Genomic DNA, 276,947 nt, shown 5'->3' on the forward strand with positions numbered 1-276,947 from the left:
GCTCTGGCGCCGATTTGAATCGAGGAGGGCCTCCGCTGCTATGGACTTGGGATACGACAGGGAGAAAGGAGAGGAGGAGACGAGTAGATGAAAAAGAAGGAAAGAAGAAGAAAGCATCAAATGAGAATATTCTTTTTTGGGTATCTAGTTTTGGATATGCTGAAATAGTTGGACACATTTTGGGTACCCAAATTTTTCTCTCTATCCTACCCATAATGGTTTTGGGTATCCAAAATATGGGTATGTTGTTGGAGATGCTCTTAGAGCGCACATCCTAGCTAGCTAGTCAAACACGAGTTTAGCGTCCTATCGACTCAGGCTCACGGAGCCCACACCAAACAAACAAGGCTTGAAGACTAACTCAACGCAAAAGACCAATATGATAGGTAAGATTTGCCCCATTTTATATGCCGTGCTCTCTTACAGTCAATTGATGATGTATACAAGTTATTTTTCGACCATGGTCCTCTGATGCCGAGTACTTCTCGACGATCGGTATGATCTTCTGTTACTACGAGATCATATGCACAGCTCTGATACCACTTGTTCGAGCGCACAGCGGTCGGCCCAGCTTGTCACATGATACACCACGCCCCATGTTAGCCAACAAACATGTTTGTTGGCAAAGATGGGTTCTGTTGGCATTGGGTCACGTTTTTTTAAAGGAGGTTGAAACCTGCGGCCTCTGCATCAAAAAGAGGCACACGACCACATTTTACTGATTTATTAACAAGCTTGACAAGATGAATACATCGATCAAACATTCCAAACCCACCAAACTATATCTAGAAGCCTGATGAAGGTGGTGGCCATTATCAGGACAGAGTGTCCTGGCCGCATACCACCGCCCAACATAGAAATCCGCAGGTCGCACTGGACACAACTGGATAGGCCAATCCACTCTAGAAACAGCCGCCACCTTCTTCCACCAACCCAAATTCAGGACATGAATCGAAGCATTGCATCATGCCAGGCCTGGCATCGGCAAGCAGGACCAAACCCCTCCAGCTTCATTTGTTCCAAAACGAGACCCCCAAGAGGGGAAACGACATCGAAAATGTCACCATCGTTTGATCCGGGAGACCCAGATCTAGGGTTTCCCATGGAACATCTGGACGGGAGGCGGGAGAAGCACAACGTCAACACATTCAGCAAGGTAACGACGCTCGCGGGGGCCACCATCGTCAGCTCCGAACGAATCGGAGCCATGCGTCCCAGATTCGCTGGAGATCAACATGTCATTGCCTCTCTTGCCTCGCTCAGGAGAGGCAGCCGCCTCCACGCCGACGATCTGCCATAACGCCGCCAGGACACGACCATCAGGCCGTCGCTGTCTCTAGGGACGGCCAAGACGTGGCCAGGGCAGGCCCCCACTGCCACCACGCGCCGCGGCAAGTGTCGCCACCGCTATGATGCAACCATGGCCGAACACCGCCGCCGTCACGTGCTGCGGCCAGACAGATCATAGCCGCTTAGGGCCGGACGGGCATCTCGGCCTCAGTAGGAAGCCAAACACAGGCCCCCGCCATCGCCAAGGAACGTGCCCAAGACGAGGCCGCCGCCGCCAGGGGAGGATAGCCCGTGCTGCCGATGCAGATCTACCGCCAGGAGCAAGGCCCCGTCGCCGCCGACGCCGCGCGGGCTTTGCCCGGCGACGCGTGCCGGCGGCGGCGAGGGAGGAGGAGAGTGGCGGTGAACTAGGGTTGTGGGTGTTTAGGTCCGGCATTGGGTCACGTATGTCTCCGCAAGCTGGCCGTCCTCTAAAATAAATGATGATAGACGATCTTAACGCCCTACCAGCCTAGGTCCATGGAGCCTGCAACCAATCAAAGCATTAAGTCTAACTCAAACCAAAAGATCAATTTGATAGGCGAGGTTTTCCCACTTTATATGTTGTGCTCTCTCATAGTCATATTCCGATGTAGGACTAAAACCGAACAGCCACGACGATCTACACTAGCTGCATGGCCACAAGACTCAGCTGCGTACCTCGCTTTACGTGGATAGAAAGACATCGGCAACTTATCCAACACCCTTGATGGTTTTGGAGAGGTCAAGAATTGTTCACGAACATGCAAAACAAAAAAAATCTTATTGTCGCGCCAATATCAATCTTTCGATCATGTGGAACGTCCCAACGGTTTGGACCTTGTTCCCCTTGCGCTATCTTGGGCTATCCCTATCCATCCACCGCCTCAAGAAGGTGGGATTTCTTCTTTCAGCACCTCATCGACAAAGTAGCCGAAAAACTGGCTCCTTAGCAAGGGAAACATGACACGGTGGAAGGCAGAAATACCTTCGTGAAGTCAACCCTCACTTCACAACCGATCTAACATCTGAAAACTCCCCACTGAGTCATCGCTACCATTGACAATACTGGGAGGCAGTACATTGTACAAAATTTCTTGGCGGCCTTAGAGCATCTCTAGCAGATCCCGTACATCAATGATCTGCAAAAGTTTACGGGCTTCGTGCAAAAAAAAAGCACCAAATCAGATATCGCATATCAGCCTGGCCCGGAAAAAGCTATTCTATAAACCGTAAAAGCCCATCACGTCGACGTATATGTACAGCCCGGGTGAGGTTTTGCGGATCCCATTCCGCATTTCTACCGGTGCGTAAAAAAACATACCCCTGCTGCCGGCAAGAAATCCCCCCCCCCCCCCACACACACACACACCACCACCACCACCACCAAATTTGCTGCAATGTAGCTCGTAAATTCGTCCATCAGGTCGGGGAGTCATCAGAGGTAGGTCCGCATGCCCCGCATGGCAGGGGAACCCTGGGCGTACGGGGGACAAGGCGCTGCCGCAGATGAGGAGGAGCGCCCGCGTCCTCTTGGAGGTGGCGCGGAAGCATGGCACCTTGCATTGGCTTTGCTAGGTGGGCCTCTGTGATGGTCTTCAGGAGCACCTCGCCCTTCACCGTGAGCAAGAGGCCGAGCTCCTTCGCCGCGAGGAGACGGCCTCGCCAGGGAGCTCCGCTCCGTCTCCCTCATTGGGCAGGTGGCGGAGATCTCCCACTCCGGCTCCCTCCGTCACCCTCACGCCACCATGTCCTGCTCTAGCGAGGTCGCCGTCATGCACCAAGCCTTGGCCGCCTCCATTCAGATTAAGGAGGAAGAGGATGCTCGCCGCGACGCCTACAACGTTGCACAGATCGTGGAGGCCCTCCCGATCGGAGGCGGTGATGGCGGGGCGCTAGGCGGCAAATGGGAGATGCAGAAGCTGATCTGCATCTCCTCTGACGATGATGAGGCATGAGTGGCGCCAGCGAGAAGAAGGCCGCACTATCAAGAAGACGAGGAGCTCATTTTGTTATTTCGTTAAATGCTCCTCATATTAATATTGGGTTAACGCTTATACGATGAACTGCATGATGAACATGAATTTGGCGATGATGCGTGTTCTTGTTGTTCTGTGCTATTCGAGAATGCGATTCGACGCATGAAGCTTGATTTTAAAAACGTTTTTAGGCAATCTACAAAACATTTTCGTGGATCACCGATATACGGGATTTGCTAGAGATGCTCTTAGTATCGCTGTCCTCGACCACTTCACTAGAGCTTTGGAAAGCCATTGTAAACACTAAACCTTTTAATACAAGTATGTTTCGTACAAATATTGTGTGTTGAAAAAATGAAACTCTGTACTTAAGAAAGCCATTGTAAACACTAAACCTTTTAATAAAGTATGTTTCATACAGTATTGTGTGTTGAAAAAACGAAACTCGGTACTTAAGAAAGCCATTGTAAACACTAAACCTTTTTTTTGCAACATAGGGCACCAAATTTATCTGTTTTTCTAAGAATTTACCCACATATATATAAAGGGCACGACTTTTTTTTTGACCAAAAACAATAGGAGAGGCTCCTACTGCTGTATATATTAAATATAGAAAAATATTTACATATTTACAAATGTACAATCAGGGGCATTCGCCTGTTAATTAGAAAAGGTCTATCAAACTAGTAAGAATGGGAGAAAGGGATTGAGGCACCCTACAGCCTAGTAAAGATAAATCTGATTTGAACTTTGCTAACAAACCCTGAAAATTGGCTCGCTCCCCCTCAAAAATGAATTTATTTCTGATCTTCCAGATATTCCAAGCAGCTAGAGAGAACACCTCAAAAAAGATAGGGTTGTCGAATCTTCTTTTGACCTCAGGAAGTGCTTCAATGCAGGTTGAATTTCTTGGCCAGGTTATATTAATGTGCCTCCAACACCTTTGACTGAATGGACACTCCAAGAAGAGGTGATTCAAGGTTTCTTCTCTTCCAGTGTTGCAGAGCACACAATTCAAACTTGAATCAATATTATAATTTCTCCTAGAGAGCATATTTCTGGTATTCAATCTGTCACTAAGAAGAAGCCAGGCAAAAACCTTCACCTTCAGAGTATTTTTAGATTTCCAAATCCACTTAGAAGGGGCAGGTGTGATGATTCTGGAGTAGCAAAGATTATAGAATTTGCTTGAAGAGAAGTCAGTACCCCAGGTTGGGAGCCAAAGATCATTTCTATGAATAGAAATATCAGCATCAATTATCAATTCATCCGAGGCATGCATTTGCTCAAGAGCTTCTGGAGAAATTGGAGTTAAAAAACCAGCAGCAACTGAGCCAAGGTTGCAATATTTCTGAATAGACATATCCTCATCTCTAGCATAGGAAAAAAGGCAGGCCAATTTTGTGAAGATTATTTCCTCTTTGTACCAAGAATCTTTCCATAATAGTACTGTGTCACCATTTCCTGGTTTACAAGATGAAATGCCCCTAAAAAGAGGAATTAATTTCAGAATAGCCTTCCACCAAAATGAACCCACTGGATTCATGGCCTGAGGGACACCCTGTTGATAATATGTCTCCCATAATAAATTAACCCAGGGGATATCATCCTTATTAAAGAATTTAAAAAGATGTTTGAGCAATAAACCCTGATTCTGCACTCTAAGGTTGAGGATTCCCAGTCCTCCATGTTTCTTAGGTCACACCTTATCCCAAGCAATCAAAGCATTATTTGAATCCCCATTAGCCGTTTTCTTACTCCATAAACATCTTCTTTTAATCTTGTCAATTTGATCCACAATTTTGACAGGTAATTGCAGAGAACACATAGTGTAAGTAGCAAGAGAGGACAAGACAGAGTTTATAATTGTCAATTTGCCACCATAAGAGAGCAGAGTTGTAGTACTGGACATTCTTCTTTCAATTCTATCCACCAGAGGCAAAAAAATCAGTGACAGTTGGTTGTGTAGTACCTAAAGGTAATCCAAGATAGGTAAAAGGCATTGAGGCAACTGCACAGCCAAAGATATCTGCAAGCTCAGAGGTTCTGGCATCACTCAGATTAATAGGAATCAAATTGGAATTATGAAAGTTGATCTTCAATCCAGTGAAAGTAGCATAATGCTGTACGATTTCCTTTAGATGCAAAAGTTGCCCATCATCAGCAGGGAGCACCAGTATAGTGTCATCAGCATATTGAATGATAGGAAATAATCCTTCTCTAGGAATTGAAAGCTGTAAATTACCCAGTTGATGCTCCTTATTAATTATGGCCTGAAGTAAATCAGCTGCAAGAACAAAAAGCAGAGGAGAGAGGGGATCACCCTGTATAACCCCCCTCACACATTTGAAGGTTTTACCAGGAACCCATTTAACAACACAGCAGACTGACTAGAGGACGGAATAATTTTAATCCAACTAAGCCAAACCTAATCAAAACCCATGTGTTCTAGCATTTGCAGGATGACATCATGTTAAAGGGCTCGACTTGTATGTGTGTACTTTTGTTCTGTTTTATATTTTTACATTTTCCACCCGAGAGCATATCCAGGATGCAGCCTTGAACAACCCAGTAGATAGGTTCCCTTGTCAACTTAAACACGTTAAAATTTATTTTCTCCTAGTATATTGGTACTGTGGTTCTGTCATAGTCTATCAAGCATGATACAACGTCTCACCATTTTCATGACAGAAAAATATTAATGTTCGTTTTATTTCGAAACTATATATATTAACCTGAATTTCTTTAGCTTGGTAACAATACAAACAGTATTGAAGCAGTGTTTATGCAATTATGCTCACTTTCCCATCCAATTCTAAGTGCTTTTTGTTTGCGCACCCCTGTCCCTATGTCCCACGGTTGCAGCCCGGCCACGCGTGCCAGACATGCTAAGCATCTTGGTAAATAAACCATATAGCATATTACTAGCTAGTAAATACCCCTATGTGTCTATGCTATATATGTCTCGTTCGCAGGAGCATGGTGCGTCAAAATGGTCCCAAGTCTAGCTAATAAACATAACGCTGCCGTGAACGTGATCCAGACCTAAAACTTTTGACCCTGGATTATATATAAGAGAAACTACTTTAGAACGAAAGAGCCTCTGCCCCCTATCGAATACTGTACTTACAATGCACTATATTAGACATCCTCACGTACTTACCTATAGTATTATAAGCATGCCTCTTCACCAATCAAGGATAGCATCAGACATTCAGACTAGCAACTAGAAGTTAGTTGTGAATGGTTCATCAGACATGATATATAGTGTATTCATCTGAATTAGCAAAACGTTTTCCTAATGTTAGGAGCTTAATTACAAGTGTTACAACACGCATGGTTGGTACTCCATACAAGACACAACTAAAGAACGAAGAAACAGGTGTACCAGAAAAAACAATGGGAAAACAGCAAGATCCTTGACACGACACGATCGATCGAGTCATTGACAGAACAACTTGAAGAAAGAAAAATGGGCGCGTGATTCATTCAGAGGCTATTATATCCATGCCTTCATTCACTGTGACACAATTGACAGCGACATTAAAGTTTCTATAGCTAACTCGTGCAAACTGCAGGAATCTCCTTGATTTGACCATGCATCCATGTTAGGCGCATATACCTGCAGCTAATTACATGCAGGAGAGTGACTAGCTCGGGAAATCTTCAGCATGCACGCACACATGCGCGCGGCCGGGCGCAGATGCCCGGGAATTGCACGCGCGAGATTGCAGTATCTTTCTTCAGGAAAGTAGGTGCATGGATCAGCTAGCTGTCTAGCTGTTTGATTTGACCATCAACTCTCCTTGAGTCCTGTATATGATCTTGATCTTAGTTTAGTACTCCTCTGAATTCTAAATTCTTGACTCAAATTGCCCAAATATAGATGTATCTATCCTTAAAAAACGTTTAGATACATGTAATATTTTGACAACAATTTAAGATCGGAGGAAGTAACTATGGAGTAACCCATGGCCGGTGGCCGTGGTGGAAGGTACAGAACAGAAAGCCGTGGTGTGCAGCCATGACCAACAAGTCAAGAACCGAACCGGAGAGCTAGTCGTTCTGGGAATTTGGTGGGACTTGTACTACTCCGTAGTTTGCTTTCTGCAGCTACTTCCTTGGCCGGGCTTGATGGAGCAATTCCCACATGTTGGATATATGAATCATAGCAGCTGTAAAGCTACATGCATGCACGTCCAGGAAGAGCAGCAGAATACCGCCCACTTGTAGTTGTAGGAATATGTTAGACCAATAAACCAGTGTGTGCCATCGATCAAAAGAGAGAAACACAACACAATATTGAGAAAGAACAGACGACAGGAGACCGAGGACGTTAGGTCTGCCTGTGGTGGTGGTGCGTACACACGCACGTAGACGTATTTCCGAATGCGATTCATGCCGCGGGAAAGGCGTGCCGCTCGTATGCCGAATCGATCGGTCGATGGCTCGATGCAGCAGGAATAAAGAGGGACGGGAGATCTTTGACCGATGGCATTGGCATGAGCTAGCTAGTTACGTTAGTGTCAGAGTCAGAGATGCTCTGACCTTTCGCGTGTTTTTGCTCCTGTCGCATTCGACGTACGTAGCAAGTGAGGCTAGCCATCGATCAGGTTTCCTTTGGGCAACGAAGGGATTCTCTAGCTGTGTCAAAAAATGTCGATGTCAAATTAGGCCAATAGGAATGACAACAGATACCAATTTTTGCCACCCGTGTAGAGCAAGTAAACCGGCATGCTACTCTACGTACAACTTGTGTAAGCACATATAGGGCCAGTTTTTTTGGGAGAAACTGCCCTCCTTCTAGTTTTCACTAGAAGCCACCATCAAAATTTAGTTCTTTCAAATTAGATTAGCCTAAACCAGTTTGAAGCCCAACCAAATTTGGAGAGCAGTTTCTCTAGGCAGTGTTGGGTGAAGGTAACTTCTGAAAGAAGTCAGTTCTAGAAGCCGAAAAAAATGCAGTCATAACAGTACTATAACAAGATAAAGAAGACAAAAGGTATAAAAAAAAGGACAGAGAACCACCGGAGAACCTATAAATGACGATGCTCATGCACCATTGTCGGCATATACATCGCTAGTACACATCAAGATTCCGCAACGAAAAAAATACTCCTTCTGTTTCATAATTATTGTCTCAAATTGTCCAAAAATGGATGTATGTATTCTATAAAACGTTTAGATACATGTAATATTTCGACAAAAATTATGAAACGGAGTGAGTACACATCAAGCCCAATTTTTTTGACAAAACAAGCCCAAAAATCTTGTATCTGTCTTCTAGACGAGTGACATTGACAATCGTAACCCCAGCCAATTCACCGACCCAACCAATACAAATTGTGGTGGTCAATTGGCCATTGCCCGTCGCCGAAACAAACATTTTCAGGTGATGAGAGGGGAGCTTGTTTGTCTTGTGTGGTGCAGCACTTCCCTACAATGGTGGGTAGGACAAGACGAAAGGCTTACAAAACATGAAATGGGTAAAAGGATCTTCGAAAAAAAATTGAAATGGGTAAAAGGAAGCAGGCCAGCCCGCTGATAAAGCTACGATGTCTCTTATGTCTCTTTCCGCTTGGAGGCCCAAGAAGTGTCAGCCCAAATTATGGACTCCGCCAAAGTTGAATACTATATGTACCATTTGAAATCAAACAATTCAAACTAAATTTAGTCAAAACACACAATTTTTCAGATAAATCATGTAATTTTTTTAGGTATTTTACGTTGAAAACAACTTTTAAACCCGTCATTTGCATTTAGATAAGCAAACTCAACACTTAATCAAAATTTGCAGCAAACAAGAGATTTCAGACATTCGGCTTCCATCCAGCTACAACGAACAGCAGTCAGAAGCTTCTTCCGGCTTCAACCGGTTTGTGTTCAGCTCCGGCCTATGTCAAACCAGTTTGTGTTCAGCTCCGCCCTATGTCTCTGTTCCGCTAGGAGGGTCAAGAAGTGTCAGCCCATAAGGATGGGCCTTTTTTTTTAACACAGGCTGGGCCATTCGAACCCCAGAAAGAAAGAAGAACGAACAGACGGTAATACCAACCTCGCACTGCACAACACGCTTTTCAGTTCACACCGCATCAACCGCTGGACATATTTTGGAAACGTTTCAAGGCTGATGTCCTTCACGATATATACATGGATACATACATTACATACACGGTTAGGTTTAACCTAACACATACTACAAGAAAGCGGGTACTCCATCTAAAAAACCCCAGAAAATGGAAGATGCTCCTAGCCGAACAGAAACAGGTACACAACACCTGCTGGAACACCCGGCCTGCAATTCCACGGCGACAAAAATGGCGAAATCCAGGCCGCGGTAGCTTAGCTCCCACTCTTCCATACGTACTCGTACGTAACTCGTGGCAGTACACGGCCCCGGCGCCCCGCCTCATAGATAGCAATCGAGGTAGTAGCCGTGCGTGCGGCGCCTGCGGAACTCGAGCAGGCCGCCGTAGGTCCGGTCCGCGACGCCCACGAAGAGCGCCTGGGCACCGTCGTCCGGGCTGAAGGACACGCCCGCGATCTCCCCGAAGATGCCGATCTCCTGCGCGCGCGCGTAACCCGCGGAGACGTCGCAGACGTGCACGAAGTCGGCGGGCTCCGCCGCGGCCAGGAACCGCCCGTCCGGCGAGAACTCCAGGCCCCTGATGGAGCCGATCCTCCCTTGGAGCACCGCCAGCGACTGCGACGTGTTGCGCACGTCCCACAGCCGGCACGTCCTGTCCTGGTTCCCCGTCGCCAGCACGCGCCCGTCCGGGTGCCACGCCGACGAGAAGGAGTAGTCCAGATGCCCCCGCAGGGTCGCGATTTCCTGGCCGATATCACAAACAACGGTGAGCAGACAGCAACGAGAGGGAGAGCAGACTGTAACGTGCAGTTCAGAATCTGCGAACAAATTGTACACATCTTGTGTATTTACCTTTCCGGACTGGGAATCGGCGATCAGGCAGTCGGAGCTATCACCGAGGACTGCGAGTGCCTTCCCGTCGGGGCTCACGGACGTGTTCTGCACAGTCAATTCCATGAGATGAGGAACCAGCAGCAGGTTCAACGGTGCACAGATAGCTAGACACTCACATTGACCGACCATGGGAAAGGGAACTGGGTGAGGAGGCTGAACTTCTCGGTATCAAAAGCCCTAACAACGCAGTCGTTGTTGGCAGCCATCACCCGGGTAGCGCCACTGCGTCACCACAAAGATAAGATACGAATCCAATTGCCAAATCTGTTTCTATGACATGCTTCATAATCATATTGGGAACATAGTTGGTCTGCTTACTTTGGTGATCGGTAGATATCGACGGCGTTGGTGATGGAATTCTTGTTGCCCGTCAGATTTGTGCAGAACGCGACTCCGGGTTGATCAACATGCTAACAGACACAAAGACAGAACCGTCAGGTAAGAAGATTCGGAACAACATCCACAGGTCTGAGTCTGACACTGCACGGAAGAGGCTGCGTACTCCAGGTCATACCTTGCAGATGAGCTCTCCATGGAAACCACCAGCCGCCACGAGGTTGTCTTTCACTGCCATGGTGCTGATCTGCACCCTCGACAACGGCCGAGCTCCCCGGACATCCTGCGCACAGTAACAGCATGGTTTAGAACTTAGAAACTGATGCACATATCCTGAAGCTTCCGCTCATCACCGTATCGTGGCGTGGAGGGTTACCTGAGTTGGAGCAACCTGGCCTGCAACATTGAGCACTTCTTTTCCTCTCCTGAGAAGCGACGACCAATGCATCACGGAGTAGTTCTGCATCACGTACACGTCATGCTTGGAAGTAGCCCACAGGAGGTTCCTCAGCTGCAGATGTTGCAAGACATGGTCAGTGCATTTGTGACAGAACTGTTGCAAGTCAGCAGCTTGTTCCCGTTAAAACCAGGTGGTTTACCACGTTAGATTTAGCTTGTTCCCGTTAAAACCAGAGCGCACATGTCATGACCTGGTTTAATTTACTTATGTAGCAACCAGATGATGATTCTAGTAGGTTTACGAGTTTCGACAGCAAACAAGAAGTTTCAGTGAGGGAGAACACACAAAGAGCTTTTGCTAAAAATGATTTTTAACTGAAATTATCAGATGCTATTGTCAAGCTAGTGATCCTTTAGGCCTTTAGGACAGCAAGGGGCTAGAGCTCTGCAAATATGAAACCAGTACTGTCTCAAAGGCAATATAAACTGTCAGCTGTAGTCTGAACCCCACAGCTTGAATCTCCAGGTGAACATGTCACTTCATATAAGCGTTGCCACACAAGAATAATAAACGGCCTAGTCCTACTAACGATTAACACGAGCTGATGGAACATATTTGCACACCCTTTCCACATCACATTACAGAACGGTATAACCAAAAAATATAGGAAAAATATAACTAGTAGTTAATTATTAACAATGAACGAAATAATTTTACTAATCCTCTTCTCGCGTGCAACCTGCAAAAGGGAATTCATGGAGATTTATCCAACTTGTTTGCCTGTCGTACACCACCCCGTCATACCATATTGCATGGTAGCGTCGCCTGCTGAAGATGCCCATCCGCCTACTTGCAGAACTGATGTGGAACGAGGGGCACTGCAGCTGTCCTATTATCACCGGTTAATTGCTGGCCCCAAAACTACAACTCCAGCTTAGGAGATATTGACCCGGTCTGTCACGTGACCTGCAACAAATGTTATGCATGTACACACACAAGCAGCATGAATGGCAAAATGAACTTCACTAAATAAAATAGAATACAAAACGGTATGAAAATTTCAGGGCCGTTAACCCAGCCACACAACCACACAGCGCAAAGAATTTCAAGCACAATTAACAACCGGACGATTCCCCGCAAAAAGAAGATAAAATAACAACCATACACGCTTTTCTTCTAAGCATGCCAATTTAGAGCCTTCCTTTTTTATAAGTAAGTTGAAATTTGTCAACTAGAAAAATTAAATTTGTCCAAATCTAAAATTTCACAGATAAATTCTGTTGATGTGACCTACTTTACAAGTGTCCAGATGACTGAACATGTCCAACTTTGATTAGGGAAGAAACCTTCACCCCAGAAAACAGTGTCAAAGAGGGTTATGTGTACAAGTAATCCATCCCTGCTAGTCACCTTACAGCGAGCCCAACGGCTACACAACAACGAAATCATGAACAGAGGCCCTCTGGCTCTGCATCACACAATAGCTCAAATTTGGGAGCCGTGTGCATGGTCAGACTAGTAATCGGCAACTGAAAAAGCAAATAGCGAGTCCTACACTAGAAATTTTCTGAATTTCCATGGAAACAAATATGGGGGGTTCGTGGTAAAAGAATATGAAGGGAAACAGCTAAAGTAATCAGACCACTGTACGCAGATGCCAGTTCCCATAGGCACGTGAAAATATGCATGCGAGTATCGAGTATATCGGTGCAACAACTTTATACTTTGCGGCGAAAATATAAAAGAAAATAAGCTAAGCCAATCCAACAACAACTTTATGCAGGTAGCAGTTCTCATATGCATGCGAGTTATCTATCTGAGAGAGATGATGTCCAAGAAAATCCGTACCTGGAAGTGCACCACAGTTGGTTTGACATGTCTTGTATTCAAGTGGAAATCATAGAACGTGTCTTTTCTCTCCACTCGTTGGCATTCCTAGAAACCAACTAATGAGTTAATTCCTGACAAAAAAGATACCAAATGACAATAGAAAAAATAGCAGGGGAGATCACCTTGTGTAGTCCATCTCGCGGCCTGTTGAGGCTCTCATAGTTCTTGTATTGTTTCAGCCTCATCTGACGGTACTGATCCCTCGTGTAGTTCAACCTTTCCCAGGGTATCCCCTGCATGTCTTTCCCTTGTCTGTACTCCACGGCTGAAGTATCATCCATCTGCATATCCTACCATCGAAAAGGAATAATAATAATCTTAGATGAGGCTTGAACGCTTTCACTCGATCCACTGGCTGCAGAGCAAACAGAAGCTCTGCTGTGGCCCATTTGCTGTGAATTCTGAACTCGGGGAACAGCTAGCGTTCGTAGTTGACTCTCTACTCTTATCAGGTTACCAACTGAGATCGTCTAGACAGCAGGTGAAACAAGAGAGAGAGGAAGCACCATACCATGTTGGGAGCGCCGCCGGAGGTTTGGAGCCCGTCGCTGCCGGCATCGGCGAACTCAAAGTCGTAATCGCCGGCGAGTTCCAAGTCGTCTTGCAAGTCGTGCGCCATCACCCTTGGCCCCCACGGCCGGGCAGACTCGGAGTTTGGAGAAGACCCGAATCGAGCAACCAAAAGACGAAAATTCAGAAGAACCCGAACCAAGAGATTGCGTGGCTGTGGAAGCAGAGCAGGGGAGCGTGATGGATGGAAGGTCCAAGGTTAAATCGTACCTTCCCGGGTGCTTATATAGGCGGCGTTAACGGCATGGTGGTGGCCGCCGTCTGCGTAGAGACGGCGGGCGTTGTGGGTAGCGGAGCTGTCGTGGTTGCGAGGCCCGCCCGTGGCGCATGGCTCTGACGGCACCACACGTCGCGTTGCATGGTTCCCGCGGGTGTCCGCCTGTCACCACCAAATTCGCGCCTTCCTTACTCTTGCCACGACACGACATCACCATGCCTATCTAGTAGAATTTTGGGCCCATTCGATTGGATTGACCAAGCGAGAGTCCACCTTTTAAAACGTACATCGTCACAATTTAAGTTAGCAAATAGCAACTCGTTTATATTTTCTTTAAAATATCTTTATTCCCTCAATATTTAAAATTTGATTTATAAAATATATTATCTAATAGCTGTAGGGGTTGAACGAGCACCATTGATCTGTCGTGCTCGTAACTAGAGAAGTGAGTGCAGGTTTACGTTTCATCATTCGGCACCACAAAATCACAAGTTTGGATATATTCTGAGAAAGAAGCAAACTCCAACCTTGCATGAATGTTGTACCCCTAGCTAGATCATGAAAATTAAATTTTTGACAAAAAAAACTCAATGCGGAGCTCACGATCAACACAATTAGTGGCGGATGACGGCAAGAACACATCCTTGATATCATCAAACATAACTACTAGGAGATATACATGTGAGACGATGAAACTAATCGCATTTGCATCCTGAAAGAGAAACCTTGTCCCTATATGTGTTTTAATGAATGATGATAAAATGGTTGAGGAACTAATGAGTTACACGGAGTGTTTCAGGTTTTAGTTCCTCAGAAAAATTGGTTTAGCCAGCATCGACGACCCCTAAAAATTGAAGTACATGTAATGGCTTGAAGTATGAAAAACTCAGTGAAAAACGGAAAAGAACGGTGAAGCGTAGCTTTCTTCATAAGTCTTTCCGTAGCTTTTTTTCACTTAAGTATAGGAACGTCGTATTATTAAGGGGGGTTTGAAGTGTGAAGCCGGTTTAGGTGAAACCTTATTTTTCATGTTCAGCTTAGACGAAAATCTTTTTGTGTGAGTGTTTTTCGTCAGAGTGAAGAATGAAGCATTCCAGACTTCACATAAACTTCTGCGTGAAGTCTTCACTCTGATTTCAAATGTGTTTGAAAATCTTTGTCGCTTTATGTTTTGACCACGTAATCTAACCGTTGTGAGACAAAGAGATAAAGTGTGAACTGGAGTCTCAGGGATCACTTTATCCAGCGGGTCACAACGGCTAGATCGGCGTAGGCCGAGACTATATAAGCCGACCCACTCCGACCGGATTCGGTGGTGATCTTGAAGGAAATGTTTTGAAGTACACCCAACAAAACCCTTAGACCTGAACTGAGCGTGAAGAATGGGATCCCCTCTCTAACCGACCACTTGAAACTTATTACTCTTGGTGATTGGTATCACCTAGACGGCTAGTAGTCAGTGTTGAAGAGCAATCGAAACTTGTGATTCGCCATCACCCAGTCTGTGAAGGTTCGGAGATAACCTCAAGATCTACCACGAGTAACTAGGCGAGACTTAGGTTTTAGCTCAGGAAGTTTGGGTGGACTTGTGTGTCCGCGAGTCTTGTGTGACTCAGCCCCCTCAACGGAGACGTAGGATTGTGCCTTCGTGTTCTGGTGATATCGTTCCTCACTCCTGTATTTTCTGTTGAAGTACATTTGTTCTTGCTGTTCTTGTCTTGACTGCTACTGCTATAAACTTGTTCATCTTTCTTCATTCCCCTGCAACTCTAAAACTTGCTAAGTTAAATTTCTGTCATTGAAGTACTGTGACTGTCTTCAATCTTCAGTCTTCATTTTTGAAGAAAACGTAAAATTGGTCACATTCACCCCTCCTGTGACGTACTCGATCTTTCACACACGGTATTGTATACATACAAAATAATTGTCACCGCCTCTCGTATTGGTATTTTTTGTCGCACTATTTTATGGCGCAATGTTTATCCTCAAATTCCAATCGTCATCAAACAATCGGTTTATGACAGACGGCCAAATCCTGAATTCGACATGAGGTGGTTCTTATTACAGCCCGTTCACTAACCATCGTTTCATTTCATTTGGTAGAAATGAAATCCAATTTTTGATAAGATTTCATTTGGTTGAATTTGAATTTCTTGTTCAAAAATCATGTTTGCCTACCAAATGGATTTGCAGAATGAGAAACAATTCTATAAAAATTATGGCTTTTGGAGCGCAATTGGAGTTAGTTATAATGCAATTCCATGTAATTCGAGATTGAATTTTTGCGGCTAATTTCGTACCAACCAAACAAGTTCGTCCCAAAATTCAAAATGAATTCCACCAGAGTCTACCGGGTTGGCGGGTTCTCTTGGACTCGAGAAAACGCGGGGGGGAAGAGAAGCGAGGGAGTGAGATGTGAAAGCTTGGTGTGGCCCCCACGAGATTTGACGTTTGCTCGTGTCGGGAGAGGCCGCCATCCACGCTTTCTTGATCTTGAAACCACGTGGCAGCCCTCGACCCGGGCGACTCAGCAGACGCGATCCAACACGTGGCAGCCTCATGCACTACTACATGCAAACACAGCCAAACGTCCCTCGCTCTCTGTCTCAGCTGTACTACGTGTCTCACGTCGCCCAGCCGGCCGTCGGTACTCGGTAACGGGAAACGTGCCGTCCGTCAGTTAAAACTGCAGCGAGGGATCGGAGCTGCAAGTCGACCGGCCAAAGCCGATGGATGGGCCACGCGCACGCGCCTGTTTGTGTGGCCGTGGCGAGCACCTGATCAACCGACGGTTTCCTAGTCTCCTTACCCGTTTTAATTTGCTACGGAGCAATGGAGTATAAGCTAAAAGTATGCGTCCATGGAATTCCGTCACGTCGCGGTCGGTCGTTTCCTGATCAAGCAGCTAGCTAGCGCGGCCGGACGCGAAGCCGTGGAGTGGGTCAGCGGCTTAAGCCTAGTAAATTAACTTTGGTCGGTCGGATCCGGACGGATCGATTTCGACCTCTTAGACTCTTGAGACATCGGCTGCGTAGCTTGATGGTAGCTCGGATGTTACTGTGTTTATGACAGATAGCGATAGAAATGGCGACGGAATCGATGGATAATTCTATGTGCGGATTAAAACGTGGGACTGGGGGGGTATGGGCCTGGCGAGTGTCGCGAGCTGATTGGAGTAACTATTGCCCCGCGCGTCCCGTTATCCACCTAATTAATTAAATCCATCGTCCACCTCTCGAGCTAGTCTCTCTCTACACCTCTTAACCTTGATTATTATCCAAAGCAGTCCACCTACTCCTACGTGCCTAGCCAGCCTATCGTGTCATTGTTCGTTAAACTTCTGGAAGTACAAGTAGTAATTTAACCCGTCGTTCTCCTTGCGGATACCATTTCTAAACCTCGATTGCTGACTGTTAATCCAACGGTCGCACGCGGCATCCTGCGCATGCATGGGACTACCGGACACCGTCCTTAATTTTTATCAATATCTTTGTGTGCGTGCGTACGTGCCATGAGATCTCACCAGGGATATGGACGTACGTTAGCTGGGGGGTAAGATGATAATATGCGAATTGGTTGACACTCGAGGAATGAGTCTCTGGCATATGTGCGCAGCTAGCTCATACATCTGCCATTCTCAACGCTGCATACAGCATACTTTTCGCTCTCGATGCAATATTGCGATCGAATGGTCATTTGCAGCTCAGAGCACTAGGTCAAGCACCTAAATTAGTTAAATCGAACCCAGGAAACATAACAGTCCACCGGTGGCCAAAGATTTGTCCTCCTCTCCTCGACAAGGGGCCTTTGCATCTTCCTCTCTTTTTCTCCTGGAACGAACTATTGCAGTTGCAGGCATCAACTCCTTTGGAGGTAATAGGTAGTGTTTTTTTTTTAGAAACATCTTACTTTATTGATTCAATAAATAAAGTACAAGTAATAGAAATTAAAATGAAAACCAACAACAAAAAATCCTAATGAAACTAAAGGTTACATTAGATTCTTTGAAGTAAATAACTCTTGATCCGTTATCGGTATCTTGAAAACTTTCCATGTGTTCGGTGATGAAATTGCAGAAGATCAAAACCGCACAAGCTGGACTAACCTTATAGGTTTTAAATAGCCACATGAGTTGCTCACCGCAACCGATGAGAACCTAATATCGTTGAACGCACTCTGGCCGGGGACACACCCCTTGCAAGGCAGGTTGTCGATCTGCTGATTCGTCGCCGAACCAACTAGAAAGAAGACCAAAATAACGAAAAAAACAAACCGCGAGATCCATGGAGTAGATCGTGTTAACTACACCAAAAAGAGGATGGAGCCGGAAGACTATTATTCCATACGCCGTCGCCTCCTCCCCCAAGACGCCATCGCGAGGACACAAAACCTCACAAAGAAGGTAGGCAAACTGCAGACAGACGTTGGTTCCCTCGTCACCGATGCCTAACAGGAAGAAAAAACGCTGATTGGAATAGTCCCAGCGGCTAGGGCTTGGAAGGGGAAATTCCCGGATCGTTTGTGTTGTAAGTTTTCCTATGCAATGCAGTTTTTCTTTTTTGGAGGTAATAGGTAGTAGGAAGAACCAAAGAAGAATCCTGGAACACCAAGCAACACTACCGAAAAACCGGCCGGTCGGTCCAACGGGCCAGAAAATTGTTAGCCTGGCATCTAACGCGGGCCTTGGTGGGTTTGGCCAACACAACGGCTCATCGCACCAAACAAGCCGACGTGCTATTCCACCTCTGCGATCCGTTACACTGCCACATCCCGAATTATTTCAGCAAACTGTCATAACATGCAAGTATCGAATAGTGGTACTACTACTGAATTAAGGGCACAGCAAATCCTGGTAACAGTAACACACAAAGCCTGTTCCGACGAACAGGGTAAATTCAGATTACGGCCACAAAAGGCGCAACAGCTCATGTCACAAGAGTCACAAAGTCTGGAGGACACAACATGCATCAGATGCATGCGAGGCTGATAGATCAGTCCTCAGAGGTAATAGAAGGCGAGCAGCGGAGCCGCCACGGTTGCCACGAGGAGGGTCGCCATGACCGGAGAGCGCGTCGCGGCGGCCTTTGGTGGAGAACCAGTCGCGCCGCCGCTGCTGGATGGCCCCCCGGCAGATGGTGAAGGTGCAGGTGCTGCAAGGACAAAAGGACCAGCTTGATACTTGATAGCAGATAAAACGAGAGCAACAACTATTAGCTTCTCACGATCTCTGCAATTCACAGAGTTCCAACGACGGCAGTTGGCTACAATCGTACGACAGGAGAACCACTGTGCCTCAGAAGAACCGATCGCTAACAACAGGACAACTGAAATCCAGGGATTGTCAGCTTTGCCAGTGCACACACTCTTGACATGAAACTACACAAGATCAAACACCACATATATACGACCGGAAATGGACGTCTTTGTTCACCGCAACGACGTGGACCGGCAGCATTGCGCGGCTTCTAGTGGGAGTAGTGGCAACTGGCAACACATCAACACCACAAATTTCGGTCTCACAGATCTAACCAAGATTCATCACCCATTGCATGGCCTTGGATGCCCTTCTCCGCACCGTGGACCAGCTAAATGTTGTCTGCCTACTGTCCTTTTTCTTTATATTTTTCTGAATTTTGGCGATTGCGACTTGCAGCCTCCCGTGACTTGGTTCAAGATTTGGTTTACTACCTGTGCCTCCCGTGACTACGGTAGCCACGACAGTTTACACATCTCTAGGAATTAAGTAGTTAGCGTACTACGGCCACATCTTTTTCTTAATTTTTTAGGTAAACATCTTTTCATCGAAGTATAGACTGGAGGTTGCTAAAATTCACCAGTTCTTCCTCACAAGAAAGAGAGAAATAAACCATTTTTTTACCGCGAAAATAAACCATTTCTTATTTCTGCCAGAAGAACAACTCCTAGGAAATTTCAGCGCGCCTGTGCTTCCGAAGAACGGCAATCGCTGGGTCACACGTATGTATGGGCTTGTGTGCGCAAGTGCAGAGCACGTGACACTGCTCGTCAAAGTTTCTTATAGCTCTAGTGTAGTTTTCTTTCTTCGAAAAAAGTTTCTTTTAGCTTATATGCTCTTGTCCGACGCATCTTTTGGCTGCTCAGAGAGTCAGAGTGCACATGCAATCGCTCTCGCAAAGATACAAAGAACACTAGGGCGGTCGGCGGCCATTCTATTTTTGTGAACCAAGGAAAAAAAACATTCTTGTGGAAGAACAATGCTTTTCATTTTCACTTTTGGATTAGACTTATTCGTATTTTAGTAGAAATACAACTCTTCTTCTTTTGTAACAACTGACAAAATTAATCAGTCAAAGTTTTACTGAACCGAAATTAAGTTTACTTCTGTCGGAGAAACTAGAATGAAGATTTTTCACTTCAATTTCACAACCACACGAAATTTTGTCAGTTCATCGTGATAATTTTGCTGCGAGATCAAATCATGTATATCCTTCTAGCCTACCACCGAGTCAGATGCACACCACAGTATGAAAACAAGGCAACAAAACGTAGAAACGGGCACACAGCAAACGGAGTAACATAGAGACAATGATGATGATGTGTAGACTAGAGAGGAGCGTTACCTTCAGTAGGAGCACCACCCGGCATAACTGCAGCCAAAGAAAAGGGGGGGAAATAAAGGGGTTAAAAATCCAACCAAACATTTCAAACACAAATTAAGATTCTTCCATAGTATTAAAACCCAACTACAAATCGAGGAGGCGAAAACACCCCGGTAAAAACAGACCGAATTTAGGCTTGATTTCTTGATGCGGAAATGGGAATTTTAGGTATCAGGCACGGTAATACTACTAACTTCCTACGGTGCAAAAGTGCAAAACCCGGGCGAAGAAAGAAGAAGGGGGCAGGCAGGCAGAGCCAGAGGCTCACCGTGGCACTTGCTGAAGACTGCGTTGGATCCGCCGCAAGCGGCGGGGAGGGCGAGCACCCGGGTCATGTTGACCGGCAGCTGCACCTGTTTGGAGGCTATGGCGGCGCAGAGGCAGTCGACGATGCCGGGGTTGCTGACGGCGGTCTTCACCTCCCCGCAGCAGGTCTTGCCCGGCCGCGCCGTGCTGCTGCCGGGCTGCACGTAGTCGAGGCAGTCGCTGAGGGCCAGGAACGCCTCCTGGCAGTCCACCGCCGGCGCCGGGGCTGGGGTGGCCGCGGAAGCGGCGGCGGCGAGCGCCAAGACGAGGAGCAGGATGGTGGCGGCGCCGGCGAGAGCCATGGCTAGTGCGAGAGGACTGGACGGTACTGGAGTGTGCTGCTGCCTGGTGGGGTTGGGCTTGGGACGCGGGGAGCTGGACGGACGGCAAGAGGCAGAGGTGTCGGGGTCGTTTTTTATAGCGGAAGACTACTCTCTCTTTTTTTTCGGAGTAATAGCAGACCTGACGCAGCAGCTCGTGGGGAAAGGAACCCTTCCTCGTCTCCCCCTCTTCCAGCCATGAGCTATCCTCTTTTTTTTCTGTTTTTAAGCCCCGGCTTTTCTTTGTTTTGACTTTTAAGCCCCTGCTACTGATGCAAAAATCCAATTTTTATTACTCTCTCCAACATATTACTTACTGATGCAAAAATCCAATTTTTATTACTCTCTCCAACCATATTACTGGCCGTTGATCTAGTACTCCATTCGTCCAACAAAAAGATGTCTCAAGTTTGTCAAAATTTGAACGTATATAGACGTGACTTAGTGTATAGATGCATCCAAATTTAATCAAAGTTAAGACATTCTTTGTTGGACGGAAGGAGTACAATTTTATACTAAATCTGCGACAATTAATTTTATCCGAGCATACAAAAGTCAACAACGAAAAATGTGTAAACAGAATTGGCTAAACGTCAATGTATTCTGTTAGTAAAGTGTCATCTATTTTGAAGAAGAAAGCTCGTGCAACAACCCTTTCGTCGGTTTGCTCCAGTATCCATACTCTCCTGTTGACACACATGAAGAAGGTAGGATCACAAGTAGACTCAACACGTGTCGTATTGAATAACATGCAAGAAATGCATAAGATTTGTTAAGAACATCGTTGTTTCTGCAATTCCAAATATCCCAACATAGTTGAAACCCCACATGAATGAGTCTTTGTTGTCTTGTTAGCATCGTTCAAGCAATTCTTAAACATATTCAATTGCTTAAACATATTCGTGATATTGCTCAAGATGATATTGTTCGAGAAATCGGTAATTGGTAACTTCTCGGTTGAGTAGGGATTAGCAAGGACGATTAATCGGTCCGAGACGATTAATCTAGGGGAGGCTGGTTGGCGGACGACCAGTCTTAACACCCCAGTTCCGACCAGGTGCCACTGTGCGAAAGAGAGCCGCCGCCGTGCGATCCGCCGGCTAGCCCAGCCCAACCGGCTGCCTGCCGCCACCCGCGGTCGGCGGCGCTACTGCGCCGCCTTGCCGCCCCGCCCTACCCCAGCCGCCACCACCGCCGGTCCGCCGCCGCCCGGCCATCCCTCTAAGCCCGGGGATCCCGTGGTCTTCTCCGACGCCGGCCCACAGCCCCCCCCCCCCCCCGCTCAACCCTAAGTCAGGTCGTCGGGGTTTACCTCCTCTCCACCGTCACCTCCTCGCCTCCGCCGTCGTCGCCGCGGCCGGCCGCGTCGCCGCCGCTGCGGCTCGATCTAGGCCTCGCCCTCACCATCGCCGCCACGGCTAGCCGCTGCGTCGATCGCCGTCTCCGGCTCGGTCCCGACTCGCCCTCGCCGTATCCGCCGCGGCCGGCCGCGGCATCGCCGGCTCCGACTCGCCTGCCCCGCTTGCCTGGTCAAGAAGAAGAAGGAGGTTCGGGAGAGAGGAAACGGGAGAGGAAAAGGGAGATGGAAGAGCAGTCCCTGCGTGGGCAATTAGAGAAAGAGACGAGGAGGTGGGCCCCTGCTCGCGCACGCGTCGAACGAATCGTCCGCGTCGCACGGACCGTCGCCAAAGAGATTATCTGCATTAATCTCTAGACTAAATGTAACCAGGGGCCAAGCCATCCATTTACTACCGGTTAAGGCTTGTATAAAACCAATGTTAAACGAAACATATGATAGAACATGAACCACGAAAATGTCTTTCCGCTACACAACGATATGTAATGATGGTTTCGTTACTATTGGATAGGGGCATGTCACCGAGCCGTGAATCCTCTCAAAAACAAGTATTCAATTCATTGATATTAGCTCGGATCCTAAATTCTTGACGAAATATTACATGTATCTAGACGCTTATACGTTCATATTTGGATAAATTTGAGACAAGAATTTAGGATCGGAGGAAATACTATTTAGAAGAGAAAAAAAAATCTTTGACTTGCCCAAGACCTTCCAAAAGGGAGAACAGACAGACTTTGATCTAATCCTTGACAAAGTTTTAGTCTGAAGCATACCTGGGCATGGGTGGCCGGCGCGGCCTGAAGCCCGACGTCCCAGGCCGGGCTCGGGCTTTAGTTTCCAGTCCCAAGCCCAGCCCGAAAGGCTGACAAAAAACCCGAAATGACAAAAAAACGTAATTCTTAGGAAAGATGGGTATAAAAATAATTTATTTATTTCAAAAACAATTATTTTAATACTTAAATGGCATATTTTCGGGGTTTCGGGCCGGGCCGGGCCGGGCTTGGGCTTCAGGTTTGACCGTCGGGCTTTTATGAAGCCCGGCCCGGCCCGAGGTTTGCCCAGGTATAGTCTGAAGATATTTTTTTAGGCTAATTGAAGATATTTGTTTGTGCAACAACTCCTGCAACACCATGTATGGGCACAAAGGAGGGCTAGTCTCAGTATATAAAGTATAAATATATTGGGATAGTTTTTTTTCCGACAACTATCTAGTGTTGAATTCTTCGGACTTAGCATACGGGTTCGGAGAAGCTTAATGAAGATCCAACGGTCTCGTTCAAGATAGTAGATCGACGATTGTCAGGCATTTTTACCGCACTGTTACTGTGTCTCAGTGCTTTCAGTTCAGTTAGTGTACCTATTTGTACTAAACTATAAAAACCTCGAGGTCGAATGGAGAGTAAGAAATGACTTCCAACATATTTCCTTATCATTATTTTTCTTCAAGGGTTTGTAGGCTAGCTTTTCTCTTCTTACCGACCAACTCCAAATTGGAGTTCATCTTGGATTTCTTCCTCGGGAGCAGACATACGGCGAGAGAAGTCGCAGCGGCGGCACTAACCCTAACCCTTTGCAGCTATGGATCCGGGACGTGGAAGCCAAGAGGTTGGTTGGTACAGATGAAAAGCAATCCGGCTCTTTGGGTCCATGCAATTGCTAGTTTTCTTGACCAAACGTATAACCAACTACAAGTTAATATGTACTATTCTCTCCGATTCAGAGGGAGTGCCTTAGTTTCGACATAGTATAAGTGCCTTAGTTTCGACATATAAGATATTTCATCGTTATCGTAAGTCAATTTTCTTAAATTTTGTAGAAAAATACACCAATATGTGCAATGTCAAATAAGTATACTTTTTCCTAAAAAAATAAGTATACTTTGAATGTGTATCATGACGAATTTAGTAAAACTAATTTAGAGTTGTATCTATCAATAGATTTTGACAAAATTTAAACAAAACCAAAGCATCTCACATTTAGATTTTTTTTGCGAATTTATATTTATTTTTGTTTTTGTTTAATTTAGATAAAACCAAAGCATGTTATATTTATGAAGGATGCGGTAAAGATAGATTTGGACAAAAAATCGAGAAGCTACTACCTACTACAGGGGGTACTTTCGTTTCCGGTGAAAGGAGCTTCTCAGGTTCTCGTGATGGGGGCAGAAGGCGAGGCCGGCAGTAAGCAGCCGCGGCCCGAATCCACCGCCGGCCCGCCCGCAACTGCGGCCATGGCGCCGCCCATCACCGCAGCCCAGTTCCTCTCCTGGAAGCAGCGAAAGGTCTGCCTCTGTTTCACTAACCTAAAAGGTTCTCTCTTCTCTGCATGTCGCCATCTATGTACGCCTGCGCTTTCCTTGCTTTCCTGACCATCCGTCAGACTAGTCAAGTGTGTTGTGATTTTGGGGGGTTTCCCCTTTTCTAAACGAGGGAAATTACTCTCGATCTGTGGGCTCGTCGCAATAGTCTGGATGCACGCTCTAATATGGGTGATTTTGTCGGGTTTTACCGTTTTACTATGAGGTGATTTTGTTTGATTTTGGGTGGCAGGCGTCCTATGTTTTGGGGGTTTCCCCTTTGCGCGTGTACGTATGAAGTTTAGAATTGGACCGATGGGTTGTAAATTCTTTGTTTGATTTCCATCCTCCGGGTTTGTATCTGCACATTGACGATTAAAGCTTATGAATATAGCCATATCATTCAGGACACATGTGAGGGCCATCTCGTATAGTGCAAGCAATTTTCTATTATCTGTTAATTAGATTAGTCGCTCCCTTGTTAATCCCAAATGAGTAGTTTTAGAATCGAAGTAAGTTCCTTAAAGAAAAGATCCGAAGTCAGTTTACTCTTTTAGGTTTAATCACCAACATAGAAAGAATTAGCAACATCCACAACAGTAAATTGATATTACTAGATCCATCACAGGATATACTTTCATAGTATTTTTTTTATTTCAAGCAACAGACTTTTGAAGGAATTGAGGTTCCATGTGTTACTTTGGAGAAAATGTCAATTTCCAAAACTACCTTGACTCGGAAAAGTACTCCCTCCAATCCATAATAAGTGTGTACTTAACACTCACGCTACACATTTAGCACCGTATCTGTCCTAGTACATGACAAGAAGAGACAGTTTTATTGTGCTAAATGCCTCTCCGGGGAAAATGTTTGTACATCCCCTTATATGATATGATATACTCCTATTTATCTTCATCTATTTGAGTCGATCTGCTTGAGTGGTGAACTGCAAATTTGTTGCAGTTTTACTGTGCTAAATGCCCCTCCAAGGAACATGGTTGTACATGCCCTTAGATGATACTATATGCATCTTCATTGTGTTGAATCAATCTGCTTGAGCCGTAAACTGCAAAATTGTGAGCTTTTTGGTGTTTTGCCCAATGGATACCAGATTGTTGCTTTTCTTTGTTTGTTAGGCTAGTTGTAGGAAGAGCGTGGAAATATTTTTTAATGTTATGGTCCCTGGGTAGCTTCCTGACTCCTGAGCTATGCAGGCTGTTTTTGTTCAATTATAGATGTATTTGTGCTTTTCAATTGTTTGTCTTAATTTCTAGCGAGCACTTGTTCTCTAAACGCGCGGTTGTACAACTCCATTGTTCATGCATAGTTACTCATGAAACGATATCAGCTGTTCAGTAAAGGGAGAAATACACTTCTGCATTTTGTTTTGCTTGTAGTGTTCCACTTCCACAATCTGAACATCTGATGATCAGTATCTTAGAGAGTTCCAATATCCATATCTGTTCATGGACCGATAATTTAAATTTTTTTTTTTTTTGCGGGATGCAACCTGTAATTTTGAGTTTGAGGAGTTCTTTAATATTAGTACGCTTGTGGATGTTCAGATTATTGTGGATGTTGCTTGCTCAAACAGAAAGTTGCTTTAGTATAAGTACGTCATATAAAAGTTGTTGCTAGATGTTGCTGAGCACCATATTTTCACCATATTCTTTTTTGATATAAGTTAAAAGTGCATAACTTCTTTGCAAGAATGTGGTGTAATTGTTTATGATTACTTCATACAAGTATTCGTGTGAACTTATATTATGAAATATTTGTACATATTCCAAATTTGTGTTCTTGTTGGTTAGTATCTTCGTCAATCTTGACTTTTATCAGATCAATTCTGAATTCCCTTTTGTGGCAAGCATTCTTTGGATAATAAAGCACATGTTACATTCTGACTGAATAAAAATTGGGGAGGACTGGTCTGTTGTGTTAAGTGATGATCATCTCTTTTTTTATGTTAAATGCCCCATTGCGATGGTTTGTTCATTAACGGACTAACCTATCTTTATTACGATCCATTTTTTGGCTAATTTGTGTTTTCCATATCTGAGTAGCATCCTTGTCTGTATTGTACATCAGGATGCAGAGGAGGCTGCACAGAAAGCTGAAGCAGCTCAGAAGAGAGCCGCAGATATAGCTTCAGGAGCAGTGCAAATGAATGGCCGTGAGCTGTTCCAGCATGAGCCCTGGGTGTTTGACAATAACATTTACTGAGATGATCAAATTGTTGAAATTCACATAGCTAGCGTGTCTGCTGTGCTCACTGTGAAATTCCAGATGAGAGTTTGCGCAAGCCCCTTTGAGCTTTGTTTGTAAGCCACAAAACTTTGCCGCATAAATGAAAATGGAAACAGTACTCCACAGTATCTTGTTCTGTGTTTTTATCATCGCTTGGATATCTTTATATGCATTCAAATTTCATAGAATGCTGAATAATGTGTGTCTCATGCGTCAGGATGCGTATGACAGTATGCTTCCGAGCATCTTATCCGCTGAAAATACGTTTTGGTGTGTTGCAGAAATTTGTTTCCCACAGTTCCACATGTGTTCGCCGTTCCCTATGTTGGCTTTCGTCCGTTTGATGTTGCTCGTCCAAGCTCCCGTTGCGTAAGAGCGGTGTTCATCGTTTAGGGGTTGTGCTCTTGGGTAAATTGATAACCAGAAAAGGGCAAGAACAGAGAATAACCAGAAATATGTTTTCTTTACGGAACCTTGTCTTGCCAATAGAGCATTTCATAAGCATGACACTTGGTGTTTGGACACTTATCATGTCGGCAGAAAAGGAAAAGGGATAGAAAAAACAAAAGGAACGGCAAGGCAGGTGAATATGTGTGCGCCCGCGCGCCCACAAATGCCGATTATCAGGTATGTATTACTACTATAGTGTGCTGCGGTTCTGCCTCTTGAGTTGAGTTAATCACATAACCAATCGTGTCAATTGGACAACATGCAGAACAGAAGCAAGGACGGAGGTAAAATGATGGTGCGGGCATTTCTGTCTCTTGTTCATTTCAGTCACATGACGGAGCAGGCGTTGGGGTTGTCATCGTTGAACATGTCGGTCAGCCGGTCTTCTGGCCTGCTGACGTGGCTCGAGGACACATAGGGCATTGCGGTGGGCTCCACCCTCCTGACATGGCCAGGCGGGGCCCGCCTGTCATACGAAGCAGCAACGTAGGGCATGCTCACCGTGGTGCAGGGCCACAGCTCGGCCTTCTTGCCGGTGGACTGCGCCTTCTTGAGCACCTTGCCGGCCTCCACGCGACCCTTCACCGTCACCTTCTGCTGCTTCCTGTTTATGCGCACCGATTCAAGGCCTGAAATTAAACATGCAAGAATTAACCCAGGCCAAACAACAATGCAGGATCAATCAATATGGAGCTCAATTCTTACAGTACAATATATTTCTGCTTATAGATTTAAAGGTGTCATCTGGTTTGCATGATTGAACAAGGGTTAGAAGTTAGAACCTTTCAGGGAAGAGAGGGCATTCTTCACCTTGAGCTCACACCCTTCACAATCCATCCTAACCTTGAGCTCAACAGTCTGCAGCTGCCTCCTTTCGTTGCTCTTGACGCCATGATGATTTCTACCGCCTAACAGTCCAGTCATGTACTCCAAGGTGCCACCCATACCACCGGCGAGTTTGCAACAACAAGAACTACTGGAATTAACTTCAGATGGAAGGGAACCAATATGTGCCTTGATGGCTTATGGAAGTGCCATTGGAACCTTCAGAGGAGCTGGATGTGCTCGCTCCCTCTACTCATTATCTCCTTTTATGAGCACTCGCTCGCCAAAGCAGGAAGCCAGAGAGGTACACAGCTGTCAACTGCACAATGCTTAGCACCAGCGGTAAGCAAAAACTTCTCAAGGGCCCGGCAACTGAACCGGAAAGAAGATGGCACTACGAGACTCTAGGAACATTTTCCTTCTCAAGGCTGCAGCAGACCAGCAGTGGATCAATGCTTGCTTGGAATATAAGCAAGTATGGTAAGTACTCAGTCCAACCTGTCTTCTTTGTCATTTTAGAGCCTGGCACCTTCTCCGGTATTTGACCATTTAAAACAAGACGAGGCAGTACAAAGTGTCAGAAGGTGGTTGTTACGTTTTAGCTTGCTCAAGGAAATTCACATTTGCTACAAAGTATCTTCTTTAAAAAAACTACCTTACGATAACCTGTCCAAACGATTGTATCATGAGAACCCAGAATAAACCCAAATCATAACGCGCGCACGACGCACGTTCATCTCCGCGCGCGTATGGTCTTGCGCCCTTCTTCACACGCATGCATGTGTTGCCGTGATTAATGTTTGTGTCAGCTTGCACACTACAGTGGGTGTTTGTACATGTGTGCATCATGCATTAGTAAGTATTTGGGAGCATTTGTATTGGTTCATTTTCAAGGTTTAGAATGTTTTGTAGCGCATCTCGTTTGTCCGTTTCACAATTTGTTTTCACCGTTGTCTTCATATCGACGGGTGCTTCGAATTAGATCCCATTTTGGTATGTTTCAACAAACTTTTTTGAACTCTTAAGTTACCGAGAAATAATGCAAAAGTTACCATCCTATTTTGAAATAACTTGTCTTAACTTGCTACCAACAAGGTGACAGTTTCTTAAATTATTAGATGGTAACTTTATTCATAAGTCACCACCCTATTTCGTTTGAAGTTACCATCCTATTTTGAAAGAAGTTGCCATGTGGTAACTCATAGTTAACACAAATGGTAACTTCATTTATCACCGTCTGGTGACTTCATTTATTATTAAATGATAACTAAGTTCGTCACCGGGTGGCAACTTCAGTTCATAAATTGCCAAAATATTTTGTATGAAGTTACCATGTTAACTTGTCATTATTAGGGGTGACAACTTCATATATTACTGGGTTGGTAAGTTGAATTCATAAGTTATCCTCACATTTTGTATGAACTTATCTCGTGGTAACTTGTTAGTAACAGGTTGGCAACTTCATATATTATTGGTAGGCAACTTTTAACGCGATTTATTTTTTTGCCGAAACATAGCAATATGTGGTCTAGTTTTGAAGATCATGTCAAGACAAAGCTAATCGTGAAAACGGATCGTAAATCGAGCAAAGGATTTGAAAGTTAGAACATTTTAAAGATTCAATTTGGCAAAAAAAAATACACACATGCATATGTTTTCAATTCACCCACATGCAATCAGTGGCTCAGGCATGTCTCGCTCGTGACATGCGTGATGCCTTTGCTTTGTGCCATGCATCGTACGCGCCTTTGTTTTGTGCCATGCATCGTACGCGCGGCGTGTTTAACACGCGTACGGTTGCGCGCTAGCACAGTCCCAAAATAAAAGTTGTACACAGAAATGATAACAGAAGGGGTCAGACCTCCCAAATAATCAGCGAATGTATACAACAGGGGTTTGCTATATAAACTAGAGAAACATTTGGTGCAAAATTGCTTGCACCGAGAGTATTGCACTGCCTACAGATACAAGATGGAAGTCAAAATTGCTGTACACATTACTACTGATTTACTATCCCTCTAGGTAGCAAATGGCAGTGCTCCGGTGCCGGTGTCTTGGGAAAATAATCAGAACTGGCTTAATCTATATGAGAGCTTTGACATCAACTTGTTGCATCTCACGTAAACGCCAAACTGGGTAGTATGATTCTGCTTCGGCAATTCATCACTGTCCATAAGCTGCATGGCCCAGTTGTAATAGACAGTTTTTATGGTATCCTGGTACCAATTTCAACCAACAAGAAGAAGGTGTTAGACTTTATGCTTTTTTTACAACTGCAGTTAATTAAGAGAAATCAGCAAGGCATACTCAAATTCAGCCACGAGGATTTCATTTGTGTTGATGTGTGCTATGGGTTGACCGAGCATGCAAGGGAACAAGGAAAATGCCTCTATAGTTTTTGAAACTTGTACCAAAAGATGGTTAGAATTTACAGTCTCGAGCATTTCATGTTTAAGGAATGCTCAAACATTTCCTGAATACTTGAGTTGAAGCTGGATGAACTCAGAGATCCCATGTTCTTTTAATGCAAGGTTTAATCCAGGTAACGCAAGGGCATTGCGCAAAAAAAGATTCCTAGTAGAAAAATAAGATAACTTGAGCTAATATTTTAAGTCCAGTAGAAATTTAATCAACCACACAGTAGGAGCATCTATTATGATACGTCTTATGTTCAACATGATAAGTTTGAAGCTGTCATTTATGATGTAAAATTGTCATTTTGGACATCAACATGGTCTCCAAAATGCAACTTTTACAAGTAAGTTCTATTGCAATAGGCAATACATGTATAAAATCCAAAAGGTTATGCATCATGAAAGTATGTCAAAATCAATTTATGCATATGATAAGTATCTAATCTAAATATATTTTATTTTTTAAAATATTGGTAGTCAAAGTTTCAAAAGTCTGACTTTACCTATGGACGAACGATCAGTTTTAGGGAGAATAGAGGGAGTAAGTACAAGTATAGCAAAGCTAAAACCGACGACACATAACAAAGCCAAAGCCAATTCACAATACACATCAGCAGTTGCTCCCCTCCCCTCCCCCATGTCGCCCGCCCATCTCTTATTTGTTGTTGTTGTTTGGGGTGGGTGCAGTGTGTTACTTAAAATTTGTCAGGACCAGACAGGAATCAATCCAAATTATTAAACCTACTTGATTAACCATTCGCTTATCTAAATATTGAAATATAGTTCAGATGAAAAATGTTGCAGTGGGGAATCTAACAAAATGTATGAGGCTAATTCATAGTGCTTAGGCATGGCAGAAATATAAAAGTACAATCGCTAAAGAACCATGAATGAAGCACCATGGATTTCAGACCGCAAAAAGAAGGGGATAGCTCTTTTTAGAACACACCTGTCCTCCATGTGTTATCTGTCCGTCTCTATTGTGTACACAGTGGATCTGCTGTGTTTGAAACTGCAAGTGGAGTTTTGAAACAAATGCACAGTAATGGTTAACTTATGGTAAAAAGTTTATTACAGTAATATCTACCGGTGCATTTACACCTAAGATGATCAAAGGTGTAGATCCTAGCATCTTTGCCTCTATTACATGAGGTTCTGAAATATGTAAAACCTGGAAAAGCAAATCATCCAAAAACAGATCAGGAAGAAGCACTACTTGTTTTAGAAGCAACATGAAATGTTGCTTCTATTGTGCACAGATAAAACCCCTCCCAAAGCATTTACGGCACCAACCAAGACTATAGTGCTGCTAGGTCATGATGGAGAAGAATATTTATTTTTCTCTCATGCAAACTTGCTACTGAATTCAAACAAGTAACAAACAACAGAGATATGGGTAAATATCCGTGTACCTTGTTTCTGAAAAACAGGTTATGTGATGCATAGGCTTGTCGCTCTCCTTCACAACGCTCAATAAATTCCTTGTTACAATACTTCTTCAGCATCTCTGTATCACCCTGTAAGGAATAAGAATACTTATGAGATCAAGAGGCGCAGTGGATAAAGAGCATCATCAACAAGCAGGATAAGACAAAACATATCGAATTTCAGGTAGGACTGTACTTAAATTAGACAGCACACAATTGTTTTCTTGAATTTTTTCAACATACTTTCACAAGAAACCCGGTATCTCAGATCGTTGCATCGATCTCTTCTTGAGTAACACAGATAAACATACCAAACATGATCCACCTTTCCAGTTACAGCTGAATTATTGCAATTTATAACCAACGCATGCTAACAATATAAGTGGACACTAAAGTAAATACTGGTTTGTGTTTCCTAGTTTCTAATAGAACAAAGGTTACCTTCGAGTATGCAATGAGAACTGGCTTGATTGCTTCTTCAATGTCTGCAACAAAATCGGGCAGCGAAAATGTCCTGTTCACAAAACGGTGATTCATAATTTAACAATCTCCTAAAACAAAGAAAGTAGTATTACATTTAACTTTCACCATACGGGTCTCGTCGCCGAATTTCCCTGTAAGAAACCGCAGTTGCAGTTTCTTCGAAAAAGGAATCATTCATACTGCAAACGGACAATAAAGAAAAGTTCATAGGGTTACTATAGTTACTTAGTTTTCGCAGAAGATATATAATTTGTTAATTACAGACTGTGAAAAAGGGTTTTCCGTAGAGTCATTCTCCTGAATTTTATGAACAAGAGGGCTGTCACTTGTCTCCCATCATTCCCGTACATCCTCCGCTACCTGCATTTGTAAATTGAAAAGTTGGCATTAGAAAAAGACAAACTTGTGTCCTACAAGGACCATGGAAAAAAAATAAAGTAAGGCGTGGAGATAATACCTCTTGTCCAATAGTCACAGCAGGTTTGGTGTATTCGCTGACAGTCTTATAAACTGGATGGCCCCACATCTAAAAAAAGGAACCAAAATGAGAATAATGGGGAAAATGAGGGGTTCAGTACTTCAGTGGTTCTTTTAATAGATACTCCTACCTTATTCTTGAATGATTCCCATTTTTCGCCTAGCTTTGACTTCTTTGTTGGTACAACAACTATATCGGTTCATGTACTTCTTTCAACTGATGCGACAGAAGGATGCTGAAAATGGTTTTTCTTATTCCTGCCAGAGCTGAGCTCATCTTTGATTATATTATACCCCTGCTTCATGAAAGTAGAGATCCTTGTGTTCCACTTTGCAAAGGCACTAGATACTGCCGGTGAAGCGGATGAAACTGTTGATTTCAATGTACTAAATAATGTAGCACTGTTGGCAGTATGATAAATTCCATCATTAGGATGGGAGGACACATTGGGTTTCCTATGTATGGAAGTTTTGGGTGAGCCATCCTGACAAATCTCTTCTTTCCATGGCCGAGCTATTCTTTTGATCTAACATTTTTAAGAGGGGAAAGTGAATAAAGTACAATTTAAGGGTGCCCATAATATATAATTCCAGAATGAAAGTTGAATAACTACAATATATATATGTCAATTTTGTAAAAGATTCATCAGTTGTCACTACCTCTTCTTTGGTAACAGACCGCTTTTCTTTGACATTCACTGAAGCCTATAAGAAAATAAAACGAGGTGAGTATTTAAGGTGGGCAATATTATAACAAGTTTGACCGCCTCTGGCTATCATTCTTGCCAATCAGGATGGTAAACTTGCCTTCTTCGAAGTTGCTTGTCCAAACATAATCAGTGCTCTTGTAAATTTTCTCTGTTGTTTTGTTTGCTCTGTGTCAATTCATGAAACCTAAATAATCTTGGTGCAAGAATATGAAACATCTGGCTTATAAAGTAATTAAATCTCAAAGGCATTACTAATGTACACCGGTAATAAGATATTTAGAGGTCCCTTTATGCTAAATATGTACCTTACTTTAAGATCATGTGAGACAGAGCCAAATCTTCCGTTCAAATCCTTCATTGATTTTACAAATTCAGGAGCACTGCGATTCAGTAATAGATAACAACAATAAATAAATTTAGAAACATGTATTTAAGGAGTTTTAAGAAAAGCAGATGCACAATTTACTTGTAAAAGTAGCTTCACAAGATTTGCAGTTTGTGCTTGTTAGACTAAAGCAACGAGCATCTCATGGTCTCAGAAAAATCTAGCTAACTCGAATTTTTTAAAACTGGAAAAAGGGCACACTGACTTGGATAGTATGCTTCTCTGGACCATAATATCCATTATATTGGATCTCTTAGGTTCTTAATGCGGTAATATTGCTTAAAAATCTGTGGTGTTATGAACAGTTGTTGCTTTCAGATAGATCAGTCCCATAGCATATTTGTTAGTTGGTTCTAATATCCACATGGCATATATTTATTTAGATTGAACTACTGGATGTTATCTACTTAATTTTAAGAGCCTGCCATTTTTATTATTGGCAAGCGCAATAGATAAAAAAGATCTTCCAGTTTCCTCTCCCTTCTTATACAGATATCAGAGCCTTAACCAGCAGCATGGGAAAAGAGCTCACAGTTGGCTGAGCGTCCTACCATAGGTTCTTGGACGAGTAGCCAACAAAGGTTCATATCAAGAGACTTCTGAAAGACTACAAATAAAAATCACATGTTCACAGACGCTCTTGATTGAAATCAGCAGTACAGTGCAGAAGTGAAACAGTGAAAACAAAGCTTCTCAAAGACCAGTATTGTGTTCCTCCTGTTTATCTTTTCAATAAATTCACTGTCAGGGCCTTCCAGCAGTTTTTCCTAAAAAAAAGCAGTACAGTACAGAAGTGAAACAATTAAAGCAATGCTTATCACTGATATGTTAAACAGTACACTAAAAATATGCGACTAACTGTGTCAAAGGAATTTGCACCATGCCGTGTGCAAGCTGCAAAGTAAAATTCAAAGGATACTAAGGATAAATGTGAATGAGTTAATATTTGGAGTAAATTTGAGTATCTCACACGACAAAAGAAATACGGAATCGGGAGGTGTTAATTGTTAAGGCCTTTGAAATCCAGTGTTATAGATGACAAACTTACAAGTTAAAAAATTACCTCTTAGCCTCTCCCTTTAGTTGTTTCAAGAAGAGGATGCTCAAGTTCCTACTGTTCAAATGCTGATATCCAGTAACAGTTTGTACCTTACCATGCATCGCCTATTGCCATGTGAAGAAACATACAACAGTCAAGAACTAGGATATCTTACATATACAACTCAGATGTAAGAAGTACAACATAAAGGGTACGGTAAAGGACAAACTACAGATGTTTCTCTCGAACCAAACTACAGACATGTCCCTTCTATCTAAATATAGTTCAAACAGGCAAGGAGACATAAAACAGCATTTTGTTTTGTAAAAATTACAGCCAAGCTCCAATCCTTGTTGCACTCTTGTCATAATGATCACGTGTTTTCTACAGGTGTGCGAGAATAATTCAACCACAAACAATAACTGGAGATGGGAGAAACATAACATTAAGATTTCTCCCTTGGTTATTAAACTTATAATAATGTAGCAAAAAGATCATGTATCTGCACTCTACAGTTTCTATCTGTACAATTTTAGCCCATGGCAAAAGGAGTTCATTGCCTAATTCAAATCCAGAGGCAGCAATATACGATTTGAGAGCTACCTTAGTTTTCACCTAGAATGAAACAGCGATATTCTGTACCTTAGTAACAAATAGCTCCTTCTGTACTTAAAATTACAAGATCAAGAAACAGATCAACTTTTATTGTTATCCATCACTATTTTTGCGAGGATTTTCAAAAAAATAATTGCGGGTAGGATTTTCAAAACGTCTACTGAAAATTACTGCACCAACATACAGATACCCTCTTTTATTGAGAGGGATTTTAACAAAAGCAAGTCAAAAGTCAGCACTCCCATAAAGATGTCATTTAGTGATGGCAGTCTTTTCACCTTCTCCTATTTACACATATCATTAAAAAATAACTAATAACATACACATATGAGACCAATAGTTATCCTCATCCACCAACTCGAAATTTGAAAATTTAATCCCCTAAAAACAACTCCCAGCTCTTCTTGAGATGAAGATTCATCCAAGAGCTGAGACAAAGCCAAGAAGGTATGTTAATCTGTTGGGAGTACTCTATGGAATGAGGCAATAGTGATACCTCACAGGCCAGGGGGTTTCCCTCCTTTTCAAAATAAATTAAAATAGTGATACCACATGTTGGGAGTATACTAATATGTTAATCTGTAGCAACGCACATGTATTTAGCCACTTGAGATGTTCACCATTACACTTGTCAGCATCATGTAGAGAGAGACGGTTACTTGGCAATAAAAAATCCAAATCGAGGAAATTGCCCAGATAAAGTTTTGCCAGGTGCTACAAAAAACAGAAGATAACATATTTCTTCAGAAAAATCAGGTAGTACTTTTAAATGTGGTTCCATTGGTGATCCAAATTCTAACATGTGCCCAATTCACCTACCTCCAACATCAGGACAACGCTCAAACGGTCACAAATCAATCATTATACTCCCTCCGATCCATAATAAGTGTCTCAGATTTTTGTACTAACTTAGTATAAAGTTGTACTAAATCTGAAACACTTATTATCGATCGGAGGGAGTACATGACAAAATTGCTTCTCATCATAGAGATTTTTGTTATGTTAGGCTAAATTTCCATCTCTATCCAGCGGAAATAGTTTGGGAAAAAACTGTGCAAATCCACAGTTCTTCTCCTATTCGAACTAACACTAAAATTGCTGCTCTCATGCGATTTAAAGCTCTGATTTTCTCACTTCCGCCACTTTCATAAATAGCACTACATTATAAAGCTCCGATTTCCACCCATCCACAAAGTTCCCTCTCGTCCACGATCCCAAGCGAACAGCTCGCAATCACGCAGAAAGGAAAAAACTCACCAATTGCAGTAATGTGCCGGCCTGCGGCAAGGGACGCCTCAGAGCTCGGATAAGCGGCGAGGTGGCCATCCCCGAAGCGAAGGGCAAGAATGCGGTGGCGGGGTAGGAGGCAAGGGCTCTGGCGAGCTTCCCGGCGGCCGAAGGCAGCTCAATCGACGGGAGGGAGACGTCGAAGGAACCCTAGAGACCGGCGAAGAAGGGAGCAGACGACCTAGTTTTGAGTGTTTTGTACACCGTACTCCGTAATGAGAAAGCTCTGTTTGCTTGGAACACAAGAACAACGAAGTGGACTTGACGAGGAAGAAGAACGAACGGATTCGAAAATTCGGCATTACCAATACCAATCTCCACTTTTATTCGCGGGCGTTGACGGCCAAACCATTACACTGGTCGTTTTGTTGTACAACTTAGATCTTAAGAGTTAGAGTTAGATGCATATACTAAATAAAAACCAACAGAAAAGCAAAAAAAAGCTAGAGGATACCGTTATTTTTCAGCTTTTGCCAAAACATGCACAATGGGGCTGATTTATGTATGTATCTTTACTACTACTTAATTTGCAGTTTGATTGATCCGTCGCCCTAAATTCACAGAAATTACATCCGTATGTGACCGTCACATTGTGCATGATTTATGTATGTATCTTTAGTACTACTTAATTTGCAGTTTGATTGATCCGTCGTCCTAAATTCACAGAAATTACATCCGTATGTGACCGTCCGAACTCCCGAATCGTTTTTCTCTTTCCTTTTCTCGCATCTCGCCCAGCCGGCGTGCCACCGCTGCTCCTTGCCCCGCGCGCCGCCCACCAGCCTCTCCTCTCCCGAAATCTCTCCTCTCCACCGGAACCCACTCGATCCCTTCGTCTCCCTCTCGATCCCTTCCTCTCCCTCACCATCTCTCCCGCGCCCGTCCCTCCATGTGCCGGTCCACGCCGCCGCCGCCGCCATGGTGCCGGTCCCCGCCGCCGCCGTCATGGGACGCAGTCCCGCTGCCGCTGCCATGGGGTGCCGCTCTGCCGGTCCCCGTGGTCGCCGCCATGGGACGCAGTCCCGCCGCAGGGTAAGTTTCACAAATTAAGCCCATAGCAGGGTAAGTTCCACAAATTAAGCTCATAGCAAGGTAAGTTACACAAATTAAGGAAACCATGCGTAATCTATATTTGAGAAAATTAAGCACATGTGGAAGGTAAGTTTCACAAATTAAGGTAAGCTCTGCGTTTGTCAATTACGTTTTGGAAAGAAAAAAATTCGATCGGTCGATGGACATGCGTAATCTATATTTGAGACGTAAATCATTGAAATATTTGTGTCTCCGTTGCAACGCACGGGTACTTAGCTAGTAGGACATAGTTTTGCTGATGTGGAAAAAAGAGATTGAGAAAAGATAGCAGGTGTCTATTGTTCTACATAAAATCTAATAGACAACTTATAGACAGATTATTTACCATCGTATATCACGTCCCTAGAACTTTGACACATTTGTCAGAACACACCACATCCAGTAAAATTAAATGTTTGACTTACTTTTTTTTAGGAATGACCATCTCTTTTGAACCATTTTTCTCTCATTCAAATTTTGACCCCAAGGCAGGTATCAATTTTAATACTCCAATGCAAATTAATACAGACATGAATTAGAGACTTATGTGTTGCTATGACCTAAGTATACATGATAGGGACATGAATTAATCAAATACAAAATATTTAGATTCAACTTGCATGACAACATAAATACCAAATTAAGCAAGTTTCTTATATAAGTGGTGTCAAAAGTGAACTGTCCGAGAGAGGTGACTAACTTTGTTGAATAATGATTTAACTTTATTTATTTATTATAGAAAATATAATATAGTAAAATAACTGAAACAGAGACCAACAATAAGTATTTTGATGAAACCAAAAGCTGCATCGAAGTTTTAGATCTGCTCTTAATATCTTGACGGTCAATCATGATCCAATGACGAGGATGTAAAATACCAAGTACCAAACCTACACAAACTAAACTATCTCATAAATAAGTCTAGCTTATGAGCCGTCCGCCTCAGAAAGTGAAAGATTAAAGTCATTGAACGCACTATAGTCGGAGACACATGCTCGCAAAACATGCCACCAAACCTATGCGGCATCCCTGAACTGGTATCGAAGAAGATAAAAAAAATTAGAAAACAAGTCACAAGAACCATGGACTCCACAAAGTAAGCGTGTACGCATGCTTGTCATGCAAAAAAACACACACACGATGTCTCGAGTGAAAATCACTTGGATAAATCTATAATCTATATAAAGTTGATCGCCACTTCTCGCAAAAAAAGAAGTTGATCGCCACTAAGAGTCATTTAGTGTTTACAAGCTAAATATGCAAAGTGTCCACATCATCAAGTTGATTATCACTAAGCTCAACATGCAAATGACATGTCATCAAGTTGATTTCCACTAAGATTCATTAATAATGTTTGCAAGTTCAACATGCAAATTGTCCATATCGTTAAGAAATTGATCCCACTAAACTCAACATATAGAGTGTCCACGTCATCAAGTTGATTCCCACTAAGATTCGTTTGATGTTTGCAAGCTCAACATGCAAATTGTTTTCCGTGTGCGACATAGACATAATTTTTTTTTAATCTTAAGGCACTCTCATCATAATTTTTTTAACTCAAGCGTCATCCAATTCGCCAAACCATGCCCTCACTACTCTCAACATTTCAGCATGGAAGCTCATAAGAAATGTATGGATGTAATTCAAAATATGAGGGATCGATACTAAACCACCATCGGCGTGTCTAACTTTTAGAACCATGTCTTATCATGATCACATCTCAAACCAAATACCGTGTGATCATCCATTGTCAGCATTGATTACATGAGAAAATGGATGCCACATCTCCAAGTTATTCTTCTAAAACTCAGAGCAATAACGCATGTAATTAAACCTAATTAAATGTTTTTGTCCTTTCAGTCACACGGGAAATTAGCCCCGAAGATAATCAAATTTGTATACCATAGAGACACATTTATGTTAGCTCTTAAGTCAATGATATTATGAGTTTCAATACTCCTATATTGTTTATTTTGATTCATTACGGTCCATTTTTCTTTCATATAGGACAAATGCATTGCTTTAGAGGCTCGCAGCAACGCGCGGTATCCACTAGTATATGATTTATCCTATACCATGTTGTACCAAAAACACCTGTTCCGCCACCATTGTAGCTTGAGCTAAGACATTATCGAATATTTTGCGACCCCTAGCAAGCCAGATGGTCCGATAAGCCGTGGTGATAACCGAGCTATGTGTCGATTGTTTTGCTGACCAGCCCTATTTTTGCAATGTAAACACCGTAAACACACCTCTCGAGCAAGTAGATTGATCCTATTAGGTCAATACCAAGAGTCAACATAAGTGCATGGCGGTCTCGCTAGCATTACATCCAAACAGACACTTATCGTCATCAATAATATTTTGCTTTATCGGAATTGCTCTAACCTTGGTGTTTTGTTTGACCGAGCCAAGCAAAGAGATGGACTTATAACTCACGACCTCCAAATTCCCAAGTTCTTCCCTTGATTCTTTCTAATCAAACAAGCTATTAGTCGATGACATAATTGGTCCTCGTTTTAGGATATGTTTGGATCGATGCCAAAATAAACCAAACTAATTTTCAATCATCACTCAAAATTTGGTCGTTGTTTGCCCGGGATGCCAAGGTCCATTAGCCAACTGATTTTTCTACCAAATTAATCAACTAATCTTTTGGCTGGAGAAATTTTTGATAGAAGAACCAACACACCGTTGGATCGCCATGTCTTCATCACAAACCTTTGCAGGCAAAATAAAATAACATGTCTGTAGGTTGCATCCCCAAGCCAGAACGAACAGAGTGTATCTTTTTTCTTTTTACAGCAACAAAAGTTTATCTCTTTGTTTGAAAGAAATAGTACTCTCGCGGTTTCATAATTCTTGTCTCAAATTTTCTCAAATATGGATGTATCTATTTCTAAAAAGCGTCTAGATATATGTAACGGAAAAGACGAAGTAACAGCGTACGTGTGCTAACCATGAAAGCGTAGTTTCGTTTCTGAACAAAGTGTGAAGGCGTATTCGTTAAAAGGGCCAGGGAACCCCATCTGTCAGCCGGGAGCACCCACGGTTGCCCACGTCGCTACAAATGATCCCAAACCCCTCCTTTTGGTTCGCCTCTCGTTGCCTCTGACCCCGCACACCACACGCGACCGCACATCCTCCTCGCCCTGCTCCGCGCCGCGGCCCAAACCCTAGGACTCTATACAGTCGCGGGGGGAGGCGCTTACACCCAAATCCCCTATATTTCCTCAGATTCCCCTGCTAATCTCCCCTCCCCTCCCTTCCTTCCGGCTGTGCCATCCTCTGTTCAAAATTTTCTGAGATTTTATTTGGGAATTTCTTTGGTGTTTTTTGTTGTTTGTTTCAGGAGCGAGCGGCCTCGGAGGATTTGCGCGGCTGGTGCGTGGAATCGTCTCCCTCTCCTTCTCTCCATCGCACGCTTGGCACGTTGGTTAGATTTTTAGGGTTCGATCTGACAGCTTCGTGTTTCCAGGGCTAGGGTTTTGACGTCAGGTGAAGGGTCAAGGGTGGTCCTTGTCCGTGCCGTTTTGGAATTTCGGCGCGAGGTTTGTCAGGTGAGACTATATTCTTCGAGATTGGCCTGAATCTTTTTGTTTGATTTTGAGTGTTGCACTCGATGGTATTCAGGGGTGTTGTATGTTCGTTCAGGCGTTACGTTTCGAGCGGGCTGTAGATTTGAGCCATCATTATTAATCTAGACATCTTGTTGACTTGCTGGATTTCAATAGATGAATTAGGCAACCCCACTATTTTATCAAATAGAACCCACCTGTATCGTCCATAAAAGAAATCGATCTGATGTCGGAGACTTTGTTTCTTTTTGTTTCTTACGTTGGCAGATACCATGTCGTCATTTCCTGTGCTAAAGAACCGACCTATCGATCAGTGGAAAGTTACTGAGTTGAAGGATGAACTCCGAAAGAGGAAGCTCCCTGTTAAAGGTCTGAAAGAAGAACTGGTGAGGCGTCTGTTTGACTCTATTCAGAGTGAAGCAGAGGACGAAGCCACTGAAGATGTTGGAGCAGATGCAGCAATGGATAAAGCCACTGAAGTTGTGGGAGCGCATGCACAAGTTGATGAAGCTGCTAAAGATGTGGGAGTGAATGAACCAGTTAATCTGGCTTCTGAAAGACACACCATTAGTCAGACAACAACTACAATTTCTGTGACAGAAGTTAGAGAGGAAACGGTGGTTCATGGAACTCAGGAAATTACAGTTCCTCTTAGAGAGGTTACTCAGGAGGCCTCTCTGGAAGAGGCCCATGAACATCCCTCAACTGAAGCCCCAACAGTGCAAGAAGGGCACCCAAATGCTGAAAGTAATGCAGTTCTCGGTGCTGAGAAGACTCCAGAGATTGTCACCAATGAGACAATTGTTGTTGATGACATGACCAGTGCTGATTTCAAGTCAGACCTGACCTCTTCTGAAGTCAAGTCAGATGCTGCTGAAGACATGGTGCCAGCACCTGTGGATGCCCAAGTATCAAATGCTGATCCTATGGATACTGACATTGCAGCTGCATCAATGAACGATGATGGGGAGAAGCTGGTTTCTAAGAATGATTTTGGCAACAATATTTCAATCTATGATGAAGAGTGCAAAAATTCTGAGCTCGTGAATGAGGATTGCGAGCCTGTCATATCAAAATCAAACAATCAGGTACCCGAGATTAGCCCAGATTTAGGGTCTCCAGTTAAGTGTGAGTCAATTTCTAGCGATGATATATCAAATAACAAAAAGAATATAAAGGATAACTTAAATGCTAATAATTTTGATTTAGAACTAGAGGTTAAGCCAGAGATGGTCAAACCATCATCCGGCATTACTTCCTTAGGTGGAGATTTGGAGCAATTGGGTGATGACAAAGAGCTGGTCAAGAACCAGTTGTCTTTGGAAGACATGGATACCACTGCTAATGTGGAAGAAGTTGGTTCTCCAGAAAAACTAAATTTAGACAGGAGTTCAGGTGATGAGTCAATGGAGGAGGATGTTATGGAGATTAAGCAAGTTGACTCCAATATTAAATCTGATGATCTCAGAGGAAAGACTGAGAATGTGAAAGAGGTGGCTCTACCTGATCCTGTTGTTGAGGGTTCATCTGTTGATACAAATGAAGTTAAAGCTGAGGAAAAGCTAGCAGCTTCAACTGAAAAGAGGAAACTTCAAGGTTTATTTCTCTCTCCTGATGACCCCTTTCTGGTTTCTTTTATCAAATAGCGATACTGCCGTTTCTTTTTTGTCTGTTTGCTACTTAAGCATGTCCTAGCTGTGTCCAGGTAGAGCAATCTTGAGTTGTGAGTAAGATTTTCCTTGTAGCGTGATTGCAAATACTATGAAAAACTACTTTAAACAGATTTTCCTAGTCTGGGGTTTACCAATCTTATTGCTTGCAAATTCTGTGAAAAACTGAAAAGTGTAGTGGGTTTGGTGCTTTGGTTGCCACAGGAAAATAAATTGTGCAGGCCAGGAGAAAAGAAAATGTACATTCCAATAGTTTGTGAAAGCACATTGTCTAGCTTAGAATTTCTTGAGATTGTGCAATTTAGTTTGCTGGGACAGGAACGTATGCTATGTAACTCTATGTTGTTAACTGCCAAGTATGAACTGGGAGCCTTTGATGCTAGATAGTCGGTTATACTAGTTGTATACTCACAAGTGATCGATTTGGTTATGATGTTTATTAAAATTGTTTTTACAGAATCCCCGAAAAGATTAGTGAAGTGATAATCCTAATCGTTTAGTCATCTGGAATTAAATTTACAGTGTCTCTGAGTTTTGCTTTAACTCCCTTTTGAAAAACAGCTGAAGAAACAGTTGTTAGCACCGAGCCAATCAAACGTCAACGTCGATGGACTGCAGACAGTGGCAAAGTCCCAGAGAGACAACCATTGAATCAAAGTGATTCTGATGCTCCTAAGGAAATATTTCAGCCTGCATTAAAACGTTCTTTTGGCAGGTCTGATTCAACAGCAAGTGGAGATTCTCCGAAGGAGCGGATTGGTGAGTCCTTTGTTCTCTGTTGATCCTTGTGTTAACAAATCTGTATACTTTGTCACTAGACAGTATTATAACCTAACCTAATTGTATTCCTTTGACTTGGTATTGCAGTGCCACCATCACAGAAACCTGCAACAACTTCCTTGAGAATCGACCGATTTGTACGCCCCTTTACCCTGAGAGCTGTGCAAGAGCTTCTTAGTAAAACTGGATCTGTTTGTAGCTTCTGGATGGATCATATCAAGACCCACTGCTATGTTACAGTATGTTCTCTTTGCTATGCACTATTTGTTTTTCTTACTTCGTTGCTGATTATTTCATGCTGCAAAAGAATGACTAATTGTGGCTTGATTTTTCTTGCTAAGGTATTGTTTCCATTAAGCGTGTATTTCAACACAACAAACCTGTATGCTTTTCTATTATAAAAAACAAACAGTATTGTTGAAATGTGTTGGGTGTTGACTGTTCAGCATGCTTTTATTGAACAATTTTGACACTTGTATTATCATGCCAATTGTATGAATTAGTAATAGACCAACTCAACCAGTCACCAAAGAATTTTATTTGTGCTACTTTCTGTTAATGACTTGTGTGGACAAATTCCTGGCCTTACAAAAGTACATGCGCAACAGACATGATTATATTAGTTGTAGTTTTTTCTTAGCTTGAAGCATTTGTTGTGATGATGTTTGTACACCTATTGAGCATGCTGTTCTGATGACTTGACCTCCATGGTCCCATCTCTTATTTGCAGTTCTCCTCGGTGGAGGAAGCTACTGCTACTCGCAATGCTGTCTACAACCTGCAGTGGCCCCCGAACAATGGCAATCATTTGTTAGCTGAATTTGTTGATCCCCAGGAAGTGAAGCTCAAGCTTGAACCCCCTCCCCCAGCAGCAGCTGCGGTGGCAGCTCCTATTAGCCCAGCCACTACGCCAAAGGCGCCTCCATTTCAACAAGCTCAGGCTAATCAAAGTGTGCCTCGCCAAGCTACAACACCAAGAGAGCAATTGCCGCCTCCACCACCCCTTATGAAGCCTCCTACATCTGACCCGGCATCAGCAAGGGACAAGCTCCCGCCCACCCCAAAGAAGCCAGAGCCTCCTGTTGTGACACTTGATGATCTCTTCAGGAAGACCCAATCCTCTCCAAGGATTTACTATCTGCCTTTATCAGACGAGGAGGTATCAGCTAAGCTTGCTGCACAGGGCAAAGCAAAATAGAGTGCTCTCTAAATCATCTTTTTTGCAGTTATGTAGAAGCAGCAACTTGTATTTTCTGCAAAGACTTATATTTGATCTCCATCTAGATTGTATGTCCGTCTGACTAAAGTTGCTTTGGAGTGCTGAGATACTGGTTTTAGTTTTGAACATTCGGTAGCCCTTGATATCCTCGTCTTGTTCTAGTTTTGCACATCCGGGAGTCCTTGATATGCCACCATCCCGGTCTTGTTTTAGTGAATAAACATTCTTGAGAATGCTTATCCGTGTCACATTCCCATTCAAACCTCTCCGGTTGTGTGCTTTATGTACCTGACTCCTTGCTGTATCAGTTCAACGTTTATAAGAACTAGCCAAATGCCCTGTGCAGAGATGTTTAGGGACGTTGATTAAAGGGGAATACGGGGTGTATTCTCCTTGATTACACTCTCGTCTGATCGGCATGCTGCTCCGTGCCCACTGAAGCGAAAGAGAATATATAATTCAACTTGGACTGCTATGTTACCAAAGTGGATTAGTTTTGTACTCTTTGTCTATACTAAGTGTGGTAACTTTGTCTAAATACATATTCATTTAAACGTGTATCTAGACAAAATTACGGCACTTTTGACGAAAAAAAGTTAAAAAAAAGAGTTACGGCACTTACGATGGGACGGCAGAGGGAATATGACCAATTGAATTTTCCGACCGCAGAAAAGAATACCTGATTAAAATGGCATAGTCGCTCCAAACGCATATCCATGGTGATCTGCAGGAACAACGTATTCGGGTTTTACTGATCTGGCTCCCTCTCCACAGCTCCACTGTTTATGCCACTTTTATTTTTGGTGTTGTTGGCATCATGATGTAGATGTCGAAGTATGTCATTTTATATATTGATGTTTTGTTGGTATACGTGCGCCCAAGGATATGTTTGTAATTTAAGTTTTTGACGTGCCTGCTATTTTGAGGATTTGCACGTGTAAAGTAGACCTTCCGGCCTGTTGTTGTAATGTTTTGAATTTTTAATAAAAGCAAAGTGTTTAAAAAGAGAGTTAAATGCATCAGAGGTTCTAATTCTTTTGCAAAGGTGGCAAATTAGTCCTAATTTTTTCAAAATGCACGTTTAGGTCCAAGTAGTATTTTAAGTGGTTCATCACAGGTCCCTCTGTTGTATGCACCACTCTGATCGTATGATGTGGCCATTTGACTAATGCCACCTAGAACCGAGCCCACACGTCAGGTAAGTACATGGATTAAAAACTTATAGAAAACCCTCCGCAGCTAAGGTTTTTCCATTCGTTGTCCCTGGCAGAACACCCGGCGGGGGGTTTTCTATATGATTTTAATCCATGTATTTACCTGACGTGTGGCCCAATGCTAGATGGCACTAGTCAGATGGCCACGTCATATGGTCAGAGGGCGCATACACCAAAGAGATCTGTGATGAACCACTTAAAATACTATTAGGACCTAAATGTGCATTTTGAAAAATTTGAAACTAACTTGACACCTTCGTGAAAAAATTGGTCAGCGGCTCAGTGCTCTCATGGTCTGGGCTGGCCAGGAACGACGTACCGGGCTTAGGTGGGCTGCGTCCTGAACGGGGGCTAAGTCTCTTCTGTGTGCTGAATTTTTTACGACGGCCCAATTTTTTTTTCTTTTTCGAAGGGAGATATGGCAATCTACCGTATATAGCAGTATCTAACCGAATCGAAAACAAATTAGATTCTCTCTCGGAACAACCCACCGATCAATATATATACGCCTACCCTACGTAGTAGGCTCGCTTCGGTCGTTCTGTGGTGCGGTTAGACTTCATGGAAAATCCGTCCCCACCGTCGGCGGCGCCAATGTTCGAGGGCGCTCCGGTGTGCGCCGATGTCTACGACTGCAACTTCTACCCATCTGCTCCGGCGGCGCCGTCACCGATCTTTGGCTGCTGCGATTACAAGTTGTACCCGTATCGTTGTTCGTCGCCGCAAATCTTCGCGACCAAGCCTCGGGCAATGGGCGGCGGCTACGACGACCATGGTTTTTTCGACGGACAGCAGGCGGCGGCACTACCCGGCGGTAACTATTTTCGTGCGGCGATGTCGAGGAGTAGGGGAACTGGAAGGTGGACGCAGCGGACAATGCGGAGGCGCTTGGAGGCAGATCCATGGCCGCTGACGCCCGAGCAGTCGATCTTGGCGGACAGGCTGCTCTATGGCAAGAGGGAGCGGACCACGCTGCCGGCGTTAGAGGCCATGTGCCCTGGAGAAACTATGGGGACGTAGCATATTCTGGCGCCCCGTACGCGGACGCTCCGACGGTTTGTGTCTTGCCGGTTGCTGGGCTCCCGCGAACTTAATTGGGCTTGGATGAGCCGGTTGCATATCCTTGTGACCGTCCGCTTTTAACGTTTACGTGTAACCTCTCGTTTTCTTTTCTTTTTTCCCAATGTTGTATCACCGACGTGGAGAATTTTACTGTAAAAAACGATGTGAAGTTTTTTTAGTACATACATCACTTTTCTATACCTATACATATCGTGTACAGAACACAATGCTAATCACCGGAGTCCCTCTAGCTGGAAGTGATTTTCATGTGTCCAATTCCCAGCTTTTTTGTATGTGGAACGATGGTTGATTGGAGATTGCCATGGATGATTTATTTGTTAGCCTTTTGGATTCACCGAACTGGTTTGGGTGCACTGGCAAAATTCAGTCTTATTTTGGTTTAGTTTTATTGACATTAGGCTGCAGGATTTAGTTGTTTATTTAGTTTCTGTCCTACTCATTTGGACTTCATTTCCCTTTCAAAAAAAATTTGGACTTCATTGGAGTACATGATGGAGGGTCCCTTTTTTCTTGAATGATCGTTGACTCATTGGAACTGTTGCAGGGCGGTTCCCACAAATAGTTGGTCTAGTTGTGCTTCCAAATAAGTTGCCGCTTGGGTATGTTTCTCAATTTCCATTCCATTTGCTTGATCTAATCGAACTTTTAAACCACTGGCTGCTGGTCCAAATAATTGAGAAGTAATTAAATGTCATGTATACTGCTAGATTAATTGTCTGTTTTCTTTTTGTCTCTGTCCCGTTGTCCTGATGCTTGCTGGCTGCATGTTCCTATAACTGAAGAAAGAAAAAGAAGTTCCTGTTTCAAAATCAAATCCAGAAAAAAGAACATGTATTTCCAAGTAGAGGGGGTAATTCTTTTTATCTGTAAGCTGTGACAATTTATTGCCTTTAGTCACAAATATTGCCATATTTTTGTTTCAGCTAATAGTGTTTTGTTTCTTCTCCATTGACCAGACAAGATTAAAAGCTTTAAAAGATTTTACAGCAAGAGGATAAAAGATCTCCCTAAGGAGGGACATGTGTGTGCCAGAACTTTTATGTACTTGTGCTGATCAATCATGAATTGCAATACTGATGAACTGTTGCCTTTGTTGCTCTCGCGCTTCAAGTCATCTGCACGATCCTATGCAGCTTTCGTTGTTGGTGCTCTAGAATAACTTCACCAGGTAGGTTGAATTTTCTTAACTGAAGGATTTTTTTTTGTATATATGTATTTGTATTATGTGTGAATCAACACTATGCATATAAAATATAGATCACAATGCTGAACTATAGATGGTCCTATCTGTAAATCAATAGTTTTTCTTTGGTAAATTTTGAAGATTTTGAATTTGGCCTGGGGCTTTCATCTCCGATTTGTTTTTTTCATACTACTATGAATATCTGGTCCTGGTCTTCATTACATCCTGGCTCCGCCAGTGACGATAAAAAGAGAAAATGAACTAAGTTGTCCCTGTTGCTAGCTTTATGAGAGGGGAAGAACAGCACTGACGGTCCTATCTGTAAATCAATAGCTGACGATAAAAAGAGAAAAAGAACTAAGCTGCCCTTGTTTCTAGCTTTATGGGAGGAGAAATACATTATTTTCATGATCTTACATGACTTAATAAACACAGTTCTCCATTTTGTATTGAAGTGCTTTCCGAAAGTTAATAACATGGGGCCTGAGTATTGATAATTGTATTCATGGATGTTTCTAACACATCTCACCTCACTGTCTGTTTTGTGCAAGTTCATAGTAGTAAGGCATACTGCATCACCAAAAGTAATAGGATAAAAACATAGTTACCTCCTGCAACAAATTGTGCAGTTCTCTTGTGATGTGAAATTCTCTCAAGATTTTTCTTAAAGGGGAAGCAGTAGTCATAAGACCTATTGCAAAATTTATTAATGAAAGTATGTATTTACAAAACGGAAAAAAAGAAAAGAAAATGGAAATCAATCTAAATGAGTCAATCCATGCCTGCATGGCATGATATCTCTTCTTTCTTTTCGCTCTATGAAAAACAAGGTTCAGCTCATCTTTGAATTATTCTTTTGCATCGATAGAGAGATGGATTGATGCCGTTGAAGATATTCTCTCGAGATTTCATTTTATTGCCACGACACAGTTGAATATAGAGCAAGCTCCTTATTTTCCTTGCTTGGCTCATTTGCACATGTATCATCGGAAACAACAAACAACTAATTACATTGCTACCGTAGGGGAACCCGTGACATGTATTATGTAACAAACACCGGGTTGAAGGGAGCAATATGTGCGGGTGGATAAAACGGAAGAAAGATGAACTGAACAAGAAGCATCGTGAAGCCTATCATCAAAAGAAAGCTCATTCATCTGTTTATTCCCAAGAAGCGCATATGGCGACGAGTGTAGGTGTGCTCACCCGACTACAGAGCACACCAAGTGGTAAAGTTATTACTCAAAGAATATAACATTTACTGGTTCCATCTTTCTACTATTACTAAATCTTGTAAGCCTTGAATTTAACCAGGAGACATTACATGGAACAAGGAAAATGTGGATTCTGACGAATGTACTGAATGGCTAAGCAGAAATAATACGTACCAGAGGCAACCAATTCAGATGCAATATGAAGGGCAAGATGTCCTCCAGCCTGGTATGAAGGCAATTAAATCCTGGTTAAAGCATAATGGAGCTATGTTAATATTCATGTATTATTGACTCGTGTTTTATTATTCTGTAGATGTTTTCGGTATGAACATTTGTAACAGTGATGACTCCACACAATCCAGACCTTGGCAAGAACCTCCTTATTTTTCCTTGCACGTGGAGTCGCCGACATGGTCACCGGACCGTACTACCTTCAAAGACCTATCCAACACAGGTAATATCGCTGAACTCATTTGCAGATGTACCAATTGACAAAACAAACAACTAATTACACTGGTGCTGCACGAGAACCCGTGACATGCATTATGCAACAGACACCTACAGATCCAAAGGAACTTAAGAACCAACGTCGTAGGGAGCAATATGTGCTCATGAATAAACAAAATTAACATGAACTGGACAAGAAGCGTTGTGAAGCCTGTCGTCAAAATAAAGCTCATCTGTCAATAGAACAAACAGAAACTACATGTGCAAAGGACAGGGCACGTTATGCAAATATGACTCTAGAGCAAAAGCATGTAAAGTAATCTCGGCGCACAAATCGACGCAACACCCTGCACCTAGAATCCATAGCCTTGGCGAATCCTTTTATGTTGAGAAAGAGTTGGGATAAACTATTAACAGAGAGCTCAAGTTAAGATGGGAGAGTTGTCTTGACGTTAAAATCGTCATTTACAAGCTTTTGTATCGACCTAGCTTCTCCTTGAGCTCTCAAGGTTTGCAAACTATTTTATTGCAAAATGTAGTTAGTAAACTTATAAATTTATTGTCTTATGGCAGATTTGAATAAGAAATCAGCGCATGCTCTTATTGGCAAAACATTAGGCCAAGAATGGTCTATCTTTTGAGTCCTTACACAACATTCTACAATAAGGATCATCTTGGTTGAATTCTGCAATTTATGAAGTAAATATGTATTACTCTTTAATATTTGTTTCATGAATCTTGGAGGACGAAGTTATCCAATTATGCCCCTACACTATTCAGAATCAACAACACGGAGTATAACAACATGTAAACAACTAGGGAAATGAGCCATATATAGAGTCCGACATGGTTTTAATAGGTACAAACACCCATCTTTTTCTTACCTATTTCCTTAAGCATGTACATTGGCAGATGTGAGTCTTCTCTTCACTAAGAGATGGTCTCTACCTAAAGGAAAAAACTAAGAGATGATTTCTTAACAATAAAGATATTTTTTTCCATTAAACTAGATTTCATCTTTTATTCGCATCTACTCTTGTATAAGAGAAAACTATCTTCTCTATCATTCATTGGGTTTGTTTTGAACTTATTGTACATTCCATTCTTCCCATTCATGTACTGCTCTTTTGTGTTTAATTTGTTGTGAAACTTGATGCACTGATTCAGACCCTGCTCCAGCACGACCAAACCAAAATTACACCCTGATCAATGGGAATGGTTTTAATATACTGACTCTTGGGTAGTCTATGCCACGCTGTGAGAAAGAGATGGAGAAGGGGAGAGGGATGGAAAACGAAGATGAAGCGATTCAGTCATTTGACTTGATCAATGAATTGGAATTCTTCCCCCCTCCTGCCAATTGCATATACCAGATCCATTTCTTATACATTACCGGTTACCAATTAATAACGGTACATGCATTGACGCATAGCAGCCTCAAGTTGGACGCTAGCTCCTCAGGTCTCCAACTCTTGCGGTATATAGTAAAATAGAAGAGGATATTGTAAAGATATATGTACGGAGCAGGTCATGCTGTCGGGACGGAACCAAGCTGACAAATGCATTTTCAGGTTCTCGCTTCTTCAAATACTACGGCTCGTCGATCACCGAAGGGGAACTGGCAGGTCAGAGACGTGGAGGGAGGTACGTTTAGTCACGTACAAGGACACATAGAGGAAACACGAAGCAAAGTGTGTACCGGATCCGTGGCGCAATGGTAGCGCGTCTGACTCCAGATCAGAAGGTTGCGTGTTCGATTCACGTCGGGTTCAAAACCCCGAACCATATCCGGATTTTTTTTCCCCTTTTCGATTTTTGTCTCTTCTGTGCGTATATACCATCAGGGGCTAAATGTATAGTCCGTGTCTTGGATCCGATGGTTAGGGACTTATTTAGGTCCCTCCAGCAAGTCAAGAGGATCCATCCGGTCCCTGCCCTACCCGCATATCCTGATCGTGAGACCCGAGTCCTGACCGACCCGCGGCGTTGCCCATCTCGCTCACGCCTTTAAACTCGCCCGGGCTCCATGTGCGCTCCGTTTGCATGCTGAAAAGTCTGACTAGCTTTTGCGTGGGCCGGCCAGGCATATCTATCAGAATCCAGCCAACGTACGTACTCCGTACTTGTTTTCCGTCGTCACATAAATGCACACGCGAGTTCCACGGCTACTTCACCAGCCAGGTTCTATATACGCTCCGGCCAGCCTGAGTGGCGCAACTGCTGGATCCAGCTGCTGCATATGCGCCCGTAGTAGTTCATTCAAGCTCATGCAATCGACGCCATACGGTCTTCAATCGTTTCATGCCGGCAGATAGTACTATACTATTTTTGGGTGCGAGTTTGACTTGTGCATATCAGTATCTGATACTCCAGAGTAATTACATGGGTCAACGGTGCGCGTCCACCCGTTCCCTTCTCAACTTCCAAAATTCATTTCGATCCAAAAAGAAAATCACACCCGTGCATGAACGGCAGCACGTCCCACACTACCCCCAGCCCACGCATCAATTCATTTCAACATGCATATCAGAAAACTCGATTTAAGTTACAGAACGGTGCTTATTTGGCTTAGAGCACGGTCATTCAGACAAATCTCCATGGAGACAGATGCAGCTAGCGGGCTGGAGGACGTGAAAAAGGGTGCAATTAAGTAAGTAACCTCGATTGACGGCGACAGTGGAGTCGTGGTGTCGACGGCCACCCTTGGAGGTTGAGCGTTGGACGGGTAATATGATGCTTCCCGGGCTTAATCAGAGGAAAGTCTTATCAGGGCGTTGGCAGGTCGCTGGCGCAAGGTAGCAGCACTAAACCCGAGGTGGACTGGAGTTCGGAGCGCGGCAACCAAGTGAGGAAGTTGGCGGAGGCGGCGACAACAGGAGGGATCGTGGATTAATGGGATCTCCCTAGCGAACATTTTATTATACCGAGATCAGTTCAACAAAAAGATCAAACTGATGGGAGAGTAGGACAATCTATTTATGATGCAACACTCATTCTAAGTGTGACTCTCACTCTCAGACCTAATCGTGTACCGAAAGTGGACGAGAATTTAATTGCGTCTGTCGGGTCTCGATGAACTCAATACTTTTATCTCTGATATCACGAAGAATTTCATGCACCGATGACAAGTTCACCCAAAAACCCAAAAGCACAAACTAATGTGGAGAGGAAGACAATCCGTTTTTATTTCAACACAAAATACTAAACTGGCAGTCCCTGATGACTTAGAAACTGAATATATATAAGTGGGATCCTGCTTGCATCCTATGTGTGATATCTTGTAGTCTCAAGCATTATTAGGCAAATAAAAGGCTTCCACCGAAACGCATGCAGCAACAGTATTATTTCTTTCTGAACAGGATATATAAAAACAAAAACTAAAGTAAAATAAAATGAAGCAAACAACTGACGAGTCTAATGAAGCTCTGTATATGTATATTTATCTTCATTCTTCAGTACCTTATATAACATATAGCAATCATATCTATGTACTGGATGAAATAAGCAAACTACAGTATGTACTAGTGCGCGCTAGCTATACATATAACATATAGCGAGGGAACACACGGACATGCATGATTAGACGATGATTAAAAGTCGCTTACGCATAACTGAAACATGCACGTACGTAGTTACGTACGGACATGCAGCCTGCCTGGTCAACAAGCTGCATGCATGCTGCTAGCTCACGACTGATGAATTCCAGACAAACATATCTCTGCAGGTACCTTCATCTTAAACGTACAGCTAGCTCCCTCCCACACCCAACCAATTAATTTATATAAGTATATAGCACCTTCACCCCTCCCAAATCAAGTAACGACCGATCGACGGCGTGCATGCATGCATGCATGCAGTGATGTGCTGTAGCTAGCAGGATTAATTAAAACACCATGGTGTCTCCTTCGACGGCATTGAGCCATCCATACTTGTCCATGTAAGGGTTGGCGGTGCTGGCGAGCGGGTAGTCGCCGATGCAGTCGGCCCACGCGCCCTTGTCTGCCATGTCGGCCTTGACCTCCCACATGCAGCTGTTGCACTTGAAGCCGGAGCCGAAGGTGACCATGAGCACCCTGTCCCCTCTCCTGAGCCTCCCCTTGGCCTCCATGTAGGAGAGCACGTACCAGAGGCTGCTGGCCGACGTGTTCCCCCACCGGTGCAGCGTCATCCGGGCCGGCTCCACGTCCCCGTCGTCGAGGCCCAGGCTGCGCTTCACGGCCTCGATGACCGCCGTGCCGCCCGGGTGCAGGCAGAAGTGCTCCACGCCCGTCTTGAAGTTGATCTTGGGCGCCCCGTTGTTGTTCGTCTTGTTGTCGCTGTCCTTGTTGGCACGGGAGGACAGGAGCTTTCTGGAGAAGAGGTGGAACGCGAAGCGGGCGAGCTCGGAGACCGGGAGGATGCGCGGGGCGAGCGTCTTGAGGTTCACGGTGAAGGCCCCGACGGCGGCCTTGGGCAGCGCCTTGCTCAGGCTGATCCCGACGCGGCCCTCGGCGTCCTCCCGCTGCAGCGCGCACGCGTGCGCGTCGTCGTTTGCCGCGATGTTGGCGCGCACCAGGCAGCGGAGCTCCATCTTGCAGCCATGCCCCTGGGCCTTGGCCGGGTCGTTGGTGAGCAGCACGGCGGATCCCCCGCAGCGGAAGAGGCAGTTTCCCAGCATCATGGACTTGTCGTTGCCCGAGTACCAGTTGGGCGCGATGGACTCCGTCGACACGACGAGCGCCACGGAGTTTGGCCGCGTCCGCAGCGCGTTGCGGGCCAGGTCCAGCGAGATCAGGCCCGCGCTGCAGCCCATCCCGGACAGGTTGTAGGCCGCCACGTTCTCGCGCAGCCCGAACCGGCCCACGATCCGGGACGCGACGGACGGCGCCGGGGAGAACATGGAGATGTTGACGACGAGGACGTCCACGTCGAGGGCACGGAACCCGGTCTTGGCGAAGAGATCGGCGATGGTGGCGTCCACGAAGGCGTCCATCTCGCCCAGGGCGTCCTCGTGGGTGGGCGTGTCCTCGCGTGACTCGAGGATGTTGTAGGGGCAGTAGGTGTCCTCGCCGATGCCGGAGCCGACGATGACGCGCAGCAGGAAGCGGTACTCGGCCAGGCCCAGCCGCGTGTTCCGCTGGATCAGCTCGCCCGCGAACTCCGTGCTCACCTTGCGGTCGTCGGACGGCTTGTGGCACACGTAGTCGATGAGGTAGCAGCGTGACTGCCGGCGCCGGGCGGCCGCCGCCCACGCCAGGTAGGCCACGGCGTGTGCGAGGAGGAGCAGCGTGAGCAAGAGCAGCAGCTCCATTATCGTATTGCTGATCTCCTGCCAGGCTAGCTAGCTAGCATGCAGCAGTAGCTACCAGGGTTAGCTGCACGTTTCTGTCCAGAAGGGTGCGTGCCTCTCTGTGGTGCAGTTGGCAGTGTGTATTTATAGGCGGCCGCGCGCTTGTGCTTGTGTTCAAGTGGAACGCGGCGAGGAAAAGGAAAGCTGGCGAGTACTACTTTCGGGCTGAGGCGATTTTAGTCATTGGAGAGGCGGTTGTGCCACGCAAGACTGTTTAATTAATGGGGTCTACGCGTCTTGATTTTGCTTGGCTCCGGGGATTTTTACGTTTTTATCTAGGTATTTAATCTGGAAAGAAACATGTCCCGTCCATTCCAACTTGCCATTTTATATTCCAAACTTTCAACTTGCTGTATTTTAATTTTCTCCTTTTATTTTTGCATAATCTAAGGGTCGTAGCCTATTTCTGGCTCCCATGTCTCATCTACTCTCTCCGTTTCTAAATTCTTGCATTGTTTTAATACAAATTTGAATTAAAACAACGACAAAAATTTAGAACGGAGGAAGTATTTACTATCGCTACAATTACGCCCGCAATCTCTATCTATTACTCCCTCCGTTACATAATTCTTGTCGAAATATTACATGTATTAGACGTTTTTTAGCAATAGATACATCTATTTTTGAGCACATTTGAGACAAGAATTATGAAGCGAAGGTAGTAATTATCTATTAATCTACGGTTGGTGTCCATTCATCCCCAACCCTCTACCACCACCGTAACAGAACTAGTGGGACTAACCTAAGCCCATCAGCAATGTTTGGCCACCGCACAAGAAATAAACGAGACTTAACTAATAGTTATCCATCCATCCCATGACTCAAATTTGTCTAAATATGGACATACTTATATACTAAAATACGTCTAGATACGTGTAATATTTCGGTACTTAATATGGGACGGAGGAAGTATTTTTTGTCTAGAATATGCCTAAGCAAGGCATATAATCGATTAAAGAGGACAATATGCTGCAGAGCAGCTACAGACCCTAGGGCCGTCCACTGGTACAAAAAGGATAAATTACTAGCCAGTGTTTCCCCACTCGACTCCCCTAAACCTGCTTAAACTAGTCCCTCTGAAGAGTTTCGCCCAAGCCCAACAACACCTTCTGTGTTAATAGCCTGAAGAATTCTTGAAGCCGATGCCGCTTCACCATCGAAAACCACTTCGTTCCGGTGTTTCCAAGTGCACCGGAAAATTAAAGCGGTGGCCGTAGCAAAGTCACGACGATCATGACCCTCAATTGGGAGCCCAGTCCACCAATCGACAATTGAACTTCCCGACAAACGCATCCACTCACCACGATTCCAGCCCTCAGGAGATTGAACCAGACGACCCGTGTTGTCACACAACTGAGAAGGGAGATGTGAGATTGATTCATGTTCTTGGTCACACAGAGGACACCGACGAGGATGCTCCAGTCCACGCCTTTGAAACCTGTCGGCGGTCCAACACCGATTCCTCACCGCAAGCCAGAGAAAGAATTTGCATTTCTTAGGTGCTCGAAGACCAAATTAGGTCAGCCCCTGCCATTTCCACCTGCCCTTCGAATAAAACTTCATAAGCGGATTTCGCAGTAAATTGGTGCGAGGAAGACCATTTCCACTTGAAGGCATCGACATTCTTCGGGAGCGGCACCAGCCTCAGCCGATCCCAAAGGCCCAAGAACTCAACAATTCCATCGGCCGAAAGATTAGGGTTAACAAAATCAACCCATCTGTGGTTTTGCATGCCCTCCGCCACCGACAACTAAAGGGCATCACTCGGGATGGAATCCTGGATAGAAGGTGCCAGGTCAGCGATTCAAAGCCCATCTATCCAAGGGTCGACCCAGAAAAAAGAATCCACTCCATGGCCAATGGTCGCCGAGGATCCAGCCATGAAAAGATCCGGTGAAGCTTGGGAAATATTAAGTTCAAACTCACTCCATGGCCTCTGGTCATCTACCCGCTGAAGCCAACACCACCCGGCACACAGCGCAGTGTTCAGCAGTCTGAAATTAGGTAGGCCAAGTCCCCCTAGGCGTTTTGGAGAGCAAACCGAAGCCCAACTCACCAGACGATGGCGATCGTTCACCTCTTTTCGACCCTTCCACAAAAAAGCCTCTACAGACTTTCTCAATCCCTTCAATGATCTGAATTGGAAGATCCAGCGACATCATCGCGTATAGAGGCATAGCACACAGAGTTGACCTAGTCAGCACACGGAGGAAGTATTTAAGTTACCTGACGTACAGTTGTGCTATATTATATTAAAACAGAAACTCTGTGTGTACTCCCTTAGAAAATAATGAACGAAACAACGGCCAAACTACAACACGATTGAGGTGATGTTTCTGGTATTCAGCTGAAATTTTATATGTCTTACACCAAAAGACGGAGGGAGTCATCATGTCAACCTGTCTCAAAAAAGGGAAAATTTATATTCGATTGACAGCTGTTTCCCGACGGTGACGACAGGCATATGTGCTCTTGACGGGTTTTTTCTTATATGGAACACGTCTATACATAGCCGCATGAAGAAATTCTAACATGGTTTAGATTCTTAGGGAAATACCTGTCTTGCATGAACATTCACTCTCTCTTGTCAAATTCTTGCAAAAATATTGTATATAGCATCCAACGAGCCAGCTTTGCAAATTCTTGCAATTTGTATGCTGCCATGTATGATTCTACAATTTGTTCAGTCTGAAACCAGATCCAAGTTATCACAAGTTCTCCGAGATGTCACGAGATGTCACACGGCGCATCCATCAGTTTTTTTTTCTAGAATACACGCATCCATCAGTTTTTTTACAAGAAGGCACGTGAAAGTGCTTCGAAAGGGTGTGCTTGTTAGCACAGAGGCCAGGAGTAATACACTTTATTTTTATTCTTTCGGGAAGGTAACAATTGTCTACCTTATACTTCCTCCGTTTCGTAATATAACACACGTACATGTTTCAAGGTTTTGCTTTGACCATCAATTAGACCAACAAAAAGTGCATTAGGTATTATGAAAGTTATACCATTGGAAACATCTTTCAGACCTCGAAACGCATGGACAAGTTATATTATGGAACGGAGGGAGTATATTCCAACGAACGCAGAGTTGAGTTACAAAAAGACCCTGAAAAGTGGGTAAAAAACGAAGAAGAAAAGAAAAGAAAGCTCGAAATAAACAATTAACTCTCCGATCGGGAAATGTTTTCCGCCCACTGACAAAGAAGAAGCTGAGAGCATCTTTATTTGTTCTGAAACTCCAAAGACGAAGGGAATCAGCAATATTCCGTTTGACGAGTTGCAGCAGCGTATATTCATTATGTACGGAATACTCTTGTGTTCTTGTATTCCGGGCATACCAGAGCTGAGAGGCGCATGCTGTGAAGAAGATATACCAGTTCTGATCGGACTTATTCGGCTCTTTCAGGAAGAAGATAGAGCTGTTGGCTCACATGGCTTGAGCGGATAATTCCAGGCTAGACCAAAGATAATATGCATCCCGGCATCTTAACAGGATATGATCAATAGTCTCGACAGCTAGGCAAAGGTCAGAATTTCCATGATCAATGTTTTTCCACTGTTTCTTGAGTGCATATATTGTCCCGAGTATTGAGACGGCCGTGGAATGGATATCTCCGGCGCCATGGTGGTCCGTCCAAGTCGGGGGTGAAAGACAAGACAAACGGTGGGTAGTTGACATATCGCGTCACGGCGCCCGGCCGGCCGGCACTAGTCAAATGAGAGGAATCAGTCAATAAGCCCATCAACATTACTACTAGTTGCCGCCCCGCCCTCAAGGCCATGTCCTCAAGAAGTCAAGCCTAGCGCAGCAACGCAGAGAGGTCATGAGGTGGTAGATGCATGGTCGGCAAGAGATCGAATTCGTACGTACGTGGACCTGCATGAAAGATCGTACTTGGTGCGATGCGAGGTTAATTAGTATCTGTCGAAGCAATTAATGGGATCAACTTGGAGGCGAGGAACAAATGGTATTGATAGAGAATTGGCGAGGGTGACCTGGAGACTGGTTACCACTTTATACTTCCAGATTAGAATATATCTTCATGCACTGCTGAACGAGCCGATGTGGGTGCGTTTGGTGGCATGCAAAAATCCCTGTTCACAATGTCACTGGAAGATGGCATGAATGCATGCTTATTACAGTATTCGCGTACTAAATTATGTGCTCCCTGCACCAATCCAACTTTGATCTAGGCTGCCGAGCATTCATTCATGGATATAGGCTCGCTTGGTTAGAAAAGTGAATATAGTAACGTGCATACCGTCCTATTATTCCAGACATACTATTCAACATACAAGGTCCCACTAGTAGGTGCCCATATATATTACCCTCATCTTTTGGTCCCACACAAGCTGCATGCATGCATTATTAATCTAACTTTTTTTTCCCGAGGGACTTTTTGGCCTCGTTTGATTGGGCAAGGAGAAAAAAGATCCAACTGCAAAGTGTCCATAAGAAGGGTATTTTCGTCCAAAACTTGCTTGCTCGGGACTGCCTTACTAGGCTAAAACTAAAACGTCTCCTAAAGTTGGACGGAGAAAGTAGTAACTTATATGTGGTGTCATGCATTGTGTTATTTATTATGTTGTATACTCATCTTGTCTTGATTTGTGTAATGTTATGGTAACATGTCTAGTTACCACCTTTCTTTTTTTTTTATTACCATGCGATGTCACAAAAATGTCTAGTTGTCATTGCTTGAGTATGCATGTTGCTATCTAAGTTACTCTCACTATAAGTAGTCTTAATGGATAGTATCTTACGTGAACACCATACATGTATGCATGGAGGGTAAACCAAGGTGAAGTATTGAGAGAGATCCTAGAGAATCTCCTCGACAATTCCACATGGAATTTAATACCATTCTCTAGTCAATTTAGTCCTATAATGAATTAAACGGTAGAGAAGTCCATGAATTTAGATAACTTTTGGTTAACCCATTTGTTAACCTTGTATATTTGTATATAAACCTTTTTAATAAAATTGGTTTTTCCCTATAAAAAAAGAAGTCCATGAATTCAACGCACATCATGACCATGGACCAATTTTACAAGAAAATAGTTTTAGCATTTCTTGAAAAATAAAGATAATAAATACAACTATTTCTTATGGATAGTAACATAGCAATCCAATCTGAGCAGCCCCACTGAGATTCATACAAGTAGAAATTAAAGGACGAGAAAGTCACTCGAGAGCCATGGTTGTCGCCTGCGTAGTTACTACTACTAAGTTGGCCGAGAAAATCTTCATTCCCAAACAAGAAAGCATTAATAATGCACCCCCGTCATTTTTTACTTGCACAAGATGCATTCATCCGTGCTATGAGAATTTGTTATGAACATGGACGGCTTTGCTCATTGACACGAGATATGCGTTGACTTACCCAAGTGCCATGGCGGCATCCAACTATCCAAGTTAACCGAGACGGATGGCTTCTTTCCTGTACACACCTCGTCAGCGTGACACATAACAGAGCACGGGCGCGTAGGGCAGCGTTGCACGCATTACCCCCAACAGCTCGCAATTCTGAGAGTAGAGGAACTAAACTAAACATGCCGTGCAAAAGTCAAGGGCTTGTCTTGCTGGAGTCCTGGACTACTTGTCTGGTGTAAAATTTCATGCCTCAAGCCTCAAGGTAACCTGAGATTGGGAAAATTGTCACAGGACACCGTTATTTTACAGCATTTACTGAAACACACTGCCGGATTACGTCTTTGTCCAGTATCATTATAAGTTTGTGGTCATTTGTTACAACACACTGACTGGCTTAAAATGAAAAGTTTGACTTTCTCCAAAAGAAATTACCGTTCAATCTAGAATATATGCCCGCACATATCGATTTTGTGAATGTTTATGGTATGATTTGATGCTAAATGGTGACCAATTTTGTAATCAAATAATGTCCAAAGTTGACCCACGTATTGCATTTTGGGGACAAATTTCAATTAGAGAATTCTTTTTTCTGTTCAAAACACTACTACAAAAACGGTTATCAGTAACGGTCGAAAAAGCATATCAGTAACGGGCGAATTGCCCGTCACTAACTTCATGTCACTGATGTGTCACACATCAGTGACGGGCGGCCTGCCCGTTGGTGATGCGTAACTCATTAGTAGCGGGCACAAAATACAACTGACAATGATATAGGTTTTGGAAAAATAAAATAAAAAATAGAAATGGCCCTCCCGGCCCTCACGTTCATTGCTTCTCCAAATCACAAATCTAACAAATTAACCAAATGATGCAACAAATCACAACAAATAGGTAAGCATGAACACAGAGCACGGATTAAACAGAGCACGGATTGAACAACAATTTTGATAGAAACCCTAGTACAGAAACTAGAACAAAACTCAAATCCTAGCAAGTCCCGGCCATCGCCTCCTCCTCCCTTCTCCCGCCGGAGGAACTCGAGCATGGGCCATGCGCCGCCTCCTCCCTTCTCCCGCTTCCTCATCTCCCGTTCTCCGACGACGTGGCTCTGCAGAAAAGACGAATCTCAGAAGTGAGAGAGAGATTCGGCTAGGAAAGAGAGAGAGACTTTAGAAAGAATTGAGGGAGAGACAGAGAGATGCGTACCGGGGCGGCGGCCTCTTCGGATCCGGTGCAAGGGCAGTGAGGCGAGCAGCTGCCGGCGGGCTTCGTGGCGGGGGCACGACCGTGCTTGCGGCAGGAGGCGGGGTACAGGCTGCGCCTCGCCGGCCCGCTACAGAGAGAGACCTTGGGGAGGTGGAGTGGTGGCGGCGGTAGAGAGGGAGAGGTTGAGGAGATCGGGGGAGATGGAGGTGGTCGGGGGAGACGGACGGAGAGGAGGGGCCGATGGCGGAAAGAGAAGAGATCGGGGGAGATGGGGGAGGTGGAGGGGTGGCGGCTGTAGAGAGGGAGGGACGGAGAGAGATACATGTGACCGGGTTAGGGTTAGTTTTTATAGGAAAATAGGTGGATTGGGCCTCAGGTTTGGACCAGAGTAACATCAGTGGCGGGCACAACTGTAACAGCCGTCACTAATGGGTCCAAATATAATTTTTTGTATTTGAAAAATGGAAAATCGGATTTAAAACCATTGTAAAGATCCTTGGCAGTGTTATTTGTCATCAGAAGATGCACCTTTGTGCAAAAAATGAATACATTATCATGAACTTTGACATATAAATGGTCAAAAATCAACAAAACTTTGGTCATTTGGTTTAAAACCTAAAGTCCAAGTATAGGAAATAACAAGATTGCACTACATATGTCATTTTTCAAATGTTACCATATGATATTATTATTCCACTATGATAAGCAAAAAATAATAATACTTCATAAAAAAGAATCACATTTTTCTGATCTTTTATGAATTAGTTATGATCTTTTTTCAATTTTTAAAGGTTTCCAAGGTCATCAGTGGCGGGTCTAGATGTAGAGCCCACCACCGATGTGTTTTTTTGTGATTTTTGCAATTTTTCATCGGTGACGGGCGTGGTACGTCCGCCACTGATGAGGGGTCATCAGTGACAGATGTTGTGCACCCGTCACTGATGAGCCGTCATCAGTAACGGGCATGGTACGCCAGCCACTGATGAGCGGTCATCAGTGACGGGTGGTGTGCGCCCGTCACTGATGAGGGGTCATCAGTGACGGGCAAGCACGCGACCGTAACTGATGGTGTGTCATCAGTGACGGTCTTGGTAGGCCCGTCACTGATGACGGCCATCAGTGACAGGCGCGAAAGGCCGTCACTGATGTCTCGTCACATATGCACTGTTTTGTAGTAGTGAAACCGTCATCCTGCCAAGGAAAACACGTCATCCAAAGAAAGAAATTCAACATTTTTCCGTTTTGGGTCAGGCACTGTGTTGTGGCAAATGACCACAAAATGTAATGGTACTTGGCAAATGCGCATTCCAGCGAGAGTCTCGGCAAAGTACAGAAAATAACGATGTCTTGTAGCCAATTTTCCCTTTGTTTTTTGACCAGGCAAGCAAGCGGTTGGTATGTTTGGACATTGTTTTATGCCTAGAAATGCACTAATCACCGGTGGCTGATGTGCCTGAGTCCTAGACGCTCCTTTAGGTAGTGTTTGGTTCTAGAACGAGGTGGAATGGAACGGAACAATTCTATTCTTATAGAAATGGAATGTAATGAAACGGTTCTACTTTTCTATATCCTAAAAACCAAACACTTAGATCACTGGTTCTACTTGGAACCAACTCATTCCTACATTTTTGAGAAATGAGATGGTTAAGCATATTGAGAGAATATTTCTTTTTAAGGAACCATATGGTTCCATTTCACTTATCTGTGTTATAAGAACCAAACACAGTAATCATCTCAACTTTTAAAACCATTACATTCCATTACAGTTCATGATCTCAACCAAACGGAGGCATGCATGGATATCCGAACCTGCCACCGAGGGGGGTTCGGCAGGTCGTTTACCAGACAAGATTGAAGCAGGTTTTAAAGACGATCCTTGACAGACATCCACGCCGGATTCATAAGTGTCCACCGGAATAACACAGCGAGAAACACTTTAATACAGGGTGGAGTACGTTTTTGTACGTAATAAGGAATGTGTTCTTCTGAACTTTGTTTTATTTTTGGAAAATCTATTACTATTAGTACTAAAGGAGTGTTTATTTTCTCAGTCTATCGTAGCCATCCATCTGATTAAGATTTCTCATCATTTGTACTCTTAAATCTTGCAAGCATCATAGTAATTGTATCGGATGTTTGTTACTCCCTTCGATCCATAATAAGTGTCTTGAATCTAATAAAGAAATGTACTAACTTTGTAGTAAATCAAAAACACTTATTATGCATTGAGGAGAGTACCATTGACTTAGAGATAGTTATTTCCTAGCCACCTTAGAAATATCGAAACCGTGGTAGTAAAGATATTTTCTAAATAAAAGAGGCCGGTGTGTATATATATGTACAAACATGTGGGGCCAACATGATGTTGCATACGTCATTCCTTGCGTTCCACACAAATGGACCAAACAGAATCGTAGCAGTCAGGAGAGGGGTCACACGTACGTACAAACTCTTCTATTCACTTTTTAGAGTACTTTTCAAAAAACCAGAGGTTTTGAGTCTAGTGTTTCATGGAGACACGAGTTTTTGGGTTTGTAACATAAAACCACAGATTTTGAAGCTAATTGTTTCAGAAGATCCAAATCACCCGGATTGGACACTATGGCCCACTAGTAAGTCGTGATCTTAGTTTGCATTTTCATCCAACTCCAAATCACATTAAAAAAAAAAGAATGGCCAGCCTTGCTGGGGCAGGTCGCCGGCAGCGGCGTTTGGCTTGCCGGTCGCCGGCGGCGGGCTGGGGCAGGCAGAGGTAGGCCGGGGCGGGGGCGAGTCGCCGCCGGCGGGCGGGGCAGGCGGAGGCGCGCCGGGCAGGGGTGGGGCGCCGGCGGCGGGCCGAGGCAGGCGGAGGCGGCGCAGGGCGCGGCCGGTCTCCAGCGGGCGGGGCCAGGCAGAGGCGGCGCAGGGGCGCGGGGCGCAGCCGGTCTCCGGCGGGGGCAGCGGAGGCGGCGCGAGGGCAAGGGCGCGGAGCGGGGGCAGGCGGAGCTTCTGCGCAGGTCGCCGGGGTCTAGGAGGCCGTGGCGGAGCGGATCGAGGTGCGGCGGCGGGCAAAAGAAACCTACGTATAGGAACCACAGTGTTGCGTTGCGTCATTTTCGGTCGGTTTAATTCAACCATTGGTCTCGCGAGACAGACCAGCGTATAATAGTCGTTGATGAGTAAGTATGTTAACATTTCGTGGCAGTGGCACTCCAGACCACTAGAGCGGAATATATAATTAAGGCGGGGCAGTAAGTATAGACTAGATTAGGTATCAGCTGCGAGCGAGGATGATCGTTCCGTCTAGCCGTCCGTATAGGGTACCTGCAGAATAGAAGAAAATGAGCCTAATAGAATTGAAAAGGAGTGAACTTAATTTGATGGAGATGACATGTGCTCGCGATGCCTTGCTAGGTAGTACGGGGGACGGGGGAGTAGTTGGCTATGTCATTCAACGGCCCCCTGATCGACATCCGTGGTAATAGGACGTCGTCGTCGGCCACCCGCCCGCCCCGCCGTGAATTTCCACCTCTAGGAACAGCCATTAATTTCCGTCGTACGTGCTGTAACCCCCGATAGGAGAAAGGCTCATGTCGCCCTCGCCTGCCACCCACGGTCGCCTACAGATCGATCTCATCTCCCGGCCGGCCGGGGAACGACGTTCCTGCTTCTTCTAACGTATAGTCCTTTAGCATGTCTTCAAATAAAATTAGGATTTGCTTAACCGGCAGCCGAGCTATGGTGGTGATGGTGGCATTGTGCGGGTTAATAATAAAAAAATTTTGACTCCTCATCCACCTCGTCGACGGCGATCCTGCCGGTGGCGTCCAGGAGGGCGGGACGGTTGGTCGCTACTCTTCTGGAGTGGTGGATCTGGTTCTGTGTTTGTGATTTGCAGGTCGTGTTTATTGGTTCCTTTCCCGATCGATGAGACTCGGCCAGCTTCGACCTTATCATGAAGTTAGTGCGGCCAGGTCTTCTCGGATCCATCTGGCCGGATCTGGGATGGTCATTCAGCTCTCTTCGTCTTCTTCTTCTTCTCCGGAACGGTGGTCTGTCTCTCAGATCACCATCGCCGGCGGCTTCTGGCTCCGACGGGCGACTTCCTGGCTGCTACGTCAACAACAGTTTCCTGGCTCCGACGTGGTTCGGAGGTCCAGAGGCAGCATCGAGCTTCGCTCACGGCGCACCACCGGCGAGTGCAGAAGGAAGACAACGACGTTTACCTATAAGAACCTCTGTGCGATTTTATTTTATTTTAAATATGGTTCTGTAAGGGTTGGCTGATTTTAATATATGACCTTGGCCTTCTCGCAAAAAAAAAGAATTTCCACCTCTAGTACTGTGTTAAGCGTATCAAATCTCCTATTCCTATCGGATCAGTCTTTTAGGTGAGATGGTTAGATGGGGTATCTCAACATGTTATCAAAGCCAAAGGTCTCGACTTTTAGTCTCAATCCCCCGTATTTTCCCGTCATTATCCACACGCCCACGTCGGACGTGGGCGAGTTTCTTTCTTTCTTTCCACATCTACGTCGGATGTGAAGGGGTGTTAAGTATACCAATTCTCCTCGGTCTTTTAGGTGAGATGGATAGATGTGCTATTAACATATTGCACGTCGACCAATCCAGTGGGACGACTGCAGGCCGATCTCCACCTTGCACCGTACGTCCGGCCGCCGCAACCACTGCTGGCGGGTCATTCATCATCTTTTCAAAATGAAAGAGATCTTATACTCTCTCCATCCAACAAAAGATATTTCAAATTTGTTAAAATTTGAATGTATCAAGACATGATCGATTTAGTGTATAGATGCATTCAAATTTAGTCAAAGTTAAGACATCTTTTGTTGAATGGAGAAAATAAATGAAAGAAGATAAGGGCCTGACAACAAGTAACGGATGATACTCTTGGTGCAGGCTTTTCTTGATATACTATATATATGGTTGGCGCGGGAGCCTGATCATTCATGACGCCGCCCTGCAGAGCAACTGTACATTAGTTGAGGCCGGCTAAAGGTCAACTGATGGAGAAAATGTCGATCATCCTTTGAAATCCAGTTTCCTTTTTGGACCGAGAAAAAGACTACAGCCTAGCTTGACGCGCGTCTGCTTGCATGTAAGCTGCCAACCGAGAACAGGAGGGGAGTATGTCAAAGTCGTTTGACTAGCTAATAATTAATCATGAAGGTGAGCTGCCGATCACTCTGCAGATGCTGCACCGCGTAATCAGGAGGCCATAGCTACTGTCCCACGTCCCAAAACCACCTAGAAACTATGAAATTTGGAAACCAGCTGCATACACCAAAAGGAAAAAAAAATCCTGTTGTAAATAGAGTAGTACTTCTTGAGATAGCATGCATTAACAACAGATTTTAAATTTGAATTTCATATTATTGACATAAACATCGTCATTTTTTGTTTCTCATTGTGTGGCTGAGTTTGTAGTTCAAATTTTGTGACATGGCAAATACCTGTTAGTATGTCAATCTTGGAAACAAAATTCACAACCTTCATGTAGAGTTTCCCAAGCTAGCTAGCTTGAAAATACTGAGAATACAACCGACAAGTAATGTAAGTCGTCTCAAGACCGACGGAGTCAACTATTGGCACTTTTTGTTTGGTGGTGAGTGGGCAGATCGATGTGGAAGAGGACTCACATTATATATAGTATTTTTTGTATCAAACGAAGGCAAGACTTTTGCCCTTACATTCATTGAGCCGCGCAGGTTCTAATATATATACACAACAACTCTCCGTGACTGGATCAACATCACAAGGACCAAAAAATAAACTATTGTCTCAACATAATTAGGGGTTGTTTGCGTGGTGACTAATGTTTACCCTTCTGAATTTTTGGTCATTACCATTTTTTTCCGGATAGTATCTAAAAACTCCACCCAAAATTTGATATGGTACATATTAATATATTTTTCCATAAATTTGATCAAAGTTAAAAATGTTTGACTTAGGAGTTAGGACAAAGTTAAAACATCTTATAAAAATGAACGGAAGGAGTACTTGCCAAGGGGTGGGGTGGGTTTCATATCAAGCTTGATGGGATAGTTCCATGGAAAAAATATTAAAGCAACATTATTAAGGAGTATACAGACATATTCTAATTATCGGTCAAAGTTTAACATGCATATTTTCTTGTATTGTATATTCGGAAGGTGCAAGTAAAGAAAAATTGAAGCCGCAGTTTGGACATAAAAGTTTAGATGGAAAAAAAAACAGTGGCAAAATACAGGTCAGTCTAGAAGGAATGGCATACGTTGGACACCTCAGAAAGCTTCACTCCAAATTTTTTCCTATGAATTCAATTTTCCCTTTGTTCTCTCTCTCTCTCTCTCTCGTCCTAATAAGGGTATCTGCTCTCCTCCCGGTTGGCAGTGCAGCATTACTCATGGGGGCAATTCAAAATGTAGGAAATGGAAATATATCCGGTAATTGAGTGTGAGCTGTGAGTGTGTGCCGACCTATTCTTCCCGGGCAAAAAAAAGAGCTTAAAACAAACTATAAGCACTAACTTGTGTTTTTACTGCAGAGCAAAAATTGTTTTTTTTATGAAAGTTCGGAAAGTTTACATTCCCAGGGAAGATATCAAAGTGTACATATGTGTTTTGGAATTTGAACATTTTAATAATCGTCTACTCGCATTTAAAAAAAAATCTTCGTCTTGTTTCAAGTGGAGCCCATACTAGGAACACCGACGATGTGAGGTCTATCGAAGCTGCTTCAGGGTGTCTCTTCGATGTGTTCTGAGGTGACACAAGGGCGATAAGTTAGGATGACCGTGTTTTTTCTAGCTTGTTAGAATTTTGAGTTTGAATAATTGAGATCCCCACTGATGAAGTTTCACTTCGGCAATACCCAAACTCAAGGGTTTTCGACTAAGAAGAGCACGGGGTGCACCAGCAACCTCGTCGACTAACAAGGACACGGGGGGACAAGGTTTACCCAGGTTCGCGGCCCTCGAGGAGGTAACACCCCTACGTCCTGCTTTGGTGTATTGCATTGATCAAGGTTACAAGAAAGCTCTGAAGCTATGGTGCGCAGATGAGATCTGGCGTTTGTGTAGAGGATGGCCATTCCCGATCCCCCCTCCTAGCCTTATATACTGGCGGCTAGGTCTCGGGTGTGATAATCGGGAAGGTTACAATCAGATCAGTACATTCTGGTATAGCAAGATTACGTTCTTTGGCTTGAACCGCACTTCGAGGGACTCGACCTGCATATACTTGATGGGCCTTCGTGTGGACCCCCTGTTGGGCTGTATCAGGTATATGAAGATTGAGAACTCGAAGGGTCATTCTCTCGTCACCCACACTATCTGCGTCTTAAATCTTTATCTTTACATTCATAAATATTCAAGTTGGTGGTTGTCAATTCACCCTATCAAGACTACTACCTAGCTTGTTAAATAATCACTTGATTGCCACACAATTCATTGTGATATAGATATGTATCAAAATCTTTTGATTGTAGTTGATTTGGTTTGATGAGTACTTTTGAGATAATTGTTTTCTCAAATGAATTAATACTATGAGAAAATTCTTATTTAGCATAAAGTTGGAAAATATGAGCACATAAATATCTAAAACAACTCATGCATGTAATACATATACTTTTAATTCCGTAGCAACACACGTGCATTTAGCCAGTAATACAAAGGTTGTGTGCATCGATTGATGCAGAGACCGGGGAATGTTCTCTTTTTCGGAAGAAAAATGGAGTCCATGCTGCTGGGTGCAAGTTTGAATTACCCGAGTTAACCGATCGAAAAGAAACTCCGGTCGCCGTTCCTTCCGCTTTTGGAAGAAAAAAAAAGGGCAGTTAGAGTGTTGCCTGTCCAAGATCATGGTGTGCATGATTTTACACGAACATGTCCCAATTATTGTATATAGGTGCACGTGCATGTGGAAAGATTGGTGTCCATCCTTAGAGACTAGAGAGTGGTTATTAGGCGTAGCGGGCCCGGATTCTACAACTCATTACGCACGACAATGTAACCCTCCATGGTACAACAGGGGTTTCCCCTCACCACGCGGCTGTGGCGCGCAAAGACGCTTTTATTCCAAGACGTTGCGGAGGCATGGCGTGGCAAGGCCGTGACACGGCGACGGCATGGCCCGGTAGAGGCATGCAGTGGCGGTGGCACGATTTCGCATATGTATGTTCTGTCTTGGCGGAGGCGCGACAGGAGTTGTGGCGCCCGTACGGCGCCGGGCCTCATCCAAACGCAGGGCCACTATGAGAAGAGGCATGGATACTTGGTGCGAAAGACGAAACTACCCAGGCGCCGTCTGTGGCGTCTGGTGGCAAAACCATAAATTGTCAAGGGGCAAAATTGTAACTTCGCACTGAAGCCATCCCAAGCCTATAAATATGAGAGCCCCTCCTCTCATTTGAGGGGTTGAGTTTTTGACGAGAAAGCACTGTTCATCTTTTGTCCAGGTCAGGTTTCACTGTCAGGTCACGTACCCGCCACCCTCTAGTCCAGGCTGGACATCATTTTACTAGAATAGAAAATTCAGGATGTGGCCGGCTATGAGGAGTAGCCAAAGGTGCGGAAGCTCGGAATAAAAAAGATTTTAGAAAAGTTGTTAGTATTCCATATTCATGATATAGTAATATAGTCCGTGCTTCTTCTACGTTATGCATGCAGGTAATGTAGCATGAAAATATCATTGAAAACACCTTTTAAATATAAAATTAAAATTAACGGTGCAAAGATTTTAAGTCATCGGATCCTATACTTTTTGATTTAGCATCTACTACACATTGACTAATTTTTTTTATTAAATTGATTAAAATGTGACACACTGTAAGAACTATAAAGAATGATACAGAGTACGAAATACTAAATAATATAAAAACCACTCCTATTATAAAATCACAAACATAAAATAAATAAATAAAGAAAAAAGTGGAATTGGCAACGCCGTAGTGGTGAAGAGAGCCTCAATTAGTCACGCACACGGGGAACCCCTGCGAATTGCTCCACAAAACAAAAGGAAAAAAAAGGGGGAAAAAAGGAAAAAGGAAAGTGAGAATTAATAATCCTTCGGACAATAATTTAAGGGATCTAGCTTTCTGAGTACGAGTTGCAGCTGCATCTGGCTCCCTCTACTTGCTAACGGGCCAACGGCATCCATCAGCAAATTGCAAGTTGCAGCAAGCGGTGCAAGTTGCTGGCGGTCAGAAAATGTTGTGATGACAGATGACCGGCATGCGCGAACGAGAGACGGAAGAAGGGATACCGTGAGTCCGTGATGCAGGGGATGGAGCCATTAGTTTGCCTCTGCCAGTCTGCCTGCGTGCTGGGCAACTGCCTGACGACACCGAATTTATCAAGAGTATATGTACTTGCCCACCAGAAGCAAATTGGGTTTGCACGATTAATAAAGGAACTTCTGCGTAGATGCAGCGGTACTCACCGTTGCTAAATATAAAAATTTCTTAATTTTGTTTGTTTTATATGTTAAAAAAGTAAACTTTGATCAAATTTATACTGAAATCTACCATATTTACAGCTCTAAATTAGTTTATTAAATACATTCAGGATATATATTTTCATAGTATGTTCATTTAATATTTTAAATGTTAGTAAGTTTTATAAATTTGGTCAAACCTTAAGAAGTTTGACTTAGAGCAAAGCTAGAACTTCTTATATTTAAGAACAAAGCTAGTAATTACTGATGTAATAATTTTGTTTGATTGCAGTAGTTTACAAACTAGAAATTTGAAAGACAACACATATTTCATAATTGTTATAATTTTTTTAATCATGAAGCTCAATGTTCATTGTCTTTTAAAAACTGTATGCAAAGAAATGCATAGGAAAAATATCTATGTTCCTCAATTTTACAAACTACACAAGTTCTACAAAAAAATTCTAACGGATACAATGTTCTTTTTACTTATAATAATCTTTCAAACTAAAGAGGTCGAAATGATGATGCCATAAAGAAACTTTGTGGTCCCAAGTCTTTAATTAATTCATTATCGATGTGTTTGTTTCTGTGTACTAAATTGGATGTCTATGTCCAAAGATTTATCATATGACATGCCTGTCATTTTGTTTATACATAGACACCTGACCTTCCAAGCTAAGGGAAGCTGCCAAAAATGACTATTCCACCAACGCGATTCCACTTGCGCCTTATTACAACACAAAAAATTAAAAAATCCCACCGTGGAAAGATACTCCTATATAATCTTAAAGATATCCGAGTCAATTTAATTCGAACAAATTATCACAATTTCAATAACAGACCACTGATAAAGCTACAATAAATAAGTTTGTCAATAAACTTTTTTTACACAGGTTCCATAAGAGCACATTTATACTATCTTTTTAATACTCCCTCCATTTCTTAAGGCATATAATTGTAAATTACTTTAAGTCAAACTTTATCTGCTTTGATCAAATTTGTAGGGGAAAAAACTAACATATAGACAACACCAAGCAAATATGATATTAAAATATATTTGATAATAATTGTAGTCATATTAGTTTGGTGTTGTGTATATTACTGTTTTTTCAACAAACTTTGTTAAAGTGACAAAGTTTCACTTGGGATAAATCCAAATATATAGATATTTCCAACATAGGGAGTAATGTTTTTTAGCTTAAACCTTTTTGTTTTCATTTTTACTCACTTCTTTTTTTGCATGCATGTGGGATCACTTAGTGGGAGATTAGTCAAACATCTATGTCGTTTCATCCTTTTCAGGGGCAACTTGCATACCTCGGAATTAAAGTTCTGAAAGTTGCAGAATGATAAGTTTCTATTAGTCACATCATGATAATGCATGGTATCTTGACGATCTTTCTCAAGAGTTAGCTAAAGCGGAATGTTGGCGGACATTACGAGTTTGATTTAGAACATCTTAGAACTGAATCTTGGCACCACTAAAGGAAGCGTATTCATTGTTCTCTGGATTATTTCATATAATTTTACAAGCTAGATTGAGAGCTAGAGTTTTAAAACCATCCAACCTACTTTTCGGCGCTAAGTGCTGAACCAAGCTTATCACCATCATAAAAGGCAATATTTTTTGAAAGAAATAAAAGGCCAATCAACTGTTCTTGTTGAGCGTCAGGGAATCATTTTAACACTCAAGAGTGTACACCTACAGGTAACCAGGAAGATGAAATTTAAATTGCATATAAGAAGTCACATCATTTTTTAGTGGATCCAGTCCCCCTTTCTCCCACTGGATTGAGTCACCGTCATTAGTTCAAAACAAAATTTAACCCGGTTGAATTAGTGGAACAAGTCCGGACTTCTGGTCACACAATTAAGACAATCCCTCTTGTCAACTTCGGATTTAATAAGTCAAAGCCTCCCACTGAATAAATCAAGACAGTTCAATTCACAAGAAAGAAAAACACCCAGGCAGTCATTTTTAACTGTAAGATACAAGATACTACTCCCTCGGTCCCAAATTAACCGACGTGGATTTGTATAAGAATCTATATAAATCCATGTCAGTTAATTCGGGACGGAGGAAGTAGTACTTGGTAGAAGAACTCTCTTTTATATGCATAGAGAAATAGAAAAAAACCAAACCGAGAAGTGAATTGGTCGCAAAAAAACAAAAATTCTAACACTATTCATGTTCGCATTTGTCTTCTTTGTTTTTCTCTTTGTATAATGAATTTAGATTTGATACTGTAGACACATATGTTTACGAACTCTCCCAGTTTATTTCAAATTATTTGAATATACTTTAAAGGTGCCCCTCCGATCTATATTAATTGTCTCAAATTTTTCTAAATATGGATATATCTATGTTTAAAAAACATCTAGATACTTGTAATATTTCAACGATTAATATGTGTCGGAAGGAGTACCATGTTTTGCTAGCACCTAAAAAGGTGATAGCACTAGACATTCTCTTATAAAGCTCAACAAGCCTAACGAACTTTCGTTAGTTTGCCTTATGAACAGAGCCGAGCTTTGTTTTCTGCTCGATAAGAGTAACGAGTTTAAACAGCAGGGTATCGAGTTTCACAAGCAACTCGATAAACTTGATAATATTCGTAGCAGGCCGTCCCAGGCTTCCGGCGCCTAACCCATCTAATTTCTTGAGGCCCTGACGACTAGTAGTTGACTGCACGACATGACTAGGACTCAGACATGTACACGAACCCTAGCCGCCGCTGAGAGCCGCCCGTGATCTACTGATCTTCCTGGTTCCCATCTGAAGACGAGGGAAAGTTCGGAATAGTATCTGGCAGTTAGTTTGTGTACTTTTTTAACGAGGTCTCAGTGTTTCTTATTGACGGCATCCTGACGGTGGAGACGACGGCGTATGCAATAATGGTCTTCCGGTTCCATTCCTGTTATGGCGTAGTTCACACGATTTACTCCATGAAGTTCGCGGATCTCGCGGTTTGTATTTTTTCTTATTTTGGTCTTCTTCTTCGTCAGTTCGACAATGAATCAGCGGTTCCACTGCGCCTTCAACGATGTTAAGCTCTCATCGTTTGGGATGAGCGACTCACGCAGCTATTCAAAACCTACGAGGTTAATCCGGCTTGCATTGTGCAGGTCTGGCCTTCTGCAGTTTCATCCGAGAGGCATGGAGGGATATCAAGATGCAGATGACGGATCTTGCGATTTTCACTTCGAAAAATCGTGATATAACTTTTAGTATTATCAGTGATATTCCTTGTAAGTTCTATTTCAGTTTTTTCGATCCTTTGTACTCTGTTCATTGATCAATAAAACCAGATGTTCTCAAAAAAGAAAAGACTAGGACTCAGACCTGACCGCGTCATCTTCTTGGCAACTCATCCACATTTGACATTTCAACGCCGATCTGCTCCTATCCTATTTGTGATTTGTGCTAGCTGAAGTGTTGATTGTGCTTTCCAGATACGTTTTACTTGTTTAAATTATGAAAATGAGATTCATGGCTGCTAATATGTTTTTTAAGACTGCTGCAAATATGTTGTCTCCTGACGAGTATTAACGAGCACTCTCAAGCTCTTAACGAATGGAGCTGATTTTGAGGTTTAATTCGTTAAGCATAACGAGTTTAACGAGTCAAGTGTTAACGATTACGAGCCTTAATGAGCTAGCCGAGCTACTTACTTGATAGCCCATCCGTAGGTGATCTCAATGACCTTTGACAAACTCGTACCATAATAACTATAAACTCCGTGCCCACATCACTAACGTCAAACATATGGAGAGAAACATGCAGTCGCACTATACATGACTTTCTGACTTTCTCCACCGCCATCAGGAAGACGTGTGCGCTCCTTGTCGAGCTTCTGTTGCCCACACCCTTACTGTCGTAATTGAACGTATCACCTCTTTGATTCACATGATTGGAAAAATATGGGAACAGAAAAAATGGAGGATTGCAATGTCATGTCCACTTGATTTCGATAGAATTTTTGTTTGCTCCAAAGTTTGTTTGATTGCACCAAAGGAATTCTACCAAGAGGTTGGAGTGGATGAAAATTTTCATATGAAATGTAGTACAAATAAATTAATCCTTTGAAAAAATTCCTATAAGATTCAATCCTACGAATCAAACGACCAAAATAGAGAAATTCCTAATAAAATCCATTGAATCAAAGGAGGCCTCAGTGTGTACCCATGGTACTAGATTTGCGAAGCACAAAAAACTATATCGGATTTAGGGTTTCGTGGGTTGTAGCATGTGGAACTGCGGAGATACGGAGCTGTCGTGAGAAGCAGCCCAGTCTGGGTAACCTCGCGGTACATCTGGCAGAAGGGGCTTGGATCACCCTGAGCACTGTCCTCTTTGCGATTAGGAGGAGGAAACAATCGACCACCTCCTCTTCGTTTGTGTGGTTGCTAGGATCGTTTGGTTTCAGATTCTTTCGGGGTGGAATGAGGTCCGGTGGATACCTGCTCAAGAGTCTACCATGGCTTCCTGGTGGCAGAATGTCCAGGCTTCCCGAAAGGACAAGAAGGTGATCGCCACTTCCGCGGCGCTCGTTTGCTGGTCGATTTGGAAGCACCGGAATGAGGTGGTTTTTGAGAAGTTGAAACCCAAGCACCAGGCTATCATCTGGGCCATCCAATTGGAGGGTGACGCTTGGCGTAGGGCGGGGTTGTTAGGGTTTTCGAGATTTGCGGCACTGCCGAGTGGGAGCGATGAGTGGAGAGACACTGGCTAATTTTGTTGTAATCACTGGCCTTCGGGTCTAACTGCTCTACAGTTCTCCTTCTTTTATGGATGATATGCCCGGATGAGGCATATTCTCGAAAAAAAATTATACGGTATCCTGGACCAACTCAGGAATCTAAAGGCCTAGACTGACGGAGAGTATAGATCGCCAACCGGCCCGGCCCGGCTCGTGTTAAATGGGCCTGGTCGGGGCGCGGCTTGGTAAAGCCCGAGTTTAAAGGTGCCGGGCCGGGCCTGCCCCAAACGGCTGCCTCTCGGCCCAGGCACAACACCAGGCACAGATCGGGCCAGCCCGGCATGAAAATCCCGATGGGCCTTAAAAAAAGCCCATGAAAAAAATACATCCCACAGCCTTTTTATGTGTATATAGGAGCCTCTGGCCGGGCCGACGCCGAGGTTCCGCCTGTGCCTCATTCCTAGGCCCGTTGGGCCAGCCCGCTTAGCAAGCTTTTTCTAAAATTTAAACGCAATGCATCCGAAAAAATATGCCGCTCCCATCATTCGAACCCCCGGCCTCCCACTCATCCCTTCCCCTTGCTAACCACTAGGCCAATGCCGCCAATGCCAACATACCGAAAAAACCCATTTTGATCCATTTTCCGGAATTTTCAAAGTAGCCGGCCCGGAAATAGCCCGGTCCTTCCTATGGCCACTTATGAGAGATACCGTCAGTCCCGACTCCCGACACCCTTCTCGAAAATAAAAAAAGGTCCCGATCCCGACACCTAAATATCCATGTGCTCTTGCCCTTCTCTTCCCCTCCTCTCCCTTTCCCCTTCGTTGCCCTCCACCACGAAAACCCTAGATCGACATCTCTCCGCGCTCCGATCCGAAGCAGTGATCCTTAATGGAAATCCAATCGAATCGGCCCCTTGCCATCCCTAGCTGGGTGCTTATGGACCAGATCTTTCTCTACGATGACCCCGGCTCCTTCCGCATTGACGACGAGGCATCTGCGGTGGCAGAGGATACCAATGGCGAGCCCGTCCGCGTCTCCTTCAATCTCCACTCGCCGCCGGGGTCATCCAACCTCTGCATATACGGCCCGGCGGAGCGGAAACCCTCCTTTTGGGATACCGTTGTGGCAGCCCACGACAACACCGTCCTCTTCCGCATCGAGGTCCACTTCGACGGGCTTCCTTTCACTCATCTCTACGCCATGGACTACTTCATCTACAGAGCTTTCTCCTCCTCCGCCCCCAAGCTCTCTCTGCTCCCGCGCTGCTACTCTACCTACGATGAGATCATGGAGGGTGGGGGGGTGGATGCTTCCTGGAGAGGCAAGTGGCGCATGGTGGACAGTAATTCCATCGGCCTCTTGCTTGCTGGTGAAGAAGACATCGTGGTGGCGGAGCTCAAGATCGACTGCTGGACCGCCGCTTACAACCAAGCGGCGCCGCTGGAAGCCGAGCTCTTCAGGATACGTTCCTCGTCGAACGGTGGTGGCCAGTGGGAGCTAACGCCGACTGCGAGCCGTGATGGCAAGGTCCGCTTCCAGGACATTCTCGGGTGGGAAACTCACAAAGTTGTCCCTTTCACTACCTACTTGTGCTGGGCTGATTACAACCGAGGAGTTCTGTTTTGCAATGTCTGCAACAAGGTCCCTGACCTCCAGTACCTTCAGTTTCCTGGCAACGTGCCTTCAATAGGATCTCCAAAGTTGTTCAGGACTGTATGTGTCACTGACAGTGGCAAAACCATGAAGTTTGTCAATGTTGTCCGCAGCCGCCGGGATGGCATATTGTCATGCCCCAACTGTAAGCGCCCATGTGACAACTGTAGGCAGTGCTCTGGTTTCACCATCAGTTTCTGGACACTGAAGGTGAAAAACAATGATATGGATTGGGTGGACGAAGTTGTAATCAGAGCTGATGATCTCTGGGCAATGGAGGGTTATGATGATGAGCTCCCAGATTTTGTGCCACAATTCCCACTTGTGAGCATGGAAGACCCCCATATTCTCTACTTCGTGTTGTCCAACTTGCCCTGTCCGCATGGCCAGGAGAAGACATGGATAGTCACACTTGACATGGTAAACAAGAAGATCCTTCGCTATGATGATGACAAAGCTCTCCCATCGGACAATATCTTTAATGGCATTGGCTTCTTTCCTAGCAACTTCTCGAACTACCTGACCATGCACTCCCAAGGTGATGTATAAGATTCATTTTAAGTATTTTGCTAATTCATATAAGCTTCTATGTTGGTGTTTCTTTCACACCTTCTACCTGGCTGGTGATATTTGTTATGGAACTTGGTCCACAACGGGGTAAATTGGGTATGGTAAAGGTTCGAAAGTCCAAGATAGGGCACTCGCACTCAACAATCTGGTGGCAGGGCTCGTCTGTTATGTGATTAGAGAGGCTATGAGGCTTTGGGAAACTTATGATTATTGATCGATTGCTTAAAACTGTTATGTGGCTAGTCCTTTATATATGGCAGCTAACTTGATCCTTCAGCTCCAAAGCTTGTGGATGTTCATGGTCGTTGTAGGTTGGAAACCCCAGGTGGCTGAACTGCGAAGGTCGGTCCATCATGGTGTTTGCCATCTTGAGATCGTAGCCCTTGCTGCAAGCCATGAAAATCCCAGGTGACTGAACTGCGAAGGTCGGTCCATCATGGTGTTTGCCATCTTGAGATCGTAGCCCTTGCTGCAAGCCATGAAAACCCCAGGTGGCTGAACTGCGAAGGTCGGTCCATCATGGTGTTCGCCATCTGAGATCGTAGCTCTTGCTGCAAGCCATAGATTGCGGGGCAGCAGTTGGCTCTGATACGAAATTATTATGGACGACGGGATAAATTGGTACGGTAATGGTCTGAAGACCACGATAGGGCAGTCCCCGTCAACAATCTGGCAGCAGGCTCGTCCTTGATGTGGTTGCTACGAGGCTTCGTGAAATTTTGATTATTGATTGCATAAAACTGTTACATGCTAGTCCTAATATAGGACGAGTAGCTTAATCCATTAGTTGGATCTCAATTCAAACTCAAGACTGCAACCGTATCCCTACTTTCATAGTTTAATTGGATTCTTCCTTATTTAAGTGGACTCTTTCTAATAGACCCCATTGCATCGTACCAGAATACAAACTACGGAGGACTTGATTTATTCTTTTTCTCAATCTTCATAACATAATCTATCCAATGCCTTCATGTTTATGCCTATCTTCTGTTGCTTTGTGCACCCAAGACCATAACAGATATTTTCATGTATTTTCTTAGTTCTGATGCCACAGATTATTGAAACCAAATGGATCCGATTGTGTGTTTGGTACTAACAATATACATGGAACTGAAATGTTGTACAGTATTATAATTACAAAATCTGTTTGGTCCAAGTGCCGGACTATGAGTGCATAATGATTGTGTTTTTCGTGTGCATGTAGTGCTCGAACTGATCCTTTTGTGCCTAAGCAACTTTAATTCTGTTAGATAGACGCGTGTAACTTGCCTAGTTGAATCTGGATGCCCGGTGTTGCATTTATACGATGGAATTTCAGGTTCCACGTGTCTTAACTCGATGTGATTGTATGCAGTAACTTGTGAGCAGGAAGTGTTGCGTCATCTCATCTCAGTAGATCCTTTTTTTTTTCAAATGCAGTGAACTCTCCGTTTCTCCTATTTATAGGCTGACCTTAAGAGACCTGTTTTGTAGTATCCGTGTTTTAGGATGGGACGTTTTCAAGCTAGCTTATTTGTTATAAGATCTTGAGTAGGATTCTCTAGCATACATTCTTGCCTCGCTGCCATCTACCGGCAGCACGAAGGGTTCTCTTGCAAGGCAAGACACTCACGAGTTCGTTCTACCGTACTCCCTCCGACCGGAATTACTTGTCACTGACTTAATATAATTTTGTACAAATCTGAAACAAGTAACGTGGTATGAGAGTAACAAATTTGAGTAAGAAACTGTTAGGGGTAGAGTTACCTGACTCAGAGCTGAAGAGTTTCATGCGGTAGCCAACGCAACCAAAAGACCTATCTGATGGAAGGGACAAGGCAATCCACTTATACTTCAACACTCACCCTCACGTGTGGCTCCCGCAGGCCTAAACGTGGATCGAAAGTGCGTCGCGATTTAACTGCGGCAACCGGGTCTCGAACTCGATACCTCTTGGCTCTAATACCATGAAGAGCTTCATGCGCTAGCCAACGCAACCAAAAGACCAATCTGATGGAAAGGGTTAGGCAATCTACTTATACACTTTAACACCCCCCCCTCACGTGTGACAGTTCGTGATTCAGTTTACCGAAGAACGAAAATTCAGTTTCGCCCAGTTCGTCGCAGATCAGATACCGAAAACGCAAACCGAACTTTCGAATTCAAACATGGCGCGAATTAGTTAAACAACACAACTTGCACGAACACATCACATTTCATATGATTTTTAGTTCTGCAAACGAAATCAACAAAACATAAGCTCCTTTGTGGGCGCACGCTTCCCACCGGCGCCTGAATTCCTATCTCCGCCATCGCCGTCTACTAGTCGTTGTCAGAGCTGACGATGACCGGAGCCTTGGAGAGCTCGATGGCAAGGTCGAGCTCGGCCTACTCCTTTGCCTGCTAGCGCGCTTCGTCCTTGGCCAAGCTTGCCCTCGACTGCTCCTTCACTGCTCGTGAGATGGAGTCGTCGGAATCTGCTCCGTTGTCGCCATTGTCCCACTCGAAGTCCTCGTCGTCGTTGTCCTCCTCCTCTTCGCCGGAGCTTGCGAAGGAAGGCCCTCCGGCCCGGCGGGCCGCAGCGTGGGAGGACTTGGCCTCCTCCCGCACGTTGATGGCGCGGGCAGCGGCACGGGAACCGCCACCGCCAACGCCGCCCTCTCCTCCTCCTCCTCAAGATGTGCCTCCAACCGGTGGCGGACTTCCTTGCTGAGGTGGCGGTGGTGTTACCACCTCAGCATCCCACGTCGGTGGGCACCTAGGCGGCGGCGCTCGGCGGGTTGAGGGTGGCATCGGCGGCGGTCCCGTTTCCCCACCATGGTGGGGAAGTAGAGTTTAACCGCCCGGCTGCCGCGACGTCCGGTGGACGATGATTGCGGTCTCATTGTGCTGGTTAGGGGCGGCGGCGCAGTGGTGGTGGGCGGTGGCGCGGTTCGGATTTGGTACCGAAACGGCCCCTCCGAGCCATAGATATACCGGCTCATTTCGGTAATCCGATCTCGTTTTTCAATTTCGAGACGCATTTTTGTATCTGATTGGGCCGTTTTTTTGGCCCAAAACTGAGAACGGAGTTATGTTCGCCTGTTTTCGGTAACTACTAGAGATGCTCGAAAAAACTTACAAACACATCAATAGTTGCACGATAGGAGAGAGGTGAAGACATTTAAGGAACCGCAACAACACAAAGTTATTAAGCAAGAGTAGCTCGGTGTATAGTTATCTAAAACAAATCTCAACATTTGATGAATAATTTGGGGTTCCTTACGGAGCGATACTACTTTCAGTTTTTTGTGAAAAGGTCCACTAATCTATTAATAATCATGAAAAACGGTACAGCTGGTCCTAAAAGTAATAAAAATTACAAATAGGTCCTTAGACCACCAAGCGACGGCAACCGGCATTGCAACGAGCCGAACCGGGCCACCGTCATCTCCCCTCCATTACCGGAACCAGAAAAGCTTGCCGAAAGAGTGATTGTTGTAGTAGATGGTGGAAAAGTCATCGTGCTAAGGCCCCAGAAGATCAGCGCACCAGAACAACAACCATCGCCAAAGATGAGAACCGTAGATCAGAAGAGACAGAGCTGAAACCACACCAACGAGCCAATCGGATCCCAAGGGATTCGCCGGAAACCTAGAAAACCGACCGGTTTCCAACGGATTTGTCGGACACGCAACTCCAACGCCCTCCACTAGTTCTAGTCGCACAACCAGAGCAAGGATAGAGTGGGCAGGACTTTATTTTGACTGCAAGATGTCGCTGCCGCCTCGCCATCTCAAAAAAGACATCGGAGAAAAGTTTAAAACAAAAATTCCTTATGCCGCACCACCAAGAAGACGAAGGCCATCGGAGGCGGGGCGGCTGGCGACACCGCCGGTGAAGGGCATGGGAACCCTGGCCGTCTGGAGCCTCGGAGCTCGCCTCTTCCTCATGTAACGCTTCTTGCGTTTTCTGGAGCGATACTACGTTTTCTGGAGTGATACTACTTAATTAATCCTAGATTATGCTGAGTTAAATCTTACCTACACAATAAAATGTTAAAGTAATCTTCCTTATGAGTCTAATTAGATCTTTTAGCCGGTGTCCATATTCCATGGACAATACTAGTGCGAGTTGGTTTGAAGTTAGGGCATTAAGTATTGTCGGTATCGAGTCTGTACATTATCTAGAATCGGCAACAAAATAACACATACAAGATGTTGTGTCTTCATACTTACTCTAAATCATTTGTTAGCATTATGTGCGATGTCATAAAATGAATTTCTTTCAATATCTTTGATTTATTTCATATTTACTTAAATGAAATGAGACAAGGGCGGACAAACCAGAGCTGTAAAGAAAATCAGTGAAAACTGCAGTACACAGCTCCAGTACTGCACTTTGTAAACAAACCAGAGCTGTAAAGAAAATCAGTGAAAACCAGAGGTGTTTGGGTGGAGCACACCACGCAATAATTCTTATAATCATTTTCCGTTAGTAGAAATAATAAAAAGCAATACGGAGTAGAAAAAACTAGAACTGTACTGGTTTTTTTTTTCCCACCCAAATATTAGGCTGGGTCTGCCCCTGGTGGCTGGTGCCGAGTTGCCAGCTGTCACCTTACAAAAATGACCGCGTATCCCTGGCCGCGATTGACGATTTTGCGAGCCGCCGGCGTATCTCGATCTTTCCCGTTTTAGCCTCATAAGATGGGCCGTCCGATCTCCTGACGGCTGGATAGGCTCGTTTGTCCGCCCGTGACACGCGCCGCTGTCCAGCACCTCTGTGTTCCACGCGTCTCAGCCACGTGTGAGTCTAGTGCCACGACTCAACGGCGTCGTGCCCTCTCGTAGCACTACTTGACGCGCCGATCCATGCACACGCCGCAAAATACTACAACGCCTTCGCGTTTCGTCGTGATATCATCGAAGTCCTTTGCAAGCCAACAACGAACCTGAACCGGGAATGGCGGAAGCCAGGGACACCACGGCCGGCAACAGAGTCGACGACCAGCAGAACGGTCGCGGCGTGGCAGCAGCCCCACCGACCGCCGCGAGAGGCAGCGCGACCATATCCATCACGATCGTCCTCCTCGCGCTTCTCGTGGCCTCGGTCGCGGCGTTCCTCGTGTCGTCGCCGCCAGAAGGCAAACCGCGGATGGAGATGGAGGGAGCTGGCTTTGGTAGCGGCCGCTCCGGCGCCGAGCCGGTGGAGCAGGCCGTCGGCCATGGCGTCCCCGGGTTCAACAGCCGGCTGGACGCGTTCCGCGCGTGGGCGAAGCTGGCGTGGATGAAGCTTCAGCGGCGGCGCTCCGATGAGCCTCGGTATGTATGTGTACGTTTTGTGATGTGGTCGTCAGATGATGCGTGCGGTTTGTGTATCTGTGAGCTGAAAAGAGTGATGTTTGTTTGTGTGCCAAGGTATGACACCGGTGGAGTCGCCGGCTCAGCAGCTGAGGCGTCCAAGAAGAGCATGGAAATGGGCAAAGAGACCGTGGAGCAGGCGGCGGCCACCGCGGCGGATGCCATGGGGATGGCCAAGGACAAGGTGAAGGGAGCGGCCGCGCCATCCTCCGATGCAGAGCTCTGAGCAGAGCATGTAGTCGCCGGCAAAGCGTGTAGTCGTAGTGTAAGTTGTTGCGCCGTGTAAAATGTAAATGTGATACATACACTATGTACTCGTGGATAGTTTTCTGGAGGGCTCGTCAATTTTGTCTGTGTGCCTGCACCATAACGTTTAATCAAAGAATTAACAGAAAGAACTGCCCAGAAATTCTATTCTAAATCCGTGGTGCAATATACGAGTTACTATAAGCTTGGCTCTGAAACCTGAACCAAACGAACTGCACCCGGACAGATCAATATCCTGAATATATATGAACAGCAGATGTCACACGTACTGATCCAACTAAAGCCGGTACCAATCTACGCTGTGTGTTTACTCAGTAGTATTTCTATTCACAAACTAAAGCCGGTACCAATCCCAAAACCTGTAAACCAGCACATCTGCAGAGGACTCCAGACCGACGTAAACTGTCATCAGGTTTGTCTACCAAACACACAAACACATCCGGAGGCAAAATTGAAAGGTCGTGACTCGTGTGCCTGTTGTCGCGCACACTTAACCAGCATGTACAGTACTCACCTGACGAAGAACGAGTCAATTGCATGGTCGTCCGGCGCAATTTTACCGTTACCAAACCTACGGATACGCTGGACATTGCAGAGCAGCTCGTGCCGTGCTGCAGAGGAGCAAGGGTAGGGCTCATTTCACACCGGACAGATGCTCGCGAACACGGGCAGCCTTCGCAGGGGGGCGCGGTGGAGGCCATAGAGATACTGGCTGATGAAGGCGTCCTCCTCCTCGGTAGGTGGCCACGTGAACGTCGCCCCCCGAAACGCCGGCGCCTTAAACTCGGGCCGCTTTGGTGGCCATGAGGAACCGGCCGGCGTCCTCGCACGGGTGGTGGTGGTGGTGGTGGCTCTCGGCGGCGTGAAGTAAAGTGCTGCTGGTGGCCTGATGGCGGCGGGAGTGGGGAGGCCGGCTGCTGACAGCGATTGAGGGTGGAGAGGGTGGTAGGTTCTGCGGCCCGCTTGCATGTTGACGCCAGCACCCTGCACCGGTCGCGCGTTCTGAAGTTCCACCTGAATGACAGGAAGCGGGACAGACATATGTCAAGATCACAGTGTAGAACTTCAGAAGTGCCAGAAATTAAGTAAACCATTTTGTTATTTGTATATACAAGAAGTACATGCCGGGGATAGAGTTCGAGTTCCTTCCCAGCAACTCATTACCAGAACAATATGTCCGACAAAACGAAAAGAAGGTGATAACAAACAGTAATGACTTGAATACAAATGTCTGAAGTCCCAACTACATCTAAACAGGTACTAGCCGGTTTTTTAAGCTTTGGAGAAGAAACAATAGGATAACAGTTGCCTAAAGTCATGTCTTCAGAAAGAATATTGCTCTAGAGTCATGCATACGCCGGAGTTTCAGCATTGCTCTGTTCAATTGGTGTTATTTTTTACGTCGTATTAATAGTACATCCAGTCTGTATAAAGTTCATATGCATTAAACAAAAACAGAAGCTACAAATGGCTACACGTCTGGAGTAAAATCCATAAAAAGTATAAATGAATCCTCATGTTTACGTATTTTACATTAAAAAAAACAGAACAGTTTTTAATTCAAGACATGTAGTCTAAGTCTAAGTGTCTAAAAATACAATGGCACAATGGGCGAGTATACAAAGAAAAGATACTAGTGTGCATGTGCATCGCTGCTAAGAAACATCATCTCAGTAGTTCAGACCTGCTCTTCTTCTTTTTTCACTAGTTGATTTGGGTGTTTCTTAATTGGACAGCCCCTACTGGCAACCCAACAATTGCTTGGAGTGACCAATCTCGAAACTAAATACCACCGGTATCAAACTTGAAACCTTGAAAAAAGATAAATCCTAGTGTGGTCAGGTTAATAGAAAACACTGTTATACTTCTGTAGCGACACTTTTACAGTTTCAGAATGTTCATCGCCTAAGATGACCAATTTTGAGATGCCAAGATAAGAATTAGAAAATAAACATTGGAACAGAGCATTCCTGCATGGTTAAAAAAAAGGTCCTTACTGCTCTATTGTAACACCTAAGTTCCCTGATTTTGTCATTTTCAGAAATAGTATCTGGCAACAATTCCCTAATAATTTACTTTTCAGAATTTTCATCTGGCTTATATAAGTTTGTTTCATTCGAAGTTGGGTAACATGTAAGCCAAGAAAAGAAAGAAGACTCTGAACAAAAACGCAATTGTTGCTTGCTTAAAGAATAAAAGAACCTTCCAAAAGAAAGCAAGATGAAACTATGTGCTCCTGTCATTTGGAATTACACAGAAAATATAGCACAAAAGATCTCCTGACAAGTTCAGAATTGCAAAGATACCATGTAAGTTCAGGGTTAAACAGTAAGGATCTATTTTGAAATCATGCAGGAGACCATTAAAAATTAAATTTGATCTAAAATTGTGTACGAGCAATATTTACCTCAGAATGTCTTCGATTCATGGGTGGCACTGCACAAGATTCCTCCTTCCCATATGAACACTGCAGAGTCAAGAACAAAGGAGAAACAACACATCAGTTTATGCATACCCCCTGAGCAGCCCCCTCAACAAATCTATTTTCATCAATCAGTTACTTTACAAGCATGATTTTGTTTTCTCAAACTTTACAAGCATGATTTGATATTACTAATTCCAGACCCAAAACTTGACAAGAGTGGAAAACTTCTCTTTAAGCAATCCACGAGTTCGAAGGCGCTTGCCGCTTTACACTAAGCAGCAGGTCTGTACATTTCTGCCATGCCGCTGCCCGCTGTATGTTTTTTTGCTTCTTCTTTTTTCCTTTCTAGCATTTGGTTGCTCTCTGGCTTCATCCTTTGGTTTTTTCCCGTCAAGTTGTATGTTTCGCCAGTTCAGCGTCATCTTGATATTTTGTTCTAATATGAAATGATTCACACAACGTGTTGGAGGGAAAACATCTGTCTACAAGTTTCCTCCTATTTTCCTTTAACAAAAGAGCTCTCCCCTCCTTTTGCGCTTCCTGATGGATATGAGCTTTTCTGCGCACTGTTGGTAAGACATATAGAACTATACTCTGAAGTCTGAACTATAGGACAACTAGTCAACAACATCCAAATAGTCACTACCAGGCTTCCTTGTACTCCTAACAAACATCGCGAGCAACTACAAAGCATGCTTTCCAGTTAGCAAAGTGTGCAAGCTTATTTTACTGTATTTTTCTGTCTTGATGAAGTCATAAGGAGCCGTAGTCTACAGAAACAATCACTCCCAAGTCTCCCTTCGGTTTCAAGTGACTTTCAGTTTGAATTGCCTCCCCGATTTCTTACAGCTAAGAAAAGTATGGATTTACTATGTAGGAGTAGTTAACAATAGGCATGAACTAATTATGCATGACTTTACTTCAATCTAAGGGAAACAACATCACGAACTCTCAACGAGCCGATCACAAGTAGGCCCCGCACACCAGCAAACAGATAGACGAAGGGTGTGAATTGATGATTACCTGGCGATTGGAGGCGTAGCGACCGCTGCAGCCGGGGTAGCCGGCGTGGACGAAGCCGAGGTCAGAGAACGAGGAGGAGCGCCTGGGGCCGGAGCTGGAGCTGTTGGCGACAAGCACGCCATCCATCACGAGCACATCATCGTCGGTCGTCCGCGACCCCAACGCAGAGCCGTGGAAGAGGAGCCGCCCCATATTCGACATCTGAGAGAACTCGGGGTAGAGACGGTGGCGGTTGTAGCGGGGCTGCGATGCATCAGGCCCCAAGTCCAACCCTCCAGACGAAGATGACGACAACCCCCAGCTCCCGCCATCGTCATCACCAGCAGCATCGTTGAATGCCGGCATGAGGCGGATGCCGGTCGACGGGGCGGACATGCGGCGGTGCCGCCTCGCTGAAGTGTCAACCGACTGGCCTCCACTCCCGCCGCCGCCGCCGCCGCCGCCGTCGCCGCTTCCGGGGGATGCGCCGAGGACCACGGGCGGAGGACCCGGTAGGGGAAGGTAGGGCGGCCACCCTACCTTCATTTTTTACTCAGTTACGAATTAGGGGATATTGAGGAGATAAAACGAGGGAGATACAGCGCAGAATCAATTCGTGGGGTGGTGGGAGGAGAAACGGTGTGGAGCGATAGAATCGAATGGGAGATCAACCGGCGGCGGCAGCGGCGGCGGCGGCGCTTCCGCTACTGGAATCCAGTCCTGCGCGAGGAGGAAGACGAGCGAGGGGGGCTGCTGGGCCAGGAGGAGCAGGAGGGGTGAAGAAGGAAAGAAATTCCGTGCTAGCCGCCCCCCTAGTCACCCCTGAGCCGTCCGATCGTACCATACGGTGCCGCTCCATCCATCCCGCCTCCCTTCGTGGTTTCGACGTCTCGTGCAGGCTCAACGCTGCAGAGGCGGGTCCAGGATTGTGAGAGTTGGTATTTAAAATTTCGAAGTAGAAAATGAGAATTATTCTTTTTATATTCGTAGTTAAAATCTTGGGCACGGGACACTCCCCAAAACATTAAAATAAAAATATAGTTTATTAATCTTTTGTACTTATATGTTGGTCGTAGGAATTTTTACAAAATACTAGTAGCGTGGTTGCGCCCCTGGCGCACGGTTCAACCGGAGATTTTATGTGAAAAACATATGTCCCTCACTAATAATCTGTATTGTATAATACTAAACATGCCATGTTTGATAGGAACGACAATGTTTTTGATCATATCACTCGTCAATAGACAAACAAAATTGCAACAGAGGATCATCTAATCGTCTCGACACATGCATGACAAAGCAAAGCTTGACATACATATTGCATTACACAAAAGCAAACTCAAAGCTTCACATAGTGGTTATAAATAAGGGTACAATGAAGGATCATCTGATCCTACAGATACGGGCATAGCAGAGCAATGTTTGACATAGAGCACTCATGATGCAAAAGCAAATTCATGGCTAAATATAGTTCCTCCGTTTCATAATTCTTGTCTCAAATTTGATCAAAAATGGATGTATCTTTTCCTAAAATGTGTCTAGATACATGTAATATTTTGACAAAAATTATGGAACAGAGGGAATACATCACAGCAGAAGCAAGCTCGTGCATAAATATCTATTATCGAGGATGCATCAAGGGCGGGAGAAACATTTGCTAATCAAGCCTTGTTTGTTAAGCCGTGGATCAAAACACATGACATTCATCGCCACTGAATTCCGAGTAACTGTCATAGGGATAAACACCACTATCCTGGAGAGCTTCAGTGGACTGAAACGCATGCTGCTTTAGGTTAGAGCCTTAGAGGCCATGTCCTATATCTAAAGAAGCGTCGTGTTGCTGGCACAACCCTGGCACACAGGCCAACTTGTTACCTTCACATGTCGCAACCTTGGGGCACAGGCCATATCAGTACCTTCATATGGACTCGTGAACAGACACTTACCGACGGAAAATCTTTTCTAGTTAGAATTTAACCGAATTGCTAGATGAGACTTTCCTTACTCATAAGTGAGTCCTCCTATTGATGCCAAGGTAGTGAACCACAAGATGGAACACATCGCACCCACACATGGCTGTGTGATAGTATAGGGATTTACCTACACATATCATCAAGCACCCAAATGAAATGAGACTGTGACAATCAGATAAAGAATTGAACTAAAACATTTTCGACCTTGTCAGTTTTCATTAAGTCCTTAACCATCTTTTCTTGGATCCTCTTTTATCCCGGCCATTTTAATTTTCCAGCATAAATGATCATTAGTTACTGCTACTTTCATTCCATTATACAACTATAGATTTTTTTCAATTTGTTCCCTTATATAGCCGAAACTACTATGCGTACGATACTTTGCCATCCGACAATGGTATGACAGTTGATCCCACCCATACCTACACTCTGCTCCACTGCATGGACGGTTTCATCCGGTGCATCATACAAAAGTTCGGACTAAAGAGGTCGTACGTATAGCAGCTTTGATATATAGCTCGTTGTCTTCTTGGTTATTGGGTGAATAACCACTTATACTCATTTACTACTAAACCAATGGGAATGACCAAGCGCTAGAAAACGAGAGTTTGACTTGGTGAAGTGCACAAATCTATATGGATTACATTGAGGAACAGAGGGAGTAACTATCTATTCCTTCTTCCTTAACTTCTCAAGGGCAATAAATCATTGATGGCATGACTCTCAAATAACTTGGTCTGACACGACGGTAATTTCGAGTGGTGGTGAAAAATTAACATTCCCAACTTGGGTAAAAAAAAGGTGACGATGAAATACAAGCGAAGGGGACATGATGACATGTGTTACTCTACACAAAAAAAGAGTTTAGGAGCAAAACTTATGCTACCACAATAGTCGAATGACCAAAAAGATATACCTATCTCTTATTAAAATGTTAATGCAGTTTGAATCCTTTCACATTTTTATCGAGTTTCGTCATCACTAATAATTATCTTGAACCACGGTTGTTCTTCGCAATTTCACTTTTTCCTTTTTTTTTAGAACACAGTACAACATTGTTGACGGGTACGTCACCTGCCTGAAAGAACAGCGCCGGTTAAATTCTGAAATAATTCAAGAAAATGTGACATTCATGTCAAGTCTAGGACTTGAACCTGTGTGGGCAGGTTCCATCACAAAAAATCAGACCACCTGAGTTAGACTCAGTTCACAATTTAAAAAAAATTATAAGCGTCAACCAATGCCTTGTTCTGTGAAACAGATTTTGTTTCAATTAGTAATAGAGTGTAAACATTGATAGTCAGAGATGATAATCGAACGCTAAAAGAAAGAATGGGACACCAATAACTAAATTGAATAATTTAATCATCCCAATACTTGGTAGATGTTAATGCGAAGAAAGGAAAAAGAAAAAGAAAACATTGATAACGAAGAAGCCAACCAGGAGTACGACGACCAAGTGACCTGGGAACCTTTCTCAGAAAAAAAAATGACCTGGGAACTGGAAGGACATGGAATCATCTAGAGCCTTTTGGAAGCAGCCAAGCCACCCTATTTACAGTTTTGCCCCCCTTCGCCTTCTCTCCAAACCCACCCAATCCGCCGCTTCTCCTCCTTTTATACCGTCCTCGGTTCCTCCTCCAATCCTCAGGTACTCTCCACGAAGTCTACTCTAAACCCTAACACCTAGATCCACGCAGGAGGAGAGGCAAGTCTCGAATCGGGAATTCAGAGGAGCAATCATGAGGTGACCCCCCGCTACTGCTTGCGATCAGTCTTTGATAGCTCTCTGATCCTTGATTCATGTGCCGTTGTTTACTTAATTTCGTGGTGGTGATGCTGCGACGCGGGGCCTGTGAGGATGTGTGGTTGTTTACGAGGGTGCTATTTTAGTTTTCTCATAGGATCCTGCAACTTCTTGATTTTCTTAGTTGGGTCATGGCATGGTTTCGGGAATCTAGAGTATGGACATTTTGTAGAATATTGGGGCCTGGTAGCGTATGAATTTTCATTTATTATGTATAAGAAAACGGATTCAAACCGATTTATGTGAACCTTGAAGTCTTTTCTCTTTTGTATTAGTTGGTTGCTTCTGAAGTTCAGTTATACGGAATACATGAATAGCAGTTTCAGAGAATTGTGATATTGCTCAGCGGATTACTTGCAAACTGCTGTGAATTAAACTACTCCCTCCGACCCATATTACTTGTTGCAGATTTAGTACAAAGTTGCACTAAATCAGCAACAAGTAATATGGGTCAGAGGGAGTATTTTATGTTATAATAATAATTGTAAACTGAGGATTTGTTGTGACTTGAGCAAAATTGTAAGCAAATTTGGGAATTGTTGCACTTGCAGTCGACATCCGAGCACTAAGTGGGCACAGAGGTCTGACAAGGTGTACTTGACGATTGAGCTGCCCGACGCCAAAGATGTGAAACTCAACTTGAAGCCCGATGGCCATTTTGATTTCTCAGCAAAGGCCCCTGCTGATGAAACACAATATGTATTTGACTTTGAGCTCTTTGATGCTGTCAATGTTGAGGTTGGTGTGATAGATATGAATTACTATCTCCTTTGTGCACTTTTTCTTGCATCTAATGGTATTGGTGTTGGTTTATTTTTGCAGGAGAGCAAGGCGGCTGTTGCCCAGAGATCTATTTGCTACCTTATCAAGAAAGCTGAAAGCAAGTGGTGGCCTAGGTTGCTGAAGAACGAAGGCAAGCCACCTGTGTTCTTGAAGGTTGACTGGGATAAATGGCAAGATGAGGATGATGAAGATGCTGGATGTAAGTCCACTGGTTGAGTCATTTGTTGCTTTGGGAACCTACTATCTAATTCAGTGTGAATTGACATCCATTATTTGTGTTGCAGTTGGTGACTTTGGTGATATGGACTTTTCGGTATGGGATTGATGCAAAGCTTTCTTGTTCAGTGAAGTAAAATGGTACGAAGGCTTCTCATGTTTTTGTGTTTGCAGAAGCTGGACATGGGGGGCGATGATGATGATGATGATATTGATGAGGATGAAGATGACATTGCTATCAAAGGTATGATATGCTCTTCATCATCTCCATGATTCATTTGGGGATGGTGCCTGTTCCAGGCTTCATAATTTGGGCCTGCTATTTTTTAGTGCTGTACTGGTGTTATTCAGAATGGGCATACTTGATACGCCTTTTGGTAGGGTTGTTTACTGAAATTCTCTCTTAATTAACATTAACAGTTAACCCTTTAGCTGAACAGGGAGAGTTGCATATAGATCCAAGGCAGATCTTTTTGCACCCTGATTCTCCCATACACTGTCATAATCTGCTTTCCATGTACACATGGGCGTGTCAGTCTGTTGTGGTGATTTCTGACCAAAGTGTTGTATAATCATGTCACAATTTAAGTGGTTGAATTATGTTCTAGTGATGCTCAACGTCTTAGTCACCGATCTTTGTTGTTATGTGACTTGTCTTCAAGACCATTTCAAACCATCAATCAGACTGGCTGACCATCAGTTTCAGGGAGAAAAACTGGCTGATCATCTTCTGGGATACAATTGACCTGGTGGTCTCGTGAGTAGTCCTAGCGTGTGAATTTTGATCACCACTCTTGAATATTCAACAAACTCTGATAGCAAACATGCAAACATAAAATGGCTGTATTGTGGGCAATGTGCGAAAGTATAACTCTGATAGCAAACATGCAAACATGAAATGGGTGTATTTGTGGGTAATGTGCGAAAGTAATATAAATGTTGCTGAAATTGCAGATAATGAAGACGTAGTGGCAGAAGGGAGCAAGGGAGACGAAGCTCCAGCAGCAACGGCAGATGAAGCGAAGCCATGAAAAACTGGAGTCTTTCTCTGTCCATCACATCTCTGTAATGATCATCAGATCTATTGCTAGATGCTACCTAGACATTTGCTGTGTACCTGGAGTAAGAAAGTAGATTTGGTGTTGCTAGTTTTTTGGCTGAAACTTGAATATTGAAAGTTACTGTTGATGTTGGACGTGCTGTTTTGGATTCTGGATACTGATCTCTAAAATATTTAAAGAGTGTTGAACTATTATTTGTAGTCTCGGATCAAGATTTCAAGGTGACGGACGGCCGTCATCTACTGAATTCTTTATGGGAACTGGAGGATTACCTGTGTGTTGCCACTGGCAAATATCTATACAATAAACCTTCAAAGAGAAGATGCTATCATTTTGTTTCCTTATTCAAATATAATCTTATTCGCTCCGTTTCATATTCTTGTCGTGATACATTTTCCTTTTTCGACAAATTAAAGACAAGAATTATGTAACGGATATCCATCCATTTTTTGACAAATTAAAACGGAGGGAGTACACAGATGGTTCATGACATAATCGACTGATGAGTTGCTTGGGATGGTAATAGAAAATATGTTCATTTTATAAAAGTAGAGATTACTGGCTGTTGTGATCCTGTTGTCGTGGTGTGGTGAGCGTGCATGCGTCTGTCTTAGGAAACATGCGCGGTTTACGAAATGTAGAGTGAAGATGCTTGAGCCGAGTTTAATTGGGTATATTCTTAGCACAGAACAAGGGTAGCGAATGCTACTACAGGTAGCAGTGGCATTTCTAAAGCCTGCCAACAACTGCCATGGAACATCTCCGGCTCCTCCATATTAGCCTCACCATGCTGACTGATATACAGATTACAGTGTCGAGAAAAATGAAACGGGCTAAGCATTGGCGTTCGGCGATAATACGATGATATATGTTCCTCTATTAAATTCGCATTTCTATGTATCAGCTGTCGGGTAGTCTCATGTTAAGCACTTCGGGTGGTGGCCGGAGACTGCAAACCATCTCTCTGGTTTTCCCAAAATAGACCTGCAATCACGGGGACACGCAGTTTAACTAGAATGCTGGACAATTCATGCAAGTTTCTTGTATGAAATTGATACCTGGTCAAGAGAATTTCTCAGCTTGCCTTCCATCTCTTCTATCATTTTTCCCATATTGACCAGATGCCCATCTGCCACAGCAAGAGTCATGCTCATCTGAAAAGATAAACATGTAGATAGGATTAGCTTTCTTGGATTTTCTGTAGTTTAGGAAGTGTTGTAGTAAACAGAACTGCATCGGATATAAATTTGCTTTCCAGCCAATTCTCGGACACACAGAATGGCTTATTCAGTTTAGCATGTAGCATATTCCTATTGACTTTCTAGGCTTTTTTAAGTCTATGCTCTTAGCAGAAAAGTAAATAAGTTCCTTTGATTGAAGAGTTCGCGTTTTCTGCTGCTCCCTGTGAATAGGTTATTCCAGAACATGTCACTCAAATATTATACTAGGTTTCAACATGAATACAAAAAGGTACTATAAAAATTAGCTATAAATGGTGCTTTAGGAAACAATGACTGTTAGTGGTGCCAGCACTGAGCTGGATCGTGTCGGCAGCAGAGGTGCCTTGCGGCCTGAGTATAGCTTACAGATGAGCATTATCTTCAATACCTTTTAAGAAAGGGATTGGTTTAATTAGTTTCCTCTAACATCGAGATAGACTTTGATTGTCAGTATTCGGTGATTATGCACCTCATTATATGTAGGGGACTTGACATGATTGATAAAGGAATCAAGAAAACCCAAATCCCAATCTCCTCTATCTTCCCTCCTTTGCCTAGCCAGACCAGCTCCAGGGTGCGATGGGCTGCAGCTGAGCCACCCCCAAAGTCCACACCCAACGGCGACACTCAAAACCTAGACTTGCAGTCAGAGATAGTGTTTGCCGCTAGATTTTCATGTCAGCACACAATTAATTAACTAGAAGTACAGAATGTATATAATGCAAACTGTTCAGTTAACTGATACCTTGATTAACACAATAGTTGTGGAAATGGAGATGCAAGTTAGGTTTATCTCACATAGAACCTTGATTAACACAAACCGATACCTTGAAGGCTTGAATTGACAAGGGGGAAAGGGATGGGAGAGATAACCTGCCGCCTAATCGACCCAGACAGGTTGAACATGCCAGATTGCATGTTATCTGTTGTCAATGACAGCATGACAGTGCTGTTCAAGCAGTAATGTGCTGCTCCTTCCTCTTCAGATCCAACCTATTAGTATTACAAGAATTTTATTTGTCAATTAACATAGAACAACAGCACAGAGGTGAAAGCGGGCCTAACAACTGATAACTTCATGGATAGTTTCATCTGAGCAACCTGGATAACATGAATAGCGTCCCACGAACCTATTTGCATGTGACCTCTTTTTCCTTGTCCATCTGCAACCAGAACACGAAATACATAGAAATGAAATATATTCTCTGGTTAACTAGATAAGTTGATATCAAGCATTCCTACAAACCTTTCTTTATTAAGAAGCATGCAATGAAACTCTCGTCTTCATCCTCCCAAATATACACAGATGAGACTCCACCTTCATAGTACCTAATTGCCAACAAATTTCATATGTTTTATATTCACATAATAGATACCATCAGCTGTATACCAAATTGTGTAATCATTCTATTACAACCGATAACATTCTTTCATGCTGCATGTATGAATTACTGCATAAAAGAGGGCAATAAATGAAAAATGGATCTTACTGATCACGGTAGACAGAGAAAACCTCATTTGCCTCAATCTCAAGATTCCTCATCTCATCTGAGGGAACAGTCCCATCTTCTAAAGGAGGCTCATATATATTTGACCAAGGTGATCTGCAAGTCAACCTCACAATCAACAAATGAGAATACGAATTGGACTTAACAACAGGGATCAGATCCATCAATTCATCTGTGGCTATTTGCACTAAATTTATCTATGCATTTACATATAGGATCATTGGTTGTGTTAGGCAAAGCTAGCCATGAGCTTGTGACTGTTGCTAATTTGCAGTCATGGCCAGTGGATCTGAACAAAGTTTCCTTGGTATGTATTGTAAAGTTATCCCACTGTGAGCAAAGGGTGTATCAGGCAGCACAATGCTAGAAGACACCTGAAGTAATGTGCACAGCAAAATACCAACAACCTAATCCGAGGTGCCTTTAATGGATCCATTGCTTTCCTTTGTAAAACCACTTTAATGTTTTATCCTATATTCTTGTACAATTGATTTGCACTAATAGTATATGCTTCCCCTGTCATGCAACTATATCATCAAAAATATTCCAGCACTTCATTTGCTATGTATAAAGATAGCTTCCTTCTTTCATGGCTGTTGAATTCAGGCAGCACAGTGCAGCCTTATTAAGCATCTCCAAGTGTTCCGTTCCCATTCAATTCTACCTTTCCCGATCCCCACAACCGACCATCGGTCCATCACCACCACCACACACACACCCTTATAATGGCCTTCTGCTACACATGCACACTCTTGACCCTTCCTCATGGCCTTTCGTTAGATTCTCCTAACCGCATGCATGAGCAATCACACCAATTTTAAAACTTGCTTCGTCTCATTCCATTCAAAATCTCCTACTCAATCATCACTTTGAGCTCCCATCTTTTTGTTGCTACAGCAGTAGCCTCTCTATCTCGGCTATATTCAACAATCTGCTGCATCAGTCTTATCCTCCACTTGCAGGTGACGCTGCCTCATCTAGCTGCTGACCAGCCTCACTCCTCGGGGCCGTCTCCCACCATCTTGCTCCTTTGCACCAAGGCTCTGGACGCATGCCAAAGGCAAAGGTCTCGTACCAGCCTGCAGCAGATGGCTATCGTAGAAAGGAGGCTCGCAGGCATGGTCCCCTCCACTGCAGCCATGCACGCGGCCTTAAATGATGTCCTTGTCACTGGCCTCTATTTGATGATCCTCTTTTCCTTTCTACTTTCTTTCCATTCTAAGTTTGCATCTGACGAAAGTTCAGTTTGCTTACTGCAACATGTAGATAACGATGGGCGAAAGACTGTTGCAGGTAATGTACAGTGTGTTCTACGAAATGCGATGTTGTCCCTTCTTTCAGCAAAAGATGTGATGTTCTATGTTTTCCTTACAAAAATTCGAATAGTACAGTTTGTAGTCTGTACATAAATTGACTCACCGATCTGAAAACACATTATGTGTTTTTGTGGTATGACTAGTATGAAAACACTTTACTATAGCACTCGATGAATCTCCTCTATGAGGCTAGTGTTGTCTGCCTGTTTACGTTAGGTATAATGTTCCCCTTGAAAGTTTGCAGAGTTCACTTTGGTCCCTTTGCAGAAGCCGGTTAGTTGATCTAACATGGCACTGTATGATGTCCTGGTAAGTTTTATGTGCATTTGGCCATTCGGGTCAGTGGTGTCTCTACCTTCACAGCATGTCATCTCATGAAGTGCTGCATGCAGTTTTTGTGTTTGCTAGAATTCCCCCTTGCCCATATGTTATCTTAGAGTTTCATGTCATTCTAACTTTATCGATTTTTTTATTTGTTTGATACTCAAGGGTTCTTTTTCTGCTCATCTAGAAGAAAATTATGCAAATGCTAGATGTCTACTACTCCCTCCGTCCCATATTAAGTGACTCAAATTTGCGTAAATATGAATGTATCTATACACAAAAAGTGTCTAGATACATGTAATATTTCATCACTTAATATAGGACGGAGGGAGTATCTTTTTTTTTCCAAAGACCATGTACATACTACTCAGCTTTATAGTTCTGCCAGTCTTGTACATACTATGCTCTAGGAATTCCTTCAACAGCATGGTGTGTATCACCTAGTTGATAGGATGATTTTGGCCACAGTGCTTATTGTTTCGGAGAAAATAAGTGGAAATCAGGGGATGTACTAAGGATGAATTTGCTGACCGATAGGAGTCGGCGTCGCGGTTATACTCGCAAAGGATGTATTCCTTATTGTTCTCCTTATCCATGCAAACCTGCACACCGTCCATAGAAAAACAATGGAAGCAAGGAGAAATGAGGAACAAGAAACGGAATTAAATCAATTGCTTCCATTCTAGTGTAGTACTCTTGAGGAAACATTGCCAATAACAACCATATTTCAACGAGATTGGTTAGACTCGCTCAAGGAACCTATTCAGAGGGGCAACCTCGATTCGATTCAAGTCAAGCACATAAAAGGTTATTCGATTTGAATTAACGACGCAAGGGTGCACGTGATAAACCTGAATAGAGGAGGGAGATTTTCTTGCCTAAATTCAACACTAACAAATGAAGGGCAGCGCGCCCCGCTGGAGCATTCATCCCCACGAGCAAATCAACAAGCTACAGGTGGTAGCGATGCGGGACCGAGGATCGGGGGTGGTTGCCTTTACCTGGAGCGGTAGGTCGACCTGGGAGAGGAGGTCGAGGGAGTGGTCAGGTAGGAGGGAGAGGAGCGCGTTGAGCGCCATCTCGGTGCTCCCGGGCGGCATCCGCCGCATCAGATCCATCGCCGCCTCCATGTATCCTCCTCCCCCTCTTCTTGGATCTCCCTTCTCTGCTTCTTCCTCTTCGGCTCCTGCTCCTGTCCTAATTCAGTTCCTTGCGTTCTTCTTCTTTTCCCCCTTCTGTTTGTTTTTCCTTTTTGTTGATGCCTCCTCTGCTTCTTGTTTCGTTTTATGTGTCTTTGTTTGCTGCTGACAGGTAGTGTACTCATATTATGAGGCCTCCTTTTCTCATGTGTCACAGTGTCAGTAATGGCACAACAAATCAAGATAAAGCTATTTATAAATGACCAGTTATTATGAAAATCAGCGGTATTGTATCATTATTTTGTATTAAATCAGCGAAACTTAATATGGGACGAAAAGAGGATACAACTTCTGAGGACGACAAGAACAAAAAAAATCACACGAGTTGAAGCACGCATATTTTATACTGTAAAAAGAATTGTTGAAAATTGAGAAAACTACCATGTTTTGAAAGGGATTTGAGCATCTGTACAAGGTATGGCATCATCAAACTCTATCACGCAGAGTAACACTTATCATCATTTCTTTAAGCGTGCGCGGATCTGCTTTTCGTGTAAACTTAAAAAGAATTTGACTGCCGGTTCTACACTTGTAATGTTATTGAAAGAGTTAAAAGAGCTAGCTCCACCTTTGTTTCATGGTCTTGCTATTGAACTTGCCATGTGGTACTTTTTTTTTGTTAGGAGGGTGGAGGGAATGCCATGTGGTACGTTAAAGACGCTGCTGTTCCGATTTGATCACGCGAAACTTACGGTTTCAATCAAAGTGAGCTGTTGGGCATTTGGTTGTGCGGTTCTTCTCAATGGTGATATTACGCTTTGCATTGTGTATCTTTCGGACTTTTTAAATTTGTAGGTACATGAGTAGAGGAAACACAAGATTACAATGTCATACCCATTTGAATCCTCCGAGTTTAAGTGTGCATCAAAGTTTATTAATTCAACCATAGAAAAAACAAAGGAACCTTTACAAAAGTTTAAAGTGGATAGAAATTTTCCTATAGAAATCCTTTGAAGATTCTAAGAGGCCTTGAAGTTACACCTAAGCCTATTTAGAAAAAGGAGAATATCTTGTCATTTCCAAATCTGAAGTGTACTACCACCAACCAGGCAACCAGTACCCGCAAAACCAAAGAGATAGTAATCATAGCACTAGCCAACCCCCACATGACACAGTAACGCCGCATAGTGCAAACATAAATCACTGGTAGTACAAGCAATGCCATGGTACTTGAGAAATCGAATGATTCTGCCTTGGAACATTGGAACAACAACGCGTTTTAGAGAGAAAAAAAGGAGTGTTGCTTAGGTGCAACTACAGGTAAACCCAGTTTGTACTTTCACATGACAGTAAGAGCTAGACAAAGCTAATTATACAAAGAGTGGACATCAACCCAAGTTCAATAGATCTCATATTCACCTTCAGAGATGAAAGAACTCCAGATTGAGACAATCTTGTTACAATAGTATGTGAGACCGAGAATAATCTACCTACTTCTGAAAACAATTTACAGCATGTTTAGGCAAAATGTACACATATTCAAATCGAATACATGCGTTCCAATAAAGTAGAGCTCAACCTGTTAAAAGATAAGTCAAAAGGTTTAAAGGAGAAAAATGTTGTTCATAACCCAAACTCAAAAGATAAACTTCAATCAAAGGCTTAAAGGAGAAAAATGTTGAGATAATGGAATTGCTCCTAAATAAAGGATTTAAGTAAACTGCATTTGAATGCAAATATTATACAAAAATAAGCAAATATAGTTTCTGGAATGGATCAGAACAAGAAAAAAAAAATCTCGGCAAAATGTACCTGCATGCTGGATAGCCACAACAATCAGCAGCACCGATCTTCAAAGGCGGTGGACTACTGAAGACAGTCATTCAACTAGACACTGTTGGCCTTACTTTGAGTTTTGCTATGCGCTCCTCATAAGAAGCTGAAACAAGAAGTATATTAGGAAATTTATTTTCAGGTGTAAAGTACAGGAGGGTCGAAATCAAAACTTGCTTTAATGTGTCCTTATCTAGGGAGGGCTATTACTAATTGATGGAGAAAAGGATAATTCTGTGGAAAAGTATTGGATAACACAGAACTGTGGTGCGGTAACCGGTAAGATAAAGCATAGGAAGATGCAAAGACAGAAGAAACCTTCCACGAGTTCAAAACCACTATAAAAGCGAATACAAACTTACGCTCTGTTTGCCGTGACATGAGAGGAATATGATTTCTCTTCTTCTGATGAGATTCAAATGGATTAAGGTCTGCATTGACATCTAACTCCCTTTAGACCTACAATACCACATCAAATTTAAAACCGATCTAACTGTATATACCTGGAGAAGGTAAACAGGACAAAGCCTCATGAAATATGGCAGCTTGGAGCATATACTGATGGTGTTCATCCTTCAAATGTTCAATCAAAGCCTGACTGGCATCTAAAAAGAGGAATAATAGTGCATCGGAATTAATTATGTCATGCGAAAATTGGAATTATTGCAGATAGATAATTCGAACTCTAGATGGTATACTACACTAAGTATTTCACTCTAGATGGTGAACTCTATATTGTGTACTCTAGATGGTGTCTTTCACTAAGGACTCAAAATAACTGATTTGACATTAAGTATTTCAGAATTGGCAGGTGAAATATCATACCATGGTCAAAAGTTTTTTTAAACAACAGTATTTGATTGCTGTAATGCTGACATAATGTTATCTAATTCGAAAGCATAATTACTAAAATAACAATGATCTAATCCTCATAACCTCACTATTATACAATGTATAAATCATTAAACTTGAAGCAATAGCAAAATCACACAGTTCACTGGGAAACAGATAAAAGCACGAAATTAACATGTTTCTTTTACGACATAACAAAATACAATGATATTTTGACACTTCAAGGTTGAAACTGGAAGGTATCGTCAGCCGCCAAATTTCCAGATATACCTGATGAAGACATGAAACTGACTTTATCAAATTTACAAGATCGAAGAATCAATGGGAGTTCTGGTGCCATTGTATATTGAGGTTTTCTGGGAGTCCTGGTTATATCCAACAATGAATCGACTACCTGTAGCAAAATCAGCCATGAGCATGTTTTATTCAATAGTACATTAAACTAGTACCAATGCTCTACCTTAATCCATGAACTTGGAAATTTAGCATACAACCATGAAATTGCATAAGTGATTTCACGCTATCTTGCACAAGGTCCCCACACTTGCAGCAATCTAGCACAAGTGAGTCATTTATGCAAGTACCGGGGCCTAAAAAATTGATTTTATGGACCTAAGGGAATTTTTGCGCCAAGTTTAAGGACATATTGCAATTCTAAAATAAAATAGAACTTCACAAAAAAATTACTCACGCATGGTGATTCCAGGCCTTGACCTATTAGAAATAGAACAGCCACCATGCAGCGAACTTGGTGCCACAGGAAAGCACTACCCTTGATATTCATGGCCCACAGCTCATCATTGTTGGACCTTGAAGATATATAACACTTTCATTATTTAGTTCCCATGCAGGCATCACATAATTATAACTAGAAATAAATGAGAGTTTGAATAAAATGTAATTTAACCTTTCGTCATAGGCAGAAATGTCAAAATCTGTGATGTGTCGCCTGTAGTTACTCACATTTGCTGCATCCATCTTACAGAAATTCCTGAAGTCATGTTCCCCGATGAATTTAGATGCAGCTTTCTGCATTTTCTATTGACAATTTAAGGGCAATGACTCAGTAGTCAGAAAAAATGGAACATCTAGCAAATTACAGATATCGAGGGATGACATAATTACCGGAACATCCAAGCCCCCCTTCCAAAACAGGTACTTATATTCCCTGCCCAGGCAGGAGAATCTGCAAAAGTAGTGGGGGGGTGAAATAAAACTCCAATCACATAGGAACATAAAGTGCAGCTAGGATGATAAACTCCGGTCCTGTTCAAAAAGAGAGGACACATCTTCATCTAAATAACACGAAAAGAATCACGGAAGAAACACATAGTGTGTCTTTGATTCGTAGGATTCAAAGAGCGCGGGGATATGAAAGAACTCGATATCATGACATTTTACATCTACAGGAATTAAAAACACGGAATAAGTAATAGAAGTTGTTTGGTTGCACAGTAGAAAAAATGCAGGCATTTTCTAGGAAGGATTAGGTGTTTGCCATAGTTGTCATAGACACAACTCGATATCATGACATTTTACTTCTATAGGAATTAAAAACACGGAATAAGTAATAGAAGTTGTTTGGTTGCACAGTAGAAAAAACGCAGGCATTTTCTAGGAAGGATTAGGTGTTTGCCATAGTTGTCATAGACACAATGGAAATTTTACTTTGAAAAGTTGCATGCAAAGTAGCCCATAGGGAAATTCCTATGACTTTGAATCCTGCAAACTAAACAAGAAAGTTTTCCTAAGGAATTGAATCCTCCTACGGGATCCTACAAAGCAAAATTTCCTATAGGAAAAAAATCATAAGAACTGAATCCTCCTATGGAATTGCTCCGAGTCAAAGAGGCCCGTTATCTTTAGTGTAGAACTCGTTTGAAGAAAAGTACCTCTTACACTTGACCATACTAAAACAAAGAATTCAAGCTAACCTTGCAAGAAAGTCTGCTGCAACAGGACACCAACCTATTACACGTATATCCCGTGGAAGCATTCTGTTTAATACTTTCACATAATCAATCTCTGCAAGAATAAAAAAAAAAACAATTCTTAGTCTTGCAGAGGACGACTGACATCTGACTTAGAATGAGAAGAACTAAAACTAGGAAAAGAACATATTACATGGTATTGATAGGAGAGGATCAGGAAATCATCCCATTATCAAGGTAACAGTTTAATTAAGAACCAAACTCGATCATTGCATTATGTATTGCTTTCAATACTATGGAAACCTACAACTACAAGGACTAGAGGACAGAACATACCAGATCTTTCATCTAATACATTCCCTCCTGGATCTTTCAAGTTCGATCGCAAATATAAGGAAATTACCTGCATGTTGCAACAGGAGTAAACATGTTGTCTAGGCATAAAGTTTCTATTCCAAACTGCACTAGTTTCTGCACAACACTATAAGAATAATCTATCTCTGTACCTAAGACAACGTAGCTATGGGATCTATGCATACAAGTTTTTTTTTAATCTTTCATTAATTATGTCTTTAGAACTCTATAGATCAGTCATGAAAACAACATAATTTATTGTCCATGAAAAGTACTTCCATAGTATTATATCGACAAGGCCTATTCTGCACCTATGCATAGCAGCATCGGTTAATCTAGTCTGTGCTTAGCTTTTGTGTACATGGATACGGTAGCATGCTGTTGACACCAATTTCGGTGTCGTGCTTGAAATAATACGATAATTATATTAAATAAATATTTTTTAGACGGCTAAACTCTGAAAACTGCAAAAAATAAATATTGGCGAATAATCATGTGCATCGGCCTTTAAATGAGACGATAAAAACACATGTATCATATCATCAACAAATAGCGGTGTATAATTGAAAAACCTTTTAGTATGGTTACACAATGAATATATAATAGTTAACCTACTCTCACGGGTGTGCAATTCTAGGATACTAGGTGATTCCCCGCATTTTGCTGCGGAATGTTCTATATGCACATCTGGATATGATGTTAGGAACAAATGATAATAATATGATTCAATGCAAAATAAATATGAATATTGTAGGACAAAACGATTTACGTTCATAACACCTATAGGAGTAATTTTGATGTACATGAACATCAAAATATGTGTATTTGCAGATCTTAGAAAGATTGACATATATATCATAAAAATATGTGTACTTGGTAAAATATTTATATACAACGTGAAGGTGAAAATCCTAGGTATCAAAATATTAAATTCGAAAAGACCACCAAAATGGATTTCTAATGGCCTACAACACATGATGTGGATGCTGATGTGGACAATTTGCATGCTCATGATGTGCATGATGTGGATGATGATGTGAACACCTTGCATGTCAAGCTTGCAAACATTTAATGAAGATAGTGGGGATCAACTTTATAGATATTATAGAATACAATGTGAAGTTGAAAATCCTAGGTATCAAAATATTAGATTCGAAAGGAGCAACAAAATGGATTTCTATTGGCCTAGAAACATGATGTGGATGGTGATGTGGACAATTTGCATGCTCATGATGTGCATGATGTGGACACCTTGCATGTCAAACTTGCAAACATTTAATGATAGTGGGGATCAACTTTATAGATATTATAGATATGGGTTAAGCACACACATGACGCCACCGTTAGCGGATCCTAATGGTGACTTAAATCACGTCATCAAGGGAGGCACAAATATTTTTGAAGCATTAGACCATGGGATAAAAATCAATGCCATTTGACGACCCCATGAGATATTATTGCATCATGCTCGAAGTAATATGGTGATTATATAAAATAAATATTTTGGGTTACACACAAATAGGTGTTAAACACTACGAGGGTTTCATTTTATTTTTATTTATCTTTTTGTAATAGTCATGTTGTAATCATAGCTACTAGATATGTTGGAATTCTTAATCAGGGGTTTTCCCGTGAGAGATGTAATTAACAGAGTTTTTATGTAAATATAAGAATTTTGGAAGTAATAAGCCTGCAATGTTTGATCTTATTGAATGTAAGAATTGTTGAAGCCCACGACTACTTCAACGATTGCACGGCAACTATGCTCTTTGCTATGGACATATCTATTGTACTAACAGTAAGCCGACGATACGATGCTTGGCATGATTGAGACATTTTTTTCCAGATGAACCAAATGAAGGAAACAACTGTTGAAAGGTTGCTGGACACCATCATAACCGCCTTGCTGATACGAAAACGGCGATCGGGAATAATGTTGTTGTCCATGTTTTTGGGGAATCGGACATGAACCTTGCCAACCATGGGTAAGCATTTCTGATGAAGTTTGACATGGCGAGAATTTATGTGCCAACGTTAATGCCGCATTCGATCAAAGAAACTCTTGCAGGATTCTTGTACAATGGATGCTGATGATGGCATGGGATCTGACAATACAGCTATCGGGTTCAAGTGACTAGCTTTACAGTCATGGGAGCAGAGGTAAACTCTTTTCCATTCAAGGGAGCAATTATGCATTGCCTCAAAGCATTTTGAACTGTATTTATTAACTAATGAAAGAACAAACTCCGAAGCATCAACTCGATTTTATTGAGCATTGTTTGATGATTCAGCAAGCGAGAACAATAAGGACAACAATATCACCATGGCATTTCCTCTTTCCCCAGGTTTCTCGCAATGGGATTTATCATCGTTTCCCAATTCCTTTACATATACTCCCTCCGTTCCAGTATACTGGGCTGATCTCTTCGAAATCCCAATTCCACAATACGGGGCCGATCTCCAGTTTCCCTCGTACGAAGTGGCTGAGCGCATGCCTTCCGAAGTAAAAACGATTGCTCCTTAATTGCAGGAAGAGGTACGGCCGTTGCTTTCCCCAAAAAAATCGGCCACGAGTGGGTAAGTTACGCCCTTGCCCGATTGATGTGAACTACTACCTGCTAGTTGTGGGCCTTGGCTCAATTAAACAAAAGAAAAGCTAGCTGATCGGGTAAACAAAAACGCCAACCGGGGCCATACTTATCGGCTGTCGTTCCGTTCGAAATAGCCTTGGTTATCATGAAAACTAAGATCAGCCCCACATACCGGAATGGAGGGAGTAAGTAGCTGAATTCAGATTTATCCAACACTACTGCATATTCCTTGTTCTTATTGGAGGGATAACTGCCCCACCTCTACAACCTTTCCTTTCATATCTAATGCTGGAGACAAAGTCACTCTGCCATGAGCAACTGCTTCTTTGGCCGCTCCTTACTTGTGTCAATGTGACCAAGACAAGAGCAAAATATGCAGATCCTATAAGAAAAAGCTACGGAGTACTTGATTCGTGTCAATGTGACCAAATCAAGACATGCCTCCTCTTTGTTTAAACCATGAATATAATAATGTTTTCTATTCCACTGTAGGTCACCCGTATTGAGTGTAACATGTGGTAACAGTGTAACAAGTAGGATACTCTATGCCTAGGCACAACCTTTCATACTACTCCCTCTGTCCCATATTAAGTGACTTTCTATTACATGTATCTAGACGCTTTTTAGGCACAGATACATCCATATTTGGGCAAATTTGAGTCACTTAATATGGGACGGAGGGAGTACATTTTTGTGTTCCGTACCAATATTTTTATTAAAAATATATGGCCATGATTGCATCATAAAGAGTAGGGAACATTGTCTTTTAACCTTTATTGCCAAGAAAAAACAAACTGAGCTTAGAGTCGGATAAAAAATTTATCCAGATCTTCGTGTCTACACGGTGACTGCTTCTATCTATAATAATCAGTAAGAACAGACTACCAATTCAAAAGATATGGTTCTGCCAGACTTGAAAAGTGCTAATGAAACATAAAAATAAGAGAAAAAGTAACTCAACACCACATGTGAGCTCGTAATATAAGCAGATTTAACTATTCAAGATAAGAGCTGAATATCAATAAATAATGGCGGTGGGCTATCAGTCTAACATTTAGTTACCTACACATATGAGGTTACCTGTCCAGTAGCAGAAACACCTTTGTCAGTTCTTCCACACCTAGAATAGCATGATTCTTTCCTACTGCCAACCAGTAGTCTTGCTCTTTCAAGTACTTTAAATATCTCAGACTGAGAAGACCAAAATATAGAAGTCCTTCAGAAAACCTCGGATGCCTTCGAGTCCGGAAAAAGCAAAGGAAATAGCTCACAGGGAATTACCTCAACTGTTGGCTCTGTGTGGGCTTCTGAAGCAAAGCCATAGAATCTGAACAAAAATGGTAGTGAAGAAAAAGCATGAAGAAGGGACTAGACATAAGAAAAAAGAGTTACAAACAGAAATAACAAAGAACAGAGAGCAGATGCAGGAGCTGGGGGGAGGTCCAATTTGGAAATCATATTACTGTGGAAGAACCGAAGACACGAGGCAGTTTCAGCTCATATGTCATGTGCTTAGGATTAAACATATGTAGTCTACGAACCATGCTGAAAATGAGTGTTGATGTTATCTTCTATATCTAAGTAGGAGAAACCCACTACTTGGTTTCTCTCAACATGCAAGCATGCCACATCATCACACCATTAATTTGTTCACACCTATTTAGTGGGAAACTCATATTTTTTTACACATGCATGTATGCTACTTTTCATCGAGCTATTTACACTAAGTGACGAATCTATAATCAATCATACAATTTCATTATACATTTTCACTGGATACTCTTTTGTTGCTACTTTTCACTCATGTATGTTAACTAAAAATTTCCACAAAAGTTCACATATGTTAACTAAAAATGTCCGCAACAACGTGCGGGGCATCATCTAGTTGATTCAAAGTTCGATCTGTGATTAACAAAGAGTTTCACACATAAAAGCTCTTGAGATACACCTATATAATAGTTCACTTGTATATTTGATTTAACATCATAGTTTATTTTCGACAGAAACTGTGACATCATTAAGCACAATCCAATAATTAAGGGCATGTTTGGTTTGTGCCCAAACTTGCCCTGCCCAAATTTTGGCACCCAATAGAACTTTGATCCTCGTTTGGTTGGTTACCCAAATATTGGTTCCTACGGAATCTTGCCCACCTACCTCACAATCCCTTCACAACTTTTGCCAAAATTTTGGCCAACTTGGGGCCAAAGAATCTCTAACCAATTTTTTGGCTAGCCAATTGTTGGCAAGAATTGGTAGGGCTTGAACTGGCATGAACCAAACATACCCTAAGTAATCAAAATCCATTCCAGACTAAGTATTGACTTTTTCTTGGAAAGTACAATCATACCTCTGACCAAAGTACATGATTTTCAAAGCAACTAATCGCTTTTGGCAGTGACTTACAACCCCCACTTGGTGACCTATGCAGTAAACAAGAAATTCAGCAAGTTTCAAATAGTCGAGGCGGAAAGGAAAGTATGTCTCGTTAATTTCAACAGGTACATGCTGAATATCTGAACTTTGCATGCAGAAAATTGCAGAGTTTCTCATAATAAAAAAAGAGTACTCTATAATTGATGCAATTAGCATGTCTTAAGTTGTACCTGCCCTATTAGCACGCTTGCTTTGAATTTTAGATAAACCATCAAGTCCTTCCCCATTAACATTGCACTATAAATCAAATGCTTACGCATAAATCAGATCAGATAAGAAAAAAAAGTTCTGTATATGATCTTTCAATTCATAACATGTACCGGTATTTCATTTTAAGTACATATTCATATGTGATCAAATGGAAAGCTTACATCATGGCCTGATGTTCTACTTTCATGTGATTTTCCATTATTCTGCACTTCTTGATCACAGCCATACAAACTTGCATCAGCAACTAGAGTGGATGGAAAATTGTCCTAGAAAAGAGAAAAGTTAGCAAAACTCTAGCATAACTCAATGTTACATTATGGGATAATAGTTAAAGGATGCAGCACAACATATTTTTCGAAACCATACAACATCAGTTCATTCAACCTCCAATTGATGCAAGTATGGACGCTTAACATATTACTCCTTCCGATCCATAATAAGTGTCTTTGATTTAGTACAACTTTGCTAAATCAATGACACTTATTATGGATCGGAGGGAGTAACAACATTAAACTTTAAGTTTTTGTGCATGATATAGTCATGTTTACAGTATTGCAATTATAAACTAATTATGTATGCCTGTGAAGATATACTATTGAGTATTGACGCTGTCAGCTTGAAATTGATTGAAGAAACTTATTCATTATGCATTTAAGAACAATCAGGAATGCAATCTTATACTACAGAAGGAAATATATTGCAAACTTCATACGACATACGACAGCGACCAACCAGTACACCATCTTTCAGCCACCAGGAAATCAATGTGCTAATGTGCAGTAAGCAATTTACATTAATAATCTTAACCTAGAAAAATGTGCAGCTGTAAGCTACGTTGCACCAATACGGCGACACGCATACGGGGACACGGGACACGGCAATTTTCAAAAACGGTCATACGGGGACACGGCGAGTATATATATATAAATAATTTAAAATATATAATTAGTAAAAGAAAGTATTGCCCCGTTTGAGAATATTACGGGCTAGTTTTGGTAACTGCGCCATTTGAGAATATTACGGGCTAGTTTTGGTAACTTCCCCATTTGAGAATATTACGGGCTAGTTTTGGTAGGTTATATATGGTAGTTACACTAACCATGTATACCACGTCACTTATTTTGGGACGGAGGGAGTATATCATGATCTGCATATAAATAGAAGGAGAGTGGGATTAGCGCCAAGTATTCCTTTTGTACTCGCAATACTGATCCCAATCCCACACATCTCGATCCCCAGCGGCCGTGTCACGCGTGTCAAGGCGTATTCACCCCGTGTACCGATTTATTTTGTTTACTTTTAATGCAAAAATCAGGGGACACTTGGGGACACCCGTGTCGGGGCGTGTCCCTGCGTGTCCACACGGTGACACGGCCAGATCTGCCGTATTGGTGCTTCCAAGGTTGTAAGGATAGAGATTATTGTGCTTAAACAAGGTTCTTTCGCATTAAGAGAATAAAGCCGTACAGGACAGAAGGCGTCACTCATAAGGCTAAGCTGTGTTACATTATCACTTGTGAAAGCACTCATATGGCACAAAAACGATTTATAAGGATAACTAGCATTTGAAACAAAAAATCACCATGTCAAATTTGTTGGAAATAATCTTCCCTTGGCGTGTATTTGAGTCAGTCCGAGTCATGGGCGTATCCACCTTAGAGGCTGTGGAGGCAGCTGCCCCCACTCTCAAATGCTTAATTAGTTCATGAACACATCTTTTCCCCATCTCAATTTGTATCCTGGATCCGCCCCTGGTCCGAGTCCTTGTAGAATAAGTACAGCTGGAGTTTCCTAGTTGATTAGTTGACAAGTTGTATTAGGGAGTACTCATCCGTGTAGGTGTTGGAGTTCTTTCCTAATCGTGTTCGTATCCGTATAGGAGTGGCTAGCTTGGTTCCGCATGCATATATAGACCAAGGCAGCACCAGATTGTAACGTGAGGATTATTGAGAAGAAATAAAAAAGACAAGGGGCGACAGGTGCATTTGGCTCTAAAGATTTTGTGATCGTGCGTGCTTGTGTCTTCATGTGATTGATCTTGGGCAGACCCAACAAAGTTTACAACTCTGTGGTGCTGATAATTACCATTTACAGAGTGTTTTTTTGACGGAACATTTACAGAGTGTTGTGTTCGGTCTGTAGTTCTGTACCCACTAGTACCACAAACGACTTTAATAGAATGGTCATAACTGGTCATCATAGTTCATAACAATGGACAAGGAATCTAACAAGAATTTTAATCGGCCAAAGCTCTGGTCTCTGTAGGTCAGTTTTAAATGAATAAAGGCACTTAAAGCTTTTTTGTCTCAGGGAGAGGAGGTTACAACCATGGCAGAGGAAAGGGATAGAGGAGTCACCTTGGAGACGCAGCTACAGCTCGAGGCAATCTGGGCGAGCCTCTGGTTCTCCCTCTCCAACTCCTACCCACGCCCAATTCAACAGAGTAAAGATGAAGAAATTTGCCCAGCACAACATACCAACCAAAATTAGCGAAAAGAACAAAAAGAAATGAAGAGGTAGAGCTCCGCACCAGTACGCGCAGCCGGAGCGCGGCGACCTCCGTCCGCAGCGAAACCGTCTCGCCGTTACCCGCCGCCATGGCGCCCGCTTATCGGAGCCCTAAACCTCGCACCGTTATTACTTCGGCGGGTCGGCGGTTTAGGTGTCGATATGCGCCGATCGCACCAAACCCGGCCCGTTTAGTTTGGGCCTTACCGGTCACGAGGGATATGCTTTGACCGGGCCCGTTTAGTTTGGGCCTTACCGGTCACGAGGGACATGCTTTGACCGGTCCAGTCTGGTTGTTAGCTTCATCCTGCACAGATTAGGGCGTTTGTTATCGTTGTTTCAAATCAAAAAACGCATTTGTTATCTTCACCCTGGGGATAAAGTCTGTATTGCCATTCAAATTCAGAATTGGAGAAGATGTAGCCGGAGATGGATCCTGTTGACTAGGACAGTCCTTGCTCGCTCTCCTCTAGATCCCACTGGCTCAACTGCTCTCCTAGTCTCCCCTATAAATAGGCAACAAACAGAGTGAGCAATCTGATCCGAAAGTTGGATAAGAGATCGGCCGTTGGAGGTACTAGCACTAGGCATGGCGACGAGCATGAAGACGGTGCTGCTGTGGCTGGTGGTGGTGTGGTGGGCAGGAGGCGGTGGCGCGCCGGCCGACGCGATGAGGAAGCAGGGGAAGGGGACGCTGGGGTACTACGAGCTGCGCAGGGGCGAGTTCTCCATGGTCGTCACCAACTGGGGCGCCACCATCCTCTCCGTCAGGCTCCCCGACAAGAACGGTACGTTTTACGTCGGCCAATTATAAATAAACTAACCCATTGTGCATTGATTGATCGCATTCGGTGTTTAATCAATGTTGCAGGGCGCATCGACGACGTCGTTCTTGGGTACAAGAAGATCGGAGGCTACGTGGTGCGCTGCACGCTTGATCTGAATTACTTAACTAATAGCGTCTGTTTTGTTGCTAATGAATTTCTTTGTGTGTGCCTGCCTGCCAACAACAACAAACAAGAATGACACGACCTACTTCGGGGCGCTGGTGGGTCGCGTGGCGAACCGGATCGCGGGGGGCCGCTTCACGGTGAAGAACCACCCGTACCACACGTACCGCAACGACGGCAACAACACGCTCCACGGCGGCCACCGAGGATTCAACCAGGTGTTCTGGTCCGTCCGGGAGCGTGTCACGGGCGCCTTCCCCTACATCACATTCTCCTACACGAGCTACGACGGCGAGCAAGGGTTCCCGGGCGCGCTGGACGTGCGGGTCACCTACAAGATCGACGGCGACTACTCCTACAGCGTCACCATGTACGCGCGCCCCGTGGACGGCGACAAGCCCACCCCCGTGAACCTGGCCCAGCACACCTACTGGAACCTCCGGGGCCACGGCCGGGGCACCATCCTCGACCACTCCGTCCAGATCTACGCCTCCGCCGTCACCCCCGTGGGCGCCGACCTCATCCCCACGGGCGCCGTCACCCCCGTCGCCGGGACGCCCTTCGACTTCCGCTCCCCGGCCGCGCCCGGCGCGCGCATCGCGGAGGTGCCCGGAGGGTACGACATCAACTACGTGCTGGACGGCGCAGGGCTGGACGGGCAAGGGGTGCGCAAGGTGGCCACGGTGAGCGAGGCGGAGTCCGGGAGGGTGATGGAGCTGTGGGGCGACCAGCCGGGCGTGCAGTTCTACACGGGGAACTTCCTCAAGGGCGACGAGGGGAAGGGTGGCGCCGTGTACGAGAAGCACGGCGGGATGTGCCTGGAGACGCAGGACTTCCCCGACGCCGTGCACAACCCGAAGTTCCCCACCGAGATCTACCGCAAGGGACAGGTGTACAAGCACTACATGCTCTACAAGTTCTCCCTCGCCAAAAACTAGAGATCGGTCTGTAGTCCTGTAAGAGAGGATGGATCCGAGTTAAAAGTAGTTGTTGACACTCCAGTAGTCCAGCACGTAGTTATTTAGCATACCATGAACTAGCGAGCTCTCTGCGTGCACGTACGTTATTTCGTTGATCCGTCCCATAGGGTGCTGTGCTCAGCTTTTTGGACTAGTGCTTGTTGGTGAATGGTGAGTGCGTGCATCGGTGCATGCTAGCATGGATAAGTTAATAAGGGCACTTTCGTGTAAGCTATTAAAAACTGGCTGGCATTTGTTTGGCAATAGCAATTTGGAAGAAGGATATTGCACTAGTACTACTACATGTTGAGTCGCAAAAATCCATGGAAGTTCCACACACACAAAAGAAAAAAACGATCCGAGGTGCCAACATCTGATGATTGAGTCTGTAACTGTCGCAGCGAATCGAAATGGAATTTTGAGAAAGCGAAAGCAAGCCTCAAAATTTCAAGTGTTCATTTCGTACAGAACAAACTCGTCGATGCATGCGTTCAATTCCAACATGTACGCATCGATCCTGTTATCCTAGGCCTAGCAAGGCTGCCTTCTTCCTCAAGTCCTCGACGGCCAAGAACCAGCTGTACCTGAGATCATTCCGGGCAGCCGGGCTCATCGGCGGCAGCTGGTGGCGGCACGTGGGGCAGGTGCCGTGCACCCGGAGCCACTTGCCGACGCAGCCGCGGTGGAACCGGTGCCCGCACGGCAACTCCGCCTTCTTCCGCTGATCATCCGCCGCAAGGCAGATCGCGCACTCCCCCTCCTCATCCTCATCTTCTTCTCCACGTGTTTCGACAGCGACGAGGCCGTCGATCGCCTCCTTGGACGCGCCGGCTCCCGAGGAGGAGAGCAGGAAGCCGCTCGTGTCCAGCAGACGGCGGGCAGTCTCCGCGAGTACCAGCTCCGGCGTCATCAGCGGCTCTTCCATCGATCGCAATCGACGTACGCGCTGAAAGTCTTGATGATTACGGCCTACGGGAGGATGCCTGCGTTGATATAGGTGCCGGGCGCCGCGGGCGGACGACAGTGTTCTCCGAGTCGGGCGCCTACAGAGTGCAGACCAGCGTGGTTTCGGATTAAGGCTAGAGCCGCTGACAGCCTGACAACGTTTATGCTATAACCCTGGCATCTTTTCCCACCCAAACAGCTCTATCGGACAAGGGTGAAAACTGAAACCTTGAATCGGTCAAAATTTGGATCACCTCTTCCACCGATAGGATGTGATAGTCCAAAGGTGCCAGACGCAAAGCGCAATCCCTCTTGGTGATGCTCGCCCCGGGAAGACGATTCTCTCTTCCCCCCCACCTACCAGATGCAAAGTAAGATCATTGCTCGAAATGTTCGACAATCATGGTTTCAGAACAAACAGGTGAAAACTGAAAGCTTTCAACTGTCAAATTTTGGCACTTTGTTCCACCAGCATCACCAACAAAAAATTACAAATTCAGAAGCTATAGAGGCACACTCCTGGACTGTCAAACTTTGAAATGTTATTAAACTAAACCAGCAGCACACGCCTGGAAAAACTACATTCAAAGCACAGAAGCAATATAGGCAAACAGGTAAGCATTGTGCAACTGAAATCCCATTTCACATGTTCATTGTACGACAAAACTTGAAATATCAAACCAAGTCTACTGCAAGGATGGATTCAAGAATTGGGAACAATTCTAGACAACAGTTGGCGGACAAAATTTCTTCCGACTAATGCAACAAAATCAGGGTCCTACATCACATGTTCACTCTTCCTCCTCATCACCATCACCGCCTCCACCACCAGAAGCCTTCTTCTGGTTCTTTCGCTTGACCCTTCCAGGCTCTCCACCACCAAGTGGGCTGGTGAGAGAGAAATCAATGTGCTTCTCAGTGTCAACTCTCACCATGAATGAGGGAATGTTGACAAGCTGCCTTCCAACTCTGCAGAAAAGACCAAATTACATTGAGATGGCATGGCTTTCAACGTCCAAGAGAAACTTAATTGAGTGGACATACAAAATCACAGAGCACGAATGATAATCATAAACAAATAAACAAAGAACTAAAAAGCGAGTTCAAAATCATTTTTCAGCCGCATTACAGTATGGGAAGAAGTTTATATAAGATAAAGAAATAAAGGCACTCAGAATGAAAAGGACATTACTGAGTCATTGGTCGATGACCTCATACATCAGTTAGCAAAGCTAGTTCCTCATCGTGCCACCAAATATTTGAAGATTTTACAAAACAAATAGTTTGTGGTGATTAGTCCATTTAACTAATGAAAAGATACATAATGATAAGATGAGTCTGTACAAAATAAAAACAAACAAAAGGTAACAGAAGAGCATCAGAGAAAATATGAATGCACCATTACACACTAAGCGTCTCAGACGACCGTCATGAGTTTGATATAGTTTCTCATCACATGCACATAACAGAAAATGAAAATCAGTATGCGACAATCCTTAAAACAAGATAGTTCATATCCCAAGTTCCAATATCCAGCATAGAGTTTCCAGAACAGCAAATCACTTATAGAGAAAAAGAAACTGAAGGGCATCAGAGAAATATAGGAATGCACCATTACACACTAAGTGTCTCAGACGACCGTCGTGAGTTGGATATGGTTTCTCATCACATGCACATAATAATAGGAACAGACAACAGGTATGTCACAATCCTTAAAACAAGATAGTTCACATCCCAAGTTCCAATATTCAGCATATACTTTCCAGAAGAGCACATCACTTGTACAGAAAAAGAAACCGAAAGGGCATCAGAGAAATATATGAATGCACCATTACACACTAAGTGTCTCAGACGACCGTCGTGAGTTGGATATTGTTTCTCATCATATGCACCAAATAGAAAGAGTATATCAACTTGTAGCACCACACAAACTGTAAAGCAACTACGGAAATAACAAGATTTTATGGCAATCCAAAATCATTCGATGCAAGTTCTACATAACTGTTCATCTGCACATAAAGCAATAACTTCCAAGCTATTCAAACAAATGAGTCAAGACAGACCATGATGGATAATTTCCGGGAGAACTACCTGATATGGCGTTGCCTGATGAGAACACGAGCATGATGGATGGATTTTGCCATGCCATTCTTGAAGACAATTGTCTGGAGGCGACGCTGAAGGAAGTTCTCAACAGTGAGCGCAAGCACGTAATCAAGCTTGTTCTGGTCCTCAGCAAGGAGACCATAGCGGTTCATGCGGCGCAGTAGAGCTTCACCCTCGAAGATACGACGGGGGCTCTTCTCATCAAGGGTGAGCAGCTCCCTCGCAGCATTACGGATGCGGCTGAGAGCATATTGCACGCGCCACAACTCACGCTTGCACCTCAGGCCATACTCACCCACCAGTTTCAGCTCTGCGTCAAGACGTTCCTTCTCATATGGACGCCTTGGCTTCTTGAAAGTCTTACCATCTACACCATATTAAAGTAGTAAGACTTAGTGACAAATACAACTAGCACATAACATCACAAAACATAAAACATAGAAAAATCTTAAGCTCTGGGGGTAAAGCACGAGAAATAAAACATAATTTCTGGCAATTGGCAGAAAACAATAGAAGGACAAGGGATAAATTTAGAACAATGGGTAAGGATTTTCTTGTCACGAATTACGTTTTGCAATCTAGCCACCTATGAAGCATGGATCTAAGACATCAAGTAGTACAGAGGATCCAGATTCCACGGTTCTTTCTGTTTCTAAACAGCAATTGCTGTACATACATATATACAATGGTAAGATAAATTCATAGTACAAGAATAATGGTTTCAAGGTCTACACAGAGATTAGCTTCCACAGAGAATAACCTTTTTGTAATAACAATCGTCAAGAGTCCTAGGCGGTAGTATAAGTCGAAATCTCGTGAAACGACAGGTCCCAGACGCAATCACGGAAAGGGGTCTCGGTTGCAGATTTAAATGCATCAAGAATATAGCTAGCGTATGAGATCAGATACTACTGCCAGTACACTGGGACGAATGAATAACGGGAATAGAGAAGGAGCAGAGCCGCTTACAGTTGCGGTAGAAGTTAACGTGCACCATGGCTGACGGTGCCTCCCCCGCTCAACGCCGGTATCGGACGCCGGCGCCGCCGCAAGAAGGGTCGTGAGGTCGGGAAGGTAATGGAGGCGACAGATCGTTTGGGCAGAGTCCTTATAAGGGGAAGATGTCCAAAACCCTAACCCTAGAGAGACGGGCTTACTGGGCCGACATTCCAAAGGCTGGCCCACTAATTCTAGAGCTGTTCTTACGTCCCCTTAAAAAAAAGAACATTATTCCACTAAAAAAAACATTGTTTTCTCCACGTCTCCACAAAATATTCGTTCAGAAAATCTAAAAAGGACTTAAAATATATTTCAGAAATACTGGTATTCTTTTCATGGAAAAAATATTATAGCCCCACTACAACTTCGTGTCTATGCTCTGGCTCAATGAATCAGGTCCAAAATACTGAGACTTTCGCAGTGAATTTCTCATTCATCTGGTTTTCAATAAATTTTCACGTCATTTTTCTAGATTTTTTGAATTGATAAATGGAATTTTGCACTCTCCCACCACCAAGGAGGACCATAAAAAAAAGATCAGAAGCATGTTACCCGAACAAATGGACAAATCTCGAACGAGGCACGCAAGTCACAGAAAACCGAGTTGTAGGGCTGCCGAACAAGACCTATGCATACATCTGAGTGCAAGCAAAACCTACTATAACTTTTTTTCGGGAGGACCCCAAAAATAAAAAATAAAACAAAAAAGACAGGGCTGCAGGAGGGCCTAATCTCCCAGATCAGCAGAGCACGCATGAATGCAACTTCAAATGTCTTCCCAAATGAGGAAAGCCACCTCTAGGGGAGGCAAGGCCACACTCCTAAAAATACGCCTATTTCGTTCCTTCCAGACCCCCCACCACCAAACATACAAGAGCCTCCTACTAATGCCAGCCTTGAGCTTCCCTCTCATGGGGGTGTCCAAGAGAGCGTCCACCGAGGAAGGAGGAGGTGATGCGGGAGAGACAGCGTTGCTCCACCCTGGATGAGCTCCCACACCTCCTTCGTGAAAGAGCACTCCCGCAAAGGTGGAAGATGATGGATAGCGGGTGGATATGGCAAAGCGGGCAAATGGGAGTGTGAGGCCAGCCACAAGATGCCATGTTGTCAGCCGTGAAGATCTTTCTGTGCACCAGCGTTCAGGCGAAGAACCTGACCTTTGGCTCCGCGTGGGCTTTCCACACCTTGTCCGCCGCAAAGGGAGGAAACGATCAACTTGACTATATTAACAAGTTGTGTTGATCAAAGAAATGACAAATTCTGCTTCTTGGTCAATTACTTGGATTTTGAGATATAATTTTACCATTGTACATAATTTTGTACCATAAAAATTACAGCACTAACAAAAGTCAGACAATTGTGCTTTTTTATACCTTTTATAACATTAGTTTTATAATCCTGCAATTGCTCGGTTGCATATCTCTAGACTTAGGTTGTGTTTGGTATTGCGGTGGATTCTCATAATCCCGTTTTTCTCACCCGTTTTTCATTATTTTTGTGTTTGGTTAACCATTTTTTTCTGTGTATTTCTGCACAGCAGATTATAAAATAAGTTCAGCGCAGCACATTCAGCAATGCCAAACTGAGCCTTAAAATTGATTACAAATTATTTCCCATCGTTTCTTTTTTTTAAAAATCGTTTTCTATGACCGTAGAGTTTTTCTTTTTTAGCTTGACCGTGGAGTTTTTTATTTAGCTTGACGGCGGAGTTGTTTGATACGCATACTGCCATATTGATCGAACCCTCTCCTCGGCATTTCGCCGAACACACGCCATGCACTCCCTCAGGCGTATCCTCCGCCTTCCCGTCTCCACTACCAGCTCCACCTGCAGCCTCCGCTGCCTCTCATCCCACCGCCCCGCGCCGCCGCACCCCTCCACAGCGACCGGCGACGACGAGTGGAACGACGCGTGGGAGACCGCATGGCTCCCGGGCGACTCTCCCGCGTCCTCCCCGGCGCCCGCCGCGCCGTGGGAGTCCCCGTCATCGGAAACCGTTGCGACCACCGTACCAACCATCTCCGCTGAGGTGGACCCTGACACGAAAGCCTTCGTCGCCGACATGGACGAGCGCTGGGCCGAGCGCCGCGCCGCGACGAGGCGGTCGCGCGCTTCTCGCCCTAGTGCTGCCGAGGGTGGGGGCGGCGCCGGAGCGAAGAAGGCAGGGGCGGACGAGTACAGGACCAGGAAACAGCGCGTCCACGCGGCGCTGTGGGTGAAAGAGATCGATAAGATGGAGGAGGCGCGCCTCGGCGGTCGCGGCGGCGGCGCAGCCGACGACATCGACCGGCTCCTTGACTCATGCTCTGAGTGCGTTGCTACTCTCCTTTTTGTTTTATATATCCAATAATTTTGCAAAGTTCAGCTGTCCTGTGGTTGCTTTGTGTTATCCCATTGCTGGGTTATATTTGATTGCTTGAGATACACCACATTTGTTGAACAGGTTTCCCACTGAAATTCAATCGCATTGCTGGGTCATCGTAGACTCATAGCAATAGAATCACATGAGTGCTTAACTCCAACCGCAAGAGATAGAATTGCCCCAGAAGTTGTCTTCTTCGGAGGGTTTGCGGTGCAAATTAAAAAGAATTGTAGTATTTGATTAGTTTCTGCTACGTTTTTTGTAGGGAAGTCGCTCCACTGTGATAGGTACAAAATTGTAAAAAAATAGTCGCATTCTGTACTTGCTCTGATGAGCAACGGGAGGGTTATAGGTAAATGTAACCAGTAAGGTCCATGTGCAGTGAGAAAAGAAGAAGCTGAATTCCCATGTTTTTAGGTGTAACATTCTGTTATGGTACTTTCTTCATGGTTGGTAGACCATCAGGTGGAACCTGTGCTTTTTGGTAAATCGGACTGTATGCTGTACAATGTGATAATTGGCCAACAATCAAACTAGACTGGGATGAGGTGTGTAATTGAGATACTTGACATGGCTTGTTCATTGCCTGATGTGGGATATGGTGCAATATGTTTGGATCAAATTATAACCATTTTACACCCTCCAAGTATGTCTGGGCCTCTGGGGTCCAAATTTCACCCTGAGCCCAAAAACTGTTCACTTGACAGCCTAGACTCTCGAAACTGGTTGAATACTCCCTAGCTCAGGGCCGCACTGAGTTGGCAAAATTCTTACATGTCACTTGGAGTGGCATCCAAGTTAGCATTAGAGAATTAAAGAAGAGCAGTGGAGTTTTGCTGACATGGTGGTGGGGTATATACATGCTAACTGCTTCCTCCTCTTCTTCCGCTGCATAGATTCTACAGTAGTACAACTGGATCCTGCCTGAGCGTGGCAATCAACATCTCATAGCCAGCTAACATCACCGAGCATCTGAAGAACATGGGGGTGTAGAGTAAATGGTCTTAGAGTGTGAAATTTGAACTCAGGACACAGTTGAGGGTGTAAAATCCTTATGTTCTCTTATCTCCTCTCGTTATCTCCAACCTTCCAATCCAACAGCATGGCCTCACCTATCATGCGCACTGTCACGGTTTAGTTTGGATCCAATAAATATCAAATTTCTTTATTTACAACTTGAATACAGCTATTGTTTAGTAATACTTCCTCCTTTTCGGTTTATAAGGCACCCATGCATATCTAGGTCTTTGATTTGACCAACAAAATATGAGTTGTATACCACATAAAGTATACCTTTATAAACTATGGTATACAAAGTCTCTAATATTATTTCTTTTATGGCATAGAACTCATATTTCGTTGGCCAAATCGATGAGCTAGGTATGCACGCACGCCTTATAAACCAACAAGGAGGGATTTTGTCTTGTACTTCATTGTCTGCTATCTCTTGCTCAATAAAGATCAGGGTTGGTTATGTAATTGGATAGTCAAACATGAGGTGGTTCACAGATCTTTGGCTTTGATCATCGAGGAATAGAGACTTTCAAAGAAACATGTGTTATCTTTGTTCTTCTTTCATGCTCATCACTTAGTTGACAGGAGTAGGCAAAAACAAACATGACAATTCAAGTTGATGCACTTGTCATCTTTGTGAGTGCTTCTTGTGCTTTGCTTGCCTTGTTTCATAATCAACCAACCATGACCATTAGGCATTTGTAACTTGTAGGCTGTCATTTGAGTGCATACAGGAGCACTGCATGGTATAAATTCAAATTCGTTCGTGATAATTATTTTCCTGCCACAGGAAATTTATACTGCATGATTGGGTAGGCATCCTACGCATTTAGTTTACTCATACATCTTCGCTTTGTGAATATGCTTAGTTCTTACAACCCGCTTGGAATGCAGGATCTTTGATTCTGGCAACACTGGTTTGGGCGATTCAAATATTCCAAGCACGGCTGAGATCAAAACCAAGCCTGATGGTTGGGAAACCACCTCGAGAGGTCAGGATGGCAACATATGGGAGATCTCTCAGCGTGAAGAGGACATTCTTCTCCAAGAATTTGAGAGGCGCATTGCTTTCAGTAAACAGCAGGTCAGGGACGATGCTTCCTTCAGCCAACAGTCTGTGTTAATGTTACTAAAATGATACTGTAACTGTGACTGCAGATTGCTAGTTTCATCAAAACTCACATATTTAGCCGGAGACGGCCTATCGATGGATGGAAGTACATGATCGAAGAAATTGGCCCCAATGCAAGGAAAGGAAAGGGGAGTGTACAGAGGCTACCGAGTGTGACTGATCCCGCTACCCAGCCTTTCAGGGAGGAGACACCTGCAATTGCCTCTGGTTCCTCCTCCTTCAGAGGAGACCCCTCTCGTTCCTCCTTCAGAGACTCCTCTGATTCCTCCTTCAGAGGAAACCGACATTACTGAAGCAATCTCTTTACTGATTTTCGTTGGTATCTGCACACATGCATGCCTTGTTGTCTCCAAAACCCTGGTTGATAAATTCCTTGTGGAGAAACATATTTTATTTTCTAAGTCATATGTTTGGGTACGGATACAATGCTTTGGAAAGACATTAATGCAAATGTTTATTAGGGTCACCACATGTTTGTACATGTTTACCAAGGGCAGCATATCTGCTTGAAAGATAGTTAACGGTCAGTTTGCGGTTGTTAAATCTTGCTAAACTTTTTTATAATATGCTGTGAAAACACATATGAGATCATGCAAAAGTGGATTAGCGAAACGATGAAATAGGCAACAACGGTAAGTCGGTAAGCAAACAGGATAGTAAAAACGCAGCCTAATTTGTAAGTTGGAAAGGCGCTTATGTCGCAACGAGCATATCTAGTCTAGGCGCTGGGTTACATCTAATAGCTCATAATCCTGCATTCCTGCTCGTCGCTGTAATTTTTGTTCCGTGAAATATCGCTTCTAGATCAATTCATGTTTGCTGGGGTGTGATTATAAGTTGCAACGCAAGGGGTGAAAAAGGCAAAGCAGATTTTGTGAACATATGCTACTTGCACATTCTAAAACCTCTCAGAAAATGCATATAGACCGCAAAGTGTTGCACGTGTTTTAATAAAACGTGCACTGCAGAAAAGAAACAGGATATTAAGCCATGTAACAAAGACCTTCGTATCTTTCGTTTCTTTTGTGCGATAAACGTACTATCAATATTGTTGTCTCAAATTTTTGCATGCGTACGTCGATTAAATAAATTTAATACTTACTCCGGCCGAAATTACTTGTCGAAATATTACATGTATCTAGACACTTTTTACACATAGATACATCCGTATTTGGACAAATTTGAGACAAGTAATACCGGTTGGAGGAAGTACCATGATTTGTTTGACAAATTTGAGACAAGTAATACCAGTTGGAGGAAGTACCATGATTTGTTTGAGAAATTTCCTGAAGTGGTGCATTTAGGCATAGTTTCGTACTTCCTCCGTCCAACAAAAATGTCTCGAAGTTTAACAAAATTTAAATGTATCTAGACATGACTTAGTGTATAGATGCATTCAAATTTAGTGAAAGTTGAAATATCTTTGGACCGAGGAAGTATTAGACTTTCCCACGAAAAAGATACTATTCCCATTAGAGGGTAATCTCATCTAACATTGCGAAATCCAAAATAGAGCCTGGTATTTACATGCACAGGCAGCCAGGCTTCAGCTGTGTAGTATATTCACTACGCTCAAAGACAAACTTCATGATTGGTTGGAGCTGGTCTGCTCAGTCACTACCTGAACTTGCTTCCTTGCTACTGCCGGTTGTGCTACTGCTACACTGTTCATCTTCCATCCTAGGAAGGCCCAGGCTTACAGGCCAAGATGCTGACTCGGTTGGGTACCTTGCCTGCGGCCGAGCAACATGGTTCAAGGCCTCCTGGTGTTCTGATTGTTCAAGGCCTTCCACAGATGCCGCATCTGGGAAGAGCTTGAGTTCCCGTGGTGGTGCGGCATAGGATTGCGCAATGGCTGTTAGCTGTTGCAAGGGGAATACTGCGCCCGTGATGCTGGGTGGCTGCTGCGCCGGGAAAACTGTGCTTGTAGCGTGAGAAACTGGGAGAGGCGACCCAGTAGTAGCGCCATGGCCCCAACCTTGATTGCTCGCAACCTGCATCGCCAGCTCGTTTTGTAGCTCCAAAATCTCGTTGCGGAGCACACTGTTCTCATCCTGCAGCTCGTCCCTCTCCATTGTAACCTGTTTGTGAAAGAACGAACATGGGATAGTAAACAACTGCTGAATTATGTAGGTATAAAAATGCAGTGCATCAGTACAAATGATGTTCATATGTGTCTTTTCTGGTTATCCTATGCATTAACTAAATCATTTACAGTCCATAGGATCAGGCACCAAGTCTGAACCATCAGGTTTTCAGCAAATAAAGGAAAACACGGCTACAACTGCAATGAATCGAATATAATTCCCAGAATATAAAGAACTTACATAATGAGATTCGTTTAGCAGGGTGCTATTTTCCTTTCGGAGAGATTCTAGTTGAGAAAGCAGATCTCGAAGTATTCGAGTGGTGTCAGTCAATATGCATGCTTTCCCATTGTTCTGCCTATCTGCTTCTGCAAAGGGACATTTCATTTGATCAGAACATAACGTTTCAATAGCAAAGTTAAGCAATACCGGTTTATAAGCTAATCATTCGAGATTATTGGCCCAAATGGCTTTATAAGCTAATCATGGAGTCGAAACTTGACAGATGTGCATTCTGAAGTCCATTATTACAAGCATTACTTGGACATAGATGACAACAACATGATGCAGGTTTACAAACCCAAGCTCAAACTCAACATATAAACACATAAAACAATTAACCTCCCAAATTCAGAAGCAGGAACAGTGAAGCAATGCTGTGATTTAGGAAGTTAGCAATGTACACCTACTCAACTTACCTAGCATATTGCCGAGGTCACCGAAGAGATCATTAAGCTTGTCGCGCTTATGCTTCTCCCTCTCGGCCTTGTGGATCTTCCTGGGGGCCTTCTTCTTGCACTTGTTGTCCGAGACAGGCCTGCGCATGGTTCGATTCCAAAATTACATCAGCCACAACAATGGAACGTGGGTTCAGAAAATGAATGCAGTGAGATCGAACGCATCCCAATAACAAGAAGATACCAACAACCGTTGGAACTCAGCCCGAAAATAAGAAATGAGATCTGAAATCGGTCCAAGAAGTCTCACCCGCGCACGATCTTCTCGGCTGAGCCGTCGCTGACGGTGGCGGCGGAGACGTTTCCGCTCCCCATGGCGACCATACCTTTCTTTGGCCCCCCAAAAACGTCTTCCTCCCCTGCAGAAGCCAGAAACCCAAGAAAGTAGCAGTCAATTCACCCGCCTCTCGCAAGCCGTTCCCCAATTCGGACCCCAAACAGAAAAGGGCGCAATGGATAGATACCTCGAGCTGCTGCAACGGATCGGAGAAAGGTGGATGCTGGTCAGCCAGAATCTCCTCGCGGTTCTCTGCTCTGGCTCGCGCAAGGGCAGGCGAGTAAAAAAGAAGAGAAAAGGTGGGCGGAAGGGCGCGTGGCTTGGGCGTTCCGTTGCGCGCGGGGCTGGTGGCGCCGCTCGATGAGACGCGGGCCAGGGGATGATCTGGAGCCCACTGGTCGGCGGAGTGGTGTGGCTGGGCAAGAGTGGGAGGGCCAGAGGTGGGACACGCGGGGGGGCGCGTGGGCGGCACCCTCCGACGCCTCCGCCCGGCGCGTGCCGCCGCGTGGGATTTCCAACAAGACGCATGCTGTACAACGTGTCCTCTGCACACTCCATCTTGCGCGATCGACAATTTTCGTAAAACGCGAAATGTTTTTAGTTTTCCCTTCGATTTTGAACAAAAGTTAACTTAAGACACAAACAGTACTTTGGATTCTGCCGCTAGAAACACGGTTTGCACTTTGCCATGACGAAAAATGGTTGCAACTGCCATGAGAAACGAACGAACGCACGCACGCAAGCACGTCGGTCGGTCGCGCGGCTTTTGTTTACGCAGGCGCGTGGATCATGCCGGTTGCTTTCGTGTTTCGTTACAGGGAGGGCCCGAAGGGAGAGCAGGATGAGCGTGCCGGTCCCGTGGCGGCCACGGGTCTCCACGACGGCCAAGCGGTGCACACGGTGACAAATCTGGCCGTGTCCCCGGTGCTCTCGCCCGATCGACCCAACCCGTGCCGTGCACAACCACTGCACGGTAAGTCGGTAAATGAGACCGTGAGTCGGAACTACTCCTAGCACTAGCACTGGTACGGTGGTACCCCCATCCGGTTCCTTCGTTATATCATCGGTATGTTAGTCATGCCGTCCTGATTCCTTTAACATCCGTGTTTTTCTACCTTCTGTTTGTTTAAAGAGATCCTGTTTGCCGGGCGCTGAATCACCACTGAAGAATGGTGTGGCTCCAAGCTGGTACCCAAGTGCTGCAGGACAGCAGGGGGGGCTAGTTGGGCACGGAGGCAAGGTCACTATCCTTGTTTGTCCATGGGCGCACCTGGAGAGAAGGCAGCGGACGAGCGGTTTCGTTTCCTTTGCTTCGGTCCAGACTCCAGGACGCGCGCGTGGCTGAGCCAGGAGAAAGGGAGGAGGCGCGTGGTGCACCCGTGGCGGACACGGGGACTCTACCACGGTGCCCAGCCCAAACAAGCGGTGCTCTCTGGGCCGGCTCGTGCCGCCGCGCAGCTTTGCCATCGTGCCGCGGGCGCCTCATTCGTCGCCATCACAGAGGTAGCCAAGATGATAAATTCAATCGCAGAGGTGGAAAATTTGTGAAAAGTTCCACCTAAAACTCATAACGATAAGACTTGATTGATCACTCAAAACAACCACGTACACGAATTAAGAGTTCCGCAAGCAAGTTACTGCCAATATAAATCATACTCAAATGGCAATTGGCATATGTATCATCCCTAAATTAGTCAGCATAACAAATGTGACACCGAACATAGTCATCTCCAGGTGGGCTTGTTGCCCAGCACGAGATGAGTCTCGACGTGAAGACCCCGCAGAACCACACACTGCGCATTCACCCTTTCTGCTATGCAGTCCCCCCTGCCAAAACGCTTTGCTTGCCACGCACCCAGCAGGTAGAAGAAGCAACACAAGCCAATTATCACAACCACGAGCGCGACGGTTCTGCTCTGGTTTTCGGCCGCTGAGCTCCGTGCCATCATGCCAGTGCCACACCACCCTAATTAAGAGAATGATCATCTTTCAGCTTCACCGTATCATATGGGCTTTACTAAGCTAAAAATATATTCCCTCCGTTACTAAATACTTGTTGCTGTTTTAGTGCGACAAGTATTTAGAAACGGAGGGAGTACTGTATATCATATGGGCTTTATTAGTTCAAAGTTCAAACGTATGGTCAAATCATAGTATCAATTGATTGATCATCTGTAATTTTGCAGTAACACATGGAATAATACCTGTTTCTTGACGAGGCTCTGCAGTAGCACGCCCGTCTTCGATATCACCGGGTCCTTGCGATTGTACACGGTGGCCTCTCCGCTGGTCAGCCATTTGCATCTGTACAAGTATGGGGATGCCTTGATCTCAACACCAGAACGAGCTAGTACAACAACCTTCTAGCTGTTGCCTGTTGGTTATTTCTCGGAGCTCTTCACAACAGCATCAAAACGAGAAGGCTTATGTTAATTTTCCGTGGCGTCACCTCGGAGCCACCAGCGAAACATTGTAAAATGGCCTATTATATGGTGCGTCGGGCGTATCAATTCCAGTTAATTCCCGGTGTCACCTCGGAGCCTCCGCTCACCTTGGCCGGCCGGCCGGCAGCTTCATGGGCGATGTGACGTTTAGTACCCGGCCGACACGTGGAAGGTGTGGATGCGCATGAATTACTGTTAACACATCAACTTCCTTTCGTTCTTGTGATGAAGGTCATATGACCCAAAACAGGATTTCATGCATATAGTAGTGTATCCTTCACAAGAATAAGAACAATATATTGGCCAACGGATGAACTCCCATTTCTTCGGTCGCACAGGAAAATTAAAGATTTCAGAAATTTTAGCATTTGGAGCTGCTAGGTCAGAAAGCACATGATCATGAGTAGCTTCATAAGCAAATACGGGAGATACAACGAAGTGGGATTCGTGAGACGGGACGTGTATAACATGTGTGCCAGAGAGAAGAGAAAGCTGATTGCGAATGGTGACGCGTCCACCTCACTCGGCATTATGCTCAGCAAGAGGGACAATGATCCTGATTTTTTTTTCGAGTACCAGGCAGATGAGATGGGACGTCTGCGAAGTATGTTCTGGTGTGATTCGCAGTCACGTCAGGACTATCAGGATTTTGGCGACGTAGTCGTGTTTGACAGTACCTACAAGATGAACTGGTATGGCATGCCATTCGTTCCCTTTGTTGGTCTGAACAATCACCGTAATACCACAGTTTTTGGATGCGCCATCGTTTCAGACGAGACTGAAGAAACGTACGTATGGCTGCTCCAAACATTCTTGAGAGCCATGTGTCGGAAGAAACCGAAGGCTGTGATCACTGATGGTGACGCTTCTATGATCAGGGCTATTGGGGCCGTCCTCATAGGCGTATGGCACCGTCTATGTTCTTGGGACATAGAGAAAAACATGAAGAAGCACCTTAGTTTCAAATCAACAAAAGAGTTCCGGTCTCTCTTATACTACACCACTCCAGAAGACACATTCGAAGACAGGTGGAACGCGTTTGTTCAGAAATGGCGGACAGATAGAACAGAACCATGGCTGAGGAGGATGTACAGAAAGAATAGACTGTGGGCCGCGTCCTATCTCTCGGGAGGATTTTTTCTAGGTATGAAAAGCAATCAGAGAAGTGAAAGTCTGAACTCATGCCTCCACCTTCACCTTGACTTCAGAATGACTCGTCGATTTGATAGTGCACTATGAGAACGCAATTGTTCGTATCCGCGAGGCAGAGGCAAGTGATGACTGCAGCTGTTCTCAGACACTAGCTGTGGCAGTTACAAACTGTAAGGCGATCAAGGTGGCCGCTTCACGTGTGTTCACTCCGGCAAACTTTTATATGGTGCAGAAAGATCTCAAGAATATTGGCGGTCTACAAGTGTTTGATGTACACGACGGAGATCCTCGCCGTTTCATCGTTGGATGGAAAAACAACAACAGGTACAGGTTCACCGTGGACTACACACCTGGAAGTTCTAAAGAAACTATCAAGTGCAGCTGTCGTAGGATAGCTCGTAAGGGTCTCCCTTGCAAGCATATCCTCTACATATTAAAGCTATTGAAATTGGAAGAAATTCCTCAGTGTTGTGTTCTTCCACGCTTCTCGAAAAGGGCCAGACATGGAGTGCCCGCGAGGTGAAACATCGATCTGTTTGCATGGGGATGGTCCGGAGCAGGGGAGCGGAAACGATACAGCGAGCTTAGCGTATTAGGCTCGGAGGCTTTCCACGTCGCGTGCAATGATCAGGTCATGTTCGGTGAGATGAAAGGATTCTTGAAGAACATGAAACAGAAATCACACACCCATTGATTGGGGATCCCGTCAAAGTTTGTACCAAAGGAGTGCCCAAGCAGAAGACTAAATTTCGGCCCGGTCAGAACTCGCCCGTAACGAAAAATGGCCGGCATCTACCATACGACGAGCGAACAAAACCGCAGGTGTGCAGCGCCTGCAAGCTTCCATGCAATAACATACGCAGCAAAGTATGCAAACTACATCCGTCGTAAGGACCTTCAGATATCACTACTCGTCAATACATTTTGTACTGAATTACTATGTTACTGAATTTTTGCCGTATCTTTTTGTGTAGCAAGGCGGATGAGAACTAAAAGGGCAGTGCCGGCGTTCATCTTTTAAAAAAAAATTCAATGATGTATATTTTATGAACTTTATTGTACTCTTATATTTCGAGCGGTAATTTAGACTGTCATGAGTGGATAAGAATGTAGCATAATGTAATATACTTAGTTAATTGGGGCCCCATTTTATGCCGGTCAGGCCGCCCCTAAACTGGCGAGTGGGACTAAACGACGCCATCTCCCTCGTTGCGGCCCAAACACGCGCGGCCCGCAGGCGCGCAGCGCGTGCGGCCTTCCCCTCGTCGCGGCCCCCCACGCGCACGTGCAGTGAGATGCCGTCGTTTAGTCCCACCTCGCCAGTTTAGGGGCGGCATGACCGGCATAAAAGGGACAGCGTCACAAATGCGTTACGCTCAGTGCCGTCGATTGCAATTTAAATCGGCTATGCAGTTTACATAAACCAAACTAAATTAAATCGAAATAAAACTATTTATTCGCCGACGTGACCATTTTTTTTTATTTCATATATGTTTAAATCTCCGACGCGACATTTAAACGGCAATGGAAATAGGAATTTAAACGGCAATGGAAATGGAAATACGAATTTCATTGAATTTTTTTGGATTTATTACAAGTTTGAACGAAATTACCAAATTAAACCTAATATAATCTAAGAAACTCCAACTGAAGTCGCTGTCGTCGCCGCTGCCGTCGGAGACCGGCTCGTCCTTTACCAGGACAAACCCGGCACTGCAAATGGCGGCGGCGCCGCCGCCGCGTCCCGCCGACTGCATTTGCTCCCAGTCGCGCGCCGACTAGGCGAGCGCCTCTTCCTCGGTCATCCGAGGCGGCTCCACCGCGGAGAGCGCGCTGGCGGCCTAGTAGCCCGGGAACTCCTCGGGATCCCCGGGAGCAGCCAGCGACGTCTGAGCGCCGCGCTCTTGCGCCCACCACGGCGCCGGCTCCTCCTGGGCGGGCACGCCGCAGGCCGCTTCTTCACGGCCATCTTCTTGCGCCGCGGGGAGACGCCGTCGGACCTCGGCTGCGGCGGAGGGTTGCCGGGGAGAGCGTCGAGGTGGGGCGTGCCGGGGTCGAGGTGGTCGAGGACGGCTGCGAGCGTGCTGCCGGGCAGGGCCCGCCAAGCCCTGCGCCCGACGACGTTGTGCGGTCCAGACGGGGGGGGGGGGGGGTTGGCGGGGTCGATCTGGGCGAGCTCGGCCGCCCGCTCGCCCTGGAAGAGCGCCTCCCCGTACGCCGTGTTGTTGGCGGCGTACCGAGGGGCCTGCGGATCGTCCTCCGACATGAGCTGCCGGCGACGGGCGACGTCGGCGCGCCACCGAGGGCTCCCGACGGGCGGCACCCGTGGGACCCCCACCTCGCCGACGCTGACATGCCACCCCGAAGGGAGGCGCGTGTCCTGCGGCATCGTGTAGCCGGCCTTGTACAGTGCCACTGCCTGCTCGGACAGCAGCGTGCGCGGGAAGAACCCGTTCGCCCTGCGTCGTCCGTCCGGCGGCTGCTGCCGCCGCGGCCCCACCCGTCGCTGCTGCCAAACATGGTCGCGAGGGAGAGAGAGTCGAGAAGGGGAGAGAGAGAGAGAGAGGCGAGATGGCGGTGTGAGGATCGGCGAGGACGGGGGGCTGGGGGGGGGGGTTATAACATCGAGGGAGGCGACTGGCCGGGGTGGCGAGACGTCGGGCGGGCGCAATAATGCCGGCGTGGGAAACATGAGACGGGACGGCTCGCGGGGCGTCTGGGAACCCGCGCCTCGACTGGCAGGGCGGTTGCGTGGGAAACCGGCGCATACCACGACCGGTTTAACTCGCCCACCGACTGCGCGGTTATAGGGTACGTGATTGTATGCATGCAAAATCTTACGTACCCTTTTGTCTTTTCATTTTGCAAATATTTAAATTTTGGTCAGAATTCGGCGGTTTTTGCTGATTTCCTATCCGAATTATTTCGAAAACACGAAACAAAGTGGCCGGTCGTTGTTCATAGGGGTACGTAGCATGGAAATCAAATTTGGTCCGATTCCGAGGATGTCGAAAAATCGGACCCCCTTCCGAAATGACGTTTGATGTAACCCTAACGCCCTCTCCGAAGCAACTCCGTTTTTTCGACCCTCTCCGAATGTCCTCGTTTTTTTACACGGAATCTAGGACACCAAAGATGACACTTGAACACGGTTTCCGGATTTTCCAACTTTTTTGAGTTTTCTACGGTTTTTACGAGTTTGGTCACAATTTTGTAACCCAAACACCTTCTCCCAAGCAACTCCGTTTTTTCGACTCCAAATTTTCCCAACTTTTTCGAAAAACAAAATAAGTGGACTCCGGGGAGGGGAAACAAGAGTATCATAGGGGTACCAGATTGGGTGGCGAATCATTTCGGAAGGAGGGTCCGGTATGGTTCGCAACCAACTCCGGAATGACCATGCCAGTCCTGTATCCACACAGGGAAGCCCATGATTTACGAGGATTTTGACTGTCCTCGTAGAGTCAACCCTGGTAACGGCTGCCCTAAGCGGGTGAGGCGGAACTAAACCACCGCCTCCCTGGCGCAAGCGCGCTTTTGGGGCGCGATTTTGGGCCGGCCTGATGGCTTTTCCGCACCGCGATTGGCGGTGCGTCAAGCGCGCTCTTGGGGCGCGATTTTGGGCCTGCCCGATGGCTATTCCGTATCGCCCGCTTATGGGCGCCGTACCAGCGTAAACGTGTTTGGTCGAGTCGCGCGGTCTTCGCGGCGGTTTCCAATGCCAGCGGAGTCACGTGTCTTGACGGGCCGCGGTTTGCTCGCCGGCTGCAGTCGCGTCTCCCGACGTGCATTAAGGCCCCAACCAACCCCGGAACGCCTCCCTCCCCGTTAAAAGCCGGCCGCGAGCGTAAATCAATGCCTCTACCAGAAACAAACCGCCTCGCATCCCCTCTTCCTCTCCCTCCTTCCTTCCCCGGCGAGAACCTATGGATACCACGCCGTCGCCTTCTCCGCCGGCATCGCCTCAGCCACTGCCGCCGCCGCCGCAAAATTCACCCGCGGTACCACGGCGCATTTGGTCCAGCCGAAGAATGCTGGAAGAAATGAATCGCCGGCCGGATCCAGTCCCCCGTGGGGGACGCCGGACTCGTCTAATTCCGAGGCGCGGAGTCTTCCCGCCCGAGCATAACCAAGGCAGCCGCGGACTTCAGGGGCGCGTGGAGAGCGTCGGAGAATGCTCCGCGGGAAGCGACGGCGAGACCGATGCGGAGAGCACGCCGGCGCTGGAGGTGACGAATAGTGCCCGCTCGATGCAGCGACGGGCCTCCAGCCCGAAAGACGGAGCCGCCGTGGAAAGTGACGTAGCCGACGCGTCCAATTAGTTTAGTATTATTATTTTACAAAGTTTAAAATAATTCCTGTGTAATCTTCTCTCCTCACCGTATGTGGCCCTAACTGCCGGGATATTAATCCCGGTTTTCAATAATTGCAAGTCTTTGTGTATTAGTTATAGTTACTTTGATTTAAATAATTGCAATTATTTCTGTATTAGGTCGATTTAAGTACTTGCAAGTGTTTACTTGAAAATACGCGCGTTAAACTGCACCCCAAGTGGCCGTAACTGTGCCGGGATATTATTTCCGCTTTGAATCTTACTCTGTTGGGGTTATGTCGTATTGCCTTAACCACGATTCACGCAATCAGACGAGGTAAAATGCATTCCTCCTCACTGCCGACATCCGAATCATTTTTCTTGCATAACATCAACAAGCATATGTTACTATCGAAGATCAGCGTTACACAAAAATTAATTCACGACGGATACTTGAAAATAATTGCCAAAAAAAAAGTTCAGCCTCCCCATAGGTGCACCACCCTCACCTAGTACCAACTGAGGTGCTTAAGTATCAGCGCTGAAGGTCTCAGAAGATACTAGCTGAAGGTGATGCAACAGACTAAGAGCCACTGCTATTGATTTGTTAGGGTGGCCGAACCCTTTTATGCCGGTGATGGCACCTCTAAACCACCCCCTCCCCTAATTTGTACTTTAGATTTGTGCGCGAAGATTCGTGGGCTTGTTTTTTTTTTCCTCTGGCGGGCTAGTATGCGGCCTGTGTTCTGTTTGGGCTTCGGAGCCACATTTGTAGGGCGGCCGGGCAGGGGTGTTGATTGACGGGGAGGACGTGTTGTTTCCTTTTTTTATCTCGCTTTCGAGTTTGGGGACGGGGTGCGGGAAGAGGGAGATCCGTCGCTGGAGTTCCTTGCGCCTGTCTTGCCAGATTGCTCCGTCAGCCCTCGGATCGTGGTAAAGTTTCTTCTGCCCCAGCACCGTTCTGTCCGTGCAGGGACGTGTGTCTAGGGTTTGGTCCTTTTTTTTTTGCATCTGTGATTCGATAGAGGGGTCGTTAGATCGCGGGTTGCTTTGTTTGATTACTGTATACTGTTGCAGATACCACCCTACATAAGATATACACGCCGTTTTTAGATCGCCGGATCACGAGTTGCTTTGTGTTTTTCCAGAAAGTATCATTGAAGTATACGCGACGGTTTTATTGTTTTTTCCTGTGAGTGTTCTGCACTTAACCTATGTGTTTTCCTAGTGGAGTTCATGGCACGCCCTTGCAATGAGTGCAACAAGTTCAATGTATTGTGCAAACGCCCTGAGGCTTGCCATTCAGCCTTCACAATCACCATGGTTGAAGGGTGTGGCAATTTTGCGGTAATGAGAATAGTTAAGTGTTCACATTTTTATTTTTGATGCTTTTTAATTTTTTTTACCAATGCTTTCTGTTTAAGCAGGTTGTTCCCCAATTCTTCAAGGATCGCCTGAACGATTTTGCGGAGAACTTCCTTGTTGTTGTGGACTACCATGGGTTCGAGTACGACTTCCACATCCAAATTGGGACTGACGCCACCTTGCTATGTGGTGCGTATTGGAAACTATTTGCAAAGACCCACAAGTTGAAACCTGGTGCTAGTGTGCTCTTCTCTGCCGCGGAGGACGGGGATGCTTTCAGTGCTGTGTTAGTGGGATAGCCCAATGATGTTGTGCTGCATGCTACCCTTTTTGGTTAGTAGCTTGTTTTCTTTCTTTATTTATTTGTTGTTTTATTTTGCTTACTTTTTTCTATAACTTCTTGCTTCTTTTTTCATAGGGCTACGTGAGGTCAGTGCTGATGTGCGCAATCTCTTCCACTCCACTGTATTCAAGAACATGGCCGACCTAACCAATCGTGAAATACGAAGGGTTCTGAAAATATTAGATGGATTGGATGAACCCGAGTTTTTCGAACGTGAGATCATCGTTCAGAAGATGACTGATCTTGATTTGGCTTCCCGAGTACTTGTAAGTTTATTGTCATTTCCCTTTTTGCCATTACGACTAGCTAGGACTTTTTCCAAGTTTTCATAAGTGTATCTCGCAGGTTATCCCATGCAAGAGCAAGAATGTGCTGAGGATTCCCACTTCTGGGTATGGCAATTTCAGTTCTGAAAGGCTAAGCAACAAATTCATGGCACTGGCGTACTCAACGACCAACGCATGCGACAGCCATCCACCAGGGGTGGGAGGATTTCTGCATTTGCCACGGGATCAGGAGCGGCAGCGTCCTTATGTTCGAGGTGGGCAATGCAACAAGATTGTTTGTTCAAGTTTACATTGTCAAGCTCTGAAAACTGCCGGTGTCCTCTTTTGTCAGATTCCTATTATATATACCTTGTACCATGAGTTTGTGTTCCCAAGACAAAAACAAGTGTGGATTTTTTGTGTTTTTGACCTTTTCATGCACTGGGGTAATATGTGTGTTGAGGTGCAGAGGATATGTGGGAATGTTTTCTATTCCAAATGAGTATTGTATGTTGGTACGAACAACCCTATTTTTTAACGAGTTGCTCCAGCAGTATATATCAGTGGTTAGTCTGACTAGTGCTAAAACCTTGTTTCATATTTACTACCAAACGGCTAAACCATGAGTATTGCTAAACATTTGTTTGATATTTATTTCGGCAACAGGGTTCCAACAACATAGCAATTACATAGCAAATAGAACAACACTTATGATATGATTCGGATAACGTCGTTTCAATGAACACCACATTCATCGAAACGTGTACATCATAAATAGTTCATGCAACCATCTTAACAATACTTATGTTCTTCGATCAAACTACTAAACCGTTTCAAACCACCATAATTCAGTAATATCAAATAAAATACAACGAAAACTTTATGGTTCGATTCTCACTTCCTCCCCTTCTTCCTCCCCCTCCTCGCCTTCTTCTTGGAAGGCTCGGCGTCCACATCCACCTCCTGGGCTTCGAGCTTTCTTAAGAACACGCCGAACGCCTTGTGTTTTGCCACAATGTAAGGCGCCTTCTTAGACACACGCCCAGTGTCTTCGGCATGCTTCACCATGCTTTTGAAGTCGTCTGCGAGGCTCCTCTTGTGACAGAACGGGCACACCCATTTGTCACCGTAACGGTATTCGTACGCACCATACTCCAGTGCATTGAGGACGTGACGGCTTTTCGCATGAATCGATTCCTCCTCACCGCCGACATCCGAATCCTTTTCCTGCGTAACATCAACAAGCATATGTTACTACCGAAGATCGGCGTTACACAAGAATATGTAATTCACGACGGATCATCAATAATATCCAACCGTTTGTACGACGAAGATAATGATTCCGACATAAATTCAGCCATAAATTACATCACCTACAAATTGGCGCTGATCATGGATAGTAAACTTAACTTAACATGAAACTTAACATCAATAGTGTATCCGACTAACCCTAACTCGCATAGACTTAACATACCAGTGACAAACTAGATTGCATCGACAAACCCTAGAATAACATTGCATCGAACTCATGGACTAACTAGTTTGATCTTACCTCTGGTTCCAAGTCGCTGAGGACTTCATCAAACTCCGTGTAGTCGGCCGAGTCGTCGGAGAAGTCCCAGTCGTGCGGCAGTTTAATGGGGTCGACGCTGCCGCCGACGTCCTCCTCCTGTTGGCGGGTATTTGATCCCGCGACGATCTCGGACGGCGAAGACGTCACTGAACCTGCCGGCGCTTTACCCAACGCGGTCACGCCGTCCTTCTCCTCCGCTGCATCTGCCACGATCACGGCCTCCTCCTCCTCCTCCACTGGATCTGTCACGACGGCAGCTTCCTTGCCCAATGGGGTCACGCCTTCCTTCTCCTCCGCTGCATCTGCCACGATCACGGCCTCCTCCTCCTCCTCCGCTGGATCTGTCACGACGGCAGCTTCCTTGACAACAGCCACGGCGTCGTCTGCTCCACGCGTTCGCTTCATCGCCGGAGGTGGTTGTGCGTTCGGGGCATTTTTTTCTTCTCCGCTAGATTAGAGGGAGTCGTGAGGCAAGTCGACGCGGGTTTTATTCCATAACGGGTGCGTCCGAGACGTTATTTCTTTCCCTAGATTAGAGGGAATAGTGGGGCAAGTCTGTGCCGACGACGCGGGTATTATTCCATAACAGGTGTACGCCATCCGAGTACGCCAAGTATGTATACACGTCGATGCCAACGAATACAGCCGCGTACAACTCCTTGCGGCCCGTATGGGCTTTCTAGGGCCATACGATGGGTTCTACGCGGCGATATTTACAAAATTGCCACGGCGGGCGAAGGGGTACGCGTCAATTCTAGCCGTCCTTGTGTTTTCGCCCGACCGACAGGGTCGTATAGAATGAGAAGTGTTGTAGTAATCTTGTTTAGCATCATTAGGTAAGACTCACAATTGCTCTTGCTCTGCCATTGACGGAAACAACCTTATTTGTTCAGGTACAATCTTCGGTTCAAGAATTTTCTAAGATACAACACAAACAAAAATGGGTGAAGCCGGAGGAACCGTATCTAAACTTCTCTGAAGAGCTGTGCCGGAACACATGAAAAAACTGAGCAGTCCCAGTTCATGTCTTGAGGATGGACTTGTGGACAGCTGAGGTGATCCTAAAACTGCTAACAGCTAAATCTGTTCCAACAAAGATGAGCCATTTGCACCAACCACACACCGATGATCTGGAGGAAAACAGATTACCCGGTTCATACGGTATGGTTTACTCTCCTCTAGTTTATTGATTGCTTTAGCTCTACTTGGAGTGAAAATTTCCAAACCTGTATTCTAGCATGTTCTTGCATCGAGCGCTGAGCCACTGACAGGGACAAAGTTATCCAGGAGACTGGAGAAAAATAGTCTGGGCATGTTAGTGGCTCTTGCTTTCGGTAGCCCAGTATTGCTTAACTGCAAAGAGTATCTTCTCAGACACATGAGGCCCACTCTCATGGTTGGCCAATCTCGTTTTCCATCTCATGGCGTTGGCTATTTTCTCCACCTTTACAAGAGCATCAACCTTGTCACGGATTATAACTGCCCCCTCTGGACGTAAGATCCGGTCCATTTCCAGGAGTATATCTTCGAACTTACACCTGTTTTTTCATAATCAGGTAACATCAGCCATCAAGATCTATCAATTTAGGATCACATGTTGGTATTGCAATGCTTACTTGTTCTGGTATAAACTGAAGACATCATTAGCATGTATGAGGTCATATGTCCTTGGGTAAGTAGAAAACCCTTCACACCTGTAACAAGAATAAATAAACTGTGATTAGTATAAAACTCACACAGAAACATATGCTTCTCAAAAACTGTATAAAAAATGCCAACCAACACAATAAAATAAAACACAAGCAGAGCGGTTGCATATGTACAAACTCAGATTTCCAAGAGTACAAGAACAAATATACACGGTACATACACATCATCATTTAATAGAAGCACAAATCAAAGAATTTCTGAGGTGACTTTGCACTAAAACCACGACAAGTATTTAGGAACGGAGGGAGTAACTTCATCCTCTAGAGCTTCATTAATGTTGGAACAGCTAAATTCCAATCTTATATCCGCATCCTTCAGTCTTCACACAAAATAGTACATGAGTCTGTCCTTTTTGACATTGCACTTGAACCAAATGCATTGCATAACAAAAAAAAGAAAGTTCTCCACATCATGAGTTCCTTTCCGAAAAGCAGAACTACCAAAATGCCGAAACAATTGTACAATGAACATAATTGAGGAAACAGAATGCGAAGACAAAAATATGAACACAGGGCATACCAGTCGTGATACATGCCTATTAATCCTCGCTCATAAATTACACCTAAAGTGGAAGCATCTGCAATGGTCGGAACGACATTCATGACCCACAACTTTGTGGACTCTAGTACAGCGGCAAAACTACCAAGACCCGCATTCATGTCCATTATGTTGCGGTATCTTCCAGTATCAAGCAAGTCATTAGTTTTTTTGTAACCGTTAACATGTTTCTGCCAGAGTTTATTGTCCTCCTGATATGATTGAACTGAGAACCCTGGTACAGAACCTAACGCTATCCGAGGAGGTACTGCATTGAGCCTCTGGGGAAATGGTTGTAGTTGACCACCAGCAACCTCTGACACACTTTTAACCTCAGGAAGGGGAGTTATACAGACTTCCATTTTCTTATACCTGTATGTAGTGAAGGAAATCAAATTTCGACAAAACTGGGACCGCATAAATAAAATTCACTTCTTTCTTGAGAGGGTGGTGGAGGGACTTGCACTCACCATACATCATTGTCGCTTGTCAACTCACATTTGCCAACTTTTGAATTGTCTTGCTTCCTGGGGCAAGACTTGTCATTTAATCTCTTTCTCCATATGGCAATACCATCCTTCTCAGAAATCTTCTTCCAGCAGAGAAGTTCTGCGAATCGCTCTATTTTTCTCTGCTCATTCCGAAGATCATCTTTGGTCCGTTGCCATCCCTTATAGTGTATCTTCCAACCTATCGGTGGCCCTGAGAGTATCCAGTACCCACCGGGCCTAAGTACTCTATCGACTTCCATCATGTACATACCATCTGTAAAAGCAGATAAACAGAAGTTCAGCCTTTTTTATGGAGACAATATAAACCACCATAAAAGGTTCTGAAGTGTTCTTACCACTTCCGCTCCATGGTATTAAACATCTGGAGCAATGCGCCATGTCAAATACTCGAGATGGAAATGGGAGCTTTATTGATCCAAGGACACCGATATATGCAGGGACACCTCTCTCCAGTGCAAACTGTACTTGTGATTCATGATTATCCTTTGGTGCAAATGACACAGTCAAAACATTTTTCTTCAACAGGTAAGCACCCAGGCTGGCAACCTACATGAAATAGGGCAAAAGAAAAACACAGAAAGGTTAAAGTGTATAGGACAAGAAGAAACAGCAGCAACTGATAAGTTTGGTAACTGAAAAATGTTAACACATTCAGCCTCGAGAGAAATTTCACATACCCCGCAACCAGTGTCAAGTGCAGTTCTCACTTTCCCTTCATTAATTGGGATAACAGAAGCAAGGTGGTCTATGTACTTGTCTGCACCTTGAGGAAATTGTGTTCCACCACCAGGAAACCTGAAGACATTGCCCTCATAGTGCACCCAGTTTTGGATAGCCTTTTCAACTGTAAGGCTCTTGTGTGGTACATTGGCATAAAAAACATAATCACGACTTTTCGGCCACGGAAAAGGAGCAACATAACCCTTTGGTGCTGGAATCAGACAGTAAAGCTTTTCCTTTTCAGGTGGGCAATGCCTCTCCCGATATATCATGTTATCCCTAGGGAAGGTCATTGCACGCTTTTGCTCCTCGCAGGGAGTGTAATCAGTGTATTCGGCATGACATGGCTCAAAACTTTTAACTTCATAACTGGCAGTGTAGTTAGGAAGATCAGATGCGCTATGGTGGGTCTCAAAATTCAGATTTGGCAGTCTCACACATTTGGTCTGCTCATTCACCACAGCTGCTATGCTATCCCCTCTTCCAAAACCACTTCGTTGCCATACACCAAGGAGGTAGAAGAAGGAACAAAGGCCAAATACTACAACTACAAATAAAATGGTTCTGGTCTTGTTCTCAATTGGACTCCGAGCCATACCAACACCACCTAAGAGAATTATCATTAGCTTCAGGAAACGGAATGAGGCTAGCAAGTTTACACTCCAGATTTCCTGTCAAACTTACAAATTACAACCAATGCATGCATATAGTATTTACCAAGCAAATATGGACATATATACACGCATTATCGCTGCTTGAAACCTAGACACTTCTTCTCAGTAATGATTTTGTTTGTCTTTGCATTTTCTGTTTATGAGGAAATAGCAAAACATTTCACAGTAACTTCCCAGCATAGCAAGGTTTTCGATCCAGTTTCCTTTATAAACTAGATTGATTCTTATCTGCTTAATCAATAGCCATAGCTCCTGGTGGTTGCCAGTAATGCCAAAACTTGTTGGAATCGGAAAATTTAGCAAATGAACTGCCAAAGTACCGAGTATTAAGGCTCTTTGTAGTTCGCAGAAGTAAGAAGGCACCCGATCCATTCCATGCATGACCCAACAAAACAATGTCCTCCGTTATCTAAAAAGACAAAATAGGTCCGGGGCCCAACTATTTGCATACATCACAACTCCATAAATATGCTCCAGAAAGCATAGATCGTGGACTATATGAGTTAAATGTACATCCTTCTGGAGACCGAAAGGGCAACTTCTCTCAGAATTCCTATCTGATTCCCCATTCAGTCGTACTAACCGCATCGCGCTAAATTCATAGTAGTAAACAGAGAATAACACGGATCAATGGCTTTGGTATTATCACTAAGTTGGAGGTCGGGGTGGCAGGTGACGAAACAACCAACAATTACGAGATCGAGGAGTGGAATTTTGAGCCAACAACAGGGGGCGCGCGCGCGCGCGTGTGGGGTGGAGACTTATTAAATCAGGATCCAAATGGAAGGGTCTGAAACAAAAATGCGCAGCGCACGCAAAAAAAGCCAAGCCATACAAAATGGAATACCTCAGTTCGTCTCTTGGAGCTGTTCTTCACCAGCGGCGAAGCTCGCGGAGGCTTTTCTCTTTCAGGTGTCAGTGACCTCGGCGGCTTGGGCGCAATGAAGGCGAGGGGCAGCTCACTTTGCCCGACAGGTAGGACCTGCTATTTTCCTTTCTACTTCTATTTATCGTGGATCGGATTGGATACGGTTTTTTTTCGCGAAATCGGATTGGATACGTGGAGGGTGGACGTTCAGCGGCAGTTCACTTTGGTTCAGGGCCGAACGTTTTTTCTTGTTCAAGGACCGACTCGGTAAGATTTGGTCCCTGACTCCTGAGTGACAGCTCAATTTCTTTAAATTTTCCTTTTCAGATGGCAGTCCATTCATTATGTTCCACATGCTTCGATTTCAAACTAACATTTTGGCAACGACGAACAAAAATTATTTTTTGTTCTACTATTTCCGTTCCAAAATGCAAAAAAATGTGCAACTTTTGTTAACTTTTAACTTTTTTTAAGTTTGATCAATCTAATAAAAAACTATTGACATCGCATATTTTTGTTGGATGTTTAAAGTTTGACTAAATTTTTAGCAAAAAATGTCAAACATATACGGTGTCAAAATAAAGATATTGTAACGATTTTGATTTGTTTTGACACTGTATATGTTTGACATTTTTTGCTACAAATTTAGTCAAACTTTAAACATCCAACAAAAATATGCGTTGTATATTTTAGAACGGAGGGAGTATATACTGATTAGCACTGAAATTTTAACATACTCGCAAAAATTATGAAATTTTAACGTTCCAATTTTCTATTGTTCACCTAAAGGGAGTAGCTTGACCTCTTTTCTCTTGGATCTAGTATTGTTTATTCTTTGTGAGATCCTTTAAGGTACATCCAAATGGGTATTTGTATCAACACGAAGACGACATTCCTCAAAGGCAGGGTCTGCCCTCCCCCCTCTGCCCTCCTCCTTCATTTGTTGTTGCCTTGCTTGCTTCGCCGCCATGTACTGCAGTCGCGGCCACCATGCAGGCTACACAGAGCGAGGAGCAAAGGCATCCCACCGTGACTGTACGGGAAGGGAGGGGCGAGGTCGATGCCAGAGCAAGAGGATTGGGGGGGGGGGGGGTCGGAACTTGGATTTAACAAGGTCAACATCAGAGAAGGTGGATGGGGATGACGCCGGAGCAAGGGATTGGACGCATTCAACCGCATATTTTCATCGTGAACTATGACTTCCGTAGTTGTTGTCATCTTCATCGTCGTATTGACCCGACTATGATAGGGATGAACACACCCGTTGTGAGAGTAATCTCCGACACAACACAAATTTGTAAAACAGAAGGTATACACAATGGTTCACGTATATAGAACATGAAGGAGCCGTTACAAATATATCTGGTATATTGTAGTTAAAAAACTAATATTTTAATTATACTCCCTCTGATCCATAATAAGTGTCGGGGATTTGTACTAACGCTAGTACAACTTTGTACTAAATTTCTGACACTTAATATGGATCGGAGGGAGTATATTATTATATTTGATCTAAATAATATAGTTTATATAATATAAAAGAGTAAATTACACAAAACCACAGTTCTCTAGCCACTTGTCTCACAAAACCACAGTTGTTGCTAATTTGTCCGCTGCGCCACAACCATTGGGGCAAAGTGTAACAGTTTACCCGAAACACGCAGATTAGTGAATTTGACGGGATTCCTGGCAACTAGGGCCCACCTGTCGGGAAAAAAATCGGGTCCAGCCCGACCCGACCTATTTCGGTGCGATTAAACCCCAGCCGCGTCTCTCCCCACCCGCGAAACGCCTCGGAGCTCCACTCCAATCGATAGAGGCGGAAGGCGGAAAGAAGGGCACGGACGCCGGTCGTCGCCGGCGAGGATGTCGCCGCCGAAGATCAATTGGCTGGACCCCGTGGCCGGAATAGAGTGAGTCCCTCGCCTGTTCCCCACCCCAGCTGTAGACTCTTTTCGTTTCAATGATGCCGGATTAGGGTTTGTCGAAGGTTTGGGGGTTTCCTAGGGTTCGCTCGAGTTCAAAATTTGGCATGATCGAAGTTGATTCTGTGTTGCATTTACTCAATTTGGGTCGCGAGGGGTGTCAATGACTGTGTATTTTCACTTGGTTTGGTCGATTTCGAACCGTGCGTACTGTCGTGTCCGCAAATCTTGGTCAGCTCGATTTGGTAGCTTTTTCGTTAGATGTGACTCTGGATGTTGCGATATATTGAAATGAGTTTGCTTAATTTTGTCTCGGTTTCGAAGATGAGCTTTGGACTGTGAGTATACACTTCCCTTTTTATGGCGCAGTCGAGAGGACGGTAGGAAGGTCGATGATAAATTTCAGAAATTTGGTAGCTTTGATGGTTGCTAGTGGGTACACAGAGAAAGATCACTTGTACTACCAGCAAACCAAGGGCATAGGGATGGTTGGACGGAGTCCAGTAGACAGTAATGAGACAGTTGCCCATCTTCTGGAGCTGTATGGAAAGACCAAGGTTTTGAAACTTCATGCAATGAAAATGCGTAGTGATGAAGATGACCCCTCACCTTGCAAGAGATTTGTAGATTTTTATGTTGATGTGCCAGTCAGTCCATCAAGGAAGAGAAACGAAGACAGTTAACATCTGCAGAGGATGAGGTGTTAGGCACACAACAAAGTGTTAACAAGTGCACAACTGGTGTAGCAAAGCTGCAGATTTTAGAAGGCAGAGTAAAGGAAAGGGTTGCAGTTCCAAGCACTGCTGATAGAAAAGGGAAGAGAAAGGTTGAAGTCACTGCAGAAATGAAGGGGAAGCAAAGGGCAGAATCATCTTCTGATGAGGCATCATTTGATGAAGATGATGTAGTGGAGAAAGATTTCATACCAGAGCCTGAGGAAATTTTTGAAGGTGACAGTGAAGTGGATGATCCTTTTCTAGTTAAGCAAGATGTGGAGAAAGAGGTGGTTGCCATAAATGCAGGCAAACCTAAGAGGCCTAAGAAGGAATATGCAGCAAGGACCAAGGCAGCAAGGGAAAGAGTGACAAGATATCAAGAAAAGTTAGCCAAGTCAGCTTTACAGGACAACTTTCTTAGTGACCAGGATAGTGATGATTGCAAGGATTTAGAGTTCTCCAGTGATGATGATGGTGCAGAGAAGGCTGGTTTTGAGATGCCAAATAGAAGGAAGAGCAGGGCAGAGAAGAATATGCAAAGGGTTTGGTATGATGAGAGCTTGCCCAAGTCCCATACATAGTTTAAAGAGCTTCTCTGCTTCACCAATGTGCACCAGTTCAGGAAAGCCTTGAAGAACTATCACATCAAGCACCTTAGAGATTATGCATATCTGAGGAATGACCCTGAAAGAGTGATGGTCACCTGCAAGAGTGATGGGCCTTGTCCTTTCTACATGGTGTCATCTCAAATAAAAGGAGAAGATACACACTGTTTGAGAGTGTGTGTTGAGCCTCACACACGTGGCTCTACACAGGACAGCTCCAGAATAAATAGTGCATGGCTAGCTGCAATTTATGAAGAGTATGTGAGGAGTGATCCACAATATAGGATCCAGTCCATGATTGACAACACAAAAAGGAAATATGGTGTTGATATTTCAAGGCAGATGGCTTACAGAGCCAGAGCTAGAACATGGGAAGTAGTGCTAGGGAATCACAAAGAACAGAATTTGAGAATTAGAGATTACTTGAAAACAGTGCTGCACACTAATCCTGGCAGTAGAGCCATTGTCTCAGTAATACAAAACCCTGATCCTCAACTAAACCCCAGGTTCCATGGGTTATTCTACATGTTGAATGCTCAGAAAGAAGGCTTCATAAACGGTTGTAGGTCATTTATTGGTAAAGACTGTTACTAACACCATTCTGTTTAATCTGTAAATCCTGTTAAAATTCATATTAAGTGAATATTAGTAATGTTAAACTTTACCATGCAGGTGTAGATGGTTGCTTTGTCAAACTTACAACAGAAGCACAAGTATTGGCAGCAAGTGGGAGGGATGGAAATAATAACTTATTTCCACTTGCTTTTGCTGTTGTTGGCAAAGAGGACACCCCATCTCGGTGTTGGTTCCTGGAGCAACTCAAATATGGCTTAGGTGGAGATGAAGGGAAATATGGGAAGTGGACCTTCATGTCTGATAGACAGAAGGTTAGTAATAATATTATTCTACATGTTTCAGCATTAATAATCATATATATCCATGTTTTAGGAGCTTACTTAGTGTAGTTGTAATAATAATCTTAATTAGGGTTTAGGGATTAATAATCATATATATCCATGTTATAGGGCTTACTTGGTGCAATCAAGCATGTGTTCTCAAATTGTGAGCAAAGGTTCTGTTTGAGGCATATATATGCCAACTTCAAATTGGCTGGGTTCAGGGGTGGGGATTTGAAAAGCCACATGGATGCTGCTGCATATGCATATAGCAAAGAGTACTTTGATATGGCAATGCTGCGAATGAAGGATGAATCTGAGGAGGCATGGGAATGGTTGAGTAAGATTGCACCTAAGCATTGGGCAAGGCATGCAATGGACACCAACTGCAAGACAGATCTGGTTGTTAACAACTTAAGTGAAGTTTTCAACAACTTTATCATACAAGTTAGAGACAAACCTATTGTCACAATGATAGATGGATAAGAACCAAACTCATGGCTAGGTTTGAGGCCAAAAGAGTGGGCATAGAGAAAGCTCAATGGGAAATCACACCAACATATGCAGCGAAACTAGAAATTGAGAAAAAAAATTCAAAGTATTGCAGGCCTGTGTGTGCATCAGTAGGCATTTGGCAGGTAACCTCTGGGGCAAAAACATATCCAGTAAACTTTGAGGCTAGGTCATGTGGGTGTAGAAAATGGGATCTGACTTACACAGAGCAAAACAACATCCTGAAGACTTTGTCAGTGACTTTTTCAAGAAGCCTGCCTACCTAGACTCACAAATCAATTGTATATCCTATTCCTGGGCAACATGATTGGATAAGGACACCTCATGCTGACATTGATCCTCCTGTGTTTCTTATTCATCCTGGGAGAAGGAAGAAGAACAGAAGGAAGGGGGCTGATGAAAAGGAAGAGCCAAGAGGCAAAGGGAGGATGATTACAGTGACTTGTTCCAAATGTAAAAAGCAAGGACACAAATATACTTCCTGTGGAGTTCCATTGAAGCTTGAGCTTGCAATTAGAAAGCAAGGTCACAAGGTATATGTATAGAGGCATATCTGCATTTATACTTTATTTTACTTCTGTTCAATATAACATATATATTACTTGTGTTCCATGTGTACAGAGCAATAGAAGCTATCATGAAGTATCAGGAGAAGGGTCTTCATCACAGCATAGTGCACCTGCTGATGCACCAGCTCAATCTGCTGCACCGGCCAGAAGGGGAAGAAAACCAGCTGCTGCCAGCAGGTTCAAACCTCCAAGACAAGCTCCTGCTACATCAAAACCACCTGCTGCTGCACCTGCTCCATCTGCTCCACCTACTGGACAAACTGCAGCTGGTCCTTCTTCTTGAGAACCACAGCTGGAACTTTACCACCTAGGTATGCAGAGGGGCAGAGCTCAGGCCAAAAGAGAAAGAAGCGGGGGGGTGGGGGGGAAGCAAGATGATGATGATGCAGTACTTCACATGTTCCAGGGGTGCTAATGCTGACTGAATTGGTTATGAATTTGATGTTGTGAACAGTGAGCTTAAGAGTACTTGTAATCTTTTGTGAACTGTAACCTTTTGTGAACTGTGATGTTGTGAGCTATGAGGTTAAGAGTAGTTGTAATATTTTGTGAATTGTGATGTTGCGAACTGGGATGTTGTGAACTGTCGGCTTATATGTACTTGTCAGCTCTATCTTAAGAGTGATTCTCAGCTCTATCATGTTAACATTTGCCCAGCTCTATCTTATTGCAACAACAAAATTCAGCAAAATACAGCAAACACATCACCCAACTCTTTGTTGCTACAAACAACAGCTCAACAGAACATAATTGAATTCAGATACAACACAATTCAGAGAAAGTCTGCTTTGTCTGTGCAAACACAGCAGAATTCAGATATATATTCAGATACACAACACTACATCTGGGATTAAAGAACACACAACACTACAGCTATGATAGAACTACCCACTGCAACTGACTTCAATTGATCCATTTTTCATTCTAATTCCTCAATCACTTGATCTTGGGCGGCCAATTCAAACTCCAACTTCAACCTACTCTCATCCAGCTTCTTGTTCTGCTCCTTCTCTTCAAACAACTGAGCTTTCAGCTTGCCTATCTCCTCTGCATACAGCTCCAATTGCACAGCAGACGACACAACACCATCACACACATCATCCTCATTGCCCAAATCAAAATCACCAGCCAAATATCTTAGGTATTTAGGATCTTCAAATGCACGGTTGTACTGCATACCCAATGGGAAAGAGTAAAAGCCCAGCAAATTAAACAGCAAAAAAGTCAAATTTCACCGAAAATTGAAGAGGCTAACCCTGTCCTGCTGACTGGAGGTGCTGGAGGCGGAATCATTGAGCCAGGACATCATGGATGCTCCACCATCGTCAGTGAATCCGCTGCGGCCCATCGCGACGAGCTGACGTTGGAACTCACAAGGCGGAGGAACTAGGGTTTGGGGGCATCGCCAGCTAGACCTATTCCAGCGCGCCGAAGCTTACCATCTACCCGAATCGGGGCCAAATCGACGAGGCAGAGGAACTAGGGTTCGGGGAGGCGCACGAACTGGGTGGGGAATTTTGCGGGTGGGGAGAGACGCGGCTGGGGGTTAATCGCACCGAAACGGGTCGGGTCGGGCCGGACCCAGTTTTTTTTTTCCGACGGGTGGGCCCCAGTTGCCAGGAATCCCGTCAAATTCACTAATCCGCGTGTTTCGGGTAAACTGTTACACTTTGCCCCAATGGTTGTGGCGCAGCGGACAAATTAGCAACAACTGTGGTTTTGTGAGACAAGTGGCTAGAGAACTGTGGTTCTATGTAATTTACTCAATATAAAAGGATCTGATTAAAATTATAACCATCTCAAATGTATATTTGAATCAAGTTGTTTGAAAATATATATATACATTGGAAAAGAGGGTATTATACCCCGGCAAAATGGTTGCAAGAACAAAAAAATATATAAAAATGGAATATAGTGGGTGTGATTTGAGAAATCTGCTAGCGAGGAGAAGATTTGCTTTTTTTTTTCAAAAAATGGAGAAGATTTTGAATTTAGCATTTTTCGAGGGTTTAATTAGAGAGTCTGATGTAGTTTCTCTGAGCTTCCGATCTTTGGAGCATCGGTGTGAGCTTCGACCCAATATGTTTCTCTCGACGAATGCCCGGAGTTTGCATCTGAAGTTGTTGCTAACGAGTCTAGCAGTTTTGTTAGGTCACAGTTTCAGTGGAATCGATCTGGTTTGTATTAGAAAAGGAAAAAGAAAAGGAGAGAGAAGAAAGCAACATGGACCACTTGGTTAAACTGAACAGCACCAAAATGATTCGCAGCCATCCTCTGTTTCGGGCTCCATTTGTACTCGGATGCATCAAGTTGGAAGTCAGGAAATGCCCAGGAGCTGTGATGAACGTGCAAAGAAAACAAGAAGCCATCTTGACCATTTAGGCATTTACTCGATCATCAACGAGGAATCACTATATATTACAGTCCCACTGAGAGCCTACATTGCATTGATCTTAATTAATCTACCTACTGTTCGAACACCAAGTAAAGACCGGGGCACCGATCTTCTCGAGTCTCCTTAATTAAATTTCCCCCCTCTTTTCTGATCACAAGTTCCTCTCTACAGAAAACAGACCAAGAAGGGATGAACATGAACGCCTCGATTAATTCCAGAGCCCAGCAGCTTTGCCCTCTAAGCTTGAAGTGCATCAGAGAGAAGTGCATCTGCCTGGCCCGGGCCTCAGCTCCTGTTGTGTATCGGGTCCGAGCCACGCCGGACTCTCCACTTGCTCATCTGCGCAGCGGCGGCGTCCAAGGTCGCAGCGGCGAACCGCTTCGTCGTCGTGTCAATGCCAGCGCTGAGGCGGCCCGCGGCAGGGGCCGGAGCCGGCCCCGGCGCCATGAGAAGCTCCGTTCTCCTCACGCCAAGCACCGGTGCGGGGCGCACTAGCATGAGACAAAGCAAGCAAGAGACGGCGAGCAGCCTCGTCCTGCTGCTGCTGCTGCTGCTTGTGTGCCGTGCCATGGTCTCTGCTTCTGCTTCTGCTGCTGCTGCTCAGGTGGAGACATAAATATTTGCTGCTCTAATTCTTGGCAGTACAAGGATCAATCATAGCGATGGCTTGTGTCTAGATATAGTGCCAATGGCTGGCTAGCCCAGTCAGGAGCGGGGGCAGGAGAAGAGGCCACTATCAGGTCCAAAAGCACAAAGGGACAAGGGGGAAGCCGCTAGCCAGCAAGCCACGCAACATAGCATGCCGGCCTAACCAAATTAAGGCTGCCATGGAAGGTTCTTCTAAGCCCTGACAGCTGATGCAGAGTGTAGATTTTGGCAAAGTCATTGGAGAGGCTAGATAGAGAGAGATCTCTCCTAAAGTGCCCGCGTGTAGGGTATTGGAGGAGCAGCAACAGCAACAAGCCAAGAACCAAACCCCTTTGCTTTGCTTTAGCAACTTCCTTGTTTCCTTTTTTTTACTACTGGCATGTTTCTTACGGTGTTACCTTCTTCTAGCTACACTAGTAAAAACCAACACTAAAGCAGCTATATCCCATAGTGGTGAAACAACAAGTGAGGGCAGTGTTGGTCTCTGTGCTTTTTGAGTGCTTTTTTTTTTGCTTGCTTGCTGTTGGTGTTAGAAACACCCTTTTCACTTTGAATCTTCCAAGGGCATCAAAGGTGAACTGAGCATTCAAAACTTAAAAGGAACCTACTACTGCACTGCACCAAGTTTCGATATGGAGTAGCATCTTTGCTCACAATTCTCTATGTACGTAGGCCCCTAAACATCTGATCCAATGCTTTGGTTTACCTGTTCTGCTGTAGAAAAAATGTAAAGAGTGGCACGTCGACAGCGAGGATTTCTCCAAGATGTTTGTTTTTGGATTGATCATGGTCAAAGTAGAGCATTTTATTGGTGGCAAAGTGAAAATGTTGTTTAAAGGGAAGGCAAACCATCTTAACAACTGGCTGCAAATGTTGATTATGTTACAGTGCTTACAGCAATTTTGAGCATTTGGATGCAGAAAACCAGAAGAAGAATCATAGTAAAGAGATGTAAGATTATGCTGAGATTACTACTTCCTAAGTGGGCAAGGGAGCCCACAAGATCTTCCTTGCTGCAAAAGAAAAGTGAGGTGGATTAAAGGTGAGTGCAGGAATTATCATCATTTGGTCTTTCCTTTGGAGAGATTCTTAAAGTGTGCATTCAAGTATTTTATTTCTAAAGCAAATAAGATGGCTTCATTTAGCTGTTATCAAAGTGGCCATTAACTAGCAACGGAAGGCTTTCACTTAGGATGGCAATCTAAAAAATATGACCCTGTGAGGAAAAAGAGTAATCATGCCCAAACAAAAATTAGGTCTAGAAATACTAGATCAGAAAAGGCATCACACAAATAACAAATTCAAATTTACCTGTCTGCTAAGCAATGTATGCAATATATATATGAGGAACCAATGCCGGAAAGCTCTACCGTCTTAGAGCACATAACATTTGCCCTTATCGGAGAAATGATGATGCACTGATCGAAAGCAGCAGCAGCATTCAAATCAAACAGCACGGTTATTTCTTCCATTGAAAAGTTCAATGGTTAGTAAAGAGAGCAAGTACATGTTCTTTTATTTTTATTTCGAAATAAAGACAGAAAGTACATAACAAACCTACTTTTACCATAAATCGCTTGAGATCTCATCTCATACTAGTTCCATATCCCTTTTTGTAGCATCAACTGTTATGAGTTAGCTAGGGAGATAATAAAATCTGAAACAAGCAACTTCGAAAAGAAAGTCTGAAACAAGCAATGTATGAACTGTTTCTGCATTTGTCAAGTACAGTAATCTAGTAGTACTCCATATCCAACTAAGTGCGCAGAACAGAACTAAGTTAACTGCATATGGTTTGTAGTGACCACACAGAAGTACTGTTCAGAAAGTACTAAATAGTAGATTTTTTTTGTGAATCCATGATCACTGCAAAGTGGTACTACTTAATTATACCAACGATAAAGCAATTTCTGTCCTATCCATTGATGAAGTTCATTTCTCGTCAGCCAGCTTGGTAGCCATGGAACTCCAAACGGTACCAACGGTAAAGGTAAATTCAACAAAAATGAAAGGTAAAGGCGAAACTATTCAGTTGGTGTTGCCAAAAGCGACGGAATCTGGACATCTGGTCAGCAGCATTCGGGCCTCATTTCCATGAGGATCATTTCGTGGAGTTGTGTACTTGTGTGCCGTGGAGCCCCAGTGGGAAGTGCCATGCGCTCGGAATTCAGAAACAGATTTCGTCAAAAACAAAAACAAAAACAAAAACAAAATCAGAACAGACACTTTTCTGGGATTGGCTCCAATCTGGATCAGAACTGACCATCACGACACAAGATGCATGACAAGAATTTATGAAGTTTCCCCCGGTGATAAAGAATTTTCCAGTCTATTACCGCCCTGACGTATCATGTGCATCAGATGAGGGTCACGCGTAGACGTCAGCGCAGCATTTGGAGATCGATCCTCAGCTAGGCAGGCCGATGGGCAGATTGTCACGTCGAGTGGAGAGCGCCCAATTTAAATCTCCCGTCTACTTGCAACATTCATATATGCAGGTAGCCGCTTTGTCAGTCGTCGATGGATCAATCTGGTCCTCCCTTGCGACGTGGACGCTCATTCATCTGCCGCTTCTCATCTCATCTCATCCCAGGCCCGCTCGTTTCTCCTCGTGCGTTCGGGTTCAGCGTGGCGGCCGGCCATCTCCGTCAGGCGGCGAAATACGGACGGCTCGAAAAAAATTCTGTCTTGAATGACCGGCCAGGCCGTCGGCGCACGTATAACCACACCGTGCGGTGCCGACCGACGCGACGCGACGAGCCGAGGAAACGGAAGCTGGGAAAACAACTTGGCAAAGGGAAATTACGTGAAGAGAAGGGATTAATCGTGGAGTTGTCCTCGTTTGGACGAGCTATCATGATCGATCAGTCAGTCAGTCGGCACCATCGCAAGACGCAAGCAACCGTCACCAGCCGGCCCGGTGCCCCGGTACATCAATTCATTAATTACTCTTCTTCCAACCGTGCTAACATAACATACTCCTCCTATATACAGAGGCATCAGCCGTGAATGCACGGTCGCCTGATCGCAATCAAGGCACAAAAGCTTACGGTTTCCCTAGCGATTAATGGAAGGAAGCTTTAATTTGCGCCTCTTATTAATTCATTCATTGCCAGCCGGTATGGGACAAGGACGAGTAACAAATTAGTCCTAGAGCTGAGCTGCGATAGATTGCCAACGGAATGTACCGTCCTCGCCTCGATCGATCGCCTTAACCAAGGAATCTGTGTTCGTTTTCTAGTGTCCTCTGCATGGCAAAACCGTACAGCACATGGTAAATAGGCGAAGCAACCCATATGTATACTACGAGTACGCCGATCGTATTCGCCTGGTCTCATTGACAAGAAACAGACCGGTTCTTCTCCTCAGGACATATCATGGCTAGTGCCTGCGCACAATCCAATTGGATCAGCACAACGCCACATCGTGGATAGCTAGAGCGATCCCGCCATGCAAGTAGCAAGTTCTGCCTCCAGCGGATTCTAGGAACCATTTTGTAGTCAACATTACGTTGGGCCAAAGTTAGGACTGTTGTTAGATGTACATCTTCATATTGCATTTGTTTGGTATTACATGTTTTGGTATTTTTATCTAAAAGATCAGTCAAAATTGACTTAGAACAACCCCAAATGTATACACATGCTCATATACATTTATAAACAGGGGGAGTATTTAACTTTCAACAAAGGCTTTGGCCCTTCGACAAGCACACCCTTAGAAAGGCTATTTTTTAAAATAATATGAATTATTTAATCATTATTGAAAATAATACGCGTTTTAAAAAAATTCAAAAATAATACACTCTCGATCTGGGCCAGGCCAATTAGTTCCAGTCGGTCTAGCCCAAGCCGATTAGGCCCACTCGGCCTCGCCTAGGCCGATTGGAGGCCAGCCTGTGGCCCTTGTTGGCATTGCCCAGGCCGATTAGGCCCTAGTCGGCTTTGGCCAGGCCGACTGGGTGCTCGTCTTCCTCTTCAGACGCATGTACAAGAACAGAAGCTTGAACTCGCCGTTGATCTCCCTTCGATTCCCCTGGTCTCCACTCATTCTCTTTGCATTAACACATGAGAATGAATCCCCACTATTCCACGAACTGGTTCAGGCAATAGGTCTTCCGTCGCGGGCAGGGCTCCGGGGGCGGCTTCGGCATGACGTTGGGGACAGCACGGCCAACGGCGACGGTTGTTCGCGAAACCTTGTCAAAAAGGGTGAACGGGTTAGAGGAGTCTCCCGGTGAAAGGAATTGAGGAACAAATCTTCGGAGCGAGCTCCCCTTCAACAATGGAGGAGACGGACGGCAGAGGAAAGCGGTCGTGACACAAGATGTAGAGAGCTCGAGGGGATAACCTCTCAATAGGATAATGAGGGAGGAAGGGCAGAGGCACACGGTGACGCGCTAGAAATCGCCTTTTATAGGCAGAGGAGGGAGATCGGGAGACGGATGCCGACGGACGGCATTCGGTGCGTGTCAATGGAAGTGGCCTTAAAACAGGAGACCTATTTCCTGAACCGGTTCGTGGAATAGTGGGGATTAATTTTCATGTGTTAATGCCAAGTGGAGATCCGAGGAATCAACCGGCGAGCAGTTGCGTTCAAGCTCTGTTCCTGTACGTGCGCCAGTGGAGGAAGACTAGCACCCAGTCGGCCTGGCCGAAGCCGACTAGGGCCTAATCGGCCTTAGGGACGCCAACAAGGCGTGGAGGGGCCGGTACGCCGGCCTGGCCGAGGCCGAGTAGGCCTAATCAGCGTGGGCCAGGCCGACTGGAGCTAATCGGCCTAGCTCAGGGCGAGGGTGTATTATTTTTTAAATTTTTTTAAACACGTATTATTTTTAATAATGATTTTTTTTTTGAAAATGAGGGAATACCCCGGCCTCTGCATCAATCGATGCACACAGGCATAATATTATTAAGTCAAGTATCGTAACAACATCCACAAGTACATCTCAAGAGTGCTCAAAAGAAAAACATAAAGGCTGAAAAGATCATCCATTATCCAGCCTACGCTCGGCGCGCCACCCAAACTGGCTGTAGAAAGCCCGTGCTACCGTCTCCATACGGCTGCACCCAAAATCCATAAAATCCCTGGCCTCCGTCGGAAGCAGTGGAGACCAAGTACGGAGCCAGTACGCCGACCGACATATCACCTGCAAAAAATTGGAAACTTTCTTTCTGTTAAAAACAAGGTCATTCCAACAATTTCAACTAGACCAACAAATCGCACAAGACCCAACAAGAATGAGCGATTTGAGAGATTTCTCCATCCCAAGGAGCCAACGACCAAACATATTGAAGATGCAAGTTGGTGGTGGTAGATTAAAAGTCACAAAGACAACTCTCCACACCAAGCGCGCCATAGGACAATCGAAAAAAAAGTGATGAATAGTTTCGTCTTGATAAAAAAAAACACATTTTTTGCAACCATGCCAATTTCTTTTAGTCAAGTTATCCTTAGAAAGAAACATATCGTATTATTTAAAAAAAATAGCCTTAGAAAGAGGGATATAGAGACCACATCCATCATCACGATCATGTAAGTCGCGTGATGAATTAAGACGAATAATCATGGCTTTAATCCGTATCCACGTGTCCTTCACGGATGACGAAACGCAAGAACTTGGATTACGACAAACGATGATCTGTCAACCTGATTAAGTGATTAGTGGCATCATTGTCACAAAGACAACTCGGAAATCCATTTTAGTATTTCCCTTTCTTTTATATTTGGACGGGTTCAATTCAGGAGAGTGGTGGTCCAATCTATCCGCGTAGGATTAGGATCGATCTAACTACGGGCTGGAATTTCCAGAATCAAAAGTCGCTGTCTTCCAAGTTTTCAAAAATTTATGTTACGAGTAGTAGTAAACTATCGCCTGATAAAGCCTAGAAATCGACAGTCCGTTTAAGAAATGGTCATTGTACCGACAGTTGCTAAATCAATGAACATTTTAATTTACACGTTTCCATGGTTTTACAAATACTACTCTCCATTTTACAATACAACGCATATAAATTTGTGCACTTAGACTAAAACAGTTCTCGTTTATAGTGCATGACAATTCATATTGGGTTAATAATAAATGGATGTGAGTAGTTATTGGCCGGGTGCAGGTACCAGGAAAAAAAATGAGAGGTATTGTCGAACAAGTGAGAAAAATCTATACGCGTTGTACTGTAGAATGATGGGGAGAGTACTAAGTTTGCACATGCATGCAGAATTGCAGATAGAGCTCATTAATTCGTCTCGCCGTTTTTATACGGCTCAAAAGCAGTAGTGTGGCACTGCTACTAAAAATCTAGATTTAAAAATCGTACGAATTCCGGAGGGGCCGGCCACATGCATCAAGGTAGCAGCTGGCCGCCGGACTGCTCCTGTTCGGGCGGCTGCTGGCGATCGGTGCCGTCGTCCAACAGCAGCCACGACTCGATAGCCGACAGCGCAGCCGGATCCTCCACCCCCGCCGCCGCGGCTCCAGTGCTCTCGCGCCCGAGCAGAGACGACCAGAGCGTGCCGTTGGACGCGGTGGAGCCTCCGGAGCACTCGGTGACTTCCGACGACGCGCTGTCGGCCGCCACCGCCCAATCGTCGAGCATCCTGGAGACGTTCTGGGCGCTGAGCGCGTAAGCCGCCGGGCCCGGGGTGGCACTAGTGGAGGCGGTGTCGAGGGAGAGGGCCTCGCGAAGGGCTTGCCTGGCGAGGTGGATGTCCGTCTGCAGCCTCCTCTCCCACTGCCCCTTGTTGTTGTTCTGATCCTTGTGCGTCGTCGGTGCCGGCGCCGGGGTGGCCGTGCTGGTGCGGTGGAGAAGCTTCTTCTTGAGGTGGGTGTTCCAGTAGTTCTTGATGTCGTTGTCGGTCCTGTCGGGGAGGTAGGAGGCGATGGCGGCCCAGCGGTTGCCCAGCAGCGCCTGCAGCTGGACGATGTGCTTCTCCTCCTGCTCCGAGAAGTTGCCCCGCCTGATCCCCGGCCGAAGGTAGTTGGTCCACCGCAGACGGCAGCTCTTGCTGCAACGCATCAGCCCTGCAGTTGTCATCAATATATGTATGTCAAGCAACACAGCTTACCACTAGAATTTACTTGATCGCGCGCGCCCTGGGGCTAATTGGCACATACCTGTGTTGGGCGGGACGGCGCGCCAGTTGCCGGGGCCGTGGTCCTGCACGTAGGAGACGAGGATGATGTCCTCCTCCGGCGTCCATGGCCCCTTCTTCACGCCATCCTTGTCGCAGCACGGCGGCCGCCCCATGATTCTCTTACGCCTACTAGCAGGGAGTGTTGTTGATTCGCAGCGCTGCGCCTGCGTTGCCTTGTGAGTTTGGACTTTGGAGTAAGTTGTTGGTGATGGACTGATGATATGCCTCGCGAGCTATGGTCCAAAGGGCTGGTGAGGCGTATTTATACACACGGCGACTGAGTTTAGTGTGCGCGCGCGTGTATATGCATACTTCTTCTTTAATCTCTGGGGCATGTATATATAGCTTACCGCTGACTCGGAGAGTACTATTTATGAGAGACCTTTGAGTCTACAGTGAGTACTGAGTACCCTAGTCCCTAAACAAACTCGAGGATAAATTGACTCAAGGGCCTCAAGGCTAATGGCATAGGAAAAAAAATCCAACAGCTTGGAAAAAAATAATATCACTACTTGGGCTGAACGTAAGAATCATGTTTTTGGTCTGGTGTACCCGGAACAAACAGTGAAATCGATCAAAATATCAAAAAACAAATGCATGCATGTTTTTGTGTTTAACACGCCTGTCAAGGAGAGAAATTATGTGTCATGAACCACAAAGAAATTCGTTACTCTTAAAATGATACTACCTCCGATCCTAAATTGTTGTCATTTTTTAATTTTAAATTTGAACTAAAACAACGATAAGAATTTAAAATCGAGGTAGTACTTATTAAAGTTGCCTTTTGTTTTCCAAGGAAAAAAAAAGCACACTTTTGAGTAAATCTTTCTTCTGCATGAAAATTGACATGAAATCGGAAGAATCGAACATTGACCGACATGATTTGTTTCGAAAGACGCGTCGTGGCACTCTTCTTCCATACTCCTACAGGGGGTATTCTAGAAAAAAAAATGTTCTGAACAAAAATTGTTTTGAACAAAAAAATTGGCATTTTTTCAACCGGGGCGGTACACTTTCAAGTTTCCACCGTCGACTACAATGCCAACAGTGCCACAAGTAGATCGATCGTACTACACGATTGATTCTTATCCGAATTACTAATAAACCAAGTCGCCACATTTATTGACCGGCCTGGTGTCCTGGTGTCACAAATAACAGATGCAGACACAAAGGTCAACTGGAGTATTAACTGAGAGGCCGGAATAGTAATTATAGGTAGGAGCAGTAATATCCGGTGCAATCGGACCCAGGTGCAGAAGCGTATTTCCCAATAATATGCACTACGGTGTACATTTACGCATACTACTCCTATACGCAACGCAACACGTACAGTAAAGTAGTCCCTCCACCTAATCGAGCAATGGACAGCTAGGGAAGGAACATGCATGCATGCCTAGCTTGCTACAAGGTCAACAGTGGAAATAAATGGTAGTGACAAAAGAGTCAACAGTCTGTCCACGCTGCAGGCGTCAACTTGGGAAGTTGAAATTTGCTGCTTTTCCAGCAAATCCAGTTTTTCGGAAAGAATAACACTAACACGCCAGCGGCCAACGAATCGGGCCCTAATGCGATTTGTAACAGTTTGAGTGGCAATGGGCCAAAGGCTAGTTTCCCACCAAGTTTATGTACACACGTTAGTACTAGAGGCAAATTGTTCTGGTCTCCTTTCTGCGTTTTTTGTGATCAGGGAGAGGATGCTCAACTCTTGTTGTTCACTTGCGCTGTCGTAATTTGGGGCCACTCTGAATACTAACCTCATTCCTAATCCCTCTGGCAATTACATTGTCGGGAACATGTCTTTTACCTCATGGTGATGGTTTCCATTTTGTGAGATTGCCGGCCATTTGTTGGGTTATTTGAAAAAACAAGAAACAGAGCATGCTTTGATCATACTCCCTCAGTTTCTTAAAGATTGACACGACTTTAAATTAGAACTATTTTAAAACCGTGCCAATCTTTATGAAACAGAGAAGTACGGTATTTTGATTTCCCAGTCCCTCCGGAGATTGTGTTCTTCTACGCAGTGTCTTTCTTGTTATATTGGACAGGACTGCAGAAGGAAGCTGATCCCGGTGTATATTGGCAGGACTGCAGAAGGAAGCTGATCCCGGTGCAGACAGTTTGATGCACAATGACATTGAGGAATTTGGAGCACTGTCTTCGTGTATGTCATGACTCGCTGGCTGAAGAGCTTTTCGTTGTTTGCTGCCTGCTTGTTTTGGAGCACTGTCTTCGTGTATGCCTTGGTTAGTTGGGTTTAGTATATTTTTGTCCCATAGTTCCTGTTCTGGAACGAGCAGTACTGATGCGTTTTGGAGCACTGTCTTCGTATAAGTGATGGAAAGGAGGACAGCCCCGCTTGAGAAAGAGAGAAAAAAGAAGCTAATCAGGCAGTAAGACCGTATATAATCCCCTGCGATTAGTCCAAGGAAAAAAAAACAGCGACTTGAATGCACGCAAGATAAGAGATGCTCATCTGATCTTGGTATATCAAAACAGGCTTGCATGGATCAGTTGGTTAAGGAGTGGATTTGGGACCTTATTGGAGCACAACATGGAGATGGAAAGGAAGAAAGAAAGAAGGTGCTCCTAGGCAGAGCAGTACAAGTCGTACCAACCGAGCCGAGGAAGACGACGGAGTCAAGCCGATGAGCTCTCGCCGTCGGCACAATTGAATGCGGCGGTACCAGAGCAACGCCTGATGCGACCATCGTCATCAATACGGCCCGGACGAGACGTGCAACTAGCTAGCAAAAGGGTGCCCATCGGAGCCGCTGTTTCCGCGAAATTGCATAGTACAGTACTGCTACTCCTAGTTAAGGCCCGCGCCTAGCGCATATGGCTCCACAATAATGTTCCTGCCTGCTCCATCGTACTTTTTTCCTAACACAAACAAAAATTTATTATTAGGAGCAAGTTTTTTTTAAGAAACACAATACAGACACAAGCACGCACACCCTAATCCTACGAGCACCTCCGAGAAACTGAGCCACCGGCCGATCATCTCCCACTGAAAGCACAACACCGGTTGATCATCTTCCTAGTAGTTTGACGGGTACGTCACTCCCATTAAAAACACAACGCTGGTTAAACCTGAAATAAATTCAAAAAATGCGAACACCATGCCAAGTCCAAGTGGGCTGGTTCTACCACAAGAAACCAACCGGCTGAGCTAGGCTCATTTCACTGTAGTATTTTTCGTGTGCATGCATGAAAGAAAATTTACAGCAGTGCCAAACGGAGCTTGGAGACACGTACAGACAAACTTTACCTACCAATGTGCTGTCAAGTTTTCAGTTGTCAGACATGAATCGGACTCTGAAACGGCAAGTAATTTAGAGGCTGATTATATGATCCATCCCACGCTTCGTCTCGCCCCGGTATACCGGCGGCATCGCCGTACCCTTGCCGGCTTCTCAACCTGACCAAGATCGGGTACACACAGTACATAATTAACTTGATTGCATGTACACGGCTCCCTTGATTTCTCAGTAATCCCCATCCATCTCTAAATGCTCCTCCTGATCGCAAGTGCCTGTACCAGGACATGTGCAATGCCTCGAGGTACTAAAAGGTTCCACGTGTGTGATAGACTGACCGATAGTGATACTGATGGGCGGCAAGTCGCTCATGAGTTGAAAGGTCGTGGACTCACGGGACAGGCGAAGGTACTGTACAGGTTTAATTTGCACCGATCCATTGAGCGACCGACTGTCGAGATTATGGAATTGACAGGCACAACATAATCAAACTAACACTAGCTATAGGGAAAAGAAGATTTACAAAAATTTACAGCCTATTTGGTAATGATTTAATTATAATTTTTACTTGCCTCCACCTTTCCACCTATTAATCTGCATTTTCTAGTAACATGTGCAGTTGTTGAGAACATATGCAGTGATCTTCAGGTGATATCGCCATCCCAGCATGGAAACGACATCACTGATGGTCATAAAATTACTCAAACAGTTTGACAGCATTGATACACGACCAATCCATCGTGTCATAAACTTTTGTATATACATTGTTTGTTTTTTGCGAGTATTTGTATATACATTGTTAAATTTGAACCGAGAACACATTTGTACTTTTAAAGAAATCTGGAATGGAAACAAAAAACAGTCATTGGTCATCTACTTATAATTTTTCCCTTTTGTGAACTTCTGCAAGATACTTCATTATAAAGTTCCTTATCTAACCAAAGTTTTATGATTTTTCTCGCTACCAGCTGTACTGTTATTTCTAGGAAACCTTACATATTTCATAATGAAGCTGCAACAAAATACTACAAATAAAACTGGGTATGTTCCTCAACGTTGAATGCTTGGTTTTCCTATCACACCAATAAGTCATCCAGGATGTTCATTTCCAAACAGCTCTTATACACCAACATATTATATAGTTTGCTCACACCAAATTATAACATTGCCCCCGTGCGATAAAAGTACTCCACTAGATTAGAGCATTTGATACACAACACAGAAAGCCAGATAGACACCAAGGGCATCAGCTTATTTGGAATTTGCTGATGTTTCTTGAAAGAAAGAAAAAAAGCCAGATACGAACTGACGAACAGTCAAACTATTAAGGCAAGAATTAACTACGAGTCAGTTAACCTTTTTACCATTGTACAACAATTTAGCTAAGAGTTAACCTTTTTACCATTGTACAACAATTTTTTACCATTGTACAACCACGCATTTAATGCTACCAAATCATGCAGTTTAAAGACACGGCCCATCGTATGTGCTATTTTACTGTTGACTCCAAATGCCGCAGAGTCAATAGTAACTCCTACTGTGGATGCCCTAACTGCAGTGACTAGTTCATTATTTAAGAATTACGCGCATGGCACATGTTCATTATCTACTCGCTAGGCATGAAAAGACAATAAATACAACGTTCATATAAGATGAATCACAACTTAGCAGGAATTTTCTCATTTTCGTGGCAAAGATTCCGTGCAACTCAAGTCAAACAAAGATGGGATAATCTAACATATCATCAATTATTTTGAGCAAGTCCCGTAGGAGCAAGTCACGCGTGAAACCAAAAATACCAGGCATATCACCCATAGCATGTGTTATGTATTCAACTGCGATATAATCAGGCTTGACCATAATCCTGTTATCCCTTGCCAATTGTTAAATGCTTCGTGGAATTACTTGTGTTAATATTGCCCTTGAAAACAAAAACTGAATCATACAGGATCGATGAACATTGGTATGCCACATTTTTGTCAACTAAGTCACTATGCTAAGTAAAACATGTCTATGATGTATGTGTCTTCTTCAAAATAAAAAATGTAAACAGCGTCCTTGGCGGGGGTAGACTAGTTGTGGTTTGTGGGAAAGGGTGTTTCAGACGGGACGGAAGGAAAGTTGGGCACATCTCTTGGCAATTTCTTCAATGTATTGAAAAAGTAAGAATCAGATCCAGAGTATAGGCAGAGTTAACATCAGATAGCGAAATTAATTAGGTAGCAACTTGGCTTATCACCAGAGGCTAACTAATGAATACATACAAAGCACTGAGTAAGTTCACAATTCACCAAAATTTCATCCTCACACCACAAAACTGAGCAAGACCAACAACCATGCACAACGTGAAGGTATATACTGACAAAATTGTGAAGGCGGCGAGGGGAGAGGAATTAAGTGTGTCAACTGAGAGATTAACTAGACCAGTTAAGATATTTGCCTGTAAGAGAATGGAAATGTCAGTTCCTTTATACTGACTGCTTAAATATATCTGCTTGAAGTTTCATTAGTCTAACATTTCCATTTTGGTATCACTAATGAGAATAAAAAGAAATGATCTTACCAGAAGGAATGAGCCAAGCATATTTTGATTGAATGCATCTTCAAGAACCAAGTTCTTGTCAAATGAGACAGATCCCGCTAGTGTGAGAATAGATATAACCTGTACATTAATAGTAGTCATCATCAATAGTGGAACCTGAGCAAACGAATAAAAGCAGCATCGATATAACTAGACTCCATAGTTATTAATCCCTCCAAGGAAATAGGGTCTATTTATTCGGAATGTAATCAAGTAACGTTCATGTAAGTTGTGAAAATTGTGTTCTTTGCCCATTTCCCCTGTTCTGATATCAGATTCCAAACAATCAAAATATTAAACCATCTGAAGCTTTGAATACAAAGGATAAGAACTACTCTGTAAAATTTTGTGAATACAAAGGATAAGAACTAAAATTTTGTACCTGGTTATGCACATTATTTAAAGTTGAAAACTGTTTTCCACCACCAATTAAGATGAAAACATGAAAACTTACATCCTTACGCTTTGGGGGGCCCACATCACATAATTTGAGGGCACATCATTTAAATTACATATTCTTCTTGTGTTCATAATGTCGCATTACTGTTAATCACTGATGGACTTAGAAAGAAGTATTATCCAAATGGTAATAAAAGCTAACCCACTAATCTGGATGTCCTAATCTGACAATAAATGCACATTATAAGTTATAAAAGCAAGAAAGAAAATAATAATACCTGAAAATTCTGGCCAAACACAAGCATAACATAAGCAGAGTTACACTGCAAAATAAAATGCTCGAATCATTGTTACTCCATAAAGTAAAAGAGCAAAATTAAGTTCCTAGAGCTACTTTTCCTAATTACAAAAGAGTTTTGAGTGTAAAACAATGTTTGTAGTAACTAAAATTTCCTTTCACTTGAAAAACAACATTGGTTCGTATAGATATACAGAAGTAATCAACACCAAGGAATCAATGTCTAATAGAACCTCAGAGGCGTGAAAAAAATGAGCATGCTTCATTCGGCAACTTAGGACATGGAAGAAGTACCTGGTTTGCACACGTTATATCTTTGTCCTGTGATTCGGGAAGGTAATGGTTTTATAATTCAGTTCATGTTGGAAGAATACCATCGCATGACTGGAGAGTTTACATCTCATCATGCAACAAATGGTCTTACTTCAGATTTACTTACTCTGAACCTAAATATTATAAATTTTCAATTCCATAATCCTCCATTTAAACATTAACATGTTCCTTGCATGTGCATTCAGTCATTACGAGCACAATACCATGTTTAATATAACATAGACCTGCTTCATGCAATTATCATAAATATCTTCAAACATGAATTTACATATTTTCTTAATGCCGGTGTAGAAGATAAAACCAAGTGCGCAGCTAATTAGTGCCCTACCATTCTTCTCGAAACTCTTTCAACATAGCTGTCAAGAATGATCGCCAAAATCCTACAAACATGCCATGGGAGGAAATGTTAACAACCAGGAAACATTAGACCACTTAATAATAGATTCTTATTGTTTCCTACCAAAAAGATGCTGTAAGAACCCAGACTTTTACCACTTGAGTGCTCCTACCCTTGCCTTCTGAACTAATGTCAAGGAACAGATAGTAACCTAGCGAAACACCAACTAGGTACATACCCCAGTATCCTGTCAAAGGAGGGAACTGATTAGATTGCCTGCTGTAGGGCATGCAAATCTATGATCTTAAGAATTCAGATAAAAAAATGATCCAATAAGCACAGCTTATCAGCATATTAATTAAAATTCCAGAAAGAAATAAAAAAAGCCTGGCTGGGTGCGTGTTAGGCTTCACATACAGTCAGGCGCACGTTTGGGCCCCGTGCTCCATCTTCGCGGCCTTTGCTATGGCCTCGGCACAGCCTCCCGTGGAGCCTTGCCACACCACCAGCCATAACACCCTGCTACCAAACCTAACACTCTACTCTCACCTGCCGCCCTACGCCAGACCTGTTAAGAGCCCATGCCTTCCTCTACAACCAGGAGGGGGGCGCAAGGTGAAGCCATCCCTTAATCGAGGAAACCCTGTTGTTGCTGTAAGAGAGCTTAGGAGGCGAGAGACAGAGAAAAAGGTGATGGCAATGGGATAAGAGAGCACCGAGCAACGGCGATGGATAGAGAGTTGTAAAGTCTACAGTGCACATAGATGCGCCAGTAGGAGATACTAGGAAATAAAACAAAAAAATATGTAAATGGAAACAGAAACAATTTTAGCCATATGCGTACGCAAAATATCAACATATGCTTGAATATGTGTGAAGCTTGGAGGAATGAAGCAATATCATGCTACTTGATTTTTGAGGATTTCTTTTGTTGAGGTGGCCAGCCTGACTGGGAGAAAGCAAAACAAGATCAAATTAACAGCGCTTTCTGCTATTAGTTGGGCTTTGTAGCTTTGGGCAATGATAATGTTTCAAACAATAAGCTAAGCTGCTCTTTTGGTAGCCTATATTTAAATTTATATATCCTTTGTTCAGCGCTGGAAGCAATTAGCAGTCTGGGACGACAGAGGAAAAATGGAAGCAGTTTGTGCTTCCATTCTGCAGCATCTTCAAGCACAGCATCACTGATGTTGTGAGCAGGATTGACTTATCTTTTATAGCTGTCTGTTTTATTACAAAAAAAGACTCAACCAACAGGCAGTAGATCTATGGCATTTTTATTAAAAAGAACAACTGTGAGGCACCGTTGGGAAGCCAGGCCTCGAGCAGTGTTCTTGTGTACTAGGGTTTGAGGGACAGGTAGGGGTTCTAGCCCCAGGAGGCAAGGTAGAAGATCTACTATTCTCATTCTTGCTCGATTAATTCCTCTTAGAGGGTCCTCTTTATGTAGAGGCCTAACAATCCAAACTAAGTATTAATTGTATATCTTATTACTAATTGGTTTAAGGCCCAAGCTAAAGGATCTACGCCTAACTTGGTGTTGGGTGGGGCCATGTACTATACACACATAACAGTGTTGTGTATGACTTTTTATTCTTCTGCTATGTTGGCTGTAAGGTCATTTAAATAAACTTCTTATATTTTTGCTTTGTGGCTTCTCACTCATCGGTGAATAGCTTGGTTGTACTCATGAGCTGGTAGCCTGGTAAACCAAGCATCACACCTGTATCTGGAGCAGCACTGATCTGTTCTCAAACAAACAAAAAACAAGCTTGGAAGGGTCTTTGTTTTTCAGCACCTTGAGCAAAGATATGTCAAAGAAACCATGTGAATAAAAATAGTTTTACCAAATATGCTGTACACGCCTTCCTTATTCTGGCTGATGATATCAGCACTTCTCTCATTAGAAATGAGGTACTCATTCAAACCAACATTTAGCCATACTTGATATCCTGTAGAAAATGAATAAGAACAATTAACTCTCAAGGAGGATTATAGCACTTTTAAGGCCTTCAAACAAAAATGTCAAAATAGAACCGTTGGTACCTGCAAGAACAAGCATACCAACTATCCCACAATATTTAGGATGAATCCTGATAATGGATGTAAGGATAGAAATAGCTGCAAGGGTGAAAAAGAAATTCCAATGGACACCGTATTCTCCTACATGGACCTACAAGGTAACAAACAGAACATGAATCTTCAGGAAGAGAGCATTTTAATGTGGAAATTTGACTAAATAACATTGGATTATCCCTGCAAATTGAAATCCAATCACTCCACTTCCATTCTTATACAAGACTTAACATGTTTTAAGTAACTCATATCTAATTCTGCTTAATACAGGCTTCAATGTGTAGAAAATGAGGAAATGGAAATATGATACTCCCTCCGATCCATAAAAAGTGTCACTCATTTTGTACTAACTTAGTACAAATTTTGTACTAAATGAGCGACACTTTTTATGGATCGGAGGGAGTACTAGACAGAAACTGTGACAGAGAAGAAAAAGATTAAGAACTCGTTCGAGAAAAAAAATACTTAATTCGCACAATGGTATTATATGACCATGTTACACTGCATATGACAAGTATGACGAATGTATAATATAGGTAATTGGACAATGAAGAAAAGTACCTGATAATCAACACTTGATGTGGAGATAAGGCGAGCAAAGCCAAGGAATACTAGAGGACTTGTGGAACTCAGCGCTGCCTTCCATCCCCTGAGAAACAGAAGATCTAGTGTAAGATTACATAATATGTGGTATAATGTGTATTGGCAGATCTGTCAATCAGAAAGTACATTCCCAAGAAAATTCAAAAGTTCAAACAATGAGGTCTGTTAAAATAATTTTAGTTTTTGGTGATAAACATGGGATCATTTGTCGGTATATTATACAGTAAGTTTCATCTACATGACAAATAATACTAACTCGGCAAGCTATTTGGAGAATAAACAACCTAACAACAAGTGCTCAACAAAGGGATACCGCCTCCATGAAAATAAAGAAGGTGCAGAAAGTTGCTGGACATATCTTATTGGAAAGGAGAATTAGTCTTATCTTGAATGTTATTGATTTTGTTCATTTATCCATGAAAATAAAGAAGGTGCAGAAAGTTGCTGGACATATCTTATTGGAAAGGACAAAGCTAAGATTTGCATGCAGAATCCTAAAGTATTCAGTTTGAATAGAAAAAAACGTTGTAACCAAGGCTTCTAGGTTCCTAAAAGCTCGTACATCCAGTAGAAACAGTCGAAATAAATATACACTAGTTCTTTAGATTGTCGATAAAACACAATTTATGTAGTAACAACATTAGTTTTGACATAAAAGCCCCTACAGGGCAACAGTACCTAAGTACCTAACCCTATGACTAATACCTCTTACCATAGAAAAGTAAGATTTACTTTTCCAGAACAAGAAATCTACTTTCTCTCACTTGGTTTACCGTTTAGCTTCAGTATTCATATGATTTACCCTCCCAGAAACCAAAATAACTGGAAACTGAGGGCAATGCAGATAAAGCGACCACTTGAGACTAAATGGCACTTCAGAGTTCAGAGCAACAACATGATGATCCATAGCTTCATGCCGTGCAGTACATCACGTTGCATACATTTATCTATTACTTAAGCCCTAATTATATTTTTGTTCAGATAAATGAGATCATTTAAGGACTTACATTGAGGTTACGTTTCGTGCTTGTCTAGATACCAGTGCATTAGCCACCACAAAAGACCCTACTCCAAGATCCATCTGTTAGGTCATGAGTCAATGTCTTGATAATTAAATAGGAAAGAGACGCAGATCAGATTTCTGAGCTATCAAAAAGAATGGTAAATGATTCATAAAAAATGGTAAACACGATCCAAATTACACAAAAGGTGGCACATGTTGATGACCTGACATTGATAAATAATACATACTAGACTGATAAATGGAATAAGTAAGAAATATATATAGTTGTATGATAGAAATTGTTAATTCGGAATAAAAAGAAGAAATGATGAATAGTAGTGAGGACCTAAACATACAGGGGAAAGGCATAAAAAACTTCCTGGACGATCAACAAAGTTGACAACAGATGAACATAATAAATCATTGGCAATCCAAGTAAGTTTATATCTCAACGCATAATTTGCAGCAATTATCAAGTTTTGCGCAACTAGTTCATGTATATATGCTACACTTGATGGTGATGGTGATTATAAAAGTATGGATAAACCAATAAAATGCCTGGAAGATACAACTTACAATTCCACTACCATATGTTTCAGCCTTGGCATACCGCCGAGGAAAGATTTTGAAGTCTACTGCCAATATGGACAAGCATGTCATTAGAACCTACAACAAGCACAATCACTATTAACACTGTCATAGTACTGTTACATCTCTAGTAACTTTCAATAAACTTTTACATACCACTGACACTCGGTAAGAAGATATGTCTGCCCTGAGCGAAGGCAGGTTATGTTGCCGAGCCTTGAGATGAGACTGAGATCTGAAAGTGCAGTATTATTACATAACTCAAGACAAAAGATGGGTTGATTACCACAAAAAGGAATTGAAAAAAAAAACATTGGCAACAAAATGGGAGTAATAATTAGTACCAAATACCTTTTAAACATGATATAGATAAATATCACGGTTACAAGAGAAATTGCGCAAATATAGGCCCATTCAGCTAAGACCTGCAACAAATCAAAGGAATAACCACTCACTTTGCTTTGAATTAAACTTGTTAAAAGTTCGTCCTAAAATTGGTATGGGGCAGCTGACAATAGTTAGGTATAAGTTTTGGTCTTTGAGAAGTTTCTTTCTCTGCACATTCTTTAATTCTGTTATTTAACAATTTCATCATATGTCAGCATATAAAATGCAGTGAAGAGGGCAATTACCGTGAAAATTAGAAGTATTGGACATACAACAGTGAGATAATCTATAGCCAGCACAGAGAAGTAATAAACCCAATCTTTATGATCACGAAGAGAATCATCATTTTTCTTCACTGAACGCCTCATAATATTATCTAAAACAAGATAAAAGAAACAAAGAAGCAAGCTCTGTGAGATCCACTCCATAACACAAGAGGCTTGTGTTATTGATAAATGATGACTAAATTTAAAAAGAGAAATGTGTAAAATCTGAAAAGGTTAGCTAGCATCAGATTGAACAGCGTAATTTAAAAGTAGAGGACATGAAAGAATTTGGGCTGTATGGTTGAATCTCACAACGTGCACGATTATGATCAAGATGCTAAATGTGCACAATTCCAGCCTACTGGTAATTTGAGATTCCATATTCGAGTCATATTCATCCAACTGCATTTTCCCATTTCTTTTGACAAATGGATTCTGCACCATAAACTAAGAGTTAAGAAAGGTAAAAATAGAATCACACAGTATCTAACCAACTAACCTCCGCTGCTCCATTTCCTTAAAACGACGACTGCCTGTGAACCAAAATCCAAATCAGATCACAAACCTGCTGTGCAAACACATACTCACAGGAAAACTGGAAATCTAAAGGAGAGACAGTAATCAGTCACCGGCACAATAGTGGAGAGCGCCGCGATCTCCAGCAGGGACGACCCGGTGAGGTTGCTCACGAATCTGCGTCATGAATAGGGGAGAATGCTTAGAACAGCAGGGACAAGAGGGAAGTGGTCAGGATCGCGGTTAGGGTTCAGATTTTTTGACTCACTGCTCCTTGAGAAGCTTGTTTGGGTTCAGGGACTTGTCGAGGAGACCCTCCATTGTAGAAGCGAGCGAGAGGCGGCTCGTTTGGCACCCGCCGCCGTGAGTGGAGGACCTGGAAGCCGGCAAACCTCAACGACCGCAACCGCTTATTCTCCGGTGACGGCGAGCGGCGACTGTCGACCCAGTGTTTTCACAGTAGCAGATCCAAGCAGCGTGGGCATTCGGTCTAACTGAACCGGTCGGTCCGGTCTTCGGTTTACAGAAAATGTTACCCGATAGGTCATTTGAAAAACATCAGACCGAGGATTCGGTGGACCGAAAACTTCGGTTCGGTCTCCGGTCTGATTGAACACGCCATGCAGGGTGCCGCTGCCTGTCGGGAGTTGAGAAGGTTAAACACCGGCGGCCGGTGGCAGCAGCCGGCAGGCGCTGTGCTGGGCGCGGACGGCAGCAAGCAGGCGCTGGAGCCTCGAGCGGCGGCGAGGATAGGCCCTGCGCTGGGAATTATCGTGGCCGCCCGCGTAGGGATCGGGAATTCGGGAGAAAGCTCGAGAAAGACAGCAGGGGGGACTTCGAGAGTTAGCTATTCTAGGCCGTGGGCTGAACCTGTGGGCTGGGGTGTTAAACTAGTATTGGGCCATATGGATCGGTTTATTCAGGTTTTCAGGTAATCGAAGCATTCTCAGACATGTCGCCTGAATGTCGCCATCGCCTCGGACTGCCTGGGTGTGGTGAAGGATCTGCCGTGTTTAAATTTCAAGAGCCCCTGTGGTGTGATTGTGCGAGAAGTTGAAGAGAAGAAGAAATTAGTTCAGGGGGCCATCTTCGGCCATAAACGGCGGGATTGCAACAAGGACGCTGATCAGCCTATTTCGATTCGGGCAGACATGTTTATTCAATCTTCCAGGTAGATTTTCCCGGATTTTTGAATGGATAAAATCCCTCATTCCTCTAAAAAGAAGGATAATCAAAGCATAGGCTGAATTTGCTGAATTAATGTTGACCAAATATTGACCGAAATTTTCGATCTCGGTCGTTTCGGGTTTGGTCTCGGTGTTTCGGGTAAAAGTGCACACACTCAGATCCATCCAGCGAGTAGAGCCTAGCGGCGAGGAAGTCAACGCCCATAGTAGTGCAGAGGGCAGAGGAAACCGGAGGCATAGTAGGCAGCTGAGACAACGGCTTGCAGGGGCTCGCCAGGGCGGTGGCAGAAGAAGACAGGGTGGGCCGCGAATCCTCATGTAAGGGATATGTGATCATATCAACTGATGCTTCATGCTAGAAGAAATGAATGGTGGCTCGAATCCTTTCTCCAATACGAAGTGTTACCAAGTGTGTTTAAGTGATGGGGTAGAATCCCACCTCTCACCCGGACCACATGTGGTGTGGGCATCATGTTCGGCAGCATAACGCAAGGCATCGAGATAGGGTCGGCGGCGCGCGGGCGACGAAGGACCTTTGAGCATCACAACATGCGGCGGAACGGCACCTAGAGGCTCCATGGCAAAAGAGACGAGTGACCGCTTGAATTGCTTTTCCAATGGCATGTTGATATAGTTTCCATCGGAGCCACCAGGGACTGTCTAAACTGGTTAGTTTTTTTTGTTTATAAGCTTCTAGCGCATCATAAGAACTATAAAAAAAAGACCATAAATATTCTTTAGTAAACCGCCGGCGCTCTAACAAAAATACTTGCATGCATCAAAAAATGTGGGTATATCCATTAAAAATGACAATTTTTAGCGGAGGGATACTTAAATAGTCTTTAATAGATGAAAATCAAAAGATTTCTAGTTTTGATGGTAACATCCGGTTGGATCCATTCTTTTTAAATTATCACTTTGCCCATCATGATTCTTGGGAGAACACATTGGGAATAACTCAAACAATTCATTTGTGAAAATGCATGTTTATTCAAATCGCACACAAAAAAATATGGCCAAATTTTCATTGTCAATATGGATTCCTTTGTTGCCTGAACTATTTTTGGCTTTAATATAAACCTGAAGAATGATGAGCTATTTTAATTTAATAGCTAAAAACTTGTCAAGAGTGGGATTTGAACCCACGCCCTTTCGGACCAGTACCTGAAACTGGCGCCTTAGACCAACTCGGCCATCTTGACTACGCAGAGTTATGCAAGACATCTCTTTTTAACATAATACTCCATAGATAACAATTATAGCAGTACGTCAGATCTATCTTGCCATTCTTGTAATAAAATTATTAGTTCCAACTCGGTTGGTTGGTCCAGCGATGGGCAAGCCACGAGTCCATGATTGGAATCGCTTCCGCGCTTCAATGATTCCTCGTCACAGTTGTGAGGCTAAATTTATCGGTGCTTCCAGGGACTCCTGAATCCTGATAGTGAAGTCCAAAACACCCTGTATAAAAAGTTGTGAATAATTCTCAAAGAAGTGCACGTAACATTTATCATTTTATCTACCATATACTCGAAATCAAAATTTAGTCAACTCGTGAAACAAAAAAAAAGAGAAATATATCGCTTATATATAGTTAGTCAAAATTTAGTTACAGATTTTCAAAGAAGATAGATACCAATTTGTGCCAACCAGCTTAAACGCTGTTTCTGTGTTTGGAAGTACCTGATCTGTACCGACGTCCGACGGGTGAGATACAGGCAAAATAGCAAGACAACACCCCACAGTGTCAACCATAAATAATACATATACTTAATTATCAAATATATAGTATTACATGACAAAAAATGGTCTACAAGTACTTCTGCACATGCTACAAACAAGAGTGCTATCCTTGATGCTCCACCACCCAGCTCTCTTACCAACGAATACAAAGAATTGAACTTATACATTTTTGGTAAAGAACAATATCTATTTCCTGTCAAATATATATGGTTGTCTGCACAAAGGTCAGCGTCAGCTGATGCGTGTTATAATGTATCTGCCTTTTTCTAAATCATATATAATCTTTGTCTTGGGCTTCCTCCATCTCGATACGAAAAAAACTCCACACGCAAGAAATGCTCCTAGCACAGCAAGCAATGGTATATGATTATGCACCGATGCTGCAGCAGCGCCTGGAATTGTACCTTTCATGTTTGTGATGAAAGCTCCTAGGGCCCACTCTACTTGAGTGTCTCTGACCTGATTTGAAAACTCAATCCTGCTCAGCAAAAGATGTAAGCAGCAAGAAATGTAAGATTACTCAAGGGTAGATTTTACTGAACAATGATTGATGGCGTCCTGATAATGCTTGCCTATTGTCCTCCAGTGGTACACCAAGACTGTCATGCAGTAGAGCTACGATATACGCCGACGAAAAGCAATACCGTGAGAAATCTTCATCTGACTGATTAATATACTTTTGTCTAAGAGTGGACAAGTCCTTGTTACAAAATTGCTCTCCAGCATGAGCAAAATCAGATAGTGATGAAGACTGCTTCAGTCCAAGGAACTGGAAGAAAATGTATACTTGTCAGAGTTGTCCAAAGAAAACGATGGCATGTGCAGGGGATTTAAAAAAGAAACAAGCAGCTGACCTTCGATGTAAAATAGAAATTTTCAGTTGCCAGGAAATGCCCACGGAGCTCAGGTACAAAAGTAGATCCCAGGTGACATTGCTGATACTGGCACTTTTCTGCATTTAGGACATGAAAGTTAATGGCATATGGACACGGAATGAAAATGCCAGACAGGACAAATCTGACTTTTGCATAAAAGTGGTATTAGCTTTAAGCACATAATGCTCCATTGACTTTCTAAGTCACCATAAAGAACATGCTCATCAAAGTACTCAAAGTGCCATGATTTGCAAAAGTTATTGGGTCAATGCAGCTAAGAACCACCATCTTTCTTGCCATCAAATAATCACAACGATGCCCTCCTACATCCATTTTAACATTCAGTTCATCCTTTTTATTTGCGGGGTAACCTTCAGTTCACTATGACAATGCCACATTTTCTATGTTCAGCACTTCAGCTGTAGGTATTCTAAGCACATGAATAGCGAAGACAAGGAAGAATTGTGTAACAACTAAATAACCATAGACATGGACAAAGAAAAAGGGATCAAAGTGCCCACATGTAATCTTACCCTTTCGTTCTTGCATCATCATCAACGAAGAAGATCTACATTCTTTAAAGTTTCCGCTTCCATTACCAACATATTGATTCTCTAAATTTGATCTTGAAACGTTGATTGGTCTCGCCATTACTTCTCTTTTGTGAGAATATCCTTTGGGAGCACAAGGATCGACAAGTGTACCATTTTTGGAAGATCCTGCAATCGCACGAATTATGATGGAACACTGGTAGTATCTTGAACTTGCAAGCGAATATTCCCTCTTCCCCAGAAAATATGCCATTCTTACATTCAAATCATGTTCCTGGATATATGGCATTCTACCATTTCGAGGTAACTTTATGCATAATCCTCCCTTTTGGTTATTTCTAATGTCATTTATCAGTACGAAATAGAACGGAACAACAAACAGTTTCCAAAGGTAAGTGGCTTAATAAAGAGAGGTTATGCAGTCTTTTCTACGTGTCTGTTTGTTGAAGCACAAATGCGTTATACGTGATGCATTCAGGAACATAGAGAATATTTGTACTTTTAAAAGCTAACCGATGGAATTAAAAACAAAGCATCTGTTCTGTCTGCATTTTGCACTCTGTTCTGTTGATATACTATCTGTACGACAATCCTGGGACATCTGTACCCCCGTAGGATAACTATTAGCTATTGGCATGACTAAGCAAGGTTCTGTGGTTAGTATTCCACTATTCCTATTTGCTGGATATATTACCGGGGACTTAATTTTCCATTGTCCATCAGATACTGAATTGCATAGTTATCATGGCAAGGACCATAAATGGCAAGATTGACTGTTTCAGCATAATAGAAAGAGAAAGTACAGATACCTCTTGACCTCACTATTTCACGGAACGAGTCTTGTGCTGCATTCTGTGAAAAGACATGAATATGCCAGAAGGTTAATCTATTGTAGTATATCAGAAGATCAGAATACACCAGTGCCCAGGGGTCCTGACTGGCCGACAGCCCCTCACCGGATGTGTCTATTATAGCACTGGGACATGTTTTGTGTACGCACCAGATGCTCTCATTTAGCATTATAAATAAATAAGAGAAAATAACATTTCATAAGATTTTCAGAAGGTGAATTAATAAGATGCATATAACGGCATTAAATCACATTAGACATCAAGCATGCATCTCCCAATCTCCTTATATCCCACTAAATGGACTGACACGTAGTCAGACGTTACTTCTAAAACCTTGTAACACTGCAAAAACATTCTTTTGAAAATTTGTAAGTAGCATGAAACATCCAGAAACTTCCTCAAAATTGCTTTTGAAACTTCAAGCTGGATAGCAATTTGCTTGCAACATGTTTTTGAAACTTTAGACTTGTCTGGACTTTTCTTTTGAAATGAAAACTCTCATCGATGGAATCCTTCAAAATTTGAGACTTTGAACTTGCTTACAAAACTTCAAGCCTCAATGAAACTTAGACACAAAATCTGGAACTCAAGCACTCTTCCTTCCATGTACAAAGTCTGCTCTCGAGACATTTCTTCTCTTTTATGTATGGATTATGAGAATATTTTATGCATCGGAGGACAGCGACCATTTGATGATGTTTGGAGAATTAAATTGTGTCCCCAATACGTAAGAGCTCATTCATTGATCTGGTAGTTATCAGTGCCAATAATAAATAATAGCTTTCTCTCAATAAAACAAATTATAGCCCTAATGGAACATGTTTTTTCAGTCAAAAAAATGGAACGTGTTTTGGCTGCTGTTCAAACAAATCTTGGAATAACGGTGATATGGATGACTGGACATCCCTGGGCATTAAATTCAGTCTCTAACAAGATTATACATAAAGAAGAGGATTCAACAGACACAAAGAACTCACTTGTCCAAAGTTCAGAAAGCTGTTGCTATAGAGAGTATATGCTGTTTCACCAAAAGTAAAATTAGTTGATAGTTCAGGAGGAAGTACTTCATCGGAAACAAACGTCAGCTGAAACAAAACATCAATTAAGTTAGCAGGAAATTTCAATTTCTCGGAAAATAACCAGAACACAACCAATTATGTGTATAGATATCAAATTTGGCTATTCCTCGTCAATAAAGCCATTTACACTGGCACTATCATTAGCAATCACCATATCATATTTATGTTGATGTAACTGCATCATCATTATCAATAACCATTTACACTATTACTGTCATCATCATTCTTCTTCTTCTTCTTCTTCTTATTATTATTATTCTTATTATTATTATTATTATTAGTTGTTGTTGTTACTATTATTACCATTACAATTGTCATCATCATTATTATTATGCATCATCGTTACTTCGTTAAACTAAACAAGACTAAAGGAAGATAAAAGCTGTGCATGTGCTATCAGAGAACCTGAGCTGAAGCTCCTCCAAGTTCAATTATTCCAATGGTTTGTTGAGGAACCCCTCCAAGTGTGCCCAGAGCATAGTTTGCCGCAACCCAAGCATAGACACCTTCATCAGAACCTATAAGAATGGTACCAGCCAAAGTAAGGACCAAACTTGAAAAATATTTCAGGTAATCACACAATAACCATCTATATCCATTTCACTTACTGAATCACAGTAGCACACTGTCCACATTATGCATATCGGTTAATCATCGTTTTCCTTTGCCTATGATTTGCTCAAAGTTATCTTACGAAAACATAGTAAGACCGTCTTGGAACCCAAGATCTTTCTCATGGTCATATCGAAACTGAAGACTCACTGTGAAGTTATTCACAGGTCATATATGAAGGCAACAAATGTACCACATTAAACTGCATATCCACGAGAAATTAAAACAAGTTCCAAACCCACCAAGGTCCAGAAGACATCCATCGAACAGCAATTTGTGGTGTCTTCCCATCCCAGGAAAAATCATATCACCATAACACCATGCAAGATTTCCGACTCATCATCCAACTCAAATGCTGATGCTTCATTTCAATCCAGTACCCATGAAACTAGCGCAGTAACTTGGGTCTAATAGTATAAAATAGCCAGAAATCGACAGTACCTGGGATCACCTTGGCCCACGCGTCCTCGAAGCGGAACCCGGAGGCTCGGAGCGCGTCCCTGCAGGACGCCAAGATCGCCTCCTGGACGCGCTCCTCCAGCAGCCGCATCCCGGCGGTGGCCATCAGCCGCACCTCCGTTGCCTTGGCGCCCCTCGCGCCCCCTACCTTGTCCCTGGCGAACTCCATGAGCGGTCTGAGAGATTCCCCCGCGCGCGCCGGGTCGGCGGCGAAGGAGGAGAGGCCCGGGGAGACGCGCATGACGGTGGAGCGCGTCAGATCCGGGCGGCCGTCGGGACCCGCGGCGAAGACGTGTGCCCGGGTGCCGGTACTGCCGCCGTCTATGATCACAGAGAAGCGCGGGGAGGGGGCGTGGTGCGGCGGCGGGGAGAGGAAGTGGACGAGGGCGGAGACGACGATGGCGAGGAGGGCGGAGCCAAGGCAGAGGCCGCAGAGGCGGCAGCGGCCGCGGCGTGGGCGTGGGGAGAGGGGTTTTGTAGGGACAGACATGGCGGGAAGCGGACTCTGTGTCCGGCCGCCACCGCCGTGACTCGTCGACGGCGAGAGAGCGACGACGAGTTTTATTTTTATTTTATTATTATTATTAGTTTCTTACATTATTTTCTTCTTTTGAAACTGCGAGGGAGGGCCGTCTTTATAGTACGAGCAGAGATACTTTGGAAGCCCGAAGCCGGAGGTGAACGCGTAACAACACGATTACGTATTCCTTGTAAGAAAACGGGCGTCGGATGTCTATTACGTAAAATAAGGACTTGGACAGGTACAGATACACAGCTGCACACTGCTACATCATCTTCTATGCAAAAAGAACAAAAGAACTACAGTAGTATATCCATCCATCATCCATCGGTACTTCAGTCGGGCCGTGAGAAGCTGCAAAATGAAAGTGATCGGTGCGTTTTTCCTAGAGCTTGAGCTCGAGGTCCAGCTGTTCCCCGGCGTCCTGGCGATCCTCGTCGTCGTCTGAGTCGACGAGGTCCACAAAAGCAACCTGAGGCTTCCTCGCCTGGCGATGCTGACCCTGCTGAGCCTGCACTCGAAGACGGTGGCGATCCTGCTCTGCAGCCACGGCCACAACGTTATTCTGATGATTCTGACGTGGCGCAACGTGGTCGCTCGATGCCTGCAGCTGCAAGTACCTGCTGATATATACACGAGGATTGAGTTTGAGTTTGAGTTTGAGTGCAAAGGCAAAAGAAAATCTCCAACTTTCGTCCTAGCAAGCAAGCAAAGCTGGTCGGTCGATTAGAAACGATATAGTAAACTGGACTAGTTAAGCAAACGACGCAAGATATACCTGCAGGCCAAAGCGTAATGCTGGGCGCTGTAATACTGAGGATGACAATCTCTTGCCGCGGCTCCATCTCCGACCTGCACGCGTAAGCACGCCAGCTGGTTAATTTATCAACAGCGTGCGACACGTAAATGTTGGGGATTTTTCTTTTCAGGAAGTAGGTAAATGTTGGTTCTTGGTGGGTAAATGCGAGAAATATTTTCTTGCAGCACCAACAGGATGTCGCATGTAAATGTTGGGGCTTTTTTCTTTTCAGGTAGTAAGTAAATGTTGGTTCTTGGTGGGTAAATGCGAGAATTTTTTTCTCGCGGTACCAAAACTACTCCTGAATTTCTGAATGATGCGAGTACGAATATGACGTGATTATACATTGCACAAGGGTAGACGTACTTACATATGGATTGAATCGCACGCCGGGGAGCAGAGATGGAGGCGGTGCCGCGGCAGGCGGCGTCAACGGCAGCGACGGGAACATGTAGAAATTCTCCGCCGTCTCGAGCTGCGCCCTGATGCTCTCCAGCGCTGCCACGCCGAGCCCCCGCCTCGGCTCCCGTCTGGACGGCACGTCCCCTAGGCCGGCGCCGGCCGCCTTCCTTTTCTTCCCGGCCAGCCCTTTGCTGCTTCCCCCGCCGCCGCCACTCGCCATGATCGGCCCTCGAAGGTCTTGTCTCTCCCTCAATCCTGCACGCACGCACGCACGCGCCTATTTAAATCCAAATGCATTCCCGATACGGAAACTCAGCTGTTATCTCAGCATTGATGCCAGGGGGATCGATTACGATACTCTGCCAAATATGTATTTTCCCCACTTTAATTTCTTCTTCATATGCCCAATCTCCCGGCCAGATGGCAAGGTGCCATGGATGCTGCCAAGATTTAGCCGTTACTGCTCCGCGCTATACTTGGGAAGCAAATCTTCTCTGGGTTGCACGCAATAATATTCGCGATCTTGGTGTGATGGGAGCAAAATAAGAAAGAATTTATCCTGCGTGCGCGCACATATTTCTGTAAGGGCTCGTTTTGGTTAACCAAATCCCCCCAGGGATCTCCCCTCCAGGCTCCAGCGCGCACCCCATTGGTTCTTCGACTTCGGTGAGCATTCCCCTCCATCCACTTCCTCCTCTTCTCTCCCTCTTCTGCTCCTAGGTTTCTCTAAAGCTTCCATCAGATCTGTGTTACAAGGGGTGTCCTCTGCTCCTAGGGTTCGTGAGGGAAACACACGAAGTGAAGCCCTTGGAGAGATTCACGTTTCAACCACCTTGCAAGATCGCAAATTTATCTCTAGGAGGTATGCGTTATTGCAATCCAACTTTCTTTTCTCGAACACGCCGAGCGGCGTGTCTGTTATTGCAATCCAACTGAATTTACTGCTTTTTTTTGTAGACCTCTAGATACCCAACAAAAGCATGGTTTAATTCTGTTGCTTGGCTACTGATCCTGAGATGATAATGTATTGTGTGTCGGTAATCAAAATAAGTCTTGTACCTAAACGTATCCTTGTCCTAATTCACATAAACCTTGAGATAAAAATAACTAGAATAGAGGTCTGCTTGGATAACCTCATCCTAATTCAGGTTAGGGGTTTGTTGTATTGTCCTGGACAATGGAGTTTCATGGTAGCTTGACACAATATATTTCAGAAATCTGAAGGTTGTATGGAAGAAGCATTTAAAAAATTGTCCGTAATGATTTTCAAGCGCAAATCAGTTTAATACTTTGATATGTTGCTCTGAATATCATCTCGATCTTAATTGTTTTGGCTCATAAAAAAACAAGATTATTATTCTGAAAAAAGGGTACTCAATTGAAGGCTGGAGAAACTTGCTTCATAATTTTACATAGGCTTTCAGTCTAACGAATTGTCCATTTATAGTGCTCGGATAATGTTCAGGTTCCTTCCAATGCTGCCATGAATTCGTGTCTTTTACAGAGACACGAAGTTGTCAATATTCATGCATCTTACACCATTGCATCACAATGTTATTTTAAGCTAGACCTGCAACTTTGTAATTGAACATTGCCCTTTATTGTCAACTGACCATAATTTTACATATATTTTTTTCAAGGAGGAGACATAATTTTAGATATGATGCATCATATTGAACGTTCTCTGGTTAGTGTCCTTCCCCCCTTCTCGGGCGACAATATCCGTGTCTTTAACTCTTTATTGTTATTGCACAGGAATTAGGAGAAAATTGATGTCTTTGGACTTATGCTTGTGACAGATTGGCCTAAGAAAATATGATTTCATACAAATGTCATGCATCCATGGAGTAGGTTATGCTTGCACCCAACATTTCGTGTGTGGCGGCTAATGTTGAGATATGTGTCGAATATGTGTACCCAAAAGCATGGTTTAATTATGTTGCTTGGCTACTGATCCTGAAATGATAATGTATTGTGTGTCGGTACACAAAATAAGTCTTGTACCTAAACGCCTGACAAGTAAATCAAACCCGTATCCTTGTCCTAATTCAGATAAGCTTTGGGATTAAAATTAACTAAAATAGAGGTCTGTTTACCTGAGAAGTAATCAAACTTGTAGCATCTTTAGGATAACGTCATCCTAATTTAGGTTACCGGTTTGTTGTATTGTCCTGGACAATAAAGTTTCATGGTAGCTTGGCACAATATATTTCAGAAATCTGAAGGTTTAATAGAAGAACCCTTTTAAAAAGATTGTACGTAATGATTTTCAAGCGCAAATCAGTTTAATACTTTGATATGTTGCTCTGCATATCATCTCGATCTTGATTGTTTTGGCTCATAAAAAGAAACAAGATTATTATTCTGAAAAAAGGAACTCAATTGAAGGCTAGAGAAATTTGCTACATAATTTTACATAGGCTTTCAGTCTAACGAATAATGTTAAGGTTCCTGCCAATGCTGCCATGAATTCATGTATTTTACAGAGACACAAAGTTGTAAATATTCATGTATCCTATTGAACCTTGTCCACTGTTTCTCTAATCGGTGTCCTTCCCCCCTTCCCAGGCAACAATATCCGTGTCGTTAACTCTTTATTGTTACTGCACAGGAATTAGGAGAAAATTGATCTCTCTGGACTCATGCTTGTGACAGAGTGGCCTAAAAAATATGATTATGATTTCTTATAAATGTGATGCATCCGTGAAGTAGCTGTGCTTGCACCCAATGTGTGATGACAATATGTGACTTCGATATGCATTTCACTTATGCTTTAATTGGACAACCTGGTGCTTGTGTCGTGCTATAGTATCATGCAATTGACAGGGACAGTGCCACATTTCTCCATCCTCCAAAAGATGAGCATTTCAACTTGTTAATATAATGTAATTTTATCTTACAACTAAAATGCATTTTTTTAAGACAAGTACTACCTTGTAGATGCTGGCTATCCTAATAGATTGGAATCTCGCACCATGCAAAGGAGAAAGGTACCATGTTCCTGATATCTATAGAGGTGTAGCGCCAAATACTCCGAAGGAGAAGTTCAATAGGATCCACTCATCCAAGCGTAATGTTTGCATCGAGAGAACCTTTGGAGTATTGAAAAACAAATGGCAAATTCTTCTCAAGAAGCCGAAACACTCCATTGATACCCAAAAGATGATTGTTGTTGCGACTATGACATTGCACAACTATGTTCATGCCGATGACAGAGAAGATATCCATTTTGAGCGCTGCGACAGGGATCCGAATTACATGCCAGAAATTCCGGAACGATATAAGAGGTGTGTTGTACCTCCGGGTGCTTCGGATTCATCAACTTCGGTGGCAAACGGTGTTGACATGAATGCGATCAGGATAAGCTTGCTACTGCCATTGTTGTAGGTTGGTGATGCTTTTGTCATTTGGAACTTATGAGTAATTTTGATGCTTTTGTCGTACGTAACATGGGAGTCTTCCATATAAATTGACTTGTTTGTGTTTAAATTATGCTAAATGCCTTATATGCACCTACAAAAATATTTAATGTTAACTCCATCGAAAAACACCTGTATACATGGTAACATCCCAGTGAGACGAGCTGAACGTACCAGCACTGCCGTCGAACCCAGATTTTCTTTTCATTTTTTGAGCGAACAGAAACAAGCCGACGTCGCACGAAAAAAAATGGCAACCCGATGCTCCATCAATTCAGGGGATGCGCTCGATTCTCTCTTTGGGCCGGCCTGCAATGCTCCTGCTTCTAATTTCAGCGAGCAGGCTGAACAAAGCTTGGCTGTGGCTGGCTGTTAACGAGCTTTCAGCCCGGTTGAGCTGTGCAGAACATTTTCTGCTCCAGATCGGATGCGGAAGTGGGAACTGGAAGCTGGATCCGATGATTTTTGGGAAGCTGGTTTGTTACCGAACACACGCTAAATGTTACTGGCTGTTAGAGCCGGTTTAGTGTGCTAATTATTTGATAATTGTGAGGTGGAAATGATTTGTGTACGTTTTGTGGGGTAGTTTTAGAAAATAAAACGTTGGTGACTTTTTTTTTGACAGCAAAGATATAATTAGTGTTACATCTTTGATTAAGAGAGAAATTATGCTCGGGGGAGGAGAATGAAACCAGCAGGACGAGGGAGGGCTGGTCTTCGCTAACTCAGCAGTCAGCAAGCTGATGCTCTACAGAATTGTCCGCCCTCGGACAATGCCTGAATGAAATCTTCACAAAAACGTTGGTGACTTTGCAAGTAGGAGTAGTTGAGATAAAGATTTGTTGCTGCAGGTACATGGCAGACAAAAGACCGTGGCACACCCTCCTGTCACGATATCGACCGTGGCACACCCTCCTGTCACGATATCGACCGCGGCACACTCTGGATCCCGGGAACTTGTTGTTAAACGAAACCCGGCGAGCATTAATTGTACTACACAGCATGCAGATAGCCAAGCAGCCCTGTACAGGATGGATCTCAACGGAACTGGGCGCCGGTGAAGGTTTGGCCGAAGGCCCAGCCGGCCGGCGCGACGTTGCGCGAGACGACGGAGCGCCTGTCGCTGGCCGTGACGACGAAGGAGAGCGGCTGGCCGTCGAGGCGCGCGGCGCTCTGCCAGTTCTGGCCCCAGTTCCTGGACATGGCCTGCCATCGCGTCCGGCCGCCCTTGACGGCCACCGCGTGCACGTCGCCCGCGCCCCCCACGTTGCTCACCAGCACCAGGTTGAAGTAGGAGTGGCCGTTGATGGTGAACCGGATGCCGCCCCTCCTCCTGCACGCCACCCTGCGCGCATGCCAATGCACACCACCATTGGTGTCTGGACTCAAATTTGATCCGGAGACTGGGTAATAATCCCTCCGTTTCTAAATACGTTTTAGTGCAAGCAAGACAAGTATTTAGGAACAGAGGGAGTAGCTCAGTGACATTCATTTATACCGGCGGTAGGCGACGGGGACGATGCCGGCGCGGTAGCGGGCGATGCGGAGGAAGGCCGGCTGGGACATGTCGAAGTGGTGGAGGGGCGGGTTGCACCAGCCGCCCTTGTCGTTGGGGAGCGCGTAGTTGGGCGGGCAAAGGTTGGTGGCCGTCACCACGATGGAGCCCGCCCGCGGCAGGCACGACCCGGCGCCCCCCGCGCAGCGCAGCTCGAAGCACGCGCCGCAGCTCAGCCCGTTGCCGAACAGCGCCGTGCTCAGCGCCGCCGTGTCCGTGCCGTACCCCTGGCTGTACAGATTGCCGTACCCGCACGCGCCCCCTGCGTTATATATGTTTCGTCAACACAAGGAGTACTACATTGCACGTTGTGGCTGATAGATCGAGAAAACTCGAATGCCGTTTGCTCACCCATGGTGCCGGAGGCGTCGCCGCCGCCATAGAAGGTGGCGTGGGCGTTGGTCCAGCCGTCGGCCGACGAAGACAGTGAAAGCAGAGCAAGCAACAAGAGCAGCGCCATTGATCTGTCCGTGCGTGGTACGTGATGCAAGTGCCCCATTTTGAGTGTGGGAGCTATAAATAGATAGATATAGGTAGATGCTCGGACAGTGTAAATTTGAACAGCGATGTTCAGTTGACACCCTAATTTATGTAGTGTAACGAACTCCGGTAGCACTTATTAGCTGGATGCACTTGCAACTCCCTCTCTCTCTCTCTCTGGTCTCTGCACATGCATGGTCCCATTTCTGTGCATTTCAAGGGCCTTGGTGCATTTCATGGTGATACACACTGGCTTGGTAACTCAGGCCCTTTGCCTCCAGTAGAGGACCCGGGAGTTACAAAGTAAGATGATGATTTTGCCTGGATGACAAGTTATTCGTGTCCAAGTTTTTTGCTTTTACGAATTAGCCTGTCTAGTTTTTCTCCAACGAATTAGCCAATTCTTGTGATGTGTATTCGTTTAGGATACATATTACGGAAACACAATGAATTCATTGCAGCATTCGTCATTCAACATATGGACCCTCATGTGACTTATTTCTAACCATTCGCCAAAATCACATGACATGTGCCGGTCGATGTGTATCCCCTCCCCTGTCGGTTGCACGCCTTGAATGCTAGCTTAGCTGCAGGTACACACCATGACATATCCCATGATGTCAATTGTCAAGTCTCTCTGAACTCCAACAAGATCGCAGAGAAGGGCTTTAGCAGCACGAGGGGGCACTAAATGTGCAGGCAAGACAAAGCTTTGATCAACCACAATTCCAACTACTTTAGCTACTTTTTGTATGTCCTGAAGCCGAATGTGCTAGCATGTATGTACACCAGCAGCCAAGTGTTCCGCTCCAGCTAATTTATGGTTGTAAGTTGTAACCAGCAAACTGGTGGATGAAATAAGGTCTCTGCACGCAGTTTTTATGAACAGGGATCAATGGACGCATCTGAATCTTCAGATCGAGTCCTGTCTTGGCATCAAACAGAGGGGCACACTCACATCACGCCTTCATTACTGGGCACCAGATCTTACAAGTGTCCATGGAGATTTCCTACTGTTATAGTTTTGGTAATTGGTACACCGTCTGCCCAGCCGAAACTGTTACAGTTGACATTTTTATTGTCATGTCAGAACAAACAGAAAACCAAAAGTCCACGTACATTTCCTTTTGAGTAAACTCCACTGTGGAATTGCGATATAAGGTTGAACTAGATTTGGAAGTTAAAAACCAAACTGAGATTCAGAACAGAATTTCGACTGTTAAAAATCTGACGCAATTCCTTTCTTTTCCAGTTCAAAGATTTACCCTGTTTTGTTTTCTTGAGCAAATGAACAGCTTCAACCGTGGCCGGTGACCGACACTGTCACTTTATTCTTTAGATGCCAAGGCCTAACCACCTCAGCTTTCTATCATGTCCTGCTCCTATACATTTTCCTTCAACCACTATATCTGTTAAAGAAGCTAGCCATTTTTGCTAACCATGATTTTTCAGATATATTTTTCTTGTCACCTATTGTCTTAACTACAACTACAAGCAGCTTTGTCTAGATACAAAGCATTTATCTAGACCTGTTTTAGTGTGTACGTACATGCATATCTAGATAAAGTTACATCAATTAATTTAGTCAAAGAAACCAAGTTATTTAGTATACTGTATATAAGGTCCATTATCAGAATTGGGCGCGTAACTCAGTGCAAGGATTTCCTTTTCATTATTTTCATTGTAGGACAATACCTCTGGGCATGACATTCCAACAATTTTCAAGATTTATTTGGTTGCAAACTTTCTTCTAGCCTTCATGCTGAGATCTTGCTGTACCAGTCTATTATGGTCTCCCAGAGTCTGCACAGCAGCCACTCCGTAGAATAGAGACAGTGTCCCGCGAAAAAATCTTGTACCATTCTGTTTAGGATCTTGCAGTGAGATAAGCAAGTGTTTTACATTGACGCGTAAAAGAGTACTATCAGTTAAGCACTTCTTTTTATTCCAGGCACGGCAAAATCCACACACCAGAATTACACTGACAACAGGAAACTAGCACGAAAGAAAGCGACAGATTAAGCACCTATTTGCATTTTGACGAAAGTAGCTTTCCTTCATTTTCTGGTACAGACGAAATCTATGGGCTGAGAATACATTAATAACAATATTTCATGAGAGCGAAGAGAAGAAAACGAGTAACCCGGATGGTGGTATTGCAGAGTAACATAATGCCATAACTGAACCGGAAACAGCCAAGGTACACTCATGATGGCACATTTTAACTCAATGGTGGTAATACGGAGGCGGTTGCCCGGTCGCAGGGGCACCTGCTGGTCTCTGCTGATTCCCATGGTGTGCAGATAGCATCTGCTGCGAAGGATGCATCTCATGGGACGGAGGCGGCTGAGGGGCAGCGAAGCCCCCTGATGTTGCATACTGAGGCGGGGCAGAGTACATCTGGCCTGGATACCCTGAGTTGCCAGGAGCTGCGGGATACCCTTGGTTGCCAGGAGCTTGTGGTTGCGGGTACCCTGGGTTCCCGGAATTCCAATTTGGAACTTGTCCGTTCGTACCGTGGTTTTGAGCAGCAACACCCGGTGGTCCATATGGTCCAGCTGCTTGAGGGTTACCTTGCCACCCAGCAGATGTAGGTGGTAGACCAGGCTGTGGTGCTGCTTGGTGTGCTCCTTCTGGAATTGTGTAATCCCTGCTCTTGTCACTATGTGCCTGCATCACAAAGGGATACATGTTTTCATATGGCAACAAATGGTAAGGAAAACCAACGAGTTGGTGTTACAAAATGGAGGGTCCGACAATGGCAGTAAATCATATCGTTCAAATAGTTTTCATGCCCAAAACACACTAACAAAATTGAACCCATTATACCTTTACATTGAGATCAGTATGACGAGAGTATGACAGGTGAATCTTACAGTAGCCACCGTCGTAGATGCAATGCCCTTCCAATGCTTCCTTCGCAACTGTAGCAGTAGTTACATCTGAATGGTAATGATGATAGTATCAAGTGATGAACAACTGTTTCTGATAAAATCGCATGAATCACAAACAGCATCAATCACATGTTCGGCCAACAAAGAAAATGAAAGTGCATGATCAGATTGATCAGTCTGTTAAAATCTAATTCCATGGAACCACACATCCTTTACTCAAGTACTCATGTTTATTCACTAATGGTCATGTCCAGGGATTTGCAATTCGTTTGAAAGATTTTGTTCACCCCTGACCTAGATTCACAACATTCACAAATTTACAAAAATTCAAAAAGAAAAACAAAAAAAAGTCAAATTCAAAAGCTGGTCTTTAAAAGAAGGGCAAAATATTTCTGAAAGCCAGGAACTCTTGGAAGTTGGAACCGAACTCATGACCCCAACAATCAACATAAAGCACCTAAACCACCATAACACCGTTAGAACAAATAGGTCTGAGATTTGTTTTTTCACATTTGACGAAACTTTCAGTCAATAATACCATGTTTCGCCTCCAAACAGAAGTCGTCGATTTCATGAATTTCCGTTTAGTTTTTCCCAGGTCAATTCCACAATGTAGAAGTGATAGTCAAATGATTTAAGTCAAAGCTTTAAGGAAGCTTCATTGTGCTGCAAGGTTTATCTTCTACTCCCTCCTTACCAAAATATAATTCTATTTTGGTAAGGAGGGAGTAGAAGATAAACCTTGACTGCACATAGAATTATAACAGTCTTGTAAAATACTTGTATGCGATATATTCTTTTACTAACTTTATAACATATATAAGTTAAAATCATAGTCAAAGTTTTAGAATGTCAACTGCATAAAATTATTCTCCCAAAAAAGAAAAGACTACACGTAAAATTATGTGCCTTATATTTTGGAAAGGAGGTAGTATTTCCTAAGGTTGTTGTGTGTGTTCCTCATTGCTTTAAATTTTTCCCAGTAATTTAGTTTGTTTTGATTTATCTTACAACAAAAGATGGTGTATATTGGCGGTGCCTATCAGCCACCCCACATATTTTTTTGGTCAGATAGCCAACCAAGAGCATACATGTGTGGCTACCCTCTGCAACTTGTGACTTGCCTGCTAGTCCACATGACAACAAAATGACAACACTAGTTTGCACAAAACCGATGAAATAACATCGAACACCTAAGATGATCTATTCGTTTGGTCCGTACCAGGATACTGAATCAAAGCTTGTGTTCCACCGTTCTTCTCAAAAATAGCAATTTTCTGGACTGTACCGAATGTAGAGAACACCTGAAATTAATTTAGCGTAATCAGCACAAACTGAAATTATTTCCTGGGGCTATTTGAAATAAGTACATTCGCAATTTTACTTACGGTATGGAGAACATCTACTGAAACGGCATACTGCATATTCTCAATTGACGCAAGAAGAACATTGCCCTCAGCCTCCACTCTCCTTCCATCAGCACCAACAGCAGGCTGCCAAGGCATAGAAAAGGGGAAATCAGTTCAAAAACAACAAGACCATATAAAAATTGCAGAACAAATGAAATTAGAATATTAGAAAAAAAAATAGATCGAAATATTAGAATGTTTGTGAATTGTGATCGCTTGCAGAAGGAATACCTGCAATGTGCTATCTATAGCAGAAGAATTAACTGGAAGGTAAGGATTGGTGTAATCTCTGCAAAACAAAACAAAAAAGGACCTTTAGCTATGGCAGACTGAAAGCAAAAGCATGATTTTTAACAAGATGTCATCCCAGTCATTTTATCAAAATAACACAAATGAAAAAGGTCAATCCAGTGATAAGTGCAGATTTGTAGCTTTGCCTTCGCATAACAGGTAAATAAACAGCTCCAGAGTTTATAAAAATTGAAAGACAAGTGAATTAGGTATAAATAGGAACCCAAATTCGTCCCCACAAGGACTTGAATGCAGGTGGTGGGAATGGGATTGTACATCCAATGCCCCCAACAAAGTGGTCCTTCGATGGCATCAGAATCTCACCAGTGATAAGACTATTCTTCCCACAGGCAAATAAAGCACCCCAAGTCTTGTGATTCCTATAGATAGTTCTGCAACTAACAGGATCTCCTTGAGAAAGCAACTTGATGCCATTGGCCTAAAATACTCGTGGTAAAAAGTGTTTTGCAACATTTGTCACTAACTAATAGGGTGGTGTATCCAGTGAAAACTTCCATTCAGTGCAAATTATCATCTTAGGCCATTAGATTGCACGGCTCGGACCAAAGGTGGAAATCCCAACAACCACTTAAACAGACTTTTGCACCTTTGATCTGAGCCAAAATAATAGAGGCACTTTATCCATTCTTGCAATCTGATCCCCTCTGGTATCCTAATTAGTTTGATCCAACAGGTGATTATGTCATTAACATTAGGAACCTACCCATTTAGCAACATCACAAAAAGTGAATGATCTAATGACTTGAAGGAAATGACACGAGATAAATCCTTGGATGGAAATGCAATAACCAATTAACACAAAAGCACATAGATTACGAATACCTGCTGCGGTGTGATTGGAACTTAATGTTCAAATCCTTATGTGCAGAGAAAGAAATTCGCAAGTGGCAGGATAGTACATGCTCCGGAAGCAAGTACCTACATTGCATAAAAAATCAATTTATAAGAGGCACAGAGAAGATAAACATTACTTAGCCATGAATTATACAAGGAAAGAGAGATCACCTTGGAATGCTTCTTCCATCTAAGGCTTCTCTTGCAGCTGAAGCGGTGGGTGCATCAGTATACTGGATCAGTGCCTGTGAAAAAAATTAAGATGTGAGATTTGCCTTCTGTAATGATTAAGTATTTGAAACAAAAATGGAATATGAACTTACCTGGAAACCTGCAGCCTTCTCAAAAGTGGCTATTTTGTGAACAAATCCAAAAGCCGAGAAAACCTGGAACGCAATATAGGGACAAAAGAAGAAAATTATTCTGGAGAACAACTACCATAAACAATTGCAGATATAAAATAATTGCAGGATAGAGACTCATTATTAAATTCTATTTACGGTGATTAATGATGAATGAACCACATTCTGAAACAAAGGAAATTAACTCCCAAAACTTGTCCTTCCACACCACAAAACAAAGGGGAAAGGTCTTCGGAAAGACACACATCGGCCAGTGAATGAGAATTAAACTTTACTGTTTATGAATTACGACTGGCTGGAAATAATCCCTAAAAAATTGTCGCAAAAGAAGCATCGAACATATACTATTTTTCTAAAGGTTGGGAATTTAACCTTTCATCGATAACTTGGATAAACAGGGAGGTTCCCTACACTGAAGATAAGCGTGATGATGAAGGATAATTAGAAAATGGCATCCTCGAGATGATAGTTCATAAGAACTTCAAATGCAACAGTTAGAAGACAGAGGCAGCAAAACAAACATGGTATCTCTCCAATTGAAGGTGTTGGTAACGACATTTTCTCCGTGTTAACATGGGCCTGCTGATTCATGCAGAATACATTACTACGAGATGAACAACTATGTAAAATCTTTGATTTACAAGGATCAGGTCAGATAGACTCCCTTGGATATCTTCAGTCAATGACAATCAATATAGAACCAGGCACAATTAAATGGGTTTCTCTCTTACTAACTCCACTATCAAAGCAGTTTTAAGTTGAGTAAAGAAAATTAATTTTGAACTCACCAAATGGATGACATCAATGGTGACATCACTAGCTTGAACACCCTCTATGGTAACAAGCAATACATTTCCAGCAGTCTCCCCAGGGCTCTTGTTATTAATTATTTCTTGTCTATTTGAATACTGAATGTAAACAGTTTTGCCTCGAATTTGCGCTGGTTCCGAAGATGATGCAAAATATGAGACCATTGATATGGCTTGATTAACATCGGTCTGCAAAAAATAAATGGTTTTGCATAAGTGATCCTGGAATTAATAATTTCAACATATAAATAATTATTAGCACTAAAGAATCAACCAAAATTATCAAATGTAAACAGTAATAATTTGATTTCTAACAAGAGAAGGTATATTATATGTGCCTGCCATTAATGCTACCATATACTCCCTCCGTCTGGCGTCCGGAAATAAGTGACTCGGATTATTTGTCTAGATTCGTATGTATCTAGACGTGTTTTAGTGTATAGATACATGCGAATCTAGACAAATCCTACTCACTTATTTCCTGACGGAGGAAGTAGCACTCAGCTCCAGTAATTCTACAGTCCCCACATACTAGCACAACAAAAATACATAGCAAAAATTCCATCAACCTAGATCACCAAATCCAGCAGTGCATCCAAGCATACAACCAAATGAATATGCTAAGCATCACATGCTTGGTGATATGCTAATATGCTAAGCAGATATATTGATGTAATATAAGAAAACTAGACAACCAACCGCCAATAGCTCCAATGAGAAAATCCAATAAATCCACCTGTCATGGGCGTACATCCCTATACGGGGTGCCGCCCTAGGTATCCAAATAAGGGACAATATCCCATTGGTACCTTCTAAATTAGTTAGGCAAGAGATTAAGATATGGTTTATTAGGAAAGTAGAGATTAGTTTCTTGGATAGCAAGTCGAGTATTCCCTATAAAAGGGCCCCCTGTAATCGTTATGAGGCAAGTCAAGAATAAATCAATCTAATTATCACATATGCTGCCTCCCTGCCCTTGCAGTGCAGCTACCTTCATGGAGTTGCGGCGCCTCTTGGGTCCAGGGTTACTCCGCACAGGCCCCAGAGCCATTAACCCCCATGTCATGAATCTAGTTCGTGACAATTTGGTATGAGAGCAGTCGATCTCCACTGCACCTGATGCCACGGTGTTCTCTCCTTTCGCCAAGGTTGAAGCTACGCTCGAAAGGTTACAAGCAATCTGTGCCAACATCCTTGTGAGGGTGGAGCAACGAAAAGCAGCCATGCCAACAACCACGTCCCAACCAGCTGCAGCGACGTCTCCTTCGCCATTGCCTTCACTCCCTCCGCTGCTGGCTTCACCGTTGCTACCCCTATGGGCGACTCTAGTACAGCCAGCCCTGGAGCTAGTGCAACCTGCGGCAACACCTTGTTAGCCTTGCAGAATGCCTTCACTAACTAGCAGCTCAAGGATGAGCTGCAAGTCCAGCAGGGGTGTGAGGTCAAGTACAGGAGGTGGTGTTGCTGTGCACGTCTTCAAGCTTGAAAGGAGCAGCCAAGAGCCTTTACTGCCCAGCAGCAGGGAAGAAGCAGCTCTTAGGGTGAGCGGCAGGGAGACATTTTTCTGCGCTGAGACGTAGTGCAGCAGCATGAAGATTCCCGCCCCCAGGCACAAAGGAGAAGCCCCTTCTTCCAAAAGCAGCAGGGGTATGGGAGTGTCCTCCTTTGAAGTTAAAGGTTCTGCACAACCATGACAACAATGGCCAGCCATCGGAGCTTGGGGCCGCCGTGGCCACTGCCGCAGCTCCTCGAGGGTAGGCTGCTGCTTGTGGTGGTGGTTTACACCCCTACAGGGGGCGCAGCCCTAGGTATCCAAATAAGGGACAATATCCCGTTGGTGTCTTAATTAGTTAGGATTAGGATGGAGATTAGATAGGAATATTAATACTCCCTCCGTCCAACAAAAGATGTCTCAAGTTTGTCAAAATTTGGATGTATCTAGACATGACTTACTGTATAGATGCATTCAAATTTAGTCAAAGTTGAGACATCCTTTATTGGACAGAGGAATATATGGTTTGTTAGGAAAGTAGAGATTAGTTTCTTGGATGGCAAGTCGAGTCTTACCTATAAAGGGCCCCTGTAATCGTTATGAGGCAAGTCAAGAATAAATCAATCTATTTATCCGTCTACTTCTTCCCTGCCCTTGAGGTGGTGCGCCTCTTGGGTCCAGGGTTACCCCATACAGACCCTACAGCCATTATCCCGCATGTTCATGACAATTTGGCACCTACAAACCCATGCAACACTAGCAAAAAAAATCCAAACCCAATCTTGCACCTATTCCATTTCCCCAAACTATAGATCCATATGAATCCTAAATAATTTCCCTCTTCACCAGTCCCACAGCGAACCAGACTAAACCTCTCATTGTGTGTGATTCGGAAAAATTAACAAAACATCACCATACAACCTCATGTATTGAGCAGTCCCATGCCAGTTAAATCTGGTGGCAACTGATGCGAAGGCCAAGTAGGCCAATCAGGTGTGGTCTACCATATATACTAGACGTAGATAGGCAGGAGGCTTTGCAACCCCTGCAAGATCAAATCCATATCCTCAACGCTAACAAAATTACATATTGCAGAACTAAACGTTACCTAGATCCGATGATTGACCTGCAACTACATGGTTGATCGTGCGTGCTAGACTAAACAGAGCATCCAGGCCCCGGCAGCTGAGTTAATTCGGAATTCCCCACCGGATCGCGGAGATCGACAGGGGAAGGGGGCGGGGGGGCGGGGTTGGTGATGGGGGGTGGTAGCAGATCTTACAAACTCGACGAAGGCCTGGTTGCGGTTGGCACCGACGCCGGACTTGGTGTTGACGATGCGACCGAAGGGCTTGCAGAGCTCGACGAGCTCCTCCTCCGTGCACTCCCATGGCAGGTTCCGGAGGTGGAGCACCTTAGACGGCGTCTGCGTGTACCGGAACTGCTGCCCACCGCCACCGACGCCCGACGACGACATCTCGCTAGGTCTCACGCGCAAGTGAGGAGGGTGAAGGTCGGCGAGGCGAGGCTAGGGTTCGGCCGTTTGCCTGTGCGGACTTGCGTTTGGTTCTCGGAGGAGCTGGAGCTGGGAGTGCGCGTGTGTTAGGGGAACCAGTATACCTGCCCAACGGGTCGGGCTTTTTCAAAAAGCCCGCGAGCCCGACGTGCTTGGCCCGTGACGGGCTGGGCCAGGAACGGAGTTAAATGGGCCGTTCCGGCCCGCAACCCGCCTTGGGCCGTGCCTGGGCCTCATCCTCCGGCCCACGGGCCGGCACGGCACGGCCCGTTTAACTCTCGGCTCGTCAGCCCGCGTGCCAGAAGATGGCTCGGTAAGCGAAAAACGGCCGCTTATATTCCTTCCTCCTCGGCTCCTCCCCGACGACCCCGTCTCGGCATTTTTAGGGTTAGGGTTTCCTCTTTCCTTACTAGCTTACTCCTCCGGTCCTCCCACTCCTCGTCTCGGCGACCGATAGCGAGGACAGTCCGATCTGGACCCAGTCTCCCCGGCGGCCGGCAGCGGCGGCAGACGACGGCGAGTCCGGATCCAGACTCCTCGGCGGCCGGCGGTGAGGAAGATGGCCGATCCCTCCCCTCCCAATCCCATGTACGACTTCCCACTTGGGGATTTCGGTGTTCACATCCCCGAAGAACAGTTCGCCCATTTTCCTGTCATCGACGGCACCAATGCCAACCTTCCCTCCACACAACAATCTCGTACCCAATCCATTAGCACGGCGGCCACGGCCCCCACGAGTGCCAAAAGGGCTCGCAAGAAGACCTCAGCGGTGTGGGATCACTTCAACCAGGAAGAAGTGACCATGGCGGACGAGAGCATGGTGCGGAGGGCCAGCTGCAACCACGCCGGCTGCGACAAGGTGTACTCAATGAAGGGCAATGGAGGAACCGGCCACTTGGTGAAAGAGCATTTCTCTCCTAGTTAATTTTGGTGGTGATGACAACGTGTGTTGTGGACTAATCGTGCGTTAAGTATTTCAGATTTGATATCAAATGGCGCAAAACGATTCGATGCCCTCAAGTTGGAAAACGAAGAGTAGTGGAGTTTTAGCGGCTTTTTCGGTTATTGAGTCGTAGGAACTCCATACTATTAAGAGGGAGTCCACATGAGAAGGTAATGGGTGAATCGCTTTTCACGTACACAAACAAACATCTTACATCCACATAAAGCCTATCCAAAAAGTGAGAGAGAACCAACTCTAGAGCCTAACTGGTGTGCATTTGCCTGCCCAGGTCTGAAAGTTCCGATGGGGTTCCGGTACATCGGAACTTCTACCCAACCTCCGGACCAGGTCCGCAACACTACTGGAATCCATTGTGGATTTCCGGAAGTTGAGCCGGAACAGGGCCGGAACTTCCTGTCTCCCGGAACTTCCGGTGACCAGCGGAAGTTCCGCCCCTGGAACTCGCAGTGCATAACAGTTAGATTTTGGGGAGTCCAAATACATACCCCTTCGTCCCCAACGGTTTTTCTGCCCGAGCACGAAGCAAAGAACAGCCCCCTCTCTCCCAAGAACTTCCTAAGCTTCATTCTACTAGATCTTCCTCCATAAAGCTTCCCCCTTGTTAATTCTTTGAGAATTGGAGGAGAAGACCTTGATCTAGGGTTTCACCAAGTCACAAAGTTGATTCCCCTTGTTTCTCTTGTGGATTTCATTTCTCTTGGGCATTTGGGAGCTCTAGACGAAAGTGGTTGCCTTGAGCTCTTCCCTTGGAGGTTGTGGAGCTTGAGGATTGGATTGGGAGCCTCCGATTGAGTTGTGGAGCTAGCCCCGGTCAAGTTTGTAAAGGTTCGGTCTTCGCCTTCAAGGAAGCCATTATTGGAGCTCACTCACCTTTGTGGTGCCGTGAGAGGAGAATAGAGTGAGCCTTTGCGGCGTCTCTACCTTTGTGGTAGAGCACTCCTCCAAACGGAGATGTACACCTACCCCAATCGGTGGAACTCCGATGAAATCTTCGTCTCTCGTGTGGTATCCATTCTTACCCTTTACATTCTTGTTATCTAGTTGCTTCGGCTATTGCTTCGGTTATTGCACTTCATTCTAGGGTTGCATTACCTTTAGAGAATTTGGTAAACCGTAGGTTAAGTGTGTGTATCTTTCTAGAAAAGAAAAGGAAAAAGATTAAAATTTGTTAGTCGCCTATTCACGCCCCCCTCTAGCCGACCATACCGATCTTTCACTTGGCGAGGCACGTCGAGTGGCACGCCAAGAAGGATGCTGAGGGCAAGGAGCGACAGAGCACGCTCAAATACAACCCCGACGGAACGGTACACACTTTCTCCTATAATCCTGAAAATGCTAGAGAAGCTTTGTGTCGTTTAATTGCTTGCAATGATTTGCCACTAGGATTTGGTGATTCTCCTGGTTTTGTCCAATATATTAAAACTGCTCACAACCCTAATTTCGTTCCTGTTTCTAGACAAACCACGAGTAGAGACATGAAAAAATTATGTGACACTAGTCTTAAGAAAATAAAAGATGATTTTACTACTTGCACCTTTTCGGTTTCGTTAACATCTGATATCTGGAGTGGGAGGGCTAAACAAGACTACATTAGTGTGGTAGCTCATTATGTGAATGAAAAATGGGAACTAAATAAAAGAATCATAGGATTTGAATTAATTGATGAGTCACATACCGGTGAGAACATTGCTACTACTATATGCAAAGTGGTGGAAGATTTTGGTCTCACCTACAAGATATTTGCAGTAACTTTAGATAATGCTTCATCGAATACCTCTGCCATGAATATCCTTACTCCAGTGTTCAACAATTATGCTGAATCTTTTTTACCCCATCAACGTTGTGCTTGTCACATAATTAATCTTATTGCTAAATGTGATTTAAAGAGGGTTAGCCATGAACTAAATGCTATCCGTAGTGCAATTTCATGGATGAATGCTGCTAATGGACGCATTACTATGTATAAGAACTATTGTGCTGCTAGAGGAGTAACTGCACATAAGTTTGGTTTAGACATGGATATTAGATGGAACTCTACATATTTGATGCTTCAGGCCATTCTTCCAGATAAAGATTATGTCAATGATTTTGTTAATGCAAATTATCGTAGCAGAGATGGTTCATATTTGCTGACTCCTCAAGTTTGGCACACTGCTGAAGCATTGTTTGTGTTTTTGGAGACATTTTACGATGCAAATGTTGCTTTGTCTGGGGTTTATTATCCCACATCTCCACTGATTGTGCATTACATTTTAGATATTGCAACGCATCTAAAAACATATGAAAATGATCCAACTTTATCTCAATGTATTGTTGTCATGAAAACTAAATACCTGAAATATTGGCGAGAAATTCCATTGTTGTATGCCTTTGCATTTATATTAGATCCTAGGGCTAAACTTGAGGGGTTTGGTAGGATTCTCTCTATGTTAACCCTCAATGTGGGGTATGACTATGCTTCTTACTTCACTGATGTTCGTGATAAGCTTGATGAAGTTTACAGCAAGTATAATGAAAAATATGGCACATCAGTCCGGCCACAACGTCCTCCAATGACAGGAAATGGAGATAAGAAGAAAGGTAGTCTCTTTAGCAAAATATGGGGTGGTCCTTCTTCTTCCTCCTCCTCTGCAGGACCCTCTTCGACAGCACCGCAGGTGCATTTAGGTGGTGGAGAGCTAGCCAAGTTCCTCAACATGGACGTGGTACCTGAAGAGTTCAACATATTGCAATGGTGGAATGAGCACAAGCTTACTTTTCCGGTGTTTTCTGTGCTTGCGCGGGATATCTTATCGGTGCCCGTCTCCACAGTCTCATCGGAGTCAGCTTTCAATCTAGCCGGAAGAATATTAGAGGAGAGAAGAACAAGCTTGACTCCGGATATGGTGAGAACATTGATGACCGTCAAGGATGGTGAACTTGCAAGAGATAGAGCCCAACACACTGCCGAAAACGAAGAGTTGATCGACTCGTTCGCAAACATGTCGTATGATGATTTGTCATTGTAATTTTCTTATCATTTTGTAATTTTGTTGGACTGGACTCATTTATATTTGTGATGAACTGAGAGCGCTGCACTCTTTTTCCTTCTTTAGGGGTGGAAGGTTTTTTAACGAGGCAGTTTAATAAAGCTCAATGTTTTACCCCATATGATTTTCCTCATTGTTACTGTTCAATGTTCATTGATCACAGGTTCACTACTTCACACCATAATAGTTCACAGTATAATTTTGAGGGATTCAATTTCAGATTCAGTTCACAGATTCACAGTAGAATTTTTTCAGACTGTTTGTCGGGCCGGCCCGTCCTCCATCAGTGTGCCGGCCCGTTATCCATCAGTGTGCCAGGCCGTCTGTTCGGCCCACCAGGCTAAACGGGCCCGGGCCGGCACGACCGGGCTACCGTGCCGTGCCTCGGCTGTGGTTTCGCCGGAACGAGCCGGCACGACACGGCCCGTTTATAGGTGGGCCTCACGGGCCTGGGCCGTGCCGGCCCGTTTATAGGTGGGCCGTCCCGTGCCAGGCCCGGGCCGGCCCGTTGGCTAGGTATAGGAACCAGTACCTCGCCGGCACGCCACAGTGCCAAGTCGTATCCTACCGAGCAGCAAGGTTTTCTTCCTAAAAAAGCCCACGAGCCACCGTACTCCGCACGTTATGGGCTCGGCCTGGCATGGAACTGAAAACGGGCCATGCCGGCCCGTGACCTGCCTTCGTTGGGCCTTACCCTCAGACAGGTCGGGCACGGCCCCTTTTAGTATATTTTTTATTTTAATCCTAACTTTTAATGTGGTGGTTTTCTGTAATTTACTCTCATTTGTTAATTCCTCGTGGGCCATCAGGCTAACAGCCTAGCCTGCCCCGACAAGGATACTGGGTTGTGCCTGGGCTTGGGATTATTCGGAGCGAGCCGGCCTGGCACAAGCGGGCATGGACAGTGTTGAGCCCCTTAACACACGGGCTAGGCCGGCCCGTTGGCCAGCTATAGCCTAACCCCACCAGACATGGGTTGCCTGGCCAAAAGCCTGGCAACTGGCGCCAGTCTCGAGCATTGAGTTTATGCCTACAATCCAACCCGAAAGCCCCAAAAAGTCTGAAATTAAGATTATTATATTTAAGAAAATTAGTTAAAAATACATTTTAAACACCCTATCTCCAAATCATGTTCTCACTCACCTAAGAGTTTACCTTGTCCCGCGTTATTCTTCAATCTCATTTTTTATTTTAATCAATTTAAAAAGAATATCTAGCTATTTTAAAATTTCAACTCTTGACATCTAACTGACATGTGTATTTTATTTAGTTAATGGACTATAAAAGGCACATGTCGCAAAATCTTTACTCTTATAAAAGAATGAATTGGTGGCACCGGTCCATCACATGTTCAGACTACATCATCTTGATTTTTCAAAGTTGAGACTATATCACTTGTTGATTTCGCACGGGTCAACCAAATGAAAATAATACCGTTTTTTTTATCTAAGGCTTATAAAATATGGCGCGAATATAAAGCAAGTTATGTGCTGCATGCGATTGCAAAAAGCTTTGCGCTAAAGGAAATAATTGTTGAGTCGAATTTTATCCACACTTGGAAATAACTGCTTGATTTTCTCCTTGTACGCAACCGTAAGGGCATCCGCAATGGTAGAGTCAGCATTGATTCTTCCCGTAATTTAGAGTCAATGGTAAAATAACACGTGCAATGGTTTGTGTCTTTAAACTGACTCTAGATGATTTGTTGGCATTAAATGCGACGTTTCACAATGGTTAAATGGTCGACTATTAGCTAACTCTTAGCTGACTCTTAGCCAATTTTTTCGAAGAGTCAGTTCTCTTCTCTCTACAGTTTTTGTTTCCTTAACACAAGCAAATTTTAAATAAGAGTCGGTCAAGAGCCAGCCATTGCGGATGCCCCAAGTGGGCTGATTTTTCTCGGCTATGGGCTTGCGTGGACTGGCATCGCTTGCATTTCAGAAAATCCGGAAGGTATTTTATACGCTTTACATAAAAAACGGAGGGAGTATGGAAGAAATTTGTCTTATAAACAATTTTATTGATTAGTTTGTTATTCCGTGCACGATAGTACTGGTTAATTGACTTAGGTGGAAATGCATGTAAACATGGACGTCGAATCTCACCCACTGTCTCTCTCCACGTGCTCCTGTCTATCTTGGCAAAAAAAAATTTGGATGGTAACAGCATAGAGCTTTCTAGTAGACTGGCTCAGGGGTTGTTTTCTAGAAAAATAAATAACCAGTCTATTTTTTACTCCCTCCGTTTCATATTAAGTGACTTTCTATTACATGTATCTAGACGCTTTGTAGGCATAGATACATCCATATTAGGACAAATTGAGTCACTTAATATGAGACGGATGGAGTACTTCCTAAAGAGGTTGGTCTTCCGTTTGAACGAGGTTCAACGGCGGTCACCAAGGGTGTGTCGGTTGTCCTGATACAAATCAGTTGCATAGCTACATCGCATGATGCAGCACAGTGTTTGATTGTTTTGCCCGAGGACATTGGACGAGGTAGAAGAGGAAGAAGATGAGGTCGAATTCTTGGACAATTGGACATGGGGCGAGCCACGGGCAATGTTCACAATTAGAGAACAAAATTAACTTTCTAATGGAACTAATTGGGGTATTGGAACTCACTAACATGAAACAGAGAAGGACGGCTAAGGTGCGTCGCCGGCGCCACGTGGTATTCCTCCGACGGTAAGAGGGATGGTAGTCGAAGATGTGGATGGGCTGCGACAGTGGAGCAGGGGCGAACATGGGCGCTCGGGGCAGGGAGTTGCGTTGGCCGGGCCGGCGAAGGGATGGCGCTAGATTGATGCCGGTCGGATGCGGAGGTGAAGAGAGACGTGGCAGGGGAGCCTACACGAAGAAAACAGTTGATCCCTTCGTTTTATGGATGCAGGGTCGTGGGAGGGGGTATTTTGCATCTCGCGTGCAACGATGGATGCGGCCAGGCAAGCAAACATGCCAATTTGAAGTTCGGGTGCGGACCACGCATCATGCACGCAACAAAACAGCCTCAAAGCTGCTTGTTCCAAATGCTTGTTGGAAAAAATGACAGCCGGTAATTACTTGGAGTTAACCTTAAAAACCAGTTTCGGATCACTTCGGTCCTACCGTGAAGCCCATTTTGAGGCCTAAAAATGGGTTTCAGTATGGGCCTTAAAACATTTCTGATGAAGGCCCCAAGATGCACTTGGTTCAACGTTTTCGTTCTCTTTTCCGGCCGGATTCAGCTCGTTACGCGCGGAAGTGTTTACGGGCCTTGGTAGACCTGGAAATAAAATGAGAAGAGAAAACCAAGCACGCCACCCCCGTGGTTGACCAGAAGGTCTTCGCACGGTCCTCTGCGGTCCTGGTGCCTTTTCTGTGTGTTTGGTTTTTGTCCAAAGTTACCCTTACCAAAATTTAAACAACCTATACTTAAAAATTTGGATGTATGCAAAGCCGTGGTTTTTGAGTCGCCGACCAGTCGTCGACTGCTCTCCGAGTCTGGGCAGGGGGAGGGACTTCCGCTGGCGGCTCGACTTGCCAAGCGAGTCGCGAGACTCGGAGACTAGCTCCGACTAGTCGGAGACTGCCAGTCGAGACTCTCTCGACTTGCTCCCGTGGGACCCAGTGAACAGGAGGGAAAGGGAGGGAAAGAGAGAGCGAGGCGGGAAATTGCGCTGGCGGCTTATAAGACGCTCGCGCGGGAGAGAAAGGGCGGGATTGGAGGGTGGAGGTAAAGGGAGGGAAGGGAGAGCGAGGGGCGGGAATGGCCAGGCGGCCAGCAAGTGACGGCGCTGCCACCATCGCCGCCCCCTTCTTCCTCCTCAGTGCGCCGCCCCAACTGCTCTGCCGGTCTGCCTCAACTTCTCCTGCTCCGCCACCACTTGCCGGCGCCCCAGGTCAGTCCCCATCTCCTCAATTTCTCAATTTCTCGTCGCCTGTGCATCTCCTCTGTTATTTTGAAATCTCAATTGTTGGAATTTTGGGTTAGGCCCAAGGCCCAATCTGAAATTAATTCCTGAAAAATCTCACAAGCCCATTCATGTAGTGGGATGAGGAAGTGGGAATAGTCCCACATTGCTAGTTTACGGGGAGTTGGACCAATATATAAGGTATGTTGGTTCTCACCTCTTGAGCAAGTGAGCAAGGGAAATCCCTACGCGCGCTCCTCCGCTCACCCCGCCCCGCCTCGCCGCACGCGCGCGCCGCGTTTCGTGGATCGAGTTCGAGTTCGAGCCGTGACGGGAGAGCAGGCCTCCGGAACCCCGACCTTCGAGATCCTGCCCGGGAGACGGTCGATAAGGTTTTTGGGGAGCGTTCTCACGCGACTGCTCGTTTCTTCACGTCTCTGTTTCGTCGGCATCTTCATCACCAATGGTCGACGACCTCGGAGATCCTGCGGCTCAGGCTGCCGCTCTAGCTCAGCAGCAGCAGGCTGCACAACTCCAAGCACAGCAGCAGGCTGCCCAACTCCAAGCCCAGGCAACTGCTGCTGCACAGGCGCAAGCGCAGGCATTGGCCGCTGCTCAGGAGGTAGTCAAGGCTGCAGCTGCAAACCTGTAGGATGCAAGTGGATATTCAAGAAAAAGCTTAGGCCTGATGGTACTATTGAGAAGTACAAGGCGCGACTTGTGGCCAAGGGTTTTACCCAGAAAGAAGGTGAAGATTTCTTTGATACTTACTCACCTGTAGCTCGATTGACCACAATCAGAGTATTACTATCACTGGCTGCCTCATATGGTCTGATCGTCCATCAAATGGACGTTAAGACAGCTTTCCTTAACGGAGAGTTGGACGAGGAAATTTACATGAACCAGCCAGATGGATTTGTAATAAAGGGTCATGAAGGCAAAGTGTGTAAGTTATTAAAGTCTCTATATGGCCTGAAACAAGCTCCTAAGCAATGGCATGAGAAATTTGACAAAACTTTAACATCTGCCGGCTTTGTTGTAAACGAAGCTGACAAATGTGTATACTACCGCCATGGTGGGGGTGAGGGAGTTATACTTTGCTTGTATGTCGATGGCATACTAATATTTGGGACTAACCTCAAAGTGATTGAAGAGGTTAAGACTTTCTTGTCGAAGTGCTTTGACATGAAAGATCTTGGTGTAGCTGATGTTATTCTGAACATCAAGCTCGTGAGAGGCGACAATGGTGAGATCACTTTGGTGCAATCTCACTATGTGGAGAAGATCTTGAGTCATTTCGGCTATGCTGATTGTAAACCTTCTCCAACTCCTTATGATCCAAGCATTCTGCTTCGAAAGAATCACAGAATTGGAAGAGACCAACTGAGATATTCTCAGGTTATTGGTTCACTCATGTATTTGGCTAGCGCAACTAGACCTGACATCTCTTTTGCTGTGAGCAAACTGAGTCGGTTCAATAAGAATTCGGGAGATGATCATTGGAGTGCACTCGAGAGGGTCATGCCCTATCTAAAGGGCACAATGGGCTATGGTATACACTATACTGGGTACCCCAAGGTACTTGAGGGTTATAATGATTCAAATTGGATATCTGATGTTGACGAGCTAAAGGCCACGAGTGGATATGTGTTCACACTCGGAGGGGGCGCTGTTTCATGGAAGTCTTGCAAGTAAACGATCTTAACCAGATCAACAATGGAAGCAGAACTTTTAGCATTAGATACATCCACAGTTGAAGCCGACTGGCTTCGTGAGCTCTTGATGGACTTGCCGATTGTTGAAAAACCAATACCGGCGATTCTTATGAACTGTGACAATCAAACTGTGATAGTCAAAGTGAACAGTTCTAAAGATAACATGAAGTCATCAAGACACGTCAGGAGACGTCTGAAATCTGTCAGAGCAATGAGAAACTCCGGAATAATAGCATTGGGATATATCCCAACTGCTAAAAATCTGGCAGATCCCTTTACAAAAGGTCTATCAAGGAATGTGATAGAATCTGCATCAAGAGAGATGGGATTGCGACCCACGTGAGTTACCATGGCAGTAAACCAACCTATGTGATCGGAGATCCCGTGAATTAGGACCTGGGAAACAAGTCATTGGATAACTGAGGAGAGTGTACATTCTTTATCCCACTTCGTTGACGATGCATTACTCTCGTGTACTGTATGGTAGGTTGTTTAACTTAATGTGTTCTAACGCGTTGCATTAATTTGCAAGGGAGATACTGTCCTACAGAGTAGTCTCTAAATAACACACCTATATGAGCCTGACTGTTGGTCGCATTCTATGAGATTTGGGTGGTCTCTAGTAAGCTCATGAAAAGGCCTGGAGAATGACTTATATGCTCCACACCGCGGGGTAGCATTCGGCAGCCCAGTACCAGACAACAATTTAGTGAAGCTCTAACACAGAAAACTGACAATTCAAGGTTTGTCCATTGTTCAGTTGTGCGTGAGTGAAGCAATTTGTTTAGGTGGATGTTCAACCTTAACCGGTCTCCACTGAAACGCTGGTATATCAAAAACAAAGTTTTGGATCAACGGCAATTTTATGTGCTTATGAGATATTGTGGGGGATTGTTGGAATTTTGGGTTAGGCCCAAGGCCCAATCTGAAATTAATTCCTGAAAAATCTCAAAAGCCCATTCATGTAGTGGGATGAGAAAGTGGGAATAGTCCCACATTGCTAGTTTAGGGGGAGTTGGACCAATATATAAGGTATGTTGGTTCTCACCTCTTGAGCAAGTGAGCAAGGGAAATTCCTACGCGCGCTCCTCCTCCTCCTCCTTCGCTCGCCTCGCCTCGCCTCGTCACGACGCGCGCGCCGCGTTTCGTGGATCGAGTTCGAGTTATCTTTTTGGCAGTCGGAATCCGTTGCGGACACGTAACAAATCCCGATAATTGCGGAGTTGGTTTTGGTTTCCTAAACCGAACCGAAGTCCGCCTGCGTGCCTATATAATAAGACTACCCCGGCCTCCGGACGGACGACGCCAAAAACCCTAGCCGTCACGCCCACGATCCAATCTCGTTGTTCGCCGCCAACTGCTACTCCATCCCGTCGACTGCGTGCACAGATCGCCGGGAGAGCAGGCCTCCGGAACCTCGACCTTCGAGATCCTGCCCGGGAGACGGTCGATAAGGTTTTTGGGGAGCGTTCCCACGCGACTGCTCGCTTCTTCACATCTCTGTTTCGTCATCACCAATGGCCGACGACCTCGGAGATCCCGCGGCTCAGGCTGCCGCTCTAGCTCAGCAGCAGCAGGCTGCACAACTCCAAGCACAGCAGCAGGCTGCCCAACTCCAAGCCCAGGCAACTGCTGCTGCACAGGCGAAAGCGCAGGCACTGACCGCTGCTCAGGAGGTAGTCAAGGCTGCAGCTGCTGCCGGCGTGAACATCGACGCCACCGGACTCGTCACCGACCTCAACAAACAAACACAAGAAAAGAGCACAGCACCGTACGTAATCTGTTCTTTCTTGTTGATTTTAATTAGTAGTTCTATTATTCATGCCGTGAAATTAGATGAGTTTTATCGCTGTGCGTTGCTATTTAATTTGTCTAGTTTGCATGATATAATGTGCTACATGTTTTACACACTGTCCTCCTGGATTAAATATTCATCGAAATTACCTAATTTTCAACATCAATTTCTGTTGCGCCTGTGCATTATGCTCTGCTCTTCTCAATTTCTCGTCGCCTGTGCATCTCCTCTGTTATTCTGAAATCTCAATTTCTGTTGCGCATGTGCATTATGCTTTGTTCTTCTCAATTTCTCCTGCGCCTGTGCCTCTCCTTTGTTCTTAATTACTTAATTTCTTCTTCTGCTGCTGATGGTTCTGTTCTTAATTTCTTTTGCTGCTGCCGATGGTTCTGTTCTTAATTTCTTATGGTGCTGCTGTCTGCTCTGTTCTATTTTGCAAACATGTTCAACTGCTGTTGCTCATCTCTTCAGGCACCCATTGCAAATGGCTGACCAACCTGAACATCAAGATGGGGACAATGGTTCTGAGCCATATGATCCATCAAAGGATCCCAGACGCAAAGCTAGTTTAGAAGACCTGGGATGGAAATATGCGTACTGGGCAGACTTGTCAAGGAAAGACAAAGTGCACTGCATCTTTTGTGTGAGAGATGTGTGTGGTGGAATAGCAAGGTTCAAGCGTCACCTAGCAGGTGGTATAGGGAAGAAAAATGTTGAGAAGTGCAAGAAGGTGCTAGAGGCAGTCACGAGGGAGATGATTGCATTCTTGGATAAATTTAGGAAGAATAGGGATGCTGCCCTTGCGGATGACGATCATGGTACTGATGAAGATGATGAAGGTGATAATGATGTAGGGAACCATCCTCAGGCAGCAGGGGTAGCATCAAGTTCTAGGACATCAAAGAAAATAAGTGTTGCTTCTGTGTTCATAGTTGAATCACCACCGCAGAAGGCTGCCAAAACAGTGGCTGGCATGATTAGGAAAAGTCCAGAAGAGGTGGTTGCTCTAAGACACTCAAAGAATCCTTCTCAAGCTGCACTGAATGCAGGTTGTTTCAAAAGGACAGATGAGGACAAACAAAGGGTTGATGATCATTGGGCTGATTTTTTCTATGAAAATGGCATTCCATTCAACGCTGCTTGGTCAAGGTCCTTTGAGATTGCATTGGAATCCAATGGACAAAATGGTCCTGGCTACATCCCACCTACTGTGCATGCTTTGAGGCTTCCACTTCTTGAGAGGGCAAAGGATAAGACAGATGTAGAGAGAGAGAAGCATGAGTTGGCTTGGAAAGAGTATGGATGCACACTTATGTCAGATGGGTGGACTGATGGCAGGAGTCGACACTTGGTTAACTTCTCGTCAATAGTCCTGAAGGGACTTTCTTCAATGACTCCGTTGACATATCAAGTAAGGTAGCTGATGCTCATTTGTTGGCAGCATTGATGGAGAAAAGGATCGATGAGATTGGGAGAGATTATGTGGTTCAGATTTGCACAGATAATGGTGCTAACTACAAGGCTGCGGATAGAATCCTAGTGCAAAAGATCCCTGCATTATGGTGGACTCCTTGTGCAGCCCACTGTTTGAACCTTATGTTGTCGTACGTTTGCAAGATCAAGAAATTCAGTGATTGTGTTAGAAATGGAAAGAGGATAACAACATTTATCTATAGGCATGGAAAGCTTATAGATGCATTGAGAAAACGAACTAAGGGAAGAGATCTTGTAAGACCTGCAGCAACTCGCTTTGCCACTAATTTTCTCACTTTGGCCAGCTTGCACAAGCATAGGTTAGCTTTGAAGCAACTCTCTGTGAGCTCCGTTTGGATAAACAACATAAAATTGTCAACCTCACCGGTAGGAATGAAAGTTTCAGAAGATGTGCTTTCCATCAACTTTTTTGAATTCAGTGGAGAGTTGCATGAAGGTTTCACAACCTCTTCTCAAGGTGTTGAGGATTGTTGATGGTGATGAGATGCTGGCGATGCCCGAGGTTATGGCAGCCATGGATCCCGCAAAGGATAAAATAAAGGCTGCGCTGGATGACAAGCCAAACTTGCTTAGGATAGGTGGGACTCCCAAATGGAGGTGAAGTTGTATGGGGCTGCATTGTTCTTGAACCCAAATAGGTTCTTTGATCTAAAAGAGAAGCCAGAGAATGCAAAATATTGTCAAAAACTGAGGCATATGTTCAACGAGGCACTAGTGCATATGGAGCTTAATGATGATTGTTGTAGTAAAATAAAAACCCTATATGGGCCGGGCCGTAAATCCTACGTGATGACGACTGGGTCAACATTTCCCAAGCACGAGTGAAAACGCCCACGTGGCACGGTCAATTCTACGTGGCAAAGGAACACAAGTCAACAAGTCAAACCTCTCATGCCATGATTAAAGGGTCAAATGAGGTAGAGTAGGGGCAAGAAAGGTGTGAGGAGGAGGCCCTTAGTCCATGATGGACCATGGACCAAGCCCCACTTTTCTCACATGGTGCACACAAAAGCTATGGACCAAAAAGCTACTTTTACCATTTTGCCCTCACTTTTCTCTCTCCCCCAAGGATAGCCATGGTCTTTTGTCATGGACCCCTAGGCTATAAATACCCCCCATGGGGGCATGTACCACTCACTCTCACTTGAATAAACTCAAGGGGAGAGGGCTAGAAAGCCTTTTTGAGAGGAGCTCTAGTTTCGGGATCTCGGGAAGCCTCGTTCGGCCCGAGCCCGAAGGAGAGGGAATCGGGTTAGAGTATTAAGGGTATTTCGACCTCGCTACTTGGGAAGCCTCGTTCGGCCCAAGTACGAGGCGGCCCCTTTCGACCTCTCGCTAAGTGATTCGGGGAGTCTCGATCGACCCGAACGCTTTGGCTAACGACCTCCTCGAAGCCTCTCCTAACATAGGACTAAGTCGCACCCGCAGGGTCGACCGAACCTATTCAAAAAATATCGACGTGTCAACTTGTCCAAGTGTACGGCGACCTTCGCTATAAGGCCGGCGTACACGCCCTACTTTTATACTCGTACTTGTGCCACCGAACTTTGGCACCCCTTACTCTAATTGTTGTCGGAACAACAACAATGATAAAACAAGCTTGATAAGTAGAATGGCTGATGACTATGAGAGGGGGGAAGGTGAATGCTTCAGCTCTAAATTAGCAATCCAAGATCGAAAAAAGAAGAACCCTCTACTAAGTTACTAAGTACTTAGTAGAAGGCTGGCTGATTACTCTATTTATGTCATGCATGCCTATATTTCTGCATCACGTATCACACATTTGTCTTCATTTGTAGTCCTTTGGTGGGGTGCTTATGGTGGTGTTGCCTATGAGCTGCAGTCTTTTGCCAAACGTATTGTTAGTCTTTGTTGTTCGTCATCGGGATGTGAGCGGAATTGGTCAGCATTTCAGAATGTAGGTACTAAGTGTTTACCAACTTGTCTTCTACTCTTCCCTCTTCTTAATTTTTACTGCATATCTTTGATTATGTGTAGCTGAAACTTAAGTATCAATTTTTCACAGATCCACAGCAAAAAGAGAATCAGGTTGGAGCATCAAAGGCTTAATAAATTGGTGTATGTTCAATACAACCGGAAGATTGCGGACAGGTTCCAGAAATTGCGAGAGGCAGGCTCTAAAGGAAGTAGAGCTAACACATTGATCCTTGAAGACTTCGATTGGGACAATGAATGGGTTAACAGCAATGCTGAGCCGGTTTATGAAGGAGCTGATATCACTTGGGCTCACGTGGATGAAGCCGTTGGTGCATCTGAAGGTCCAACAAGAAATCTTAGAAGCCGTAACAATGATGGTGGTGGTAGTACCATGCTGCATTATTCTTGAGCTCGACGGGACACTCAAGTTGGAGAAGATGAGGAGGAACCAAATCAAGAGGAAGAGCTTGAAGATTACTCAACAAGTGAAGATGATCAAGTTCAAGATCAAGATGCGACTGAAGGTGAAGCTGAAGGCATGGCTGGAGGAGGCAATGGTGCTTTTGAAGTGGATGATGACCTTGGTTTGAGCGACTGAAAGTACTATGGTGCTGCAGACTGACATAGATCTTTGGCTGGTGTGCCTTGCTTTTGGACATACAAATCAGTGTCTGCCTTGCCTTTTTTTGGACAGATAATTTGGGCATGTGTGCCTTGCTCTTGGACTAAGAGACATGGGCCTGTTGTGCCCTATTTTGGTAGATAGTTGGAGGGGGTACGGGCTGGTTGATGTTAAGAATCTGGAACTACTTATTTGCTTAGTACTTTATATCTAAATTTGATGCTGCTGCTGCTTACTTATTGTTTCTTGCTGCTGCTGCTGTTAATTACTTGATGTTTCTTGCTGCTATGAATTGTTCCTTGCTCTTGGACTAAGAGATATGGCCTGTTATGCCTTATGATGTACTGAATGAGCTATAAATATTTTATAAATATTCATATTAGTCAAGTCGACTTGGGTCGACTAGTCCAGCCTAGTGACAGACTAATCTACCTAGTCCCATGGTTTGTGGCAGGACGACTCGACTCGACTTGGCGACTTGAAAATCATGATAGATGCATTCAAATTTAGTCAAAATTGAGACATTTTTTGTTGAAGGAAGAGAGTATTTTGGTTCTTATTTAGTTGGTAGCCAAAAATTTGGTTGCCAAAAAATTTTACCAACCTCTTCGCATCTCTCGTTACAAAATTGCCAACTTTTTAGCGAACTATGACCAGCCCAAATAATTGGGCAAAATTTGACATCGGAATAACCAAATACACCCTTCCTCTCCCGAGTCCTGACCTACCAAACCCGACCAAACGCGGATCCAAGTCTCTCCTTGTCTCGTCCAGTACAAGGAACACTCAGACGAAAGGTCGCACGCACTTCCCCTGATCTTCACCCCCTTTCTTCCAAATCTGCAGCCACTAAGCCAAATCGCCGCCGATTTCGTCGGCAGCAGCATACGACTAGAGCGGGCGCCAGCTCCCCATTTCTCCCAAATCTGCAGCCACTACGCCCAATCACCGGTAGCTTACGACTAGAGCTTATGACTAGCCCGTCCATCACGGTGATGACACTCAATCTGCAAGAGGGGGATCAGCCGAGCGGGAGCCCAAACTGCTGGGAGAATCGCCGCGACATCTGTGTCAGCGTCATCACCAGCTACTGCCCTGCTATCCTCTGCACCCAACAAGGTGAGCGGGTGCTATGCTTCCCCTTCCCTGTATCATGCAATTGATCTGGTTCAACCGTTCAACAATATGTCGGTTTGATTTATACTGTTGTTAGATATAAGTACTCCGTGGTAATCATATAGAATATGCAAACCGAACAAGATTTGATATCAGCAAAGAAGAGTGTGTGATTAACAGCAGCCGTCTGTATGAGCTTTAACGCGTTGATCGGTTCTTGTGGTGGAGTCTGAACTCTGTATTTAGAGCACCAGAGTCACCATTTGTTAGCTGGCATTGGTCAATTTCCGACTTCATGATTTTCCTTCCCCTCTTTGTTTCAATTGCTTTCACCAGTTGGTTCTAGGCCCCAAATAACAGGTCTGATAATATGCAGGTTTCAGGTGTCAGCTAGATTACCTACAGCAGTGCCTGCCTGGTAATTCTTTCTCTGCATTCCTACCCTCCCCCACCCCCAACCTACCCCAATGGTAAATTTGTTATTTCCAACAATATGAACTTCCTTTAATGCACTTATCATATACTGGACCAGTGGAAATGTTATACTCAATTGATTCATCAATATTTTGCATTATAAGGAATGAATTTCTCAATCTGCTTGGTATTAGCATCTATCTTGCTTTTGAAAATAAATAAGGTTTAGATATTGTTCCGTAGGCACACGATGTCGATCTAACATGACCAATCTAGCACCATTACGACACCAAGATTTGTTAACGAGGTTCGGCAAACTTGCCTACTCCTTGGGGCATGACTATGGGCGCTCCTCCCCATCGATACCGGTCACCCGGGTTACGGCACACCCTGCTGGCTTTGTCGTCATGGGTTACAACATGTGGTGCCTCCCTCGTTATATGGGAAACCAAGGATACAAATGTGTTTGACTCCGACGCTACACTTATCCTACACTCCTACTATAACAATGCGTTGTTAGGTTCTCCATTTTCCCATTGAGGATGGACCTCAACCTGTGCTCGAGAGATAGCTCTCCATACACTGATAAGGGGTGTATGGATTCTTGAGAAGAGAGGAGCTCTGGTGCCCCCCCCGGCCCGCCCGGATCCCACGAGTGAATAGAAAGTGAGATCTACATGGGATCTCACGAATTCCCCTTTTTGTTTGTGAATCCCTGTTTGTATCCTTTTAGCGCACGCCCATAAGTAGCGATCAAATCAAGGAAATCAAGCAAACGATCCCAATACCGTGAAAGAGAAACTTCCCAAATCCACGGAAGCTTATCATAAAGGGTTTTGACAATGGGTTTTATTAGTTCTTTGAGCAAAAAGATAACCAAACGTAACCCAATTCTCAACAAATTTTACCTTATCGAATATTCTCCACCACCTTGAAGTCGTCCCTGCGTCGAACCTCAATGTACTCGAGACTTGAGTTATTTTATTTCATCACCCTCCATCTTGATCGACTTGGCATCATGCTACAGATCAAGGTTACCCATTGCATCAACAAATTATTCACCCTTATCCTCCATTATCAGATTCCTGGTTTTGTTGAACTTTACCAACACATGGTACCCATTGACAATATACCCCAACTTCATGGTTGATCCAATGATATACCAATCTGCATATCTCTGGTGCAACGCTTAAACAAACAAAACAAAAACAAATCAACAAACCCATCGACGAAATCAGCCAATTTCCATCGATCTTCCCGTGAACTTTGATTTATTTTCCTTATACCTGTCCCCATCATTTACTCTTGGCTTCAATTCCTGGTACAACTCATGTGCATGTAGCGAGTTGATAAGAGAAATACCTTTCAATCACCATGGCTACTTCCGTGCACATCCTATTACTTATGATTCTAAGTGCCTAGCCTTTCGAATTCGACAAGGTTATGAGGATTTTTTTTCTCCACTTGACCACCAGGACCGTGCTCATCACTTATGGACTGCATGCCACATAGTGCACAGGTGGCTTTTTGGGTTGTGGAGCGACTAGCACGGTTGGGTTCGTCGGGTACTTTTTGAGTTCCAGGAAAGCTGTTTTTGCCTCCTTGGCCCACATCAAACCTTTTTGTTGCCCTAGCAACTTGAAGGACAGCCCTTTGTTACCTAGTCGGGAGATAAATGGCGACCATTGACCCTGAGAGTTTTTGTAACTCTCATTTTGGTTGGTGACTTCATTTCTATGATTGCCTTGTTCTTCTTGGGGTTAGCCTCGGTTTGATGATAATTGATATGACATCATGAAGCCGGGGATTTTTCCCGCCTCAACGCCAAAGACACACACTTTGTTGGGTTCAACATGACTTTATACTTTCATAAGTTATTGAAGGTCCAGATGAGGTTGGATCAGATCCTCCTTCCACTTTGAAGTGACCGCCAGGTCGTCGATGTACAGGGGCGGAGCTAGGGAAAAAAAAACTGATGCACAACTTTGACATTCAGACAAAAGTATATGCAACTTTAACCAAAAATATACTGATAGTAACGTGTATCACAATTCTTATTAAAGCGTAGCATGTAGTACAATTCGCAGGTACGAGGTTGGAAATTGATCATTGAGCAACTTAACAAGGATTCTGAGAGTTCTATTTTTGTTTGTGATCTCGATGATAGTATGTTTAATTTTGGTTTGTGATTTGATGAATCCTTGTTAAGTTGCACTTATCTAGGTTATGAGCAATTTGGCATTTCAAGAAAAGGCTCAGAAGACACCAGTGATGAATACTGCACAATATTATATGAAAAAGAGAAGGTTTTACATGTTACATTGACATATTTATGTTGTACTAGAAATATGTAATATATATTTATAGATGAGCTGAACTACACACACATTTCATAAAGGTGGAGCTTACGGAAGGTGGTACCTTTTGGTTATCAGAATCTCCTTCAGTGCCTGGAAGCATATCATGGGGAGCAACTGCACCCTGCATTGCTACATGGGCAATATCCTTTTGTATGATGCAACTATCATTTATTATTGTACCATCTCTTAGTCTCTTGATAGAAAATTTTTTTGGATATTGAAGAGCTTTGTTGCCTTAACTGACATGATGCACACACATTTCGACTGAAAAGAGTCGAACCACCTGGGTTCAGTTTCCAGATTGTAAATACAAATCTTGATGTAGATAGCCCTCGTGCTCGTAGAAGAAGTGCTTTGCTTACGTGGCAACATATAGCATCTTTGCCACCCAACCTGCCTGTGATCTACTGTGGAGGCTTCAACACACAAAAGGAATCTATGACCGGCCGCTTTTTGCTTGGCAGATCCAGGTAAAGCTTGTTGAAGGATGATTTTTTTTGTTCACGGATATTGTGGATACATATGTCAACTACTTCCGGTTGTCATTTATATTATTGTTAGCTAAATAAAGTACCATTAATGTTGATATCAAATAATATGAGGTTACATATACCGTGTCAGTGTATAGAAGACATTTTTACTTATCTATGCCTTACATGAGCTAACCTGAGCACTAGTAATGTACTAGCATTAGATTTACTTTGTGATGATGTGACATGTACGTTGTTCTTTTCGAGGAAATTTAGTATGCCATTTGGGGTTTTGCTGTATTAGATCTCCCTTTGTTGCTTAGCTTCCTTTGCTATACACACATACACTTTGTGGTCGTAGTTAAACTAAAAAAATAGTTTAAATGTCAGAAAATACCATATATATATATCAGGTACTAGTATATAATGAAGTTGCCATCTTTCAGAAGTTTGATTTCTGTATTTGAATCTTGAATCTCTGTGGATACACAAGTATTGAAGAAACACTGAAAGTTTATATTTGTTTCCCAAAAGCATGCCCCATATGTTGCAACAAAGGTAATAAAAAATGAACGACTCATGTGACACATAAACTTGATACAATCCATATCCAATAGTCACAATAATTGGCTTAGGCATAAGAAAAACCTAGTCTACTTGCAAATGGAAGCCAGAAATCGTACAACATATGTTAGAACCCCCAAAACATAATCGTGGGCATCATAAAACGAGATGTCATCACTTGTAAGCAAGATACTCCTGGTCGAAAGTGCCATATAATGTAATATGATGAACATATATTTGAGAAGAGGCAAATATCAAGTCAAACATAAATGATACAAATTGTAAAGCAAATTTACTAACCAGGGGAAAGTTTGTACCGATGTTCGGTAAAAATTCGTTTGCCAAAGTAGACATCCCTTCTCCAAGCCCATATCAAATGCATAGTCATAAATGCGTATGTGATACGTCCATGGTTATTCTATACCTCTATGAAATGACGGCCCTCGCTGATTGAGAACTATGGGATGTATTCAACCCATAGTCATATCACAGTCGCAAGAGGACACTAATTTGCAGATGCAGCTAGGGATGAGATGTTATTTGGATTCCTAAATGAAGTTTATTTTGAACTGCTTAATTGCTTCCATCAAGAATTGGATCCAATAAACTACATTATTTAATATTGATATTTGTATAGATGTGCCCCTGATCATTAATAATATTGTATGTTTTTGCTGAGAGTTAACGTAATCCCCTTACAATGTTGATTGACATTGTTCCATGTCTGTCAATTTCAGAGAACATGGTGTTGTGGGTGATATGAGAGATGCTTGGCCAAATGCTCGTGTGCGCAAAAATGTCTCACTTATACACACATATCATGGATATAAAGGTACCAATTTACTTCCCTGAGATCCTCATTTTCCATTTCTGTTTATACAAGGAAAAATAACATTGTTGATAGTTTACTTGCTAACCAATGGAAAAGCATTCCATTATGAAAAGGGACATTACTACAATATAAGTAACTACAGCCCAACTTACGCATTTTCTTCAGTTTTCTGAGGCAAATTCTTAACTGGCTATTTCATGAGGGCTTACGTCTGTTTATCCCAAAATTAAGAAACATGAAAGTGTATGGAAGGAATTATCTTGGTTATCCATCCCGTTAAAGGTTATATATTGTAGAAAGATCATTTAGCTTTTATTTTCCCAACAGTAGTATCTCTCACTAGTAACTACTCAGCATCATATGTTCTATCTTTGCAAAGATGGTTTTTCCGCATCACCTATGTTTTAGTGGGTGAGTATTCTGAGATCTGTGTATCATAATTAGTGACCATGTTGGTCTCACATTCAGTTTGTACCTGGCAATGCTTTGAATTTTCAAGTATCTGTCTTTCTAGAAATCTTATCAGATTGCTGTGCTGCAGGGGAGAAACAAGGTGCTCTAGAATTTCTAAAACTAGTGTTTAGAGCTCTTTGCCTCTGCTGGGATAGACAAACTCAGGACTTGCATATTGACTGGATACTGTTTAGGGGACGTCCACTGGTTCCTGCACTATGTGAAGTCATAAATGACAACATAGACGGTGTTTATCCATCGTCCCATTTCCCCATCTTTGCCGAGTTTTTGCTTCCGCGTTCAGTCCGCTTAGTCGAGACGACACCTTCATAGTGTATTCTTCTTACCAATTTTTTTTTCTTGCTACGTTTTACAGCTTTATTTTGTTTTTGACCAACTTGTTTACTTCTATATAACCAGCTTGTTGGTCTGGAAAGAATCCTCTTGTCCATGGCAACAACTGCCTTTGCAGTCTATCATAATTCTGTTTATTGAGGTTATGATTTTATTTCGCATGGGTCATGAATCTCATGATTTGTTACGTAGATACCAGCCAGGAATGCTGATGTTGTTGTTGCCTTAGCCTTTCCCCCCTTCTATATCTGTCCTCAAGTCTGCCAATGGTAGTTATGAATCCTCAAGTCTGCCAATGAACTTGCCCAAGATTACTTCAATATTTCAAGATGCCATTTTACCTGTTCAGACATGCTTGCGTACATTCGGAAATTAGTTTTGTTTTTAAGGAATGTTATGTGTCGGTGGAGTGAAATTTTCACCTGATCGGCCACCTCCTTAGCCCTTCGATCCGACTAAAATGATCAATTTGGACCTTGTGTATGTGTACGTATGTAACATCAGTTTGACAAAAATTGCAAAAGAAAATATTTGCTACGCGCGCAACAAAATCCTAATGCTAAATGTGTACGCAACAAATGAGAAATGTGGTGCATGTCGAAAAAAAAATTAGGTACTTCCTCCTTCCAACAAAAGATGATTCAAATTTGTTAAAATTTAAATGTATCTAGACATGACTTAGTGTATAAATGCATTCAAATTTAATCGAAGTGTGAGACATAAAAAATCCAATTAATTGGCCTCTCATTGCCAATAGCGTTGGTGGAGACCGGGTCCGGTTTGGCCTGGACGGATTCGGCTGACCGGAGGCCAAGCCTCCGCTAACGCGATCTGCACCATCACTGTTACCAACGACATGTCCACTGCTTTGCTTAATCCTTCTGCCAACCAAAATTAATCTCTCTGCCATCCATCGAGAACCAGGTACGGCTTCAATTTTTTAATCTCCCATCCTTCTCTCTCCCTCCCCCTCTCTCTCTCCCCCATCCCCTAAATCTTCTCTCCTTTTTTTAAGAACCCTTGCATTATATTAATACCAAGTAGGTCATGGGAGCCTACGCATTACAACCTGACGTACATTGAGGGCATGAAAGATTAATGAAATTACAAACAAGTCCATTGACACGCGTCCAGCTCCTAGGCAGAGCCAACACGCGTGTCCTCAGCACCACGCCAGGGAAACACGTGTCCCGGCTTCATCCCTACCGCCGAGTAAGACGCGCTTCGCCGTCAACAAGAGCTCGCCATCAGCCGCCACCAGCATGTAGGGATTCCAACGGAACCGACTACCTCCGAAGAACTCGGAGGAAAGGAGACCTGACGATGCAAGAAAATTGGGAGGAACTTCAGCATCGACAGAGTCAAGACGCCCCGCGAAAGGACGAGCATCGCTGCCCCTAGAACGGGCTGTAACCACCACATGAAGAGCAATGCATAGCCGTCTTCTTCGAGCTCGAGAAGATTTGCCCCAAGACCGCCTGGCGGGCCTCTTATCTGGAGGTTGAGGGGGGCAAGAATCCTCCCAAGGACGAATCTGACGGCAAAGGTCAGCCCCAGCCCGGCGCATAACAGAGAGTGGAAGGACATCGCCAGAGTGGGGAAGAACAGAGGCCAGAACATGAAATCGGATCTCATGCCTCCGCTCAGAACTAACCCGCATGAACTCCAAGGTAGTATAATCAACGAAGTGTGAACAGGATCTCCGCATATGAATTTTTTGGAACGAAATTAGAAGATCTAGAAGGCAAATGCAAGGGACCTTTTTGGATACTACGGGGAAACCAACAGATCTGGCATCATTGAAGAGCAATGAAGAAGAAATAGCCAGACCTGGGTGGAGGCATTTATTTAGGAGTGGAGCAGAGGAAGAAATGGAACCATAGATATCATTACCGGAGGATCCGGCAGTGACATCCACAGCAAGAAAATTTCTTCTAGACAAACGCCGGCAGGGCCTCAACTCCAGCGGCAAGGCTCCACAGCAGCTAGCCTCTAAGGCAACTAGGGTAATGTATATAAAGAGGAAGGACGCTGGCCGGACCTCCTCTCCCCATCCTCTCCAAGCGGCTAGGCCGCCGGAAAGAAGAGGGAGAGGAGGCAGCGGCGTGAGAGCCTGGAGCTGTAGCAGGAGGGGACGAGAAGGGAAGGAAAGGAGGGGGAAAATGAGGCTCCCGGCGCACGGACTAAATCTTCTCTCCTGCCCCGTCCCTCTCTCCTCTCTCCCTCCCAGAGACCCAGACATGGATCTCTCTCTCTCTCTCCCCTAGTCTCTCGTGCTTGGCCGCAGCCCGGCATGGCCGTAAGGAGCAGCCAGAAGTGGAAAAGAAGGCGGGGAGCAGCAGATGAAGGACACCAGATCTCGCCTACATCTCCACTGTCTCACTCACGGCCAACCTCCACTCTCGCGACCAAGCTCCACCTCCGTCTCCGGTACTCATCCTCTATCAATCCGTGGTACCACAAGGGAGGCTAGATCTTCTTGTCTTGTTTTTGGATTTTTTGGTTTCTTTTTTGAATTGAGATCATGGGCAAGAAAAAACATGCAAGAATTTTCTGGGTACCTTGGTGTTTTAGGTATCTTCTAAAATTTGTTTGATCTCCATACTCTTATTTGTTTCTTGGTGCTTTAGGAAGGTATCTGAACGAATTATTAAATTTCTAGCAATGTAGAATTATGAGTTGATGTACACAATATTTACAGACAAGGTACTAAGTTTAAGAAGGTACTTAATTAGTACTTCTGGTTGTACTCGTAGTGTATATGAGTATTGCCGGGTACTTTAATTGATGAGGTACTAAGAGGTTGAGAAGGTACTTTGTATTTTTAATTGTATTCGTAGTGTAGATAAGTATTGACAAGGTATTTAAATTCATGAGGTACATAAAATTGATCATATATTGCAATCTACACTAATGTACTTGACATGTACCCTAATGTGTTTGCTATGTACTATGATGTACAACCAGACGAGGCACTAAGTATTGAGACGATGTACTAACTTTCATTATCATGGATCATGGTGTACTCAATTTGATGTGCATTCATGTACATTTAACATATCCTGTACCGTCTAAATTTTAGATAACAACTATGTTTATGTACCATTGTTTGGTGTACATGTACCTGACGTACTGTAATATGTACAAATGAGTAAAATCAATAAAAAAACAAGTGACCCCTCTAAAATTCATATACAAAAGAGATAAATTATATTATAAAAAGTGTGAGGAAAGATATGAGTGGAAATAAACAATACTGAGAAAGAAAACGCGAGTGCCTGACACAAAGAAGAGAGAAGCAAAGAAAATAAAAAGCTGTTAGGTGTCCAAAAATTGGCTGACACAAGTAGTATTTCTCCTGTTAATTATCTCTCTTCAATATAAAACAAAACAACTAATATAGTGTGTCATTTGAAATGTGTGGCTACAACCATGCGACTGGATACCGTATGGATACAGCCTCCGCTTTGCTGACTAGAGCCCGATCGCTAGATGTCTAACTGAGGTCGGTGACGCAAGTCGAGATGCGAACATCCATCGGGAAAGGAAGATATCAGCCACCCCTCCACCAGAGCATGGAGTGCATAGAGTGCTGCGTCCACCGCTACTGCCAGTGCACGCGAGGGACACGAGGAACTCCGGAGCCACTAGCCAGGAATTGAAAGGGAAAGATGCACGCACAAACGAGGGATACAACGCCGGAAATATAGCGTTTTGTAGGGGTAAATTTCAAAAACCCATATTTTTTGTGTCTAGATTTTCATAGAACCACAATTATTGCCAATTGTCTCACAGAATGACCATTCTTCGGACAAGCGTTCTCACATAACTCACATCTGATACTCTCTAGATTAACATCTAACAGGGTTTCTGACAGTTGTGGCTCGCATGTTTGGTGACACATGAAGTATAAGTGGATTGCACTCATTTTCTCATTAGGTTAAGCTTTTGGGTGAACTGGTTAGGTGCATGAAACTCTTCATGGTATCAGAGTCAAGAGATCTTGAGTTCAAGACCCGCATGTCGCAATTAAATTGCAGCCCACTTTCCGTCGATGTTTAGGCCTGAGGGAGCCACGAATGAGGGACAACTTTTGGTGATCTAGTTCGGTGCATGAAACCCTCAATATGTCCCATTTGGCTGTGCATGTCAGGTGACACTGTTGCTCTGAAACATCTAAAAGTAGTTCAAAATTTATAGACAAATGTAAATGAAAATTGACATGCGAGCCAACCAAGACACATGTCACCTATATGTGGGCCACAACTGTTAGGATTGTCTTTCTTTCCCCATTTGTTTGAGCTTTTGGGTGAACTCGTTTGGTGCATGAAACTTTTCAACGTGTCCGGGGTGGCCCATCTTCTTTGACACGTGTCCCTGTTGGCCCACATGTTAGGTGAGACCTGTTGCTCTGAAACATCCAAAAGTAGTTCAAAATTTCCCTAAAAAAAGTAGTTCAAAATTTATAGACAAAAATGTAAATGCACCGGAGGTTCTAAAACTATTTGAGGTATGTCAAGTGAGTCCTAATTTTTTAAAAGTGCATATTTGGATCCTAATTATTTCTAAGTTGTTCACACGTGGTTCTAATCGAGCCAGAGCGACTGCTGACCGGCCAAGTGGCAAGTTTTAGGACTTGTTTGGTCGTAAGATTTGGAACTAACCTGGTAAGTTTGCGAAAGAATTAGGACCTGTATTTTACTCTTACCCTTTTCTTCTTTTCGTTCTTGTGCGCACCCCCTCCTTCTGTTCTGGCCCATCTGCCGAGCGCCCTAGACCCCTCCCCTCGCTCGTCTTCCTCCTCGCGCGAGCGCCGCCCCAGCCCCCTCGCTCGTTCCTCCTCGCGCGAGCGCCGCCACCGCCGGTTGGTCGCCCCTTGGACTCTCTCGCTCCCGACCGTTTCTCCTCGCATCACCCCACGAACCAATTCCGCTCTTTAGCTCCCCTTTTCATCTCTTTAATTTTCCCCAATTCGTAACTGAGGCAAAAATCAAGGTAGGGCGGCGGCCCTACCTTGCCCTACTGGGTCCTCCGCCTGTGCTGTGATGGCGAGCGACAGGCAGCTCAGGGATTGGGTCTCCGACAAGCTCATGTCCCTCCAAGGATTCACAACGACCGTCGTCGTGCAGTATGTCATCAGGCTAGGTATGAGCATTTCTTTTGTTTTGTTTTTCGCCTGCCGGGTTCATATTTTTTTTTTTTGGGATTATAATTTGGGCTTGTGTCTGCACAGCTAAGGAATGCTCTTCTACTGGTGATCTCGTGGGGAAGCTCGTCGAGTACGGGTTCTCCTCGTCCGCAGAGACAAGCAGCTTCGCAGCCGACATCTACGCCAAGGTCCCCCGCAGGGACCGCGGTATCAGCGTAAGTTTTGGTTCACCTCCTTTCTGACCAATCCCAGTGTGCTAAAAACAGTTGCGTCACCGTGTCTTTGATGATTAAATGCTATGATTTTCCTTTCTTGTCACAGAATTACCAGAAACAGGAAAGGGAGGCAGCAAAGCTTGTGAAGAAACAGAGCACTTACAAGTTGTTGGATGATGATGATGAGAATGATATTGACAACCACACGTCTATTGACAACCACACGTCAAGTTTGGCGAGCACACCCTCTAAGAGTAGGAAACATTTCAGGAGGAGAGCTGAGGACCAAGAAGATTTGAAGGATGATGATGTAAGGCGGTATGGCAGCCACCCTTTTATCTTGTTGCTTTCATATGCAGTGACTCAACTCGATAATGTCGTGTTTCAGGAAACAATAACACATGATTCTGAGAGAAGTGTGCGACGGCGAATAGAAGAGGCGGATGACGAAGATGGTGATGAGACTTTTGATGTATGTTCTTCTAAGAATCAGATTGTATTGTACATAAAAGTGTGGAAGTATGGATGGTCAGTTTAATGTGCTGTTGAATCTATTATAGTATTTGATACCTTGTAGGAAGAACGAGAAATCATAAGAGATCAACAGGAAAGAGCTCAGCTAGAGAAGAATATGAGAGAAAGAGACGCAGTTAACACTCGAAAGGTGATTGTCTTGCAAACTGATATTCCTTCTATGTCTGTTTTCACTTAGTTTTTATATTAAGTGGTGAGCCTCTTTTTTTGTAGTGAAGAAAATAATGATCTGAAAATTGGCCGAGTAAACCTAATATTTGTCCAATGTTCCTTGCATTTACTTTGTCTTCGATTAATTTATCTCTCGAAAGGTTATTAGCTGATTAAACCTGATAAGCTGAGTAGGACTAGGTTCCCTACATATTCTGATTATTTTAACAGGTCTGGCCAGTTAACAGCTAGCAAATTTTGTTTTCATTTATCAGTGTCCAGGACACTTTCTTCCTTGTGTTTGTAGGGTTACAGACATATATATATATTTAACCATGTTACATCTTTCTCTTCATATTGTCATCCCGCCCAGCAATCTAACTTTAAGTTTAGTTAGCACTTAAATGGTGGTTCAATAGATAATATAACCTCTGTCCAAAAATGACAGTGTTACTTCCCATATAAGTTTACCTCGTCATGTTCTGAAGTTATCCTCAATTGTTTTTCCTTGATATAACTTCCTCAAATCCTCAATTATTCGAAAGAGCAGTGGACATTGGCCCTGCTGCTAATATCTTGTAACTACAAGTCTTTAACCTGCATCTCCTCTTACGAAAAGCTGTGCGCAAGTTTTTTTTTTGCACTTTCTCTAAACTTTTAGTACCTTTCTGGAAACAAAAACTGTCTTATGAGGAAGTGACATATAATTGATGATCCTGGACATCTCAGCAAAGTGTGGACTATCCATCTAGCTCAACCCAAAATTGTACTGATCAAACATCACCAAATTATAACCAAGTCAGTTCCTGGTTGGTTATGAAGTATATGTTGGCACATGTACTTTCATAGGAAACGCAGAGCTGAATAAAATCCTGTTAGTGAATGCCAAGGTTGGCCTCTTTGTGAGTTCAATATCATTGGGTTTAAGCCTTCTGCATTTCTCGTCTATAACCAGTAATTTTGTTCTAAAGGGAATTTCTTAGATGATTTAGGTAACCTTGAGTCACTAGGAAAGTAAACTCGATATAAGTGACTTGAATTTACATTTTAGAGTTAGTTTATAGAAACTACAATTTTCCACTGTAAACTATCAAGAAGCTACACTTTAAGGAGTAATTGCATTACAAAAACCACACTTCTTTATACTCCCTCCGATTCATAAAAAGTGTCGCCCATTTTGTACTAAGTTAGTACAAATTTTGTACTAAGTGGGCGGCACTTTTTATGAATCGGAGGGAAAATTATTTATTCAGATTTCAGAAAACCACACTTTCTAGGAACCGTTGACTGTGGCCCGCTGGACACAACAAGTGAACTTTGATGCTGGCTTTTTTTTAACTTCTACAAAGGAATTGTGTTGTTGACTGGTGGGCCATGATTGTCAGGTCCTAAGAAGCATTGTTTGGTGAAACGTTGATACTTGATACACAAGTGTAACTCTGTGAAATTATTCCTTAGAGTTGTGTTTTGATGGCAGGTTTTTGGCACTGAAAAGTGTTGTCTCAAGAAAGTAACCTTACATGTTATTTATTGATTCATGAATTTCAAAAACTAAAAAAAAAATCTTCGGTCATTTTGTGCAATCTTGGTTTAATCTGTCTGTGGTACACCAAAATAAGTTGACCTACATGCTCATATACATGATTGGCATCTCTTTGGTATATTTCCTTGCATCTCCTGCCTACTTTATAAGTCTAGCACAGAGCATATTTCTAAACTCCAACAAGTCATGTGATCAACTGATCATGTCTTCCAGTTGTTTATGGTATAACCTTTGACGTTCTTTGAGCTGATGTTATTGCATGATCTCTCATATCTAGTTGATGGAGCGACAATTATCTAAGGAAGAACAAGGTAGAGCGCCCTGAACTTGTTTACTCTACTACTCTGCTTCATGATTATCATTGCAATTTCTTGATTCGATATCATTGGCAGAGGACCTTACGAGACGATCTCAAGCAATGGACAAGAATGACACTTCAGATCTGAGGTTTTTGCTGCCACAAATTTTGTTGTTCTATATTTTTGTATTCATGTCACTTCTGTTGATATGTGTAATAAATTAGTTTTGTTGCACCTTTTCACTACAAATAATTAAGCATATCTAGTCATTATTCAAGTGGAAAACAGAGAAAAGCAAAATATCAAGAAAGTAACCATGGTGTATATTTCTACCATGAGTGTACACGAGTGTAGAATTATTATATATGTCTCCATCTTTCTTCAAGAGGCGATTAGCTTCAGCTTTGGGTGAACTTGTTGGCTTATGAAACTGAGCGCACTGGCCTGTTAGTATTCTAGTGTTACAGTATAGCTTTGTGCTAAATGATGCCCTCACGAACATTTGGAAAAGTTAGTATATGGAAGCAACTCTTATTCTTGACCATGGTAGGCAATATTTACAGCTATGACTAGAACTAAACTGAATAAATACACCCCCCCCCCCTGTTTGTACTGTGTGAAGTTTTATAGAAGTTTTCCATGTTTCTTTTGTTATTGTAGAAAGAAAATTGGAATAAATTAGTAGTGTAGATAGAAGGTGGGTCCTTCGTTTCTTTGAAAATTGAATTACATTGACACCTTGGCATTGCATTTCTACATTTTTCCTATTCCTTTACTTTTCCGATCCTATGAATCAAAGAGGCCCTAAATCCATTAAATGATTAAGATAATGGTGTTTGCTACCAAAATTGAGATAAATTGCTAGCAAGTGCCACTAAATTACAATATTGTTTTTCAATTTTATTTGTCTTCACCAGGTAGTCTAATTTGATTTGCCCGTAGCATAGGGATGTAAACGGGTGCCAGTTAGAGGCCCGTTTGAGCCCATTTAGGCCTGCCCCACAGCAGCCTTAGACAGCAAAAGAGAAAAAAAACCTTAAACTAAAACTCTACGGGAAGAAGATTACCGGGCTTGGCAGCGCCGTTTAGGGCACCGTTGACATCCCTACCGTAGCATCGTCATGGGTATTTAGCTAGTTACTATAAAGATGTCAATCAGCTGCTGCAGTCCGTTCACCTTTGAACCGGTGTACCCCTTTTAGACTTTGCATAATTAGAATGAGAGCAGGTTTATTTTAATCCGGTATAAACAATAGTAGAATCTCTAAAGCATGTATTATATAGTATTATAATTTTTTAAATCCGTAGCAATGCAGGGCCTCGTGCTAGTTTAAGGATGAAATTATGTTGAATGTCAACAGAAGCTTTTTGCTTAGATTTTGAGGTTTGATACTTTGATTTATCCTATCGAATATAGGAAAATCAAGCCATTAACTTTCTTTCTGAAACTAATGTGCAGAAATTTTTCAAGGCAAGCATACTTGCAAAAGCGAAGGGACAAAAAAATTGATGAGATTCGGTCAGTACAAGAGAACTTCTAATACAATTGTATTGTTGTTCATGATATTGCATATATCTTTCTTTGGTACATGCATTTAACTTGTTATTGTTTATGGGGATAATTGCAGGGACGAAATTCTTGATCATGAATACATTTTTCAGGATGTGAAACTAACCGAAGCAGAAGAAAAGGACTTCAGGTAATGATTCTAACTGAGTCCATAAAGTTACTCCCTGCTACTGCAAACTTTGTACCGGTGCGAGGCTGCGAGCAGATATGCAGATGTGATTCTCCTTTAGTTACATATGCGGATATGCCTTTAACCAGTGCATTTGCAAGTAAACCTTGACATTTAATTGTTTCTGTGCGCAGATACAAGAAGAAGATTTATGATCATATTAAGGAGCGTGTTGAGAGTGCAGATGATATTGCTGAGGTATGTGTCTCCCTCTTGGTAACATTGCAGAGTAATTATCATACTGTGATTTTTTGATGTCATCAATTCGTCAAATCATGTGAATTTTTCAGTACAAAATGCCTGAAGCTTATGATATGGGTGAAGGTAATCAAGAAAAGAGATTCTCTGTTGCAATGCAGCGATACAAGTATGTACAATGTGTCTTTCTGTATCGGGCTTGGTGTGTAACTTAATCTGGATTTTCTTAAATATATTTATTTGAATTTGCTGGACAAGCAGAGATCCTGAGGCCAAAGATAAAATGAATCCTTTTGCTGAACAGGAAGCATGGGAAGAACATCAAATAGGTAAATCATTTATCTGGGTGTTGTATCTCTGGTTTCTATTGTGTTGCATTATCCACAGGTTATAAATATTTCTGCCTGTCTGTCTCTATAATATCATACCTATGCTCTCTGTTTGTATTTAACAAGAGATTAACTTGTTTCAGGAAAGTCTAAACTGCAATTTGGATCGAAAGATAGGAAGCGGTCTTCTGATGAATATCAGTAAGTTCTTTACTTTTTTTTTCTTTTGAAGTGTTCACAAAGTTTTTTGCTGTGTCATTTCTAAGTGTCCATCTTTCTGGTTAGAATTGCGACAATGCCATGTAAGCTAGTTTTTTTTTTTAAGAAGTTGAAGTGTCCATCTTTTCTATCAGGCTTTTGGTTAACATCCTTTGACCCTCAACCAGCGGTTAACTGCATGTCATTTCCTGAGGCTTGTCTGGCTAGAAAATTTCGTCGGAATAAAGGTCCCCATCAGGGGGTGTTTCCTTAGGGAGCTTCAGTATTTAATTCAAGTTTGAACTAAATAGTAAATACTGAAGCTGACACCAAAATATCCCTTATTCCAAAAAGGTCCTAAAACTGAAACTTAATAATGTAACTGAAGTGTTTCGGTTGCATTACACTAATTAATTCTCTATATTCTTTGATTGCACCTTTGTTGGCCAATTGAATTAACATCAAGTAATTATGTATAGCCTTGACCACACCTTTGTTCAAAAGTTGTTTTGTACTCATATTACTGTTTGACCTTCTTAGGTATGTATTTGATGATCAAATTGATTTTGTTAAATCATCGGTCATAGAAGGAACACAGGTAATCATCTAAGCATTGTTTATTTTTTTCTCTTAATTTGATGTCAAGATTATGTCTTACTGGACTGGACATTCTTTTTTATAGTTTGAAGACGATTCAGACCAAGAGACCATCGATGCAAAAGATATTTTAAAAAGGGAGCTCCAGGTGTGAGCAAATTTTGAATTTATTTGTTACAAACACATCTACCTACTCGTGCTCTTAATGAAAATAGCTGGATGGTAAATATAGTCCTACCAGTTGTGTCTGTCTTTGAACTGGCTTCCTTTTTGAACTAGGATGAGCGGAAAACCCTTCCAATTTATAAATTCAGGGATGAACTGCTCAAGGCTGTTGATGAATATCAGGTTTGCAAACCTTCCGTGATTGTAGCGTTTCACAATAATGATTAGGTTCACTCCTGTATTATCTGTCAGAATTCAGTAAACAACTATTCATGGCTCAGTGCCCTTCCACACACTACCCAGTTTCAACTATATTGATAAAAGAAATAGTTGCTCCTTTTCTAGAATTATTTGTGTATGGTCTAAACATGTCCATTTGCTGTTGTGTTGATTTTCTTTGATGTTCTTGTAGGTTATTGTCATAGTGGGAGAAACCGGCTCTGGTAAAACAACACAAATACCTCAATATCTTCATGAAGCTGGATATACTGCAAGAGGAAAGGTATTGCACGCGGAAGCATTGCTCTTTTTATTGTATTGTTACTATTGAAGTTTGCATGTCATAAACTCGTAGTACACTAGTACTGTGTTAATGAATTGCCACTTATAGGAATAATTGTTTTTTTTTGTCTCAGCGTCACAAAAACCTGCAAGACTCTTTTTTTTTTTAACATTCTATGGCATTGTTCTATGAATGCAACTAGGTTCAACCCTAATGATGTCCTAGCAGTGAATGACTTCTGTCAACTGCAAACTCAAGTTAATTTTTAAAATCGCAGGTTGCTTGTACGCAACCTCGTCGAGTGGCAGCCATGAGTGTTGCAGCAAGGGTGTCTCAAGAGATGGGTGTTAAACTGGGACACGAGGTTTGTTCTTTTCAGAGCTCTAAGATTATCAAGTTCTGGAATGTTTTTATGCGATGAGTGTTCCATCACATTATTCAAGATTCCTATGATTATAACCATGTTTAGTACAGGTTGGTTACTCCATAAGGTTCGAGGATTGCACCTCAGAGAAAACAATGATTAAATACATGACAGATGGTATGCTTTTGAGGGAGTTTCTTGGTGAACCAGATTTGGCTGGCTATAGGTAATCGCCGGGAAATCAATTTCTTTACTTGATTTACAATGTTGAACATCCCTCGCTCACATCAGTTTATTTGTGGTGCAGTGTTGTGATGGTCGATGAGGCTCATGAGCGTACACTGTCTACTGATATCTTATTTGGTTTGGTGAAGGTTCGCTAGCTTGCCTTGCGCTCTACTGATGCTTGTTTCCAAACTAGTAAACGCACATTCTATTCCTCATATACGCAATGCTTTGCCTGCAGGATATTGCTAGGTTTCGTCCAGACCTAAAGTTGCTCATTTCAAGTGCAACCCTGGATGCAGAAAAATTTAGCGACTACTTTGATTCAGCTCCTATTTTCAAGATTCCTGGGAGGCGATACCCTGTTGAAGTTCATTATACAAAAGCTCCAGAAGCAGATTACATTGATGCTGCCATTGTCACTGTTTTACAGATACATGTGACACAACCCCCTGGTGATATCCTAGTGTTCCTTACAGGGCAGGAAGAAATTGAAACAGTTGATGAAATCCTTAAACAAAGAACAAGGGGCTTAGGAACAAAGATTGCAGAACTAAACATATGCCCTATTTATGCAAATCTGCCTACTGAACTTCAAGCTAAGATCTTTGAGCAAACCCCCGAAGGTTCTCGGAAAGTGGTCCTGGCCACTAATATAGCAGAGACTTCATTGACCATTGATGGTATAAAATATGTTATCGATCCAGGTTTCTGTAAGATCAAGTCATACAACCCCCGTACAGGAATGGAATCCCTGCTTATCAATCCTATCTCAAAGGCATCAGCAAACCAGAGGGCAGGAAGATCTGGACGGACAGGACCTGGAAAATGTTTCCGCCTGTACACAAGCTATAACTACATGCATGATCTTGAGGATAATACTGTTCCAGAGATTCAAAGAACCAACCTTGCAAATGTTGTACTTACACTTAAGAGTCTTGGTATTCATGACTTGGTTAATTTTGATTTTATGGACCCACCTCCTTCAGAGGCCTTGTTGAAGGCCCTGGAGCAACTTTTCGCTCTCAGTGCACTCAACAGTCGTGGAGAGTTGACGAAGACTGGAAGACGAATGGCAGAATTTCCATTAGATCCTATGCTGTCAAAGATGATAGTAGCTTCAGAGAAATATAAGTGTTCTGATGAGGTCATCTCCATTGCGTCCATGTTGTCGATTGGCAATTCTATATTTTATCGTCCGAAGGACAAACAAGTTCATGCTGACAATGCAAGGTTGAACTTCCACACTGGCAATGTCGGGGACCATATAGCATTACTCAATGTATTCTTCCCTGCCCTTGTCATTTATCAGAATTCATGATGTTTATTGGATTAAGCTATAAATAGCTAATTTTCTTTCATTTCAGGTCTATAACTCCTGGAAAGAAACTGACTTTTCAACTCAATGGTGTTATGAAAATTATATACAGGTAAGTTCTTGTTCTGTAATTGTAACATGCATTCTGTCAAATGGTTTAATATAATAATTTATTTTATGGATATCATCAATATTAGCATGATTCTTTCTTCAAGATAGTACTTTCCTCCACATTTTACCATGTTCAGGAACTTCTGTTGTTAGTAATTGTGTCTGTGACACTCGTTCTGCCAGTAGATGTTTTAGTATCTACTGTAGGGCATGATGGTTTAGGAGTAGTCTTATAGGGTTGAAGGAGAATGACCATGATGGTCTAATTCAATGGGTAGTATACTGCAAAATCACGTTTAAGTTTTAACCTCCAACGTAGGGCGTAGGGCATGAGGGTAATGAACATGTCATATTTTTCTATGTGCCTGCCGTACCTTCAAAATCTAAAACACTATAGCTTAGCTTCCTTCTGTATTTTATGCAGTAATTGTAATCTGTTTATCATTATTTGATAAAATTGTCCTTGCATAAATCAGGTCCGCAGCATGAAGAGGGCAAGAGATATTCGAGATCAACTAGAAGGACTTCTGGAGAGAGTTGAGATTGAGGTTTGTTCAAATGCCAGTGACTTGGATGCTATTAAAAAGGCTATAACATCAGGTACGATGCTTGCGTCAATGACACAGTTGCTATATGTGTGCAAGTTGCCTGAGATACAAATCTAACAAGTACTTGTGAGTTGTAGGTTTCTTCCACCATTCTGCACGGTTGCAGAAGAATGGTTCTTATAGAACTGTCAAGAACCCTCAGACTGTCTTTGTCCACCCTAGTTCAGGATTAGCACAGGCAAGTTCAGTTGGGTTGTATACCACTCTGCTTTTCTTACATCCTCAAACTTTCCCTCCACTGCACTACTATTCTAAGGTTTAGTTCTGATATTTTGTGTGCTTTTCTCCCCAATGCAGCTACTTCCTCGATGGGTAATATACCATGAATTAGTTCTCACGACAAAAGAGTATATGCGGCAGGTATGCACAGTTTATCCAGAATTACAGGAGTCCTGCAAGAATTGATTCTTGTGAATGATTCTTAAATGCAATCGACACTGCAGGTGACAGAACTAAAACCTGAATGGCTGGTAGAAATTGCTCCACATTACTACCAATTGAAAGATGTGGATGACTGTAAGTGTGGCACATGATGTTAATGTTTTGTTCAAGCTGGTAGAAATTGCTCCACATTACTAACAATTGAAAAATGTTTCTCTTTTGTGCACAGCTGGTTCGAAGAAGCTACCCAAAGGACAAGGACGAGCTGCATTATAGCCAGGACTCTTGAAGCGCCTACATAGATGTTCGCTAATCAGAATCGGAGACTAGGAAAGCATAGCTTCTTTTTCTTAGGTTACATTCTATCACTCACATAGTCCTGATTAAGCGTCAGTAGAGCTGGTCGTTCTTGTCTAAATTTTGATAAGAAAATGCGTTACACAGTTTGTGTTATGAACATCAGTTTTATCTGTGGATGTAGAGCTGTACGCACCTTGTCGTGTATTTTGCGAAAGAGTAGGTTGTTTTGGGTTTGCACCTTAGTGCGTGACGAAACACATGATGGCTTTCACCGTTAAGAGATTTGCTTCTTAGCAAACCCAAGCTGTGCAAACTCAATAAAAATCATGTCTGAAAAAAAAATGCAAATGATTAGTGCCAAGCAGCGAGTAGAGGTTGCTTTTTTTTTTGCTCGACAATGGTTCTCATCCTGGCGAGAGAGGGAGACGAATTTTTTATGAAACAAGTCCATATTCAACTCCCAAACGTATCTTTCCGGATGCATAGCCGTTTAATTTTAACCTGAAATCCCTGATACAAGATAAATCTGTTGAGAATAATTAGTTATGATCAATTAGGATTAATTATTAGTTAATTAGGGAATTAACCTTGTAACCGATCGCGTCCCAATTTTCTCAAAACTGAGACGAAAGTGCCAAATCTTGGAACACCAATGCATGTATTGGTGTCCCTTCCTCTTATATATATGAACATCATTCAATAGAAAAATCACACAATCATTCATTTTCAATCATTTCATCAGCCACGTTAGTTTCTCCAACAAAAAAAAATTGAGAACAATAGAGAAGAAAAAAAAGAAAAGTGAGAAAAGATGGCAATCCTTGATCTGCCCCTGTTCTTCACAGATCTCTCCGAATTCCTGGGCCAAGAAGCATGTCTTCGGCGGTGAACTTATCGTGGCTGTTGCCGCTGGACTCCAATACGCCACTGGATCCGCACGGGTGGGCCCCGTGCTCGTCGCCGATGGACTCGTCGCTACTGGACTCGACGCCGCCGGGCTCCTCCAAGAATGGCGCCGGCACTAGATCCGCCGGCTATGCCGGTCTACTCGCCGACGACGGCTTGGATTTTGAACGGACCGGCGGCCTCGATGCTTGGCGAAGACGACGATTGGGCCACTGCCCTGGCCCCTCCGCCTCCACCACCGGATGTCCTCTTCTGCCCGGTCCACGGGTACGGCCCGGTGCTGCTGCACCCGTCGCCAACTCCGCTCGAGCCACCGATTGAGAACGCCGCTGCACCTACTCCACCCGGGCTCGACATCGACGTGAAGGACTCCGCCGGCGATGAACCAGGGCTTGAGGAGGTCCATCCGGAGGCAAGGCGGCTTCTCCGCAAGTTCGCGGCCGCCATGGCTGCACACCGTGCCGGTCCCGCTGCCGGCGGCTGGAATCCGGCAGCCCTTGGCCTCTCCTCCTCTAACGAGGGGGGGGGCGTCCTCCCTCTAAGGCGCAAAGCAGTGGAGGCGGTGGTGGGCGAGATTGGGGGCGCCGTCGGGTGTGGAGGCTGGCTGGGGGAAACCCTAACTACCCACCCCGATCGATCCTTCTTTTTAACCCTCTCGATCTGCCCCTTGCCCCAACCTGGGCCGGCCCAAAAGGCCACCAAGGCCCAAGATGCCCACGTGGCGCGGTCAATCCTACGTTGCAAAGGAATACAAGTCAACAAGTCAAGTCTCTCATGCCATGGTCAAAAGAAGAATTGAGCTTGAGTAGGGGGCAAGAAAGGTGTGAGGACGGGACCCTTAGTCCATGGTGGACCATGGACCAAGTCCCCTTTTTCCCACTTGGTGCACACAAAAGCTATGGACCAAGAGCCTACTCTTACCATTTGCCCTCACTTTTCTCTCTCCTTCAAGGGTAGCCATGGTCTTTTGTCATGGACCCCTAGGCTATAAATACCCCCCATGGGGGCATGTACCATTCACTCTCACTTGAATAAACTCAAGGGGAGAGGGCTAAAGAGCCCCTTTGAGAGGAGCTCTAGTTTCGGGATCTCGGGAAGCCTCGTTCGGCCCGAGCCCGAAGGAGAGGGAATCGGGTTAGAGTCCTAAGGTATCCCGACCTCACTACTTGGAAAGCCTCGTTCGGCACAAGTACGAGGCGGCCCCTTTCGACCTCTTGTTAAGTGATTCGGGGAGTCTCGATCGACCTGAACGCTTTGGCTAACGACCCCCTCGAAGGCTCTCCTAACATAGGACTAGGTCGCTCCCGCAGGGTCGACCAAACTTATTCAAAAAATATCGACGTGCCAACTTGTCCAAGTGTACGGTGACCTTCGCTATAAGGCCGGCGTACACGCCCTACTTTTATACTCGCACTCGTGCCATCGAGCTTTGGCACCCCTTACTCTAATTGTTGTCGAGAACAACAACAGTGGCGCCGACCGTGGGGAACCCTCGCCGCAATTGAAGATTTAATGGCCCCGACGAAGCCTACTTCCTCGAGTCCCCAACTTGCCGCGAAGTCTACACGGTTGCAAACGAAGAAAGCAAGTGCCTCGGGGGCTCCCGAGGAAGAAGGAATCCTCACCAATCCGGACGTCGCCGCAAGCATGGTCGTCAGGATGGAAGTCGCTGTTGCCCCTTCGCTATCGGTCGTCCCAGAAGGAACCGAGGTGCTCGAAACCGTCGTAGGCTGTCCCTCAACACTCACCAACGTAGTGGCAAGGATCGGCGAGCTACTTACGGTTGCCGCCCTCGTAGGGGATACGGAACTCGGCATGCCTCGCTCGATGGGCTTCACGCCACCTTCCCTACAACCGGTAGTGACCTTGCCCTCGGAACCTACAAGAGGAAATAATGTGGCGTCGGGAGGATCCGTGCCGAAAAACCACGGAGTCCCGGACTACGACCCCTCCAACCCGGGATTGCCTCCGCTGGTGCTCGCCGTGATCGCCCATGGAGCTCCTTGGTATCATCCCTATTGGGGGCCTCCGCCGCAAGGCGCTCTGCAAGTCGCACATGCTCAGCACCCTCGCTCTAAGAATGCCCCGCAAGCGCCCCTCACTCCCCCCGTTGGGGTCGAGCAAGGTGGCAACCTGGTACCGCCTCAAGCTGCGCCTCGCGAGGGATGAGACCCCAGCGTACATGGGAACGAGCAAGTGGCGGAATCCGGAGCCCGTGCCGGTGGCGAAAGGAATTCCCGTCGACGCTCCCACCCTCCAAGAAAACGTCGAGATCATTCTCCAAGCGACCCCTCTAGCGACGAAAGCGACGAGGGAGGACCTCGCCACCGAAGGAACCAAAAGAATCGGCCGACTTGCAACCCGCTCACACGGGATATCCAAGACGCGCCTTTTCCGCCAAGGTTCAAGCCCCCTACAATATGGCCGTACGACGGGGAATCGAATCCTTTTCAATTCTTGGATGTCTACTCCACCGCCATACAGGCCGCCGGGGGAGGTCCCGTCGAGATGTGCAACCTCTTTCCGCTCACGCTCATCGGAATGGCGCAAACTTGGTTTTATAACCTGCGGAAGAACTCTGTGCACTCGTGGGAACGCCTCCAAGAGGTCTTCATCGCCAACTTTCAAGGAAACTTCAAAGAACGCATGCAGGCTCATGAGCTATGCGCCGTGAAACAAAAGCCCGGGGAATCCCTCCAAAACTTCTTCCATCGCTTCGCGAACGTACGAAGCCAAATCGCCAACCCGCCATCGACCACCGTGATCGACGCATGCATGCAAGGCCTTCTCCAAGGAGAAGTGAATCGGGCCCTGAGTCGCAATCCTCCAAGGACGACCGAAAAGCTCTATCGGATCTTGCAGGAATACGCCCGGGGCGAAGACGGGGACATTGCTAAGAAGGACGCGCCACACGCTGCTCCCGAAGGAACTCCCTCGTCCGACAAACCCCTGCGCCTGCTTCATCTTCCAAGAAGAAGAGGAGGTGGGGCAAAAAGGCCCCCGGCGACCAAGCCCAGAAAATCTTCGCCGTCGAAGGACAAGCATCATCCCAAAAGACCTGGCAACCCAAGAAGCCACCTCGTCCAACCGAGGGAGGAACTGGGAGATGCCTCATCCACAACTCGGCAAGCCATAGCACCGAGGAGTGCAACACTCTCATTGCGGCTCGCGAAGAATTCCAGGCACGAATGCAGGCCCGGCGCAAGGATGAAAAAACTGCCGAGGCTCCGCGCCCCGCCAACGTCCTCGTGGCTGACCTGGCACCTAAGGAAGACAACCTCCCGTTTCAGGAACCCGCGCATCACGTCGGAGTGATACTCGGGGGCTCCGCCACAGGCCGGGGATCGAAGTGGCAACGCAAGGAGTATGCTCGCGAAGTCAATGTCGTGGGAACCTTCACCCCGACACGACTACCAAAGTGGGCAAGCGTGCCAATCGCCTTCACCGAGGAAGACGCCAAGGGGATACGCTTCCCACACGACGACGTCCTCTTCGTGACGGCGATCGTCGCCAATTGTGAGCTCAAAAAGATTCTTGTGGATGGCGGAAGCTCCGCCGACATCCTATATCTGAGCACTTTGAAGAAAGATGATGGAACCACAAGGGGGATACAAGAGCGGCTCGTTGCAGCCATCCCTTTATCCTCTCACCGACTTCGTACCGGGGAAGTCCATTCAGCCGCTCGGACAAATTAAGCTCCTCATGACCTTCGGGGACGCCACAAATCATCGATCCGAGCTCGTGCGCTTCGACGTGGTGGACATGGAGGCCTCCTTTAACGCCATCCTCGGGACGACGACGCTAAACTGTCTCTGCACCGCCATCCACCACAACTTCTTGTGTATGAAGATCCCGGGCCCAAAAGGCGTGATAACGGTCCGCGGCGAGCAATCTTCCGACAGGAAGACCCTCTACCGCCATGAGACCAAGTGCGCCGACAAGGGAGAATCATCCAAGAGTATCAACATGCTTTCGAATGCAGGAGCATCCGAAACCGATCACCCGGAGCGCTACATCCCTAAGCCCCTCCCCGAAGGAGAACTGAAGGAAGTACGTGGCTCCCAAGAAGATGCCACGCGCACGGTGAAGATCGGAGCCGACCTCCCGAGTAAACTCGAGGAAGAACTCGTCGACCTACTTCGCAAGAATTCCGATCTCTTCGCTTGGTCACCTTCCGACATGGGAGGAGTCCCGCGCGACATCATGGAGCATCGCCTCGCCGTAAGGCCCGACAAAGCTCCCGTAAAGCAAAAACTTCAGAAACTCTCCACCGAGCGATGCGAGGTCATCAAGCAAGAAATCGCCAAACTTTCCGACGCCGGGCTAATCCGATAAGTTTGGCACCCTGAATGGTTAGCCAATCCCGTCTTGGTGAAGAAGGCCAACGGCAAGGGGCGAATGTGTGTCGACTTTACTGACCCGAACAAGGCGTGCCCCAAGGACGACTACCCACTCCCTCGGATCGACCAACTGGTCGACTCCACGGCGAGATGCGAAAAATTGAGTTTCTTGGATGCCTATTCAGGATATCACCAAGTCCACATGGCCAAGGAAGACGAGGAAAAAATCAGCTTCATCACTCCCATCGGCACCTTCTGCTAGCGCAGGATGCCTTTTTGTTTGAGGAACGCCGGCGCAACTTTCCAACGCCTCGTCAGCCTCATCCTCAAGGAACAATTGGGGAGGAAAGCCGAAGTATACGTTGATGACGCCGTCATCAAAAGTCAAATTCCTGGGACCCATCCCAAGGACCTGCAGGAAACCTTCAACAATCTCCGCAAGTACGGCGTGAAGCTCAATCCGGAAGAGTGCGCATTTGGAGTTCAAGGAGGGAAACTCTTAGGCTTCCTTGTCTCCCAACGGGGGATCGAGGCCAACCCGGAAAAAATTCGGGCCATCCTGGAGATGGAACCTTCTCGCTCCGTCAAAGATGTGCAACGCCTAGTGGGAAGAATGGCGGCCCTAGGACGATTCGTCGCCTGGTCAGCCGAAAAGGGTCTCCCTTTCTTCAAAACCCTGAGGAGCCTCGACAACTTTGAGTGGACCGATGAAGCTCAAAGGGCCTTCGAAGAGCTCAAGACCTATTTGTCGACCCCTCCACTTCTCACGAGCCCAAAACAGGGGGAGCCTTTGCTCCTGTACCTCGTCGTGACCCCGGTCGCTGTAAGCGCAGCACTCGTGAAGGAAGAAGATGGGTTAGAACGCCCGGTGTACTACGTGAGCGAGGCTTTGGGAAGAGCGAAGGGTCGATACACCCAGGTCGAGAAGATAGCGTACGCCCTCCTCATGGCCTCTTGAAAGCTCCGTCATTACTTCATGGGCCACATCATCATGGTGCCAACTACCTTCCCACTCAAGGAAGTCTTCGGCAACAAGAAGGCCACCTGAAGAATCGCCAAATGGGCAACGGAATTGGCTCCTTTCTCGTTGGAACTCACGGCGAGAACGGCCATAAAATCCCAAGTCCTGGCTGACTTCGTGGCCAAGTGGCACGCTCCACTAGCCCCGCCCGAAGAAATCACATCCAAGTCCGACCCCCCGAATCACATTGGATAATGAGGTTCGACGGCTCTAAGCGCCTCGACGGTGTGGGGGCTGGAGTCATACTCATCAGCCCTGATGGCAAGATCTTGGAGTACGCCGCCCACCTTGACTTCAATGCCACCAACAATATGGTAGAATATGAGGCGCTACTTCTCGGACTTCGATTAGCCAAGGCCATGGGAGTCTGACGCCTTCTCATCCAAGGAGACTCTCAACTGGTGATAAACCAAATGGACAAGTCATATCAATGCCCTGATGAAAGGATGAAGAAATACATCGAAAAAGTTTGCAAGATGAAACGGTATTTCCTAGGCATGGAAGCGCGACGCATCCCACGAGGAGAAAATCACCTAGCCAACAGGTTAGCCCGAACGGTCGGTTCTAAAGAACCGCTGCCGCCCGTTGCATTCTTCGAAATAATTCGCGCCTCATCCATAAAGGAAGAAGCCGACGCCCTTGACGAGGCTTCAAAGACCAGCATGGTCATCGACACTCCACCCTCTTGTATGACACCCATTATCCGCGCCTTGAAAGGCGAGGTGGACGAAAAAGCAGAAGGCCCAAGCGGCCGCATTGCTTAAGTGCATAACTCCTGACCGAGGAGCCGAGCTCCTCCTGGAAATCCATTCAGGAATATGCGGCCACCATCTTGCGCCAAGAGCCACCGCGGCAAAAGCATTACAACAAGGATTCTAATTGCCCACCATGGTGCAAGACGCAATCACCATATTGCGGAAATGCGAAGCTTGCCAGAAAATGGCTAAGTCAATCCATGCGCCCGTAACTTCCCTGAAGAACATCCCGATAACATGGCCATTTGCACGCTGGGGAATGGACCTTCTCGAGCCTTTCCCCGCATGCAACGGGGGCTGCAAGTACCTCGTGGTGAGGATTGATTACTTCTCCAAATGGATAGAGGCAGCGCCACTTGGCAAGATCACGTCAGAGGCCGTTCAATTTTTTTCCTGGGAAAACATCATATGCCGATATGGCGTCCCACGAGAGCTAACCGTGGACAACGGCAAACATTTTGACTGTGTGGAATTCATCAAATTCTGCGAATGCCTTGAGATCAAGCTGCACTTCGCATCCGTAGCTTACCCCAAGAGCAATGGCGCATGCGAAAGGGCAAATGGACTAATCCCCCAAGGACTCCGCCGAAGGGTAGAGCACACGGTTAGCAAAGCAAGGAGAGCATGGGGAGATGAACTCGCTAGCGTGGTTTGGGGCATACGCACCTCCGTAAGCTTTTCCACAGGCCGAACACCATTCTCTTTGGTATGTGGAGCCGAAGCAGTTCTTCCCGCCAAGGTCGAGTTCCGCTCACCTCGGGTCAAAAGGCTCCAAGAAGCCACCCCAATTGCCTTCATCCAAAATGAAGAGCATCACAAGACGGCCGTCGATCTTGTGGAAGAAGCTCGTGACAAAGCCCTCATGAGGCACGCCGTCTACGAGCAAAGCGCCACACGCTTCTACAACACAAGAGTGCGGGAACGAGCCTTCTCCGAAGGAGATCTCGTGCTAAAAAAGAATGTCGACCCAAAGCTCCAGCGCAAACTCGACCCTAAATGGGAAGTACCATACCGCATCGCTTTAGTATTGGGAAATGGTGCATACCACCTCGAGAATATGAAAGCGCAAAATTTTGTCCATGCCTGGAACGGCGACAAACTCCGGCGTTTCTAAGCCTAAGGAGGACCTTCAAGGGCAATCCTTGCTGCTCCCGAAAGGAGCTCATCAGCGCCCAACCGGCCTCTTCCCTATGAAACTTCGAGGGATCATAAGCGCCAACGAGGCCACGTCTACATAAGGCTTGTAAGTGCCCGTCGGGCCATACCTTAAGACAAGGAAGCATGGATAAATAAAGCAAGTCGTTGAGGAAAAATTAAGAGTGACACGAGACACTCACATGACTCATCGTCGTGTAAGAGCCACTGCCCCTATGCCGCTCACCGAGGAACGCGTAAAGGCCTCCGTTGGCCCGGGCATCCTCTAAAAATGTCCACGGACATAGGTCGCTACTAGCGACTTGTTCCTTGGTGGATCCTAGCGTGCCTCGACGCCATCCACCAAGTAGAACCAAGTCCCCCGAGGGCCGGAAGCTCCTTAAAACGCATTTAAGGGGAACCGTAAATAAGCGAGTTATGCATGAGCTTACTTACCTCGGAGAACCATGCTACCCGTATGCGAGACGTCGCGCGCGGGCCTGCATGATAGTAACCGGGTTAAGGCTCCATAATAATCGCGGGAAAGCATAGCTTCCTGAAGTCCGAAGAGGGAAAATTCCGCATGAAATTTCCCGAACGGCATGTCAAAATGTCTGGATCACTACCGGCATATCGATAGCGACCCTCACAAGGGTACTAGGACCCATGGCTCGTAACCATGGCCTAAGGCACTGAAGCCAAGTCGTATCCCAACGGCGACAGCAATTGATGACACAAAAGTGTAATCATAGCGAACGATCGCGAGCTGTATAAACTGAGGAAATATAGTACTTCACAAGAAGAAAATTTAGTACTCCGAGAAACACATGTTGAGCCAAGTTAACGTTTCCGATAATGTCGACTACATGGTGAAACATGAGAAATACATGCTGAGCTAAGTTAACATTTCCGATAATGTTGACTACATAGTGAAGCATGAAACACAACAAAAAAGCCGCCTTACAACCTCTACGACTAAGAGCCTAAACATGCTAGCCATGAGGCTAAGTCAAGTGGAGATATGCAACATCGCATAAGTAAGCAGCTAAGGTGCATCACCACCCCCGAGGGCGACGAGGCTCATGCCTCACCATCACCCTCCTGAAGAGCAGGCTCAAGGCAACGCACGAAGCGTCGAGCCCGAGCGCGAAGAGGAGCACCCTGATCCGCCAGAAACTTCGCCCCGTGAGACATCTCACCCTTAAGCCCGCTCATCCCGGCACCGCCGTCCAGGACTGCCGCAACCGCCGACGAAACAAGTCGAGCACCCGTACTCAGGAGGCACTTCTTCACGGTAGGCTTGATGAGCTCCACCTGGGAAGTAAGCACCCTGCTCGCCTCATCCACCGTGCGACACGGAGGAAGGTCCGGCTGAGAAACGCTCCTCAAGCAAATCATCGTCTCCCGAATCTCGCTGGCCTGAGCAAGCAAAAGCGAAACCACCTCGGGACGACGATCCGAAGGAGGGCGAGCACGAGGAGCGAGCATCGGGCCATCGTTCGCTGCAGCCAACTCCATCTTGAGGGAAGCAGCCTCCGCTCGAGCGTGCTCCCTATCAAGGTTGGCCACCACCAAGTCCTCCTCAACTCGACGAGTCTTCGCAATCTCGTCCGCCTGACGCTCCTCAGCGAGCCGAGCCCTGGTCTCCATGGCCGCGAGCTTCGTTGAAACGCGGGAAAGCTCGGCCTCCACGGCCTCGCGCCGCACCCTCTCCGAAGCCAACTCACTCAAGGCAAGGGTAGACTTGGACATCTCCATGTCCAAAGCGGCAGAAAGCACCCCCACCTGAGTCTTGAGAGCAGGAAGCGCGCCCACGGCCTCGCCAAACCCCTCACCTACAAAGAAGACGGAGTTAGCCCAAAAGCAAAACCGAAGGACCGAGGGAGACATGTCACGGACACTCACCAGCTCCAGTGTCACGAGAGGGTCTCTCACCCCATCCTCGGTCGTCGGAAGCTCTCCGTCCCTCGCTTGAGCCGGGGGCTCGCCCTCAGGAACCTCGGGAGCCGCGACCCTCGCACCTGTAAACAAACCGAGGAAACCATGTAAGAATCTTCAAAGAAGAGCGACACAGCCAAAGAGAAAGGCACTCACCCGAGGTAGGAGCATCCTCCTTGGGACACTCGCGACCGATGGAGAACACCGGGACGCCCGCACCGCTGGCTCCGGTCAACAACTCCACCACCGAGTCGCTCTTTAGCCGAAGCCCTGTCGCGCGAGTGAAAGCCTCAACCTCGTGGCTCGAAGGAGGAAGGACGTGCTCAAGTCCAATCTTCCCCTTCATTTGCATGTCCAAGGTCACTCTCAAAGGGGACCTCGACTCACCCACGATGAGATCCGCCGAATCCGCCGGGGCGTAGTCATAAGGAGAAGGAGTCGGGGGAGCCTTCCTCTTGCATCCACTCGATGGACGAGGTATCTTGGGGACCGGCGCAACAGGCACCGCTAGGCCCAGCACCGCCGTCCCCGTCTTCACCTTCCCGCAGGTGTCCCGCAACTTGGACCCTACCGCCAGCATCGACGATGTCGCCAAGCGGGAGTAGCGATCACCCACTCGAAGGAGGCGCCCGAACTTCGGATCTTGTCGCATTGGCACCATCTTCCCGAAGCACTTCGTGATGATGTTATGACATCCCCTGCCGCTGATCTTGGTCTCGTAGCCACGGTGCTCCGGCCCGCCGTACGGACCTATCAGCTGCCTCCTTCAACGCCGCCCTCTCCTCAGAAAACGTCACTGAAAAAAGACAAGCCAAAGTTGTTGAGTACCATTGCAAGGGAAAAACAACCAAAGCCCGAAAGGAAAAAGGAAGCGGCACTCACGTGTGGTAACGGCATGCGGAGGACGGAAAGACCGAGGAATCCCAAGCTCGGACCTCGGACGGCTCCTCATCTTGAAGCGCCCCGCCATCACCATCTCCTCCATGAGGTCGCGGAAGCTCCTCTCGGCGGACACCTCCTTGATCTTGGTCACCTTCCAATGGTCGGTCGACCGAAGCTCGCCTGGGTGAGGCACCTCCTTGAGGCCCCCAGCCCCCGAGTATCGAGGAAGATCGCCTGAGTGTCGAAGACGCGTCTTCGAATCCCGAAGGAAAAACCACTGGGACTCCCACTTGTCAAACAACTTCACCATGCTCCTCCCCGACATGAGCAGAAAGTCGTCTCCAAAGCCGGAGCGGAGCTTCAAGTTCACCGAACCAAAGGCGCTCAGGGTAAAGCCGTCGGGAGTAAGCGACTCCACGGTAAAGTAGAACAACAACAGCTTCATCGAAGGCTCCTCGTGAAGCGTCGTCTCGCACAGCCAGCGAAACACGTTCAACTTCACAATCACCGAAGGGTGAAGCTGGGCCAACTCGATGCCATACGTCTCCAAGAACTCCAGCAGGAAGGGGTGGACGGGCACACACAAGCCGGCATGGAACCAAGCCGAAAACAACACGATGCACCCTGGACGCCGCTTGTGGTCGAGCTTTAACTCCTCCCCATCGGGCAAGATACCATCCCCCTTGGGGAAGTATCCCGCCTCCTCCAGCTGAACAAGGTCCTCAGGGCTCGTCGAAGACGGGAGATGGTAGTCGTGAGCCCAACCGCCCTCCATTGGAGCCATCGGAACCACCGGAGGATCCCCACGCGGGCGAAAGGCGACCTTCTTCTTCCTCGACGGTCGGTTCGCCGCGCGCTCCGCCGCGGAGCCCTTGGACGGCCTCCTCTCGGTCGCGGGCTCGGCGTCAGGACCCGCCATCTCACCTACACAAACAAAGAATCAACAACGGTTAATAGGAGGTACGGGGAAATCTCAAAGAGACTAGCAATCAAAAAAAAAAAAGAAGGGGAGCCAAGCTCCCTAGGCCGCTCAGCCCGCGCAGGTACAGGAAAGAGGCCAAGCCTCCCAACCATCGGTCGGCCCACATCCAAAAAAAGAGAGAGGAAGGGTGGGGGAACTATCCCCCACGCCAGCCTACCATTCGGCAAAATGCCCGCGCTGCGCATCCTCGCGCCCGCATCGCGCCCGCCCGCGCCCGCGCCCGCGCCGCGCCTGCTCACGCCCGTGCCACACACGACCGTGCCCGCGTCGCACCTGCCCGTGCCCGTACCACGCATGACCGCGCCCCCACCGCGCATGTCCATGCCCACGCCGCGCGTCCTAGCGCCCGCACCTCACCCGTGCCGAGCACGTCCGCGCCTCGCCGGCCCGCACCCGCACCGCCCATACTCGCGCCCGGCTGCCGGCACTCGCCGCCGCGCCGCGCGTACACTGCAACCGCCCTGTCACATGCTGCCGCACGCGTCCAAGCCACCAACGCCTCGCCCCGTGCACCCGCGTCGACACCAAAAGGTGCCCGCGGTTGCACCCAAACCACGCCAAGCCACACGGGGCCTCGCCCGGGCCCCTCGCGCGTCCTAACCGCGGCGCCGACGGCGATCTCCGAGGGTGTTCGACGAAATGACCAAGAAGCCGCCCGACGTCAAGGAGAAGGAAGTTCACCATGTGGAGCTTCTCTCACCTTCGGACGAGCAGGGGGAATGGCGAAGCCGACGTAGGTCTCCTGGGAAGACTTGGAGGCACCGCCTACACCTTGCTCCGAGCGGCCTCGCCCGCGCACCTCGCCCCCACGACGCCTCAACAAGGACAAGCTTCCGAAGTGGCTCCCCGGGTACCAAGACAATTGCCGTCGCAACCGAGGAGTGGCCAACGCCCCTGCAAAACGCACAAGAACACCAAGTCCCGAAGAAGTTTCGGGCGCCGCCGAACGAGGCTTCGGCACCGGAAAAATCAAACAAGACCGGTGTGAAGCTCCACCATGGGCCTTGAGCTCCATTTTATAGGCCACAGGGAGCTCCTTGGCGTCCGGGCCGGTGAATGCGAGGCCGACACCTCGCCGTCCTTCCTTTTGCCCAAGACAAGCAAAAATAGAAGGGAGGCATGCCGCCTTTTTCGAAAAGAAGGAAAGGGAGGTGGGGGGAGCATCCCTGCGCAGTCCCGACCGGGGGCTGAGCCCCTCCCGTCACCCATGGTGACGACGGCGCCGCTGGAAAGGTGGTCGGTCTGACCTGGACCATACCGAGGAAGAAGAAAGAGGAGGTCCGTCCGATCTAGGGCGGGGAACCAACCCTGGCTGTCGGATCTTCCTCACTAAATCGAACCGTTACTCGGGCCCAACCAGGCCTCGGCCCAAAAGACAGCCCAAAAAACAGCCCAGGTAAAAAAGAAAAAACAGGCTGGGAGACAGCCTGGGCGCCCGCCCAGCTACCAGCCCATCTCACGCGCACCGGCGGCCCAGTTGGCCCACGTGGCTGACGGGATTCGGATTTTTTGCAGGAAAGCCCCAGATTTTGGGAAAATGGTCAGTAAGACCTCGGAAATTTCAGGGAGACCCTCGGGGTCCCTGATTTTTGCAAAATAGTCCTTCGAGACACCGGTTTTCTCGCAGAGAGGCCCCTAGGGTCCCGGTTTTTTGCGAAAATACCCCCCGAAGTCCGATTTCTCGCAAAGAAGACCACCAAAGGCATGGAATTTCCCCGGAAATGCCTCCAAGGCTCCTTTTTTTGCAGGAAAGCAACCGAAGTACCATTTCCTCTCGCGAATGGAAGATATCGGGAGTATCGTATCGAAGGTTGAACCGAAGGCATTCTCAATACCTCCAGCTCAAGGGGGCAACTGTTGTAGTAAAATAAAACCCTTATATGGGCAACGGCCGTAAATCCTACGTGGCGACGACCAAGTCAACATTTTCCAAGCACGAGTCAAGATGTCCACGTGGCGCGATCAATTCTACGTGGCAAAGGAAGACAAGTCAACAAGTCAAGCCTCTCATGCCATTGTCAAAAGGAGAATTTAGCTTGAGTAGGGGTCAAGAAAGGTGTGAGGAGGGGACCCTTAGTCCATGGTGGACCATGGACCAAAACAAAAAGAAGCCGACTTGGCCCATAAATTCATCCGGCGTTTCCAGGCCGCATCCTACTCACACGTGGGCTAGCGGGGGCACCGAATGAAGCTGAAAAGCAACGTGGGCCACCCCTGTCGACGAAACAAACCAAATTGGGGGGCCGACATTTGGGGGATGCGGCTGGGTGCCGGTTCCACCCCAAACGAATTGCTTGCGCCGACACCTGTCCATATGGCCATGCGACGCCATATGGGGGGGGGGGGGAGTGGAGATGATCTTACCCTTGTATTTGTTGTGACAATTAAATTACAACGATGACCAAATACAACTTGGAAACCTCTCTAAAATTTCCGGCCAGGGGAATGGAGTTACCCTTGTATTTTTGGGACAATTGACCAAATACAAGTGGAAACCCTAAAAAAACACAAGTGAGAAACCTCTAAAAAAAATCGGAGCTGAGCATACGGATGCCCTATGCACCTCTGTAAGTTTTCACAAAATTCAAAATAAATTGAATGGGTTCATAAGATTTGTGTCTACCATTTTGCAAAGTTCCAAATCCAAATTCATTATATGCATAGAGAAAACAGAAAGACAAATCCGGATGTGAATAGGTCACAGAAAGATTAAAAAACAATAGACAACGTGCTGACACTATTCATGTTTGCATTTGTCTTTATTTTTCTCTGTGTATAATGAGTTTAGAGTTGAAATTTTATTGCAAGATAGAAACATATTTTATGAACTCACTCAACTTCTTTCCGAATTCCGAAGTTTTGAATTTTTTTTAGTGGAAGCACCGGATATTCTTTCCTGGTCTAACACGATATTGTTGTATAGTTTTTGTTTTAAGAGTCCATATTTACACGGTGCATCTTCTGATCTTCTCCCGAGTCCCGAATTCTCTGCAACCTCTCGCTCCCGATCCAGGCATCCAGCGCCCACGCCCTCCTCAGCCGTCGCCTCCGCCGGCAAGCCCACGCCCACCTCTCCCACATCACCGCCTGCCGTCGCACCCCACGCGTCCCCCCGTGGACCGTGGAACTCCCCCAAACAGCGCCGCCCCCCCCCCCCCCCCCGCGTCCGGACCGAGAAACTGGTTTTGGCGGCGGCGGGATTTTCTGGGCCGCGACGCGAGGTAGCTGCAGAGGAGCGAGGCGAGGAAGGGAAGAGGTACGTTGGCGGGAGGGAATGCTCCTATGAGTTATGAGTTCGTTGATGGATGGGGGATCCCGATCTTGCGCGCATGTATCGGGTTTCCGTTATTTGATTTATAACTGCGATTGATTTTGTCATGTGGATTTATTAAGCTGTAGGCCGCAATTACCTAGAGCCCCCCTCAAATCCACCAGGTAGAGTTCAATGGTTTCTTCATTTAATAATCCTAACATGAGCACATAACAAATGTAGGTACATGTAATGCACACTTTTTCTATGAGATAGTATTTGGAAGATCAAAGGTGGTGCCAGTAGTTGGCTTTTAAGGCCGAAAAGATTTTTGAAACAGAAAACCTTACCCTCTCGATGAAGAATTTTATTTTTCAGAGTGGCATGCTAACTATTGGCGTCGCAGGTTATCATTTAAATTTGTGTTGATTTCTTACAGTACCTTATGTTGCTGACTGTTTGATCTCTGCTTTTAGATGTGTTAACTTCTGGTCTCGAATTTCTATTTTCAAATACTGTCTTGTTTTTTTTAAGTAAAATAAAGTCTAACTGGATGCTATTATTCAGAAGCATGTACTTGGTTTCCATATTCGATATAGTAACTGGGATTGATTTAGTCATGTATAGTCGTGTGGCTTTATTAAACGTTGGCTGCAATCCCATAGAACCCTTTTAAATCCCCCTGGTGGATTTCAACGGTTACTTTATTTAATAGTCCTAACATGGACACACAACAAATGTAGCGACACTTAATGTGTGCTTTTTTCTGAGGATAGTGTTTGAGGGTCATAGCTGGTGCCTGGTAGTTGGTTCTTCACGCTGTAAAGTTTTTGATACATTTCTTTTTCCAGTAAACGCAAAGAGCGTGTTATACCATTAAGAAGAGTACTTTCTCAGTGCAGAATCCTAATTATAACACATGACATGCTATATTATTATAGGCATTGTGTGTTGTTTTTTAAGTTTGTGTTTATTTGTCATAATATTCTATGTTACTGACTATTCGATATCTGATTTTAGATCATGGTTGGGCCTGGGCACAGAAACAGTCATGGAAAGCGATACTCTGATTATGCTGAAAATGGAGGTGGCAAACGAAGAAATCCTGGTGATGATACCTATGCTCCTTGTCCAGATGATACTGTCTATCGCTACCTCTGCGCTTCTAGGAAAATCGGGAGTATCATTGGGAGGGGCGGAGAAATTGCCAAGCAGTTGAGGACAGATACTCAAGCTAAGATTAGGATTGGTGAGAGTGTCCCTGGCTGCGATGAGCGAGTTATCACAATATTTAGCTCAAGCAGGGAGACTAATACCGTTGAAGATACTGAAGATAAGGTTTGCCCTGCCCAAGATGCTCTCTTTAGAGTTCATGAGAAGCTTATCACTGATGATGGTCCTGGGGACGAAGAAAATGAAGAAGGTTTAGCTCAAGTTATTGTTCGTTTGCTTGTGCCGTCTGACCAGATTGGATGCATTATTGGAAAAGGCGGGCATATCATCCAGGGCATCCGCAGCGACACTGGTTCACATATACGTGTGCTTAGTACTGAACATCTCCCTGCATGTGCTATTAGTGGTGATGAACTTCTCCAGGTTGGTCAACTGTCATTTTTCCCTTCTATTTCCTGTACTGCATGTACTGGCGTACTACTGTAAGCATGTCTGTCCTCTATTCTGTCTTGTATATAGTACAGGTGGTATCTGCAACCTTACTAAATATCTAGAACACTACATTTTTACTTGTGACATGCAGTAGGTATTTCCTATGGTTTTGGCTGTACATTTCTTACTAGTTCTTTTGTAATATATATTCTGGAGTCTGGACTGTTTTATATTGTCAAGTGTGAATTCGTTAGTATTGATATTTTTTAATGTTTTCTACCTTTTGGAACTAGATATCTGGGGACCCATTGGTAGTTAGAAAAGCTCTTCTCCAAGTATCATCTCGTCTCCATGACAACCCATCTAGGTCACAGCATCTTCTTGCATCCAGCTTGACGCAACCTTATCCAGTGGGCTCCCGCCATGGTAGTTCCTCTACTACTCCAGTTGTAGGGATTGCTCCCATGGTTAATCCTTATGGAGGATACAAAGGTGATATGGTTGGAGATTGGCCTTCTATATACCAACCGCGGAGAGAGGAGAGCTCTGCAAAAGAGTTCAGCTTGCGACTGCTTTGTGCTGCATCAGACGTTGGAGGTGTAATTGGAAAGGGAGGCGGAATTATCAAACAGATCAGGCAGGAATCTGGAGCTTTTATCAAAGTGGATAGTTCAAGTGCAGAAGATGACTGCATAATTACCGTTTCGGCAAAGGAGGTGATTCTTTCTCCTTCGGCTCTTGTTTAATGTGCTTCTTTTGTCCTGATTTACTCTGATTCTCTTTGCCATGCAGTTCTTCGAAGATCCCATCTCTCCAACAATTGATGCTACAGTTCGTTTACAACCAAGATGCAGTGAGAAAACTGATCCAGAATCTGGTGAGCCATCTTATACAACACGTTTGTTGGTGTCAACATCACGGATTGGGTGCTTGATCGGCAAAGGTGGTTCGATCATTACTGAGATACGTAGAACATCAAGAGCAAATATACGTATCCTTTCGAAGGAGAATGTCCCAAAAGTAGCGTCCGAAGACGAAGAGATGGTTCAGGTTACAATTTGAACTTCTGATGTTCTTCATCTTCACTAAACCTTGTCGTCACAACAAATCTTTAGTGTTGTAAATTTCCTGTACAACAGATCAGTGGAGACCTCGATGTTGCAAAACATGCTCTTGTGCAAATAACTACAAGGCTGAAAGCGAATTTCTTTGAAAGAGAGGGGTCGTTATCAGGTTTTCAACCTGTGATTCCTTATCATCCCTTGCCTGCTAGTGTTGCTGATGAGTCAAAGTATCTAGGCAGAGATGCTAAGCTTGGGCATGATTATCCATACTCTGGTGGATATCGTGCATCAGAGGATATGCTTCCTGTTGACAGTTATGCAAATTATGGCAGTTCCCAGGTAACGCTTCTTTTTTATTTTCTATTTCGTTGCAAAATCTGCTAACAATTTGTCGGGTTTTTAATCCAAAAGTAACTAAACTTCCTGTAGGTCTCTGGAGGACGCTACGGGACGTACAGTGGTCGTTCGGGAAGCAGTGGGTAAGTATAACCATAATGTTTTGAGTCACCATTGATACAGTATGTATATTTCTCTGCATTGGTCATAATTCACTGTAGAAAATATTAATGTTTCCTAACAGTAGGCTGGTAATTGTTTTGTGTAAACTCTGGTGTAGGCCAAGTCTACTTAATATTTCATTAATCTTAATATGTTTAATTTCTGCTCACTTGGCAGTTTCTAATTTGCTATACTTTTATCAGGTTATCTGGCCCTAGTTATCTATCTTCTGGAAAGCGCTATGGTTACTAGGATTGAGGTTGTCAAATACAACAGGTATGGTTCTTCTACCGTGTGTCGCCATGTATAGGATGATTAATCAATATTTGCTTCTAACTGGATCTGCCTTTGAAACGCATTCAACCCAAGTCAAACTTTCTTCTGATGAACCTGTCCGTTTGACCGTTGCCCTTTGCCCCCATCCATTCCTTAAAACAGCCGAGACAAATGAAGTTCGGAGCTTGCTTATGGAGCCCCTACCCAAACCAGATGCCGAGAGTACGCCCCGCCTGCAAGCTTTGCCTAAGTTGACCTTCCGGATGCCATAGACCATCCTCATAGACTATTTCACTTATATTTTCCTCTGGGCATGTGTTTGATGCCCTGCCGTAAATGTTCTGAACCTATGTATCCAAAGGTCACATTTTAGTCTCTGTATTTGTTGTTTGAAACCTGTTTCAGCTTAGTTTTTGTCGGGAGATTTCATTCCCTACTTCCCCTTGCTTGTAACATATGTTTAGTGCCATCTTTACACACAATTGTCATTCTTAGAAGCATAGTTCACCTGAGGTCAAGTATACCAAGATTTGTTCCTATTTACAACATGAGATATCACAACAAGCTAGGAATTCTCAATGAGCTCAAAATGTGCTAGCATAAAATTTAATTTTCCAATATACCCAATTTTGGCATGATGCTTTGAAGTATTAGATTTTGCTTTTGTTGGTTTAGATCTGAAAGTGCGTTAACATGCTGTGGGCATGCATGCACATAAGCAGAATGACATGCATGGGTTTCCCTGATGCTCAATTAAGTATCAACACAAGTTGTGTTGTTATGCATTATCATTTTGGATAAACTGTACTGAATTGATCTGAGGTGTGGATGACAATACAATTGTATTCACTCCTTTTGACATCTATGTGTTCCCCTGATTCTCAATTAAGTATCTGGAAGTTACAAGATGTTATGCATCATCATGCTGGATAAACTGTACTGAATTCGTCATAACAATACAGTTGCAGTCCCAGCTTTATCAGGTTCTACATAGTTTACATAAGTTAGATTCTAAGTTTTGAGTTTCTTGTGTTTGGAATCTTTATCCTTGGTTAACCAGGAAGGTGCAGGAGCATAAACAATTCCAGCTGCAGACCATTGCTGATATACTTTGCACCGGTTAAATATTTATTTCCAGTTGGGCAGCTGTTGTATTGTGCTTTCATGTTTGTAATTCTCAAATCTTGAATTCGGTCACTTATGATGAAGCTGAACATTCGTCTGTATGAAAATTTCCTAGGTGATCGCTGTTTTAATGATAATTTCTGTAATCATGTTTCAGTGAGACTAATCGTGTTTCGTTCTGTCTACATATTAATATAAAGTTGCTGATATGCTGTGAAGATGCTCGGATTGGAAAACAGTCAATCTTCACAAAATCAACCTCAAGACTAATCTTCATTATTCATGATTTTGGGTGTATAAATAGATTTCACTCATATCGAGACTAATCGTGTTTCGTTCTTTCTAAAAAAGGTGGCATGAATAATGAAGTATAAATATGAGTGAAATCTATTTATACACCCAAAATCATGGTTGATAAATATGAAACAATCATTTTATAGGCCTCATGTACATAAATCGATACACACCGCATCCAAGAGCTTGCAAGCTAATAGTGTCCCTAAGCATGCCATCCGTGACATACTTAAAAAACAAATAAATTATTCTCTTAAGTGACCTAGAGTAAAGCGCAGAGCATTGCATTAAATAAGAAAATAAGAGACGTTAAGTTGACAAGTGAAATGCAATGAGGCGACTTAAAGTAGTACCAACAGGGACATGCGCTTTTACCTTTTCTGTCACTGAGCTAACACTTTACACGTTACTGTTCTACTTCTATCCTCTAAATTGGTCAGATGTAGCATCAAGAACGCGGCAAAAGGATATGCATCTATAGCTCAACTCACTTCGACCCATGGCGAAACTGAAAAAGGCTCCTGGCTCCCGTGATCTAGCCGTCGCATCGTCCCGGCCCTCCGGCCAAGCAACACGTCTCCAACTTCTCTTCTCGTCGCTCACGCGGTTGGTGCTATAGTAGATCCTCAGAAGTTAGGATTTGATCAACCGACAACGGTGCTATGGTGGTGATGGCGGCATTGTGGGGGTCAAAAAAAAACTTTTTTCAACTCCTCATCCACCTCGTCGACAGTGATCTCGCCGGTGGCATTGAAGATTACTGTTTGGTTGGTCGCCACTCTTCCGGAGTGGTGAATCTAGGTTTGTGTGTGTGTTTTCCAGGTAGTTTGAGTGTCTCAATTTCTTGGTTATTTTTCCGATCGGCGAGGTCCGGCCAGCTTCGACCTCATCATGGATTTAGTGAAGCCAGGTCTTCGTGGATCCGTCTGGCCAGATCTGGAATGATCATCAGACCCTCTCGTCGCCTTCTTCTTCGGGACGGTGGTTTGTTTTTCAGATCATTGTCGCTGGCGTTATCTGGCTCTGACCGGCAACTTTCTGGTTGCTACGTCAACAACGATTTCCTGGTTCCGACGTGGTTTGAAGGTCCAAAGGCGGCATCGAGCTTCGCTTACGGCACGCCACCTGCGAGTGCAGGAGGAAGAAGACGACGTTTACCGTAAAAACTTGCGTGTAATTTTATTTTACTTTAAAAATGGTTCTGTAAAGGTTAGTTGATTTAATATATGGCCTTGACCTTTTCGTAAAAAAAAACATATCTCAACTCATAAACAAAAGATCCACCATCACAAATACATAATGTGCCAATGTTGGTTGTAGTCATGTGGGATAACTCATACAAACTACGGACATGGAAGCACATGAGAGCTTGAAACAAGTTACAACCACGAATCCATGGTCGAGGGGTGGTTCAGTGGCAACAATATGCAATCGATGAGTTGTGTGTGTGTGTGTGTGAGCGAGCCCTCAGTTGCTTCCTCCTATTTCCTTCCAAAAATTCTCCTCCTAAAATGTCAAAATAAAAAGCAGTATTTTGCTAGTCGGCACGTGAAGAATTTTAGTCAAAAAGCATAACAAGCAAGTATATACGTTTATGATGCATCACACACGGCCAAATGTCGTGTCCCACTGGAGGGTGTGTGGGCCGTTGGGTGCCCCCTGGCTCCAGCGTTTTGTGTGTGCTCTAGAATCCTCTAGAAACATATCTTTGATTTTTATTTCCGAGTTTTCCTCGCATGGGAAGGTTCCTGACATAACAAAAAAAGGGAAGTTTTGCTAATGACGGTTAATTAAAGGTTGTATAGTTCACAAACTTAATAAAATGTGATAAACAAAATAAAAACATGTAATTGAACTTCAAAAGTAATAGATAAGTTCCCGGATTTTGTTCCTCAAGGAACAGTCCACCAGAACCTGGCAGAACTCAAGCATCAGCTGCATGTTCCATTTCACATGGAGATCACCACGTTGGTCTTATGGAGCATTTTGAAGATTCGAAATGATTTCATCTTCCAAGGCATTCAGCCCAATCTTTACAGATGCAGAAAGATTTTCAAGGAAGAGATCTACCTCATCTTTCACAGGGCAAAAAGAAAGTCATACATCAACTTCAAGACTTGGATATCCGGTCAAAAAAACTTCAAAACTTGGATAGATGCTTTCAGATAATTCAGATTTCATTTCATTTCATTTTCGCATGCTGTACACATCACATTTTAATTAATACTCCTAACTTATCTGAAATTAAAATGTATTTTGTACAGCATGCGAAAATGAACTTTACTAAAAAAAATAGATATGTCCCTAACTCTTATCAACAAGACACCACCATCATCCCATGCGTCACAAGTTTCTGGGAGGCCGTCGGCCAGGTCACTGAGGTTGCCCCAAGTTGTCTATCCAGATATAGCATCAACGAAATTGTCAGCCATTATTTTTTGTTGGAAGTTCACTTTTAAAAAAATATCCTCTATTTTTCCTTGAAAGTTATGATTACATTCTAAAATGTCTCTAGTTGTTGATATCTTTGGGAAATTTTAGGGTTTCATTTTTTAAAGCACATTTAAATCCCTAAGTGTTTTGGTCTGTTAGTGAAAACATGATTAGTGGACTAATCATGTGCTAAGTGTTTACATATTGGATATGAAATGGCACAAGATGGTTCGTCAACCCTTAGAAAAAGGGAAAATGCGTAGAAGAATTTAGCGCTTTTTTTATTTTTATCGAGTTGTACGAAATCCGTACTATTAAGGTTGTGTTTGTTTGGGCTAGAACTCCACAGCTGCAGATTCCAGAATCAGTTGTGGCTGCCAGCTGCAGCTGGAAGATTGGAGCTGTCTGATGCCTGTTTGTTTGGGTGGCTGGTCCGGCTACAGCTGCCACTGAAATGTGCTGAAATGACCTAAATGGCCGTGTTGTTATGTAGATTTGGTATTAGTACTGACTGTACCGTTTTACTTGTAAATTAATTGTTTTGTGTTGCAGATGATTAATTTTTTACTCCATTGGACAATATATACACATTATAATAATTTTGAACACATTATATCTAGTATATAAAATAATATATTGTCCACGGATCGTTTGGTTGCAAAATATATGGTTATTATGACAATAATTAGTCTAAAACCTATTACAATCCTACAATTAACTGAAAATAAGTCGTATATGATGTTTTTGCCGCGGATAATTATTTATTCACTCCATTAGATAGTTTAATACTATATATATGACAATAAATTTAAGCACGCTGACAACGTATTACCAATAATATTATCACTCGTTTCTGAAACAAAAAAAGAAAGAGAAAAACATTGAACTTCCAATCAGAGACCCCTTCAAGATCAACAACAACACCATAGAAGCCATCGGAGTACATAACATCCTGGAGCACAATAACAAGCTGCCAAATGCCAAATCCCGAACATCACCTCTGAAAATGCTTGATGGAACTCCACCACAAGCCACTAGACAACGAATCCCCAATCATCCCATACCTGGCCGTCATGGACAAAGGGGCCGTGCTCGCATGCTTCAGATCCAGTCGTCCGACCGGACGCAGCTATGCAGCCCCCCACGAGCTGCTGGCGTAGGGAGAGAGAAAAGGCACATAAGAAGAGTTTGGAGAGAGAGAGAGAGAGATTGCGGCAGAAGCGCAGAGCGAGAGAGAGAGAGAGTGGCACAGAGAGATCGGGAGAGATGCACAGCAGGGGGCACGGGAGCAGGGTCGGCCGCACCTCAGGAGCTCGGGGCGGCTCCGTTCCACGGCGGCGGACTGGTATCCACAGTAAGGCACCACGGCGACTCCATTTCACCGACCGGAGGAAGGGAGCGGCGCCGGTAGCCGCAGATCGGGGCGGCGGCGGCGAGTCCAGGGAAATTAGATGGTGGCGGCAGGGGAGAAAGGAGAGGCGGATGCGCCCACGTCCAGGGAGAGGTGGGGTCGGCGGCTCCGGTGGCCTGAGAGGAAGGTGGCGGCGGCGCCCGGGGAGAGAGGTGGCGGGCCGGCGGCTGCGGCTGGGTGTTCTGGATTCGGGGGATCCGCTCGGTCGGGCACTCGGTCGTGGACGCGGGTTAGAAAAAGAAACGAACCGGTACGTGGCATATCTGCTGTTGTATGTAGTTCGGTGGGAGGGCAATTCGGTAAAAGACAGGTTTTTTGAGCTGCAAAGCACACGTTTCGTGGATTCTCGCCGGTATCGTAGTTTTCGGAAGCGCTCCTTGCGAGCGGCTACGAGAAGCTGGTTGGAAATGGTTGTTTGTTTGGGCTTCGAATTTCACAGCTCAGAAGCTGTGGGAGCTGCTTTCACGGGCCCAAACAAACGCACGTAGGAAAGATTTGGACGAACCAATTTCACGTACACAAATACCGTATCGCATCCGCATAAAGCCTAACCCAAAAGTTGAGAGTTCACCCATGAAAAATCCTGTTGTTGTTCTCGACAGCAATTAGAGTAAGGGATGCCAATACTCGATGGCACAAGTGCGTGTATAAAAGTAGGTCGTGTACGTCGGCCTTATAGCAAAAAGGTCGCCGTACACTTGGATAAGTTAACACGTCGATTTTTTTTGAATAGGTTCGGTCGACCCTGCGGGTGCGACTTAATCCTATGTTAGGAAAAGCTTCGAGGGGTTGTTAGCCAAGGGCTTGGGCCGAGCAGATCTTTCCAAGACACCTTTTGGCGAGAGGTTCGTCGGGGCCGCCTCGTACTTGGACCGAACGCGTCTTTCCAAGTATCGAGGTTAGGATACCCTCGGAACTTTAACCCAACCCCTTCTCCTTCGAGCCCGTGCCAACCAAGGTTAGCTTGGAGCCTCGAAACTAGAGTCCCCTAGAAGGCTTCCTCGAGGCCGATCGACTTTCAGTCGAGAGCGGCGCGCGAGAGCGAACCTTAGAGGGAGCACTCTAGCCCTCTCCCCTTGAGTTTATTCAAGTGAGAGTGAATAGTACATGCCCCCATGGGGGGTATTTATAGCCTAGGGGTCCATGACAAAAGACCATGGTTACCCTTGAGGGAGAGAGAAAAGTGAGGGCAAAATGGTAAAAATAGCTCCTTTGGTCCATAGCTTTTGTGTGCACGATGAGGGGAAAGTGAGGGATGGTCCATGGTCCACCATGGACCAAAAGCCTCATCCCACACCTTTCTTGCCACCTATTCTAACTCATTTGACCCTTTGACCATGGCATGAGAGGCTTGACTTTTTGACTTGTCTTGTTTTGCCACGTAGGATTGACCGCGCCACGTGGACGTCTTGACTCGTGTTTGGGAAACGTTGACTTGGTCGTCGCCACGTAGAATTTACGGCCCGGCCCATATAAGGATTTTATTTTACGACAACAGTAGCCCCCTTGAGTTGGAGGCATTGAGAATGCCTTCGAGTCAACCTTCGATGGGTGACCTTTGATCCCTTTTCTCGTTCTTGGATTCATGATGGTACCTTGGATGGATTCCCTGGCGGGCTCCCTTGTGAGAAACGGAGGTACTTGGTGTTTTTCCTGCAAAGAACATGATCCTTGGAGGCGTTGCGGGGAAATTCCATGCCCGCAGCGAATTTCTCTGCGAGAAATCGAGTTTCGGGGGGTATTTAGCAAAAATCGGGACCTTAGGGGCCTCTCTGCGAGAAATCCGGTGTCCCGAAGGACTTTTCTGCAAAAATCAGGAGCCCTGCGGGCCTTCCCGAAATTTCCGAGGTCTTATTGGCAATTTCTCCTAAAATCTTGGGGTTTTTTTGCACTTTTCCGCGGGTCTTGTCGGTCGCACGGGCTAGCCGGGCCGTCCTGGCGCGTGCGCGGACGCGGACGAGGCCGGCCTCGCGCGCGAGTTGGGCCACCTTCGGGCGCGCCACAGTTTTTTTTGTTTTCGGCCGTTAGTTGGGCCGCTCCTGGGTCGTGGCCCGGTTTGGCCCGATACCGGTTTGCAACTTAAGTCGCGCGATCGGATGGCTCTGGACGAAGGGGCGCCCTAGATCCAAGGGTCGGGGACCCTTCTTCCTCCCCCGTACGGGAAAGGGAAAGGTGGCCGGAGCTGACCACCTTTTCTCCGTCCTGGGCGCGATGATGCCGGCGAGGGTGACGCCGGGGCTGGCCGTTTGGTCGGGGCGGCCAGGGGAGCCCCCCCCCCCCCCTTCCTCCTTTTCTTCCCTCCTTTTTCTTTGGCAAAGTTGGGCTTCTTGTCTCTTCCTTTCTTTGGACAGTGCACAGGACGGCGAAGTGTCGCCCCGATTGGCCCGACCCGGACGCCTAGGAGCTTCGGCGGCCTATAAAATGGAACCCCCGGGCATTGAGGAGGCTCACACGATGCTTGTGTTATTTGTCCGGCGTCGAAGACGAGTTCGGCGGCGCCCGACATTTCTTCGAGAGGTTGGTGTTTGTAGGGGCCTCGCAGGGGCACTAGCCACTCTTTAGCAGCGACGGAGGTCGCGTTGGTGGACGAGGAGCCGCCGCGGAGGCTTCTCGTCGTCGAGTCCTCGTGGGGACGCGGAGCGCGCCCGAGGCCGCTAGGAGTGAGGTGCCGGTCGTGCCTTCAAGTACAGCCGGGAGACCCTCGTCGTCGGCCGGGCTCTTCTTGCTCCAGTGGATGTGAGGGCGGCCTTGTGGCGTCATTCCTTGTGTCTTCTTGGTGCCGGCGATCCTTGCGGGCACGCAGTCGAGCACCTTGGTGCGTCATGGCTTGGCAAGGGCGCGGGCATGGCCGGCGCGACGCGAGCACGCGTGTTCTGCGGGAGTGACAACGGCGAGGCCAGACGGCGCGTGACGCGAGCGCAGCGTGGGGAGGCGCGCGCTCGAACGCGGGCGCGAGGGCGCGGCGAAGCGGGTGCGCGGACGCGGGTGCGAGGACGGGGTGCTGCTAGACGGCGCGCGAGAGCGTGCGCGGCCTTGGTCCAGTGGGTCGCGGCGTGCGAGAGAGGGCGCGAGCGTGAGTGCGGCGCGACAAGGCGCGCGCGCGGACGTGGTGCTGCTAGACGGCGCGCGGCATGGGCGCGGTCTTGGTGCAGCGGGTTCGGCGCGCGAGGGTAGGTGCGGCGAGGCATGCGCGCGGACGCGGGCAGGGACGCAGGCGCGCGGGCGGCAGCCCTCCCTATCGTCCTCTTCCCTTTTTCTCCTTTTGTTTTTTTTACACGGGTGGGCCGAGGAGCGAGCGGGGCTGCGGCCCGTGGAGCTGCGGCCTCTTCTTTTTTGTTTTGCGGCGCGGGACGGGGGCTTTGGCTCCAGGCACGTAGCTTCCCATCTTTTGCTGATTCTTTCCGGAACCTGACCTTATTTGGCTAATCCTTGGCGGATCTTTTTTTGCAGGTGAGATGGCGGGACCCAACGTCGAGCGTCCGGTGGGTGAGCCGCCGAGGTGGTCTTTCGCGGCGCAGCTTGCGGCGAACCGACCGTCGCGGAAGAAGAAGGTCTCCTTCCGCCCTCGTGGTGGACCTCTCTTGGTTCCGACAGCACCGGTGGACGGCGAAGGTTGGGCACACGACCACCTTCTCCCTTCGTCGATGAGCCTCGAGGATCTTGCCCAGCTGGAGGAGGCGGGATACTTTCCCAAGGGGGACGGTATCCTACCCGATGGCGAGGCGGTGAGGCTCAACCAGCGGCGGCGTTCGGGATGCATCGTGGCATTCTCAGCTTGATTCCTTGCCGGCCTTCTTGCCTTCTTGCTGTTCACCCCTTCTTGCTGGAGTTCCTGGAGACGTACGGCATCGAGTTGGCCCAGCTTCACCTGTCGACGATCGTGAGGTTGAACGTTTTCAGGTGGCTGTGTGAGACGGCACTTCACGAGGAGCCTTCGATGAAGCTTCTGCTCTTCTACTTTACCGTGGAGGTGAGGGAGCTGCTCACTCCGGACAGCTTTGCTCTAAGCGCCTTTGGTTCGGTGAACCTGAGGCTTCATTCCGGCTTTGGGGACGACTTCCTGCTTATGCCGGGGAAGAGTGCGGAGAAGTTGTTCGTCAAGTGGGAGTCCCAGTGGTTTCTTCTTCGGGCTTCGAAGACCTGTCTTCGGCACACGGGTGCTCTTCCTCGGCACTCTGGGGCCGGAGGTCTCAGGGAGGTGTCTCACCCCGGCGATCCTCGATCAGCCGAGCTCTGGAAAGTGGCCAAGATCAAGGAGGTGTCCGCCGAGAGGAGCTTTCGTGACCTCATGGAGGAGATGGTGATGGCGGGACGCTTCATGATGAGGAGCCATCCGAGGTCCAAGATTGGGATCCCTCGATCTTTCCGTCCTCCACAGCTTGTCACCGCACGAGAGTGGCGCCCCTCTCCCCTTCGTGCTTTACTTGTTTTCCCTTGTGAAGTTACTTAACAATTTTGGCTTGTCTTTTTTAGTGATGTTTTCCGAGGAGAGGGCGGCGTTGTGGGCCGCGCAGCTGATAGGTCCGTACGGCGGACCGGAGCACCGCAACTACGAGACCAAGATCAGCGAGGGGGGATGCCACAACATCATCGCGAGGTGCTTCAGGAAGATGGTGCCGGTGCGACAGGACCCGAAGCTCGGTCGCCTTCTCCGAGTGGGCGATTGCTACTCCCGCTTGGCCACACCGTTGATGTTGGCGGTGGGGTCCAAGTTGCGGGACTCGTGCAGGAAGGCGAAGGCAGGCACGGCGGTGCTAGGCTCGGCGGTGCCGGTCGTGCCGGTTCCCAAGATATCTCGTCTGTCGAGTGGATGCAAGAGGAAGGCTCCCCGACTCCTTCTCCTTCTCTTGACTATGCCCCGGCGGATTCGGCGGATCCTGTCGTGGGCGAGTCGAGGTCCCCCCTGAGGGTGACCTTGGACCTGCACATGAAGGGGAAGATTGGACTTGAGCAAGTTCTTCCTCCTTCAAGTCACGAGGTTGAGGCTTTCACTCGCGAGACGGGACTTCGGCTTCGGAGCGACTCAGTGGTGGAGTTGTCGACCGGAGCCAGCGGTGCGGGCGTCCAGGTGTTCTCCATCGGTCGCGAGCGTCTCGAGGAGGATGCTCCTACCTCGGGTGAGTGCCCTTCTCTTTTGGTCACGTCATTCTTTTTCCGAATGATTTTGACATGATCTCCTTGGTTTGTTTTTAGGTGCGAGGGCCGCGGAGCCTGGGGTTCTTGAGGGCGAGCTCCCGACTAAAGCGAGGGATGGAGTGCTTCCGTCGACCGCGGATGGAGCGAGAGACCCTTTCGTGACACTGGAGCTGGTGAGCATCCGTGACGTACCTCTCTTGGTTCTTTGGGTCAGTTTTGTGCTAACTCCCTCTTCTTTGTAGGTGAGGGTTTTGGTTGAGGCCGTGGGCGCCCTTCCTGCCCTTAAGACTCAGGTGGGGGCGCTTTCTGCTGCTTTGGACGTGGAGATGTCCAAGTCTATCCTTGCTTTGAGCGAGTTCGCTTCGGAGAGGGTGCGGCGTGAGGCCGGGGAGGCCGAGCTTTCTCGCGTTTCGGCGGAGCTCGCGGCCGCGGAGACCAGGGCTTGACTTGCTGAGGAGCGCCAGAGGGACGAGATTGCGAGGACTCGTCTTGTTGAGGAGGACTTGGTGGTGGCCAACCTTGATAGGGAGCATGCCCGCGCGGAGGCTGCTTCCCTCAAGGTGGAGTTGGCGGCAGCGGGTGATGGCCCGATGCTTGCTCCTCGTGCTCGTCCTCCTCCGGATCGTCGTCCCGAGGTGGTTTCGCTTTTGCTTGCCCAGGCCACCGAGATTCGGGAGACGATGACTTGCTTGAGAAGTGTTCCCCAGCCGGATCTTCCTCCGTGTCACACGGTTGATGAGGCGAGCAGGGTGCTTACTTCGCAGGTGGAGCTCATTGAGCCTACCGTGAAGAAGTGCCTTCTGAGTACGGGTGCCCAACTTGTTTCGTCGGTGGTTACGGCAGTCCTGGACGGCGGTTCCGGGATCAGTGGGCTTGAGGGTGAGATGTCTCACGAGGCGAAGAAGTCTCTGGCGGACCAAGGTGCTCCTATTCGTGCTCAGGCTCGACGCTTCGTGCATTACCTTGAGCCCGCTCTTCAGGAGGGTGATGGTGAGGTGTGAGCCTCGTCGCCCTCGGAGGTGGTGATGTACCTCAGCTGCTTAGTTATGCGATGTTGCATATCTCCACTTGACTTAGCCTCATGGCTAGCATGTTTAGGCTCTTAGTCGTAGAGGTTGTAAGGCGGCTTTTTTGTTGTGTTTCATGCTTCACTATGTAGTCAACATTATCGGAAATGTTAACTTAGCTCAGCATGTATTTCTCATGTTTCACCATGTAGTCGACATTATCGGAAATGTTAACTTGGCTCAACATGTGTTTCTGGGAGTACTATATTTCTTTCTTGTGAAGTACTATACTTTCTTAGTTTATACAGCTCGCGATCGTTCGCTATGATTGCACTTTTGTGTCATCAATTGCTGTCGCCGTTGGGATACGACTCGGCTTCGGCGCCTTAGGCCATGGTTACAAGCCACGGGTCCTATTACCCTTGTGAGGGTCGCTATCGATATGCCGGTAGTGATCCGGACATTTCGACCTGTCATTCGGGAAATTTCATGCAGAATTTTTCCTCTTCGGACTTCAGGAAGCTATGCTTTCCCGCGATTATTATGAAGCCTTAACCCGGTTACTATCATGCAGGCCCGTGCGCGACGTCTCGCATACGGGTAGCACGGTTCTCCGAGGTAAGTAAGCTCATGCATAACTCGCTTATTTACGGTTCTCCTTAAATTGGTTTTAAGGAGCTTCTGGCCCTCGGGGGACTTGGTTCTACCTGGCGGATGGCCTCGAGGCATGCTGGGATCCGCCAAGGAACAAGTTGCTAGTAGCGACCTATGTCCGTGGACATTCTTTAGAGGATGCTTGGGCCCACGGAGGCCTTTCCGCGTTCCTCAGTGGGTGGCACAGGGGCAGCGGCTCTTTTTACGACGATGAGTCGTGTGAGTGTCTCGTGTCACTCTTAATTTTTCCTCAGGGACTTGTTTTATTGATCTTTGCTTCCTTGTCTTAAGGTATGGCCCGATGGGCGCTTACAAGCCTTATGTAGACGTGGCCTCGTTGGCGCTTACGATCCCTCGAAGTTTCGTAGGGAAACGGCCGGTTGGGCGCTGATAGTCTTTTTTCGGGAGCGGCAAGGATTGCCCTTGAAGGTCCTCCTTAGGAATGTGTCGCGCCTCCATACCCAGGAAATACTGTTCCATCTTGCGAACTTCTTCGATATATTTCTTCATCCTTTCATCAAGGCATTGATATGACTTGTCCATTTGGTTTATCACCAGTTGGGAGTCTCCTTGGATGAGAAGGCGTCGGCCTCCCATGGCCTTGGCCAGTCGAAGCCCGAGAAGTAGCGCCTCATATTCCGCCATATTGTTGGTGGCGTTGAAGTCAAGATGGGCGGCGTACTCCAAGATCTTGCCTTCGGGGCTGATGAGTATGACTCCGGCCCCGGCGTCGTCGAGGCGCTTGGAGCCATCGAATCTCTTTATCCAATATGGTTCGGGGGGCTCGATTTTGGATGCGATTTCTTCGGGCGGGGTTAGTGGAGCATGCCACTCGGCCACAAAGTCAGCCAGGACTTGGGATTTTATGGCCGTTCTTGCCGTGAGTTTTAGCGAGAAAGGGGCCAATTCCGTTGCCCATTTGGCGATTCTTCCGGAGGCTTCCTTATTGCCAAAGACTTCCTTGAGTGGGAAGGTAGTTGGCACCATGATGGTGTGGCCCATGAAGTAATGACGGAGTTTTTGAGAGGCCATGAGGAGGGCGTAGGCGATCTTCTCGATCTGGGTGTATCGACCCTTTGCTCCTCCCAAGGCTTCGCTCACGTAATATACCGGGCGTTGTGACCCGTCTTCCTCCTTCACGAGTGCTGCGCTTACGGCGACCGAGGTCGCGGCAAGGTACAGGAGCAAAAGCTCCCCCTGCTTTGGGCTCGTGAGAAGCGGAGGGGTCGACAAATAGGTCTTGAGCTCTTCGAAAGCCCTTTGAGATTCGTCGGTCCACTCAAAGTTGTCGAGGCTTCTCAAGGCTTTGAGAAAAGGAAGACCCTTCTCGGCTGATCGGGCGACGAATCGTCCCAAGGCCGCCATTCTTCCTGCTAGGCGTTGCACATCTTTGACGGAGCGAGGAGGCTCTATCTCCATGATGGCCCGGATTTTCTCCGGGTTGGCCTCGATCCCTCGTTGAGAGACGAGGAAGCCCAAGAGTTTTCCTCCTTGAACTCCGAATGCGCACTTCTCTAGATTGAGCTTTACGCCATACTTGTGGAGGTTGTCGAAGGTTTCTTGTAGGTCCTGGGGATGGGTTTTCGCAATTTGACTTTTGATGACGGCGTCGTCAACGTAGACTTCGGCGTTTCTCCCCAATTGTTCCTTGAGGATGAGGCTAACTGTCGCACCAGTGGCACCCGGGGTACCATCGCTGTGCGACGCGTGGGCCCTGTCCCTGAGTTCTCGGGAGGGTTCCGTCCTGGGCAGCAGCCATGAGCAGCCTGGCAAGCTACCAGCCCGGAAGGGCTAGCGGGCTTCGGGGAATATTCCCGCCTGGGCACCTCCCGGGAAGCCGCTTCCCGGGAGGGGGGTTCCCGGGTGCGTTGGACCTGGGCGCTTCCCGGGGAGCGACTAGCCGGGAGAAGAGGTTCCCGGGCGCAGGCTCCCGCCTCAAGGGTGTGGCCTAGCGAGCAGAGCAACAACGCCACGCGGACGCGTGGCGGGCGTCGGGTGCGCGGCCTCACCAGGGCGAGGAGTGAGGCGCACGGCTCATTAAATGAGCTGACAGGAGGAGCGTTACCTGTCCAAATCAGTTGAACTGTGGTGTCCAATCCTACCCTAGGGTTTTAGACCCCTAGCGGCGGAGGTGGCGCCCATGCGTGCCACCAGCTCACTGAGAGGGAGTTGTATGCCTCCCCGTTCGACACTTGTAATGCATGCGCCGCGGCACCTGTGGCATCCCCTTGAGTATAAAAGGAGGACCCTCGCCGGCGGTCAAAGGGTTCGGTTCGGTTTTCGTTCGCTTCTTGGGTTCTGGTTCTGCTCGGTTAAGTTGACAATTAGCCCTAGTCCAAGAATAGCAAGTAGCATTTAGCAAGAAAAGGAGAGAGTCCCCGGGGACCCTCCCCCGGCAAGGTGTAAACACTTGATCCATAATCAATACTAGTTCAGACAGGCAGGACGTAGGGTTTTACACCTCCAGGTGGCCCGAACCTGGGTAAAAAACGTGCATGCATGCATTCTTGGTTTGTGCGCACCCCGGGTACATCACTTCGCCGGTCGCAAAGGACCATCGGCCGCGCTGGTGATCGCCGAAGCGATCCCCGACGCCCCTGCCGAACCTAAAAGGGGGTCGTGACCGCATGCCCCCGGTGTCGGAGCCCCGTGCGACGACATCGGGCGCACCAGGTAGGGGGCGCGGGAGGAGAGCTCGCTGGTCATCACCGGCAGCAGTGCTTGCCTCGACGTCGGCTTCATCTTCTTCGCCGACGAGACCAGCCACCGTGCCCCCCAAGTGGGCTGGCGATCCTCGGATAGACTCGCGTGAGGCCCCAGCGGCGCACACGTGGTCGCATGACGTGCGACCCGAGTCAGGGACTCAGGAGAACCCGGAGCCTCGAGAGTGCAACAATTGCAGCTGCTTCCACCGCCTCCGCGGCCGTTTGCAGACAATCGGCAGAGGGGATCTGCGGCCCCAAGCGCCGGGGGCAGCTGCGCAAGCGGGCATGGTGCCGCCCGCGCCGGCCAGCGAGTCGAGTCGCGGGCCGAGGATGCGCAGCGACCGCGGCACCAGGAGCATACCGCGTCGCGAGCGACCCCCGGGGGCTCGCACCCTGCGCACCCGGAGGCGTCCAGGGCCAGAGCGGAGAGCAGCCGCTCGGGGAATCAGCTGCCCCCCGCACGAACCCCGGCGGAAGCCATCATCGCCGCGCGCATCATGGTGCGGTATGAACTGCAGCAAGGCACGCTGGCGCACGTGACGTGGGGTGAGGAGTTGGACGCTCTTCTCGCTCTGACCGCCCAGCAGCCGCAAGGCGAGGGCGCCCCGTTAGGCTCCGGCCACGGGCAGAACCCGGAGCGCGGGGACGTGCCACCCGCTTCGCGACAGGGGGAGAACCCTCCCCCTTCGCAGGGAGGCCAAGGAAACGGGGGCCGGAGGGGTCCTCGAATTCGTCAGCCACCGTCTCGCGAGGTGACGCGTGTGGCATCTTGAATGCCCGCTAGCAAGAGAATCTACGCCACGCTTGGAGCGCCGGCGTAGGCGCGACGTAGAACGCCAACACTCACAGGAGCAGGAACACGCTCCCATGGGCCTCGAGGACGGCTGCACCGCGTTCACACGCGAGTTACGGCGGGTGACATGGCCCCGTAAGTTCTGAGCGCCCGCGCTCGGTACGTATGACGGGACCGTCAATCCCAAGGATTTCCTCCTTACCTACACGTTGGGGATGCATGCCATCGGCGCCGACGACAAGGTCAGAGCCAACTGGTTCCCAATGGTCCCGAAAGGATTAGCGAGAACCTGGCTGCTCAACTTGCTCGCCGGTTCCATCGCCACTTGGGCGGACCTGCGCAAGCAGTTTGTGAGCGCGTTCCAGGACGGCTGTAAGCGCCCGGGAACCATGGCGGAACTGCACACTATCGTGCAGAAGCCGGGAGAGACGTTGCGGAGCTTCGTCAACCGTTTCTCCAATCTCTCCTATTCCATCCCGGAGGCGGAGGCGGCTGCCATCGTCAACACCTTCGCCAGCAACGTCCGCGATCCCAAGATGTGCGAGAAACTGAGCACGCATCGGATCCGGACGACGCAGGATTTGTATGCCCTGGCGCACAAGTGGGCCATGGCTGAGGAAGGGCGCCTAGTGCCCGAGCTAGCAGCTAAGGCTGTCGCGAGCCCCGGCGAGGGTTCGCAGAAGAAGGGTTCCCGCAAGCGCAGCGGGAAGCAGGTTCTCACTGCGTACTCAGGGGCTCCTGCTACGAGGACTGCGAAGAAGGCCTCGCTGGGTGGCGGGTCTGGCGGCAAGCAGGGTGACGCGCCCCGCTGCCCCACCCACAGCAACTCCACCCACGACGCGCAGAACTACCACATCCTGCTGTGGAAGCGCAGGCTCGAGCTCGCGCCCCAGCAGGGGGCAGAAGCTCCGGGAGGAGGCCGCCAAGGTGAAGAAGCTGCCCCTCCAAGCCGGCAACAAGGAACGCACCGTCACCGTCGGTGCGAACCTTACTGCCGAATAGGAAGGCGCCGTCATCACTTTCCTCCGGGATAATGCTGATGTGTTCACTTGGGAACCGTCGGATCTTCCCGGAGTCCCTAGGAAGGTGATTGAGCATCGGCTCGTGGTGCGTCCGGATGCGCACCCCGTCAAGCAGAGGATTCGGCGGCAAGCACAAGAGCATAAAGATTTCATCAAGCAAGAAGTGGACAAGCTCAAGGCTGCCGGGGCAATCAGGGAAGTTCTGTACCCCACTTGGCTGGCTTACCCTGTAGTAGTACCTAAAGCAGGGAATAAGCTTCGCATGTGTGTAGATTTTACTGATCTTAATCGCGCATGCCCCAAGGATCCCTTCACTGTACCCCGTATCGATCAAATAGTTGATTCTACTGTTGGTTGTGACTTGCTGAGTTTTCTGGATGCTTTCTCCGGCTACCATCAAATTAAGATGGCGGTCGAAGACGAGGAAAAAACAGCGTTCATCACCCCGGTTGGCTGCTATTGTTCTACATGCATGCCTTTCGGGTTGAAGAACGCGGGCTCCACATTCCAGCGCGCCCTGCGCAAACGTTTGGGGCCCCAGCTAGGCCACAACGCGGAGGCCTACGTGGACGACATCGTCATCAAATCGAAGCGCGGGGACTCGCTGATTGATGACCTGCAGGAGACGTTTGATAACCTCCGCAGGATCAAGCTCAAGCTGAATCCCGAGAAGTGCACCTTCGGTGTCAACTCCGGGCAGCTTCTGGGATACAAGCCAACCCGGGTAAGATAGAGGCCATCGAGAAGATGGAAGCTCCCCGCAAGGTGAAGGATGTCCAGCGCCTCAACGGCTGCGTTGCCGCGTTGGGCCGCTTCATCTCAAGGTTGGGCGAACGCGCCCTGCCTTTCTTCAAGGTGATGAAGAAGAAGGGTCCGGTTGACTGGACTCCTGAGGCCGAGGCGATGTTCCGGGAACTCAAACAGTACCTGAGATCGCCGCCCGTCCTCGTCGCCCCCAAGCCGGGCGAGCCGCTGCTACTCTACCTAGCAGCGACTGACCAGGTGGTCAGCTCGGTGCTGGTTGCCGAGAGGGAGGAAGATGTCCCAGGGACTGAGGCTGCGGGGCAGGGGGCTGAGCGACCTCCGACAACCGCCTCGGACCCAGGGACCACCCCCGGGCCAGTAGCTTATGCACCGCAGAAGCGATTGGTGCAGCACCCGATGTACTTCGTTAGCACAGTGCTGCGCGACACGCAAACAAGGTATCCGCAAGTACAGAAGCTCCTTCTGGGGATTCTCGTTGCGTCCCGCAAGCTGCGCCACTACTTTCAGGCGCACCGCGTCAACGTGGTGTCGGGATTCTGCCTTGAGCGGGCCCTCACCAACTGTGAAGCCACCGGGAGGGTGGCCGAATGGAGGATGGAATTGTCGGAGTTCGACCTCCAATTCATCAACTCTAATAGCATCAAGAGTACGGCCTTGGCGGACTTCGTCGCGGAATGGACGTCAACAAGCGTGGAAGAGAATGAACCGGAGACCAGCCTGCCCGACAAGTTGGACGAGGACCACTGGGTCCTTTACTTCGACGGCGCGTTCAGTCTCCAAGGAGCAGGCGCTGGGGTCGTCATCGAGTCACCGACAGGGGACCAGTTGAGGTTCGTTGTCCAGCTCGATTTCCCAAACTCCACCAACAACACGGCGGAGTAAGATGGCTTGCTTGCCGGGTTGCGGGCGGCATTTGCCCTCGACATCAAACGCCTAGTTGTTCGCGGGGATTCCCAGCTCATGATCAACCAGGTGAACAGGGACTACGACTGCCCGCAGATGGCACCGTACGTGGAGGAAGTCCGCAAGCTAGAACGTAAGTTCAAGGGTTTGCGCTTCAAGCACGTCAAGCGGAAGGACATCTTCCCCGCTGACGAGCTGGCCAAGATGGCGGCAGAGCGCCGGAAGCCTCCGGCAGGGGTGTTCTATCAGAAGCAAGCGGCTCCTTCAGTCGCCCCCGAGCCGGCTGCCGGGGACGCCCCTCCGGCAACCGAAGGAACCCATGCAACAACAGGGGTCCATGCCGTTGACATAGCGGCATGCGTTGGCAGGGAGATCCCTCCCTGGGCGGAGGAGATCGCCCGCTACCTTAAGGAGGAGGCTCTCCCGGGAGATGACATTGCCGCGGAACGAGTAGCGCGGCAAGTCAAGATGTACACTGTGGTGGATGGAAACCTCTACCGCAGGCATGCGAACGGGGTCAAGCTCATCTGCTTGCCGCAAGACGAAGGGCCTGCACTGTTGGAGGAGATACATCGAGGCACATGTTCACACCATGTGGCCTCCCGGGCTTTAGCCGGCAAGGCATTTCGGCATGGTTTTTACTGGCCCACGGCCCTGGCTGATGCGGAGCGGCTGGTGAAGACGTGCTAGGCGTGCCAGTTCCACTCGAAGAAGAGCAACCAGCCGGCGCAGGCCCTACATGTCATCCCTTCCTCGTGGCCGTTCGCGGTCTGGGGGCTCGACATCGTCGGCAAGCTACCGAGAGCGGTTGGCGGTTACGAATATTTGTTCGTGGCTATCGACAAGTTCTCCAAGTGGATAGAAGTGGAACCAGTGCGGAAGGTGACCGCCCATGTGGCCATCAAGTTCTTCAAAAGCATTGTGTGCCGATTTGGTGTGCCTAACAGCATTATCACCAACAACCGCATGTAGTTCACAAGCGCAGTGTTCCAGGTCTATTGCGAAAGCATGGGCACTAAGTTGCACTTCGCGTCCGTCGCTCATCCAAGGAGTAACGGGCAGGCGGAGCGAGCCAACGCAAAAGTGCTGCGGGGGCTCAAGACGAGAACCTTTGACAAGCTCAAAGGCCACGGGAAACACTGGGTCGAAGAACTCCAGCCCGTGCTGTGGTCGATCAGGACCACGCCTAGTCAGGCAACGGGCGAAACTCCTTTCGCCCTTGTCTACGGGGCAGAAGCGGTGCTGCCCCACGAGCTCAAGCACGGATCTCCCCGGGTACGCACGTACGGCAACACCAGCCAACACGAGCAAAGGGTCGATGATCTAAACTTCATCGAAGAGCTTCGATGCCGGGCAGCTGTGTGAGCCGCGCACTACCAGCAGGGACTCCGTCTTTATCATGACAGGCGAGTCCGTCCCCGGGAGCTTGAGAACGGAGACCTTGTCCTGCGCCGGATACAAGGAACGAAGGCCGGGAACAAGTTGACTCCGAAATGGGAGGCCCCCTTCTAGGTAGTGCAGGTGACCATGCCGGGGCTGTCCGGCTGGAAACCGAAGACGGCTTGCCGGTGCCAAATAGTTGGAATATTGAGCACTTGCGCAAGTTCTACCCATGAAGCGGCGGAGCCCGACCCACAGGTGATGTCGCCGATGCATACCTCTCGAACTAGTGCAGCCGGGCAGCCCCCGTGTGTAAGCCACTAGTTATTGTGAATAAAGATAAGTGTTTCGTTCCTGAGCTTTAAAGTTGCCTTGCTTATTTGTGTGTTCCCTCATTCTTCTGTCTCCTGCTTTTGGTGCACGGAAGTTGTGAGCAGTGGGCTGCTGGAGCCTCGAAAGCAAAAACCCCGTCACCGGATCACTCCGCCGCGGGGCATGCAGTCGCCGGGTTGACCAAGACGTGCATCAAGGGACATGCAGTTGCCGGGTCGCCCGCAGCGTGCATCACGGGGCGTGTGGTTGCTGGGCTTCCCACAACACGCGCCTCGGCTAGGGAATGAAGTGCTCACATCCAACTTAGCGTCGACCCTTCCATGCCCGGGGGCTGGGAGGCAGGAGAGATGAGGTTACTCGTGTTGCTTTGTGTATTTTCGTGAATTTTGAAAAAAATTGCAGCACCACGGGCCTGGTAAGAATCTAACCTGCAGGAAAAGATGGAATCTTATGCACTGTAATACCCGTGGGCTGCCCACGGGTCGCGGCATGCAGTGGTGCCTTGTGGTGCGGGACGACTGCAACACAGGGGACTCACCGCACTCTGAGGCTCCTGACTCGGGAGGGCGCCGCCACATGTGCCACAGCAGCTTGGCATGCGGGGTGGCGGAGACTGTAACACATTTCAAGGGAGGGATGCCACGGGTGCCGCGCTGATCCGTCGCGCGCGGTGGCAAGCCCCTCCCCCGCGCCTATAAAAGGCGCGCCCCGGCCATGGAACGTCTCAGAGCGAAGCCGAGAGAGGGGCTGTTAAGGCGGGCGGTGCCGCGGAGGCGCGATGTGTTGGGAATATGCCCTAGAGGCAATCATGTATGATGTAATTCCCAATGTATTCATAAATATAATTAAGTTGTCCTTGTTTGAACATCTGATATGTATCATTGAATATGTGATTTGATTGTGGAACTATGTATTCATGTTGTTCATACTAAATTGTCCTTAGTCATTGAGGTTGTGCTGGACACATAACCTAGACTAATGTGAAAGTTGGCTGATGACTCGGTTCCACTTGTCATGGGCATGGTGATGTCATTCCAGCTTACACGGACTCGGCTAAAGAGTTTAGCGAGTCGGACTGACCCATATTGAGATGCAACGAGTAGGTCGTCATTTGCATGTCTCAATCAATGTAATCCTTAGACCTGAGGTTATCGCACAATCCGAGTTGTGGATCACCAACTTAGGTTCTGTCAAACGTTGTTCCGTAACAGGGCAGTTATAAAGGCAGAGTTCGGGTTGACTGAGAATCAAGCTGTGTGATGTGGATAACCAAGATGGGATTTTGCCCCTCCGACTGGAGAGATATTCTCTGGGCCCTCTCGAGTGATATGATTCGGGAAGCATGGCCATGCGCGACTTGGTTAACTGTTAACCGGGTCGATCGACTAAGAGTTAGTCGGATGAATCGTATATCACGGATCGAGAAGAGAGTTGAACTATTAAAGGGATGATGATTAATCGCCTATAGTTCGACAAGGTATATCGTGAGGCAAAAGGGACTAAGACGTATGTCACATTGGAAGGTACGTCGTCATGACTCGATGGTACTTGGGAGTCGGCACGTTCTGCTAGGAGCCGCTACCGATTGATCGATTGTGAGTCGGACTCCAATCGTGTCCAAGTCGCCATGAGCTTGCGGGGTCACACACTTAAGAGCGGGAGCAAGTATTTGGTCGGGTTGGACCCGAACTGCAATTGGGCTGACAATGCGAGTTGGACTCGCAGGGTGGATGGGCCATAAGGCTTGGAGCCCACTTCCACTCGATATATAAGCAGGGGCGTGGGATGCCTAAGAGGCACGGTTTTTCCACTCTCATGCGTTAAGAACCCTAGCCCGATTCAGTTCAACCGTCGCACCGGACCTAGCAGTCCGCCGCCGGAGCTCCTCCTCGCACGTGTGGATACCGGCAGAGGTGCTGTACGTTCAGCACTTCGATGATCGCGGGATTGGATCGGCTGGATCGGATTGAGGGACTGCACTGCATCAAGGCGCCGCATCGATAATCCGCAACTGCGCGTCTAGTGGTAATTCTCGTGGCCTTCTACCTCGGCTAGATCTTGGGAGTTCGCGTAGGAAAAGTTTTTGTTTATCTCTACGCGCCCCTTCACGATGGTGGTGCATACCATCAGCGCTTAGCGCCGACGGGTGCCCCGCCATCGCGCCCTTGCCGCATCGCCCCATGGAGCCCACCCCGAGGGGTGTCGCGGAGACGCGGTGGTGGTGCATGCCATCAGCGTTCTGCGCCGACGGGTGCACTGCCACCGTGCCCCTGCCGCGCCTCCTTAAGCGGGTGGCTCCTGGGCGAGGGCTGCCGCGGAGGCACTATGGTGGTGCATCCCATCAGCGTCCGGCGCCGACGGGGGCACTACCGCAGTGCCCTTGCCGCATCCCTCCATAAGACACCTCCGCAAGGAGCAGGGGCATGCCATCCGCGCCTTGCGCCGACGGGTGCACCATCATAGTGTCCCGGACCGCATTCCCCTTGAGAGAGCCTCATTTTCAGGCGCGGGTCGTTGCGAGGACGCTGTGATGGCGCCGGTGCCGGCGTCCGCCGCCCGTTCCGGCCCATCACCGTGTCCCTGCCACGGCCCTCAAGCAGTTTTGCTCCCGGGCAGCGAGGGCTGCTGCGGGAACATCGTGGCATCCTTGCCGCCCGCTTTCGGCGGTGGTGGCGAGGAAGCCACGGTGCTCCTGAGCGGTCCTCGGGCGGGTTTGTTCCAAGCAGCGAGGGCCGCTGTGGGGACGCCGTAACGTCCTCGTCGCCCACGGTCGGCGGCGGTGCCGAGGAAGTCACGGTGTCCCTGCCGCGTCCCTCGGAGAAGGCTCTTCCAAGGACGACGGTTGCCGCGGCGTCCCCACTGCTTCCCTTTGTCAGGCACTTTGCAAGGGTAACGAGCCAGGCGTGCTCCACCGGTGAACGCTTCGGACGCAAGACTAAACGGAAAGATAAGTACTGACACCTAAATGGCGAACCCACTAAAAAGCTGAACGTAATTGAGCGCTGTCTCGCCGGGTGTGGCTCCGGATCCTGTGCATAGCTGGAGTGTTAGAAGGACACCTGCGGGGGGAGTGCGCTCCCCGTGTGGCTTCCCGGGTCCGTCCCGGAAGGGCACGGCTTGGAGTAGTTACCCCGCAAGTGGAGTGGCTCCCCGCTACCGCTTGACCCCAGGTCGGCACCGCGTGTCAGTCCCGGGTCCCTGGACTGGTCAAGGGTGAGGCGCGCGAGTCCCCTGCAAAACAAGGCAAAACACGCAAAGGTTAGGACGGTCGCCCCGCGAGGCAGCACCTGGAACAAGGAACGAGAAATTAAGCAAGTTAAAGAACTCGATTGTCTAAAGTGTTGAACGGTTACAAAAACTAATGGGAAAATAATTGTTCAAACGGCGCCAAGCGCCACACTTGCAGGGAAGAACAAACAAAGGAAGATACATCGTAAAGCAGCAACGACGACCGGGGGCTGCGGCAACTAGTTGCCGGCGTCTTCGGCCAGGGGCTCGGCGGATGGCTCGGGCTCCGGCTTCATCTGCATCCGCTCGACCACCTCGTCGACGAACCCGCGCACTACTTGGTTGTGCGTGGGCTCGTCCTCGCTGTCTGACCAAGCGTCCAGCAGGGACTCGAAGGGAAACTCCGGGCCCCGGAGATGAATCCGCGGGAGGATTGTCCCGGCAACCTCCCGGGCGCAATTGGCGACCTCGTTGGCACCGTACTGGGTGATCCAGACATCGAGCGCCCAAGCTTCCCCACCAAGTCGGAGAAGAAGGGGTACGGTTTGGTTTTCGTTCGCTTCTTGGGTTCTGGTTCTGCTCGGTTAAGTTGACAATTAGCCCTAGTCCAAGAATAGCAAGTAGCATTTAGTAAGAAAGGAGAGAGTGCCCGGGGACCCTCCCCCGGCAAGCTGTAAACACTTGATCCATAATCAATACTAGTTCAGAAAGGGAGGACGTAGGGTTTTACACCTCCGGGTGGCCCGAACCTGGGTAAAAAACGTGCGTGCATGCGTTCCTGGTTTGTGCGCACCCCGGGTACATCACTTCGCCGGTCGCGAAGGACCATTGGCCGCGCTGGCGATCGCCGGAGCGATCCCCGACGCCCCTGCCGAACCTAAAAGGGGGGCGTGACCGCACGCCCCCGGTGTCGGAGCCCCGTGCCTTTCTATCGGAAGAGTGCTCGCCACGGACTGTTATCACGCCCTTCGGGCCTGGGATATTCATGCACAAGAAGGTTTGGTGGACGGCGGCGCAAAGTCGGTTTAGCGTAGTCCTCCCGAGGATGGCGTTAAAGGAGGTCCCCATATCCACCGCCATACGAGCTCGGTTCTATGAGTTGTGGCGTCTCCGGAGGTCGTGAGGAGCTCCATTTGTCCGAGCGGCTGAATGCACTTCCCCGGCAGGAAACCGGTGAGGGGATAAAGGGATGGCTGCAGCGAGCCGTTCTTGTATCCCCCTTGTGGCTCCATCAGCTTCTTTAATGTGCTCAGATATAGGATGTCGGCGGAGCTTCCGCCATCCACAAGAATCTTCTTGAGCTCACAATTGGCGACGATCGCCGTCACAAAGAGGGCGTCGTCATGTGGGAAGCGTATCCCCTTGGCATCTTCTTCGATGAAGGCAATTGGCACGCTCGCCCATTTGGGTGGTGGTGTCGGGGTGAAGGTTCCCACGACATTGACTTCGCGAGCATACTCCTTGCGTTGTCGCTTTGATCCCCGTCCCGTGGCGGAGACACCGAGTATCACTCTGACGTGATGTGCAGGTTCCTGAAACGGGAGTGTATCCTTCTTGGGTACTGGGTCAGCGACAAGAACGTTGGCGGGGCGTGGAGCCTCGGCTGTCTTCTCATCCTTGCACCGGGCGTGCATTCGTGCCTGGAACTCTTCGCGAGCCGCGATGAGAGTGTTGCACTCTTCGGTGCTGTGGCTTGCCGAGTTGTGGATGAGGCATCTCCCAGTTCCTCCCTCGGCGGGGCAAGGTGGCTTCTTGGGCTGCCACATCTTTTGGGATGGTGCTTGTCCTTCGACGGCGAAGATCTTCCTGGCTTGGTCGCCGAGGGCCTTTTTCCCCCACCTCCTCTTCTTCTTGGAAGACGAAGGAGGCGCGGGGGGTTTGTCGGACGAGGGAGCTCCTTCAGGAGCGGCGCGTGGCGCGTCTTTTTTGGCGATGTCCCCATCTTCGCCCCTGACGTATTCTTGCAAGATTCGATAGAGCTCCTCGGTCGTCTTCGGCGGGTTACGACTTAGGGCCCGATTCACTTCTCCTTGGAGAATACCGTGCATGCATGCGTCGATCACGGTGGTCGACGGCAGTTTAGCGATTTGGCTTCGCACCTTTGCAAAGCGGTTGAAGAAGCTTCGGAGGGATTCCCCCGGCTTTTGTTTTATGGCGTATAGCTCGTGACCCTGCACGGGTTCTTTGAAGTTTCCTTGAAAGTTGGCGATGAAGACCTCTTGGAGGCGCTCCCATGACTGCACGGAGTTCTTCCGCAGGTTATAAAACTAAGTTTGCACCATTCCGGTGAGCGCGAGCGGAAAAAGGTTGAACATCTCGATGGGACCTCCCCCGGCGGCCCATATGGCAATGGAGTAGACATCCAAGAATTGAAGAGGATTCGACTCCCCGTCGTATGGCCGTATTGTGGGTGGCTTGAACCTTGGCGGAAAAGGCGCGTCTTGGATCTCCCGCTTGAGCAGGTTGGAAGTCGGCCGATTCTTTTGGTCCTTCGGTGGCGAGGTCCTCCCTTATCGCTTTCGTCGCTAGAGGGGTCGCTTGGAGAATGATCTCGGCGATTTCTTGGAGGGTCGGAGCGTCGACGGGAATTCCTTTCACCGCCGGCACGGGCTCCGGATTCCGCCACTTCCTCGTTTCCATGCACGCTGGGGTCTCGTTCCCCGCGAGGCACAGCTTGAGGTGGTACCTGGTGGCCGCCTTGCTCAACCCCGACGGGGGGAGCAAGGGGCGCTTGCGGGGCACTCGCAAACCAAGGTTGATGTTGAGTGTGTGCAACTTGGAGAGCGCCTTGCGGCGGAAGCCCCCAATAAGCTTGATACCAAGGAGCTCCTCGGGCGATCGCGGCGAGCGCCAGTGGAGGTAATCCCGGGTTGGAGGGGTCGTAAGCCGGGACTTCTTGGTTTTCTGGCGCGGATCCTCCCGACGCCACATTGTTTACTCTCGTAGGTTCCGAGGGCAGGGTCACCACCGGTTGTAGGGAAGGTGGCGCGAAGCCCATCAAGCGAGGCATGCCGAGTTCCGTATCCCCTGCGGGGGCGGCAACTGTAGGCAGCTCGCCGATCCTTGCCACTATGTTGGTGAGTGTCGAGGGACCGCCTACAACGGTTTCGAGCACCTTGGTTCCTTCCGGGATGGCCGGTAGCAGAGGAGCGACCGCGACTTCCGTCGTTGCGACCATGCTTGCGGCAACGTCCGGATTGTGTCGCACCGGTGGCACACGGGGTACGCTGTTGCGCGACGCGTGGGCTTCGTCTCAGAGTTCCCGGGAGGGTCTCATCCCGGGCGGCAGCCACAAGCAGCCCGGCAAGCTACCAGCCTGGAAGGGCTAGCGGGGCTTCGGGAAATATTCCCGCCTGGACACCTCCCGGGAAGCCACATGCCGGGAGGGGGTTCCCGGGTGTGGTCAGGCCTGGGCGCCTCCCGGGAAGCCACTTGCCGGGAGGTGGGGTTCCTGGGCACAGGTTCCCGCCACAAGGGTGGGGCCCAGCGGGCGAAGCAACGGCGCCACGTGGGCGCGTGCCGGGCGCCCAGCGCGCAGTCGCACCAGGGCGAGGAGTGAGCCACACCGCGCATTAAATGAGCCGACAGGAGGGGAGTTACCCGTCTAGTCAGGTAAACAGTGGCTGTCCAATCCTACTTTTAGGGTTTTAGACCCCTAGCAGCGGAGTTGGCGCTCATGCACGCTCACCAGCGCACCGAGGGGGAGTTGCCATGTCTCCCTGCTCGCCACTTGTAATGCATGCACTGTGGCACCTGTGGTATCCTCTTGGCTATAAAAGGAGGACCCCCGCCGACGGTCAAAGGGTTCGGCCCGGTTCGTTCGAATCCCAGTTGGTTCCAGTAGGCTATTCTTTGGGTTCAGCTCGATCAGCTCACAGTTAGCTTCCAGCTTTAGCAGAGCAGGGTAAGGAACACTTAGCCAAAAAGGAGAGATTACCCGGGGACTCACCCGGCCATCTGTAAGCACATGGTTTTTGTGGTAATAAGAGCTCAGACAAGCAGGACGTAGGGTTTTACACCTCCGGGTGGCCCGAACCTGGGTAAAAATGTGTGTGCATGTGTTCCTAACTTGCATGCATTCTGGGTGGATCACTTTGCAGTTTGCGTACGCCAGCGGCCACGCGGCGATCGCCGGAGCGATCCCCGACGCCCCTGCCGAACCTAAATGGGGGTG

The 276,947-nt window shown here is 45.5% G+C and overlaps 27 protein-coding genes, 3 long non-coding RNA genes, 6 other non-coding genes and 2 pseudogenes across 53 annotated transcripts; 12 read left to right on the forward strand and 26 right to left on the reverse strand.

The window, feature by feature from the left end:
- Positions 1-9,346: 9,346 nt before the first annotated feature.
- On the reverse strand, positions 9,347-13,673 carry LOC100829527 (uncharacterized WD repeat-containing protein C2A9.03). 4 transcript variants are annotated; one of them, XM_010230253.3, is made up of 9 exons: positions 13,404-13,673; positions 13,015-13,173; positions 12,851-12,937; positions 10,979-11,113; positions 10,781-10,885; positions 10,585-10,676; positions 10,383-10,488; positions 10,225-10,311; positions 9,347-10,116 (listed from the first exon to the last, which is right to left on the reverse strand). In XM_010230253.3, the coding sequence occupies exons 1-9, from the start codon at positions 13,509-13,511 to the stop codon at positions 9,694-9,696; spliced, it is 1,302 nt and encodes a 433-aa protein (XP_010228555.1). In that variant the 5' UTR covers positions 13,512-13,673; the 3' UTR covers positions 9,347-9,693. The 4 variants fall into 4 exon arrangements, with proteins under 4 accessions (XP_010228555.1, XP_003557806.1, XP_024312765.1 ...); XM_003557758.4 differs by having other exon boundaries at positions 13,015-13,182; XM_024456997.1 differs by lacking the exons at positions 12,851-12,937; positions 13,015-13,173; positions 13,404-13,673 and adding an exon at positions 11,807-12,818.
- Positions 13,674-18,449: 4,776 nt separating this feature from the next.
- On the reverse strand, positions 18,450-21,320 carry LOC100829835 (non-specific lipid transfer protein-like 1). The gene is made up of 3 exons (XM_003557759.4): positions 20,586-21,320; positions 20,279-20,305; positions 18,450-18,829 (listed from the first exon to the last, which is right to left on the reverse strand). The coding sequence occupies exons 1-3, from the start codon at positions 20,923-20,925 to the stop codon at positions 18,678-18,680; spliced, it is 519 nt and encodes a 172-aa protein (XP_003557807.1). The 5' UTR covers positions 20,926-21,320; the 3' UTR covers positions 18,450-18,677.
- Positions 21,321-24,376: 3,056 nt separating this feature from the next.
- Positions 24,377-26,995, forward strand: LOC100830142 (zinc finger CCCH domain-containing protein 15 homolog). Its single transcript, XM_003557760.3, has 2 exons — positions 24,377-24,584; positions 26,688-26,995. Exons 1-2 carry the CDS (start codon positions 24,459-24,461, stop codon positions 26,820-26,822), a joined length of 261 nt encoding a protein of 86 aa, XP_003557808.1. The 5' UTR covers positions 24,377-24,458; the 3' UTR covers positions 26,823-26,995.
- Positions 26,996-27,290: 295 nt separating this feature from the next.
- On the reverse strand, positions 27,291-28,468 carry LOC100830454 (heavy-metal associated domain protein). The gene is made up of 2 exons (XM_003557761.4): positions 28,079-28,468; positions 27,291-27,925 (listed from the first exon to the last, which is right to left on the reverse strand). The coding sequence occupies exons 1-2, from the start codon at positions 28,239-28,241 to the stop codon at positions 27,624-27,626; spliced, it is 465 nt and encodes a 154-aa protein (XP_003557809.1). The 5' UTR covers positions 28,242-28,468; the 3' UTR covers positions 27,291-27,623.
- A 1,493-nt stretch (positions 28,469-29,961) lies between these two features.
- On the reverse strand, positions 29,962-37,309 carry LOC100834376 (annotated as a pseudogene).
- Positions 37,310-41,118: 3,809 nt separating this feature from the next.
- On the forward strand, positions 41,119-45,559 carry LOC100830765 (SAP domain containing protein). The gene is made up of 6 exons (XM_003557762.4): positions 41,119-41,413; positions 41,508-41,589; positions 41,875-43,203; positions 43,839-44,036; positions 44,145-44,296; positions 44,788-45,559. The coding sequence occupies exons 3-6, from the start codon at positions 41,880-41,882 to the stop codon at positions 45,253-45,255; spliced, it is 2,142 nt and encodes a 713-aa protein (XP_003557810.1). The 5' UTR covers positions 41,119-41,413; positions 41,508-41,589; positions 41,875-41,879; the 3' UTR covers positions 45,256-45,559.
- Positions 45,560-52,117: 6,558 nt separating this feature from the next.
- Positions 52,118-52,189, forward strand: TRNAW-CCA. The gene has a single exon. It is a non-coding gene; the product is annotated as a tRNA-Trp (tRNA).
- Positions 52,190-53,823: 1,634 nt separating this feature from the next.
- Positions 53,824-55,815, reverse strand: LOC100831069 (3-ketoacyl-CoA synthase 12). Its single transcript, XM_003557763.4, has one exon. The coding sequence runs from the start codon at positions 55,705-55,707 to the stop codon at positions 54,301-54,303; it is 1,407 nt and encodes a 468-aa protein (XP_003557811.1). The 5' UTR covers positions 55,708-55,815; the 3' UTR covers positions 53,824-54,300.
- Positions 55,816-77,251: 21,436 nt separating this feature from the next.
- Positions 77,252-78,947, forward strand: LOC112269917. Its single transcript, XM_024457429.1, has one exon. It carries the CDS (start codon positions 77,337-77,339, stop codon positions 78,648-78,650), a length of 1,314 nt encoding a protein of 437 aa, XP_024313197.1. The 5' UTR covers positions 77,252-77,336; the 3' UTR covers positions 78,651-78,947.
- A 4,121-nt stretch (positions 78,948-83,068) lies between these two features.
- On the forward strand, positions 83,069-84,337 carry LOC100834677. Its single transcript, XM_003561537.3, has 2 exons — positions 83,069-83,953; positions 84,050-84,337. Exons 1-2 carry the CDS (start codon positions 83,595-83,597, stop codon positions 84,216-84,218), a joined length of 528 nt encoding a protein of 175 aa, XP_003561585.1. The 5' UTR covers positions 83,069-83,594; the 3' UTR covers positions 84,219-84,337.
- Positions 84,338-84,458: 121 nt separating this feature from the next.
- On the reverse strand, positions 84,459-88,466 carry LOC104581770. Its single transcript, XM_010230254.3, has 3 exons — positions 87,708-88,466; positions 86,667-86,726; positions 84,459-85,273 (listed from the first exon to the last, which is right to left on the reverse strand). Exons 1-3 carry the CDS (start codon positions 88,230-88,232, stop codon positions 84,899-84,901), a joined length of 960 nt encoding a protein of 319 aa, XP_010228556.2. The 5' UTR covers positions 88,233-88,466; the 3' UTR covers positions 84,459-84,898.
- A 2,749-nt stretch (positions 88,467-91,215) lies between these two features.
- LOC100831372 (uncharacterized protein OsI_027940) lies at positions 91,216-93,844 on the forward strand. Its single transcript, XM_003557764.4, has 6 exons — positions 91,216-91,406; positions 92,018-92,204; positions 92,289-92,448; positions 92,534-92,562; positions 92,640-92,709; positions 93,420-93,844. Exons 1-6 carry the CDS (start codon positions 91,402-91,404, stop codon positions 93,494-93,496), a joined length of 528 nt encoding a protein of 175 aa, XP_003557812.1. The 5' UTR covers positions 91,216-91,401; the 3' UTR covers positions 93,497-93,844.
- A 309-nt stretch (positions 93,845-94,153) lies between these two features.
- Positions 94,154-99,159, reverse strand: LOC100831673 (probable F-actin-capping protein subunit beta). Its single transcript, XM_003557765.4, has 8 exons — positions 98,896-99,159; positions 98,426-98,496; positions 96,237-96,350; positions 95,993-96,075; positions 95,848-95,909; positions 95,620-95,739; positions 94,585-94,680; positions 94,154-94,510 (listed from the first exon to the last, which is right to left on the reverse strand). Exons 1-8 carry the CDS (start codon positions 99,022-99,024, stop codon positions 94,427-94,429), a joined length of 759 nt encoding a protein of 252 aa, XP_003557813.1. The 5' UTR covers positions 99,025-99,159; the 3' UTR covers positions 94,154-94,426.
- A 548-nt stretch (positions 99,160-99,707) lies between these two features.
- LOC100835293 (aldose 1-epimerase) lies at positions 99,708-113,953 on the forward strand. 5 transcript variants are annotated; one of them, XM_014897738.2, is made up of 6 exons: positions 99,708-99,798; positions 105,850-105,988; positions 106,060-106,163; positions 112,155-112,536; positions 112,620-112,669; positions 112,770-113,953. In XM_014897738.2, exons 4-6 carry the CDS (start codon positions 112,338-112,340, stop codon positions 113,634-113,636), a joined length of 1,116 nt encoding a protein of 371 aa, XP_014753224.1. In that variant the 5' UTR covers positions 99,708-99,798; positions 105,850-105,988; positions 106,060-106,163; positions 112,155-112,337; the 3' UTR covers positions 113,637-113,953. The 5 variants fall into 5 exon arrangements, with proteins under 5 accessions (XP_014753224.1, XP_024313648.1, XP_024313649.1 ...); XM_024457880.1 differs by lacking the exon at positions 99,708-99,798 and adding an exon at positions 109,026-109,095 and having other exon boundaries at positions 105,691-105,988; XM_024457881.1 differs by lacking the exon at positions 99,708-99,798 and adding an exon at positions 109,026-109,095 and having other exon boundaries at positions 105,691-105,988; positions 106,072-106,163.
- Positions 100,258-111,921, reverse strand: LOC100834984 (tRNA pseudouridine(38/39) synthase). 2 transcript variants are annotated; one of them, XM_014897732.2, is made up of 17 exons: positions 111,771-111,921; positions 111,598-111,660; positions 109,402-109,506; positions 109,201-109,267; positions 108,945-109,017; positions 107,876-107,921; positions 107,675-107,785; positions 103,986-104,052; positions 103,653-103,743; positions 102,844-102,904; positions 102,626-102,756; positions 102,410-102,527; positions 101,989-102,112; positions 101,370-101,471; positions 101,229-101,297; positions 100,846-100,972; positions 100,258-100,612 (listed from the first exon to the last, which is right to left on the reverse strand). In XM_014897732.2, the coding sequence occupies exons 1-16, from the start codon at positions 111,837-111,839 to the stop codon at positions 100,917-100,919; spliced, it is 1,353 nt and encodes a 450-aa protein (XP_014753218.1). In that variant the 5' UTR covers positions 111,840-111,921; the 3' UTR covers positions 100,258-100,612; positions 100,846-100,916. The 2 variants fall into 2 exon arrangements, with proteins under 2 accessions (XP_014753218.1, XP_014753219.1); XM_014897733.2 differs by lacking the exons at positions 100,258-100,612; positions 101,370-101,471 and having other exon boundaries at positions 100,892-100,972; positions 101,229-101,325.
- A 224-nt stretch (positions 113,954-114,177) lies between the features above and the next one.
- On the reverse strand, positions 114,178-114,567 carry LOC104582362 (E3 ubiquitin-protein ligase MPSR1). Its single transcript, XM_010231842.1, has one exon. It carries the CDS (start codon positions 114,565-114,567, stop codon positions 114,178-114,180), a length of 390 nt encoding a protein of 129 aa, XP_010230144.1.
- Positions 114,568-115,205: 638 nt separating this feature from the next.
- LOC100832181 (40S ribosomal protein S9-2) lies at positions 115,206-117,835 on the reverse strand. Its single transcript, XM_003557767.4, has 3 exons — positions 117,678-117,835; positions 116,694-117,075; positions 115,206-115,571 (listed from the first exon to the last, which is right to left on the reverse strand). Exons 1-3 carry the CDS (start codon positions 117,703-117,705, stop codon positions 115,394-115,396), a joined length of 588 nt encoding a protein of 195 aa, XP_003557815.1. The 5' UTR covers positions 117,706-117,835; the 3' UTR covers positions 115,206-115,393.
- On the reverse strand, positions 115,767-115,855 carry LOC112270276. Its single transcript, XR_002962671.1, has one exon. It is a non-coding gene; the product is annotated as a small nucleolar RNA Z162 (small nucleolar RNA).
- On the reverse strand, positions 115,976-116,064 carry LOC112270273. Its single transcript, XR_002962668.1, has one exon. It is a non-coding gene; the product is annotated as a small nucleolar RNA Z161/Z228 (small nucleolar RNA).
- Positions 116,188-116,277, reverse strand: LOC112270272. Its single transcript, XR_002962667.1, has one exon. It is a non-coding gene; the product is annotated as a small nucleolar RNA Z161/Z228 (small nucleolar RNA).
- On the reverse strand, positions 116,405-116,495 carry LOC112270270. Its single transcript, XR_002962665.1, has one exon. It is a non-coding gene; the product is annotated as a small nucleolar RNA Z161/Z228 (small nucleolar RNA).
- A 1,586-nt stretch (positions 117,836-119,421) lies between the features above and the next one.
- On the forward strand, positions 119,422-122,742 carry LOC100832491. The gene is made up of 3 exons (XM_003557768.4): positions 119,422-120,017; positions 121,978-122,167; positions 122,242-122,742. The coding sequence occupies exons 1-3, from the start codon at positions 119,482-119,484 to the stop codon at positions 122,506-122,508; spliced, it is 993 nt and encodes a 330-aa protein (XP_003557816.1). The 5' UTR covers positions 119,422-119,481; the 3' UTR covers positions 122,509-122,742.
- An 838-nt stretch (positions 122,743-123,580) lies between these two features.
- Positions 123,581-125,661, reverse strand: LOC100832803 (transcription factor BHLH062). The gene is made up of 5 exons (XM_003557769.4): positions 125,504-125,661; positions 125,290-125,398; positions 125,001-125,119; positions 124,543-124,670; positions 123,581-124,296 (listed from the first exon to the last, which is right to left on the reverse strand). Exons 2-5 carry the CDS (start codon positions 125,361-125,363, stop codon positions 123,826-123,828), a joined length of 792 nt encoding a protein of 263 aa, XP_003557817.1. The 5' UTR covers positions 125,364-125,398; positions 125,504-125,661; the 3' UTR covers positions 123,581-123,825.
- Positions 125,662-126,966: 1,305 nt separating this feature from the next.
- LOC112270012 lies at positions 126,967-127,810 on the reverse strand. Its single transcript, XR_002962284.1, has 2 exons — positions 127,521-127,810; positions 126,967-127,282 (listed from the first exon to the last, which is right to left on the reverse strand). It is a non-coding gene; the product is annotated as an uncharacterized LOC112270012 (long non-coding RNA).
- Positions 127,811-137,603: 9,793 nt separating this feature from the next.
- LOC100833114 (probable methyltransferase PMT2) lies at positions 137,604-141,921 on the reverse strand. Of its 3 annotated transcripts, XR_001405641.2 has the most exons (8): positions 141,772-141,898; positions 140,208-140,921; positions 139,866-140,076; positions 139,489-139,783; positions 139,001-139,390; positions 138,388-138,465; positions 137,998-138,309; positions 137,604-137,901 (listed from the first exon to the last, which is right to left on the reverse strand). XR_001405641.2 is itself a non-coding variant. In XM_003557770.4 (7 exons), exons 2-7 carry the CDS (start codon positions 140,844-140,846, stop codon positions 138,087-138,089), a joined length of 1,836 nt encoding a protein of 611 aa, XP_003557818.1. In that variant the 5' UTR covers positions 140,847-140,857; positions 141,772-141,921; the 3' UTR covers positions 137,604-138,086. The 3 variants fall into 3 exon arrangements, 2 of the variants coding, with proteins under 2 accessions (XP_003557818.1, XP_014753350.1); XM_003557770.4 differs by having other exon boundaries at positions 137,604-138,309; positions 140,208-140,857; positions 141,772-141,921; XM_014897864.2 differs by having other exon boundaries at positions 137,604-138,309.
- Positions 141,922-144,139: 2,218 nt separating this feature from the next.
- Positions 144,140-147,299, forward strand: LOC106865700 (annotated as a pseudogene).
- An 8,836-nt stretch (positions 147,300-156,135) lies between these two features.
- LOC100835602 (myb-related protein 306) lies at positions 156,136-157,554 on the reverse strand. The gene is made up of 2 exons (XM_003561540.4): positions 157,171-157,554; positions 156,136-157,077 (listed from the first exon to the last, which is right to left on the reverse strand). Exons 1-2 carry the CDS (start codon positions 157,301-157,303, stop codon positions 156,401-156,403), a joined length of 810 nt encoding a protein of 269 aa, XP_003561588.1. The 5' UTR covers positions 157,304-157,554; the 3' UTR covers positions 156,136-156,400.
- A 5,028-nt stretch (positions 157,555-162,582) lies between these two features.
- LOC100833614 (uncharacterized protein At4g17910) lies at positions 162,583-170,658 on the reverse strand. 3 transcript variants are annotated; one of them, XM_024457367.1, is made up of 16 exons: positions 170,106-170,658; positions 169,951-170,014; positions 169,821-169,854; positions 169,301-169,431; positions 169,020-169,093; positions 168,825-168,903; positions 168,657-168,746; positions 168,085-168,158; positions 167,036-167,123; positions 166,445-166,571; positions 166,246-166,350; positions 164,522-164,645; positions 164,390-164,441; positions 163,709-163,717; positions 163,014-163,112; positions 162,583-162,890 (listed from the first exon to the last, which is right to left on the reverse strand). In XM_024457367.1, exons 1-16 carry the CDS (start codon positions 170,156-170,158, stop codon positions 162,738-162,740), a joined length of 1,356 nt encoding a protein of 451 aa, XP_024313135.1. In that variant the 5' UTR covers positions 170,159-170,658; the 3' UTR covers positions 162,583-162,737. The 3 variants fall into 3 exon arrangements, with proteins under 3 accessions (XP_024313135.1, XP_003557819.1, XP_010228560.1); XM_003557771.4 differs by having other exon boundaries at positions 163,709-163,753; positions 170,106-170,655; XM_010230258.3 differs by lacking the exons at positions 169,821-169,854; positions 169,951-170,014; positions 170,106-170,658 and adding an exon at positions 169,634-169,761 and having other exon boundaries at positions 163,709-163,753.
- Positions 170,659-172,145: 1,487 nt separating this feature from the next.
- On the reverse strand, positions 172,146-172,226 carry TRNAL-CAG. The gene has a single exon. It is a non-coding gene; the product is annotated as a tRNA-Leu (tRNA).
- A 542-nt stretch (positions 172,227-172,768) lies between these two features.
- On the reverse strand, positions 172,769-177,799 carry LOC100833921 (probable apyrase 6). Its single transcript, XM_003557772.4, has 8 exons — positions 177,177-177,799; positions 176,529-176,641; positions 176,022-176,129; positions 175,003-175,045; positions 174,176-174,361; positions 173,622-173,719; positions 173,340-173,536; positions 172,769-173,245 (listed from the first exon to the last, which is right to left on the reverse strand). Exons 1-8 carry the CDS (start codon positions 177,682-177,684, stop codon positions 172,999-173,001), a joined length of 1,500 nt encoding a protein of 499 aa, XP_003557820.1. The 5' UTR covers positions 177,685-177,799; the 3' UTR covers positions 172,769-172,998.
- Positions 177,800-177,898: 99 nt separating this feature from the next.
- Positions 177,899-179,135, reverse strand: LOC112270757. The gene is made up of 3 exons (XM_024458848.1): positions 178,884-179,135; positions 178,493-178,566; positions 177,899-178,334 (listed from the first exon to the last, which is right to left on the reverse strand). Exons 1-3 carry the CDS (start codon positions 179,133-179,135, stop codon positions 178,100-178,102), a joined length of 561 nt encoding a protein of 186 aa, XP_024314616.1. The 3' UTR covers positions 177,899-178,099.
- A 4,146-nt stretch (positions 179,136-183,281) lies between these two features.
- On the reverse strand, positions 183,282-184,631 carry LOC104581771 (expansin-A21). The gene is made up of 3 exons (XM_010230260.3): positions 184,241-184,631; positions 183,833-184,151; positions 183,282-183,679 (listed from the first exon to the last, which is right to left on the reverse strand). The coding sequence occupies exons 1-3, from the start codon at positions 184,386-184,388 to the stop codon at positions 183,373-183,375; spliced, it is 774 nt and encodes a 257-aa protein (XP_010228562.1). The 5' UTR covers positions 184,389-184,631; the 3' UTR covers positions 183,282-183,372.
- Positions 184,632-186,288: 1,657 nt separating this feature from the next.
- On the reverse strand, positions 186,289-194,083 carry LOC100836521 (polypyrimidine tract-binding protein homolog 1). Of its 2 annotated transcripts, none has more exons than XM_010230261.3 (10): positions 193,764-194,080; positions 190,969-191,178; positions 190,142-190,204; positions 189,990-190,063; positions 189,807-189,902; positions 188,904-188,961; positions 188,652-188,756; positions 188,486-188,567; positions 187,199-187,311; positions 186,289-187,039 (listed from the first exon to the last, which is right to left on the reverse strand). In XM_010230261.3, exons 1-10 carry the CDS (start codon positions 193,956-193,958, stop codon positions 186,596-186,598), a joined length of 1,440 nt encoding a protein of 479 aa, XP_010228563.1. In that variant the 5' UTR covers positions 193,959-194,080; the 3' UTR covers positions 186,289-186,595. The 2 variants fall into 2 exon arrangements, with proteins under 2 accessions (XP_010228563.1, XP_010228564.1); XM_010230262.3 differs by having other exon boundaries at positions 186,895-187,039; positions 187,246-187,311; positions 193,764-194,083.
- LOC112269890 lies at positions 191,196-193,735 on the reverse strand. Its single transcript, XR_002962122.1, has 2 exons — positions 192,440-193,735; positions 191,196-192,345 (listed from the first exon to the last, which is right to left on the reverse strand). It is a non-coding gene; the product is annotated as an uncharacterized LOC112269890 (long non-coding RNA).
- Positions 194,084-210,158: 16,075 nt separating the features above from the next.
- Positions 210,159-216,169, forward strand: LOC100833515. Of its 2 annotated transcripts, XM_010230264.3 has the most exons (7): positions 210,160-210,564; positions 210,938-210,979; positions 213,199-213,281; positions 213,374-213,475; positions 213,591-213,805; positions 215,107-215,201; positions 215,743-216,169. In XM_010230264.3, the coding sequence occupies exons 1-7, from the start codon at positions 210,417-210,419 to the stop codon at positions 215,985-215,987; spliced, it is 930 nt and encodes a 309-aa protein (XP_010228566.1). In that variant the 5' UTR covers positions 210,160-210,416; the 3' UTR covers positions 215,988-216,169. The 2 variants fall into 2 exon arrangements, with proteins under 2 accessions (XP_014753374.1, XP_010228566.1); XM_014897888.2 differs by lacking the exon at positions 213,199-213,281 and having other exon boundaries at positions 210,159-210,564; positions 213,589-213,805.
- A 4,581-nt stretch (positions 216,170-220,750) lies between these two features.
- LOC100834233 (pre-mRNA-splicing factor ATP-dependent RNA helicase DEAH1) lies at positions 220,751-231,170 on the forward strand. 3 transcript variants are annotated; one of them, XM_003557773.4, is made up of 27 exons: positions 220,751-221,153; positions 221,242-221,372; positions 221,479-221,682; positions 221,761-221,844; positions 221,950-222,036; positions 223,877-223,910; positions 223,992-224,046; positions 225,358-225,417; positions 225,527-225,598; positions 225,772-225,835; positions 225,928-226,004; positions 226,097-226,164; positions 226,308-226,365; positions 226,903-226,960; positions 227,045-227,107; positions 227,239-227,307; positions 227,537-227,626; positions 227,904-227,990; positions 228,101-228,216; positions 228,298-228,364; positions 228,457-229,497; positions 229,583-229,645; positions 230,121-230,244; positions 230,330-230,430; positions 230,550-230,612; positions 230,696-230,768; positions 230,863-231,170. In XM_003557773.4, the coding sequence occupies exons 1-27, from the start codon at positions 221,054-221,056 to the stop codon at positions 230,907-230,909; spliced, it is 3,156 nt and encodes a 1,051-aa protein (XP_003557821.1). In that variant the 5' UTR covers positions 220,751-221,053; the 3' UTR covers positions 230,910-231,170. The 3 variants fall into 3 exon arrangements, with proteins under 3 accessions (XP_003557821.1, XP_010228568.1, XP_010228567.1); XM_010230266.2 differs by lacking the exons at positions 220,751-221,153; positions 221,242-221,372 and having other exon boundaries at positions 221,551-221,682; positions 223,813-223,910; XM_010230265.2 differs by lacking the exons at positions 220,751-221,153; positions 221,242-221,372; positions 221,479-221,682 and having other exon boundaries at positions 221,933-222,036.
- A 14,682-nt stretch (positions 231,171-245,852) lies between these two features.
- LOC100823299 (RNA-binding KH domain-containing protein RCF3) lies at positions 245,853-250,875 on the forward strand. 2 transcript variants are annotated; one of them, XM_010230267.3, is made up of 8 exons: positions 245,853-246,147; positions 247,162-247,737; positions 248,040-248,462; positions 248,539-248,796; positions 248,886-249,149; positions 249,240-249,289; positions 249,512-249,584; positions 250,645-250,875. In XM_010230267.3, exons 2-7 carry the CDS (start codon positions 247,165-247,167, stop codon positions 249,558-249,560), a joined length of 1,617 nt encoding a protein of 538 aa, XP_010228569.1. In that variant the 5' UTR covers positions 245,853-246,147; positions 247,162-247,164; the 3' UTR covers positions 249,561-249,584; positions 250,645-250,875. The 2 variants fall into 2 exon arrangements, with proteins under 2 accessions (XP_010228569.1, XP_003557874.1); XM_003557826.4 differs by lacking the exon at positions 250,645-250,875 and adding an exon at positions 249,747-250,166.
- Positions 250,876-254,243: 3,368 nt separating this feature from the next.
- LOC106865753 lies at positions 254,244-255,093 on the reverse strand. Its single transcript, XR_001405090.2, has 2 exons — positions 254,741-255,093; positions 254,244-254,587 (listed from the first exon to the last, which is right to left on the reverse strand). It is a non-coding gene; the product is annotated as an uncharacterized LOC106865753 (long non-coding RNA).
- Positions 255,094-276,947: the final 21,854 nt, after the last annotated feature.

This window comes from Brachypodium distachyon, chromosome 1 (genome assembly GCF_000005505.3).
Source record: "Brachypodium distachyon strain Bd21 chromosome 1, Brachypodium_distachyon_v3.0, whole genome shotgun sequence".
Classification (NCBI taxonomy): Eukaryota; Viridiplantae; Streptophyta; class Magnoliopsida; order Poales; family Poaceae; genus Brachypodium; species Brachypodium distachyon.

Bases quoted from the DNA above. Each gene is read 5' to 3' on its own strand.
- LOC100829527 (XM_003557758.4), bottom strand. From the start codon at position 13,511: ATGGCGCACGACTTGCAAGACGACTTGGAACTCGCCGGCGATTACGAC. The intron at 11,114-12,850 runs GTACGGATTTTC...CAACATCTGCAG, and splicing joins CAACTGTGGTGCACTTCCAG to CTGAGGAACCTCCTGTGGGC. The intron at 10,677-10,780 runs GTATGACCTGGA...TGTGTCTGTTAG, and splicing joins ATGGAGAGCTCATCTGCAAG to CATGTTGATCAACCCGGAGT.
- LOC100829835 (XM_003557759.4), bottom strand. From the start codon at position 20,925: ATGGCTCTCGCCGGCGCCGCCACCATCCTGCTCCTCGTCTTGGCGCTC. The intron at 20,306-20,585 runs GTGAGCCTCTGG...CTTTGGCTGCAG, and splicing joins AGTCTTCAGCAAGTGCCACG to TTATGCCGGGTGGTGCTCCT. The intron at 18,830-20,278 runs GTAACGCTCCTC...TTGTCCTTGCAG, and splicing joins GGGTGGTGCTCCTACTGAAG to CACCTGCACCTTCACCATCT.
- LOC100830142 (XM_003557760.3), top strand. From the start codon at position 24,459: ATGGGGGCAGAAGGCGAGGCCGGCAGTAAGCAGCCGCGGCCCGAATCC. The intron at 24,585-26,687 runs GTCTGCCTCTGT...ATTGTACATCAG, and splicing joins TCTCCTGGAAGCAGCGAAAG to GATGCAGAGGAGGCTGCACA.
- LOC100830454 (XM_003557761.4), bottom strand. From the start codon at position 28,241: ATGGGTGGCACCTTGGAGTACATGACTGGACTGTTAGGCGGTAGAAAT. The intron at 27,926-28,078 runs GTTCTAACTTCT...GTTTAATTTCAG, and splicing joins TGCCCTCTCTTCCCTGAAAG to GCCTTGAATCGGTGCGCATA.
- LOC100830765 (XM_003557762.4), top strand. From the start codon at position 41,880: ATGTCGTCATTTCCTGTGCTAAAGAACCGACCTATCGATCAGTGGAAA. The intron at 43,204-43,838 runs GTTTATTTCTCT...TTTGAAAAACAG, and splicing joins TGAAAAGAGGAAACTTCAAG to CTGAAGAAACAGTTGTTAGC. The intron at 44,297-44,787 runs GTATGTTCTCTT...TCTTATTTGCAG, and splicing joins AGACCCACTGCTATGTTACA to TTCTCCTCGGTGGAGGAAGC.
- LOC100831069 (XM_003557763.4), bottom strand. From the start codon at position 55,707: ATGGAGCTGCTGCTCTTGCTCACGCTGCTCCTCCTCGCACACGCCGTG.
- LOC112269917 (XM_024457429.1), top strand. From the start codon at position 77,337: ATGGAAATCCAATCGAATCGGCCCCTTGCCATCCCTAGCTGGGTGCTT.
- LOC100834677 (XM_003561537.3), top strand. From the start codon at position 83,595: ATGGCGGAAGCCAGGGACACCACGGCCGGCAACAGAGTCGACGACCAG. The intron at 83,954-84,049 runs GTATGTATGTGT...TTGTGTGCCAAG, and splicing joins CGGCGCTCCGATGAGCCTCG to GTATGACACCGGTGGAGTCG.
- LOC104581770 (XM_010230254.3), bottom strand. From the start codon at position 88,232: ATGAAGGTAGGGTGGCCGCCCTACCTTCCCCTACCGGGTCCTCCGCCC. The intron at 86,727-87,707 runs GTAATCATCAAT...TTGACTCTGCAG, and splicing joins GCTACGCCTCCAATCGCCAG to TGTTCATATGGGAAGGAGGA. The intron at 85,274-86,666 runs GTAAATATTGCT...CCTGTCATTCAG, and splicing joins TGAATCGAAGACATTCTGAG to GTGGAACTTCAGAACGCGCG.
- LOC100831372 (XM_003557764.4), top strand. The intron at 92,205-92,288 runs GTTGGTGTGATA...TTATTTTTGCAG, and splicing joins TTGATGCTGTCAATGTTGAG to GAGAGCAAGGCGGCTGTTGC. The intron at 92,449-92,533 runs GTAAGTCCACTG...TTTGTGTTGCAG, and splicing joins GGATGATGAAGATGCTGGAT to TTGGTGACTTTGGTGATATG.
- LOC100831673 (XM_003557765.4), bottom strand. From the start codon at position 99,024: ATGGAGGCGGCGATGGATCTGATGCGGCGGATGCCGCCCGGGAGCACC. The intron at 96,351-98,425 runs GTCAGCAAATTC...GTTGACTTGCAG, and splicing joins CGCGACGCCGACTCCTATCG to ATCACCTTGGTCAAATATAT. The intron at 95,910-95,992 runs GTTTGTAGGAAT...TTCTGGTTGCAG, and splicing joins ATGCTTCTTAATAAAGAAAG to ATGGACAAGGAAAAAGAGGT.
- LOC100834984 (XM_014897732.2), bottom strand. From the start codon at position 111,839: ATGGCGGCGGGTAACGGCGAGACGGTTTCGCTGCGGACGGAGGTCGCC. The intron at 102,905-103,652 runs GTTAGCTTGAAT...CTACTTTTGCAG, and splicing joins GCAGCAGACTTTCTTGCAAG to ATTCTCCTGCCTGGGCAGGG. The intron at 102,113-102,409 runs GTGAGTAATTTT...ATTTTGCTACAG, and splicing joins AAGGCCTGGAATCACCATGC to GTAGTCGATTCATTGTTGGA.
- LOC100835293 (XM_014897738.2), top strand. From the start codon at position 112,338: ATGGCGACGAGCATGAAGACGGTGCTGCTGTGGCTGGTGGTGGTGTGG. The intron at 112,537-112,619 runs GTACGTTTTACG...TCAATGTTGCAG, and splicing joins CAGGCTCCCCGACAAGAACG to GGCGCATCGACGACGTCGTT. The intron at 112,670-112,769 runs GTGCGCTGCACG...ACAACAAACAAG, and splicing joins AGAAGATCGGAGGCTACGTG to AATGACACGACCTACTTCGG.
- LOC104582362 (XM_010231842.1), bottom strand. From the start codon at position 114,567: ATGACGCCGGAGCTGGTACTCGCGGAGACTGCCCGCCGTCTGCTGGAC.
- LOC100832181 (XM_003557767.4), bottom strand. From the start codon at position 117,705: ATGGTGCACGTTAACTTCTACCGCAACT. The intron at 117,076-117,677 runs GTAAGCGGCTCT...AATATGGTGTAG, and splicing joins CGTTAACTTCTACCGCAACT to ATGGTAAGACTTTCAAGAAG. The intron at 115,572-116,693 runs GTAGTTCTCCCG...TCTTTTCTGCAG, and splicing joins ATCAGGCAACGCCATATCAG to AGTTGGAAGGCAGCTTGTCA.
- LOC100832491 (XM_003557768.4), top strand. From the start codon at position 119,482: ATGCACTCCCTCAGGCGTATCCTCCGCCTTCCCGTCTCCACTACCAGC. The intron at 120,018-121,977 runs GTGCGTTGCTAC...CTTGGAATGCAG, and splicing joins CTCCTTGACTCATGCTCTGA to GATCTTTGATTCTGGCAACA. The intron at 122,168-122,241 runs GTCAGGGACGAT...CTGTGACTGCAG, and splicing joins TTGCTTTCAGTAAACAGCAG to ATTGCTAGTTTCATCAAAAC.
- LOC100832803 (XM_003557769.4), bottom strand. From the start codon at position 125,363: ATGGTCGCCATGGGGAGCGGAAACGTCTCCGCCGCCACCGTCAGCGAC. The intron at 125,120-125,289 runs GTGAGACTTCTT...AACCATGCGCAG, and splicing joins GCCGAGAAGATCGTGCGCGG to GCCTGTCTCGGACAACAAGT. The intron at 124,671-125,000 runs GTAAGTTGAGTA...GTCCCTTTGCAG, and splicing joins TGACCTCGGCAATATGCTAG to AAGCAGATAGGCAGAACAAT.
- LOC100833114 (XM_014897864.2), bottom strand. From the start codon at position 140,873: ATGATAATTCTCTTAGGTGGTGTTGGTATGGCTCGGAGTCCAATTGAG. The intron at 140,077-140,207 runs GTATGTGAAATT...TATTTCATGTAG, and splicing joins CACTTGACACTGGTTGCGGG to GTTGCCAGCCTGGGTGCTTA. The intron at 138,310-138,387 runs GTAAGCATTGCA...ATGAAAAAACAG, and splicing joins TTCAGTTTATACCAGAACAA to GTGTAAGTTCGAAGATATAC.
- LOC100835602 (XM_003561540.4), bottom strand. From the start codon at position 157,303: ATGGGGCGGCCGCCGTGCTGCGACAAGGATGGCGTGAAGAAGGGGCCA. The intron at 157,078-157,170 runs GTATGTGCCAAT...TGACAACTGCAG, and splicing joins CGCCGTCCCGCCCAACACAG to GGCTGATGCGTTGCAGCAAG.
- LOC100833614 (XM_003557771.4), bottom strand. From the start codon at position 170,158: ATGGAGGGTCTCCTCGACAAGTCCCTGAACCCAAACAAGCTTCTCAAG. The intron at 169,432-169,820 runs GTTAGTTGGTTA...ATCTTGTTTTAG, and splicing joins AAGGAAATGGAGCAGCGGAG to ATAATATTATGAGGCGTTCA. The intron at 162,891-163,013 runs GTAAGATCATTT...ATTCTCTTACAG, and splicing joins TGCTTGGCTCATTCCTTCTG to GCAAATATCTTAACTGGTCT.
- LOC100833921 (XM_003557772.4), bottom strand. From the start codon at position 177,684: ATGTCTGTCCCTACAAAACCCCTCTCCCCACGCCCACGCCGCGGCCGC. The intron at 173,537-173,621 runs GTCAGCTGCTTG...ATTTTCTTCCAG, and splicing joins ATTTCTATTTTACATCGAAG to TTCCTTGGACTGAAGCAGTC. The intron at 173,246-173,339 runs GCAAGCATTATC...TTTGCTGAGCAG, and splicing joins GTACCACTGGAGGACAATAG to GATTGAGTTTTCAAATCAGG.
- LOC112270757 (XM_024458848.1), bottom strand. From the start codon at position 179,135: ATGGCGAGTGGCGGCGGCGGGGGAAGCAGCAAAGGGCTGGCCGGGAAG. The intron at 178,567-178,883 runs GTAAGTACGTCT...TTACGCGTGCAG, and splicing joins GCGTGCGATTCAATCCATAT to GTCGGAGATGGAGCCGCGGC. The intron at 178,335-178,492 runs GTATATCTTGCG...ATATATCAGCAG, and splicing joins CATTACGCTTTGGCCTGCAG to GTACTTGCAGCTGCAGGCAT.
- LOC104581771 (XM_010230260.3), bottom strand. From the start codon at position 184,388: ATGGGGCACTTGCATCACGTACCACGCACGGACAGATCAATGGCGCTG. The intron at 184,152-184,240 runs GTGAGCAAACGG...TATATAACGCAG, and splicing joins CGACGCCTCCGGCACCATGG to GGGGCGCGTGCGGGTACGGC. The intron at 183,680-183,832 runs GTATAAATGAAT...GCATGCGCGCAG, and splicing joins GTCCCCGTCGCCTACCGCCG to GGTGGCGTGCAGGAGGAGGG.
- LOC100836521 (XM_010230261.3), bottom strand. From the start codon at position 193,958: ATGTCGTCGTCGGGCGTCGGTGGCGGTGGGCAGCAGTTCCGGTACACG. The intron at 190,064-190,141 runs GTAAGTTCATAT...TTTTTTTCACAG, and splicing joins AGAAGGCTGCAGGTTTCCAG to GCACTGATCCAGTATACTGA. The intron at 187,312-188,485 runs GTACGGACCAAA...ATTACCATTCAG, and splicing joins AGCTTTGATTCAGTATCCTG to ATGTAACTACTGCTACAGTT.
- LOC100833515 (XM_010230264.3), top strand. From the start codon at position 210,417: ATGACTAGCCCGTCCATCACGGTGATGACACTCAATCTGCAAGAGGGG. The intron at 210,565-210,937 runs GTGAGCGGGTGC...GATAATATGCAG, and splicing joins TATCCTCTGCACCCAACAAG to GTTTCAGGTGTCAGCTAGAT. The intron at 213,806-215,106 runs GTAAAGCTTGTT...TGTCAATTTCAG, and splicing joins TTTTTGCTTGGCAGATCCAG to AGAACATGGTGTTGTGGGTG.
- LOC100834233 (XM_003557773.4), top strand. From the start codon at position 221,054: ATGGCGAGCGACAGGCAGCTCAGGGATTGGGTCTCCGACAAGCTCATG. The intron at 221,683-221,760 runs GTAAGGCGGTAT...GTCGTGTTTCAG, and splicing joins AAGATTTGAAGGATGATGAT to GAAACAATAACACATGATTC. The intron at 225,836-225,927 runs GTATGTGTCTCC...TGAATTTTTCAG, and splicing joins GTGCAGATGATATTGCTGAG to TACAAAATGCCTGAAGCTTA.
- LOC100823299 (XM_010230267.3), top strand. From the start codon at position 247,165: ATGGTTGGGCCTGGGCACAGAAACAGTCATGGAAAGCGATACTCTGAT. The intron at 248,797-248,885 runs GTTACAATTTGA...CCTGTACAACAG, and splicing joins AAGACGAAGAGATGGTTCAG to ATCAGTGGAGACCTCGATGT. The intron at 249,150-249,239 runs GTAACGCTTCTT...AACTTCCTGTAG, and splicing joins CAAATTATGGCAGTTCCCAG to GTCTCTGGAGGACGCTACGG.